The sequence below is a fragment of the Hippoglossus hippoglossus genome, chromosome 5, assembly GCF_009819705.1.
Source record: "Hippoglossus hippoglossus isolate fHipHip1 chromosome 5, fHipHip1.pri, whole genome shotgun sequence".
Lineage (NCBI taxonomy): Eukaryota > Metazoa > Chordata > Actinopteri > Pleuronectiformes > Pleuronectidae > Hippoglossus > Hippoglossus hippoglossus.
In genome coordinates, this window is record NC_047155.1 from 10,794,196 (window position 1) to 11,037,988 (window position 243,793).

Here is a 243,793-nt window from a genome sequence, read left to right on the forward strand (position 1 = left end):
ATGTGTTATAGACTTGAAGTGCATTTGTGTTTTAAAAAATTGTGGACAATGGAAAGTGGAACTCTGAAAATTATATACATTTATATAACTAAGGTTAAAAGGAAAATTATGGAAATACAGCTACAGAGTAAATAGTTATCTTATATATTTGCATTAACCAACCTTGATTTCTGCACAAGCGTATTCTTTTTATCAATATTTCATCAGAAAAAAAGCTCAATTTATGTTATTGGAAAACATGTCATGTTGACATGATGGTGAAAAGCTATGAAGCAATTAAAAATCCCATATAAAACACTATACACCCCGGAGCAGGCAGTTAGGTAAGACAATTTCCCATGTTTGTTTATCTATTAATGATGAATATCCATTTACCCAGTGCAAAATGAAATGGAGTGGTGCTTGACACTGAAGTTCATTAATCTGTAACGAGAAACAGTGGGAGAGTGGTTATGGAGAACACGGCTCCCTGCTGTTAAGCGTTTCTGGTTGGCAGACATGATGATGTTGGTTTTACATTAACTTGATAATATTCTCCCCCCACAGGCACTCTACGAAATATGTTTCCATCAGAGAAGATTGTGATTCTAAATGATGTTGACAGAGTCCTCATTGATAGTAGCTTTATTCTCTTCTTGTTTTATAGTTTAGATCGGGGGTATTTGGATGCTGGCCTGCTGGCTCACATTCAGTTTGTTTGTGGGCTGTTGCTAGTTTTTCTTTTTTTAACACCATTATCAACTATAGCCATGTCTGATCATTCCTGCAAACAACAACAGCATAGAATTAGCATGCGATTCCACCAGAAGCTATAGTGGTTAACACAAGAAAATAACTATTAGTTCATGTGAATGTGTTTGTCTAAGCAGATCGTCAACCACAGTCTCTTTATATGTGATTTCACCAGGTTGCATAAACAGTAGAGTTTTTAAGTAATTGTTAACGTCAGCAACCTTCTCATCACATTGTTAACACGCTGATTTTTGCAGGCGTGATGTTAACCATGATCAGCATCTTAGTTTAGCGTATTAGCATGCTACTATTTGCGGATTTTCACAAAACATAAATTGCAGCTTGTTTTGGCCCTCCAGAAAAAGTCGGGGTTTCTCCAAAGTCAGTAGAACTATGCCAACAAAATTTAATGATGTTAAGTAAAATATGACTATATTTATATATTTAGTTTATTTTAATATATTGTGAATGGCAAAACTCCTTTAGCTCTAAGCATTGCAATGTTAAAGTCAGGCTTGTTTCCACACTTTGGTTTGGTGTCTGCATTTCTGTTTCATCCGTCCCCAAGTGTTAAAAGTACTAAAATGCATTTCTTTTATGAAACAACTGCCACCATTTGGAAAAAGGCAAGCTATGTCGCCGGCCGGTTTTGTGGAGTATGCTCTTGAAGCAATATTTGGGTAAAATCTGACCAATATTGAATGGCAACAGATCGGTGAGGAGATTGGTTAAGGAGACAGGTTAAACCACCTTATTTATGTTGATTATTTTCAATATACCTATTGTTATATACAAATAAATAAATCTAAATGAATGTAATAATGAACTTTCCCACATTTATCTAACCTTTTTTGTAGCAAAATGACATGACTGAAATTCAAATTGCCTTAAATTGGCTGATCATGTTTATATTTAATGATACAATTACACAGTTTGTAAGTAGACTCTGAGATATTTAAGTTTTATGCTTCTATGGAGTGCATATAGTCAGGCAGGACTCCTGGAGGCAAGTTCCGGAGTGGAATGAATACACTTCCGGATTGACTCACACTCACACACACAGCGCTAAGTGGAAAATGAGGTGTAAACATATTGCAGTTGTTGTTTTTGTCTGCCACTCCCAGCTCATGTTTGATTCATTTTCAAACGTTGACTTCCACCATCCAGGCATGGGTAAAGATACTCTGGGGTATTCAGGGTTGAGTAGAAACCAGCCATTAATCTATCATTTTCAAGACATGTCCTTTGTGTATCAGAGGGGCCAGCAGGCCGCCACAACCCACACACAGTGCAAACACACACGTCTCCACCTACACCCACAAATCCCTGTGCTACTTTAGTGAGGTAACCTTCTATGAGCCCAGCAGTTAGTAGTGTGTGTTATTGTTCCAGAGAGACACAGGGGCTCCCCTGGTACCCTGGCTGAATGGCCTCCTTTGGTTTCCAGCAGGTTGCTGCTCTCCTCTCAGGCTGTATGATTAATGGTTTACCACCTTAAATCTAGGTCACCAGTGACAGCGTTATTATAACATTATGTGAAAGGATTGCCATTGTTTATTTGAGGGAAATGAGTTGTCTGTCTGGGAATATTGAGCATGTGGGTAGTAGACCAATCATGCATTGTCAGGTAATCACAATGGGTCTTTAAGTAAAATGACACTGTATTTTATAATACCCTATTTGTCCAAGGACCATTTGTCTTCTGGTGCAACATATTCAGTCAAATCATCTTTCACCATTACAAAGGGCTGAAATGCATGTGGTACATTAATGCATTATTTTCTGCACACAAATGTCATTTTAATCTTCTACACTCTGCTGTTAATGTTTAAAAGTAGCTGGATCTTTCTTATCGGGAATGATATAAGTTACTGTACATCCATACATCACTCCAAATTTAATGTGGATTCAAGATTCGTTATTGTTGTATGCACAGTAAAAACAGACGTTGGAGAAAGAAACAGAAATAAAGATTAAAATAAAGATAGATTGTCAGTTTATTTAGCCTGAAATTTGTCAAAGGTTTCAAAACAAGTCTCATGTATTTAAAATATATATGTTAATAATATAAATACTAATAATATTTCATCTACAAATATATTCAGTTAATCAGCAGGTTTTCAATCAAATTCAATAGCATTAGCAGGAGCTTGTTACAGTGTTTGTTGTTTATATCTGGTACCTACGTTTTATTTAACATGTTGCCTAAAGTAAAAAAATACATTGGTCTAAAAATTCCTTTATGCATAAAACTATGATTTGTAGTAATGATGAAATATCTATATCTGAGTTAACTGAAGTTATGGTGAAAAAAGACAATATTGCTTAGTTTGAATTTTGCTCGATTCTTGTGCAAAAAAGATTTCAAATTGAATTGTCAGCCCAGAAAAAAAGTGTTAATTATCCCCTCAAATGTTTTTTAATGATATGTACTAACGATGCACTCAAAACCAAAACTGAAGCAATCTTCAAACAACCTCTGGCACTTTTGAAGTGCAGGGTTCTGACTTATATTGGGTTAGAATAACGAATATACAGTATGTACGTAATACAAAAACCTGCAGCCTTATCATGAAAGTAAAAAAAGAACAATGGAGATTGCAGCATATAGAGAGAGCAGCATGCAGGGAGCTCTACACCCCCCCCTGTAGGCTGCATAATACCAGTGGTTTACAATCATGTGCCATTGAGTCTCAAGAGTCTGCTGGTTTCCGCTCCAGCCAACATCTGACACTATAGCAGCTGATTTCACTGATTAAAGTCTCAAAATGAGTCGCAAAGCTTTCAGTGTTGGCAATTTGTACTGTTTTTAAATCTGTTTCAGATGTTGATTTCTTTTTTTCACCTAAAGGTCGGATGTGTAGGATTTAGTGGCAGAAACATCCTCTGTCTTTCTCAGGTCAGTTCTTTCATCCTCAAAGAAAGAACAGTCTCAAACGCTCTTAAGATGGCTCCTTTATTCTCCGTTTTTTACAGCATCACCTCCCCTGCCCTCCTGCAGCGGAGGCTCATGTGGGACCTCGGGCCACGCTGAACCAACAAATTATTTTGGAAGTTAAAAGGTCAGGACATAATTTTACCCCTCTGCTCCCTGACCTGCAGGATAGCTGTCACTTCTGGTCATGTTGATTCTGAAGGAAGTCTGCCTGCAGAGATTATATCGCATTGTCCTCTCTTTAAAAATAACAACACAGACCTGAACAGTTACATCACTAGGGTATGAATGCCCCACGTTGGAACCAATGTAGTGACTCATCACCTGGACATTGAAGGGGGGGGGGGGGTCCACCCTTAAGCAAACTCTTATACGTAGTTTGTCAAAGAGACTTTTCTCCGAGGAAAATTGAAAGTATCAGCTGTTTAAAAGTCGTCTGTGGTCTCCAGCTGCAAGAAAGTCATGTGATTTGTCATCCGTCAATCAACCTCAACCTCCTCCTAACATTGACTTTGTTGCTCTTTATACTTGTCACCTGACGTCCTCTTTGATCTCGTTTTACTTACGGCTGGTAGACAACAATATACACAGATATATAGACAATAATACACAACTGTAAATTAAGAGTCAAGGACAATGCCACAACAAAATGTGATTTTGAGGTCCATCGACTAAATTGGGGAGTCAAGGTGCTACACCGCAGCCGGCCACCAGGGGGCGATTGAGATGCATTGGCTTCACTTTTGGTGAGCCATCACATTGTCCATCTTTTCATGCAGTCTATGTTAAGCATACAGACATGGGAGAAGTTTGTGCCTAAACCTGACCGAACTTTAATTACAGCACAGTCAAAATTCAACTTGATGTGCCATGGTTCTGCTGCATGTCATGGTTGTCTGTTGCTCCCACTAGCAGCGTGTCTGTTTCGGTTCTGCCGCGGAGCTACTGGTATAACTACTTTATTTCTTTGAATAAAAGTAGGGTCATGTACTCAACTAAATGCCGGGACACTACGGTATGAAGCCATGCATCTTCTGGTCTTGCGATATCAGTCAAAACCTTGTTAGATTAAATGAATGGATTCAGTCAACAGAAATGCTGGAGTGCTTTTAACTGTTTATTTGGCTGTGAATAGGCGAGACCTCTCCCGAAGAGCAGCGCGGCCTCCGCAGCTAAACCGCGGGCAGTGTAGACTCTCTAATCTGTTACTATGGGTGCCGAAATGAAAAGCAAGCTGTTCCACGGCTGTTCCACGGCACAACCAGAGCCAGTGGGGCCCGGGCATCAAGCAGTTAAACCGTATTACTGCCTTTAAATGTTTGGTACTAAATCAATATTTCTCAGTTAACAGATTATGGTCTTGTTCTCTATTCATCCAGTTTCTCAAATGTTCACATTTATATGTTTAATACATTCTGTTCAATTTTAATATGTCACAGGGCCTCAAATAACTGATACACATTTCATCTACTCAGTTTACCTACACATCCACTTTTGTTTTAAATAACATGTCATTCACGCTGAGATGGTCAATCTCTCACATGGAGCAAGATACTAGGGAACTAGATACAGTCCATCTGACAGTTCTAATTCAGCTATTTCTATGCAAACGGTCTTGATTATTCCTTATTAACTTGTCACCACAAGGTTAAAATCGCATTCGGATGATTTCCAATCCATCCTCCCCCTCATTGCCATGATAAAGAGCCAACATGAAATATGTGGCTGAATATCACAGGGGCGCCATTAATGGTGACAGCACCATTGTTGAGGTGAAATAAAGCCATTAAATGTAAAGGTAATGTGTTTGCTCCTTTTTGCGGAGGCGAGATCTGGACTCACGATAAATCAAACTGTCAATCTGTAGAGCAAAGGTGAATTTGACTGCACGGTAAGGATCACTGACTCTGAGGGTCTAACAGGAAGAGAGATATCTTGTGTTTGTGTGAGAGTTCAGGGTGTGTACGGTGGAGGGGGGGTGACATATTTGTTCAGTGTGTGTGTGTGTGTGTGTGTGTGTGTGTGTGTGTGTGTGTGTGTGTGTGTGTGTGTGTGTGTGTTTGTGTGTGTGTGTTGTAAGCTTAAGCACAATATTGTCTAAAATATCAGTTTTCAGATTTGCTATGTCCACATACTTTTGACCATATCACTTGACATTATCTTATTATATAATATGATATAGAAGTTAACTAAACAAGTGTGATGGCCACAGCCACACATGGTAATGTTTATTCACTCACCTCACTAGTTTGCTACCCACATAATTTTGTTTTGATACATTTTTTCATCTACTGAGTTCACACTACATGACCTTCAAGGTTTTGGGATCGCTGTGAAGTTCACACGACACGACGATCGGGAGTCATGCAAAGGTTCATGATACACGACGATGGGGGGGCTACACACTACACATCTCTCACCAGGAGAAACCCCCGTCTTCACGAAAACATGCGAGAAGAGAGACAGTGACTTTGGTGATCATCCTGCTCAAAGAATCAAACTGGAGGAGGTGAAACGCTTTTTCAGTGGACGTCACAGTTTGACAAAGAATAGAAATTAGCTCGGCCCGGATTTTTCCGTCAAACCTGAGAGAAAAATAACAGAGCCCAACCCGAACTCGGCAGGCACTCAACCTGAGCCTGTCTGCAACTGGCAAAACTTGTCTGCAACTGGAAACTTGGACTGGAAATCCTGCAGTGTGAACTAGGCTTTAATTTGCCATTGTCAGATAATTTGTTACTTATAGACATTTTAATACCTTTGATATTGTGTATGACTTATAATATGCCTTATACACAGATGGTTGGCGTGAGAGGTCTGAAGGGCTGTGCATGAATTCTTTGGAATGGATGTTTTATGTTGCTACCCTGTCTCTGGTGTTGTGATTAGCTGAACCCTGAGAATCTACACTCTCATGAGGATAATTGGCATCTTGACATGACTTAGACTGCAATCTGTTTCCTCCCATTTGGAATGATACTGAAATGCTTCTATTGCACTTCAAGCTTTTTGGTTTGACCTGATTACGAATCACCTCCTGCCCAATGTCACCTGATAGAAAGATGGATGGATGGATGGATCCAGAAGCAAGTGGGTAACAGCCACTAAGGTTGGGTTCCAGATAAGCTTGTTGTGCCAGAGGAAAAATAACTGCAATTCCAATTCTGCTGTTCATTTTTGCATTACGTGAACAACTCAGATGCACTTGGTAAAGAAAGTACATTGTCATTATATATAACATTTAGTTTCGTGTCAAAAGAGAAAAGCAAATAAGTACAGAGGAAGATGGCGTGACAGAATGTAGCAGAGGAAAAAGAGGGACTATCGTCCATAGTAAGTGCACCAACAATAATCGCTTCCTCTTTGCACACAGCATAAACATTCCTGTCTCCTCTCTTTGGCAAGTCTTCAAACATCAATAACATTTGTTACAATTATCTGTCATTTTTACTGCATTTGTCACATTGCTCTGCCGAAACACTTTTTTATTATGAAAATAGAAAGAAAAATGGACACGGAAAATATATTTCCCCCCTTTTTTCTCTCCACCCCCCTTTCAAACACTACTGTAATGAATTGGCATGAATGACAAGAAAGGCAGTGTAGTGAGAAGCCTTTTTCTTGTCTCCATTAGCAGGTCCTGTGTTTCCAGCGAGCATCAAAGAGAGAGGAGCAGAAGAACGCAGGAGGGGGGGAGGCAGGCTGTAAGCTTCAAGCTGCACACAGAGATAAAGACCAGACATATCTGTGCGTGTGTGTGCAGTGTGTGTGTGTGTGTGTGTGTGTGAAAGAGAGAGAGAGAGAGAGAGAGAGAGAGAGAGAGAGAGAGAGAGAGAGAGAGAGAGAGAGATTAGGCTGACTTTGACTGGCTCTGCTCCATTGTGACAGCAGCTCCTAAGAAGCTGCACACTGCCACATGATGGACAGGGCTTGGAATTGCATAGATAACATCTGCCTCTCTCTCTCTCCCTCTTTCTCTGTGTGTGTGTGTGTGCGTGTGTGTGCGTGTGTGTGTGCGTGTTTGTGTAAAGCTCGAGCTTTACAAATTTGTTTGACTGGAAAAACATGCAGAATGGGCACTGAAGGTCACTGCCTCTTGAAACTGTGCAATTATATACATTTGATGCTTTGTGAATGTGTGTGTGTGTGTGTGTGTGTGTGTGTGTGTGTGTGTGTGTGTGTGTGTGTAGCATGCATGTCATGAGACAGAATGTGTGTTTTTGCAAAGATATAATACCATCAAACTGTGTGTGCTATGACAGAACGAATGAAAGACGAGAAACAGGCGACAAAGAGGAAAGACTAAAAGTGACAAATGGAAAAAAAAGAGGAAGAAGAGAGACAGTTTGAGGAAGAGTGAAATGGCCAATTGAAAGGAAAGAGCTAAAATGAGGCTAGTGACCAAACTGAAAACAACCTCTTCTTCTTCCTCCTCTTCTTCTCTTGGCACAAATGCATTAGACGTTACTGTACAACCCTGTTTAAGAGTTTTCCACGGCGCTTTATTTGGAACGACATAAGCTTGTTTCCCCGGTTAGAGTTTTTAATGTTTGACTAAAAACCCTCTGCTAAGCCCCGCCATGCCTGACCCTCCTCATTACCTTCATCACTAAATGAAATCAGCAGTGACACTGAAATAATTCTGCAGTCACCAGAAGGAGCTCCGTGCTGAGGCTTCTCTGCCTTTTCCTCTTATTTTTCTTAATGAGTATGAGGTTCAAGATGTGATTTGACGGATCATTATCAAAACCACTGCCATTGGGCACCAAGGTTTTCAAGGTACATCGATGATCCATCATCTCTATTTTTGAAGTGTAGTTGTTGTTATGTAGTTTTATCTAATCGGATGTATTGTCCATCTGTGCAGATTTAATAGGAGAAGATGTTGGAATAATTTCTGCTTGGAATGAGAAAATGTTTTGCCTTGATTTAACACGAGAAAAACAAAAACTGCGGGACAGATCTCAAATCTCCATCTCAAATCGTCCCTAAATAAACTAAGATTTGAGACCTTTTTGTTTTAGTCCTCAACCTCAAGCCTAATTTTGGGCAAACACCAAAAAAAAACAATTAATAGTGTATTGTTAACTTAGCAATACGAAAAAGGAAGCAACATATGCCTGGAAGATAATGTTGAAGCTGGGTGATTTCTTTTTCTCCAAATCACTGCTATCTACAAATACGATGCTGGTGGAAACTCATAAACTCCACTATCTCCCAGTGTCATTTCATTGTATCAGTGTCATCGTGCCTCCTCTCCAGGGGCTCATCATATATGGCTTTATCAGTGGCGCTGCAGCGAACTGCTGAGCACAGAACGGCAGACCCTTTGCTTGGAAACACATTTCAGCCTGGCAGCGATCGCGTGACAGCGGATGAGAGTCGGCAGCAAGCGAGTGGCATTAGCATCAGCAAATCAAGGAGTCGCTCGGCTTTGATGTGAACATGCACAACAGCGACGGAAAAATAATACGACTGTTTGTGAGGAGATGGTTGCGTTGGATTTATAGCAAGAAATATGCATCCATCCATTTTCTATACTGCTTAACCTGTGAGGGTTGCAGGGGGAGCTGGAGCCAATCACAATACTGTTATATGCTGTTATATATTCAGCAAATGCAGTTTAATGCTCACTTTACAATGTCTATGAAAGAAAACCTTACCAAGTTAATTAATTTCAGACATTTCAGGAATGTAAGTTGATTGGTCTTATATAACCTGGAGGTCAAAGTCAGAAACAGTGATAAGGGCCGTTACAACTGTCAGGGCCAAAAGAACACCAAGATACAAATGTTTGAAAAGTCTCTTAGGACATTGAAAGCATTTTTAAAGCTCTCCTTCTCTTTAACTCAATTCTTTCATTTTATTTACTGAAATAGGTAATTGTTGAAACAAAGATGCTTGTCTTATTAAATAATATGAATTATATGTACTGTACATATACGCATGCAGCAACACTGGGATCTGAAAACTCATCTGGAATTCAAGAAATGTAATGTAAAATTGCCTTCAAGGAAACAATGAGGCTGTATGTGTGTCTGTGTGTGTCTGTGTGTGTGTGTGTGTGTGTGTGTGTGTGTGTGTGTGTGTGTCTGTGTGTCTGTGTGTGTCTGTGTGTGTGTGTGTAAGGCCCAGAAACTGTTAATGGGGCCTGCAGGGTCTTGCTGTGTGCATCCATTGGCATGTGTTGGAGGTGCATGTGTGTACCAATACATATGCATGTTTGTCACAGTGTTTGCATGTGTGTGTGTGTCTGTATGTGTGTGGGGGCAGGGCTTTTGTCTGTGTGCAGTGCATTATTCTTCATTAGAAACAGATGAGTGACTCTGTCTATTCCAGGACTGCCCCTGGGTTCAAGTCAATCCACCACCCAGGCACCTACACTCACTCACACACACACACACACACACACACACACACACACACACACACACACACACACACACACACACACACACACACACACACACACACACACACACACACACACACACACACACACACACACACACACACACACACACACATTCATGTTATTCATGCAGTGTCTGACAGTTAGATGCTCAGTAGATATTTGCATTTTGAAGTTGAATGTCTGTTTCATCTCTGTATATAATTCCAGACGTACATGAACATTTCAGTGAACTGTTGGATTATTCTGTAAGTTAACAAATGAGTAACAAATGAGTATTAAATGAGTATTAAATGTTCAACTTTGTCTGGATAGAAACATCTTGTGATAAAAATGGCCAGAAATACAGTGCAAATGAGTTGCATGTAAAAAGTCTTATGAGTAATTAAAGTTTGTCCTGGAATTTACTTCAGATTTACATGTTACATTCCCATTGCATGTGGTCTTTTAATTAGGCTTAGTGAAAAATAATCTAAAAGAAATTAGTCATTCACAGAAAAAACAATAATATACTTTCGCATTTATATATTAACTGAAATAAAACTCAAAAATTACATTCATTTTAAAGTCAAGTTTGCGATGATATTAAAAACCAAGACCCCAGTCAGCCAGTTTTCATTCAGACCAGGTTTTACTGAGGTGTCGCTGGAGGAATATAAATCTGGTTTCAGGATGGAGAGACATGCATGATGAGCCTCTTTGCTTTCTATCTGACGGATTTGCCTGAATATTGCTCGCTTATAATGTCGTTGGCTATTTGCCGGGATGGAATTATCCAATATGCAAACACCTCACTATTTCTGCTTAGTCGGGGAGGATAAAGCTTTTGGTTTGTTTGCGCTTTTTTACTCTCTATTAAAAACTAATTTTCAAAATCATCAGTATTCACCATGATACCTTACACCAGGAGACGAGGCTGTATGTGTCTATAAGTATTTTTTCAGAAATCAGTCTGTGGCGTCTTATATTAAGGAAAAACTGTTAAAGGTAAAGCAGCAGGCCCAGTTATATAGAATATCCAGTATCCAGCTATATGTGCATTAAGTCTAGACGAGCATTTACGATAGGATTCCTCCAAATAAAGACAAGAGGTGAATTTGACTCCTGTAGCCTCCACATCATTGTTAAATTAGCACGGCTGCAGAGAGAAAGACAGACAAAGAGAGAGTGTACGGAGAGCGAGAGCAGATTACATAAGTCCTTCACCTCACATGCCTGACTATGTGACTGCAAAATGCCCATGAGACGGAGGGATGGAGGGAGGCAGCGAGGGGCGAGGGGAGGGTGGGGGGACCGGAGGAAATTGGAGGAAATTAAGTGGGAGAGGGGAGAGGAGAGGGATTTGAGAGGGAGGGGGACTGGGAGAGAGAAGGGGGAGAGAGAAGGGGGGGGCTGATGAGAGGTTTATAAAAAGGGAAAGTGAAGATGATGTAGAGGGCGTATGAAGTGGGCCTCTGTCATTCTCCTTAACGCCAGTCACCTCGCCTCAGCGACGGCAAAAAGACTGCCGCCGGAGAGCAGTGTGATACGCAGTCTGACAAAAGCTCTTATCTAGATGCAGCGCAGCTTGAAAAAATGCTGACGTGCCAACAAGACGTTGAAATCAAGTCCATTGGAAGGCAGACTGAAGACCCCATTCAAATTGTCGGGCTGACGCAGCTGTGTCAGAGATTGTGTTTGCTGCTGCTCATTTCAATTAAAAAGAACACAAGTTAAGTGATGTGATGAAATGAAGCTTCTGTGTTGGAATAAAAAAGCTTCCCAGTGCCCAGATGTGTCGTGAAATATAACGTGACCAAGTGCTGAATTTATATTAAAGCAGAGATTCATGCAGCACAGCTTCGCAGCCACTGTTACAAATCCAAATCACTGGTGCTGGGGAGGATTAAGAGTCTTGCTCAAGGACACCTCAGAAGGACATACTGCTCTGGCTTAAAGGCAAGCTCACTACTGATTGTAATACTCCAGTGGTGGAATGTGACTGAGTACATTTACTTAAATGTTGTATTTAGAAACTAAATGTGAAGCTATGTCCCTTTTATCCCTTTATAAGTATATGTATATTCAGAGAGAACATATCAGAAGGACATTTTTTACTCCACTACAATTATGTGACAGCTATGAATTGATAGTAAGGAGGCTTGGTGGTGCAGTGGTTAGCACTGTTTCCTGGGTCGAGTCCCAGTTTGATTCTGTGTTTTGTCAGTTTGAAGTCTGGTTAATCGGAGACTCAAACTTTTCGGTTGGTGTGAATGTCAGTGCGGACGATGGTTTGTTTCTGCGTGTTGGTCCTGAGTTGGCCCTGAGTTGGCCCTGTGTTGGCCCTGAGTTGGCCCTGAGTTGGCCCTGTGTTGGCCCTGTTATATACTGGCGACATGCCCAGGGTGTACCCCCCCGTTGTGTCCAATAACAGCTGGGATTGGCGGTATAGATAATGAATGGATGGATGAATAGCAGGCTACAACAGAAGCGCACTAATAACAAATTACACTTTTTATTGAAAAAACAAATGAAGAACTCATGAAATATGATATTTTTAAATCGGTATGATATTACATTAGGCTTGAAACAACAAATCAGTCGGTCAGTCAACAGAAAACTAAACGGAAACAATTTTTCCAATGTCATTTTTCATTGGGAATATCCGAACTATCTATTATCTGATTTTATCTCATGTCAGCTTCACATATGTGCAGATTTAATGCTGGAGGTTAAAGTAAAATGGACAGTTTGGGGGTTTGCACTATTGTTTTGAAAAGGACGGACATTTCTCACGTTTGAGTCAAATAATTAATCAAAACAATAGTCAAATCAATCTATTATGAAAATAATGAGAAGTCGCAGCCAAAGCAGCCAAATAGTGTTTTTAATTACTTTGACCAAAAGCATTTTTTGTTAACTTTTAAATTAATGATGAGTGTTAATAATATCATAAATAATATGACAATCTCCTATATAATAACAGTCATAGGGTTCATATGGAGTACTTTCACTTTTGTTGTTAATGGAGTAGTTTTACGGCACAGTGGATTCTTCACTGAAGGGACAGAATTGGACAGATCAGCTGCAGTTTAAGAAGAAAGGACGTGTCCATCTTGGCAAGTCAAAGTAGAAGAAGAAAGAGGAAGGAAGAGAAGGCGGAGGACACGATGGAAACAGGCACTGAGAGGAGGACGGAAGAAATGAAGGTCAGCCACACTTCCCTCTGTAGATATTCGTAAAATGAAAAGGACATCCCGCCGTCTGAACGCGATGACGGGCATCCTTCAGTCTCCTTCGCTGTTGCTCATAAGGTTCATCGCTCTGTTTGTTTACAGAGGCGGAACAAAAGGTTGCAAAGTCAAGTCCGAGTGCTAACAGCAGAGTAAATCCCACATGAAGGGAGATTAGCTTCAGATTTTCTCCTCTTATTATTTCTCAGAGACACTGATCTACTGGTGAGTAGTCAGTGGATGGTGGAGATTATCAGACTGGCCTCCAGTTTACAGAGGCTTTACAGAAGGTTACGCAGATTCCAAATGCTAAAAGGAGATTTCATCCTTTTTTAAACGCTTGTAAATGTCCCTCATACAAGATGATTGCTACATCATAGCTGCAGCTCTTTTTTAGGATATTTCAGCATTTACAGACCTGACCAGCAGATGTCGCTCTTTACCTGCAAATCATTCACATGGCTTTTGAAGTGTTGCTATGGCAAAGAGCCACAAAAGAAATAAGAAATCTAACACTGTCTAATAGGAAATGACTAATATTAGGACTGATATTGATTTATTGATATTCAATAAAAATCCAGTAATTTTGGACTTAGAAGGCCTATTCCTGAGACGTATGCAATTTAAAATAAAATAATGTATGTAAATTACAATATTAAATAATAAACTGATGGTCATGACCAGTGATTGTTTCCCATTATAAACATCTGGCTTACTTGCCTCATATAATGTACTGGCCGCTTCCGTTTCCCTACAATCTGTAATTACAGGCCATTACGTGCTCCCGTACAGATTGACCCTCATTACATTAGGAAGACCACTGCACGCACTCTTTCACACACACAACTGAGAATGCTCACATTACCACTTCCACTGTGCATGCATGGACACAGGAAGCAGGTACACACACCTTAAAAGATGAATCTGATTGCACACACACACACACACACACAGCAGAAATAGACAACCCCTGTCACTACTGCACACTCATAATTCAGCGGCGACTGATCCTGGCAGGAAGATCTGCCAATGGAGAGGTTTGTGGTTCGATCCCCGGCTCCTCCAGTCTGCATGCCGAAGTGTCCTTGAGGAATCCTTTAATGGATGTGTGTGACTAGGATGTGTATACAGAATAAGCACTGTGACAAATGTGGTGCATTTATCAGACTTCAGTATAAATCAACTTCAATCAATAAAAGTTGATCCGTGGTCATTCATTTACCTGCTGACGTCCTCTCAGGGATGACATCTCCATAGTTTCTGTGTTACTATGTCCTTCTTCTCATGGAAACTAAGCGTTCATGCTGTTGGTAAGCAATGGCTTGCTTCCTGTTTTTTTTGTTTTTTTATGAATACAGTAAACCTGTCTGTTTTTTTGTTCACAAAGCCGCTTCACTCAGCTACTTTCATGGTATTTGATGAAAGCTGGGATTTTCCCGAAGGGGTCCAGGAGTTCAATATAAGGACACCTGCTACTGGTCTTTTCTTCATTTTAGGTTAGCATTCCATTTCCTCCACATCTCTCACACACACACACACACACGCACACGCACACGCACACACACACACACACACACACAGCATTAATCGGACACGAATTCCTGCTCCCTTTCTTCAGACCTTCCTTCCCCTTTTCATCTCCCCCTTCTTTTCTTCCTGTCCCCTCCTGCCCTTCCTTCCTTCCGCTCTTTTACTTTTCATCACCTCTGCACCCTCAGTTTCTCCTGTAGGCAAGAGCTGGGGATGCACATAATCCATTTGGGCCTGTTAATCTGAAAATGATAGGGTTGGTGCATCTCCTGCTTGAACAAGAATAGAAATAAGGTAAAATAGTGTCTTTCAAATTTCATTTCCTTTTCACATAATCACCAGTCTTCTAAATTGGTGGGAATATTACTTGTGAGTTTGCATCCAGATAATTATTTTTTAAAGCTGATCAGTTGAAGCCAAGATCAACAATATATGGTTCTAAATACATATTTGCCAAGAAATCTCTGCAAATAATGAGGACAATCTAAAACTTACATGTATTAAGAATTTAGGACTATAGACACAACCTGAAGCCTAAATAGATTAAAAAATGATTTTCTATCATATGGTTGTAATGATGTCATCATGATGTCACTAAAATGAGTCAGATGTGAAGTTGGGAAGATTGCAATACCTTTTGTGACACGATATTGTGAGATACGATCTACAGATGATTTGGACAAACCGATTAGTCATCATCATTTTGCTGAAATGACATCATGAGGGTGAGAGTTATTATTACAATATAAAAAAGTTCAAATTAATTGGGGGGTATACATATTATTTTAGAGAATTACAACAACAATGCCTTTGACTTAATGATGTTAAAAGTTTATAAGGTAACCTTGTTTAGCAATGAATTGTTAATGTGACTAATTTCACCCGTTTCAGAAAAACAATGACCTGGGTATAGACCTAGAACTCTGAGTGCAGCCATATTGGCATGAAATTCATTGTTCACAGTCAGACTCCCATGAGAGAAAAATCAATTGACTCTGTGACATTTGTTAAATCAAACTTTTTATTTTCTCAAGTCTTTATTTCTCGACTTGCAATAAATTGTAACAAGGCTCACACATCTGGCTGAAGTGAATGTTACCCTTCAGGTTTATACATGTGTGTCTACTGGCACCCCCTAATAATAATAAAAGTTTTCCAAAGCAAGATTTTTGCCTGTTTCCTTTGGCACAAAGTCAAACATGTTTCCAGAGGGTGTTGCAACAATTTGCTCCTTGTCACCAATCCTGTTTGTGACATTCATTTACAGGATGGAGGTGGTAAGAAGAGATTGCATCCCTTCTCTTTGCAGACAATGTCGTTCTGTTGGCTTCAGCAGACTGAGGTGGTTTGCGGTCAGCACCTCAAAGTTGGGGGTGGGTTCCTGCCCCAAGTGAAGAAGGTGAAGTATCTCAAGGTCTTGTTTTCAAGTCACCGGAAGACAGAGCAAGAAGACAGGTGGCTTTCTGTTTCTGCTTTGTATTAACCAGTGAGCCCGGAAGGCAAATTTTAGTATTTTTCAATTTCCGGTCCTCGACCTGTGGCCTTAAGCACTGGGTAGTGACAGAAAAAATCCGTTTGGGGATACAAGTGGCTGACATGTGCTTTCTGCGGCCTTTCAGCCTCAGAGATAACGGGAAAGGTTCGGACATCCGGAAGACCCAGGCATGATTTGGCCAATCAAGTCATGGGGGCGGCTGGTACATTGGAAAATGAACTTCTAGAATTGTTTTGATATCATTTACAATTTGCTGTACAGTGCTGTTAGTTGTTTGGTTTATTTGTTGGGAGATTAATGGGATTATTTTGTTTGTAGTTGGCTTATCCACTGATATGCTTCCAGTACATCGGCTGGTTGGTTAACGTTATTGAAATTCAGCCTTTAGCCAGGTGTCACAACAGGATAATAAAAATAGAACAGAATGACTGGATCAGTTGCAATAAAGCTATAAACACGCGTCATAAAGAGATAAGGTCGAGCAAACCCTCCCTCTGTTCAAACTTTCATTTTCTCTGTACTATAGTAACATTCATAAACTGTAAAGGTATTACTGCTGCTATCACTACGTTTTTTCTTGAAGGCTTATTGCAGATAGTATTTCATAGTAAGTTGTTTAACCTCAGAAAATGTAAATTCTTAAAGCTGAGCTAAGATGACTTGAGTCAAACTGGGAACAAGTCAAACTGGTTTTCTTTATATTCGACATAAAGCCACACACTGGCACTGGTGACCGTTGGCTGACATGTTGTGTTGGGATATCGAGCTCGGGATGTATTTGTGTTTAATTTGGTAAAATGGAATTGAGTTGAATTGAGACTCCTGAGCAGAATGAGCACTGGCATAAATCCTTCAAATTGCTTTCACTTTTCTGATACCCCTCCGGAGAAGGAACACAACTATGTTTTTTCATAGTTTTGACACGATCCCTCCATGACATTAATGGTCAGAAGAGAATATACTTAAAAGCACCACAAAATATACCAGTAGAACGTATGTACTAATGGTCTGTACATTTCAAAGCAATATCTGTAAAATACATTAAAAACATATTTTTTAAAAGTTCTATTATAAAACTGAAACCTACAATTACTTAAGTCTCTGCCTACAGATGTTTATCAAATCTGTGGGGATCCCAAACTTTTCAACCCCTGACCCAAAACTAACATAACAGTGCCAGAGACTTGTGACCCCCATTATCCCTGAGGTGGTTGAGGCAGACAAAGAAGGCTATATCCCAACAAATGGCATACATGGACATCTGGTAATGTGTTCGGTGATAATTAAATCTGACTTGACCAGATGATAAAAACATGTTATCATCATCTTAAGGGTCATGTGGGGACAAAGAAAATCAGAGCACTTAAAGTGATAGTTCTCACAAAAAATTTAAAATTCACTCATTATCTACTCACCACTATGCTGGTGGAGGGGTGGGTGATGTGTTTGAGTCCACAAAACACTTTTGGAGTTTCAGGGATAAACAGTGTTGCAGCCAAATCCAATACAATTGAAGAAACTGTTGACCACGTCTTCAAAAGTAAAAAAAACAACAGAAAAAATTATAAAATGTCTCCATACTGCTCCTGTGGTGTCATCCAAGTGTCCGTAACCTCCGCATTCGCACGTGGATCACGAGCGAACATTAAGGCTAACAACATGGTGTAAATGTTCTTGCTTCGAGTCGAATTTGAAAGTAGGGGCTTACGTTATGTACGTTACATTGTTTGTTTTTTTTTTGTTTTCTTTTAATGTTTGAAGACGTGGTCCCCGGTTACTTCAATTGTATTAGACATTGGCTATTATTATTATTTGCATATTTATATTTTACATTCATAAAAACTTAAATTACTATTTTTTTATATGATTTGGGGATATCATCTGGAGACCACCCCTCTCAGTGTCTCACCACCCCCCGGGGGTCCCGAGCCCTACTTTGAGAACCTCTGCTGAAGGTTTTGTTAATCGACCTCTCATTTGTTCCTTCAGCATAACTTTGTTTCGCCGCAGTAATCTCCACATGTCATCGCTATGCAGGAACTCGCTGGAGCCCACTCGCTCGCTGACGGTGTGAATCCCACACACAGTGAAATCATGACGCGCGACCCCGTCAGGTGAAAACTCCATCCAGAGACAGTCACTCATTTTTATGGCTGCACTTGTTCACGTGGACTCTGTAGTCCGAGTTCAGTCCAGAGAAAAGAGAGGGAGAGCTGAAGGAGAAGGAGGAAGAGATTCTTCTTTCTTTCTCCTTAAAACCTTTGTCAATCATTCTTTTTGTTGTTGATTTTCACCCCGAACACAAGAAGCTGGAATAACAACGCACACTTGGACGTGGAAATTCATGTTGAGAGGTATGTGTGGAAACGATTACTGAGATGGTTGAAGTGATTAACTTATACACGCGGTCAAAAGTCGATTCATTGTCTATTTTTTTTCGATCGTTTTCATACCAAAAGTGAAAAGTTTCCGTGCGCGGATCAACAGGTCGTTCTCTGCGCACTGACTTCGCTTCAAAGCCATTTCTCATGTTGATAGATTCATCAAAGGCAGCGCGATTAATCCGCGTCCGTGCTCCTTTTCTAATGAAACCAGACAGACAATGCTCATTTAGGATAATCACATTGAAGAATTAGAGTCTGATAGATATCATGTCCTGTCCTGGTGCAGTAAGATTGTGCAGCTCAAATGCAGAAAACACGCAGCAGGTCTATTTTTACCTCTCTCTTATCCATCCCCTCTGTACTGTGTCATTCTTTGTGAATTCAGTGAGTAATAAGGTTTCTAAATATTTGTGTTGCAGAGGCAGTTATTGTACACACAGGGATGCTAGACACACAGTCACACATTATAAATGATAGACTACTGTTTGAGTAAAAGCCTCTTATGCGAGGCTCAACACATGACAAACAGGATGTACTGTATGTGTGTGTGTTTTAGTTGAATCTTCATATCTTGTTTGTACATTTGATTTTGAGTTCAATTCAGTGCATTCATTATTATTTGTAATATGCTGCTGCCATTGTCCCATTGTTTAAATGACTGTTGAGCGATATGGCAAAAAATCGTATCAAGATTTATCGATGATATCATGATAAATGTCACATCATCATTTCTTTTGAGTTTAAAGAGTCCTGAGAGAATGTTGTGGTTTCAAACTTGATGTGCAGAGAATGACACCAAGTACATATTAAAATCCTCCTCACCACGCTTACACAATGCATAAGCCCTATATTGTGATATATTTTAATTTTGTCATAGACTATTGCTATTGATGACAGTTATACCGCAATTATTATTGTTATTGTTTTATCGCCCGGACTTACTTGTTCCCAAAAGCTGGAATTCTTGTCCATAAACCCCCTGGATGCAGCCCTCATACAGTATCCACAGTGTCGTAGTTCATTACCAGTGTTTGGTCATTTCCGTCCCTCTCGGGCTTATGTATTTATCTGTTTGATCGAATTGGTTGAGGCGAGCAGATGTAAACATGAAAGAAAATAAATCTTCCTGCATTGATTCATTTTAATATCAAAACCACGATGACAGTTAACTGATGAGTCACTTTCTGAGGGAGCGCTTGTAAAAAAACATCTCAGCACCCATTACTGCTCTGAGTAATTTGTGTTCTTTTTCCCCACTGAGCATGAAACACTTGTGGTTTTACTGATACAGCTTAGAGATAGACAGACAGACAGACAGACAGACAGACAGACAGACAGACAGACAGACAGACAGACAGACAGACAAATAGAAAGACACAGACAGACAGACAGACAGACAGACAGACAGACAGATACATAGATACATAGATACATAGATAGATAGATTTATAGCCTCCTTTGTTCCAGTCACAGAGTTTGGTCCTCTGCTGTGTATTGATGGGATGTGTCACCCTCGATTCATATGAGTGTAAAAAAGCCAGCTGGACAGTGAAAGAGAAACAGCATGAGCGATTTTAGTCCACGGAGAATGTATATCCGAACATAAAAGAACAAAGATCAAATGTGTCAAGCAGCATTTAAGTGTTTCTTTATCTTGCATCTTGCCCTTTTAGTTTATTTCTCTCTCATATCCTGAAAATCCATCCGAATGTGAGAAGAGAGAGATACTCTGCTTTACAATGTTCCATTTTTTGCTGAAAAAATGGGGTTAAAATCTTAACCTGTATTAAAACAAAAAAAAGAAAAGAAATATGACAAATTGTGATTCTAACCTCTAATGTTCTTTATGTTTTCCAGGTATTATCTGTTTGGATATATGTATTTATATGACAAATGGACTACACATCAACACAAGGCTGATGACGCCTTTTCCCAGTTTTGACAGGATTACTTTATTCTTCCACTGGTTGTTATGCAGCAATTTTTGACTCCAAACACCTTCATCACCTGATTTAAACACACTGCTTCATACAGTCTGCAGTTAAAGTCATGTTGGAGGACAGTTTTACACGATGAGTTGACCGTCTAACCTACCATGATGGAATCTGGTCTGTCATCATCCACAAATCCTGTACTTCTCCTCAACACCAGCAGCTACGTCAATAACAGCAATAACTGGAGTGGCCTCGTTGACAGTGACTCACTGAGGATCAATCGCACTCTGAGCAGCCACGGCCGCTTACACAACGTCCTGCTGGGGGTCTTTCTGGGACTCATCTCTCTCCTTACCATATTCATGAACCTGCTAGTGCTCTACGCCGTGAAGCGAGAGAAGAGCCTGCACACAGTCGGGAACCTGTACATCGTCAGCTTGTCGGTGGCGGATCTGATTGTGGGGACCACAGTCATGCCTCTGAACTTGGTGTATTTACTGGAGGATGAATGGAGGCTGGGTCGGGCTGTCTGCCAGTTTTGGCTCATTATGGACTACGTGGCGAGCACAGCCTCAATTTTCAGCTTGTTCATCTTGTGTTTGGACCGGTACCGCTCAGTCAGACAGCCGCTTAAGTACCTTAAGTATCGAACGCGAGGAAAAGCCAGTGTGATGATTTCTGGGGCCTGGCTGCTGTCGATTATGTGGATAATTCCAATTTTAGGATGGAGGTCATTCACACACGTAGACCTGAAACCTGAGGAGGAGAATAAGTGTGACACAGATTTCCGCTTCGTCACATGGTTTAAGGTCATTACTGCGGTCTTCAACTTCTATGTGCCCTCGATTTTGATGCTGTGGTTTTACACAAACATCTACTTGGCCGTGAGACAGCATCTGAGGGACAGGGAGAGAATCATCCATCCAACTGACTCGTTTGAGAATGAGAATGGACAAAATGTCAAAACACCTGAGAAAGATTCCCCAAAATCACCAGGGAGGGAGTGTAAAGCTCCGCTCAAACTCTCTAAAAAGCAACGCCTGCTGGACCACAACACTCTCGACCAGGCGTATTCACTCGAAGAGGCTGATAAAACCAAAATTGCTCCTTCTGCGTCTCACAGGAAAATTGTTGTCAAGTGCCAGCAGACATCGCTGCTTGCCATGACAACAGAGCGACTCAGAATTGCACGAAAGGCCAAACGGTGCTCCCTGGCCCCTGAGGCGAAGCAGCCAGATGCTGATATTCCCCTGAGGAACAACTCGGTGCCCAAGGACGTCATTTTCTTCGAGGGAAATTATGAGCACAAACTTCAAGCATCGTTAAACGAATGTCACGTCACAGTGCCAAACTCAGTTAGCGGCATCTGCGATATCAGTCAGGTGTCCAATGTGCAGAGATACACGTCGGCGCTCTATACCACCTACGACCCCAGTCAGGCTCTGCCGTGGACGGATGAAGGGGTTGAAGACGCCGAATTGGACCCGGCCAACGCGCTGACTCTGAGACAGACATGGCAAAAGTTTATAGAACAATCACGTCAGCGCATCCAGAGTCTGAGGATCCACAAAGAGCACAAAGCAGCCAAGCAGTTGGGCTTCATAATCGCTGCGTTCTTGTTGTGCTGGATTCCGTACTTCATAGCTTTCATGGTCATGGCGTTCTGCAGAGAGTGTGTGCACCATGACCTGCACATGTTCACGATATGGCTGGGTTACATCAACTCCACTCTCAACCCTTTCATATACCCACTCTGCAATGGGAACTTTAAAAGGGTCTTCAAAAGTATTCTGAACATTCGTTTGTGACAGGAAAACAAGCAGAACAAATATCATAGACGCTGCTGATGGACAAAACCATTGAATGTCTGTTGTTTCTGATTATTTTTAACTTTGTTGCTCACAGCACTTCTCAGACTCGGGGGAACAGTTTGGATGATGTCTGAACTTGATGTTATTTATTTTGTCTGTGTTATGCTACAGTGATAGTAACAATTGTGTGGGACTAGAGGTCTTTACACTGAGAGGAATTTGATCTCTGAACCAGGGAAACAGGGGCGCACATTTCTGTTTTCTTGGCTCTGATGCAGAACGATGGAAACTATGTCCAAAAATTGTTTTTAAAGATAATCTTTTTCCTTATTTATTCATCTTTTTTTGCACTATAAATCTAGAGAAACAGGGACGTGATTCAACCGGATGCTGGTAGATTTGTATTGTTTTACAAGCACTGTCGTGAATCACAATTTTTTTCTTTTTCATTTGTCACGTTTTCTCATTATTAAAACAGGATATGAGACATCAGGGCATCCAGGGAAAACACAAATCTTGGCATTTGTCTACTGAGCTGAAAAGGGATCTATTCTTTTGTCCTTTTGTTTCACGCTTCTATTTAAAGGTCTGCAAAAATTAATTAAAAAAAAGCTTACAGTTATTTCATTTAGTTTTTCAGAGATTAAAGCCATTATCTTCAAAATTATTCGCCATGAAGTGTTCTGGTCTGGTTTCATGTAGAAGATGCGAGTGAATCATTAAATACATCATGTAAAGAAATTTAACAATCAACAAAATACATATGTTATTAATTCATATCGACATACACAGTGTGGATAGGCTGCTATACAATTGTTAAATAGTGGCTGTGTGTCTGAATCAAAACACCACTGTCTGCACCGCGCCTGCTTAAATCCTGTTGTCAAACTGCATGATTGTTTTTGCTCTAACAAAACTGCCCTTTAGCTACTGATTGCCAAGCTTACTCATTTCTCATTCATCTGTTTTATGATGTGATGTGGCACCTTTTCTGCCATTAGCCTACGAGCATCAAATGTCATTTCACCCCGCTGCAGGAAAGAGCCCATAAATTTGAGACTGCTGTAATGCATCGGTATTGATTAAATATTTGGAAACAAACACACAAAGAGCTTCCAGTGTGCTCGAGCGTCACAGAACAACACACAGTATGGCTCCCATTAGGAAAAGGCTTTGCCTGCAATCTCACTGTGGAAAAACATTTTACCGTTCACGTAATATCAATGTGTTCAGATTTTCAAAAGCAGTTTGTTATGTCGAGTGATTTGCATTTTACATGTCAGGGGCCAATTGGTGTATTTAAAATTCTTGCATGTAAATTATACTGTTGGAAATCAGGTTGTAATAATTAAAAGTGCTGTCTATTACTCCAACACAAATGTGGCTCAAGAAACCCATAATGTCTCCTGTGCACAATGAACACAGACTGGTTGTGAGTCACTACTTAGCCAAATCAAACAAATCAGAGGGTGGGGTGGAACTGAGCTGGAAGAGGTGATGATGTGTAGATGTGTGTGTGTGATAGCACTGAGTACATCTCTGTCAACAGAATGGAGCCAGTGTCAGGCTGGTATTCAGGAAAAACACGGGTCTTTGAGATATCACAAATCAAAGCCTTTAAGTTTGGCTCGTAGATACAAATAACTGCAGATTTATACGGAAATTCTGTCCCATTGTGACAGTGCATTCATCACGTTTAATACACGCCACGGAAAGTTTTTATGTGCATGTACATCACATGGGCGTCTCTGAGAGCTTTTTTTCTCTAATGCGAATAAATTCCTGCTGCTGTCTGGCTTTCTTCATTCCCTCAAAGTTTTCTTTTTTACTGCAGGTATCAGCAAGAAAAGATGACTTAATGGCATTTAACGAGGTTTTAATGATGCTACTTGTTATTACAAACAGACAGATAGGGATATGTAAGGGATAAAGTCAGTTATCCCAGGGATTACCAAACCTTTTAGCCCCAGATCCCTAAAATAACAGCACCAAGTATCACCAGAGGTGGTTGAAGCACATGAAGAATATTGATTTGAGCTAGTTTGAAAAAAACTCACCTACGTGCACATATCACAATTTCTCCTGTGGTACTAAAAATGTACCTGCAGCAACTCATTTGTCATAATCCCATCAGAGGTCAGGTCACATGAGGAAAATCAGAAGGCTAAAGATATATATTTTATATCGATATACATCTTTTTCAACAATTATGACCAAGATAGGCTATTTCTAATTGTTTCTAAAAAATGTTTTTGATTTGTGGAAATCATCTTGTGACCCCTCCCTCAGGGTTCCCAACTCTTAGTTTGGGTATTTAATTATATATTATTACATTATATTATTTATATTATTATAATTGAATTGAATTGTCCAAGTTGACCCTGATAAACCTAATAGATAATTCACTGTATGTCGGAGAGGAACCTTAGTTGTGCAACTGACCAAACAATCATTGTATTTCAAACTATATTTATTGTTATTGTAGGAAAACCTGCCAACCAGCGATAACATCATCCCCTTTAGTGCCAGCACTCAGTTCTGTCAGTGAATGATTCAGGGAGGAACCTCTGCACCTCTCACCTCTTCATCTTCCCGTCTTTAACGTGTTCCTTATTATTTTGTGGGTGATTTATGTTACATGATTTATAGATGGGAGTCAAAGTTTGCCTAAAATGTGCTCATCAATCAAGCAGTTTTGCAGGATGCCACATTGAGGCTCTCTGAGGTGGTTTAAGTTACATCATTGTGTTGAAGCTATTTGCTTTGAGTGCTTGTGAAGGGTAAACCGAGGCTTTTTCAGATTTTAAATTGATCCATAACCCTCCAAAATTTCCCTTTCAAACATTTCTGAGGTGGTTGTCAAATGATAATGGTACTTCTTCAAAGAAGAAATACTTCATGTGATATGTAAATAAGAGAGGGCAGCATGAGGGGAATTTAACTGACAGGGCATGGCAAACATTTGCTATGGCTGCCAGTGACTACTGCATAGACACAGCATCTACAGAAATGTCTTACCTATAAAAGTGATTCTATTGTATCTTTTGCAAGTTTGCAACTTGATTTGATCATGCACCACAAAGGGGAGTCAACTGAAATTAAAACAGGACAATGGTTAAGTGTTAAACAGACTAACATCAACTGTGTAGTGCATATATTTAAGGAATTCATGGGTCAAATGAAACATTTTCTGCAGAAATTAATGTCTGTTTGCTTTATTTATATTATTTATGTAGTTGAGTTAAAATATTAATAAAATCTTATACCATATCAAGCTAATTTTGTCATATTTCCATAATACCTTGTCATGAAATTGAAATTTAAGTACGGTAGGAAAACGAATGGTGGGGAAGTTGACGTGTGCTATGAAAATCTAACTTAGCAACACAAGCCAACTGGTTTGACCAGTAGTTCACAGTAAACACATGAGTCTCACTGTTGGATGTGTTTCCTTATTTCACTCAACCAGTAAATACGACTCGAATGTCACTGAACCTCAAATGACCTCAAGCTGCAGGAGGAGCAACTGATATTTTAACTCATAATTTCACTGCAATAGTCAGTTTCAATTCTAAATTCAATGAATCTAACTGTATCCAAAGACCTAATGTATTTTTTGATAATTATAATAGTTAAATCAGGCTTATCTTACACATTTGCAATCTGACACTTAAAAAGCTGTTCAAAATTCTCAGACATTTAGGGTTCATTGTGGGTATTTAAAAAAATATTTGAGTATCTATAAAACCTGACTCAGTGTTTCAGCATTATATTTGTATTTGAGTACTTTTTGACAATAGAGAGAACAAACAAATGAACAATTTAGTAGTTTTATTATAATGTGGGGAAGGCTTTGAAAAAAAAAGATGCGACTCAAAGATGCAGAAAATATAATGTGGCTGTTGTATTTTGAAATAATAAGAAAATATGATATTTTAGAAACTACATGACATCGATATTTCTAAAATCTTTGCTTTGGGTGTGGTCCTTTATTTGTGTGTCCTCATTCTTATTAGGTTTTTCATAGTCACAGAAAATTTAAGAAAATAAATTGCATAGAAGAGCCAACTTGAAAAGTACGGTCTTCATTGCTTGCATTTCTGGACCAACACTTATCACATTTCTAACAATTACATAGAACATATAGTACATATAGTATTTATTACCTCCACCGAGGAGATTGTATTTTCGTCTGCGTTTCTTTGGTAGTTGCCAGTATTACACAAAAACTACTGGATGGATTACCAGGAAACTTGATTACCAGGAAGGATGCAGTAGCCTTTGGGTCAGAGAAGAACCTATTGAATTTTGGTGTAGATCTGGTTCATGGGGCAGATGTTTTCCACAACTAGTGTGTGTATGTTATATGTACCATGTAAAATACACTGTAAATAAGCCATTTTTACACTTCACTACTTCTGTTTTGGAGAGGCCTGTGCCAACCTGTGGATTCAAATATAGACAATACACTTTCCTTTCTTATTACCCATTTCTATGATCTTGCTTTTAATTCATTTGATCTTCTTTTTAACACCACTGTCTTTATTTTATTTTATACCTTTTGCTAGTTTCATGCTTTTTATCCCAAGTCTTTGTTTGACTGCTAACGTGTTTTTATTGATCCATCTTATTTCATGTCTTTGATTTTATTGTAAAGCACTTTGAGCTACATCCTATGTATGAAAGTTGCTGTATAAATAAAATGTATTATTATTACTATGAAGTTGACACTGAATTTAAGAGCATTTTTAAGTTAAAAGAAGTTTCTACTGCTCAGTTTGTGAGTGGCAGCTGGACATAGTTCGCTTGTTCCTCATTAGTGAACTTTACAGACAGAACTTTGCTGACTCATTATCGTTAAGCGGTGTCCGGATCGCGTCAGTTTTTTAATTTTCCCGCAAACTCCGGATTGGAAATGAGCTCGTAGTCCCTCTCGGATGAACCCGGAAGTGTGACACATGTGTTTGGTCTGAGGTGTGTGATGACGTCACCTGCAGCTTCACATCCTGGTTCACGTCTGTTCGCTCCGACATGAGAAGGAGCGGCGCCTACAGGTTCCTGTCGGTATTCTCCTGCTTCGTCGTCTGCGCCTTCCTGTTTTTATTTTGGTTCTTCATATTTTACACCATGATGCGCGTACCGTAAAGTAAAGAGACACATTTCTGCCGCTGTTTGCTAACCGGGGTTAGCCCGACGAGCTAATTACCCACAGTGCACCGCTTTATTGACAACGTCCCCCGGCTTGTCACATGATCAGCCTCAGCAGGAAGTGAGGATTTGTGGTAAGTAACCTCGGCTTCTTGAGATATTGACAAAGAAAACGCGTCTCTGGTTTGTTTGATATCTGGGTTGTGATGCAGTTAATCCTTAAATTGCGATGTGTAGATACTGCTCGCGTTAAAAAGCGTCAGAGGAGAAGAGGAAGCTGCTTCCTTCATGTGTCTGTGTTCACTCAATGATCAGTGACTTCACATGTGTGAAAGTCCTCACACAGAAAATATGGAGTTACAACTTCACTGTGATGCTCCAAAGTGTTTTCCTGTTGAAAATCATCTGAATAAAACAAGAGTGGTTGGACCTTCACACAAATATGTGTCAAGATGTTTACAACAGGAGGGCGACTACTTGATATACAAAACACCTACTCACATACTCTACCGGTACTGACACTGACTCAATTCATTTGTCATTGCTGCTCCCTTCATCTCTATCAGACATTTTCTTATGTACAAATACTTTAAACACAGACATTTCTCCATTATGTTACAAACTGTTTCTTCAAATCAATGTTGCAAATACTGTTACGTTGGTGTGTTCAGTTACACGCAGCATCTATTGCACCACCTGAGAGAGGATCCCTCGCGTGTTTCTCTCTGAGGTTTCGTTATTCTCCTGTTAATGTTTTTTTAGGTTAGTTTTTCTTTCCTCTTGTTGAGGGTTAAGAACGGCGGATGTCACACCTTGTTAAGCTCTATGAGACAAATTGTGATTTGTGAATATATTTTAATATGATTGCAAATGAAAAAACATTTTTTTGAAAATTTTCACAATTTAATGATGCACAACTTATCAAATAATCATTAATACAAATTATTTTTGCAGACCCAGAAATGTATCAGGATTGTCTATGTAGTCTGGACATTGTATTTGATCACAGATTCACATATTACACAAAGACCTCACAATCTGTAGAACATATGAGACTCTATATTAATGAATTGAATGATTTTGTACCTTGTTACTGTTTGATTGTTTATCAAATATCATCACTAGAGGTCCTGAGCTCAGAAGCTAATAGATTATGTTAGTTGTGTGTTTGTGAAGTTGCAATTTATGACATTGAATCAATCAATCAAATTTTATTTGTATAGCCCATATTCACAAATCACAATTTGTCTCATAGGGCTTTAACAAGGTGTGACATCCACTGCCCTTATCCCTCAACACGAGTAAGGACAAACTACTAAAAAAACCTTTGAACAGGGTAAAAAGAAGGTAGAAACCTCAGAGAGAGCCACATGTGAGTGATCCCTCTCCCAGGACGGACAGAAGTGCAATAGATGCAACGTGTAATAGAGAACATCAGAAAGATAAGGGTATTTGCAGCATTGATTAGAATAAACACTTTGTAGCATAATGGAAGGTAAATTAATTGATGGATTATTGTCAGTAATGGTTGAGTATCTGAGTAGACATATTGTATATCAAGCTATTCCACGGTCAGCTGCCAACTCGATCGTGGTCCACCACCACTATCAGATGCCAACACGATACAGGATCCACCATAACATGAATGTAACCTTCATACTGTTTGTGTGTCATGACAGATTACAGAGCCATCAAGAAGCCTACAGTTGTTTCATAGCACAGTTAGATACCTGGTAGTGAAGTTGTGATGGCGTCTGACACCAGTGGAGCCGCGTCTGACACCAGTGGAGCCGCGTCCTCTGCAGCGGACTTCAAGCTGCAGTTTGCTCCCCTCAGCAGCGCCATGGAGGCAGGTTTCTGGCACCAGCTCACTCAGAAGAAACTCAATGACTACAGGCTGGACGAGAGCCCCAAATGTATCAAAGGATACTACTACAATGGTGAGCAGTGCGGTCAGAGGGCATCATTATAACAGTGGCTCTCCAGTTGATGTTTTATGAATATATTTATTATGTAGTGCCAGAAAGAATTATCTCATTTAAAATGTATGTTTTTAATATACTTACATAAAGTTATACATTTATCCATATTTCTGTTCCACAGGTGACCCCGTTGGTTTGCCCACACGCCTGACTTTGGAGTTCAGTGCATTTGATGCGTAAGTGTGATGCAATATGGGCTTTCCCCAAATAAACATTATCCGAACCATAATCGATTATACAAATATCAATAAAAAGATTGACTTAATGAAAGTAATTCGGGATGTTCCACCATTCTCAAAAATGATAGAGAAGACTTTTAGTTAAACTAGATCTTGGTTATGAATGATTTTTCTCATCCTGTTACAGGTTTGATGTGCATCATTAGTTTTGGAAATACAGATGTAGACGGGGCCTTTATTTCAATGATAATCGTTATGAAAAAATATATATTTATCTAAGTCAACATCAAACTCAAGTCTTATTATAATAGACAGGACACACTTACTTTACTGAAAGAATTATCAGAGCTTTTCAAGGGAATGCATGTGTGGAGATTCATATGCAATTGATAATGGTATTTTCCTCTTTAGGCATTTGAACGTTGTGGAAAGCTAAGTGAAGCTTTCATCGTAAAGACAATATGGGATGGGTTTATTTATTATTCTTTTAAAGTTAATCAGCCATTGAACTAAATTTGTATCAGCTCTCACATCAGGTCATTTGTTCTCCTCCAACAATGCAACTGTGCTCGTGTCAACTAGATGTAGCATATGCAGGGTGTTCATTCAGTTGAATAAAAGTGTGTTTTGATTTTTGCGGTCAGGGATGGTCCCACCCCAGCCCATTGCTGTCCAGCTATTGGAACTCTGTATAACACCAACACACTTGATGCCTTTAAGACGAGTGATAAGAAGGCTCTGCTGGAGAAAGAGGCCAAAGAGGTAAAAGATGTGCAATGGATTATTTCAAAGACACAAAACTAATCTATTAAACCAAGCATAAAAACAGACACAGAGTTGTGTAATAGAAAATGAGATGATTGAAATTAAGTCTTCATCTCTTGCTGTCTTGTAGATTTGGGATGCCATACAGTCTGGGGCTGCATTGAAGGACCCATCCATCCTCTCCAGATTCATCCTGTTGACCTTTGCAGTGCGTGTGAACAGTATATTATAAAAGTGTTTGCTCCATATATACAATGACATCTGACAGCTTTCTGTTTTTCTGTCATTTTTCTTGCTATTATTTCAATTCCAGTTTGTTAACACATTTTTTTCAGGACCTGAAGAAGTACCACTTTTATTACTGGTTCTGCTTCCCTGCACTCTGCTTCCCAGAGGCGATAAAGGTCATCCAGGAACCTTCTGTCCTCGAGCAAGTTTTCTCAGCAAAACAGGTAGAACACTTTTAATTACTTAAATTCTGCATTGATTCTTCCTCTTTTCTAAATTAGGAAATTGACGTGGTTTTGGTGTTGGTACGAATTCTAAATATTGACTTTAAAACCTTAGTCTGCTCTATGATCAGAGTAAATATTGTTGGCATTCCCATTTCCTTTTTAATTTCTTTTTTTCCTAAGACCTCTTTCCTATAAATAAAAGCAGCTTCTTGGAGAATTGTGTAATACTCGTATTGTGTCTAAGTGTGTACAGGTTCTATAACGGAATAAAGAAGGGAATAAAAAAAAGCCTCATTAGAAGAAAACTTTCCTTCAATTTACATGAGTGAACTAATTTTCCACTGTGTTCCAACTTAAAACCATGGCACAGATTTTAAGCTCATTATTTCTTTATAAATGATTCATTCTTAGGTAGTGGAAATTATGTTTTTAGACATGGTTTTGTCTGAGGTTCCTCTTTACTTGTATTTGTTTGACTTACAGTACTTACTGATAGAAACTCTACAAAATCCTCTATTGATTAAATGTTTCTCAGCCAAATGACGGAGTTTATATAATTTAAACTTGCTTAACATAATTAAATGAGTCATATTATGTAAACTCTAATTTACAGCAAGAGTTATCTGTCTGAAATTTAGTAATATCCTTTCATTCCTTGTTAATTGTATATACAATCAAATATGTTACAATTGTGGATATAATGCCTCTGTAAACCTCAGCAGTGCCACAAGGTATAATAAGATGTATATTTTATGATGACCGTTTGAAAGCTCTATCAATGGTGGAAAGTGTGGATGTGCAAAGCTACATATTCGTGTGGCCTCATTATTTCTGTCTCAGATCGCAGCCTTGCAGGAGGCCTATGATGACCTGGCGATCAAAAGAGGAACCAGTGCTGTTCCTTATTTCCTAATGAAGTACACAGATGACACTGTTCAGCTGGCTCCCCTCGGGGACTGGGATACATTCTTCACTGATACTAAGAAGGTAGACAAGATTTTTATTTTATTTATAGAGCCCCACATTCTTTTAATGTATTTTTCATCTTTCAGATATCTTCCGGATATAGTTATGATACAGATACAATACATGTAAAAGTCAATACAATGTAAAAGTAACGTAAACATGCAAAAGTCAATACAACTGTGTACATATACACATTGTACATATAAGATCAAAACAGTATGATTTTAAAAATATCGAGTAAAAGTTTCCAACTATTTACTGATTCTGTATCAGTCAAATATTTGAAAGATATTTATTAGATACATATTGAATCTTCACTGTTCAGTCGCTCATTTCACCTATTGAATAAAAGTCTGTTGTATAATATACACGCACGCACGCACGCACGCACACACACACACACACACACACACACACTTTAATGTCAACACACCTTGTTTGGTTTTTTAGGTAACTGTGGGTGTCTATGATCCGTGTACTCTGTCTCAACACCCGGGCTGGCCTCTGAGAAATCTACTGATCCTCTTAGCTTACCAATGGTAAACCTGAAATCTCTGTTTTTTGTGTTTCTGTGCGTGTGCGTGCATACGTGTGCACTGTGGAAAAATGAGAACATTTTCTGGAGAACTTGTTGGTCCTCATTGTGCATTTAAATACACGTTGTCCTGAATTTCCCTATGCATGTCCTTAAGCCCACACAGTGTAATTTATTTAGGCAAAAAGTGAAAGACAGGAAATCCCTTCCTAACCGATTTCCTGACTCTGAGTTGAAGCGGTTACAAACTTCAGTGAGACTGCGGACACAGAAATCAGCCCCCAGAGTGGATTGTGAAGAGTTTGAAAAGGATCATCACATAAAAATGTAATATTAAGAGGTTCTTTTCACACACAGACGGAAAAAGCTAAGTCTGGCTGCTGCTTAGTAACAGTGACTGCGTAAGAGTTTAGCAACAAAGAGATAAATTCCACTTTTACCTTGATGGATCACCAACTGTTAAGATTGTGCTACTTGTTTACAGAACTGTACATTTTCCTGATAAACAAGGTCCATTCTGCACAATATCTTACAAACTGGTTCTTAAAACAAAAGTCAGACTCTCCACAGTTTATTTTGGGATCTAGTCTGTCTTGTCTGCAGCCGTTGCGATGTGATGACTTCATTGACTGTTTTCTCAGCTGAAAGATTTTCAAAACTTAAACCCCTAATTTTCCAGGAAGGCAAGATCCAGATAGTTGCAGCACGTCTGTACTGTGCGCACGTTTCTCTGTATGTTTCTGCACCCTTTCCAAATGGTTATTGTTATGTTAGTGAAATAGACAGCAGCTGTTGTCTATGGACACACGTGCACTCCACACACGTGCATATTTGAATATTGACTGTTTACAATACACTGGGTGGCCCTCGTACTAACACTGCATATTTTGTGATTCAAGCAGCAGGAACATGCTTATTTCTGCCATTAAATGGTTGACGGAGGATTATAGTAGCAGAACAATAGGAGAGATTTTTCATATAATTCGAGCATTAAAAGTCCAGTGTGTCTTGACATTAAAGTCTGAAGTATAACTGAAATACATTATGATGTCGCTGAGTGATGACTCAGTCATGTTGTTGCAAGAATGTTGGTAGTACATGGAAGCTCTTATTTGTCTAGTGGAGAGATTTATTTAGCTGAAATATTCACAGAAGAAACATTTCAGAACACCAGTTTGTACAAGTCCTCAGATTTATTGCCAAATATCAAATCTAAGAATCCTTGTTCATCTAGCATATTCAAATATTTACACAGAGATACAGATCAAGAGAGCTTCGCTGAAGTTGTCACTCGGGCATTTTAATCCCACGTCAGCCGGTGCCCGTGTGTTTATCATATCATGTATAGCATCTTCCTCCTTGTGAGTTAACGTGCCATGAAAACTTACAGTTAAATTCTCAACAGCTGGAATCTGATGCTAGATGGAAGCAATAAAGAGAAAAACTGTGCTCTGAGATTGCAAATGGGAAACAATTTCAAAACACAGATGGAATATTGTGGCAATATAAATGAAACGATACTGTTGTCCAATGATGCAAGATCTTGGTTATAGCCTAAAATAGTTTTGTGTTCATATTAAATTCAGCAGGCCTCCTGCAGTACTTAGAAAAACAATTGATTCTTTATTTAAAACAAGGCTGTATCGTCCATGTCATATCATCTCAGCAAGAGCTTTATCAAAGCAGAATCAAAACGTGTTATTTCATATATTTGCAGTTTGATTTAAAACCACTTTCACTTTATATTAGTTGCAGGTATTTTCAAAGCTGGCTGCTCATTATAAATGTTTTTTCTAAATTCCACTTTTATTTTAATCAAGTTCATTACTAAACTCAGTATGGTTTAAAGTGCTTTACAGACAAGCACATAAAGACACATACCAAGGACAAGGGGAAAAACAATACAAGCTCAAATAAATGTGTCTGGAGTTTGTTCTTAAAAACAGAGAGGTAGTTAGTTCAGGTGCGAATCTGAAACCAGCAGGAAGGTTGTTCTGTACTGTTGTAGCATAAACAATAAATGATCTGTGGCCAGTTTTCAAATGAACTCTGTGACATCACATGGACACTGCATCATCACTGTCAGTTAAGTTAAACAACCAGTTTGAAAACACTGTGTACACCGCTCATTTTTTGTCACACTTCCCCAGAGATCTCTTTTTTTTCCTGGCGCTCGTGTTGCTATTTTAAAAAGATTTTTGCTGGATAATTATTCATACCGGGAATTCCCATCGAAGCCAGTTCAGCAATAGTGTTCTGTGATACCAGGGGCTTATCCGCCGTCATGCGTTGCAGTCAGAGGCAGTTTTTATCCAATACAAACCTCAGTCAATCTTGTGCTTGACTACACTTTCTATCAGTGATAAACATGAGCTGTTGATACTGGCTCAGATGGGTGAAGATAGAATTTCATTGTAGCCGCGATGTCTCGCTTGTTTGAGTCTAGTTTGACTGCGAGTCATTTAGCACCATATTAGGGAAAATGTATTGTATGTGGACGTGTGTTTGTGAGTGCTCATTTATCTGTTGTACCACAGAGGGAGAGAGAATATTGTTCTTGTTAACTTACAGTATTTCTTAATATTTAAGTGAGATTTTCACAATGTCACACAATATTCAGTTGTAGATTATATTTTTGTCGCTTCTAATCTAATCCCTGCATTCTTTGTGTGTTATTTTCACTGTTTGATATTCACATGCACTTTATTTGTGTGTGTGTGTGTGTGTGTGTCAGGGGGTCTAAGATGGACACAGTGGAGGTGCTGTGTTTCAGGGACAGAACTCTGCAGGGAAGCCGCTCCATTCAGCACAGCTTAATCTTCCAGGTCAAACTACCTGAACTTCCCAACAACTCAGGTAATCTTGTTTCCTTCCCGTGTGTGGTTGTCTTTGTGCATGTGACACTTAAGCTGTTTTCCGACATGAAATCAGGAAAATGTCCGGACATTTACCGTAGTTTTCTCTTCACATATGAAGAACACAGAAGGATATTGTCCAGGTCAGACATGTTCACTACCACAGGAAAATGTCTGGCAGGACATGATGTATAAATTCTGCTGCAGAAAGTGCATGTTTTTGCCACCGGCTTGGCCCTCATCACCAAAAGCTCTTGAATCTCATCGTCTTTCCAAGTTGACATATTTGTTGGCATCAACTATGTGCATGTCGCCTCTTTTTCATCCTGAGATATTTGTATTCTTTTTGTGTTTTTTTTTTCAGTTCTGTGTCTGTCGCATGTTAAACACGTCTTCACGACAATCGCTGTGAATTTTTCCTGACGTTTGCCAGCTACATTCTCACATGGGCTCACTTTGACGTTCTTTTTCTCGACATCTATTTAAACTCTTCCATTTGAATGTGTGTGCACTTGTGTGAATGTGTATTGTGATGATGATATGAATCCTCTGCCTTAGTTCACTCTCCTCTGAGGCGGCCTCCTATTCAAGCCGCGCTGGTCTCTCACAGCTTCTCCATTATTTCTGCGTCTGTTTAAAAAGGGATGGAAGTCATTTAAATGGTAATGGCAGGTTGGGAAAATGAGTAGCCCTGTGATCTGTGAAGGCTTTGTTGAGTTCAGATGAGGTGTCTTCATTTACCTCAGTGTACCCTTCCAGCACATCGAGCCTTTTAAATAAAACCTCAGTCGACGTGATCCTGCAACAAAAATGGATTCTGATTGGTTTAGCATGAATTCATTGGGATTGTTTTGAAAGAGATAAATTTATCCACCTTATCTAAACTTTCCAGTTACATCAAACTAGGTCAGCTATTTCTTGCTACTTAAGTTTACAGAGGCCTGCAACCACAAGGAGGTTATTATAGTGGTATATGTCACAGGTCAAGTTATAAATAAAGGGTCAATTCACCCAATTACATGTGTTATTGATTATCAATGGTTCTCATTTGACTATTTCTTCAAGGCAGAGTAGTTTCACAGTGTTAACAGTGGGTTACCTAAAGTAACAGGGATATTGATTCTGGAATAGGTTTCAAATGTGATTTTTGTGTGAGCACCACAAATTGGATACACTGTCATTGTACTGGAGTGAAGGCAGAAATCAGAGTGACAGACGTGTCTAGACTTGAACTGAATGAGAAAAAAGAGTTTTGTGTAAAGGGTGCGGTGATGCTACCTCTCTCATTGTTCTGTCACCCTGAATGACATCTTTTGCTTACGCTTTCCTGTTAATGTGTTTTTTACCAGCGTGTCCTAAGAGCGTAGGTTGGGAGAAGAACCCTAAGGGTGCCATGGGACCCAGGATGGTGAACCTAAGTGAATGCATGGACCCTAAAAGGTAAAACTCAGGGTGGGACTGGACTTGCCTCTGACTGTTATACAGGATCTGACATCCTGTTATACTATTTAACTACTGAATGGATGTCGAGGGTAATGAAGGTCTTCATATTTATTGATTGACTGTCTCCAGACTTGCAGAGTCCTCAGTGGATCTGAACCTGAAGCTCATGAGATGGAGGCTGGTTCCTTCCCTGGACCTGGAGAAGGTGGTCAGCACAAAGTGTCTTCTCCTGGGAGCTGGGACTCTGGGCTGCAATGTAGCCAGGACTCTGATGGTAAGGTTGGAAAACCAAAGAGATGGACGGACAGAGGGTGGAAAGCAAAGGAGTGTTTGACTGCTTGTGTTGCTCTGTCACAGGATGCACAAATTGTCTATCGTCATGTTTTCTGTGCAAAACCCCCCCACAGTGTCTCAAACCAGTGAGCCAGCTCATCACCGCTTAAATAGACACTTAACACTGAGTGACAATAATTTTCCCCAGACTCTTTAAAACTGAACCAGTGAAGTGTCCGGATTTAAGTAGGTGCTCAACTTGTTGGAATAAAATCAAACAGTTACAGATGCAGCTAAATCATCTTCTGTCACGGCCATCTGGTGGTGAGCTAAAGGTGTAAATAAAAACAGATCATGGCTGAAGGTCAAGATTAAAGCATTAATAAATCTGTAAACATAAGCTTTAGAGCAGACTACAAAAAGCACAGACAGACAGAAAATTACAGGAATTGGCTTCCACGGAGAGCAAAATAGATTAAGAACATCTTGGGAAACCATTCAATCTATCATTTTATAAAAAAATGTAAGTGTTAAGACAGTTAATGGTTGCTTCCAAAGTGCTGCAGCCTGTGACGGCTGATTATCAGTGAACTTCTGCCAACTGTTTCAAGATTCTGACAGATTTTTGTGAGTCAGTAACGTCACAGCTCTTCATTCTTTTCTCTGTAACTTGCTCTGGGGATGGAGAAGCTTCACTGTCTCAAGACTGAAGGAACAGATACCCTCCACCCAAACTGACTTGCAATAAAAAAATCTTATCTCCTCCTTGGCCACCCACAGGCCCTGCATGATTTTCAGTGTACCATGACACTCGCTGTATACTGTAAATAGTTAACGTCTTTCTTTCGTGACTTACATCATATTTTCAAAATACTATACTACTACTACTACAAATTTACTAATGATATAATGGTATTTGTTCTCTCATTCAGTGTGTTCACTGTTAAAGTCTGAACCTGTGCATCAGAACCAGAGCCAAATGGCTGGTGACCTGCAGGTTTTCAATACATCACAAACTGATAGCTATGAAGTCAGTGAATCTCGTTTGTCTTTCACAAAAACTAATCTAGACTTTCACCTTTGCAGCATCTTAAAACCTTGAGAAAAATCTATTATGTTTTTGGTCTTAGAATATAATGTTTTATTATAGTGACGTAAAAAGAACATATAAAGTAAATGTGCTTTTGAAAGAAGTATTACATAATGACTACATTGGAGAGCTGTTCACACATTTCTGCCTGAATTTCTATAATTTCTTTTGTATGCACATCTATGCTTTTTTTATAACCTGTAATTTCCTGGTGTGAGTGCAATTTAGACATTTTGTTCTGTAATTCATAGTTCAGTTAGACGTTGTAATAAGCACCTAGACAGACACATTGATGCATCCCTTATTCCAAACTGAAAGAAATTGCAGAAATTGGCTTCATTTTGAAAATACAAACAAGCCTTTCATTCTCACTGAAATCTGCTCGCAAATTCTGCATTAGCGAAGGTTCAGTACAACAAATAGAGTTATTTCAAAACAACCTTTTTAGAAAATATGAATGTGTTTTTTCCTTTGTTCTCCAGGGATGGGGAGTGAGACACATCACGTTTGTAGACAACGCCAAGATCTCGTACTCTAATCCAGTTCGCCAGCCGCTCTACGAGTTTGAAGACTGTCTCGGAGGAGGGAAGTCCAAAGCCATGGCCGCTGTCGACCGACTCACCAAAATCTTTCCAGGGGTGGTGAGTTCTTCAAGTCAAATCAAATGCTAAAAATGTGGGAAATAATATTTTTATCTCAACCTGTACGTCTTAGTTTCATGTGACATTTTACAGACAAAAGTGGTTCAGCTGCAAATGAAATCATAACATTTGTTTATGCTAGACTTATAATCATATTCCTTTTTGGGTAATTGTGCCTGAGATGCAATGGACAAACCATACAGAAAAATGACTGTGAAACTTGAATGTTAATACTCATGGTTTCGTTTCTTTGTCAATTAATGACAGGGGTTTCTCTATTTAGCTGTATTACTGAATCAGAATGCAGGCAAACACTCACAACAATCAATCAATCAATCAAATTTGATTTGTATAGTCCATTTTCACAAATCACAATTCGTCTCATAGGGGTTAACAAGGTGCGACACCCTCTGTCCTTAACAAGAGTCATCAGGGCTCTGTTTGGGTGTGAAAGAGGTCACCCATCTCTTAATGATAGTGTCATGTGAGGTCAGGATTACCAATGGTAAAAAAGTTAATGTTCAATAGATTTGCATAATCCTGCCAACTAATAGACCGACACAACCTCCTTGCTGGAGGTAATGAGGAAGAGGTTGTAGTGGATTAATGGGTCAAGCACTGCACCTTCATCTTGGACACGACTCCCATGTGAGAGTTGTCATGGATTTTTAGACCTGGTGATTTATTGTCTTCATTGTTTGTCACCTTAAACGTGATGCAATGTTCTGAATATGATTCCTTTTTAATACAGATTTTTTTTTTGTATGTCAGGATCCATTTTAATGCACGTGGGCAGTCCCCTGTCAGGAAAGTGTAGAGCACAGTCTGTGTAATGAAATGTTCACATCCTCTGGGCTTCGACTCAGCTTGAGTTTGACTAAGAGCCGTCTCTCCTCTCCTCCCCAATTTGCCCGTCTCCTCATCTGTTACATCTCACAGTCTGAGTCACTCACAGTCTGACTGCAGAGGTGAGATGTAGTTTTTCCTTCAATGTGGTAAGATTGAAGCCATTTTAAAGTTTCCTACCCCGTTTTCACAACTTGGTAATGAGTTGGTCCTGAAATGATTTACAATGCGTCAGGATTATAGTGTCAGAGACAAGAAGACCTCTCTCCACTCTCTGGTTGAATGGGGAATAAAAGGCAGGAGTGAGGCATTACACTTGATGGATGTGCCTGTGCTGACATGATGTGTCTGGACACTTTGTTTGTGTCTATACCACCTGCAACCATACCTCCCTTTCTATTTTTATCTGTGTGTGTCGGCTTCCCTTTACCTCATGCTTCTTTTTCTACAAACACAGGGGGCATCAGGTGCCAGTGTGAAGCAAAGACAGACTTAAACACTGAGCTGAAAGCACAGATTTGCATGAATTGAATTGTGATCCTTAGAACCAGATGAACTGTCGAAAAGGTCAGCAGCACATTTCGTATTTTGTCTGTGGACAAATAGTGTCGAGTGACATTTACAGGAAAGTTTGTTGTGTAGGCAGCAACTCGCCAACCTTCTGCTCATCTTTCGGGGAAGGATTCTTCCACAATCAGAATTGTTATGTTATTGTCATTCTCAAGATGACGGTTGAGGATGTTTACTGTGGAATGTGATCATCTCTTTGGCCTGAATTCATCCTGTGAAAGCTTAGCAACACTTACGTCACAGTGCGATGCAAATTCAACTCCCACTCTTGAAATGTGGAGAGCGAAGGCAAAATATCCACTGATGCAGCAAAAGTGGCGTTTCTTCTTATTAAGATCTCAGACCTCAACGCTGCCATTTTCCATCTGTCTCTTGACTGAGAAATGACTCTTGACATTTGGGAGCTCTGCACCCACTGCAGCCACAGTGATAGTCACAGTAATACCGATATGGACAATAAGAGACATTAAGTTATTGAATCCACAATAGATGTAATTTACACTTTTCATTTTACCTTACCGTGTCTTAAAAAAAACATTCTTCTTTCAGTGTGGAATTAGAAGTGTTGATTTAAGATTTCCTTACTCTGCTATAAATCAATTTTACAGGAGAGCCACATCTACACTGTGGTGATGATGTGATTACCCCCCGCTCCTCCCCAGTGCACCAAAATGTTTTTAGCTTCTGGCCTCTAATACAACGCACCACCTAGGTGAAAGGAAAATAAAAGCTTTTTGACTCCGGTGCCACCTACAGGTGATGATGCGTCTGTATCAAAAAGAGAAACATTTCCTCTAAAATGTATAATTTGGATGAGGAGAATTGTTACTACTAATTTAAAGTCTCCCAGTCAAGTTTAAATTATATTCTCATTGAATGTTAAAATTGAGTAATGACGGTTTCATGTTTCATGCAAAGATACTGTTGAATTTGAAAAAGAAAATAACATAATCCACAGAAAAGAAAAGTGAAAATGAAATGGACTTTGAATTTGATTATTCAGCCTCAAAAAGCTATTTACCCATACTTAACAGATCAACTTACAAGCTTTGTCTTTTGTTCCTTCCTTTCTCTCTCGGTCCTATTTCCCCTCCTCTCAGAATTCAGAGGGCTACAATATGAGCATCCCCATGCCCGGTCACCCAGTGAATTTCTCTCCGGCCACTCAGGAACAGGCCCAGAGGGATGTCGAGCAGCTGGAGAAACTCATCTCCGAACACGATGTGGTTTTCTTACTGATGGATACGAGGGAGAGCCGCTGGCTGCCGACAGTGATCGCTGGCAGCAAGAGGAAGGTAGGAGGGGACGTGTTACAGTGTGTACAGTTAACACAACAGTGGGATCACTGGTGGGATTGGGGTTATATGTGGGAGTAATTAAAGCTGCACTTGTCATATTCTCTACATAAACAATGAATCACAGGATGAGATGTGAAAGTGGCTGCGTCTTGTGACAAACGCACATACAGTTGTGTGAATAAACTACTCAGTGTTACTGTATGTTACAGGGTCACCACTCTTGTGTGTATATATATATATATATATATATATATAATTACAACCTAATATGTAGACAATGACTCTTGACCAACTCTTGACAAAACCATCAGCAATATCAGTATTGACCAGTACTCTTGTTCCTGGCCACCAGACAAATATACTGTAATTTCAGTTGTTTATGGTCTCTGCCAACTTCTGGGAGAAATATGTGCTTCTTTATCTGCTAAATGCTCCATTTATATCAGCAGCTAGTCCCTAACTGAACATGTCTGCTGTTTTGGTTTTGAGCAAGGAAACAGAACACTGAACAGTTGCCTGATGGGAGCACTGACAGAGTTATGCCCTTGTTTAATCTTTAAAGATGATGCTGTAATCACACATATACCCAGAAATATGTTTAACCCTAACCCTCTATTCTACGGTAGTACCAGGGTAAATAAAATTAAAACTAGATTGAAACTTTCGACACAGTGTCATTATTCTTGTTTTACTTTAAACTGGAACTTCAAATTTTGAGCCCATCTTCCAGGAAATTGAAATTTTCTGTGTATCTCTTGGAATTGTGTTAGTGGCCAGGCAATGTTGCAGTTACCGAACATTGTGTCAGGAACTTGTAATACCTCCAGTAGTGTCACTGATGCAGCTCTTGGATCACTACATGCCGCTAAGTGTTTTCAGGGCTGCTGATTAGGTTTCCTTCATGGCCTGCTCCGATGAACATTTGTGCCGTGGGGCTGTTTCAGACACAAATTGGCTCTACGATTTATTTCCTTTGCTTATGTTTTCAACATTCTAAAGAGCCTATTAAGGTTTTTTGTCACCGCTTCCTCAAAATGATTCAACACAGTGCTCCCTTATTGTTTGTGGAGAAGAAGCCATTTAGGTAATTTGATTTGGTTGAAATGTGCTGTGTGTGCTTTGGACAAATGGAAAACATCTTTATTTAGGCCAAAGCTATTTGAGATCTTGTATTGCCACTGTTTGTACATATCTTTAATAACCGATTTACCATTATTGTTATTATGTTATTCCAGCTGGTGATGAATGCTGCTTTAGGCTTCGACACATTTGTGGTGATGCGCCATGGGCTGAAGAAACCCCCCGTCAGTCAGAATGTTTCTGCAGGCGCCGACTCTTCCCCTTCCTGTTCTTCTGCCTCCTCTTCATCCTCAACTCCAGCCGGCTCTGCGCCCTCCGTCCCAGCATCCTCTCTGTTCTCCAACATCCCGGGACACAAGCTGGGCTGCTACTTCTGCAACGATGTCGTGGCACCGGGAGATGTGAGAAAAACACACAGATGTCAAGCTAACACTGAGCTCATTCACCTACTTAAAAACATGTGAAAACATAGGAATGAACACCAGGAGAATTCTTTTAGATATCTTCTTCATCCTAAATTCAACTTAACTTTATATAAATTGATCAAATACCTACTTGCTGCCTTATAGGCTGTTTTTGTTTATTGTTTTAGTTTTCAGAAACTGATTTGACTCACCCACTTGCACAGCACCACACAGACAGAGTCAGCATCTAGTTGAACATAGTCGAGCAATGAGCATCCATCAGGCTAAAGAGACAAACATGTTCAGACCAAAAAACCAAGCCAAAGTGTAGGTTGGTTTTGTATACGGTAATCATATGTCTATGTCTTAATCAAAACTGCTGCCATAAGGTAATAATACATTGTTGATGGTTAAGTGGTGATGCCTGCCAAAACATTACACTTGTGAGAATCACATTTTCTTGCCATCCACATTCTTCCTTTGTTTGTTATTTGTACCCCGACACTCTTTTCGTTCTCTTTTTGTTCTTTTTCTTCCTCTTGACATTCTGATATGAGTAATTTATGAAAGCTGCTCAACAGCTATTGAAGTCCGTCGCTGGAAACTATTCAGCTCTGACTTGTGCTGTAAATGTCATGTGGCTCCAGCCCGCTGTCACACATTAGAGAAATATTAACATTTGAATTGGAGGCACAGCTTCTCTGTAAATTCAAAATGTTCTAAATTCTAAAATGGACATTTATTTTTATAATGTCAATGATACAAGTGTTTTTTGTTTTGCTCTTTTTTCACTGAGTGTTGTTTGTTGATTAAAGCAAAATGACATCATTTGTCTTTGATCAGCAGTTGCATTTATTTTAGTTTTACCAGCCGTTTATGTTGTTGTCATTGTTTTTATTTTGTTTGTTTTTCTCTTACAAACAGTCGACCAGGGATCGGACTCTGGATCAGCAGTGCACAGTCAGTAGACCAGGTCTGGCCATGATTGCTGGAGCCCTGGCTGTTGAGATGATGGTGTCCATTCTGCAGCATAGTGAAGGGTAAGGCAGCTTAGACCTATAACTAGGAATAATAGTTGTAGCGGTTCTGGTCCGGCCATACATGCATTGTACGGCGAAGGGAAGGTAAGAAAGGAAAATGAAGCCTGTTGTTTCAAATAAGAGAAAGATATTCTCAAATCTAAGAAACAACAGTTTACATACCCAAATGCACATATTCAGTTTTATGGTAACATTGAAACATGAACAGTCAGTTATGGTGAACCTCAGTCTGGTTTATACTGTTGCTGCATGGAGCTACTCTCCTACACTGATGTTTACCTGTGCAGCAAATCCACTTTGCCACTTGTGTATCTTGCCTTTGATTCTCCTGTTGCAGCCTGAGGTGTACTTTCCTCAGGAACCCCTGGTTCCTCAGTCCCGGTGTAAAACTTGAGAAAATTGTGTCTATGCGGTTGTGGCTTCTAAACTTTCAGTAAGCTTCATGCTGCAGACAGCAGAGGTCTTACTGCACCGCAGGCTGTATTTGTCCCAATATGGTTTTCACCCAGTTACATACATTTTACTTGCTACTTACTGTAAGATCTTTGTCGTCATTTCTAGTCTTTCTCTTACAATTCACCTTCAAAAGCTGTAAATACGGCAACACACTCCACTCCGATGTTCACTCGGCAACCTGTATTAGCTCAATGTTTCTGACTTTTAAAAGCCTTTTTTTGCCAATGAAGTGTGTTCGTGTGTATGTCTTTGTGGAAATGTAATTGTGTTTGCCTGTTATGGTGAAAGTCGTGTTAAAGCGTCTGCTTGCTCAGGCTGATTTTTCCTCAGTGTTTTGATATTATAAGCCCTCTCAGAGCTCTTCTGCCTATCCTGGATAAAAAGCTTAAAAAGCAAAAGAGAACAGGAGAGTTTCTATGTACTGTACTTTCTGTGCCTCTGTCATTGTGCAGCTCCTTCCTTTGCAACCGGATCTCCTAGTTTTTCACTTTCAAAGCTGTCGTCCATTACTTTATCCGTTTTTAAGGACCTTACTGTGGCTTTCTTTTATACCTTTACTTTCTAACCAATCACAGGCTTTAGAAAATTGTCACACAGGGAATTTATTCTGTGGCAGCTTGATAGACATTTCTTACTTTGCAAACCCATTCCTAGCTCAGTGTGAGACGTGGCATTACAGTTATTAATAAACATAAAGAGTCAAATCTTTTAATTTGGCAAGATTGAGGGAGCTAGACCACTTACGTCTCTGCATTTTTTTTTGGTACAGTGCTTTTGTTGTTAAAGAACATTTGCTGCGCTTTGTTCTGTCTTTTGTCCAAATAAAAAGTTCTGGTTACATTCACGTACAAAAAGGAATTTAAATGAAAACAGAAAAATTGTCTGTCTTTCTCCTTCAGCGGCTACGCAGTGGCCAGTAGCAGTGACGACCGAATGAATGAACCTCCCACATCTCTGGGTCTAGTGCCACATCAGGTCAGACACACACGAACAATGAAACTCACTTGAACGCATCCATATGTTTTATACTAAGAATACTGTGTAACTGCTGTTTGACTATTGACCTCCATTATATGCCTGTGCTGTTACCCCACATCTATCCATGGTTATAAGTCTAAAATGCTAAAACAGTTGCTTTCATTAGCCCCTTTTACACAGCCTTTTCAGAGGTGGTAGTGTGTAACAGGAAGAGCCAGCAAAGCCTCGCTGTTATAAGTCACTCCTTTGATGCCATGATTTCTAAAATCTCACACCATTTGAGCTCAGTATAAATAAGCAAAGGCGACATAACAAGAGATCTTCTTGACGACAGTACAGCAGCAGGATCTCTGGATAAAAAAGGCTTTTTTCTTTGCATAAACTTCCCACTGGTGGTTGCTATAGAAATAGAAGCAGTTTTCTCAAGGGAGAACAAAGAGCTCTATACTTGTGCGTGTTTGTGTCTATATGAGGTCCAGATATTACTCATGACGTAGTGGCTTAAATCTGTGCATAGTCACAATATGGGGACTTGGCTCCCTCAATAGCAAATGCCCATAATGTAAATAATTAAATTTCAAGGTTTAGACTGTCAATATTACAATTGTTTGTACATTATTAGATTAAGCACATTGTGTTTGTCTCTTACCGGGTAACTTTTTTTTTTTCTTCTATTTTTACTCTCCAAAATAAACACGGCCAAGGATAAAGCCCTGTGGCTTCCTACAACCATTTTGAAGTAGATTTGAAGTATTCTGTTGTGGAGAAGATGATTAATTCAACCTGAAAGGTCTAAATTAAACCAGAATTAGCTGTTTGCTGTGGTTTATTCAGCTCTATAGTGAGGACAATCCATGGCTCAATATATAATCATAAACATAATCAGTGAAATGGTTGCAGTACTACTCACAGGAGAGTGTACTTGTGTGCATTTTTTTGTGTGTCCTTGTGTAACTATTGTGTTTATGTCCATTTTTCAAGACAACCTTTTACTCATTTAATTTATAAACTCTGTGTCAGAGGCTTTCCCACTGATTCATTAGTTGTTATTAATTTAACAGTCTAATGCAATATGTGTACATATTTAGTATGAGGTCAGAGATGTGCCTCTTATGTTCCCATGATTGCCAAGGACCCAAAACACAGACAAAAAAAATGCATAACTGAAATAATGATCACATTCTCTGCACTTGGATGGTCAGCGAATAAAGGAAGACCACATCCAACCAAACTGTGCCCTCATGCTTACTGATCGCTGTCATGTACTTATCTCACCACCTTAATTTGCATCATCAGTATTCATCACCCTGGGAATCTGCATTCCTTGCCATTTGCTCAGCACCTCTGCTCCTCATCGTATTTCAGCCAAAATATTTCGGAGAACAATGACATGCAAATAGATGCAGTGTGCGAAGGAAAGGGGATGAGAGAATGATGACTAGAGAGAAATGCAGAGTAAATAATATGCATGAGAGGGTGAATATGTGTTGAGTGTTTTTGTATATTCTGCCAACAACCGCCTCATATCACATCTCACTGCAGCTCAGTGGCTGGAAGCTGCAGCCTGTGTTTTCTGTGGTGCCACAGTGACAACTTGTGGTGACTTATAGAAACTGCATCATGTTTTATTTTGTCATTGAACTGTACATATAAGTTGAGTTAAACTTTTGTTTTGGCACGTGAAAAACATTGGCCCACTGTGGGCCAATCCCGGCCGACAGTGGGTGAGAGGCGGGGTAAACCCTTAATAGGTCGTCATCGTATCCCAGGGCGAACATATACAGAGACAAACAACCATTCACACTCACATGCAGAGTCTCCAATTATCCTTACCCCAGCCTGTATGTTTTTGGACTGTGGGAGGAAGCTGGAGTACCCAGAGAAAACCCACACATACACGGGGAGAACATGCAAACTCAGGCTGAACCAGGACCAAAAACCAGGAGCCAAACCAGGAACCTCTTACTGTGAGGCGACAGTGCTACCCAATACATCCTGGTGCCTCCCCATAATTTACATGATCTTATCTACAACATCCAGTGATGTAAATAAAAGCAGCACAGTCTTTTATTTCCTTGTATTAATGATAAAGTGTAAAAAAGGAGAACTACGTCTGATTTGTCTGAGAAATTACAGTGAGACAAGCACAGAAGCTGGAGACGCAATATGTTTTGTTTTTTTCACATACCTGGAGCCCTTTACTACTCAAGAGACTCTCCATGAAGAAGGTGCAGTTTTATGTGGGGCCACTCGTCCATTCAGGTTCATCGCACTTGCCCACGCTCTCCCACTTGTCTGAGTTACTTGCCCCTTCATTTTTTCATTTATTAACTGGACACGTTTGCTGTTGCAGTTTTCTTATCATATGCATTTTATATCCGTACGATCTCTTCAATTCCTCCGTCCACCTTTTTCATTCCACTGTTTGTCCTAGAATATTTTTAATTGAACTGGTCGTCACACAGATGGGAAAATGTTTAAGATGAGAACAAAAAAATGAAAAAAAGGAGCATAATGAAACAAGCTGTTGTGCAGGTGTTGTAAATTAATATGTTTTGCAAGATGATGCATTATCAGTTACACAGTTTGAGATTTAACGTAATGCAACAGAATAATTAAATAATTCACACCTGGGTGAAAGAAATGTTGCGTAGTTTGCACCAAAAAGCTTTTAATTACCCTTCCTGTTGTGCTTTGTGTGGTGATTGGTTATAAATGATTGATACATTTGTCAGTTTCACCACCAGATAATTATAGTCAGGAAATAACTTCATCTTCTGGTCGACGTGCGTCACCAGAAAACATAATGGGTGAAGCTTTTATTAACCGGAGGATGTGGGGATTTGAGAGGAGGGAAATAAAATGGAATATACTGGTGATGATGAGTGGTGTTTTATCACGTGTTGCAAAAGAGGTTTGTGTGGAATGGGCTCTTTGGTCCAAAATTGAAGTAATTAGCCATAATTACTGAAGCCTTAAATAGGAGGGAAGGCTTTCAGTAGTGAGAGATGTGATGATAATGTATCACAGAAAAAAGTTTGCAAGTCGCTCTCTGGCACTAGAGGGTGCACTCTGCATGATTTTGAAATGTGAAATACAGAGAAACTCAAAACTGCTCCCTGATTTTTAAATATGTGACTGGATGTTTAGTACCATTCCCCTAAATTATATTTACATTTAGTTTTGTTTCTGTGCCAAAAATACTTTCCCTCACAAATTAGAACTCTTTCTTCTGATTGTTGGCAAGACTTTTTTGTCTTCACGTGATATTAAATGTTCTATGTTTTTTATTTAACATGATTGTGGTTTTGACATGTGTAATTGTTGAGTGTTTCTGCTCCTCTGTCTCATGTCAGTTTTGACGTGTTGATTTCTCCTCCACAGATCCGAGGTTTTCTTGCAAGGTTCGACAACGTCCTGCCTGCCAGCCTGGCCTTCGACAAATGCACCGCCTGTTCACCTACTGTAAGTGGCACGAATAGTAACACAATCATTTACATTGCGTGTTTTCAAATCCATTTTATCAACAAGACAGTGTTTGGAAGGTAAACTTCTATATTAGCATAGTTCTTTTTTACTTTATTAGATTAGATTCTGTTACTGTGAAACACAAAAACACAAATTGTAGCCTTAGCAGAAATGGGGAGATTCCCGTTTCCACATTGTGAGGTTAGTGGAGCTGTGTTGAAATGTTGTTCCTTGAGGAATACTACACACACACACACACACACACACACACACACACACACACACACACAGAAGTTGGAAAAACCATATGGTAACAATCAAGCAGCAGTTGCTCATTGATGTCAGTGACTGTCGTATGAGTGAAATTAGCCCCCACTGCTTCAGTGTGTGTGTGTGTGTGTGTGTGTGTGTGTGTGTGTGTGTGTGTGTGTGTGTGTGTGTGTGTGTGTGTGTGTGTGTGTGTGTGTGTGTGTGTGTGTGTGTGTGAACATGTACATAAAGATAGGTTTTTGAAGGGTCTATGTTTCCATAATTAGCCAAGTGGGGTGAGAGAAATTTTACCTCATTGTCATTGATGTCCACAGCACAAATGGCCAATCAGGACCCCAGGTGGCCCTGCGGTTAGCGGTGTCCAGCATTGTGAATGGTTGGTCTACATACGTATATGAGCAGGGTGGAGGAAGATAAATCCACAACTTAGAAAGGGAGAAAGTTGAAAAAAGGCCGATACTGTGGGGGTGTAAAGAGTGGAAGTTCAGGGCTGAAGAAAGGGTGTTGTGATGAGTGGAGGGCTGGTTCACTCTCTCTTTCTGCCCTGCTCTCAATGCAGTCTTTGTGTCTATAAAGAGGTCATAAAGCCCCAGATCTATCACTTTCATGTGAACACAGAGCAAGAAACCAAGAGGCAGATGGGGGGAGGGAGCTGGCCGACTTGTCCTCTTAAAGTTTGAAGTTTTCTCCACCTACGCTGCTTGTGAAGAAAAAAAGTTTGACGTTCCAGCCCATCTTGAGGTGTCATGTTTCTGCCCGTGTGACTGATGAGATTATTCGCTCGGCACAGAGGGTTCATATGGTTTGATAGGGACAGGGTGAAGCCTGTGTAGTCAAGAACAATGAACAACATGATTCAGGAAAGACGATCCTTAGCTGAGGCAGGGATAAAGGTTATATGGTGAAATCGGTGAATGTGTTTTGATTCAGTTAATTCCGCCCACACATCTTTTTCCCCTTCACTCTGTTTTGCATTTGCTTATCTGTCCGTGTCTTTCTTCTTTTCTATGAGCCGTCTCCTATTTCACTTCTCCCTCTTTCCCTCCATCCCTCAGCTCTGTCTTACCGTCTCTCCCTTCCTGTTCTCCCTCCTACATATCTCTTCTCCTCCCTTTGTATGTCCCTCTGTCCATCTATCAGTCCATCCACTGTAATGTGTGAGTGCCTGTCTTTGTCTTGTGTGTATGTGTGTGCGTGTGCGTGTCTGTCTGTGTGTACTCCTGCTGCAGTCAGCTGTGTGCTGCCAGGTCACTATGGAAACAAAACAATTCAGCCCCTGTCTGGGCTGGAACAGTTCCTGTAGAGTTGGGGCTTTTCACTCCGCTTGTGTGTGTGTGTGTGTGTGCGTGTGCGTGCATGCGTGTGTGTGTGCGTGCATGCGTGTGTGTGTGCGCGCGCGTGTGTGTGTGTATGTGTGTTTCCTAACTCTTTCTGGGGCTACACGCCAGAGAGTAAATCACAGCTGACGTGGCTTCGTATAAAACCATGCCAGACACCTCTTACTACAACTACTTGTAACACTACAAATATGCTACCACTATTTATAGCAAGAATAGGATTATATATGTTGTGTGAAGACACTGAACTGGTCACTAATGCTGCTTACAGTGTTGTTCTATTAAACCATTTGAACAAAGTAGAAGATTAAAATCAGATTCTGGAGTACAGGTAACTTTTTGATGTATTTTGTGGACGTACACATCATTTATCACCTTTCTAGGGAACTTATAATAATATGTGATTGTTACAGGATTTGTATCATTACACTGAGCCACAGGAGATTAAGTTGAAATTATATTTGGTCTAGTGATCAGAAAAGATTAAGAACAAAATGCTTGTAGTTTATCAAATGGGAGCTTCTGCTACTTTTCTCTCTGTTCTAAAATTTCTTTGAGTTACAGATTGTTATTCAGGTCAAGCCTTTTTAAAGAGCTCACCTCAGGCTGTGGGAATAATCGTTATCAGTAATGCCTTTGACTTTGAAACCAGCAGTTAATTTCACATTTTAGAATAAAACCGTTTCTTTTTCTTTTCCTGTAAATGACACATTCTTATGAGTTTTCCTTCCTGTGCAGTGAGCTGTTCCTCTGAAATTCCAAAAGACTGTTGAGGTTAATCAATGAATCAGACTTGGTGTGTTGTTAAATGCAAGTGTCTAACCTGGTGCGACGACCACACATATTAATAGAGGAAGTCAAAGCCACTGAGTCACCAGGAACTGTTTACTCACCCTATGCAGTATACAATAAACTTCACATCATGGCAAAACCACAAACTTTTACCTTTTAAGCATTTTATTCATAGTTGTGTACGAGTCAAGAAACATTCACTTCTGTTAAACATTACCTGTGTTTTGAAATCCATCCTTGAGACCACCAGCAGTAACACTACATCTATTACTATTGTTTGTATATTTATAGCTGAAGTTAAAGCCCCTGTTAGCCACCAGGACCACCCCGTGTATGTTTAATATGTTGAAGCTATGCTACACTCAACCACAGCCTGTGGTGAGGGACACTGTCAGTTAATATCTTCAGTATGGATCCACAAACGACTTCAAAAAGAAAACATTGCCACTGTGAAATCAAGTGAGAGGGGAGACATTTATGTGGCTTCTTTAGGAAGGAAGCTACAGATGTGTAAAATCCAGATGTTGCAACTCTGTATCAAGGCTGTTGCAGTAAACTGGTATCAACGATAATCATGGTATTTAAAAATGGCCTTCAGAGAGCACATACCTCCCCCAAGGCCCAGCAGTCCCCTTATGGAACCACATTTAAATCCACTAGATCCAGATTTTTATTTGGATCTTCACAAAATCGCACAGACTCACAAAAATCAATCCTACCTGGGTCCGCCCCCTGATCCTGATCCGCACCATGATTTATTTGGGTCACGCTTCAACCCTCCACAAAATTTCATGGAAATTGTTTTTGTAATTTTTTTCTTAGTCCTGCTTACATACAAAAACAGATGAAAACACAAACTCCTTGGCAGAGGAAAGTATTGATATCATACTAATGATAATATTGTTAGATTCTCCACACTTCAGCTGGGCTCAAAATGATTATAAAAATTTCGTGGCATCGTTAACCAGCATGACAGTGACACGGCGGTGACTCCCCATCTGTCTCTCCATTCTCCTATTTATATTCCTTTAGTCTTTTTCGGGTCCACCAATCAAAAGAATCAAAATAGTTTTCCATAAAAGTATTTTAAGTTGTGAATATTGAACACTGTACCTATTTCAACATGAGACGTATTTGTTCTTTGGGTATGTTTTTAAAATAAATATATTTTGCAGCCTATAAATCTCATCCCAGGTGGGTTTTGTGAAAACAGCGAGTGCACCTATAGCGAAAAGCTGATGACAAACCTCTGCCTGTCGTAGCACGCACAGTTTTTGGCTTCGTCAGTCGTTCTCTCTTGAAGCAGGTGTTTGCCCTTTTGCAACGATCGTAAATAACGTATTATCTGGAGTGTAACTAATCTGCCAGAAAAGAGACAAAACACGCATTAAACACCGTTCAAGATGATTTGCTTGATAGCTTTATTATTTTAATTGAATTTTCTTTACAGACAACATAATCATTTGCTTGTTGTTTTTTAATTCTGATAAAGTGTGTTTGATTGCTGTCTGTCACCAGAATGTGATCACTGCTGAAAACCATTAGCACGTGCTAAACACTGCGAAGTTCATCAGCTAACATCAGAGAAAAGTTTGAATGAACCAGCTGTTAGATGCTTCTCTCCTCTGGTGTAAGCGTTCCCGACCATTTGAAGAAAATTCAGTGTAAACTCTAAAAGGAAGTGAAAGTATCATCAAACACATGTTTTTTTTAACTTTTGTTGTCGGTAAACTTTTTCTGTCATTGGTCACAACCACATCTGCTCTGAATTGCCCACAGTTTTCAATGTTCCTCATGGTCTTGTATGTCTTCTATTGAAATGGACATGGGTGAATGGTTTAAGTGTGTTTTGTGTGTCTGTGTGCATTGCTTGGACTGACTTTATTAATGTTATCACAAGATCATCACAGTTATCAGGTTTCTGTGCCATGAGCAGCTATATTCCAACAGAGTGGGTTCTGGCTGTTGGCGTCTCATGTAACAGATCCCGTAGAATCAAAGAAATAAAAGTGAGGGAAGGAAAGAAAAGAAAGGTTGAAAAGATGAACAAGGGACACGTCAGTGTGTATTGTGTGCGGTGTGTCTGGCTCCGAGACTAGACGCCAGGTCAGTCTGCGAACACACACGCGCGAGCAGTAGTGCACACAGTGTGTGTGTTGATGTCTCAGGCAGAGGTAACCCTACACCTGCAGAGGAGTTTCTGTGGGCGTCCATGATGGGCTCGGCCAAGCTTAGGAAGGTAGTCAAGAGGGCAGAGGATGTGTGTGCGTCTTAGTGTGTTGTGCAAAGAAGATGTGTGAATTTTGAAATGGTAGCAGATCAAAGTAAACCTGCATCATGATCACAGGGGTGTTGAGGTGCGTTGCTGCCGAGGCCCAGAGCGACGAAAGTGCATTTTTATTTGAGTCTGTTAGATTATTGTTATTATTATTATAATTATTATTATCTGCTTTTGAGATAAAGTTCAACTTCTGAGATGAAACATTTTATTCTTTTGACCTGGTTTTGAGTTTCTACTTTCTACAGCTGAACAAATGTAAAGGCATTTGAAAGGGGCATCATCTCTCTTGCCACCATTTTTGCATTTCCTTTACCAAATTATTTGAAAATTTCTTTAGGGAAATTATATCTATATTTCAGGCATCATGCTTTTACTATTCAAACTTACTGTCGTGGGAATTTATAGTTTGGTGATACAGCAACACGTACAAAGGACCCACAAAAGTAATGAACTATTGTAAAAAGTATAAGTGTAAAACCAGGCTCCACAGTATGATAGTAAAAGTATAGATGGTAATATAGATATTAATCTAATATAGTAATAAAGAGGGTAGCCTATATTTAGGAGTCAGAATGGGTTTTGTTGTTATCCTTTGCAAAATACATTAAATTTCATGTTAAATAACCTATTGTTGTTCTTTGTTCATGTTTCCTTTTTCGTCTAGGTCCTGGATCACTATGAGAGGGAAGGTTTTAACTTCCTGTCCAAGGTTTTTAATTCTTCCCACTCTTTCCTGGAAGACCTGACAGGGCTGACATTGTTGCACCAGGAGACGCAGGCAGCCGAGGTAAATTCCTCCCTCATGTACACCTGCGCTAACAAGTATCAACATGCACATGAAACCTGCTGCACAGTGTCAGCACATACATGGATGAAAACACAATGTCACAGTCAGCGCGCACACAAAACATCACTGTTTAGTGGAGAGTCAGTGTATGTTTGTATTTTGTGTAGTGTGTGTGTATTTATCTCAACCCAGTTTTATAAGATAAAATCACTTATATTATTTGGTCTTTTTTTCATTTTCTGGGTAAAGAGAAACTCTGTAATCAGGCAACAATGACGTCTGATCGGGAGTCTGTGCTTGAGGTAATGCAGGACCTCAGAGTAGTTTGCCCACTTCCTGGAGAGTCAAGAGAAAGGGTTTGACATGTTTAAATTCAGGTCGCCAGATTGTCTGCACCTGCAACCAAAAGACCTACAGCTGGAGTTCAAGTAAGCCATGGAGAAGTATATATTATATTTGTCATAGTAGCTGTACCGTAGGATGTGGTAAGGTATTATACAGTTGTAGATGTATATCGTAAAAGTATAAACAAATACCACGTATAAGGTGCCCCCTGCTAATATTTGAATATTAAAAACTATTTTAATGACAAATAATCACCTGAACAATTTACACAGCTCGTTCTCTGTCTGTTGTCAATCTCATCTTCTTCTGCCCTGAGCTAGCACCCACAACAATAGTGTTCTTGCTCTCCTTCTCTCTCTCTCTCTCTTCATCAGCTACAGCTTTCCCTCCCTGCCCCTAGTCTCGAAATGTGAAGCATCAAAACTAAAAGCACCTTCTCCATGTTTAGTTTCGCCAAGGTCCTGCCTTGTCACCAATTTTGTGGTTTTCAAGGAGAAAATCTTTAAGCGCTGCTTATCAGTAGGGATTGTCTGTGGTTTTATGATCTAAGGATTTCATCTCTGCTTTTTGCTGACGATGTAGTTCTATAAGCTCCATAGGTCTGTGACCTCTTGGGCACACTGGGGAAGCTGTTTACAACGAAGTGTGAGGCCATTGTACTCTAAGAAATTGGGTAGATTACTCTCATATTCAAGTTGTTTTCAAGTATCTTGGGGTCTTGTTCACAAGTGAGGGTAGGATGGAGCACATACTGGATTTCCAAATGAAAATAGCTGAGTGGAAAAGCTGTAAATATAAAAAAACCACTAGAAATACTGAAAACAGGTTTGCTTGGCTGAGGTGGAAAGGTAGGTCAAGTAAAAGACAACAAAACAAAGTGCAACGAAAACAGACTTAACAGGTAACTTTCAACATAAGAGGCACGTGACCTAAAGGGAATTTGAGCCACCAGTTGTTAATCTTGAGGAACCGACTCCTAAAAATGTCTAGTAGCTGTAGATGGAAACATGCATTAATTCATATCTTCATTTCTCAAAGTGTGGTTTAAAGTTGTGCTACTCTAGGGTGGAAACCCTTGTGGCAGCTGGCATTACTCAACATTTTCAGTTTGGCCATTTGGAAGGAATATTAACACGTTTGATTTTGGACGTGATTGGACACCACATCTTCCAAACTAGTTCTGACAGTGCACAAACCAGCCCTGTGACTGCTGGAACCGTGACTTGTAGCGGAAGGGGGCAAAAATGGCCAGATATACCTTACCATGGTCCTGCAGGAGCTGAGTAAGATTTATGACCTTGTGAAATCCATAAAAAAATTCCTTATATGGTTTAAAGTCAACTTTGTTCGCCTCTGGAAACTATGGTTTCTCTCAAAGTATTTCATTACCAGGAGTTTTCTAATTATATGTTTAACGGGAGATACACTGTTTTAAATCAAAGGGAGGGACATTTTCTGCTGTAACCCTCTGATTATTGTGTTGCCATAGCACCTCACAATTGTTTTCTGTGGAACAAGTGGCACAAATTTCCAATAAACATCCAATATAGTGGTGGAATATGGGTGGTTTTCCTCAAGACTCCCCTCTGACATGAGGCAGAGGGAGTGGAGGGAGAAACAGAAAATGTGTGTGTGTGTGTGTGTGTGTGTGTGTGTGTGTGTGTGTGTGTGTGTGTGTGTGTGGTGGGGTGGTGGGGGTTGGGTCTGGTCCTGTCGAGCTGTGGGAAAATCCCACGTACTTTCTCCCCAAATGCTACTCATAACACACAGATGGAGGAGGGGAAAAGTGAAAGGCATGGAACCAAGAGGCATATGAGGAGGGGAAAGGATTGCAGATAAGAGAAACAGACAAGAAGAAAGAAGGGGGGATAAGAAAAAGCCAGTGAAGATAAAAAAATAATTCAGCTTTTTTATGTTTTCCCTCCATCTTCTCTTCTTCTATCTTTCTCCCTCAATAAGGCCTGCTTCATTTCCTCTTAGTCCCATTGCGTCCTGCTATCAGTCCCATCTCGTTCCAAATCATTCAATCCTTCGCTCACAATCGTTCCTTCCCCTGATAGATACAGTAGATATGTTTAGTCCACAAGCAATTCGTAGAGGCGTTGCCAAGGAGTACCCTGAAGTCCAACGTGTATATGATGATAGCACAGTTCCATGGGGCGTCCCAATATACTCACTCTATGTTCAGACATACAGCTCTCTAGCCTCACAAACTACGGTCTGCCAGTCAGGTATAACTCATGATCACATCCTGCACATCCTCCTGTTTATCCTAAGCAGTCTGGGCTTAGTAGGGTTGAAGAATACCATTCTGTTGGGTCTGTCGAGCATGTTCATTATTGGGCCATCCATAATCAAACTGCAGGTTGATAGTGTGCTATAGGACCAAACCTCTCTATGACCTTTGTATCACCACAATGCTTTCCCTGGCACAGGAACTGTCTTGACATGTAGACTCAAAGGTGCTGGGGTACTCCACATAGCTGGCCTGAACAAATCTTTAGCATGCAGGGACTGATGCCATCCAATTACTCAGGCAGCCTTGCCCTGATGAAGTCTCTTCTGCTCTCTCTTCACCTGAAGGCGAAATCCAGCCTAGGGATTGCAGGATGTAGGAGGCTCTGCAGTGGGTATTCTTGGGGGGGGATGTGAATGAGCAGAGTATGTCGCGGGTGTTAATGGGGGGGTGTCCACCCCCACTCCCTCCGATGAAATGTGTTAAAGAGTCTGACGTTGGTCCCTTTCTCCTCAATCAGAAGATGGAGAGATTGTTTTGATTGCTCAGCCCACTAGCGCCAGAAGTCTTAGCGCCTGTTTCCTGTACACAGATTAGCTATTCTGAAAACTACTGCTCTTGGAGGACGTCCCTTCAAATTTTTTTTTCTCTCCCTATTCCAGGAAGGGACAGAAGTTATTCCCTTCGCTTGTGAAAGCATATTATTACTTATTTCATGGGATCCCACTAGAAACAGGCTTGTGGCTTTTTGTGGGTCTTGACCCATATTTTAAGAAGAACCGTCCTGAAATAATGATAATTCTCAATGTAAAAATTAGAGGTTTAAGGAGCCCTTGTTGGATACCTTTTTATGTGTAATTATTGGACTTGTACACAGCTATGAGTCATCATTGGATGATGGATATCCCTTTCAGGGGATCTTTTAACGACTCATTGCTTTGAGAAAGTTTCTTCTTCTTCTTATGCCTTAGCATTCCCTGAGGAAAATAGGCCGTCAACGAACACCCTCCATCCTCTCCGGTCTTGTACCCTAACCCTAACTCTTTGAGGAGGTTAGAGTTTACTTAAATTGTATAACGAGACGTTAGACTTTCTGTCTGTGATTAGAAACGCTGCAGCATTGGTACTGAATTACAAAATGTTCAGGATTACGTTTTGTATTCAGCAGTTTCTGGTGTCCTTTTTGGGTTTCTGTCTTTATTTTTATCATAAGTTGTTATTTTTACAAAGTTCCTTTCTTTTGCATGGTGCTGAATTTGTCACAGGCCATGTGTGTCCGTGTATGTTTTTGCTCGTGCAAGTTTGTGTAACCATTCTAAACTATAATCTACGTCACCAGATAGCAGTACTATGTACTTAAAGCCTATTTTGGGCAAGTTTGTAACCTGAGAACTACTTTTTATGCGGTCACCACAGGGTTTTTGGGGGAGTTCAAGTTCGGTAAAAGTTTAGACTCTGTGTGTGCATGTGTGTTTGTGTGCAAGCGTCTGGGTGTGCGTGTGTGCACACGCAAGAATCATGGTGAATGGCTTCTTTGTGTGTTTTTTGAACTTTGTTGAACATTTGTTTTAGTTTAGTACACAGTATCTGCAGCCTCATGAGGCTATTTTTTGGCAGTTCTTGAATATTTATGGAATTATCTGTTCTTGAATTTTTCCTCTACAATTTGGTATAGCCAGTTTCCCTTGTGCACTTGTTACTGCTCAACTATTTGTGTGAAGAAAGTTTAGGTTCTCATTATACTTAATATGAAGCATTTGTCAGTTTGTGTAACAGTGCCTGAGATCTCCTTACCAACTGGACCAATCTTTCTAACTTTCTGACAAACACAAATGCAAACTTCATGCATTAACCAGCCAGTGTGGCTAAGGTATGAAAGTGGGAAGGGTTTGAACATCTATCTCTCTTGGCCTATCTGTCTGTGTCTTCTACATGTATGACACCTCTTTTTCACCCAGAGATATTTGTTTTTCTACCATCCTAGGCTGGGAGGTGAATAAGTTTAACCCATGACGTCTAAAGAAGGTGTTAAAAATTGTAAATTAAGTCACGTTTCAATTCATAATCATTCTGCTTAACATTTTAACATTTTGAACCAGGTAACTGTGTCGTACAGTGTAGATGCATGTTAGCATGTCAGAACAGGGCATTGGCCTTCCTGTTACCTCATCTGTAGAGGGCTGGGTTGGACAAATCAACGTACGCACGCACACACACACAGAGCCTGAAAGGAAATGAGTGTCTGTACAGGATGCTGTACCTCTCCTCTGACGCCCACCCACTGTCTTTGGCTTGGCAGATTACGTTAAGACTATATAAAAATTGTATGTATTCATTCACGATGGCATGCATGCAGGGATCAGGCTAATCCATTTTATGTAAGAAGACACAGAACAAACTATTTGGACTCTCTACCCACATCTAATGTGATCCCTATTGCTTTAGCAGTCTAGTCATGTGTAGTATGGAATTATACATTGTAAAATGATACATTATATCCTGTAACATATCATTTTCTAATTACCTTAAGGTAAGATTTATTTGTGGTTCTGTAGTTTCTCACATTAAATGATTAACTTAATCATTGTTAGACCCAAATTCTTTTAGTGAGAAAGATTAAGTTGTTAAAATCCTACTTCAGCTTATAGAGAAATGCTTTATTTCTGTCATTTAATTAAACGTACGTAACTCGGATTAAATAACCTAATTCATTAGATAAGCGAAACTGAAAAAAGACATGTGAACACTGTATTTTCCAGGGCTACTGTACTTGCTTCTACGCAAAGGAAACCCATGATAATTGGTCATGCTCTATCTTCCATACATCGTCATTTACAGTAAGCGCGTGTTTTTGTGTTTTCCCATTAATCTCTCTGACTGTTCTGCCCCAGAGGATGTGTGACCCTCTCAGTACAAAGGGTCTTTCTGCAGAGTTCATGCTTCACTCCCTTCCCACCTACTCAAACTGGCACAGCCAGTAAGTCACAAGACGGAGACGAGTGCGTTGAACTCGGAGAAGAAAGTGTCACTTGTCACACTCTCCTTTTTTGGTTGGATCTTGTGACATGAATTTTGATCGGCCTCATTTGAATACAGTGACAGCTCCTCCACTTTGAACGAGGGTTTTCATAACAATTTGACAGGAAGGGTTTATGTGGGGGAAACGGTCCCATAGGATTTAGTAGAGGGCCGGTTAACACAGTGTATATTGTGGATTTATGTTGTGCAAAAACACTTGAGAGGGTGTAACCTGTGCTTTTGTAACATCATCCCCTCCGTGTTGTATTTTGAAGTAAAAACATTGTGAAATTACCTCCATCCCGACATGATAATATGGAACCTTCCTGGATGTTGAAACTTGAGGGTCTCCTCGGGGTCTGAGGCCCCTGACTGGGGAGCCATTTCTCTTTTAAGCTGACACTTCAGATTTCCATGGTGACTTATTGTGAGTCAGTGTCCTGCTCACGTGCATTTGGGAGAATTGAACACACTTTAGCTCATTCAGATGGAGATTCCACACTTTATTTCGAACCAAGATAACCTGACACTTTTCTCTTTTGACGTGATTACAGTACATCAGTAAAAATATAGACACCTGTGTTTCTACAGATGTGCCCCTCGGCTTCTCTGTTGTAAGTCTATCATCAGATGCCACTAATAATCACCCTGACTCATGCTACTGCCCCAGAGGAACCGAGGTTTCCCAACCATCCCCGCTCTGCTCTGCGCTTCTCTATGTAAAACAGCGCGCTGACGATAAAGTTGATTTAGTTATGTTGGCCCATGACCCAACAGCTTGGAAAACATACAAGTGGGAGCATGTGCGCACACAGTCACACAAGCTCTCTCCCCTCACAAGACACGCACACACATTGACTCCTGGAGCGTCAGAGGGCCCCAAGTATGTCAGAGCTTTATCCAAACACAGCTACGGTTGCTACATGCTACGATTATTACCAGATGGACTCAGGGAAAACATATTAAACCTGCTTTTTCATTAGCACACCGCACACCCGCCGGAGGGAGGGAGGGAGGGAGGGAGGGAGGGAGAGAGGGAGAGAGGGAGAGAGAGAGAGAGAGAGAGAGAGAGAGAGAGAGAGAGAGAGAGAGAGAGAGAGAGAGAGATTTCCAAACGTGTGCTTAATTTCAGATTTTAAATTGAGCATGACTGACTGTTTGTCCCTCATGGTTCAGGTTGTACATTTCCATTCATTTCACCATGAAATGACAAATTATTTTTCTTGTTGCTATGTTGTCAAAACACGTGTTTTACGTCTGTTCATGTCAAAGTCCCAGCCTTGTTTTTAATGGAGTTTCTGTTCAATGTGATCAAGACAACCCTCCGAATAAAACCGACAGTCTCAAGTGGAGCTTCAAGCTGATTAACTGATCTGTCAAATGATAACAGCTGAAAACCTTCTGAGATTTGAGCTGTTAAAACAAATCAAGTTACATGAAGATGTCACCTCAGCATCTGGGCAATTCAGATGGACTTGACTATTTCCTCACCATTTACAGACAAAATTATAATGGCACTCAGTGGGCGTATACCTCTGCCAAGGCCACATTTAAATTCACTAGATCCCGATTTTGATTTGGATCTGCATCACACTCAGTCTCCTAATGAGGTCTGCTTTTTCTTATCATGATCCAGGAATTATCCTCTGAGCGATCAATGGAAATGTCGAAGAACACCCTATCTCACGATGTTAAACAAGTGAAAACTTTCCTGGATTTGCACTAGAATTTAAAGTTCTCTCCTGACCTGACATATCACATCCTTCTGCCAAGTTTCATGGTAATCCGTCCAGTAGTTTTGGAATAATCCTGCTAACTAACAAACAAATAAACACAGACGAAAACGTAACCTCTTTGGCGGAGGTAAATATACAGGTACATGGGATTAAAACACGCCCCTCCCCTACACCATCTTTTCTTTCTGTGTAAATGAGGTTCATGGAAAAGCTGAGTGATCTTCAAGGATAAAGTTCTGACTCATTTCAGCTTAAATTCTTGATTCTCTGTCTCGCTTACGTCTCAGATCATGATCCCTCTAACATCTCGTTCCAAGCAGGAACACAAACCGCAGAAGAAATTAACAGCTCCACACCAGTTCTTAGAAGCATTTAATTGATTTATGGTGAGTGTTAGGGTGCAACGTTGTGAGGAGAGAGGGCGTTTTTTCCATTCAGTGCACCACAGATTAACCAGCAGCTTCTTGGTATGAAATTTGGTCTTAATTAGAGGTAAAATAGAGGCGATGTTCAGAGAATGTTACATCAGTAAGGTTAGTTGGGTTTAGTTTGTGTTTGTTGGTGAGTGCAGGGATTTCAATGAATGAACCCAAGTAAATAGTAATTCATTATTCATTTTTCAACATGTTGAATTGAATTAATCAATTACCTATTTTTGTCAAAAATTACACAGCTGTTGACAAGAAACTTCATAGGAAAGTACTAGGAAAATATTCTGACGTTACAGACTCATAAGAATATCTAATATTATCTTTTCCCTGCGCAGCCTCACGTTCTTCTTGCGTAGTTTTTATTTCCATATATTAATAACAACAGTGCACATTACAGTACATGCACATACATGCTCGTGTCATCATGTTTCATAGCCCCAAAGCATATGTATATTTATGTTCCGTATGTATGCCGGCCATGCCTGCTTGATATCTACTGCACTGCTAATTATAAATGCATGCTGGACTTGAAGGGATGCATGTCAGCTATGTACAGACACATCGCCCCTCACCTCCTATCCTTCCCTCCCTCACATACACGCTCCACACTAAACATAGTGAGTCTAAATCTCTCGTCTTTACAGGCTAAATTCAGAAGCTTTGTGCTAGTCAGTGGCTTGACTTCTAACCTCACTTTCTAACCCTCCGCTGAGTGTTTGAAGGTGATTTTCTCTTGTGCATGTTCAGTTTAACAGATTCATGTGCATAATTCTGTTCCTGCAAACTGTTGTGACGGTATCTGGAGTCTTTAGATTTGAACTTAATTCTCCTGGTGTCTTAAATTATTCAACATTTCCTTTAAATCTTAGCAGAAAATGTATGTATATATTTTGTTGTTGTTAGTTGGGCACTCTAAGGGCGGTCTGTAGCGTGTGATTCTGCAGCCACTACACTAAGTTAGCCATATACTAATTATACATTTTTCCACGTTTTATGAGCTTTTTTACTTTTCTTATTCTGCTGCCAACTGTTACGAGGGCATTTCTTCATCAGTTGTGCGTGTATGTGAGATCACTTCAGTCCAGCTTCTGTTCCGAGTCATATTTTTCAGTGTGTAAACAATTCTTTCCCTGGTGGACTGACGTCAGAGGGAGCAATGGCACAGGCATGCAAACAAAAACAAAATAAATACTATAAAAAAGGACGAAAGTGGAAAACAAGCTGAAGACGGAGAGAAAAAGTGCCAGTTTAATTCTTTCTGTCATTTTTTAGCTTTATTATTTCATGCAGGCAAATGTAAAATATAAATCAAAACATGTTAAAGGGTTGTAATTAGCCTGGACCTCAGCCTAACTGAAGAATAGAGAACAGAGCAGATATTCTTTCTTTAACGTATGGATCCAAAAAAGCTTCCTTCTCTGCATCCAGACGCCATGTTGAATACCAGACATTCTGTGTCAGGGCAGCTACTCACTCAGGACTGAGGTCAGGTGGCACAGCTACAGTATGTCATCATCACCCCCCCAACCCCCACCCCACCCCCACTATTTCTGTTTCTGTAGCTGAGGTAATGTGAGTCTCGGAGCTGGCATCGCTGCTCAGTGTTTCCCTTATTACAGGCTGCTATCTTCAGCAAAATACCACTTAAATATCAATACCCAAGATGCATCCAGTGCATATTTTAAAAAAGTACAAATATCTACATATCTAGTCAGTGATGCATCTTGTTGTTTTGTTGAATTTGTCTCCACACTAAATTAAAAATATTCCGACTTTCATATGTGCGTTTCCATCAGCAATTGGTTGATTCTTGGCGAATTACACAAAAACTACTGGACGGATTACCACATAAATTGGTGGTAGATTGAACAATGGGTCAGCGAAGAACCCATTTACTGTTGGGGCAGATTCCAGACTGGATTGCATTTTTCAACATTTTCCTTGATTTCTCAGAGAATATTTTATGAATCTTAATGAAAGAAAATCCGACAATTTGCCGAGATCCAGATAAAAATCAGGATCTAGTGAATTTAAAAGTGGTTTCATAAAGACTGTTGGGCCTGGGTGGAGGTACACACTCCACTGAGTGACATCTAGAATCTATATGTGTTTTGTATCATTTATATTTAGAGCTTTTTCTTTAGACTTGTTAATACGATACCTACATAACTAAGATAAGACAGATTTGGGGAGCAGGGAGAAGAATAGCAGGTGAGGGAATCCAAAAGTCTTTGGCGAGCACATTACTCCACTCTACTGGGATGCTGCTTTGGTGGGCTGTATGTTATTAATACACTGGTACACATGCAGGGCTGGAGCCGGTGAAGAGGTGTTCTGTATGTGTGGGGGCAAAGGGGACGCATGGCCTCCAGGACAGCTGTCGCACATCTTTGAGTCTAAAAGGACCCCCATACAGAATTACCAATCATCAATCATAGGGGAGTTATTTTCATAAGTCATAAACTGGACCTGCAAAGCCGACTTTTCCTTCACTATGTGGGAAAACTTACATCGACCCAGCTCCCATACATGGCTTCTCCTCCCCCGGCGCCACTCAGTCCAGAGTGATGCCTTCTTCTGGCCTGGCAGCTGGCTGCATGCACAGACAGACAGAAAGACAGACGGACAGATGACTGGGTTTGAGACGGACTGAGTAGTAGTCTGTCGTCCCTGTTTAGCGCCTACTCCTCTTCCTCTTCGGTAGCTTTTAAGGACTATTTCTGTACCCGTGTCTGCATCGACCTATTCAAATAGACTTTCACTTCCGAAAGCTCCCCACCAGCCGCCCCCTACACGCACTGACATAGCACAGAGATATTGTTTCTACGCTTGTCATCTCAAGTTTGTAGTTCAATACGAAAATGCATTTTAATATATATATATACATCACGATTTCAAAGACAAAAAACACATTTTTATGATAACATTAAATATGCTTTATCTCCATGTTTGCTTTTTGCTATTTTTTCCGATTAAAATTTTCGTATTCCCTCATTTTACTAAAAGAGGCCTTTTGAATGGCTCATGGACATTCCACACTTTCTATATTTCTTATAGTTTGACATATGTTTGTGGTTTTCACAAATCCTCAGAGCTTGTGGACATAACTTTATGAATGTTTTCTGCTCCCACTTTCCTGTTTGTGTTGGTGTTTACCGGCTTCCCTTTTATGTACACAAGCTAAAGTATGGTTTAAAAACCCTGTGTGTACGTAGTAGCATTTCCAGCTGCTACACACTCACTTGAGAAGCATTTTCACGAGGCTTATCTGAAGTGTTTATTCTTCTGTTCCCGGTTTGGCAAACCTTTGATACAGAAAAACTCTGCAGCTGCATCAAAGGCAGAGATAAGAGCTGGCCCTCTGTGTGTGTGTGTATGCGTGTGTGTGTGCGTCTGAATCTGAATCTTGTATAGCCTGATTCTGGCCTGCTTGGCTGGTCACAGGTAATCTGCCCTGGAGCTCTGGCCTGGCCTGAAAAAAGATACACAAATACACACAGACACACACACAATGTACATGTGTGGTCACAGTGCCAGTTCTTATCTTTTCCCCCTGATGCTGTTCTGCCCAGCACACGGGGGGCAGCGATAGCATCAAGCCTCTGGTTGAGACAACTTTTCTCACACACAGAAAATAATACATTTGGGAATTTATACATGTTTGCTAATGTGTGTAAATACTGTGTGTGTGTATGTATCCCGGTTTCTCTGCCTTACAGGAACACGTTTGCTCATGTACAAAAATGTCTTTTCCTGGCATCATATCCTCTGACCCAATTTTCCTGTGAAAACAAAAGCGATTTAATGACGCACATTAATTCAGCTAAAAAAAATAAAAACTGTCCGGTCTTCCCATTCTGAATATTTGAGTATTGTGTGAAACTGAACCATTAGAAAAACGTAACAAGACCTGTTTTATTTTGTCACTGTTCATTAACATACTGTACGTGTGTAGCTGGGCCTCATGGTTCGTGGCTGTCCTTACTCCTTTCCTCTCAAATGTTGGGAACAGTCCTGGTGGATGATGTCCACAATACATTTTCCAAAAGGAGCTGTCACAGTTACCATGTCTCTGGTGCTACAATGTAAAGTTTGGATCATTCCGTGGAGACGTTGTCAGTGATTGGTTCTTTGTAATGAAAGACTTTGACTGTCTGATGTTGTTAGCATCACATCAAAAGATTCCCTCCATTGTGGTTTACCAGGAACTTTGCCTTCTTCTTTCCTGTTAACTGTGTGTGTGTGTGTGTGTGTGTGTGTGGGGGGGGGGGGGGTTGCTTCATATAGACTGGTCAGTTTGCTCGAAGTCTCTTAGAGTTCTTTTATAACAACAGAGAGGAATAGTCTTTTGATTTCATTATTTTTTATTCTCTTAAAGTGTGTCTTTTGCATTTGTGGTAGAATGTGTATGTGTGTGCACGGATGCCTGAATGCATTTGTGCAAGTGCTCATGGGGCCCAACTTGTGCTACTTGTGTTTGATTGCTCCTCTGACCACACGTCACTTGGCTTTGAATCACAGATCTAATTAAACTAAGGGCAGGTCTGTACTGGCACACGTACACACACACGTACACACACACGTACACACACACACACACACACACACACACACACACACACACACACACACACACAACTCTGTTATTGCCATTTGGTTAGTTCCACTCTAAAAACAGTTCATTAGAGTTTATATGGTTGCACACATGCACGCACACACACTGATGTCTCACCAGAGGCAGCAGCATATAACCTACATTTGAGTCGTTAATGTCCAAAGAGTTTGATTCTTTGATGTGTATGTATTTATATATATGTATAAATGTAATTACCAGACCAAAAATTCACTTAACAGGACTAACAGACCTCCCATGAAAACTCCTATATCCATCCTGTATATATCCTATATATTGCAAATAAAAAACAGTCCATATGAAACCAAAATCAAATATGATTTTTATAAAAGCGTCATCTAACAAATACTTTTCTATATTGTATATTGCGACATTGAGAGTGTGTCTGTTCATCACTGAAACTTGGTTGATTAAGCAACACTTAATAGAAGCCTCTAACAAATTGTGTTTTCTCCCATTCCTGTAGAAATGTTCGGAAAACAGCTGCAACACTCACAGGAGTATTTTCTTTTTTTTGAGAATAGCAACTTTGAGGTGTCAGCTGGCACTGTTGTTAGTAATGATCAACTCATGGACAAATCATAGCACCAACATATTGTTAGTTAAAGTAAACAGTGATATCAGAAACGATAATGTCATTAAACATCATCAGGCATCAGCCACTATCAGTCACCTCCATCTCTGTATATAAAGATGGACGACATGACTCAAAAAGTGAAGCCAAATCATTTTTGAATGCCCCCTGGTGGCTGGCTACAGTATAGGTCATAAACTCTAAATACATACAAATAATTTGTTTCCCCCCCAAAGATGGTTGCTGTTATGTTTGTCAGTTTGTTTGGTTTTAATTCGTTTTGATGCTATCAAAACGGATGAATTGTCGTGATCGACAGCTGAGACTGACTCATGTATGTAACACAGATAATAAGGGGGCGGCTGCTTTTTAATCCTGTAGTTTTAAGTAAACATTTTGAAGATGTGTGTCAAAATAAGCTTAAAGTCTACATTCACAACGCTTTCGTTTTAAGCTTGTTTCTGATGATCTACGATTAACTTAAGAACTACACTGTGGTCGACTTGTCGTGTTATAGAGCAGTGGAAAATATCACGTCAATATATGTTCAAAGCTTGTTGAAAACTTGGTGTGATAAAGACTCTTATTGGCGTTTTACTTGCAAAGGTTTTGATTACACTTACAATGCTCCAGGCGTAGTTCTCAACTTAAATAATTCAAAACTACATACGTGTGTTTCCGTCTGTTGTTAGTTTTGTGACATTTTACTTTATTTTGTTGTTTTACACAGATGACAAACTTGTGCGCATTGCGAAACACTCGTATGACTCAGAAATTGTGTTGATAACCCTCTCTGGTGTACAGGAAATGTGTCAGAGGGAAAAGGGGGCCCAGGAGGAGGAGAGGAAGAGGGAGACAGGGACTGACAGATTAAGTGAGAGAAAGAACAGGCTGATGGTACAAGAGAGAAACCACACTTTTAAATAGACGAGCAAAAAGAACGGAGCAAAGTTTGGTTGTCTGACAAAAACAGTTTTAAGAGCCGCACTTAAGAGATAGATTAATACTAAGTAAATCAACTCAGAGAAAAAAGGGATAAGGGCTGTCCCTTGAAAGGATTAAAGAAAATTAAAGCAAAAAGGACAAATATTAAAGAAAAAAGTTAGGGACTTGGGGGCGGGGTTGTCCTGAAAACGAGGGTGAGAAGTCAGTCGCTGTCTAAGGAGAAAGAACAGGACCCAGCTGTTGCTCCACAGGCCACCACACCCAGCCGAGAGAGACTCCATTTGTTGTTGTAGCTGGCCTTTATGACTCTGAGAGGAACGAGGGAGAAAGAGCTGGTGGAGTCTGATCGTCTTTAAGTAATGGGAAATAAAAACAGGGAAGAGGAGCAAGAGTCCGCCCGTTATTAGGAAAAGGGAAAAGGTGGGAAAAGAAAGGAGGATGCTGTATCACTTCCTACAGTTTGCCATCTCAGTGTTATGAAGTTTGGCTCCGAGGTCTGTTATCTGAGCGAGTGTTGTGAGTGCCAGCGTTTTGTTTGATTACCCCAAGACGCAGGAGTTTATGAAAACACAGCCAGGGGACGTGACCTCAGCTGGGACCTGCACACTAACGCTGTTCCCACCAGAGCTCCCACCAAACCACCTCTATTAAACCAACGTCAAACCACTTTCACTCCATCTTATCCTTCACTCTCCCTCTGACGTCACTTTCTTGAACCTTTTGCCCCGTCCGGCTTCAACACTCCTCTCCTCCGAAATCCCCACTTCCCCCTTTTCAATAGTTAAATGTGTATCTCAGAACATGTTGAACGACGGTGGTAGCACTTTATTTACAGCACAATAAATAGTAGGTTATGTGGTAGGTTCTCGGAAACTAACAAACGAAACATGCATATCACTTCCTTGATGTTTATTTGTTAGGAAAAGTGTTTCATCTAAATTGTACAACGAGTTGTTTTCTTTACCCTAGAATGAGCCCTTTATATTTAGATACTTAATATTTACATCGGTAGCGGGTCCTCTATAGAGGCCGCCATGTTTTTTACAGTAGCCCGTACTGAACAATTAAACCCCTTTTGAGTTTTTATGACGACTGAAGGCTACCACAGGTTCTCTTTCATTTTTGGAAAGGGAGGGTGATGAGGGGTATTCAGCTGCAACATGCAACTCCACCACTAGATGTCACTAAATTATACATACTGAACCTTTAAGAAAGCTGCATTGGCTGAGGCTGTAAGTGTGAACGTGAGAAAAAAAAAAATCAACATGTGTGAATTTGGAAAGAAGTGAGTTTCCCAGCTGCCTGCCAACAGCTTGAATCTGTGTTAGCCACTACAAACACAGCCATCTTACTGAACTGATAGGGGTGAAGTTGCATTGTGGGTACTGTAGGCGTCAGGTTTTTACCAAGGATGAGGAATCTGGACTTTAAAAAAGTTTATATGTGCACTAATTTTGAATTCTTTCAAATCTAATATGTATTGTCCATGTAGCCAGAGCCTGATATGACTCATTCATCTGTATCATAGAGCTCCATTGTTTTACTAAAACTATTAAAAACACATGAGTGAGCCACACTGACTGGCTGACATGTTCTCATACTCTGAATGTGACCCATTTTTAAAGATTTACATCCTCAACCGGAACCGATGAGCTTAGGCCTCAGAGCCGCAGACAGGGAAGGGAAGTGGGGGAGTATTAAGGGGCTCAACAATGTAATAATGCTCCTGATTTTTCATTGAAGTTTCATATAGAATACACTTTTCAGAGTCTTGGCTCCGCACTATATTAGTATTTGTCCTGTTTCTTAATGCTATGCCTTTGTTTGTCTATAGCCTTTAAACATCACAGTAAATACACAGTATGTGGTGGGGAGTTATATAAACAGGTGTGTATTATGTGAAACTTACCACAGAGTTACAGTATGTAGCATCATAATGTAAAACCAGACTCTTTATATGGTCATTGTCAATTCATTGTAATTGGTGTGAGATGTGGGTGTGTGTCAGTTTTTTATTGAACCCAGAGGACAGAACATGTGCTGCTGATAGGGCAGGTTAGGTTAGTGACTGCCCCTCCTCTTCCTGTCTCCAATCGTGTCCTCTTCCTCTTCTTCCTGTCTCAAATCTCAATGAATAGAACGAGTCTCCCCCCCCCCCCCCCCACACACACACACACACACACACACACACACACACACACACACACACACACACACTCACACACTGCCTGCTCACTGTGCTCCCCCTGAGAGCTGCAGCCCTGGAACAATGAGAACACCAGAGAGAACACAGAGGATCGCTGCAGGAAATGGAAGAACACAAAGTGCTTGTTTAAAACACCGTGGGGGGGGGGGGGGGCACTACTTAAATCTGTGTGATCTTTTTTCCAGACATACATTATTCTGAGGTAGACATTTGATGTGGGGGGAAAAGTTTTCCTCAACATAAGGAGTAGCCATATGGTGCTACAGTGCCTAAAGTTTGGGCTTTGAGGAAGTTAGACAGCGAGACAGTGGAGACCTGCTCCTCAGGCAACAGGACACACTATACGGTTGTTCAGTTTGTGCTTCTAAAGCTGTTTTGAACTCCAGAGAACGTCCGTACAACTGGGTCCAGACTTTCTCCAGACTTTAACATATAAAGAACTTAGCAGGAGTTGTAACAACAACACAGAAAGCTCCAGAGAGTTCAGGTGAGGGGTGGTGCAGCTGACATCATGCCCACTTACTCCCGATGAATCTTCTGGAGAATCTCCTGCGCACATGGGCTCATTTGGACATTATCCAGAGTTTTTACCACGGGGCTGACAGGAGAAACTCCAGGAAAACTCTTACTCTGACATGTGGGTTCTTACATACAGCCCCTCTGGAGAATGCCAGGAGATTATCTGCAGTTGAAAGCAATATAATTGTCAAAATGAATGATTTTATATGTTGGAGAAAGCAGTCTAGACTCGATCGAGGTTTAAAAGCTAAGTTTAAAGTCAGTTCCCCTCCGTATCGACACGGGACACGTACAGTTTGAATCTGGATCACACAGCTACAGCATCTTCAATCAATTGTTGCATCTGGAACTGCTTTTTCAAATGAGCGTTTTTACTGCCAAGCAATATTAGCCAAAGCTCTGTTTATTGTGTAGAGTCGTATATTCTGCTGGAAGACATTACTTTATTAAACAGAAGGCATGAGGAGCTTTAAAGTCCTTCACTTGTATGTTTTCCCTGGACGACTCCGGACCGCCTGAAGTGGTAATGAGTGCATCCTGCGTCATGGTGGAGTTCAAAAGAACACAGCGGACCTCCTCACATGGGCCCCGACACACGTGTCACCTAAAAGGAGTTGTAGTGGCCGTGTTTGTTACAGATTGGCACACATTTTTTCAGTGTGTGCTGCAGATCAGAAGATGTTGTGGTCTATTTCATTCTCACTATATAACTTACAAGTATTTTTAAACACATTTGTTTTGGATCTGAAAACACCAGTTGTCAGTAAAATTGCTGAGTTACAGGATTTCCTTCCTAAATAAAAGGAGGAAAAGTGTAATTTGCGATAGACCGTGGCCCCGGGGAGTCTGCTGCTATCTGCCTCTGTGAGCATTTAAACGGGCGTCACACTAGGTTTGGTCTTTTCTCTGAACTGCCAGTGAGAAGTGTGTGTGTTTGGATTGTAAAATGTAACGTAGCCATTATTGCAACGTTAAGTCCAACACATAGCAAAGGTTTGCAATCTTGTAAAGGCCAATGTTTCCTGTATATTTATTTGATATTTAATTTTTCCTATTGATTCTGATTTGTTTGGGAATGAAGGCATGTGTTTATGTAAAAGAAATCAGCAGTCATACGGTTTTACAGCATTCAGAAGAGCGCATATCTCCACCAAGCCCAACAGTCACTGAACGGTTTGATTAAAAATGAAGGGATTCGTTATTATCTCCATGGTTACCAGTCACACACAATCCCATGAATGGCAGAATATCTTTCAGAAGAAGAACATATTTTTGTGTATTGAGTTATATTTAGGTTATATTAAAGAGCCTGGTTTTTCATTTTGGGAGCATTATTTCTTCATTTCATGTTCAGGGTTTGTAATGTTTTCGCTCAAAGCCTCTCCTCCAAGTTGGCCCTGCTCGATTTGCTCAGTAAATATGACCTTAACAATTCTATTTAAAGAAGGTAGTAGCACAAATTATAAATATAAAATACAAGCACTGGATTCACTGAACCTGGTCCGATATTAAGCCCCCGTAAGGGACACTGAAAGAAGTAAAGCTAATGCGGCTGTATTGAGGCAGTGATGATTTCATTGGTCAAAGTCATACCGGGCTTTTTATTAGTTGAGGAATTTTAATGGGATCATTTCACAAAAATCCAAGAGCGAGAGCAGACATCAGAGAGCAGAAGATTCAGGAGCAGCCTGAGGACTCCAACTCAAACACAGGACATTTGTCCAGCAACAGATCGCCTGAGTGCCGACTAACAATATAGAGAAGGAGCAGAGCAAATCTGGGCTTGAGCAGGGGCTATTTGAGAAAACTCTCAACATGAAATGAAGAAATAATGCTCTCAAAATGAGAGTCCACAGTTTTGAGTAAAGACAGGAATAAAAAGTCAATTTTAAGGATTTGCAGAATATGTGCCAAGATGATTCCAAAACTATTCTAGCTGCTTATTTGTCCGTCTTGATGTCTCTTCCCCTTCGCTGTGACGCACTCGTAGATTCAGGTCTTATTTCCCTGGCTTTCTAACGGCTTTGACCTCTCACCTCTTCACCCTCCGTTAAACCGTCTCTGCCGGTGAAATCGCCAAACTGCAGATTCCCGCCACTTTGTGCAGGAATGTCTGAGGGGAATTCAGGAATGCGGTTGGGAATTCCTCGTGCTGCAGCAGCTGGGGTTGCGTTCGGCTTCATGAGGTCATTTTCTTTGTTGACATAGTTTCTGATGCATCGTGGTCAGCGTCTGTCTGTGTGCATTTGTTGTGATCGTTTAAGTGTGTTACTGGAAGAGGAGACTATATAGGGATTGCCCCCCCCTCAATGCCATTTAATCTTTTTTACTGGAACATGACACATCGTCTACCCAGACCAAGATTAAGTGTGAATAATTATCTAACCAGATTCATTTCCAGCAGTGTTTTATTATCAGTTGTGAAAGAATAGATCTGAAGCGACAGCTGAAAGACTTACTGTTATGAAACCCACAAAACAAGACTGACCTTGCTCTTGTTTTAGGACCCAGACTGTTATAAATATCAGTAGTAGTCATCACTACGTTATTACCTGCAGCGACAGTGTTGCTGGTTCGGTTCTCACCTCGCGTGTCTGTGTAAGAGACATCAAGGAAATATGTGGTCGTGAACATGTCTACCGTAGCGGGAAGTACCGCAGAGGTGCTTCTGGGAACTGTGGCAGGTGTTTGCACCATTTTGTCACCGCTGTGTTTCACAACTGTGTAAGATGTGGTCACAGAAGGTTACAGGTGTGTCGCTGAGATTGAAACGAAAAAAGCCCAGTTCAACAGGTCTTTCTGTTCTACTGCTTGGTCATAATTCATCATAACCATACAAAACCCATAGGAGAAAATGTCAGTGTTGCCTTTAAGAACAGTGCATGAACATTTTTGGGAAAACCTAATGCAGAAAAACCTTGTGGTAGATGACAAGTCAATGGATCATTAAAGGTATTAAGACAACAGAGTGTTCAGTTTAGAGGGTAACGTGAAAGATGCGCAAAAAATATAACTGAACTCCTCAGAGCTCAGGTTCAGTGGTTAAAACTCAAGCTCCCACTGTTTTATCTACATAAGTTTCACAGACTATTACAGAGTTTGAGAGCTTTTCTTTTTCTTCTTCTTCTTCTTCTTCTTCTTCCCAGATTAAAGGCTCAGGTTCCAGTTAAACCAGATAACGTTTGTTCCCTCGGGTCATTGTAGACCTTATCACACCTTTGGACTTCAAAGTGCTGCCGTTTCACAGCTGAATACTCCTCCATACCGGAAACCGAATCCTCCGAAAGGCTACACCCAAACCACATTATTTATTTACATCCCACTGGCCTGAAGCCACAGCTCATTTGGTTGTGTGTGTGCGTGTGTGTGCTTGTGTAGTGTGAAATTTCTGTGTATTGTCGGTGTGCATGTGTTGTGTGAGTGGACGTGTCATTCAGGGTTGCAGAAGTGTTTTTAACATCATGAGGTCAGCAGAAACACACACACACACACTGTTGTTGTTGTTGTTCAGGTAATTTCCAGTGCTGTGTGTTTTCTAGGTTTTACGAGTGGTTAGTCTGTGGAGAATGAAAAGGAGAAGCAACTGAAAAAGAACAGAAAGAAGCTGCGGAGGGAAAACGGATAGAGGAGGAAATATTTAAAAAAAAGAGTACATCCTTTATTTCAATATTGAGCAGAAATCATTTAAAATCCTCTTTTGACTTGTCAACAAGTTTCACTTCTCTTTGATTGTAGTCGTATCTGTGTGGGTCTTCCTCCCGCTTCTTGATGTACACTCTGGCCTGAGGGGGTCTTAGGAGAGGGATGAAAGAGGAAACATCCACCCTTCATTAACATTAATCATCTAATGAAAGCCCCCTGGCTAACAGATGTTACATCGTTTGTTGGAGGAATTGAGACATTTTCATGGCTGCCGGCTCTGTGTGAAGTTGAAGCTGATTGTCCCACGCTGACATTTCTACAGACTCACAGATCTATCAGGGTTATTCTATAGATCTGAAAGCAAGAATCGACACATGTTGGACTTCACTGAAAAGATGGAACATGTAACTATTCTTTATTAAAACATATAAAAAACAACCAGACCTATGTTATATTTAGTTGACATATGTTCTTACATTATCAAAATTTTTTCAAACAAGACAAATTCCCAGATTTTATTCTAAGTGCAGGAATTTGCTTTTTTGTCGCCTTTTAATTGCGTCATATCCTCTTTATCGGCTTTCAACACACTGCTAGCCAGTTAGCTGTTTTTCCCTCTACTGTTTGTATTGGTCACTTTAAATGGATCATGATTGTTCATGGCTATTTGCTGCTTTACATGAATAAAACTTAATACATGACCTCATCCGTGAACATGATTTGCGTTTGAGTCATGTCAGGTGACTTTCATCGGCCATGATCCCACGCTGCTTTACAGAATCAAAATAGGTCTTTTGTTATTGTTTTGATTGAGAGGCCCCTAGTGGTCGAAGTTACATGTTGTACATTGAAGACAGTCACTGTTTCTGCAGCTTCTTAAATTCTAACATCAACTAAAATCATAAGAATGAAACATATGTTCCCTCCCTCACTTTTCTCCCTCCATGCCCGGCACACAGTCACTGTTGTATCCAGCAGCCATAAACCACGTCACTCTGTGTGGTCCACTAATTACATATCGGATGGAGCCAGTCTCCATGATGAAAGCTTGACTCTGCGCTTTGTGCTTTGGTGTCAGTTGTAATATGTAAAGCAGATGTGTGTTTAATAGCTGAGCCCATCAGTGGTTGTGTAGCGCTGCCGAGCTCAACGGCCTTAAAGGTTGGATTTTCACTGGGGCCACACGCACTTAATACGTATTCCTGTAAGAAGACTCAGGGTTTAATATCAGCAACAACCCTGAGCTGTGTGTGTGAATCACTGAACTCAGAACTGATCCGAAGAAACTGTGGAGACACACAGCAAATATATATAACTACTTATATAACTACTAGTAGTAAAAATTCTGACTATTTTCTCAATTACGGGTTCTATATATTTGTTTGTAATGTGTATTTTGGATTTAAAGTTATTTCTCATAAGGTTTATTGTTAAACTTAATATAATATATGACTTAAATATATATATATATATATATATATATATCAGTGCGTTGACCCTGCAGAGCAGTAAATGCTACAGCCCCTCATGCTGAGGTGTTCTGTGGGGGGGGGGGGGGACAGTATCAGCAGCAGCAGAGGGTTGGCTGTGACTTCAGCAGCTAAAAGCTCCTCTATCTGATCACATCCCAGCCTTGTTTCAACAACTAGCCTGGATTATACTCGTCATATCAGCTGCTGCCCAACTGATTACAAACACAAGCACATTCACACAATGATTACATGCAGCTTATTCTGTTGGACTTTATGAAACATCCAGGAAGGCCGAGTCTTTTCTCTCCGACCTGCAGTGGCTGAAGGTCCTGGAGCGATAAGGATGCTTCAAAGTTAAAGATGTGTCGCTGATTGTGCTTCTGCCAATCCCTTTGAGGTGCTGTCATGGTGTGTGTGTGTGTGTGTGTGTGTGTAGTGTGGGGGGGTTACCCACTTGAAAGGGATATACTCCAGGGTAGTGCCGCAACTACAAATTTGTTTTGTTGTTTTGTCTCTTTGTAGTTCTGGTATCTTTGAAATAGGGAAAAATTGCCTCCAAAATTTGTTGGAGCCCAAAGTGATTTTGCAATGTAGAAGTTAGTTTATAAAATTGTAAGGGTTCTGACATGATAAGAAAAATATTTGCATAATTTGAGATTCCAACATAACTCTGCCTGTCTGTTTTACCCACATAGAGGAGAAGATAATGATGAGGCTTCAAAAGAGAAAGAGAGATATCAAAGGTCAAATCTAAAAGGCTCAAATCAGCAGTTGGGTTCATGAATAAAACCAGAAGGGTGTCCGGAGAGCGTATAGCTCCTAAGTATCTCGCCATTTTAAAGAAAGTGGGGAAAATAAATTGTGATGGGTTCTCCCTTGAATCCTGTCTCATCCATCCACCTCATTGCAACAACAAACGTAGATGGAAACTTTAACGGCAAATGCGCACATAGAACTAGCCAACATCCTAATAGGAGGTAGACGTACGTGTTTTCCTCTCAGCGATCGAGAGAAGATTTGGTTCTTTTAACAATGATCCTAATCATACGAGCAAGGCCACTAAAGAACTTTTCAAGGGGACGAGGTGGATTATCCTCGAGCGGCTGAGTCATTCTCCTGATCTCAGTCCAACTGAGCAGCGTTTCACCAGCATCCAGCTGAAGAGAGAGACCCCCCAGCGAGCGAGAGCTGAAGGGGGCTGGGGTGTAGCTCTGGGAGAGAATCACCAGGGAAGATACAAAGTGTGTGCTGACGTGTGTTGGTCCAAGATTTGAGGGGGAAGGATTTTTTGTTTGACTTCATGTTTTTCTGTCCGATTTCTTTTGAACCCCTAAAATGTGCCCATTATGTTTTTAAAGGCCTACGCCCACTTCTTTTCATACTGAATTCAGCAATAGACTGTAAATAGAGATGCACGACATGACACCTTTTCCAAGTATAGGTCATAAACTCCACCTTCTCCATGTTAGCAGATGGGACATGGAGCACATAAACAAGTCAAAGTACACATCAAATTAATATTTCCAGTAAGTTTGGTTTGAATTAGTTATTTGATGCTATAAAAACGTCGAGCAACGTCTTGATTGACAGCTGAAAGACGTACTCATGATTGGTCGAGCATGTTTATTGGTGGGACCTCGCAGCTACAATACCTGTTTAGGGACCTGTACGCAGGATTTTGTTTTAGCTTAATTTTTGTACGAAGGGAGGAAGTTACTCAAATTGGTTGGAACTTAAATATGGTATATATAAGTGTTTTATTTCAAAGCTCCAACCTTGAAGAACAAACATGTCTAGCTGTAAATATTCACACCAGGTGCAGGTTTGTTGTTGTCTTGGAGTAGAAGCAGTTGGTGGTTTCAGTTAATCTCCCTGATTGGAGCGAGCGGAGCAGCGACTTATTTTGATCTCAGCTTTGCAGAAATCTGCTTACGCGTTGCAGCAACACAAGTTCAACGCTTGAGAAACATCCCAAGTATTCAGCCCTGCTCGAAAGAGTGTAGTAAACGTCGCTGGCTCCACTTTGCTGAAGCTATTCACGTTACATAAGGTCTCCCACAACCCCCCCCCCCCCCCCCCCCACCCCCCTTCCCTTCTCTGCCTCCTCTCTCTCTTTTTCGTTTTGCACAAAAGATTTGTCAAAACACACACACACGCCATCAGTGCGGCGTGGCAGTCGTCCAAAGAGGGGCTCCAGTGTCGCTTCATTTCAAAGAGCTCTTTGCTTCGCTCTCCTTTTGATGCTCGCTCCCCAGCAGCAGTGGAGCAGAAATGCCGAGCTTTGATATGAATTTGTCGCTGATTCTCCACACTGCCCCTGAAATAAGTCCACCGGACGACTACAGGGATGGAACGCCACAATAACACTTTAAGTCTGTTATCTGTCGACTCAGGTTCTTGTGCTGCCGAACAGGTTAGACGGCTTTTTGCCTCTAAAGCCAGAGCACAGGCACAAATGACTTTTGGCTTAAAAAAAAACGTGCAGCTAAAATAAAACTGCACCAAAAACATCCCTGTTGAAACAAATTCAGGAGGTGAAGACGAGAGAGAGACTCTGATGTTCACAGTTTTGCGTGCGTGCGTGCGTGCGTGCATCTATGGCTGCAGGTAGTGTTGTACAGTGTAAATGGAATTTCTTTTGGTCGTAGTCGTTTCACTGGAATTCCAGTTTCTTTTGAGTGGTGAAGCAGCCCGTGTGAATAACCCAGCATGTATGTGTCAAAACTCCCAGTGAGTGTGAGAAACATTCCAGTGTTAGAGGTATGTGAATTACGTCTTACAGAGCGAGAATGTGAAGAATCTGCTGCCAGGAGAAGGCCACTGTTGTTTACTGACGCAGTACTGCAAAGGAGGTCTGTGTGTGTGTGTGTGTGTGTGTGTGTGTGTGTGTGTGTGACTCACTTCCTGGTAAGACAGTACTTAGCTGTGATTGTAAATAATTATTTTAAAAGCTCTTATACATTCGGTGCTGAGCCAAGAAATGAGCTGCGGGCTTCCTGTATTTTCTTAGGGTTCATTTCGTTGGAACAAATTATTCACTTATTAGAAACACACCTATCTGTCAATCAATGCCTCCTAATATTTTAATTAAAGCAAACCTGGTTTTCAGCCGACGTGTACATGGTCTGTGCAGCCTCATGTATCAAACTGACCTAAATCAGCCCTTGTTTAATCTGTATTGATTCTATTACAACAAACTGGGTTTCTTTGTACAATCCTGGTTATTTAGTGTGTTTATCTTCCCTTAACTTATGTCCAAACAGCGGATGACAGATGTTGATGTTGATGAAACCGTATGGCTGTACATCATGTATCCACACATGAGAACGCTACACAAATATTAAGCGTGACTCGACCACATTGTTCCTCGTTGACAGAAATGTGCAAGCTGGCAAACACGGCTGTGACCAGTGTCTGATAGTGAAACAATTCAAAGCGTTTTTCTTTTAAACTTTCAGATGTGTTACGTGGAAAGAAAAGTGACTCATGTTTGTCAGAAACACTTTGGTGGGAGAGAAACTCTGAATCTAGTCTTAAAGTTCACAAGAAAACCTCCACAGAGCGAATTCAAGGTCCATTTACTTCTCTGGAGCTTTTGACCACGACTCACTGAGCGAACCCCACTGAAGCCTGTTCAGACACCAGGAGCTTGAGATAAGAATATTAAGATCACATCAAGTGTTTATTTCAATGTCTTTTTCTGTGTCTCGTCAGATCTGGGACATGAGCGACGACGAGAGCATCTGAAGGACGAGAGGAACAAACCAAAGGCCCGGACTCTGCCCTCCATGTTCCTGTCTGTTCCTCCTCAATAGATCTCGACATTCACAAAGGAGAAGTGGAGTGAAAGACTCTTTGTGGACGACACTGAACCCGACCGTGAAATTGACATCATCAAAACCAAGAATGTTACAACATTGATGCTGAAAAGCTTTAAAATTCCAGTTCGTCTTTATTTGGATTCAAAACCAGAGAACGTAGTTAGAAATTCAGAGGCGGGTCAAAGCTCATTTAAAAATGATCAAAGGCAAAAGAATGATGTGTTTTTTTTTTACTCCTGTTACTTAATCACTTACTTAAAGGAAACGTATGATGCTTTTTTTCTGTGTTTTTTTTGTTTCTTCTTCGTTTAGTTTGTTGTCGGATGGCAACCGACGTCAAGGTGCATTAGGGCCATTAAAAAGCCACCTCGTAGTCCGGCCCATTCTTCCAGGGCGTCATGTCATGTGACCTCTCGATGCCCCGCGTGACGCACATTAGTGGTTAGTGTTACATGTCCCATAATGAGCCAGGTTAAGCAAGAAGCCAACATTTCTTACATGCCGAGGGAAATGGTTGACCGATCCCAACAGAGTGGGCCAATCAGAGCCCAGATAAAGCCCTTAAAGAGACAGACGCTAAAACCGAGTGTTTCCGACAGAGGCTGAGAGGAGGAGCTGCAGCAGCCATGACAGTTTATTAGAACATGAGCGGAACACGTCTCCTTTAATGATCAGTCCCCTTCACTCGCAGTCCGGAATCAGCTCGACACTCCACATCTGCACTAATAGACTTTATTTTTTTCTGAGACGGCTTCGGTGAACAGTCGCAGGTTGAGTCTCTCCACCGGCACGTGTACTGGATTTGCTGAGGAGCCTTTTTTTTCTTTGGCAGGACTTTGACAAACTACATCTGCTCGCTCACTCAGCTTGAGCTTCAGATGAATTATGAAAACACAAAACATGGTTGACAACTCAGCACATCCATCCATCTCCCCGTCTGTTCACTGGTCTGTGATACAAACAGTGGTTAATACTAAAACCAGCTTTGTTCGGCATCACTCTTGAGAGAACATGCACAGATGTTACTGTAACACAACAGTGGCGCCCGGTACGGAAAATATTTACTGTCGCTTCCGAAAACCCCCGGAGAAACCGAAGCTCTTCGTTACGTATGTGTTTGACGCATGCACTCGTTTTTTTTACTCTGTGTCTGATCTGCTAACGTGTGTAATAATTTCAGTGTTAAGAAACGTACGCCTACAACAGCTACTCAAGAACAAGGATTAGTGGAATGTGAAGCAGAGGCTGGAAATAAGCAGAATTATAAAATATAATTCCACAATTTAATACTTTTACCTCCAGATTTATTGTCACACGTGCAATTAAACTAAGGATTCAGACTTGTTTCCATAATTCTGTTTTCTCAGTTCTCATCTTTAAATATTTCACCAAAATCAGGTATAAAATGTATCTGTTATTAAAATGTTAACACCATATGGCTGCTGAATTGTTTTATTTTCATACTACACCTAAATTGTAATATTGTTTGAATGTCGTAATATTGCAAGTCGTAATGCTGTTAGAAGAAAGGCAAAATTTTACGAGAATTAAGTTGTTATATTGAGAGGGTAAAGTCGTAATATTGTTAAAATAAAGATGTAATTGGACGAGAATAAAGTCGTAATCCTATAATTATAAAGTCGATATATTATCACAATAAAGTCGCAAAGTTAATAGTCATATTAGACTTTAGAGAGAAGATCAGCCTGTCGCCTGTTAAAATGAGGATTGTGGATCATCTTGATAAGTAATGTTTTAGTGTAACTTTCACAAATAGTGAACTGGCTCATCAGCATCATGTTATCAGAAGTATCAGGACTATGACATGTTAGTGTAAGAAAATCTGTTCTGAAGAAGACTTGGAGGAAATGTTTGATGCTGGTCGACTGATATCGTTTTTATATCTGCACGATATTTTAGTTTCTCAAGAAATGGACATTTATCCAGATTTTGGATCACGAGCGTGAAACTCTGGGGACGGTGGGTTCTGCTCGCTGGTTATTTAAAAATAAGTTTTTATTTATTCTTGAAACATTGGGCCTTCTTTCTTGTTGGATAACATTATTTAATGAAATCTCAGAACTTTGTTCTTCAATGAGGCCTTTATCCTCTGTTGAACAAGTGAACCTTTTCACCTATTTGATTTTCCAACATAATCATCCCATTACTCGACCACAGACACAGCAGCACAGTTACATGAGACGGAGGCCACACACTCGCACGGTGGTTTAAAAGCACTTTATTGTTCATCAAGGCTACTTTACGTACAAAAAAGGTGGCCTGCCAAAACCTTTTCAGTAGGAGACACAGAGCCACAAATTGACTGTTGTTTTCTTAATACAATGTCTTTTCTTTTTTTTTTACAGTTCAGAGTATTACTACCACTAAGTACATGCTACTTCCACTTCAAAAAAAAAAAAGGACCTGGAAAATGTGGTACAGTCAGAGTAAAGAGCAACTCCTCTTTGATTTATCTGCACAATTTATTTTCATGGTGTTTACAGATGCTGAATGGCCTCCAGATGGGAACCGTGACATCCTCAAAGCTCATCTGCTGCTCGGCTCCTCTCGGCCTCGCCGACGAGCAGCGGAGCAGAAGAACTTCAGCACAAAATCAGCTGAAATAGGTTTTGAGATTTTCATCGGCCAAGCTTCAGTGTCAGAATTCAACAAGACTTATCCTTGTTGCTTGGTTCCCATCTGTAAACCAAAATCAGTCATCAGAGGATTTTCTGAAGGAGCCACAATGTGCCGACATGCAGTAGTGGAAATGGAACTTGCCTGCTAGCCCGTGATTATTGTTGATTTTTTACACTTAAATGTTAATGGTTTGGAAAAGGCTAACGAGACGTACTGGGCTGGCAGCAACATCGATCTGTTCCACCGAAGCAAAACATGCGAACTGATCAAGAGCCTGCTGAGAAGAACAAACTCTTTTCTTTTTGCTCACGAGTGACGTCGCAGAAGTCACGCGAACAAACACAATGTAAATGAAGGCAGAACATCGGGGGCCAATGGAAGTAGCGATTGTCACTGACACCAGTGGCTCGTTGTGGTTTCATACATTTTCCGTGCTCCTGCACTCTATTAACAAAAAAGATCAACTTTTTTCACAAAAAAAAGAAAAAAAAGAAAATGCAATGATTACAATGTAAGGACAGGGGGAAAAAAACAATTAAATAGCTACATATCATTAACAAATTAATTGTTCCTCAAAAAATACCTACGATTTTTTTCTCTGTACATTCGTTACGCACAGCGTAATGATGGTCTTATAGTTACCTATTATAAAAAAGTAATTTTTTATTAAGTGATTTTCCTACAGTCTGTAGGGAGAGTGTGCCGAAGCGAAGAGAGCGCCTCCTACCTACAGGGTGGTAGTGAAACAATAATGAGAACAAATAATAATAATAATAACAGAAAAACAAACTCTTCTGGACACCAAGCCTCGTTCCCTCATGGTTTCTAACAAAATGTGAAGTACATCCCATCTGAGTCAGGGTCGACTGAATCTGAGAGGAGGAGGGGGGGACGCTGGGAAAGACCCAGTGGCAGTGAACGTCTCGCGGCTCAGACTGTTCTTACAGAAGCTCAGCTCCTGAAGCTCTGACGCCCCCCCACCCCCAAACCCAACATGACAAACTCACCACCCACTCTGAACCTGTCACAGAAAACACGCTGAGATCGTAGACGACCTGTTTGTGATGAAACCGACTCTCTGGCTGTTGGGTTAGGATTTAAAAACATGTACCATCAGTTCTGGCTCTGTCTGTTCTGTTCTGATATGAGAGGATGGAATGTGAGGATATTCGAGATCACTGACGTTCTGTGTACAGAACTTTAACGGATGTACTCGTCGTATTTGATTAAAGCCGAATCTGTAAACGTCCTGTTAGAGACATGCAATGACACTAAACGTTTTCCCAACTCAGTTCTATACGTTCTTCGCTCTGAACGCCCTGGAAAGTTTTATGGCATCGTGTGTTCCTCCGTCATACGTTATGTCAGAATAACAAGGTCTCCACAACACCAAGCGAGACGTCCGCTGGGAACTCTGGGACAAGTGGATGGTTATCAGCTCGGTCTGTTGATGTGGAGATACTGAGTGTAAATGGGGCCTGTACAAAGTTCCCTATAGGAGGAATGTATGCGGCTGTGGCGCAGGCTCTTTTTACAGAGGAGAATTCATTTCTTCAGGCTGCAGCTGGAACTGCAGCGACAATACAATGTTGTTCAGAACAGAAAGCAGTGAAATATAAAGCAAAAATAAAAAAAGTCTGGACACCAAGTCAGGACACGAGTCATCTGTTGAGGTTTGAGAGAGTTTTGACGGCGCATCATGAATCCACACAGAGTTGTTTTGTTCGTTTTACATCTCAACGTTGTTTCCAATGTTATTTTTTCTCTTGAGCGGTAAAATTGAAACGAGTGTAAGACATTTTTCAATGTGTCAGAAAAATGTCTGAGAGCCGTCATCACTAACTCTGACCATCAACAACACCTTGTTTTCCAAAAGCTCTCTAGCCTGCTAGCTTGTCCTCTACTTAGTACGTCTTGGAGCGCACGTAGAGGCTGGTGCGAAGGGGGCGGTTTTAAGACGTCACCCAAATAGTCTCGCAACAATCGCGTTGTTTTACTGTATCTCAGGCTTTGTGGAAAACAAGGCCCTGAAGACCGATTTGTGCCAAGCTGGTGTCACGCTGAAGGCTGTAGCATCCTGTACCACCAATGGATCAACATCTTAAGAAAACCGTTAACGGGCAGCGTCTCCCGAAGCCGACTCAGCGCCCGGACGACCACGTCCGTCGTGCTGAGCTGGTTTTGAGAAACTCAGGTCTCAATGGTTACACAGAGCCTGTCCGGAGGCTTGTCCCACTACAGATGTTTGTTACCATACTGATATTAATGGAAAACAAAAGTACAAAACTGTAATAATAACAATAACAATAATAATATGGAGTACAACTGACCCAGCAGTGAGTGTATAGTGTCTATGTCCGTTACTAACAACAAAAGAAGTAACAACTACCGTCCAAATGAAAAGGCTAATAGTAGTTAAGATTGAAATGCTTAAAAACACTAATAGATACCAGCTATTAAAAAAAACAAAAGAAAAAATACATGCATCTGTAAAAGCATTAGTTTACCCTTCGAACCTTATAGAAATCTACCAAACCACAGTGTGTAGGGGGGGAGGGAGGGAGGGAGGGGCAGCAGGGTGTCAGCCAAATATAATTACAACACCCGTGTTCAAAGAGACACAAAAACAAAGGGCGTGTTTGAAGAGATCTGAATAATCTTCTCTCCCCCGGTCAAGAAGCCAGACAGTTCTTTTTTTTTTTATCTTCTTTTCTTTCAACCACAAAGTGACATGCAGTGTCATCTATCCCCCCGTCGCTGTCAGCAGTTCAGTTCAGCCCGTGAAGCACATCAAAGCTCATTGTCTCTGCGAACAGCGCTCTGCGACCCGCTGCACTTTGCACCACGTCCATCAACACCACCGCTCACTGATTTGATAAAAAAACCTGACTGTGCTCATAAAACAAATCACCGCACAACAATTTGGCACATTATTTGACCAGGTAAAGACCAGTGGGTGAAGAATCTGATTGAGACCCTACATCCTCATACTTTACACTCCAGTTGGCTTGATGTGAATTTGAAGGGATATTTTTTGCACATATTTCTCTGCATTTTCCTCATTTCTCATGGCAGAGATGTGGAATAATATGGGTGAGTAAGGCTTCTGTAAGTTTCCATGGTGACAGCAGTTTACTTTAATTGAAGAGCGGCCTGTTCCTCACACAGTTTAACTAATTGTTTACACCCCAAATTTAATAAGGCTCGCTCCCTGCACCCACATGTGTGACTTAATGTGGACTCTGACGCTGCTGGTGGGGAACGATAAGTTAACATGTTACATGTGATAAACAAACAGGAAGTGAAATGGCTTGGGATGGGATTCTGCTTTTCACCCACCTTCTTTTAGTTTATGGCTAAATTAAACCAGATCAGATTATTTTTGATGATCGGGGAACACGGTATCCAAATCGATTATTACTCCCCAACCGTGCTGATATGTGTTTTTCCATTCTTCAGAAATGCATTGAATAAATAATGCAGCATGGTAATAATATTGGATGAAATTATGTCCAGGTCCCAGAAATGTTGAATTCAGTCAGTTTGAGTTCGGTTTTCAGTCCCAGTGTTTACAGTGCCAGATTGTGATGTTGACATGTCAGCCCCCACCTTCTATGGCAGTAGTGCAAATCAGACCGAGTCGATCGATTAAGTTTACACGTACAGTAACACAAACAGAGGAGAGAGAAGGTGAGAGACTTAGAAAAAGACCAGAGAGGAGCCAAGTCGATGGCTTTTTGTTGTTTTTGATCTGGGCATTGATAAACGTCAACGTCTAAAGGTTTCTTTGGTAGCACAGTCAGGTGGTTTGTGATTATTTTCTCCAAAGTGGTTCTTTCTCATCTCTTCTATCAAACATCCGGCATCTCATAACGCAGAAGCAGTACACAACAACTACTGTTAAAAATAAAAACAAAACAACAACAACAAAGAAGAAAAGAAAATGAATAATTAAAACACCGCCTCTCCTCCCTCTCTTTATGTACATATAACTACAGACGCTTGCCCGATGATGCTCCTGTCAGTCCAAGAGTTGAGCCCTCATCACTCATGACTGATTATTGTCTGACATTAGCAAACCAGAGGACAGTTGTTAGATATTGCTGATTTGATCCTCTACGAGTGCATAGAGGGAGAGAGCAGGCTCGACCCGCAGGCGGGCGCTGCCTCTGGGACGCTGGTGACAGACCGACAGAGTGACAGGGACATGGATGTTGGAGTCGGGATGATTGGGAGTGGGCTGTGGGGGGCTGGGGAAGCAGGGGGGGCAAATCCCTCTAAAAATCTCTCGGGCCCTTCAGGAGACCACAGATGGGGAGTGGTTGTGGTTGATCATGTGACTGTCGGGGGAGGAGTTTGGGCTGCTGCCGGACGACGAGGGACTCCCCTTGTTTTTGATCTGCAACCAGGTCTCGCCCAGCGCCTTGGCGAAGTGGTCGTCCACAGAGCCAGTGATGGACACGGAGTTGGTGGCCGGCTCGGGCTCTTTGTAGTTTTTCCCAAGGCTGCGGCGGAAATGCTCTTCAATCACTGGGTCGCAGGCTGTGTTGGCTAGAAGAGCGAGGGAGGAGGGGGGGTGGAGGGGGAGAGAAGGAAACAGAGATGTTTTAGTCCCCATGGTGATATAAAACTCACTTGTATAACAGGCAGTGGGTTATTTATTACCCAACATCAGCTGAAACACTAGTAATGTGTTTTTTATTTCAATGGAAAAAACGAACTCCAACATCTACTTCACTTTTTCTTCGCAGTTTAAATTTCACTGTTAACCTCAATGAGATCATAGGGATTTCACTGCGATCATAAAAAAAACCAGCCACAGTGAAGTTATCAACCCACAAAAAACATGACTGACACAGAGCAGAAGCCTCAAAGGACTTAAACTACACAGATAACAGGCAAGACTGTTAACAAAGCGTTCTGCGGCTGCACTACAACAACTGATGGGTCATAAAGAGCATCACTAGTTATAGAAGTCAGACTGAATGTAGAGAGTGAGCTGATGTGCTTTCATGTGCCCCCAGGGAGAAGTTTTAAACCATCCCAAAAAATCCACCCAATAAAGGTTTACTGGTAATAGTCAATAGTGATTCATTATTGTGTTCAACTGTTCCTTTAACCCAAATCAAAAATTGCTAAAATAACAGAAGAAACACAACAAGCATGTCACGTGTGAGTGTTTGTACAAATGCATGTGCATGAGTGCACTCACTGTTGGCTCTCCTGTAGTTGTTAGTGAGGCTTGAGCAGCCATTGTGAGAGACTGGACAGTGAGACAGGTTGCAGTTGCGGTTGTTGGCTGGAGCGCATGTGATCACTGAAGGACGATTCTGAAACATAAGAGACCAAATTCAACGTTTAAGTTACATCATTGCCGACTTCTCTCTTATAAATGTTGGCCAACAATGAAACAAGACTTGTTAGGAGAAGGTGCAAGAAGAGTAAATAGAGCTTGGGAAATATTATAGTAAAGGAAACAGAGCAGGAGAAGAGTTGAGGTTTAAGGGAATGATTCAGTTGCCAACAGGGTTTTAAATCAATTGCAAACCTCCTCCTGTCGACCATTCAATTAACTCTGATGAAAGCACAGTCACATCATAAGGAGGTCATACCAGAGCTGAGGTTTACATGAAAATTTTCAAATGATGTAGTCAGGATGTAAAAAGATGGGCATGTTACCTGCTGGCGTTCCATGGCGCTGACGGCCTGCGGCACTGTGGTCATGGCTGCTGTGCTGCTTCGTGCAGGCTCCATCATGCTGTTTTTGGTTAACGCCAGTGGCTGGTCCATGCCGGCTAAGCTGGCCAGGTGCAGATGGTGGTGGTGTGCGTGGCTGTACAGATGGTTGCTGTGGACTGCAAGACCACCGGGCACCACCACTCGCTCGCTGGGGCTCCGGCTGCGGTCCTTAGAGACCGGGGAGCTGCGATAGTCTCCATTAGGTTTCCTAGGAAATAGAGATTGAGATAAAGAACCACATTAATTATCACAAGGCAGATTAATTTAATGTCTAATGTCCGTCAGGGGTTAGGGTATGACGGGAGTAAATTTACTCTAGATTCTGTATTCCGCTTCCAATTATTAAAAAAATATTGTTCTTTGCTTAATAAAAGGAACATTTGAAAAAAAATTCTGAAGTTTAAAGTAATTTTCGTATTTTTCTAACAAGATACTGGATCCAAAACTACACTGGCTATCAAATGTTCAAACCTGAGAGAGGGATGAGAGAAAAAGGAGAAGAGACTGGTGGAAATTTACAAAATGAAAAGGTGGTAAAAGGCTGTTAAGAGAGAATGAGATGAGGGCGACAACAGAGAAGATGAACAAAAGGACAATTGTAAATGGACCAGCAGATGCTATTGATACTGATCTAAAACATACACTCTCTTGATTGCTGGAGGATAGATTGATAAGACTATTTTGTACGAGCACATGCTCACACATAAACTCTCTTTTCTTGGAAGGAACACTAAAATTATCTAACATGGATGAACTACAAACTTGCCCCTGCACAGAGGGGCAAAGGGGCACAAAGTTCAAAATCACAAAAATCTACTTTATCTCCCAAGGGAGCCTGAGGACAGCTGCACTCACTGCTGTCCAGATGAGAACCTGGAAAATCCTGCAGCGTAAAAAGTAAAAAGCCAAGATGAGGGCTGAGTGCAGCTGCGTCTCACTTTCAACATATCTTGCCAACGCTGTTGTTGACATATTTACGTTCTATTTTGTACCGTTTTCTTTCGTTTGACGTCTATTCCACAACACACTTTGACAGAAGGTGAACTGGCCACAAACATTCCCATTCCATTTGAGAGAGTCACTTCCAACCACCTCCCAAAAAAACTCCTGCTCTTCATTGAAAACGCAGAGATAAAGACGAGGGATTAAAATAGTGACAGTTTAATACAACTCAGATTTTGGCTTCTTTTTTCTCCGGCTCCCAGCTCTGATGATAATGACTGTAATACGTAGTGAAGTGGTTGGGCCTGATATTGTGCACACTTGCTTGCAGTTTAACAGGTAGCAATTATTTTCCTCTGTGCGTCAAATGTGGTCTGTGTGCATGTGTGTGTGTGTGTTGGACTGTGTATTACACCCTTCCTGCAGCTCCACTCCCCTCCTACAATTTGAGGCCCAGTTACAGGGAGCGAGATTTACTGTACTAGGCTCTTGCTATCTCTTCCTCTCTCTCAGGCTTCAAACACCCACATGCTTCCCCACATCTCTTCACAAATCAACACACATACACCGCCTTTCCTCCCTTCTACACTGTAACACACACTATACATAGACAATGAAGCCTCAGTTGGGTAAAGGCAATTAAAATCTACTTTAAATAAGTTGCGCTGAAACAATTGAGGGCAGAAAACGACATGAAATCTTGTCTTTATTCTTCAACCAGATACTGTGTGGAGGCATTTCCCACCCATGTGAAAAGGTCTGAGCGAGAACACACAGCGGACTCAAAAGGGAAAAGAAGGAAAAAAAAGCTGCAGCCGCTCTTTAAGGTTTGTTTGGATGCAAAACAACAAGTTCAGGCTAACAATCGTAGATCCATGTGACCAGGCAACCTGACTGCTGGGTCAAGCATCTGGAGCCCACAGCACCGTCCTCCACAAATAAATAGTCTCCGCAGAATACAGAGAGGGGGAGAGGAAAGGCTGAGGAGAGGTGGGGGTGGCTGCATGTGAATGGTCCGGACCTCTACGATAAGAAAGAGTGAGGTCGGTAGTTTCCTTCGTTTGTGCCGAGAGCTTACATTAGCAGGGAGACCCCCCTCCCTGTTTTCTCTCTTTGTCTTTCTTTCTTCTTTTTCTCTCACAATCTGCTGCAAACTTCCTGAGGGTTATGGAGGGAGAGACTTGGCAGCTCTTACACAAACCCAGGCCGATGGCTCAACATCCAGCTTTTAGTTTTTTTCAAGTTCCCTTTTTCTACAATAGTCAAAAATAATTTCTTTGTTGCATTAATCGCATTAAAATCAGGTCATAATAATTACCAAACTGTGCACAAGTTCAATATATTGTTGCTAAAGGACACATCGACTTTTAATCAAATTCTACAAACTCTTATATTCAGCTAAATGGCTGAACAGAAAACAAAGGTTGATCTCTCATCCCTGTCCCAGCAGCTGGGTCTTCAGTATGGTTGTGGAAGTTGTTCCAAACTTTAATCATTGCCAACGAGTGGGCATGCCCACATCCTCACACAAGAGGGGCCGTCACCGGAGCCAGTGAACGGGATCAACAAATCCAACCAATGAATGGCATGGCTGTTGAATCCATCACCGCCCCCGCCTTCCCCTCGCCTGATTGCCCACCAAACCCCGGACCACAATTCATGCCAGGGATCATGCATTCAAAACCCACTGTGCCTTTGTCTCTCTTACTCACCTCTCAATTATCGTTAGGGCTGCAGCTGGGGAGAGAGGGAGAGGAGGGAAAGGGCGGACAGGGAGGGCTACGCATGAGAGATGGGCATGGGGCTGGTAACAAGGGCGAGAGCAGAGACAGAGGGCTGCCAGTTCTGGGGCTAGATGAGAGGTTGAGAGCTAAAAGTGGGAAACCGAGGGAGACAGCCTTTGAAACGTAAAGAACTCGGAGACTTGGCTCCTATAAGGGAAGACAACATGTGGCAAAAAGTTGAAAAAGAGAAAGAGATCAGTGAAGCAGCTGAATATTACTTTTTTCACTGAGTTACTTGTCACTTTAGGATCAAGCATCAATATGGGGCAGCATCCTTATGCAGCTGCTGAAGGTTTTTCGTCAATAGCCAAATCTGTTATTGCCTGCTGAAGTGACCGTTTTAGCAGAGATTACCATAAGTGGCTTAATAATTTTACTACAAAATAAAACTTTAGCCTTTATCAAGGAGAAAGCTAACACATTACAGGGTCTGACCAATGATCTGATGGTCCAGGGCTAGTCAAAGTTAATGCAGGGCAAGTTGATTGACCAGTGAAATGTCAATTAAATGTCTCAAACAACGGAGTAGATGTGAAATCCAAAGATAAATTCAAGTTCAAACCACCGTATGCACATAAGTAACTGTTATTGGGGATGTCATCACATATCACAGTCTAATGTTGGCACCATTATGAGATACTTTCCTGAAGTACTTGTGTCCAGCTACCTACGTAGCCCACTTCATGGAGCTAACTCCTTAAGTTGTTTAAAGTTCAGTGTCTGGTACTAAAATCTGAAAATACTGACATGATCATACACTCTTCCTCTCTCCCTGTAGCCTTTGTTGATGTGTGGCACTCAGTTGTTTTTATATTATTCACTGTAATATTTGTTTTCAGTGAGAAAACAATAAATAGCTTATCACAGGTGTCAGTGCCCAGGACCGACTTTTCTGTTTTGGCTGCTCACTGGTCAGTAACTGTATTAAGTTAACATGAGTTTCAGTCGTTTCCTTCATATATCTCCCAATTAGAGACAACAATAAATTATGATGTTTGATAATGTTAAGAATATTCAAACACCACTAATGGCTACAGTCTACACAAGGGATGTGACTTCAATGGGCTGTGACTGGAATCAGATGATGTTGGTGTTTGCTACTTCCTAAAGACACAAAGAGCCTAGAGGGGTGTGTTTGATTTGTTGTTCTCATCCTTGCCAGATTCGAGCACTGTTTCACTATTCAAGATTGCTTTACACGTTGCATCCGTAAGACAGGCTGGACGTCAACAAAAGAAAGAAAATTTCAATAATTTTTTCTGTAACTCATTTTAGAATATTAAAAACATTTGACTATGGTCACAAGGTGGAGCGCCTCTACTTTGAATGTGATTTGAAAAAAAAGGGAGAGCACTGATTCTTTTTTCAGTTAAAAATGGAAATGTTTGACCGAGCCCTGCGGCGGGCACTCACTGAAAGATCCCTTAATTTAAAACCCGACCAGTCAAACCCTCATAAATGGTATAGTCATATATCCTGGACAAAACTACTTGGATCTGTCATTATATACTGCCTTTTAAGTAACCATTCACATGACAGCCTGTCTTCAAGTTAACCTCAAGTTAAAGATCATAACCATGATCATGTGTTTGAATTTCTCAAGATTAAAAAAAAAAACACAGTTATGTGTCTGTATTCTTGTAAAAAAGTAAGAACCAGTAATTTGTCCTTTGTATGTGCAAACCTGTCTAATTGCCACAATGAAAATCTAAATAAAACAAGTGGAACAATGACTTTAAAAATATGGGTTGGTTTTTAAAAGTGTGCTAGGGTTAGAGACTGCCAATTTGGTGAGCTAACCATATTTTACTTTGAGGCAAAGATACAGCAGCTGTAAAAGCTCTGAGCTTTTTCTCACAATTGTGCTCCAAAGTCTTCAGAGAAAACCTCACTACAAATCTTTGGTTGGGCAGAGGTTTCCATCCTACTCCTTTACGAAATAAATAAAGAAAGAGCAAGGAAGGGAGGGAGAGAGAGATACACACAGGAAACATCTGGGAAAAATCAGGGTGTAGACAGAAGATGACAAAAAAGAAAAAAAGAAGACATGATGAAGGCTCAACCACAGGTTACAACCAGACCCAAGCTCTGCGAGGTCTGCAGAAACCCACAAAATGGCTATTATACATACATATATATATATATATACATACACACACAGCTTCACAGGACTTACCCGGACTATGTTTTCTAAAGTATACAAACATCTCTGCACAGTTTACTCTGATCAGCCCAGGCATTAATATTTGCATCCTCAGTGCAGTCTTAGGATAGGTTTGCCAAAACTCGCGAAATACACTTCAACAGGTATAATTTAGATACTGTATATTGTTGTTGTCAAATTATCTTCTTTGGCATACAACATTTAATATAAATTATTGCAAAGTATCAATGAAGACGCTATGTTAAATCTTACATGATGCCTAAAGCATGTTAGAAAGACCAAGCAACTGTTTTAAATCTTTCACATTTTCACTCATGCAGATGCTGATAGAAATCAAACGCACATTTGCCAGTTGTATGACTGCAGAGACAGAGAGCTGAAGAAAATCCTTTGTTATTAAAGCTGGGACAGATCGGATATGGGAATAACCACAACAAGAAGGCAAAGAAAACATGTGAACACGCACGCACATGCGCGCACACAAACACGCACATTGGAAAAAAAACATGCTCTCCCTCCTTTTCTCGCATGCTCACACAATATATAAATAGTCAATAGGGTAACAATGACTTCAGCAGCTTTGACCCTGCTCACGCGCACACGAGAGAGAGAAAGACGGGGAGAAAAAGAGAGGAAGAGAAAAAGAGATTTTCTCCCCATTTGGCCTCTGGAGAAACTTCCATGAGAACAACTTGCTGATGAAGTTCCCAGTAAAAAGCAGCTGCAGCTTCTAAATGCTACAGTACTTACTGCAGTAAACTGACCAACTTGGATTTTGCTTTTAGGTCTTCTATGCACAGCATGAATAAATGTGAGATTACACTCTGCTAAAAGAATGAAGCTTCATTTCAAACCTCTGATTCACTGTACATGTGGCTGGTTTTAAACCAAGTCAAATAATCAGTGAAAAAACTTTGCATTATTTTAGAGAATGTGAGCAAGAAGAGGGATGTCTTCCAAGCAATTACTACGAGGAGTTGAACAAAAAAGTATTGCAATTCTTTTTTGATGATTACAGAATTGCCAAACTAAATCTAGAAGCAACATTTGACTTATTATTTACACTAAGAAAGTTTAATATACACAAGAATGTAAAGGTTAGCCGTTAGCCTGTTAGCATCCGCAAGTGAGGTGGAGAGCTGTTAGTTCAAACTGCGACTTGCTACACCCAGTGCATAACTTCTCCCATTTAACTGTAACAGTTCAACTTTCGAACTGATACCAGCTGACTGCCAGCTGTTGTTGTCCTCTCGTCTCAAATTCACAGCAACTACATGAACACTTTGTGTGAGAGAGAATTTGGGTGCTTCAGAATAAAAGCACCAGTAGTTCTGCTTTGATTCATTTCATTATAACTGTAGTATAACTATTTAAATGTATTATAACAGTACTGTATGTACCTTTATAACTGCTTTTTAACTATTGTGACATTGTAATTAATTCAACTTTATTACAACAGAACTAACAGATAGCAGACTTATATAATGACCTGATGACCTCTTGGTCAGTAGTGATCCTTAAGTCCCATGCAAAGGGTTTAAGGCAGTGCTGCTGTTGAAATGAAACTGATGGATATTTATTTATCTAATTCAACATCTAGTCATTGCAATTATAGCATATTGCAATAGTGATATTAAATACTTGTATACTATTGTACCAGCTCTAATGACAACAAATCCACAAAATATGGTTGCAATCAAAGAGAATAAATACCTAAATTCTGACATATTGCCCAGCTTTATTCCCTAATTAAAAGCCAATGCGAGTTCCTGATCTGTGACTGGCTCTTATTTTTAAAGAGGGATGAAAGAGCTGAGCAAGAGGACTTTTATACTCGCGGGTCTACAACTGCCGAGTGGCTGGCAGGCAGGCAGGGAGGCAGGCAGGCGAGCAGGCAGCAGCAAGCTTCCAGCCCGCAGGCTCCAGTGGACAGGATAAGGCTTCTTTGTTCAAGACTCCTCCTACTCCTCAGAGAAATGAGAACTTAGACCCTGCTGCCTGACAAGGAGCCCACTCACCACACACACACACACACACACACACACACACACACACACACACACACACACACACACACACACACACACACACACACACACACACACACACACACACACACACACACACACACACACACACACACACACAAATGGATGATCCACAGCTGAGCAAGCCCACACACATGTATAGACAGCACACACAACGACACATGTACATACTTGCACAAACACATGCAGAGTCAGCGCAGACGACATATCTACATATCAGCAAAGCTTCACAGCAAAAACTTTTCATACTGTCCCAAATAAAAAGTACTAATTTGGTTCATGGTTTTCCTTCTCTCACTTCAGTTGCACTTTAACGCAATCTGATCAGACAACAGAGATAACTTGAGTTTCCATCTTCCCGGCCACGCCCAATATCTAAGGTGTCAGGTGTCTGCCTGTGTCAACACTGAGTGAAAATTTGACTGAACTCACAGACAAAAGACGACCTACGACACACAACTCAATAACAACACACATTATTTAGCATTAGACCAGGTCAGCTTGAATGAAAACTGCCATTCAAGCAAAACATATGAGAAGGTATGTTTTTGCAAAAGAGGAGACTGAACACAAAAGCTTCAAAAAAGCAGGAAAAGTCAACATTGTGCAGAGAAATCCCTGCAGACAAAACACGAACTACATGGACAGAAGCAGCTAGCAAAATCCAACAGCTAGTGTGGTATCAGATAACAATCTCTGGATATCTGAACTGTATGTATGTGAGTGAGTGAGTGAGTGAGTGAGTGAGTGCGTGTGTGCGTGTGCGTGTGCGTGTGTGTGTGTGTGTGTGTGTGTGTGTGGTGGGGGGTTACAGGGCCTCTTTCTCTGGTTTGCTTTCTAGCTTCTTCCCAAGAACTTAGTCCATCATTTTCAAATTACACCTAATCACTGCTCCTATGATTGACAAACGAGTTCAATGAAGCAGAGAGCTCATGCATGTTAAATAAGGATGAGTCGAATGCAAAGTGCCCTCCAGTGTTTTCTTTTAGACGCTATTTTTAGCTTTGATTTCTTCTGTAACGACAACCGATCATTCTCCACTTTGGTGTAATCACTGTTCTTTGGATGGCCACAGCAGTTAAAAGAAAGAAAGAACTTTTCAGAGGCTGACTCTGAATGCAGGTTTTTACAAGTAACTAAGCAGTTACCTTTGCCAGGGAAATAATCTCCCAGGAGAAAACCTCAAACTAAATGACTCAAAATAAGACGCAGTTAGGATGGCCCTGAGGCAAATAGGTTTCCAGCATGAAATTAAATATCCCGAAGAAGCTATGTAAACTAGAAAGCCCTGAATCTGGATTTAAGTCAAATAAAACTGGCTCTCCTTGGTTGGAGATTTACCTACAGTCAAACAGTCAAATGACTTCAAGGTCATAGTCAAAATGAAGATTAAATAAAAGGATTGGCTTATCGCAGGTTATTCCCAGCACATAATCATGCAACAATGAGCAAGTGTAAAAGAAACCACTGCAGGCATGTTTTCTTTTAATGTTGCATAAGTTTTATTTTTACAGAACCCAAAACTTGCAACACCAACTGAAAGCTGATATTACAATAAGTCTGATTGTAACTTAGCACCCCAACTTAATTAATGAAATCCAACTTGCGATACACGAGTAGGAGGATCAGTGTATGCAAAAGTCAACCGCACTGTGCATGAAAAAAATCTCTCTCCGAGATTCAACAACGACTGAGACACGGACAAACACACCGAGTGAGAAGATGGATTTACTGCAGTGTACAATGTTAATTCTCCCACCACTGACACATACATAATAGAAAACGAGATGACTCTGCACAAATGTCACAACGCACAAGCTAATCCTTTGTTATGTGCGAGCCCAGAGAGTCACAAGACGAAGGACCAAAAGACCCTTCCCCTTGTTCTTCTTGAACAACTTGATATAACAGTAGTAGATTCCTTTACTGTCACACGGCCAAGAGCACAAACAATATTCATCAGCCGCCAAAGCATGGCTGGTTTTGTGAGTTTGTGTATGTGTGGGTCATCAAGATCATGGCAAATTAAGGTCCTGGAGGAGAAAAAGTAGATTCAACTCAAAAAAACTCATATTAAACATTCATTAAGACATGAAAGTAAACAAAAGTTTCCACATGTGCAAACATGCACAAATGTGAGCAACATGCACATCCTCCCATTACTTTATGTGGTAGTTTTCCCTGACTCTTGTTGAGGGTAAAGGACAAAGGATGTCGCACCTTGTTAAGCCTTATGAGACAAATTGTGATTTGTGACAATGGGCTCTACAAATAACATTTGATTGACTGATGATGATTTATGTGTTTGCAGATGCTCAGCTATATTAATACACTGCCAGTAACTGTACTCTACTCTTCATCCAAGGCTTCTAGTGAATCCAGTGTACAATTTATAGTGTTCTATTCTGTCACCTCACCGGCCTGTGAGTGACAAATAGATGATTGAATCAAGTGACATTAAAAAAGCATGCATGAAAGACTGCACAGCTCTAACCTCATTGACTGGCTCTGCAATAAATAGAAGTGGCTGGAGTCCCATGACTGACTCAGTCAAACTGAGAGAACGAGGGGCAGAGAGAAAGAGATCTGTGACACCAGTGCCCGGGCCCGAGCAGTCCTTCACTACCAATCAGCGCTACAGAATCTCTGGAATCTCTGGAAGCGGGAATGTGGGAACGCTGGAGATGTGAGTCATTTTTCTGTTGTGCAGTCCCTGTTTCCAAGCTTCCAGAGAGCTGCGGCTATAAGCAGAACACTGTGGAGCCAGCTAAACCTGGCGTAGCACCCTGGGGTCCAAACTGGGACTTCTGAGAAGGCCTGCTTGTGCAAAGCTTTTACCAAGCGAGGACAAACACAAGGCCAACAGAAATATAAAAAAAAAACACTTCTTTTAAAAACAGCGAGTTTTCTGTGTATATGAAGCCTCTAGGAGCATGGTGGCTTCTTCACAGGATACAGTTTGTTTTTGTTTTAAAGGAGAGAGACAGAAAAGAGAAGACGTGGGGAATAGCAGATCCCTTTCCTTGCACCTCAGGAAATTAGTATCTGGAAAATAACAATTTCAAGGTCTCTCTGATGGATTTTAATAGAATGTGTGCAAGTGTCTGGTCAGCCTCAGTGAATGTACTCACAGCTGTGCAGCAAACAGTCGGCTCATCTTTGCCACATGCTCGTTGTCGTCCATGTCGCTGTCCCCCTGTTCCCCATTCAGCTTCCTCTTGGTAGGGCTAATGGGAGGAGGACCTGTCCTGTGGCTGGAGATGGAGGAGGATGAGGACGACGATGACGAAGAGGAGGAGGAGGACGAGGACAGGGACAAGGACTGGAGCCTGGGGTCCCCCCTCAAAGCTGCTTCACCTGAGGTTGAAGAAGAGCAAGGGAAGAAGAGATATCATTAATATTTATAAAGACTATAAAGCAAGAGTTAACCACAATTTTGGACATTTCAAACATGAATGAAACTGAAGCGATGGATGTGAAGTTGCCGTCAACTCATGTGCATTCGATTTAAACAGGCAGCATAGCCATAAATGTCAATTATAGTAGTTAGTCAAAATGATGGTATTTTCAAGTAGAAGGCGACTGTTTTATTGCCTCTTTAAACAGTGAGACCGCAAAAACTAGTTCATGACAGTGTTTTACTGTACCGGCTGTGCTTCAGCTCAAACTTTGGATTTTGTTGACATACAGTTTGCTGAGAGCGGCACAAACCTCTGCCATAAGCAGAAGTATCTGGTTGTGAATGTTTTGGAAGAAATAGTTGTGGATGGGTTCTGCATGTGTGTTTGTGTTGTGAACTATTTCTCTCTGCTTCCCTCCAGCCCCTGTTACAGAAGACCTACAGAGTGGTCGGGGAGTGGGAGTAAAAAAGCTGAAGAGAATCAGGAAAACTACCACTGGCTCTGTCTCAGCACGGGGACTTTCCACTGCTTCGGCCTCATGTATCTGTCTGACGTTTCCCAAACAAAACATTAAGCTTGGATTCAAACTCCTATTACAACTCACAGCTTTCTCTATAACAACTCCCATCCGAAGGAAAATAAGTTACTAATGCTAGACACCAACCCCAGCTGCAATGCAACATAAACTGGTTGTTCCTGTTTCTTTTCAAATAATTTAAAAAATAAACCCATACTAAGCTGCATTGCTGATTATATTTTGGAGAAATATATATTTATCCTGTATTAATGTTGCAGAATGCACATTGGTACTGACAGGCAGCACTGCAGAGACTTTAGCATTCAATCAGTGTTGATTGAAATCTTTGTGCTGCTTATTCTGCAATGCTTCCAAAGGACATAACTTACAATGTATACAGGAAACCATAATACACCAAAGCAAAAAGTAGCAATGGATCTGCTATACGTTATTTTTGTGTATTCTGCAGATTTTGACAAACTGGGTTGATTTTGAATATTTAAAAAGTGAAATATCAAACTTGAAAATGTTCTACATAAAACCTGGACTTTGAATACTATTGGAAAGATAACATGGTGCAGTATGTTTACTGCAGACGTTTTCTAAGTTGCTTAAATCAACAGAGGAAGTAACCAGTAAACTAGTGGACAGTGGAGGAGCAAATAACAACTTTCCGATGCATGAGGTCATAGAAGCTGGGTACAAACCGGTTTTAACTGATCTGAAAACAGTAACATCCAGTCATTTATAGGGCAGTGCCACACACACACACACACACACACACACACACACACACACACACACACACAAACACACACACACTGAAAAGGCTTTGTAATGTAGTAAAAAATGTTCTCTATTCAACCAGTGTTCCCCATGTATGTTTAGTTTTAGCTCTGCTTCAATAACACAGAAGCCTTCCTTCCTTTTCCCTCCCTGTCTCTCCGGCATGTTCCTGCTTGCTCCACAGTGTGCCATAGCAACAAGGGTGACATCATTGTTTTTGGCAGGACAGAGGGGTGGCAATAAAAAGATGGGAGAGTGTGACAGTGCACTGTCCAATCAGGAACCAGGACACATAACAGCTTATCAGAGGTGCAGGAGTAAAGCGCTCAAGTGTGTTCCCCTGCCAACAAATAAGACATGAGGCCGAATGCAGTCAAACACTACTGACCTAAATGCACAATTGAAATAATGCTAAGCTACTACTAGTTAGATACAACTAGCCTCTCTAAAGCTTACCCAGCCCTGCAATACATCATATGAACAGTCAATATTGTAATGTTCAGTTCACATGCTGATTTTTAGCGAGGTGATAATGAGACTTTTAACCATCTATATCTATATCTATATCTATATGTGTGTGTGTGTGTGTGTGTGTGTGTGTGCATTAGTGTTACTGAATTGGCAAAATGTAACAGGATATGATAAGGCACAGCGAAAGACACAATAGGGCTTTGCAATAAAACAATACAAAATTTGTTATCGAAATATATATTTAATCAATGGCAATAAAACTAAAGTCCAACGCCATTATTTGTGAGTTTAAAACCACAGTCTACAGTCAGAACACACTGTGACATTTATTGTGAATAATAATTGATATCTACTGATATGAGAATTTTTATCTTGATAAAATGTTGGGTCATATCCTCCAGCCCTAAGACAGTTAAGTGCAGAACAGGCAGCACTGAATGACAATGACTAGATAGGACCAAAACAATTTGTGCAATTTTGTACAATTTACACCTCAAATCAAGAGAGACATGGGAAAAAAGTAGAATTTACTGCACTTTATATCTTGAATAATGGTTCAAAGCACAGTGGTTTACAGGCATATGGTGACTGTTTTACATATTCATTCAGTACATGAGTAGCACTGCAATATTCAAATTCTCCCCCCCCCCCCCCCCCCCCTTGTTGAACCAGCAGACAATCAGAAGAAGTGCTGCACCAGAGAAGTAAAACTCTCCCCTCTGCTTCCTCAGTTCATCAGGTTCACATGATCAAAGCCTATTTGTCTTGACATGACTTCAAACAGCTCAGAGTCAGGATGAGATTAGATTACAAATGGAGGTGAACCTATCTATCTCTCCAACCCCCCCCCCCCCCCCACGTTTTTTTTCTTTCATTCCCCCTTTCTGATACTTAAAAAAAGATGAGAGAATGATCTCTGCTCTCTGAAGCAGCAAAATTATTATTTTTGGTTCCTCTGCAACATGAACTTGGCCCTCTGGGCTGTCTTTTTTTTCTGAAGTCTATAGAGGTTTAGTCTTTTAATACTCTTCCATGGAGGTTCATGTCCGTGTTGTGTGATGTGATATCTCCGGATGTTAGATCGTTTTGATCTCTGACAGAGAGGAAAGGAGAAGAGCCAAACAAACAGACAAAGGAGAGAGGCTGACAACAGTGCAGGGTTCTGAGGAGGTTTTCCATCTTGTGTATTTTGTGCTGCTCAGCAGCAAAAGGGGACAGTCAGCATTCCCCTGCTACCCCGTCACTGTCAGGCCTACTACTGATAGTAGCTTTACAGAGAGAGAAGGGGAGAGTGGGAAAAAGAGATATAGATGAACATATTGACAAACAGAGAACGAGAGATAACCACGGGGAAGTAAAAAAAGAATCTGAGAGCAAATCAACTGCAACAAACTATTTCCAAAAATAAAATCACATCTTAATATTGTTGGGAAACCAAATGAGTGGAAATTAAATGACAGCTATTGTGATGCAATTTGATGTTGATGAACAAATCAATGAACTTTAGTTATTAGTGGACTTAGTTTAATCCCTAGAACAGCCACTGCTACTGGAGGAGGTAGTTATCTACCTTTGCACTCCAGCCCTTCATTGCTGCCTAAATACAGGAACAGGGTTGTGTACTTTTATCTGTTATCATAAATTCCCAGAACAATTTTGAATATGTAAACTTACACCATAGATCACATTGTGATGCATCCAGACACCAAACAGTGCAACACAAGGAGGTAATGCTGCTTTTTCTACACCCTGACTTAAGAAGACTTAACGAATACAGACAGAAAATAATAGACTAAAGATAGATTCGATTGAATAGATTCTGTAGATGAACATCACAGTTCTCTCAATCCACCAAACTTTGAAAAATAAAACTGTCCAATTTATCTAATTTTTCTCATGATGTTTTACAGCATGGACAAGATGCTAGATCCTCAAACGAAACATTAAACCTTCCATTACTGGAGGTCAGGATAGTACAAACTTTTCAAACACTTAATCCAACAATTACTTGGTACTATGGTTTTTCAGATGGTGATGTGTGTGTTTGCTTTTGTCACGATTTACAGTATAAAAGCCAAATATTAACACAACAAAAACTTGTTGTGATATGGGTGTGTTTGTAAACATGTATGAGATAACTGGCTGCATGCCACAGCTGCAGTTGCTAGTAAATGATGACAATAGTGTGAGAGCTATAGAGTAGAAATAAAGCTCTCAAGATGGTGTATCAGTATATATTTGTCAGGGAATGTATTAGTGCTCATGCACACAATAAAAAGTCAGCACACCCATAATAACACAAAGCTCCCCCAGCCCCTTCTTGCTTCAACGTGTTTGAACATGAGGGGCTTTTCTTTCATGCTTTTTACTGATTGGCCCTTCTCCCTGTTATTATAATCTTTGTTTTCTTATCATGAGGCACATGGAGTCACATTTTAGCTCAGTCAGCTAAAAACAACACACACAAAACCCAGAAAAACAAATAGATGGGCTTATCCTGCAGAGATGAGCTTCCAGAGATAGATAAATAGTGTATTGTGTCTAAAGTCATCATGTCAGAAGAGAGACACACAGAGCAGGGATGAAATGGTTATAGATTCATGGTTAAGTCCCAAGTGGTTAGTATTACCAGTTCAAATTGTCTAGATCAACCAAAGCAGGCAAAGGCGGAGCAGGCAACATGGCGGCAGGCAGTGACAGCCACTTTTAAAGCCTTCCAAGTCTTAAGTGTGGTTTTATTTTGGTTTTATAAGAGTGCTGAAGGGAACTTGATCGAATATGGTCACCACGCTGGCAGAACATGCAAAGTGAAAATCACTGCTGAAGGAGCCAAGAGGCAGGTTTACTTTTACCTCAATGGATGCATGTATTGCTTGTCTAACAGCTCATCAATAATGTCAACTGAAGTTCTTTGTGTTACCTGTTCTAGTGAAAACAAAATGTGCTGCTGTTTGCATTGTGTGTCTTCAGACTGTATTCACTAATAAAACATGATAACAGGTTACGTTTAGTCGCCCAAGCAACATAATTTGATAGTTTAAATTCCAGAAGTCCTTGATTTAGTAGTAAAAGTGTTACAGCAGGTGAAAGACTAAAGACTCCTGTAAAACACTCCTCTGTATTTATGTCAGTTTGGCTCTTTGCAATCACGGTCACAGTCTGCTTACTCATTTGTGTATATTTATTATTTGTGTATGGAGTCATCGCATATAATCAAATTCCACAATCACACTGTGACTGCATGTGTGTGGTTGCGAGAGAAAAAATAATGACAGTTAATGACAATGATGTTGTGATTTTAGTGTGTGTATAAGTACTTTAAACAATTCTTTGATAATACAGAAAACCATAATCACTCTGGTCACTATAACTGCGATATGAAATTTGCCATATGTTTTATCTCTAACCCAGAGTGCATGAGAGTAAAAACTACCACCCCCTCCTCCTTCACTCTTGTTATTTTCTTCACTGAGATGGACGGGATGAAACCTGAGAAAGGTGAAGCTTTGCAGAGACACAGACCCCACCACCCCACCCCCCTCTGATTGGCTTCTATCCCAGGCCAGTGGTGGCAGGCGCTCTTATCTATCACTGCACAGAAGAGTGAGCTTTAGGCAAACCCGAGCTATAAAGTTCCCAAGAATGCCATGTGTCCCCAAGCTGCTGAGCGGAACTCAGAGAGTAACCTGCCCGAGAGCAAGAATCCTACCTGCCGTTTGCCAAACAGGAATAACAGCAAGACAACACTTATTTTTCCCCTCCAGAAACAATTTAAAAACAGACACAAAACACCATTGACAGAGGCTTTTATCACATGCTCAATCACAGGAGAGCCCAGTGTGTTTCTGCAGGAACACAGGAACTCATCTCTGTCTTTATCATTTTGCAGATACATCTCTTTTGCATGTTCCTGCTCCTAACAAATGGTACACGGCCATCAGCCTAAACTGCCGCTCTACCTCTGACACGTCCTTGCAAACATGGCAAAATGTGCATCTGCCACAGAGGTGCTATTATACGTTTATTATAGAGAGGGACAAAAAAAAGAAGACAATCAAGAAAATCCTTTGGCTTTGTCTTGCTGCAGCTTTTAAATTTGGTACAAGTCTAGATTCATCCTTACTCACTACCATCAACAACTTATCACTATTTACAATCCAACCATTTCCTGAAAGGTCCTCTGCAGGATTCTTCATCTAAAAAGACATGTGAGAAGAGCAGGAGTCACAATGTACTCCAGAGTCAGACACTTTGCAAAGATGTGGAAACTCCTGCTCTGTGTACATGACATAATAAGAAACTCTACACTGCTGCTGCTGCTGGACATAACTCCAGTCAGCAGAGAAAGGAGAACCCCCTGGATTTATCAAAAGCACACAGACAGATTTCAGGATCACAACACAACTCAGACATTTAACCACAGAGATCACAGGAGCCGACGTGAATACGAGAGAATCAGAGAGACACAGTGAGTCACACACAGGAGGAGAGCCGTGAAATCCACATATGAACAGATCACAGGCTGTTATTTCCGCCTGTGATCTCAATCATTAGCCGAGTCTTCCTTTGGGAAACAGTCGATAACACAGGCAACGATACGAGAGGCGAAGAAACACACGCACAGTCCTCGAGCTAGCGATAGAGTTAAAAGTGAGAATTTAAGCTAACGTTGCTACCTGTTTAAACTCCGCTCAGTGGTTAGCGTTGAGTTCAAACTGTAGAAAAGTTATGGCAAGTTTAAAAACGAGCTGAAACTTAACTAACTAACAAACAAACATGTCGTTTTTAAAACACACAGCTTCTGTCTGGCGGGTTTGCGAGAAGTTTAGCAAAGTAACGCTGAGTGAAAAGTACGTCGCTAACGTGAAAACTCCGCAGCTGCCTCCAACTTCTCTCCAGCGTAAATAGCGTCCACACAGCAGCGCTGCGTCACGTTGCTTTACCTTCGTAGCAGAGGATCCCGATGTTGTTGTTCATCTTGTCCAGGTACTGGTAGTTCAACAGGTCCATTTTCGTGAGTAGCATTTATCGACTTTTTAAACAAGAAAAATAAAATAAAAGACCAGCTTTTTATCTTCTTCTTCTTCTTCTTCTTCTCCGCTCGGTCAGAAAGCTAAAGGCCCAGCCTCCAACTTCAGTTTCCTATAAAACCCACTTTAATAATATGTTTTTTTTAAAACAGCGGAGAGGATCGGAGTCTGGTGAGTTGTTCTGACGGAGTTTAGGAGAGTTTTCAGTGAAGGGTCGCGGTGGTGGAGAGCAGAGTGGAGGGTAGAGCGTCAGTTGTCCTCACAGCCAGCTGTAAGTCGACTGCACTGACACGCAGGCTGAGCTCGGTATGACCGCACCACTGGTTCCTCTGTCTGTGCTGCCGCTGGGGGGGAGAGGGAGGGAGGGAGGGAGAGGGAGGGAGGGAGGGAGGGGGCGAGTGAGAGAGAGAGAGAAGGGGAGTGAGAAGGGGAGAGAGAGAGAGAAGGGGAGAGGGAGGGAGGGAGGGAGGGGGCGAGTGAGAGAGAGAGAAGGGGAGTGAGAAGGGGAGAGAGAGAGAGAGAGAGGGGGGGGAGAGGGAGGGAGGGAGGGGGCGAGTGAGAGAGAGAGAGAAGGGGAGTGAGAAGGGGAGAGAGAGAGAGAGAAGGGGAGAGGGAGGGAGGGAGGGAGGGAGAGGGCGAGTGAGAGAGAGAGAAGGGGAGTGAGAAGGGGAGAGAGAGAGAGAAGGGGAGAGGGAGGGAGGGGGCGAGTGAGAGAGAGAGAGAAGGGGAGTGAGAAGGGGAGAGAGAGAGAGAAGAGGGAGGGAGGGAGGGGGCGAGTGAGAGAGAGAGAGAAGGGGAGTGAGAAGGGGAGAGAGAGAGAGAAGAGGGAGGGAGGGAGGGAGAGGCCGAGTGAGAGAGAAGGGGAGTGAGAAGGGGAGAGAGAGAGAGAGAGAAGGGGAGAGGGAGGGAGGGAGGGAGAGGGCGAGTGAGAGAGAAGGGGAGTGAGAAGGGGAGAGAGAGAGAGAAGGGGAGAGGGAGGGAGGGAGAGGGCGAGTGAGAGAGAGAGAGGGGAGAGAGAGAGAGAGGGAGGGGGAGTCAGAGAGAAGGGGAGAGAGAGGGGGGCAGAGAGAGAGAGAGAGACACAGGGGAGAGAGAGTCAGAGAGGGAGAGACACAGAGAGAGAGAGAGAGAGAGAGAGGGGGGGAGGGACAGAGAGAGGGGGAGAGATACAGGGTAGAGAGAGAGTCAGAGAGGGAGAGAGAGACAGGGGAGAGAGGGAGAGAGAGGGCGAGTGAGAGAGAGAGAGAGAGAGAGGGAGGGGGGAGTCAGAGAGAAGGGGAGAGAGAGTCAGAGAGGGAGAGAGAGAGGGGGGGGACACAGAGAGAGAGGGGGGCAGAGGGACAGAGAGAGGGGGAGAGACACAGGGTAGAGAGAGAGTCAGAGAGGGAGAGAGAGACAGGGGAGAGAGGGAGGGAGAGAGAGGGCCGGGCGCACTGGGCATGCTCCCGAAATCCCTGGAGCGCCTCAAATATCGCGGATGTTTTAAGCACAAGCTCAGCCTCTCCACACACATCCAGAGAGGAAGAGGAACGAGGGAATAGGAGGCTTTTCCTTTTCTTTCTTTTTCTAAATAGAAATATGCACATTTTACAACAACGAATGGAAGTTCAAGAGTGGCCCAAACTGTGCAGCCACAACAGAAGTGCTAGTACGAGTTTATTACAGGGAGTGACACGGTAAACATTGCATTCATGAAAATGCTTTGCCATTGTCTTGCTGCAGCGTTTGGTTATCATATAAGTTTACATCAGATGCAGATAAGATAAGATAATCCTTTATAAGCTACGGAGGCCGAGAGAGCTCAACGCACTGCAAAGTGAGAAAACACATGCGAACACAAAACACATGTTGAAAATTAAGAAAACATCAGTTTGACGACACATGCGCTGCAAACAGTCACAACACATGCAAATACACAAAGTTATTGAAGTCTGCTTCTTTTAACTTTTATTTACATAGTTATTTATTCAATGTCTTATTGTTGTTGTCTTCTTGGCTGTTCTCTTTTTATGTGTCTCTCTTTATTTTAGCTCTACAGCACTTTGGTCGACGTCTGTTGTTTTTTCAAACTTGCTTTACAAATAACTTGACTTGTTGGGAGGCACCTCACGTCTCTGTAGGAACAGAGAAGTTATAGCTGAGGATATTAGAAGTGCCATGAAATCAGTTAAGGTCACTATAACCTTATCACAAGGTGGTCGTGTTATTATAGTGATAGTGCAAGAGGCTGTGAAGTTTGATAAGTTAGTACGTGAGAGCACAATGTAGGGAGATGATAAACATAATAAGACAGAGAAAAGGAGTAGGGACAACTTTAAAGTCAAGGTCCTCCTCCCTCATCTTATCTTATCTTATTTTAAATGGTTTATTCATCATATTATTTAAATTCAGCCCTAACACCTTATAATATAAACAAACTTTTCTTGTATTCCTTCATAAGGTACTAAATTCTTAAGAGAATGAGGAAGTTGTATAAAATGTCAATTTTAATGGCTATAAAGAAAGTTACTCGAGGCCTATTGAGGTGTCTCACTTTTAGAGTGGTTCTCTTCTGCCCCCTGGTGGCCGAGAAGGGCTACACACAGGATTTGTACTCATTAAAAAAGGGACTGCTGTGGAAAAAGCAGGAGGTAAATGGGATGAAAAGAAGTTAAGTTAAGTATAGCCGTTGAATAGAATGTGAATATGACCGTCATCCCATTACAGGGTTTGTGTGGAAAGGGAAGAGAGAAACCTCCTCTGGGTTTTTGGCAGAGGACATAATGAGCAGGGTGTGGTGACACTAACTGAGTGTGAGCTTACACACGAACACACATTTGCCATGCGAGTGTTTTTGTGTGACACATAACCCGCAAACACTAAGCCCCGGAAACGAGCGACACCATGAAAGGTTCAGACAAAAACGCTAAATGCTATGACCCAGTTTTTGAAACCCAAATTGATTATATTTTCAAAGCCAAAGAGAGGAAGAAAACAACAACAGCGGAGTAAAGAAAGCCTCATTAGTCGCCCCCTTCCAACTCTCAGCCTCAGGAAGAAAGCTACAGGGAGATAAAGCTTTTAAGGAGGTAGATTTACTTCTTTATCCATAGGTCAAAACCAATATAGATGACATTTATCAGCAGACTGGCCGGGCCTTTAGTGAGTCACGGCTGCTTCACTGACTTCTGTCTCTCCAAACAGGCCAAAACCAAAGCATCCACATGAAAAACAACTTATACACACACTTCATCCTGCTCCACAAACACACATCATTCTAGCCACCTTCCCCACTTCTTCCTTGTACACACACACACACACACACACACACACACACACACACACACACACACACACACACACACACACACACACACACACACACACACACACACACACACACACACACACACACACACACACACGCACACACGCACACAAAGGCCTCTACCCTCCTCCCTCCCGACGGCTTAGAACTAAGGAACATGCTTCTTGTCTCATTGGACGCCCATTGTTTCCAGTTTCACACACAACCAGGCTGAGCTGAAACAGAGAGTCCATTCAGTGCCGCTGCAGCTACTATACAGCTGGAGCTTCATGTTACGACACAGGTTTAAACATACATGTGCGTCTGAGGAGGAAGAGGCCTGAAAGTGAGCTTCGCTGACTCAGATTAGAATGTAACACACTATCAACAACAGGTGGTTTCAGGAAGTAAACAGTTTTCAGTGTCACTTCTTCTCAGGAAAAACCGCAAACCACAAACAAGACAGCTCAACCAGTTCTCCAGGCAAGATCCATCCATGTTTACACACCAGGTCAGGTTTGTAGAGACAAGAAGTCCTCTCAGTCATTTCACTGGAGGATGAAATGCAGACTAGTGCCCCCTTATGGCTTTCAGAGACACATTTGATGGGTTTTCTCAGACTTGAATTTTAAAAAACTGCTGCTCACTACAATTACCATATCATTACCCAGGTGGAAACAACTTTACACAATAGTTTCCTGTCTTATTTAGACCAAACAAAGCAATAAAGTAAGTTACATACAAATGTATTTCCAGCCATTGCTAGGACTATGAAGAAGTTTGATTTTAACTTTTCATTTAACTGGGTCCCAACTGAGGTTAAAGCTTGACTAAAATTGTTCCGTCTGTAACCCTAAAACCAAAAGGCCAAGAGGCAAATCCAATACATGTTAAATTATTTAGCAAGGTGATATTCTCCAGTTTTTAATAGCAGGTTGAAGCTGGATGATTTAACACCATACAAACAAGTATGAAGGATAAGGCTAAAATGATTTACTAGGTTAAAAAAATGAACTCTGTATAAACATGTTAATAAAGTCATGATGAATAAAGTCATTTCAAAAGATGGTGTCTGCTTTCACGTTAACGCACACATTTGTCCTGCAGTTATCACAGAATCCTGACTTAGAACTTAGAAGCTCTCTGACACAGTGTCTTTGTTCTGGCCCTCCAGTGAGATTGAATAACTATACTAAGGAGATTAATGGTTACACAACAAATTGGTGAAATTCCACCTCTTCCTTCCATATGGACAAGTTCTTACACATAACTTAGCCTCCTGTGCTGAAAGCCTTTCTGTTTTCTGCAGCATGACTCAGGATTAGAAGTGTCAAGGTGAAGAGCTCGCCGTGAGGGCTGATGACCAATACTGATATCAGCCATAGGAAAGAGCAGGCTGTGGCATCACCCCTTTTAGGAAAATGTGAGTGTCTACATGATGTAACACGAACTTTCATGTTAACGCCTGCACACATTTTGATTAAATGAGCTGGTTTATACAATCTCCATGTATTTCATTTATTTGGAGTGGACTGACAGAAGATATGAGAAGCAGGGTTTTTGCTAAATTGGAGGAGGTAGGTATCCTCTAGGAAGCATACAATTTAAAAAGTATCACAAGTGCAAGTGCTGCAGTTTGTTATTATTTTACTCCCTTGTTGTTGTTTTTTTTTACAGTTTTCAGGATGAAAAAGGAGAGCTGTACACAGAGAGTACACAAAAATATGTGATTTCCACGGCAGAATTTATATACATGTCCTGCCTCCTACATGCTCTACCCTGAATGTTCCAAGACATTTTCCTGTAAATGCCTGACCTGGACAGTTTACCATTGCTGCCTCTCTATGTGAAATGCAAACTCCAGATAATGTACAGATCCAATTTTCTGGAGTACATCTGAAATCAGCTTTACAGTCTCCAATTAACCTTAAGTGCATCTCTTTGGACCGCGGAAGCAGGCCTGAGGGACCTGACAAAACAATAATTATTTTTTGCGCACTAACTGACATGAGTAAATGATCCACAAGTGCACCCACCCATACATCCATCGTTCATGCACTGGAACCCTCTATTATCGCTGCTCTCCCACTCATCGGCCCTCTAACGTCCCTGCAGGCCTGTTTATTTGTCTGATCTGTCAGGACGAGGCACTGCCAACCTACTTCATCTCCTGTGGTGTCGTGTTTCTCTATCGGAACAGGTCTGGGCTTCTCTAGGGAGTGGGTGTGTCTGGATAACAACACGGCACAGGGCAGGTGGTGATTCATCCTAATGCTTTATTAACACACTCCGCTGTTGTGACACAAACACTGGCAGAACAAGAGACCAAAGGATGATGGTGGAGTGTAAAAAGCATTAAAACCTTTCCTGCTCTTTAACTCGGTGCGAGTCGTTCTGTTTATTTACTTATCGTAGGGAAGGATCTTTATGCCCTAAAGGAAGAAAAACTTTGGCCTTAAACTTGAGTAATATCATGATCTTGACAACAACGATGACAGAACAACTCTCACCCGGCGGAGAGCAAAGGTCAAGTCCTTGATTACTTTATGCCACCCTCTGTTGAAATACTTTCGCGGCATTACCAGCTTTGTTTACATAGTGACACAATGGAATTGGGAACGTTCGTCCCGTCTGAAATGTGTTGTCTCAGCTCTTGGTATCAGGGTTAACTGTGACTTCGGCACAAACCTGGAGGCTGTAAAAAGCTTTGATTACACGTGATGTCAGGTTTCTGGGAGTGTTTGGATGACAGCATCCTCAGCACTCGCTCACAGTGAGAGGGAAATATCAGGTTGCTGCGCTAAAACAATGATAACAACAGGTGATTGTGTGAAAACGAAGCTATGCTGTCATTTCCCACCTATGTGATCTCGCACATCTTACCTGCTGTGGCTATGCTCTGTTTAAACCATAACTCATTTTGTGCCTAAACTGACATACATTTAATTCTACCTAATTCATAGGTGAATCTGTATTACAATATTTCTCCAGAGCAATATTTCTTAAGGTAACATAAAGACAGACAAAAGATAAATTTGATAAATTGATACATGAACTCTGGAAAATGTCTGGAAAATTGGGTCATTTTCCAGAGTTTATCATTTGATAGATTGTTTGGGTCAGACACATTATCAACATGCAACTGTCATGAACATTCGGGTGAGGGGTGACACCTGCATGGAGCAGGAGGCAGGACATGATGTACTATTGTATTATTCTGCTGCGGAAAGCACAGTGTTTTTGTTTACAGCACATTAACACTATGTGTATGGCTCCTCTTTTCCATCCTAAACTATTTATAATCTTCCAGTTTTGTGCCTGCCTCGTGTTAAAAACATCACCATCGGTACAAACATGTGTACACACACGGTATCTGACGTGGATATCAAGGTCGGCCTATGACGTTTCCAATATATCACAAACAGATCTTATTCCTGGTAATGAAAACTGATCGCCGCCTTCAATTGCGAACGGGGCCCATGACAACATTCTTGCCGAGCTAACAATTAGCTGGTAGCAAACTGACTCCAGGGAGCTTATCATTTATTGGCCAGGACTGATCCTACAGAGGACAGCAGGCCCTGTGCCACTACCACTCGAGTTCTGCATCTGTGCCTGGATCACAGCCTCACTGTGCTCAGATGTCATCAACACAACCTTATCGCTGGATGCCGAGGATACAAATACTACACATACCTTTCTTAGAGGAGGTATTACGATGTACCACCCCTCCTTTCTTCCTCAATCTTAAATCAACTGACTCAACACTCAAAAGGAAAACATTGTAAATCTCAGCCATAATAATTTCTTTGCACAATAAAGACTAACATTTTGTTTAAGAGAGCCAGTGCAATCCTTTTTCCATTGAATTCTGAGTAACTATGGTGAGTGCTATCAAAAAGAGAGGAATGTAAAGTATGTGTGGTCAGTGCAGCTCTGAGAAAGTTACCCCAGTGAAGCAGCAGAGCTGGTATGGGACCAGCGAGCGTGGCATTTACTGAGAGGGAAATGTTGAAGAAAAGCTGCTTTGACCAGGGCGACTGACTAATGACTATTTAACGCAGACTCTTGTTTAGATAACTTTGATGAACAAATTACTTTGGGAATCTCCTGCTATGCAACAGCGGAAAAAGGTTTTCATCTGAGTGTGTGACCTGTAATATAATAGTATTATTTGATCTTTGCCCGTCTGACCAATCTTGTTACTGGCAGAAGTAGATGGGGAAGTGTATCTGAAAAGCATGAGGCTGTGCACGGCTGCCTTAGACCAACAGTGATGGTGCCCACATGGAATTTAATTTGTCATATCAAATTTGGGGGAAAATAAATCACTTACAGCAACACAATGTTGTTTTATTTTGACCATCACATAACAGTTTTTAAATCACTTTGATGGGGCACAAATTTAATAATACAGAGAATGGCATCTCTGTCATTGCCACACAGCGCTACCAGAAAGCCTTCTATGGCACCATGTAACTCTGGTGTACCGGGCAGGAACACATAAGAAAAATGTATTTCAGCTAAGGTTCAAATAAAACTATGCATAATCCTAGAAATCTTTATCTGTGGCTCACATATCTCGAGAACTGTTCATCTTTTTTCTTCTTCACACTTGGCATGTGAATGGTTAAGGGCCCAAGAAAGTGCAGTATTGAGTTTGGTGTGATTTAGACACGCGATCTGTTCAATATTAATACATTTTGAATAAATTACTGCAGGTCACTTTTACAGTTTCAGAAAGAAAGCAGCGACCAGCGTCACCACAGGCCAAACAAACAGCCTGTTAAACAGGTATATTACACCTCTGACCTGTAGGGGGACCACGAGTGTAACCAGGAGCAATTCACACATTGTGTTACTTTAATGTTTGTGCCTTAACATAAATTAAATAACAAAAAGCTGGTGAGAGGAAATCACCAGATATTTAAAGTAAAAAAAAAAATGTTGTGAACCATGCACAATAATTACTGGTAAAAGTGAAAAACAGAAAATCTGTGTGCAGAGAAAAACAAGGGTAAATTGTATTTACCCCCGTGACCCAGGGCAGTGACCTTTCCACATCTGAACTCGTGACCAGTGGCGACCTCTTGCCCCTTGAGTCGTAATGGCCGCTCGCTGAACCACAGCACTAACAAAGCAGTGACGATGACGCAAGTGCCTGAGTGTGTGTGTGTGTGTTTGTGTGTGCGTGTGTGTGTGCAAGTAAAACAGCTGAGGGATATGTATGTAGAGTGACAGAATGAAGAAGTGGAGGAGGGTGAGACAACAACAGACCGACTGATGGCGGAGCAGGAAGTGAAAGAAGGAGACTGTCACATGTCCAAAGGAGGTTTTCCTACCCCTTGGGTCAGCATTTCATGAATTTCTCTATATGCAGTTTAAGGGGTAACGACCAGTGAGCTGAACAAGGGACCCGGGCATGTTACAACCCTTTCAGCCCACTTCCAATTTGTGTCAATAAAAACTAAATCAATAAATAAACAAACAAATATTAATTTCTCTCCTGAGACTACATTTTCAGACCAGGGGCAAAATATTTTTTTTTGTTAAATTCCAAATGATCAACAGCTCAGGTTTGTAACGTAGTAGCCCTTTAATATGTCCTACAGGAAACTTACAGCAACCAATCATATTTATCCTTATCTTATCAGTTAATATTGTAAAAAAGAAACTCGATCAATGGATTCCGCAAAACCCCCCAACAGAAATCAAGACACACATTTTTAACACATCAACAAAGCAGCATACTGTAATATTTTGACAAATCAGTCCCCATCCTCATGAGCAGTATGATACAGTATTCCTGTATGTGGAAAGCTTGCTTTGTGTTTCCTTTCAGTCAAATCCAGGTAGTACTCTGTGTAATAAGAAAACCAATATTTTCATATTACGCAAACACAAATGCAACTAGAATGGCACTCAGTAGAGTCATCTCACCAAATTCTTTCCCAGGCCCAGGCCCAACCCTTCCACCAAGTTTAGTTGAAATGTGCCACAGCTTGGAAAGTTTTGCCTGTGAGGAGATCACCCTGATTTTAGTAATATTGTAAAAGGAGATCATCAATTGCCAACTCTACGTCAACACACACTATCTCTGTTGTGACTCGCTGGGTTACATGGAAAAGCAAGATCCACATCACGTGTTAAAGTACACGTTTTCTTAACCTTCAAATCTGTCAGAAGCCTGGAGAGGCTGGAGGACAAATCCAATCCTTGCTGAAGACGTTCCAGACACACACACCCAAAAACCAAACCCACCCCACCCGCAGGCATCAATTTATGGTCAAATTACCTCCCACCTAGAATCCTGGTTGCCTCCAGTAAGACTTAGTGAAAGTGCCGTGATGCATCATCTCCGATTTCACTTTCAGCGTTGATCTGAGTAAACACCATCGAGCAGCGACAAGCTCTGACGAGTCTCGACTGCCCACTTACTGAGAGGAGTACCACGCCACAGTTTAAAGGTATAATATGAAAAACTGTACCACATCAAAACGTCTACAAACCACAGGACCTGTGTTAGGTCTGTTTGTGTACTTGTTTCCAGCCATTTTTAAATCTAGAGACAACAATACTTTAATCAAGGTTACAGTCCATTTGATAAGATTACCTGTCAATGGCATCATATTCCCTCAATCAGGACGTTTCACCTCACTTTTTATATCATCAAATAACTAAATAAAACCAAACTTGATTGAAAAATTAGGACTTGAACTATCCACTACCATGAAAGAGGAGCAAGCTATGACCTATACAGCAGTCAGCCACCAGATGGCTACTAAGACGCTCTGGCTTCACTTTTGGGGAGCTGCCATGTCGTTTGTCTTTATGATACATATATATATGATCCTGACAGTGACAAAAATATAAAGGGAGAGTTTATCAGACTTAATAAATATATGATAATGATGATAGGTACATTTTAATTTAACAAACATTTTTTAATACCCAATAGTGTTGCTGCTTTAATTTTTTTATTCTATTAGAACTACTCAGAAACAACACGAGGAGAATGTGATGATAAATGGAAATATTTCTTTTTGAAAAATGATCCACACACTGATCAATATTTCTAATGATTATAAATCAACAGTTCAGTCAGATTGACTTCATCAGACATTAACTATTCTCCGTCCTCTTGGCTTTGGCAGCACAAACAGTCTGACGTCACTTCTTGTTGACACTGACGCCGAGTCAGCTCTATGGGGATATTAACGACTGTTATCTTCCTGTTATCTTCAATCACCTGTCTGTCTGCGCCGCAGTCAGTGCATGATTTATAGTGTAGAAGAGTCTGTTCTAGCAGACTGCTTCCTCCTGACTGAAACCATGACACAGAGCTATAGGAAAAGGCTGTGGAAACTCTAACAATCAGCGGGGGATTCTGTGTGTGTCTGCGATTGTGTGCGTTCTCTCTAAACAAACAAGCTGTATCACAGAGTACAGAACTAGAGTAGAGGGCACTGTGAAGATCTCAGTCAACCACCTTCTCCTGGCACTGCTGCTTCTTTTGTTGTGGTTCCTGTCAGAAACAAAAGGGCCCTCAACCACCGGCCCTCCTCGGAATGACTGTCCGATCCATCATCCATGCAAACGACAATATTTGGATTTGTCCCTGCAGCTGAGTCTGTGCCTGCAAGCCACATTGTTTAAGGTTGATTTCAAATACAGGTTTGCTTCCAGGAAGGGTGGAGCAATCTGCGAGATCTTCCAAGCAGCCAGCAAAATTGCAATGCCGGGGTGATGGAGTGTTAAGATTTTCTACACAATGACTATTATATCGAGATTTCGTCACTACTTTAAATTTGCATTACTCTATATCCAAGGTCTGGACAGTTTGTAAAAGACCTGTCGATCACAAACAGCTTGTCCTCTAACAGGAAGGTGAGCGTTCACTAACAGTGTGTGTTTGTCTCTGTGTGGGAGAGAAAGTGTTTACTTCTTCTGCGATCACGTCATATATTGGATCTAAATGGAAAAACCTTGACGTGTTCAACCTCTCTGATCTGTGATTCCCATCGTTCACTTCAACCACTTTGCCTGAAAGTCTTTAAAGTCGCTACAATCAATATCTTTAGAGTTACAATGGACAAAATGATGATATGGAAGAAAGAAGTCACTCACAAACACGGTGACATCGAACATATATTCAAACGGGGTATAAACAACATCATTTGGTCTTGGAACAGAAATGACGTACATGTTTATTTGCATACAGAGCGGGGGAGTGAGATCCGATCCCAAGTGGTCATCAAATCTCTCAGGACAGATGTTATTACTGAACAGGGCCATAGTGATGAACCTATGTTTGTTTCCACTGCTCCTAACTGGCCAAAACAACAGTTATTGCTGAATTAACATTAACATTGAACATATATACAAATGTCCCTGTAGTGGGTACTATACAGAGGCTAATGGGGATCTACATAAACTTAAATCGTATACCTCTTACAAGTATTATATGTGCAAACTCCATGATTTGTTTCTGTTGCAGGCTTTTAAACAGTAAAAAAAATAAAATAATAGGTTTTAAAAAGTGCTCAGTCAGGAATGAAAGCAAATGTTTTCCTTATTCAAAAAGTCTTAATTGATCTGGGCCAAGACCAACTATTCTATTTCAGGACGGTAGTACATTTCTTTTCATTTTAGGGCCAAGCAGCGTGACCTTTGACCAATACACTACTCATGTGCTGTAATTCAATTCCCCTCAAGGTAGCATTTGTGTGCTTTCCTGAGAAATTCATCTCCCACAGAGATGAGCTATCTGCAGGGCTGTAGTTGGTAAAAAAAAAGGGAACAATGCTTTTCATTTTGATTCGTAAATGTCGTGAACTGCAGAACTGGCCCTGACAAGCCTCGCTCTGTCCCTGTGAGTTTAAGCGGCTGTTGTGGAGGCAGGCCTGAGCCTCTCCCTGTTCTGGGGCAAGTGCTCCGGTGTCAAGTGCTGCATACACATTAGAAAGGTTTGTCACAAATGCAAACAAGCAGGCAGCGGTTACTGGCTGGGCTGCCTGTTGGTCTGGTTGCTGACAGGACTAACAGTAGTGTGGCAGACTAGCTGGTTGGTTGACTAGCGAAGTAGGCTGACTGGCTCACTGGTTCCACCTTTTTTTTACTGCGCTATTGTGGAAACGGGTCGAGTGAATTGTCTTTGGACAAAGAGGCCATGCACGACCCACAACAAAAAGTGACATCAGTGCAGGGGCAAAAACAAAAACACTGCAGGGGAGCGAGGGAGCAGAGGAGGAGGAGTGGAAGGCTCCCATGCCATTTTGCTCTGAAGTGCAAGGAAGTTGATATTCAGCTCATTTAGGTCGAAGCATTATGGGAACAAGCTGGAGACACGGGATAGGTTACAGCTGAAACTCTAAATACTCCCTGTCTCTCAGTACAACAAAGAACACAAATGATTATTATGTTCCTGTAGATAGATTCCAAGTGAATAATGCATTATGCAGCTTTAAGGAACTTAAAGAAAGTGTGTATTTTCTCAACGTGAAATGGGTTTAACAGCAAGCTTGCACTTTTACTAAATTACACATATATGCTTTTCTTAATGGATTTCGGTGCATTATTTTCTTCCTTTTAAGAATTCAAACTATGGCTCAATCTGACGATTTAGTAGCTTTAAAACAAATGTAAAAAAACGAAAATAGCACACTAGACTACATACCTCCGCACAGGCCCAAAAGGCCCCCTAATGAAACCACATTTAAATTCTCTAGATCCAGATTTTAATTTTGAATCTGCACCAATCAGTCCCCTAGACATGACAGTTTTTTGTATTAAGTCCATGAATTATTCTCTGAGAAATCAAGGAAAATGTTGAGAAACAACCTCTCACAATGAAAAAACCCTGGATCCACCCCCCTTATCCAGATCAAAATTGTATGTGTTCCTCCTTGTGTCATGGCCGACCCCGCCACAAACTGTCATGGAAATCGGTTGGATAGTTTCTGTGTAATTATACTAACTGCCTAATAAACGCAGACGAAAACATAACCTCCTTAACGGAAGTACTTAATAAATCCACCTGCCTCATTCCTTGCCTTTTCACTCTAAAATATAGATTAAGTGGTGCAAAACTACAATCATTAAATACCTGACACATGATCTGCAAAGCTTATGCAGAGAAAGGTGAAAACACAAATAAACTACAGCACATTAATTATCAGTGGTATCCGCTGAATGTTAAGTGTCCTTGGAGGTTTCACCAGCTCTGGGGCCTGCTGGTTGCAGGGACCTGCTGAGAGGGATTGGCTGTTTCTCCTTAATCTGGGGAGGAATTTATTTTTACAGCAACGCCAGAAGTCTTTAGGAAAGGAGGAAAGAAAAGGCAGAAGAAGATGGAGCAGGAAAAGAAAGAGTGAGGCAGGGGAGACTGAGGAGGAACTGAAAAACACATGAAGATGGACAGAGATCAACGAGACAGAAAGTAAAAGTTAGAGAGAAAGAGTCAGAGAGGGAAACATCCCACCCTGTCTCCAGTGAAAGCCGGTTAACACTGCAGGCCAACAGCTGGTTAATAAACCAGTGTCGGCGGCAGTTGAGTGCAGTTGGTCTTATTTGCCTGAGTATCTACAACTGCAAAGCTCGCACCGCACAAAGACGCCTATTGTCTCGTGTCAGAAAACACGGCCGGAGCTTACAACTGAACATAATGTTGCACTTCATCGATATGTAACGCGACGCTAATCATACAAATCATTTGTCCACAATGCAGCCTTTGACGGCACAGAAAGAAAAACCGAAGCCAAGAGGAGCCACAGAGTTGTGAGAAAAACTTACTCTCTTCTTCGGTCGCATGAACAAATGATGCTGCTCTCGACAGAACATCCAGTGGTGTCTCCATGCTGGGACGCCTGCGGGACAAAGGGGAGGGCACTGAGTTCAATATGTTGTAGGCTTTCATCTGCATGTAGCAGTTTGTACAGAAACTGAATTATAATTTGGTGGATGTCACATTATTAACAACCTCCAAACTGTTCCAGGAAGTCCCAGGTTTTGAGGTATAAGTCATGAAATTTCTGAGATTTTAAGTTTTTTATAATGGTGCCAGTATGATAACTGACTTCCAATACAAACATGGGCATTTTGGTGAAGTTAAAAGAATAGAAATCCAGAATAGGTAAAGTAGAGAGTGAAATAGATTGAAATAATCATGTTTATGTACATATTAGAGTGAGTCTAGTCCGCTGTTTTATTTATTTAATCTTTTTATGCCGCCACACAACTTTGAGACGATAACTGGAAAGCTACAGTACATCCAACCTACATCATTTGTTCAGGAAAGAACAAGAAATTGTTGGGAAACAACAATTAGATCCATAAAATAAAGAATGAGCAAAACAAATGATCAGACTTTATATACATATTGTGCACCATTGCTATAAAGTAGCTGAAAATGGCTTCAGAGCTACAAATAACAATCATTTTCTTTATCCACAATATCCAGCGATCTGCTGATTATTTTCTCAAATCTTGGATAAATGATTTGGTCTTTGCATAGTGTCAGAGTGGGATGAAAACTGTAAGACGCAATATCCCAGAGGCTGTCAATGGCTTGTTTTGTCCTATAAACATTCCAAAAGTCAAACTTATTCACTACTGTATCAACAAGAACAAACATTAAGTCTCATTTGAGTAAATTCTTAAAACAATTCAGAATAGTTAACATTACTTAATCCTCTATAAACTGACCAATCGATTAACCATTGCAGCTTTAAATCCCGTAAGCAGCCACAACATTGAAATGTACATCATAATGAGGATATGATAAGACTGTACAGGTGCCAGTCTGCATTATGACATTCTTTACTTTTAGTGTCTGTTTGCTTAGGACACTGTATTTACGTAAAGTTTTGAATTCAGGACGTTGAGTAGTATTCTGTGGCTTCTTGCGTCACTACTCTGCTCATCGTGACCTTCGTGTGATCTTTGGACTTTTTCCCCCAAACTTTGTTTTCGCATATTTAGGATTGTTGTGCCTCAGTGTTGAGCCTTCAGACTCAGCTCTGCTATGAAAGCTATTTCTGATTAAAAGAAAAACTCTTCAGTTTTTGTTTCTGCATTCCTCAAATGCCAACCTCCTCATTTCTCCAGGGAAATATAGAAAATACTACTCCTGCAGCGTAAGAATAAACAGTAAAACTGAACTCACATGCACAAAGCGCCTGCGTGAAGTGCGTAAAGAAACTTCTGTGGAGACTCAAAGTGAAAGTGGTCATATTTAGCAGCAAGTGCATGCGTCCATTTTTCTTTATTCCCAGCAGCGGCGGCGGCGGCAGCCTTGTGACAGTGTTTACACCAGCCCAACTCCCTGCTTCCTTATCACTGACACTGAGCTGGAATTGATTTAGTGGCCAGGTTTCATTTCCTCCTGCTCGCACGTTTAAATGTGCAGAGACAACAACATGTCCCAGATCCGAGCAGGAGGAAAGCATGCGGCTTCAAGTATAGGAGGTAGGAGGAGGAGGGTGATCCTTCACGTGAGAAAGTTTGGGAAGCCGTGAATGAAATTTCAACAAGCACCCTTCGTAGATTAACACGGAGACGATCTATGTTAATGTCTGCTCTCCATTTATCTAAGGTTGGACATTTATTTGGGGGAACAACTGGCCCTGAGATGAAGAGCGCACCCTCCTCATCCTGGAAACAACGTTTAAGTTCTTCATGTGTGAGCAGCACTCACCTCCTTCGAGAGCCACTTTGGTATCTTCCACACCGGAGATAAAACAACAAATAAAAATAGAGATAAATTCCTCATGCGACAGAAAAAAGAAAATCCGCGGCAAAAAGCAGTCCGCTGCGACGGAAGACAATAGTTACAGAGCTGTCGGGACTAAGTTGGTTGTAAACGAGGAGGAGGAGGAGGAGGGAGGAAGGAGGGAGGGAGGGAGGGAGGGTGGGAGGAGGAGGAGGGGAGGGGAGGGGAGGAGGGGAGGGAAGGAGGGAGGGAGGGAAGGAGGGAGGAATGCCTGGAATGATGGAATTCAGTTCCTAGCAGGTGGTGAAAGTGCAACGCGCCGATTGGCTGGAGGAGCGCCGCGGTGACATCAGCATACATTATGATAAGCAGGCCTTGACGTCACTTCCCGTGAAGGTGAGGCCGCCGTCACCGTGTTTACGACCCGGAGGTGATGACGTAAGAATAGTGATCATAGGCTCCCTCAATATAACGTGGTATTTGGTTTCGTTAAAAAAATAAAACAAAAGGAAGATTTTTTTTATCAACAAATGCAAATGTAGCAATAAAATAACCTGTTTACTTTTTTCTGAAACAAATTCCAAATCATCCAACAAATAGGCTGTTAAACTTTGAGTGTGTTTAAATTCTACAGGATATTTATATGATTTATATGTTTACATTTACATGTACATCCCTGGCTTGTATGTTTGTATGTTACTGTTTGTTATTGTATACAACCCCATTTATACTTGTTTCTAGTTCTGTTTCTTTTTCAAAATAAAGAAATGTTCAATTTATTGACTCATGTTAAATAACATCTATATATATATATATATATACACTACCGTTCAAACGTTTGGGGTCACCCAGACAATTTCGTGTTTTCCATGAAAACTCACACTTTTATTTATCAAATGAGTTGCAAAATGAATAGAAAATATAGTCAAGACATTGACAAGGTTAGAAATAATGATTTTTATTTGAAATATTAATTTTGTTCTTCAAACTTTGCTTTCGTCAAAGAATGCTCCATTTGCAGCAATTACAGCATTGCAGACCTTTGGCATTCTAGCTGTTAATTTGTTGAGGTAATCTGTAGAAATGTCACCCCACGCTTCCTGAAGCACCTCCCACAAGTTGGATTGGCTTGATGGGCACTTCTTGCGTACCATACGGTCAAGCTGCTCCCACAACAGCTCAATGGGGTTGAGATCTGGTGACTGCGCTGGCCACTCCATTACAGACAGCATACCAGCTGCCTGCTTCTTCCCTAAATAGTTCTTGCATAATTTGGAGGTGTGCTTTGGGTCATTGTCCTGTTGTAGGAGGAAATTGGCTCCAATCAAGCGCTGTCCACAGGGTATGGCATGGCGTTGCAAAATGGAGTGATAGCCTTCCTTATTTAAAATCCCTTTTACCTTGTACAAATCTCCCACTTTACCAGCACCAAAGCAGCCCCAGACCATCACATTACCTCCACCATGCTTGACAGATGGCGTCAGGCACTCTTCCAGCATCTTTTCACCTGTTCTGTGTCTCACAAATGTTCTTCTGTGTGATCCAAACACCTCAAACTTTGATACGTCTGTCCATAACACTTTTTTCCAATCTTCCTCTGTCCAATGTCTGTGTTCTTTTGCCCATATCAATCTTTTCTTTTTATTGGCCAGTCTCAGATATGGCTTTTTCTTTGCCACTCTGCCTAGAAGGCCAGCATCCCAGAGTCGCCTCTTCACTGTAGACGTTGACACTGGCGTTTTGCGGGTACCATTTAAAGAAGCTGCCAGTTGAGGACCTGTGAGGCATCTATTTCTCAAACTAGAGACTCTAATATACTTGTCTTCTTGCTGAGTTGTGCACCGGGGCCTCCCACTTCTCTTTCTACTCTGGTTAGAGCCCGTTTGTGCTGTTCTCTGAAGGGAGTAGTACACACCGTTGTAGGAAATTTTCAGTTTCTTCGCAATTTCTCGCATGGAATAGCCTTCATTTCTAAGAACAAGAATAGACTGGCGAGTTTCACATGAAAGTTCTCTTTTTCTGGCCATTTTGAGAGTATAATCGAACCCACAAATGTGATGCTCCAGATACTCAACTAGCTCAAAGGAAGGCCAGTTTTATAGCTTCTCTCACCAGCAAAACAGTTTTCAGCTGTGGTTTTCAAGGGTTTTCTAATCATCCATTAGTCTTCTAAGGCGATTAGCAAACACAATGTACCATTAGAACACTGGAGTGATAGTTGCTGGAAATGGGCCTCTATACACCTATGTAGATATTTCATTAAAAACCAGACGTTTCCACCTAGAATAGTCATTTACCACATTAACAATGTATAGAGTGTATTTCTGATTAATTTAATGTTATCTTCATTGAAAAAAACAGTGCTTTTCTTTGAAAAATAAGGAAATTTCGAAGTGACCCCAAACTTTTGAACGGTAGTGTATATATTTAAATTGTATGTTATAAAAAGTATAAAAGCTTACATATAGCAAACAAATGTCCTACTACAAGATAAAGGATTAAGGATTAAGGATTTAAATTTTATTTTATTATATTATCCTTTAAATCCTGTGTTTTCTGGGATGACGTCATTTGTTCATTTATCAGTTTGGGTATAAAAATAATCATGCCACTTAAGACCATTGTTGCTGTTTCACTGAAAACTTTATTAAACCTGATTTCTTGTATCTGAATTAGACAACTGTGTTTATCAAGAACCAATTGATGCATTAGCTGGGGACATATTATTGTGACGTGTCTATTAACTATAAGGAAAATTATTTAATGGTAGAGGATATAACAGACTTCTCTCAAACAACTTCTCAACAGTGTGTGATCCCATTGTCAGTTTATAAATCCTGGTTGAGATAGTGGTACAGCGTCCAAAAACAAAGTATTAAGAGATGACAAGATTTGTGGATCTTTGGCAAGGAGAAACAGGTGTGTGTGTGTGTGTGTGTGTGTGTGCGTGTGTGTAACATGTAACACCAGTTCACAGCTTAAAGACAATCAATAATTACCCTCCTTTTTAATACAGTAATGACATTTAAGCACAAATATAAAGTTCTGCATAATCTCAGTCATCTGGAAAACACCATTGACATAAGAAATGTTCAGATGTGACACATGTTCGACCCTGATGAGCCGGTTATGTCTTCATTATATTTGTGCTACGTGTTGCTGGGTCATCTGTTCAGCTGTTCCAGGCCGGTCACTGTGCACGTGTCATCATCCAGAAAGGTCAAGATTGTATTACTGTGAAATGTCAGCCATAATTCAGTCTGACTCGTGAAATGCCACCTTTTATTCAACAACTTTTTATGAATCCCATTATAAAAGGGCAGCAGCACAGGTATTTCGAAAATATTCAGACAACCTTATACAGTCATTGATCCCATTCACACGGACTACGGAGTGTCACAAGCAGAGGTGAGGGGACGACTGCTCCAGCTACAGTTCATCAGGGTAAAATCAAAAGGATGGACGTGCATTGTCAGACTGTCAGAGGTAAAGACAGACAGGTTCCTGGTGAATAGACAGGTTCAGGACATGTGGGACACAGACGGTTTCCTCCTCCAGCCCTTCCACATCTTCAGCAGTTTCTTCGAGCTGTACGACACCGTCTTCCACATACCTGAGACACAGAGCACCAGACGTTAACAACCACACTAGAAGAACAATATTTACACATTACTATTAATGCCTGTTGGAGGACTCAACAATGTCTTTATCGATAAATCAGTTGGGCTCTAAAAAAAATGAAGGCATATTTTGTTGACATTTGGACTGCGGCAGGCTAGCTGTTCCCCCGTTGCCATTTATGTCTTTATGCTAAGCTAAGTATCAGGTGGCTGTTTCTCTAAATTTAGCTTACAGACATGAGAATGAGTAACAATCTTTATAAGTAACTATAACAAATTCCCCACAATGACTATACACTATGATACTATTTCTAACTATTTACTTTAAGGGATCTGAAACACAAAATCCGTCAATCCAACATCACAACCTGACAATGTATGATCCAGGTTTTTGCCAAAGTATTAACTGAAGGAGAAAATAGTTCTTACCAGCTGTAGAAATGCCTTTGATACTCTGTGTTATACTGGAGGTTTTCACAATAGATGAGATACCTGAGGAAGAACAACAACATGTGCAATTAAAAACCCATTTAATATCTCATCACTCTGCAATATGATTTTATTCTATTAACAATCTAGAAATCTAGAAACGAGGAAATGTCTTCCTGCAGAACAATATTTATTTACGCCATCCATCTATCTCCATCTGGACATTTTTCTGCTTCCTCCCATTAAAATGTGACTTATGAAATTTGTCCATCCACAAGTTTCTGATGAATTATTTTTCAAATAAACAAGCAGTAACTATTAATCTTAGAACTTATGAGCCGTTGGGTGGCTACATTTTGTTTTATTTACTACTTGTTTACTTATCCACCACTCCATCACTTTTGGCCATGTTTTAACAGTCTGCTGGCTGTGGTAGTGCATTTGTATTATGGATTCATAACATTATTCATTCCTAACATGACCCTGATGAAGAGGCAAAGTCGGAGTCTGAGACAAACTTTTCAAATGAAATTTTCTCAGTGTCCATTGCACTTATTATATTTCCAATGACAAGCACTTAAACAAGAGCATCCAGAGCACAAGTGAAGCTGCATCAGTGATTAAAAACTGTTTAACCTTCCAGGTGGAACATTGAACTATGCTAATGAATTCCCTGAGACCTGATTTACCATCCATAACATAGCTTGTTATACTATGGCTCCTACATCTGCTTTATTTAATCATGTGCTTTATCTTTATCTCACCATACAACAATGACCTTGGTCTGTGCATCCACCATGCACTGTATTAGTGTTTCAGAGCCACCTTTAATTAAACGTTTGATTACTTTTCCATCCATCTCTTTCTCAATCTACCTCTCCCTCCTACCCATCTTTTCCTCTATTCTCCATCCCTCTGTACCTTGCTGTACGACAGCTCCACAGTCTGGGTCCTGAGCCACCTGCAGCAGGATCTCCTCCACGTCGCGGTTCTTACCCGGAGGGTCGACCAGCTTTGTGATCCTTTGCTGGAGGGTGCGTGGTAACGCCATCAGCTGGACAAACTGGCCCTCTGGGCTTTTGTCTACCTGCAGGTACACAAGATGACATAAGTTCACCCATTTTGGGTTCATTCCACACACGTTCAAAATTGATTTTCGACAGAACTACAGAGTTATATATCTAACAAACATATCAAATATAAGATAAATACTGGTATTCATTCAAATAACAAACACATAGAAAACAGAATTGATCGGAATATCTTTAAGCATTTTATTTTATTTTTTCAGTAAAATGTTTGTCTGACTGCAATTAATGCTACTGAAGGGAGGAGTCTGTGACCCATAGAAGAGCAGTTTTTGTTATGATTGACTCACTGTTTTGTTTGTCTTTATCAGTGTAAATAATTCTATAACCATTGTATCTATGGTGTTCACGACATTACCTGATATAAAAAGCAATCAGACGCATTGAAAACCCAGATGAATGAAATTAAGTTGTAATTTTTCACACTTTTTGTATTGTCTGAGATCTGAACATGGTTTTACCATGCCTTACCTCAAGTTTTCCTTGCTGTGATTTGTAGACCACCTGAGGACAGTCCCGCAGGATGTTGCTGTATAGAATCCTGAAGTGCTGAATGTTGTCTCTGACAATATTGGCCACCTTGGACTTGTCTTCTCCAATCACCATCCTGAAATCACCTTCAGAGGCAAACACAAGATGTTTAGACTTAGGTAAGAATATTAAATTTTTGGTTTACAATTTTTCATCCAGTCTGTGACATAGTTGACTCCTAAACTAGCCAACTTCAGTTTTGTGGGATAGCTACTCCCCATGTCAACATTTGTTTATATGCTGAGATCATAGGTCATGAAGAACCTGCTTCTATTTCACTTCATTGAACCTGAACAAATTAAACAGGTTAGTTTTGTGTCTTGGGGCATTAGAACTATCGGTCTAATAACGTCATGCATTTCATTTGCCCTCCAAACAATTCAGAACCATGCTGAGAGATGGAGAGTTAGAAAAGCAAACCACATGCTTTATAACTGAATTACAATGGTAAGAAGTGCACGTGTGATGAATGTGTACGTCTTTCACTTTCTTTCCATTTAAGTTTTATGAGTTAGTTACCGGCATAAGAGAGGCCAGCTATCTGCAGGAAAAGGTCCTCTTCCGTGAAGCTCTCTGGCAACATGAGGAACGAGGCCGTCACAGCGCTCTTCAGGTTGGATACTAAAGCAGCACGGAGCTTTCCATTCTCACTCTGCACCAACATTTTCACCTGCAATGAAACACAAATGCATATAAGTATGGATGCACACTGCTAATTTGTACCCATTCATTTAATCAAAGTCTGACGGGAGTTAATTGAACCCTGTATGTAGTTATTTTTGTAAACTCAAACACATTACACTTCTTCTACATACTGTATCTAAAACACTTTTTTGCAAAAGCTGTGAATACTTTAGACTAAAATAATGCTAAATGGTCTGACCCCAAGAAAGAATTGCACAATAAAATAAGCAGATCCAGACAGCTTGGTTTTTCCTGATTCAGTCACATTTTAATAATCATGGTACTGACTGGTTTGTGAAGGCGTCCAGCAACGTACATGGTCTTCCAGTGCATCAGGTCATCTATCAGAGCCTCCGTACTAATCACACCATATTTGATAATCTGAAAAGAAAGGTAACAGATGAATGTAGTCCATTCATGTACAGTTAAGTCCAGACAAAATTAATAAAATGAGATATGATAAGATACAGATATTGAGTTTTTGGAGGATGCAATCTGGATTTGCACCTAGAAACACAATCTGCGTCCAATTTAATTTGTATTCAATTTTGAATTTTAAGACAAGGTTGGTCTGATCTCTAGTTCCATCAGTTCAATACAATATGATTTAAAAAACTGTGCTTTGCTCTACCAAACACTAAAGTCATACTAAATCAAAACAGAGTAGTAGTCTATGTGTGCCTGATAGGCTAAGGTACATCATCCCTGAGAATAAAGGAATAAAGATACTAAGACATGGAATTTACCCTCCCATCCACAGGCACCAGTGTGTTGTAGTATACTGCCGCCCCATGATCATTTTGTATGGAGCTGATCATCCTGGGCCCCAATAGCTTGAGGATGGAGTAGTGTTTGCGGTTCTGCAGCAGATTCATGGTGTGCCACGTCACTGGGTCGTCCACCGTCAACACGAAGTCCAGCATGTTTTTCTGTACACATAAAAATGGAAAATACTTAATATTAATATTGTGTTGTTTTGTGTTGTTGATTTCAAACATTCACATTGACGTAGTGATATTGACTCCAATATCCACAATAACAGAGTGTATTGATTTGAAACACATAGCCAAGCCCTTCATGTATAAAAGTTTGCAATTCTCACAGCTAGTATCATTGGACACTGCAAGACTGAAGACAGGAAATACAGCCTGATGTGTGGCTCTTTTTGTGCAAACTGGACCTTTAGTCTGACTATTTATTCAAGCAAGTTCAATCCAGAAAGGCTTCACTAAAGTCCCTCCTTAGTGGCACATTTCTTATATTTTTATCTTCATTAGAAAATACAATGTTTGATCGCCTACCTTGTAAAAAAGAAAAACAGCAGTGGGGCTTTAATTTAATTATAAACAGTTAATTAATACTCCATAAATGGCTGATTGTAGAAACATTGATTGATTATTTGTGCACATTTATATTAGCCTATAATGTACTGATAGCTTTCTACAAAGTGAGAAACCCATTGTGATTTTGGAGTAGTTTATTGGAAAGTGAGAAACTTTACTAACAGTTATAACTTCAGACCTGAGGACGTAGAGGGGTCTCCCTTCATTTCAAGTTAGCTCAGCAGTGCAATAATCAAATTGAAATAAAAGCAAGGAAGAAAGAACTTACTTTAAAAAAGTTTAATATACAATACTTAAACTATAAATATATACAAAGGTGCATTGTGACCTAACAACTTAAACTACATGGAGTGTGTGTGAATAGGTTATAGCACATGTGTATGTAGTTACTGCACCATGTGTTTGTGCTACAGGAGGGTTTCCCCACTACCTGGCATCCCTAACGTTGTTATCAATGAACTCTAATAGATCTGCAATCCACCAGTGAACGCATCATGAGCCATTATTCAATCTTATTAAGTGAGAGGCAGGACGTGTGTCTCTTACCTCCATTTGACCTTGGCTGGTCCCTTGCTGTTTGAAAACACCAGACCCGTAAGCGAAGGCTAGGCTGATGTCCTGAGGGAACTGGGACAGGATCCTCCTGTAGATCACCCCGGTGCTGTGCAGAGCTGTGAGAGACATTTTCAACGAGCTGGCTCTTTTTAAATCAGCAGCAACACCGGCCGGGTTCAGCGAGGAAATTACCCGTTTAACGAAAATTCAGAAGTATGAAGTAACATGTGCATTTTTAGACGGAGGTGCTCGATGTGGCCAAACACGACAAAACCCCACTAACAAACAATAAACATGTCGGTTTAGTCGTTAAACTACGAGCAGGTTGTTTTGAATCAGCTGTGCGGATTTGACAGTCGCCTGAAATGTGCGTCACAGACTCCCGCCGCGCGCAGGAGGCTCATGGGAAATGGAGGCAGAGATGAGAGGTAAGTCTTCAGTCGCTTCAACAGCTTTAATCATCACTAACACGCGACTTATTCTGCACGTTTGTTCCCTTTGTGATTTAATTTAGTCGTGAACTATAAACTGGGCAGAACGTGGCTGTGTTTTATATTGTTTGTACAGTTATATTAGGTCTGAATGTTGCCAGCAGAGGGCGGTTCTCTACCAAGTTAAGCTAAACATGCTAATTCCCGAGGACAGCTGTGTGCACCCAGGTCAGAGGCTACATGCTAATGTAGCAGCTACTGTCTGCTCTAATGTTAATAAAATACATATCACACTGGGGTCATCATGTTTTAAATCATCACACATCTGGGCTGTACTGAAAAAAATCCACTTTATTATTATTATTATTGTTATTATTATTATTATTATTATTATTTAAATATTGATGACAGCATACTGTTTAGATTAATATGGAGCTTTAACACTATGTAAGAACAGTTTCAACTACAACCAGTCAAAGTTATCAACTCCTTCCCATAACTTTACTAGCTTATATCTCCCTTAGGATCTTAATTAATTAATTAATTAGGAGACACATAAAAGTTCAGTTTCATGAGTTTCTCATATGACCAAATCAGCATTTGCCCAATTTCATTGATATCTGTGTCGGTGCGGCTCAAAGTGTGATGATTTGTCGAGGAATGACCCACAGTCACAGTTTAAAGCTAATACAAAGCATAATGCAGTCTGATACTGTACAAGGCAAATCCTCGACCCTGTAGGTTACAATATCCAGTGTTCTGAAGAGATGTTGAATCAACTGTGTATCATTTTGGAGGATGTGGTGCTGTTGTATTGTATTGTGTTATATTTCCAGTTTTCAGAGGTTACACTTAAATCTGTTTTGAGCTGTGGACTAAATAATATGACTGTGATTTTCCTATCACATTTTTTGCCAAATTTATTTTAAAAAATACCTCAGCAGCACCCAGCGATCTCCATTTTGTATGGCTTGAAACATCCAGCACCGCGTCCCTCGCCCCCTCAGTCCATTTTTTTGCATTTTTATCAGTCGGTGGATTTGGGCTCAGAGCTGGGGGTGAAGTTACACTTTAATGTTAATCATGAGTGTTCAATTATACACTGATACGTTTAGCCTGCATTTACTGTCTGTTGCCTTCTTTTTCATATCGTGTAACACTGGCTGCATGTGAAGTGCAAACCTGACTCAATAACAGTCAGGACTAATGATTCAATTAGATTTGCCTTTTCTAAAGTTTCATTTTCCGTGATGTTAAAATGTTTATTTCACATCTTGTAAAAGAGAACTTTGAAAATGTAATAATGCTCAGAGGATGATGTCAATTGCTCTTGTCAGGTACCACACTTTAATATTTAGACTTGAGCTACCGCAGGTATTAAATGAAACCACTGAAAGTTACTTTATCGCTGTTTGGCTGTTAAAAAGTTCACAATGATTTAAACAAAAGACAGCAAGCATTACCATGAAAGTAAAATTAGGTGGGAGATTCGTGCCTAATTCTTCTGCAGCAGTAAAAGCCCAAAAAGCTTGTGAGGCCATCATCTGTCTTCAGCGTAGCATTAGTCAGGAGTCTTATAAGCCCGGTGATGCTCACATCTATTTAAACAAATGAATATTGAATGTAGATTCTTGACAGTTAGCAATATGTCTGAAGCTCATTATGAGATTGTGAGGAGTGGGACAAATATTATCTTCTTAGTAATTGCCGTGACTTGTCTCTTCAGCCATATGAATATTGATGAGGTCCCTGAATCTTGACTAGCAGGCTCACGCACTGTGTTAAAGGGCCTTGTTAATTCAGAGACAGAGGAGCACCAGTAGAACTATAAATGTATTTATTCATCCTATAGTACATATAGCAAATCTTATATTCATACATGTGATCAAGGCTCTAGAGGTGTAGATGATTCCTTATGTTATATGTTATTCTTATGGCCTCTGGCTATTTCTCCCTCCCTATAGTTTGTTACTTCATTGACTGCTTTTCCTCATGAATAATATCATCCTCATAGGATTGATTCAGTTTTGTATTTCTATGGTCAAATAATCCTTAGTTAATTATAATTAAGGAGCAGTTGCATATATTAATGGATTAAGCATCTCAATCAATAAAGCCGTAAATATTATTTTTTTGAAAAGATGAAATAAATGGTCTTACATATTAACAAACATTAACAGCGTAGCAGACAAATGAACTGTATTAGCATTTATGTAGAGTCATGTTTCTCGTTACACCGAATCCCAAAACCTAATTTCTGCTTTGGATTAGTTTCCACCAGGTCCCAACTATTTCTTCATAGTGTCTATATTAACTAGCTGTCTGTCAGCTGTCTGGTATTGGGTAGGTAACATCTCGTGGCTTAATCAAGTGGAAACAAGGTTAATGAACTAAAACAGTGGATCATAAGCCCAATTAATGACCTGAGAGAGTCAGCTGCCATTTCTTTGAGATACACATTTCACATGACACATTGTCTTCCATTGTGAATTAAGACATTTTACCTAGTTCAGCTTTAAACCTACAATAACTGATTCTTGGCATCTTGTGAATGACTTGATTTTTTTATTTGAAAGGGCCAATCTGTTTGCAAATAGTTGCTTATTTACACATTCTAGATGAGCAATACAATCATCGTATCCGATAGATGTCAGCCCATGATTCACTTGCTTTAACTCTGTTTCTTTTCCTCTTTCAACTCCTGAGAAACGTTGGTTGAGAGTAAAGCAGCGAGAGGAAAGTTGCTATAAAGTTCCGCAGAGCTGAGACATAATATTCTGTAGGTATGGGTCCCTTGTTGCATTGTTATAATAAAAATATATTTATAGCTGCATTAAGGAGACTGAGTGTTGCTTATATTTTTCAGCTGTAAACCTATTGTGCACAGAGGGGAGTGGAGTCAACACAGGTAGTAAAGTAAAGAAGGAGGCGGAAGGCAAGTAGACAGGAAGAAAGAAATTTGTTCAATTATTTTTTCCAAACACAGTGAGAAATGTGTGTCTCCATCACACCTCCATCTTTCCTCATCGTGTTTGTGTGGGCCTGTGTGAAAACGGCTGCAGTGATAGGAGTGAAAGCAAAGGCTGCCTTTGTAACTTTTTGTTTGGAACAAGAACAAGAAGAACTAACTAAACGGAATCAGTATATGTGATGATTGGACATTGATTATCTAATTTCACGTGATTTGTGTGATGTTTCTATCTTGTGCTTTAGTCGGAAAGCGCCACATGATTTTTCCACTTACAGTTTCTCTCCTAGAGTATTAGTGGCTGCCTCAGCAACGATGCATTTGGATGTCAGGACCTTTTAATTGGTTCAATTTAGCAAATAATTGTACTGCAGTTGATCAGTTGCAATTAAAACCTAAACATCTTACAGTCCCCTAGTTTAATTTCAGAGGGGTGCACGAGGAGGAACAGCCTACAGATTACACTGAATGGTGCAAATCCTGAAGTGCAAACACTGATAAACACACACAATAACCGTGAGGAATCGTTTCAGCTTTTGCACGCCTGTTGCCATGGTGATTTCCATTGCTGCCCATGCCTAGTGAGGAACCATCAAACGAAAATGCACCATTAACTGCACAAACGCTTCTGTCGATGCACAGCTGCTGCAGAGCCGCACAAGAGGAGAGGAACCGAGGCTGCTACTTTCATGTTACTCCAAAGAAAAAGGTTGTAGTGTCACGGAGCAGGGAGCGAGGCAATACTACAGTATTCATAAGAAGAGAGTGAGGAGCAGGTGAAAGCCAAAGTGAACTGCACAGTTGAGGTAACTTGAGAGTTTGAGTGCAGTGCTACTGTCTTCCATGTATTCTACAACAGTGTAGGCCTGTGTGCTAATGTAAACATCACATGAGGGCTCTTAATAGAAATTGCCATAAAATCAATACATGCTGCTTGATCCACCAACACACACACACACACACACACACACACACACACACACACACACACACACACACACACACACACACACACACACACACACACTTTCATCAGACCCAGTGGTCAATGAAGTGTCCGCCTCTTTCAGCTGGCAAGTGTTTGTTGTCTCATGTAACAACACCTTATCCTCAGTCTATACAAAATACATAGAATCCATGTATCATATCAACAGCTATGTAAATGAAGCTGTACATTAATTTTAAATGAAAGTACAACACATGTCAGGCCAACAACAGTACATCTTTATTCATGCATTTAATCATATTTCAAGTCGAGGTGAGGAATTTGCAATTGTGATCAACTTTTGTCTAGATGTGATATTTACTCTAAACATAATGTATCAGCTCTACTCAGTTAAGGATAATTGTTTAAATTGTTTAAATTAGATTCTCTTAATCAGGGTTTCCTCATTGTCTTAAAAAGTAAAAAATAAGAGTCTTACATCTATTATCTGAATTTTAGGCTTTAAAGAAATTACATGTTAAAGTTGCATAGGCTTTAAATAGCAGGCTGCATAGTTTGCAATGTCTCCATATGTTGTAGTTTCTGCTACACATATTGTGACATGCCAGGATTACCTGTGTTTAAAAAACCTGCATATACCAGCAAATATTTGTGTAAAAAAGTTATATGTTTGCCTTATACTCTACTTTGCAATAACTTCACTCATCACCAAACTGAGTCTTGACTAGCTTAGCACTGCCAGCTTGGTCTGGGCCAGGTGAGACACCCATGTGGTCACTAAAACCTGTTGTAGCAGCAGTGATTTGGCTGCTGGAAATGTTAATTTTTCGTGAACTTCTTGTTAGTGTGTTCATCATGTTTGTGGTGTTCTATTGTTGTGCTTGGCAAGTCCCCTTCTGTTCTACTTGTTGCCATGGTAGTTTTGAATGTGGAATTTCATCTTGTGCCTAAAATAAACTAATAACCAGGCCTATCATAAATATGAGCATCAGTCTCAGCAGCACTGCAACACTCTGCAGGGTAAGTTTCGTGTGCGTGTGTATAGGGGTGGTGTTCAGAAGCCTGGTTAAATGGTGTTTTGGGGGGGATTAGCAGCACATATCTGAGTTGTGTGGGTGTTTTAATCTATTAGCTCCATCCATCCACACAGCACTGTTTAAATTAATTCAGAGAGCTATCATTTATAATCGCTATGCTTTGTCTACACTATTCCCTGAAGAAGCTCCAGAGGCATGAATAGACTTTTAAAGTGTTTTCTTTACCTGTTTTTTTATGTTTCAACTGAGTCATGGCATCGAGACTCATTTCCAATGCGAGATGCATAGGGAGGGGATTTCTGTGAATGTCGAGCATTGTAAGACCTCGTGTTAAGAGAGAACCAGACAAGAGCTCAGGCCCAAAGTAACCCTCATGCTTCCTGTGCACTAACCCCCTGTGTTTTCAATTAACCCCTGAGTGCACGTGACATGACTCCCTGCAAGGAAAACCTCCATGTATTCTGTTTTTATCAGCCAGTAATTAAAAAAGTGCATTTATCAATCTGATAAAACTGGAATTTAGCTAAATTCATTTGTTTAATTTGAATAATTCATTAAAATGTGGGAATTTGCTGTTATATGCATGCCTTGCTGAGGTTGTAGCACATATTTTACCATTTCATGAGCACAAATTATAGATATTCACACAGTAAAATGTTCTTTTTTTAAAGATTCTCTGTTTTCGAATCAATGAAACCACAGGACACAGAGGATTACACACACCTGAGATATCTGCAGCAAAACCCCCAAAACCACAAATACACCAGACACACTCACCCGCTGTCAAATCATGAAACATAAACATCCTACCCCCCCCACTAAAAATTGTTGACACATTAATCCTATGAATGAATGAATGAATAAAGTGTTCCATGTAGTTAATCATTCGTTGTTGCAAACATTTATGATAAATTCCCCCACACTTTCACTCATTTGAGAAATATTGAATGTGTGTGTTTGTGTGCGTTTGTGTGCTTGCTTGTGTGTGTGTGTGTGTACTGGCCTTTAATAGTAATGCCAATCAAGACAGAGGGTTAGATGTGTTTGTATTTCAGCAGTGTCAGCATATGTGAGGATGCATTAGCAAATGCGTATTGTGTGCATGTGTTGACAGATGAGTGATGACCCTGGCATCATGGATGTTTGTATTCTTACTGTGTTTCCACCAACGCAGCAGTAGAATGTATGAAAATGAAGGTAAAAAAATATACACCTGAGCGTCTTCTAATGCACAAAACACCTGTGTCTCATCTTAACCCAGACACAGTGTGTTTCCTCAACACTGCCCCCTGCATAATTTCATGCATACCCATACTGTTATATAATGACTGTTTTATGTGTTGTGTATCTGTGTCATGAAACATGTAGGCCAGGATGAGCTTAGGATGTCGCTACAGTTCACACTGCAGCTCTCTGTGTGTGACTCACTGTGGCTCTCTTCTGGTTGACTAAACACAGCCCCCCCTTCCTCACTTGGCTTGACTCATCGTGACTGGCTACAAATATGCACCCTGCATTAAGTTATGCAAGGAAAGACAAAACTCTTTTGAGGACTGAGAACGGTGGAATTTATGAATTATTTTACAACACAATTTATGCCCGTGCTTGAGTCCTGAGACCTGTTTACGAGCACGGACACGCAGTAGGTCATTGGACATGTCATTTTTCTTTATGACAAGAAAAGTGGGTTGTCGACTCATCTTGTTCTGGCATCAGCACATTTTCTGTCACGCTACACATCATATATATTTAGAGGCATTAGTCTTTATAAAGACCGTGCACAGTTCTGTAGCAGCTTTATGTAAAAGAAACAAAAATAAGGGGTGAATAAAAGGTGAATGCCGGCGGCTGTGGTGCAGTAATGTAGAGTTATCATTTCCGATGTCTCATGTAAGAAAAAAAAAAAACTCAAATTATGAGTCAGACTAAAGTAGCTGAGATTCAAAAGAGATGTGAGCACACGAGTAGTTTGGATTACAATTGGAAAGCAACCTTTCGATTGTGTAAAGGTCAAGGAATGTATTCCCATTAATTGAGATGGTAGATCAGTGCCAACCAAATCAAAATGAAAGCGGAAATCTCAATGCTTGACAATGAAGGAGCTTTCAAATCCAATAAGTGGTGTTGCCGGTGAATATCTCTAAATAACAGCTTAACATCCTTTCAGGAATAACCCATTGAAGACAATGGAGAAGTAGACTGTGGTGTAGGTCTTCTTCTGCTGCAGTCTTCTAATGCCAAGCTGTTCCCTTTAGTGTGGCGCAGACGTGTGTGGAATTTTCCTCCCGCTTGAATAATCTTCTTTCTCTCTCTTTGTCCTGTCATCTTCTGGCTGTTTCTTTTTTTTCTTTCTTTTTTGAAGTGAAGCTTAGAGCAGCAAACAGAGCAGACGCTGCCTGCTGCCGCTGACGGCGTTTAGGAATGGCGTTCACCACATACCCTGAAATACTGAGTTGTATAATGGAGAAGGGGCATGGGGAGGAGACGATTGTTTAGGAATTAGAAGGGAAAGAGACACAGAAAACAAAGAAGCAAACAAGCAGCATCTATTGTTTGACTCAATATAGATTTATTTTATCATGCGGTTTTGTGATTTGTTTTATTCTTGGAAATTGAGAAGTGTAGATTTGCTGACAATGTACCTTTAATAGAAGAAATCTCTGCTACCCTTTAATCCCTACTACTTCCAATATGAATGCTACCAACACTAATAATCATTACAGATCCTCTTACACGGATTATAAAATGATGCAAAATGCAACTAATGTCACACTTGTCACGACTGTGTCTCCTCAAGCTTTGTTTCCCTCTGGGCAGCACCACCATTACCTTTAAGCCCAATAAAATAGGCTGAAAAACAGGACCCATTATTTAAGGGTAACACGTTTCACTGGAGTGGGATCATTTGACTAATTACATCGGCAGTTAGAACCTTGAGGGATGGATGTGTCGAGGTCCGTCTGTTTCTGTTTTCCTCCCTGCCTTCCGTCATGCCAAGTGCTTTTATTGGCAAAATACTGGCACAAGTCTATTCTCATGGGCTTTTTTTTCATTTGAGAATTAATCTTTTAGATGCTCTTACATGGAGGTAAAAAGAGATGGAGGAAATATTGGGTCGAGAAATGGGGTTTAAAAGAATGGATGGATGGATGGATGGAAGACATAGTATGGAGGTGGGGCTTGCAGCACAGGATGGATGGCGTCTCCATCTGTGAACTCCACCTTCGGCACGATCTCAGGAAACCCCCTTCCACTGGTTGCACACGGCACGCAACGCTACAAGGCTGCAGCACGACACACACACGCACAGCCTATGATGTAGGAGGATGATGACAGGAGAGAGGAGGAGGAGGAGGCGAGGGGGAGGGGAAGGGGGAGACAGCCAGTGAGCGTGCCGAGCGAGAGAGTGAGGAGAGAAAGGGCATAGGGAGCGTGAGCGAGTGAAAGAGTGAGATAAGCAGAGAGAGCTGCATCTCCTGAGCGCATTCAGCTTGCAGCAGTTCAAGAGGCAGGCGGGCAGAGTAGAGGGGGAAGAGCACCAGTATCTCATAGGAGGGGACAACACCACACCTCTCTCTCTCCCTCAGACTCACACACACTCTCTATCACGTCACACACTCATTTGTGAGGAGGCGTAAGGCTCAGGAGGAGGAACACCACAGCACACGCTGTTTTTCTGCCTTAGCTTTGGAGAGCTGTCTCTAGAAGACTGGACAAGAGCTGTATCCATTGCTTCATCCATCTTCTCCTTCCTCGCTTCACATCCCTGCAACACAGAAGCAACTCTCCGTCACCTGCCCCTCAACCATCTGGACTGATTTGCTCTCCGTCATCCACCAAACCTCTGATCAGTGGGTTTCTCTAACTGTCTCTGCTCTCCTCTATTCAGCCAAGAAATCCAGAGACCCACTCAGAGAGCAACTAACCGACCGACTGAAGGACCAACCTTCCAACTGCAATCATGAACTTCCTCCGTCGCCGGCTCTCTGACAGCAGCTTCATGTCCAACCTGCCCAACGGCTACATGACAGACCTCCAGAGGCCTGACCCAGCTGCTCCTCCTCCCCCAACCACCTCCTCTCCTACCCAGCTGGGCCCAGCACCTGCCCCAGCGGCATTCCCTGCCCTGTCCCCGACCAAAACTCCAGCACCGTCCCAGGCGCCCGCCAGCTCCCCTGCACCTCAGGAGCGGCGTCTATCCCAGGTGGCTCCGCCGCCTCAACAGGCCCAGTCCACCTCCTCCAGTGGTTCCTCTGGCTTCTTCAGCTCCTTCAGCTCCATCACCAACGCGGTCAAACAGACGGCTGCATCTGCCGCCGGGTTCGTGGAGCAGTCGGCGCCTTCTCCCTCCCTCTCCAAGAAGTTCAAGATCCTGTTGGTCATTGACGAGCCCCAGCATGAGTGGTAAGATACTAGCAGCTTTGATGATTGGTTGAGAGTTGTCCAATTGACTTATAGGTGGTTGATGTGCATTGTAGCATGCGCTGAGCGTTGTCGCCGAATGAGTTTACAATATTCAGTGAAACAGGCACACTCTTTCAAAAATTTTGGGCTGTAAAAATATTATCATTTAAAAAAGCTATGCTGACTGACACTAATTTAAAATAAGATAATTTATTCGTGAAGTCCTTGATGAGATTCTCATGTTCAAAAGCAGTAGCCAAACGAACATATTGGATTTTTATCTTGCGTCAATCGTAAAATGAATCTTTTACATCCTTATATCTCAGTCTGTTTTTATTTGTGCTTTATGTCTTTATATTTAGATATATATTGTTTCCTCTCACTGAATCTGATCCCAAAATAGCAACTGCTCCGTTAATCTGAACAGACAGGATATCATCACTCTGGGGTTTTGGATTCACACATCCCACCACCCAGCTCTGTCACCTGTCTCTATTTTTGTGTGTTTATTTGAGGCTTTAGGACATCATGTGTGCGTTTGAGTGTGTTTATGTAAATGTGAGCAATGAATAAGTGTTTTCAGCCCTTGACAGCACAAGTTGGTGAGCAGGATATTATCCCTTTGCTATCACCTTGTACATCATCCCGGTTCGTACAACAGCATGTAGCTCTGAATAAAACATCCCTCTCTACACATGAAACGTGAGCCCCTGGCACTTAAATGATGTTGCTATTTCACTCACTGCTTTCTGCCCCCTGCAAATCACATTTTCCGGCTGTAAAGGTTCTCTGTGTGGACGCTGATGTGTGGCTGATGATGGATTTTACAGCCCCTCATTGCTGTCATTATCTAGGTGTAGTTTTATCTTGTCAGCCTTGTGTCGGTGCCCGCGTGATAAAGTGACAAGATAAATTTGACCTTTTCCATTTAATGACGTTATGGAGTGTTGTCATATGGCAATTGTCGTTTAGAATCCCACATAACTGAGTGTTGTTACAGTTCTAAACAAAAAACGTGTGGAAAGGGTTGAAAGCAAATTTGTAGATGAAGTCCATGTAATGTGGCCAAAATCTCCAGGACAAACCAACAAGTAGAGTTGATTTCTTGTGTCTTGTCAGAGTTTCCTTGCTGTTTGTCAGACTCTTAACAGGATAATGTAAAAACTATAGAACCTTTTTTATCAAAACTTTTCTGTTTTGATTTTGGAAGTGGATTCTATACTCTGCATGCAGAAGTGTCCCTTTAGTTCCAAAAATAGAGTCGGAAATCCTTTTTAATTCTCCTTGAGTCGACTTTTGGCTTAGAAATGTATGTTATCATGCTTTAGTGCCAAAAAATGAATACAATTACACCTTTCTCATGGACTTTGCCATTGTAGGTGTCTGATGCTGAGATTTAAGTGTCTGAACGATTTAAAATGCAAATGCAACTAAATGCTCTGTCACTTGGGACAAATTCCAGTTTCTCTGAGGGGCTTGTCTACAGTATGTCGGTGCCATAATACAATCTATAGCTGTAGTACTGGCATCTGTTTTGAAATAAACTGGTGCCATGTACCATTAGTGTCTGAGTTAGTGTTTCTGAAAACGGACTTAATGGTTTCAACTGTCTAGTGCAGTGGATTTTATTTTCGGCGTAATCAGCACAGGATTATCTCACTGAGGGAGAATTATGCATCTGAGTGTACGTGCACCAGCTTCAAGGCTCCACTACAATGTATGGACTGAATGTGACTGCAGTTATGGTAATCCTGCTGTAAGTGTGTTGGTGGCTTATGATTGGATGGCTGCCGCCCATGATGTGGTGGTGTCTAAATGGGAGCTACTGCAGGGTGCGTTCAGTAAGAGGCATTTGAATGCAGCACTTAAATTATCTCAGCAATTACCATACAGAACTGCATGTGTGTAGATATAATTTGCTTTTACAGGCTTATCATTTGAATTGTAAACTGCCAAATACGAATGGAAATACACAGAGAGAGGCTTGTTTTTACTGCTTTTCCCCTGCGTGAACACATGAGCGACATAACCAGTAAAAACACATCACAGCTGCCTTTCGGGAACATAATGTAGCTTTTAAAATCAATGTAGCTTTTTGTTGCTCCCTCGCCTCAGACATTTGTAACAAACACAAACAACATGATGAAACTGTGGTTTCACAAGGAGGGGATATGATTACACTACGTTTGTGAGTCATGCATTCCAACTGATACTGAGAGAGTTTGCAATGACTGCTAATATATTTTACATGTCACATCCTTGCAGAAAAAAATCCTGTAGTACAAATGAAACCTAGTTGCAGGACAAGGGCAGCTTATTTGTCTTATGTTAATGTTTGGGTAATATAATTGAATATTTAAGAAATGTAATGCAATGAATTTGACTCCTTATTTTCAGATGTCAACAATTATTCATCCACAGAGCTCGACATAAATATTAATGTTTATTCTTTAGGCAGGAGATGCTTGCAGACAGAGCGCCCCTTTTAAGCATCATGGGCCAGAGAGGCATTCTGCTAAATGTTATTGATTTTCCACTCATATAACTCAGAAAACAGAAATTCACACAGGAAATTCCCGCTAGGCTATATTCTAATCAATCAGATATGAGGTAAACCTAAGACACAAGTTTCTTTTTCTGTATTAAGTTTTTTTAAATTATTGTCAGCCTGGAGCCAGATTTTTACTTGATGATCCTCATTATTCTCCTTGAGACAAATTTGTATTACAATTAAATCACAAAGGTCCTTTGATAAAAAGGTGTCTATTTGATTTTTGGGATGTTAGACCCCATCAGTTGAAGGGAAACATGCAGTTATTTGCAGTTATTTGCATCTACTTAAACTACACTATATTATGACGTTGTTTTTATTTTAGACTTTACTTTTATAGCACCTTACAAAACAAATGTTACAAAGTGCTTCCCCAGGCAATAAACACGATATATGAAGCAAAAGTAATGATAAAATAAACCACTAAAACAATATAATAGTTAAATATTAAAGTGGTAGAAAAAAGTGATAAATACAAATATGCAAAGCCTGTCCATAGATACATAACCCACGGAACAGCCACAATATTAAAACCAGATACCTGTTATAATGTTGTGAGTGATCAGTGTACAGACACACAAAATTATGAGGATACAGTTTTAAAAGCTTTAAAAATTGGCACAGATTCTGATAATAATCTTATAGTCTATAGGAAGTGCATTCCAGAGTTTGGTTTAATCCCCTCCAGTCACATAAATTGACCTGGAAACAATAAGAAATTACTGATTAGACGATCTAAGACCCGGGTCAGGGTCTTATACATTAAGACATTACGACATTAAGAGATCTATATATTGTGGGGTCAGCAAAAGTCATGCTAAAGAATAATGCAATTTAAAAATCAATGCTATGTGGAAAACCCATTCTGTTGGGTCAAGAGAGAGAAGAGCCTTTAGAGAGAGAGAGTAAGGTTAGAGACAGACCTTAATTTAAAGACTATATATTAAATATTAAAAGGAATTTGTGAATAGACATAATGAATGATAAATGATTACAGGGTTCAAGTCAGGGGACTCTACACCCAGTGCAATTTTTTTCAGGTCTGAGGCAGTGGAGCCAGCCAGGCGTCCAAACATTTGAATCTAACAAGCAGAGCTGGCTGAGTGCAGCAGGTATCATCCTATAGGCACAGGTAAAACAGATTATTTTTGGTGGAACAGAAAAGGTAACAGAGCTTTGAAGTGCAAAAGACTATGAAGTAGGTTAAACAGTTTCTACCACTGTGGATGTGAGACGATGTGGCAGAGTCTCTGTGAACGAGTCCTTTTATAACGAGGCGGGTCGTGGAGCTGTTCAGGTGGCTCAGGTGTGTAGATGATTTGGCTGGAGAACTCACAGACAAGTACCAAAGATTGTTTATAAAGATGGATGACATGAAAAGCTCCCCAAAAGTGAAGCCAAAGTGCCTCGATCGCCACCTGTTGGCTGACTGAAGTATAGGTCATAAATTCTGCCTCCTCCATGATAGCAGATGGGACAAAGACCAAACTGAAAAATCTAAATACAAGTCAAATGTTTGCCAAAGATGGTTTCTTTTATTTTAGGTAGTTATTTTCACACTGATGAATGTTCAAGTGTTAATTCTTTCGGTAAGTTTGGTTTTGTTTATCAATTTAATATTATAAAAACAGGATGAAATGTCATGATTGACAGCTGAGACTGACTCACAATTGGTTGTGAGTCCTCCCCCCCCGATCACCACAGACTCTGGCTCATATGGCGTTCAGATGTGAGATATTTTGGCTTCATTTCTGGGTCGTGGGAGGAAGTTGAGATTATATATTTATATACATTTCTATTATTAGGGACAAGGACCAATGGAAGACATGCAAAACAACAGCAGGAAACAGAGGTTAAAGCCATATTCCTAAAACTAAAACCTAATTGCATGATCTAGAAACTCTTAACAATTAAAAACAACAACACTAATGGTAAATGGTAAATGGTTTTGTATTTATATAACACTAAGAAAGCCTATTTTTTTACACCTAGACCAGTGAATTATGATGAATAGATTGATGGCAGGACTAAAAGGGAAAGGCATCCGATTAGTGTCGGTCATGTCCACCTGTCAATTATAATTAACTGAGATAAAACATCCTACAAATATTCGTCACAGGGTTTTTTCTTGAGATTGCCAGAGTAGATGATAGTAAAGTCAAGCAATAACACTTTGACTTTCTCTTTCTCCGTCTGTGTTCTTTTATTCACCTTCATTTGACTTTTCCTGGAATTAAACTTCCACTATTCTCCTAATTTAAAGATTCCTCTCAAAAGTTATCTTAACTTTGTATCTTGAAATAGATTAAATTAGCATAAAAGGAGCATTTGGCATGAATAGCAAATTGAGGGACATGCTGATAGAAATGGGCCATAGCTCTGAATACCGTTGGCATTTCTCCTTTTCAGTGCTGGCTGGCAGTTGCATAATCGACTGCAGGTATCATGAGTCTCTCTCCATCTGACGGCTGCACTCTCTAAGCTCTCAAATATCAACTGCGCTTCCGTGATGGCTTACTCTGGCTGTGCCACAAAGAGAGACCACAATGGGAGTCCAGCAATAAAGCCAAGATGAAAGAGTGAATGTATTTTGAGGCAATACAGAGTGTCTGCGTAGCCTCATGTAGTCTTTATGTAACAGAGCCCAGCCCGTTGAGACGGGTGAGGGACGAGACAGTGTCCTCCGGGGCCTTTCAAGGTGAGGAGAGGCTAAGAGGGAGAGGAGAGTGGGAACATCTGGGAATCTCCCTTTTATTACTTCCTGTTGATGTTGGTGTGATGCTCTTTCCTGTTCTTCTCACCTCTTCTCCGTCCCTCCCTCTATACGTGTCTTTTTTTATCACGACAGTCGCTCTCTGGCTCCAGGGAAAACTGCTCTGGGTTCATGATGCGATGAAGTAATGAGAGGAGACATGGTGATTCAGCAGTTTCAGCCCAAAGGCCACATCTGCTCTCTTTCCTTTGCTCTCTATATCTGTCTGCATCTCTCTCCCTGTTTTGCCTCCCTTTCTTTATCTATTCAGTACCAGGATGTGTATTTACCACCTATATAGCCCATCAGAGATTATTTCATTGTAGTTCTGTTGACTTTTCAGTATGACTCATAGTGGAGGGTCTCATTGGTTCGACTGCAGGTGGACGCACAGCTCTGTGATGAGGAGGGCTTGATGTTGAATGTCAGCTTGTTGCCCTGCGGCTATTGAGCTTTAACTGGTTGGTATTTAAACTATTCCAGCTTAGCCAATGAGAAGCAACTTTTGAAATTGCTTCACAGAAGTGATGGCGGTATAAACATTCTTTTAATCCGTTGTACTTTGTGCGTCAGTGATTGCAAAATGCAGCAATTTTCCACAAGCTGACCTGAAGTTATAAAAACTAATTTAAGATTCTGCAGCCATGCTAGCAGCACAGTGACTAACACCCGCATGGTAGCATATACGTGCCTTCAGCATGACTGTGCTGATGTTAAGCAGGTATAATAGCTGTACCTCAATTCATGTCGCCCTTGTAGACAGCATTTGAAGACCGATTGGACACAGTGGCACAACTTGGCTGTCCCATTTTGAAGGTTCCTCAAAACACGTCCATCCCAACAAATGAGGCTCCAACATGTGGATCATTTTTGAACAAACCCATCCCAGAGTTCATTGCACTACTGTGGCAAACGGTTTTTCAAAGAATTGATACCGTCGGCAAATACTGGGGCTTCAACTCAACCTCACAGTTAACAGTGTACATGTTAAAAAACCAAGGGGCATTAAAAACGTTATCTTTGCATCCAACAGCAGCTCTGTTGCTTGGCAACAGCAGTACAAGTTGGTGATGCTGATCACGTAAATCCTCTGTGGACCCGACCGTGTGATTTTCAGTTCAGCCTTCGTGGTCTACACAGCCCATGAAGGCCACCTCCTTCATTGGCCGCATTGACCGCATCATTCGAATGAGACGGACCCTGAATATATATATACATTTTCTTGGAGCCATGAATGTCTGTTTCATAGCAGTCCATCCAATATGGTTGAGATACTTCAGTCTGGACGAAAGCTGTGCACTAACTGAACAATGATGACATACTTATAGCCATGCTGTTAACATGGATAAAAACTGCACTGCATTGTGGTTGGGGTTATTTGGTCTCCTATGGTTAAACAGTAAGAGACGCACTGTTTTGACTCAGTAACAGACCTGAACTGAATGTAAACAAGTGTATAAAGTGTGTGTGTGTGTGTGTGTGGTTGTGAGTGTGTGTGTGTGTGTGTGTGTGTGTGTGTGTGTGTGTGTGGGTGTGGTTGTGAGTGTGTGAGCTTGCACTGACCCATGCAAATTAAAAAAGTTGTTCTAATTGTCTCCATCGCCGGTGGAGACAGGAGTACACAGTGAGAGCAGGTGGTGAGGTGGAGCCTTGTGTATTTCCATCGACAGTTCACACACACACACACAGTGCTCACACATCTATAAGCACCTGCATTCTGTTTCTATTCTCTGCCCGCTAGAAAAAACACATACAGCATTTTCATGAATTCACCATTCTTTGTTTGTTTTCTGTGGATCAGTGGCTTGTAAATAAAGTAATTTATTGTTAAAGGTTAACACAACACATCTACGTGCAGTACATACACTACAGAACAGGTCGGATCATTTTCAAAGGTCATTTTGACTTCTGCTGAATGTACTTTTGATTCACAGTCATAAGGAATTATGAGTGGCATTGCGATTCTGAGTTGCAGGTTGTATTTCCAAACACACAGGCTGAGAGCCGACCCTTATATAGCCGGCAGCAATGTCATGTTCCCGTAGTAGTGTTCTCTGGGTTTTGACCTTCTAATGTCTTTTAGCTCTCAGTTGTTGTCATACTAGACTGGTGGCATTTTGAGCCCAAGGAAGAAGAACACTCCAAGAAGCAATGTTTAACCTTGTAACTTCCAAAATAGGAAATTATTTCTACAAGTTTAATGTAATTAAACGTACATTTTGATTTAAATCACAAACGGTCCCTCAAATCCTTAACAGTTTGGTACTTTGATTAAAAAAAGATAAAGCCCTTAAAGGAATTAGAAAATAGACACGCATCATTGAAAGTGGTTGAATTTAGATATTCTGTTGAAAAACTCTTCATAAGTCTCTGACGGTAATGTTTTAGCGGGAGTGGGAACCCTGTGGTTTTCCTTCCAAATGTACACGATGACATGAGTGGAAAATTAGAAAATTGTATGGTGGACATGCAAATACTTCACTGTAGGTAAAGTGTAACGAGCAGATTTTGCAAATATCACAATAAAGCACATGAGGTCGGTGACTTCAGCACCCACTGAAACTTCTGCCCCACTGATGAGGTTAAAAAATGGAGGGTGCCAGTTGTAAACATCAAATCTGCGTTGCATGATGGGCATACTGAAACCTTTCTAAAGTTGATACACAAAACAAATTTGAATGCCATATTTCCATGTTGCCTGTTTGGTTTGACTGGCACTCTTTTAATTCCGTCATCTTGTTCTACCCTCTTCTTCTGCTACGTATATTGTATTGGCAACTGCTCGGAAAAGCAGTGCCCCCAGCTGTTGTCTCAACAAACCAATACCTAAATAAACAGAAGGCTTGTGCGTGCTCCCAAGGGACCATGGGAATTGAATGCCGATTTGTTGTACTGACTATGTCATTACCGACTGACTAATAAACAGCTTGTATCCCTAAAGCCTGTTAAGACTAAACATCAACCTCAAATTAGCATCTTAGCTCATTTGACTGTGACAGGAAACCTCCTGTGAGTATCGATGTGTATGTACAGTAAGTAACTTTTAGTTTTTCATGACTAAGATAATTTAATTTATCTGAGAAGCCACATCCTGATTGATTAAGTTTCTAATGCCAAAACAAAACTGATCTTTTATCAACAAACAACAAGGACAAGAAAGCGTTGACCTTCTTTTGAAGGATTTAATTTGATTTGGCCTCATTAGTAAAAATGTAATAATATATTGCAATTTAAAAAAGAATCATTCTATTAAGTCGTTATATACCAATGTCATTTCTGATACAGCCTTTCTTTCTTTTAGCTAGTTATGTTAGCTAACATGTAAGCTGTGCTGCTTTTGTCCGAGGCTAACAGTTCTTCCTCACATCACTGCGAGTATTCATTGAAAAACATTAAAGACACTATAGAAACCTTAAAAAATGTTCACTGGAGAAAGGTAGGGGCATGAAGCGTAGCGAATAGGTTAGCTAACTCGGCTAGTATTTTTGTCCAATGAAATACACCCTACTTATAGTCCCTGCCCTAAAGCCTGCATCTCAGCAATGTTTTCCAACAAGTTTGGCTAACCATTGCATTTTATGTGGAAAAAATAACTGAGATTTGTTGGGAATTTGGCATAAGGTGTCTTTAACGTTCACATAATCCTATTTTATATCTTATGGGCTATATCAAATTTAAAAGACCAGTGGGTATGATCTATTGGCAAGAATTGAATATTATATGAAATTGACTATAATATTAATAATTATGTTTTTTATGTGCATTATTTTCTTCATAGGGAGTCATTATGAAGGACCTGCTTATTATAGTTGAAAATGTGTCTGTAATATACATTTTAAATCTTCAAGACATAGATGAGGCATTTTAGTCAAGGATTTTGTTTGAGGATATAACTACCCTCACAGGGAGAAATTAATTATTTGCTGCGATTCAGAATCAATATTGATGTGAAAATCCACTTATATCCAATGATAAGGGCATCAGGTGAAAAATCAATGAGCCATCAGACATGTCAGATTTCAGGGTGATTTATATTTAATCTTTGCCCATTTTGACCTTTACTCTGATTTGTAGCATGTGCATATTCTACAAACAGACCTCTCCATCCCTCTTCTATGGGTGTTTCTGTGTGTATTTGTGTTGTGCTCCTCTGCAGTATTTCAGAGATAAACCTGTTACTATGCATGAGGCATGAGGATACCTAAGAGGGTCTTAAATGAGACAAATCAGCAACACAACCTTTGGTGAAATGGTCCACTGTTGCCATGGCAACAGGTAATCTCCTTCAATAATCTTGAAGATGTATGGTCATCTCACATCTCACCCTCCTTCTCTCCCTGTTTCTCGCTGTTTGACTGTCTATCCTCTTTTCGCCTCAGTTTTTGTAGCTGTTTTATGAACATGAAATTCAAAGTTCAACAAGAACAAGTTTGACCATTATTAGAAGTAGTTTGTACGAGATACTGTCCATCCGTGTCGGAGGGGGAACGTTTTCATTCTGCCCTAAAGGTGGGGTAAAAACCCTGCCATAATAATGATGATGAATGAAGAATATGACAATACTGGTTCACAGACAGTCTCTCTTGCAAGAAGAGGAGGGATGAAAGAACTCCATGGGGTTTCTAACACTATCCAACTTTGTCGCCTTCACAAGCCTGTACAATCCCTGTGTGAAGAGGGTGGCAAAGTCGGCTTGTTAGTTTTGGAAAGTCATAGAACTTGTCGCATGCAGCATCGACCACTTCTGTTGTTTGAATGTTGTGGAGAGAGCTCATGAAGACTGTGTAATACAGTTAAAAAGTTATTTTTACAAGTTACGCCTATACAGGTTTTGTCTTTGTTATGAAAGCACCTAATGGATCTTCTAACTCAATCACAAGCTCATAAATTAAATAAAGTGAACAACACCAGTTTTATTACCTCATTAAGAAATGGTTTGTGCCAGTAATATGAAGCTTTAAGGCCAAATGAAAGTCCAACTGAAAGTCTAATGGAATATATCTGATAAGGAAAGCCCTTTATCTTCAGTCTGACATGACTGATGCAGGCCTGCATTTTACTTTTACTGTTGAAGCTGAGCAAAGCCAGTAACCAGGGGGCTGCTAACACAGGAGTTCTGTCTAAAGGAACTGAAGCTGTATGGACACGTTAAACTGAAGCTGACAACTGTATGTAGTTAATAACATTTTCCATAAACAAACTGGCTCATACGCAGCCACACTTACAATTTTCACATGCGGTAGTTACTTATTTCTACTTAATTGGATTTATACGAGTTGCTGTAAAACTGCCCCCAGGCTTATAGGCATGGCTGCACTGTCTGATTAATCACACATTTCTTACTCAGGGTGAATGGAAGGCATTACTGATGTCAAAGGCAAGTTTGGAAGTTATTACTCTTCATGTTAACACAAATCTGTTAAACAAATACAAAAGTATCTGGACATGTGTGGTGCCAGTGAGTGGACAGACGGTTGACCTAATTTTTTGCCTTGTTAATATGAATTAACAAATTAAGCGCAAGCCATGAGGGACTCCATCTTGGCTGCATCAGCTAACCAATGCTATTATTTCTTGATTTCTATTATTATTGACACCTATTTAAAAAAAAAAGAAAAGAAAATGTGACTTGACGACAGTCGGTTTATTTAAATTGTTTAACTTCTTCCCGTCTTCAAAATCCTGTTTATCTCAGATATAAAAGCGACACACGTGCCATCCTCTGCCATCCTAGTTGCTATGGAAACATACTAATTGGAACATTTTGCATTCAGAGGCTGACATACAACATCCCCTGTATAGATGTGGTCACTAGTGTAGCTATGGAGCCTAGTACAGTCTACAACAAATTGTCTATGAGCGTCACAGAAGACAGTGCTTGACTCAGAGGATTAGCACAGACCCACATGAAGCCATTTCAATGACATGGTGAATGTTATACCTGACCATTTACTTTACTTTAAACTCCACGCCACATTTTTTTCATGTATGTATTAGGCATATCTTATTATGAGGACTGCAAATTATGTGTTAAGCTCTCCTTGGATTGGATGGGTGGATGGATGGATGGATGGATGGATGCACATTCTCATCACATTAGACTCAATGAGGGTTTTGTATTCTTGTCCTAAACCTCTCTTGTGTTTTTCTGCAAGACGACTCACATTGTTCCAAGTCAGATTCACCAAACTGAATAAACCTGTCATAAATCATTAATCAATCAAATCAAATCAATATCGCTACACTTGCCCCGGTCTTCCTGTTCCACTCCAAGAGTGAAAAGGAATAATTTTTTGACATTGCTGAGCTTGTATAAATGATTAAAGGTTTAGCAGTGTCAGAAGTTGTATTAAAGACCTAAACAATTATTTTAATAACTGACGTGCCATTAGACCAGGGCTGTACTGTAACAGTCCTAGATATAAACAGACAATTTTAGAATTATAATTTAAAAAACTGCTTTCGGTAAATTGCCAAATCATTATGATGATGGTGAGCAACATACTCATTTTCCATTTAGTACAATCAAAGTAAATCATATTTAAACTCCAAATTAATTCAGATTGATGCATTAAGATTTCAGGTCATCTTGTGAATTCCATTAATATCTAACAAGAAATTAGAAGAAAACTAAGTTTGAGAAATTTGGTGAATACCACAAAATGTCCTCAATCATTTATGCCTTTTTAAAAACAGCTCTGTCCATAGAATGGCTTTGCCTTGATATTCCTTGTATCCTTGCAGCTAATGTCATGAAGTTATCCTCTAATTGCTCTGAAAGTAGATGTAATTTGATCAGCTCAGTAGCAGCGTGGTGCAATAAGCTGAGTGAGCTATAGGGCTTGTCCCTTGAGTCTTCCAGGGCACTGTACAGACCTTTGGAAAGAAGCAGCTTCAGAATGGTAGAAAAGGCACCTGTTTTATTAAACATGGGGCCGAGGGCGTCCCACATTAATTCTGTGGATTCCCTCTGGCAGAATTCAGATGGCGTCACGTGTGCTCGGTTTATCCATTTTGTCGTTGAGCTGTGAGGAAGAGTCGCCTCAGCCTGCCATTGTCTGTCCTCCATTAAGCAAGGGATGTGCAGCTCTGTTAGTTTTGGAGTCGGTGGGGAATCTGACAGAGGAAGTGAGGAGTAAATGTGGAAAGAGAGAAAAGGGAAAAATAAGACAGAAGAACAGAGGTAATGGCACAGAAAGCTGGTGACAGTAGAAGATTGATGAGAGGAGATGGAGGGAAAATGAGCTCAGCAGAAGGACAGACTGTCACTCACTGTGTAAGCTATTCATGGTGTATAACAAGAAGCTGTATCAAACAGGCCTCCAGGTCTTTCTACCTCGTTGTATGTAGCTTTCTCTCACTGATTCAGTTCAGTCCATATAATGAGAGGGGCCGACTCATCATGGGCTCAGGAAGGTCTGAAGCCAAGGTCTGTTGAGAAAAATGTCTTTTACAAGCAGAATGTGGTGTAAGGCAGCATTTCCAAATGAAGTTTAGCTTATAAATTATCCCAAGGCCAGAAAAAGGTCAGTCTCATCATCACAGCTGCATGCGCTCGGCCAGTCGCGAGCCAGTTTCAGCTGTCAATCCTGACTTTTTATTTTATCGGGCATCAAATAACTTATTCAAAACACAAACACCAGGGGGATAAGAACTATATTAAAAGAAAGACATCATTGAGAAAAAATGAATGTAGCATTTACTTTTTTGTGTGGCCCTTGTCCCATCCACTAACCTGGAGGAGGCAGGATTTATGACCTATATCTGCAGCCAGCCACCAGGGGGGCGATCGAAACAATGGCATCTTTTTAGGGGAGCAGTCATGTTGTTCATCTTTGTATGCAGTCTATGGTAGTGGCAGCTTTACAACATCAATTCATGCATTAAGCAACAAATAAGAACATTAAAACTAGGGATGCACCGATATGGAAATTCTTGGCCGATACCGATATTTAAAACAACAATCTAGCCGATAGCCGATACCGATACCGATATTTGTTTATCACTTGAATAATATGAAAAACAGAAAAAGTGACAAGTGTAACTTTAGATGCCATGGTGTCGGGGGTAAATGACGTATTCTCCAAGCAAGCCTTTAGCCCCCCCCCCTCTCTCTCTTTTTATCTATATGACTGCTTGTGTGGCTGTAGTGGATGGGCAGAGGGGGACATTTAATTATGTGATTGGGAAAATTGGGAAAATTAAAACTCCAGGACAACAGAAGGGGAATACAAAGTATGGGATGCATATTTGATCATTTATATCATATAAAATATGTAATTTATATCGTTTAAAATCATTTTTCAGTCTGTTTCCTGGCGCGATACGCTCGCTCGCGCGCCGAAACCATCGGTGAAGGGCGCTGGCGCGGCGCATCGCAGCCCATGTGAACCGCACAAAGGTTTAACAGGGGGGTGGATGGGAGGTGCCTGGCTTTCCTTGGCGCTGCGCGGCGCGGCGCTTCAGCACCCGGTGTAAACCCGGCGTCAGTGTACCATAATCTGGATGCCAGATTGGCAGGCTGCAGAAAACATACCAATGAACATCGGCCAATGTTATCGGTGAAAGTCAAGTTTATTACCGATACGCCGATGGCAGTAAACGGGGGGCAAATATCGGCCGCTACCGATATACGGCCGATACATCGGTGCACCACTAATTAAAACCTTAAAAAGTGATTTTAATATATTTTTTGCATATTTCTTTCTCTGTTGATTCACATATAGTGCTTACATACAGTGGCTACATGAAATTAAGGGTGGATGCTACAGCTAATAAACTCTTCTTCCTCATATTCAATTATTTATGATGATATAGGGAATTTTCTTGGAGATCAATTTATTTTAAGAAAGTGGGGAAGGTCTCAAGATTCTCTTTTTTTAATTTTAATATATTAACTTAAATGGCAATCCATCATCTCTAGGTCTGTACTGTGTAGTGCACGTCTTTCAGACCTCACCGACATTAGTGGCACTTGTACAGTGTGAACGTTGAGGCTCCAGCGGGGCTGCGGCTGCGCGACGGTATTAATCACATAAAGTGTTATGTGAAAGATGAAGTGGTTCAGATTGTGACAAAGCTCTGACCTTGGTTCTGCTGCGTGCTGATCATCGTTAGCAGCAGCAGGCTACATGCTGTGAACAGAGAGGACCACATGACAGCAGGAAAACTGCAGTCCCCCATACATTTACTGTACAATAAAGAAGCTGTCTCCCTCCCTGCATCTCCCATTCACCATTAGTTCTGCAGTGTCAGTACCTCCTCTTCTCTCCTCCTCAACCTCTGATTTGTTGCCACAAGGAAAAGCTTCATTGTAAAAAAGCTGTTCAAGTAAAAATCAGACTTTTCCTCTCAAAAATATGACTTGTATAGAAATCGCTCGATAGTACAGAAGCAGATTGTGGAACCAGCTGAATCCAGCTGTGTCTTTTAAGTCACTGAGGCCTGATTTGCTGAACAGGCTTTTAGGGGTTTTGCCAGCTGTAGCGTAGCAATAGACAATAATTCTCTGAGGTCTTAAACGGCTCAGTTGACCATATGGTGGTAGGTGCAATGGTGCATTTTGGCAGGAAATGCAGAACACACACACACACACACACACACACACACACACACACACACACACACACACACACACACACACACATTCAAACACAATGGTAATGGCAGCAAGCTACCATGCAAGATTCTGCCCTGACCATCTGGAACAATTTTGAGTTGAGTGTCTTCCTCACTTGGGGACACTTTGACATGAAGCCACTACAGTGTAGAATACTAATAAGTCACTTAAGGAGGAAATATAATATAGTCACACTCATATGGTCCGACTTAATTATTATTTTTTGAGGATATTTTGGGGCATTGTGCATGTGTGAAAAGAGAAAAGGGAAGACACGCTGCTGCAGGAGGACTCGTGTCTGTCTATGTCGGGGGACCTGCATACGGAGGCTTCTTTTATTTAAACCTAAAATTTAAAAAAGGGAAATGTTTATACATCACAAATCCGCAATCGCTTTAATGCTCCAACAAGTGTATTTATTGAGTAGAGAAAAAGATGTTGGTCGGTATGTGCCTGCACAGATCTGACAAGAAAGTGCACGTACCAATGTCAGCTAAACTGCACGCGGCTCCTTGTCAATGATTGGCTCAGTGATCACTCACTTCCTTTTCTGCCCCTTTACTATCAACACAATAATATAACAAACATATAAATAAAGGCCAGAACCTAAATGCAAGTCGAACTGACACACAGCCACATACGCCAAAACGCATAAGTTATAAAAGCTTTTAACAAAGAACTGTCATGTTCAGCTTCTCCTGTTTTGTTCTCCTTCTATGTGCCTCTATGAGCGAGCTTCACTGCAAGTATGTAAACATAAATCGTTGCAGACAGCGCACTCAGACCCCTGAAGGAGCCTTGCACGCACATGTAGCATTCTGGAGTCCAAACTCCAAGGATTTAAGCCTAATGGCACCAGAAAGTGACACATTTAAATTAATTGGTGTGTCCTTGTGAAATACAGTATGTGGTGCTGGAAGCTCTGTGGCGTGATGCCTACTGGATAACTAGTCTTCTTCCTCAAAGTGAGATGGGCTGACAACGCTAATATATCCAACTCTTCATGAAAGCACCATGCAGTTTACCCGTCACCGCTCTGTTAAATCCCAAACAACCCCTTTGAAAATGTCCTGACTCTTTAGATCTAAACTGCAAACTGGGCTTCAGCTTCACACACACACACACACACACACACACACACACACACACACACACACACACACACACACACACACACACACACACACAATCCAACCTTATGCATACAGCCTGTTTCTCTGCCTCTCTATCACACAACACACACACCACGCATGGTGCATAGCCCACCCATGACGTGCAACTCTGTAGTAGGTGTAAGTGTCAAACTGTCAATATGGAGACGCCGCAAACTGCAAAGGCCAAGTGGGAGAACCACTTCCTCTCCACTCCGTAAAAACAAACAATGCACACACTCACACACATGCACACACTTACAATACTTTGTAAACTCATGATGTAATTATCCATGATGCATGTTGAACTAGGAATCAGAATCACTCCATTCTTGTGTTTTTAGTTATTTCCATTCAATAGTTATAGTGTTTTGATTGGATGAACTACATCTCGCTCTGAAAACAATGTAAAACATTCATTGACACAAACAATTTCTTGTTTTCCCTCTAGAATCCCTTACATAAGATACGACTTATTTGATCTCTAGGGGAAATTCATGTCTCAGCAGCACAGAGACAGGCCAGGTTAAATCATACACAATATTTAATAAATAATTGAATTTAACTGACAAAATGTAAAGGAATAAAAAAAACTTAATATAAGATAATGTGCACTGTATATACATTAAAAACACCTAAAACCACAATAAGTAAATTGTGCAAATATTTCTACAATATTAATCCAGTAGTGCTACTCCTGCAGCTAAGATGTGTCAATTATATATTCATAGTATATTGCTATTGGTATGACTAACGTAATAAAGTATAGCGAGTAATGTTATATACATGTCTTTGGGTTTTTAAAGATGTTATTAAAGACAGACTATTATTAAAAAAAAGAAAATGTCTTGTTATATATATATATATACTTTGTCAGTATATACCACGTGTCTCATCGTTATTTATCCTGTATGCAAACAGAGGACTAATATATTAGTGTTTCATTAATTACATTACTGTTTATTAGACTGGGGGTGGATTTTACTTCACCTAAACTATCCTCTAAAGGAATAATTACTGCTACGCTGAGGAGATTAGGAGGGAAGTGAAGGGACAAAGATGTTTTTTCTGAACCTGAAAATTAATTGAATGGGGTGTTCTCTCTCCCTATCTCTCAGTAGATACGTGTGTGTGTGTGTGTCTGTGTGTGTGTGTGTGTGTGTGTGTGTGTGTGTGTGTGTGTGTGTGTGCGTAGGCTGTAAGTGTGGGCTTGTGTAGGTGGTTTTTGCAGTTTCTGTCTGCGTGTGCTGTTGTGCTGAAGGCTGCCTCCATCATATTTATCCACCATTCACATCCTCGCATTTCACACTCCTCAGGGGGGAACAAAAATCACGTGACACATCCAAGCCAGCACTTTTCTAAAATGGCTGCAAGAAATATGGCAGGAATACGTCAACGCTTCAACATGTGCTCCTGTGTGTGTGCATTTGTATGTGCAGAGTTTGCTGGCTTTGAGTCGTGACCGGGAAAAAATCCTCCATCCTGAGCTTGTCTCAAACACCCACTGTGCAGGTTTGCTGCCGCTGATAGGGAGCTGCAGTAAATACTGTGCCGTGCACGTACGCCTGTGGTTGTAAGATGTGACAGGGCTGAGGGGCAGAGAAGACGCTCTGATGGGGAACTCTCTTTCCGACACCACAGCAATCTTTAACATCAACCTCCAACTGGGAGATGCCAAACTCGTATTGAGGCTTGATTGGCCCCGTCGTCTGCCAGCAGCCTCTCCCTCACAGGCTGGTGTGTGAAGTGTGGGCCACACTAAAGTCCAGCCTGTTCAAACATCCACATTTCACTTCATCAAAGGCCTCATAGTCAGTCTAATCTCCCCTACTACCTCTGCCAAGGAGGTAATGATTTCCCTGTCCGTTAGTTGGATGGTTTGTTTCTACTATTACGCAAAAACTACTAAACAGATTTCCACGAAACTTGATGGAAGGATGGGACATAGGCCAAACACTGTAGAAAATGTAGGCACAGATCTGGCGGACAGAGGGGCAGATCCAGGAATGGGGTAGTTTTCTTTTCAGTGACTAATTCATGGATCTTGATGAAATATAACAGGCAGTTTTAAGGAACTGATATCTATGCGTGTGTAATTTGGGGCTGCTTGATTGAATTTAAGGAGACTGTTGGGGCTTTGGAGGAGGTATGAGTTTCCATTCTCGTTTGCTTCCTTACCCACTCTGCTTATTTCCTTATTATAATCAAACCCAACCTTATCCCTCTCAGCCCAGTGGCTATAAAGTGTCACACATTGTTATGCATTTCCCTGTGACAAAGAGCTGTGATAAAAAATGAAAGACGCAAGAGGCAGTTCAGAGAGAGAAAAATGAACATCTTCAAGCAGGAGCAGTGTATCCTTCTCAGAAACCTTGAGGATGGGATTTCTTTTTTCAGTTTTAGGATGGAAGAAGATTCATCAAATAGCCTGTGGCCATTTTATTTTGGAAATTATCAAACTCACTGGCACATGTTCTCCTCCACCTCTACTCTGCATGAAAAGCGTAATTTCATCCATACACTGAATTTCATTTTGCAGTTTAAATCAGTACAACTTGATCTAAATAATGTTCTCCCTCATTTCAAATCACATTCATGCAACAGATTGTGTTGTGTGTCTGAAGGATTATCTCACTTTTCTATTAACAATGACTTTGCTGTGACTCCATCCTCTGGCTTTGAAGGATAGACCTTGAAGTCAACTACACCCAGCCTCATAATAAAAAGGCACTCTCATGAGTTTAAACTGAGTATAATTGAATTAATGACAATAAAACATGAAACATCTCTTTCTCATTCAACATCAGAATTTGTAAAACCGACCTCTGGTTATCAGACTCAGATCATTGGAGATTAACAAAACAATTAGAGCTACAAATGGCTCAGAGGTCAGGGAAAATTGATTGTTTGATCCTCTGGGACAGTTTTCATGATTTTCTGTGTGTTAGTGTTAAATTAGCTCAGACTAATGGAAGCTCCTCTGCAACATAAGTACTTTATTAGCTATTACCCCTCAAAAGGCCAAAATTAACATACTGACTGAATGAGTGAGTGAGTGGTAGTAACTTTGGAATTTATCATTTTCACATACAGACATATTCATATTATTTCACCACAAAAACAGTGACCAGTAAAACCAGCAACTCTTTATTAAATTCAAACGATGAAAGTAATAGTTAATCATAAGCAAAGAACGAATATTCAGTCTCATTTTTGGGAGGGAAAATCCCACCATCCCACCGGTCCTACTGGAATTTGTCACAGTGGTTCTGACGGCCAGATCAGATGAATCAGAAGAAACTTACAGCGAGACAAATGAGAATGAAAAATTAGAATAAAACTTAATTTATTCTGAACAAGAGGAGTAGACTTTGGTGCTTAGACCCCAGCAGGAAGTAGAACACCATGGAAGCAGTCCTACAAATTAGACTGCCCCCTGCAGACACTGGTGGTGGTGATGAAAATGGAGCATGAAGGGCCTCTGATTGGACGTGGGTCAATCAGTGACCGTGGTGCTGAACTGACTTCTGAATGACAGGAGAGGGAGATTCTCAACTTTGACAGCAGGTGATTGGCTCAATAAGAGCATGTGGAGTTGTGATTGGAAGAAAGGAGAGAATGACCTGGTGGAGATGGTAAAGAAGACGGCCTTTTGACAGGTATGTCAATTTAGCAGTTGCTAAATCATCCTCAACAGTTTCTCCATCTCCAGTGCTTCACGTAACAACAGCTGTATGTATGTAGTGTTGAAGATTGGGGTAAGAGATTTTTTTTAAAAAGGATGGCGACAGTAGATGCTGGGAAATCAACAAAAAAAGGGCCCAGGGCATAAAACAATAAAAGCATGGCGAGACAGTGTGTGTGTGTGTGTGTGTGTGTGTGTGTGTGTGTGTGTGTGTGTGTGTGTGTGTGTGTGTGTGTGTGTGTGTGTGTGTGTGTGTGTGTGTGTGTGTGTGTGTGTGTGTGTGTGTGTGTGTGTGTGAACAGAGGGTTAAAGAGAGAGACGGGTCTGAGCTGGATGGTCACCGGAAAGATCTGCGACACGTGTCTCCATCGTCCGCCTGAGCAGCACGGCGCATGACTGCCCCAGGGCCGCTGCACTCGGCCGTGTCATTGCTCAACAGCACACTTTTAGACACACGCACAGACACACACACACACACACACACACACACACACACAGTATGAGACCCACACGAGGATGAGAGGGTGAAGAGAGAGAGGAGCAGAGAGTGAGAGGTTATAAGACAGAGGAAATGGATGGAGATTGAGGTGCGGAGAGATGTCAAGTGAAGGAGTACGATTTTGCAGGGGTGGGGGGGGGGGCAGCGTGTGAATGTCACGCCAGCGATGCAGAGACACCTTTAGATTCAGACATAGAAATGAAGCAGGAAAACCAGAGAGGGAAATATTGCCCCTGTTCTGCACATGTTTGGACCAAATGCTTCGGCTCAGCGTTACACCATTACCCGGACCCATTTGTATATCGTGCACAGATGAGGCTGAATATCCTGATAAAGCAAAGCTCAAAATACATTTAATACCATGTGACTGCAGAGTGTTTGTGGAGCCATGAGAATACAGCGGTTCTCTAATGTGAGGCTACAGGGAAGCTACAGTCTCTCAGTGTTACTGCTGCTGCTGCCTGTGGCTTGTTGGGCTACAAAGGCTCAACTTTTATTATCCCCTCTGTGTCTAAAGCCTTTTGTTCCCTGATTGTGAGCGTCACAGTCTGAAGTGGAGCACAGGGCTTTGGAGGATATATGATTAGATTGTAAGTAAAGATGGACGACCTGTTTCCAATTCTTGCCCCTTGACAGAAACGAGCGGTAGCGAGCAGGGGATGGTGCTGTGTTATCGAGTTTCCACCGAAACACATGCTTGACCAAAACACGAGCCAATTTCAGTTGTGAATCAAAATGTCTAACCCTGTTTTTATAGCATCAAATAATTAATTAAAACCACTTACTGGAAAAATGAACAATTGAACAAAAATCTGTGTAATAAGAATACTTAAAATCTTTGAGCCACATTTAACTAAATGTTATCAGGTTGTCACTGTTCATCAAGTCATTAATAAGTCAATCCTCATGTATGTGATGAGTCCTGTTTTTCATCATGTTTTTCCATCACCCTGATTTTGGTTTAAATGCACTTGCTGTTGTATTTCTTAAAATTTAGTTTAGAGTACAAGTAATTGCATACTAGACGCATGATCTTCTGATTTCTTATTGTCCTCAGAGATGCCTCAAAGTCACTAGGTCTGACAATTTGAATTTTAAATAAGAGCAGAGCACATAGCAAGTGAGCTGGTACTATCTCCGCTTTTAAATCCCACCTTAAACACTGTTTTAACAGAACGGCCCAGTGGATAAGTACTTTGACCCATTAATGATAGAACGACTTAGAAGTCAAAATATGAGCCATTCTATTCTTTTATTTTGAATGTTTACATAATAATTACATTAAGCAAGATAACGAAGTATGAACGAAGGAGAGCTTTAGAAGTTAAGATGACATTTTAACACTTTGAACTGTTGTTTTTGCTTTAGTTTTGAACTATTGACCTGAGAAAGAAAAAAAAAATTAAACCAGTGGGACTGGAGGTCCTCTGTCTGTCGTTACCTTCTCTCTCTGTCATCCTGTTGTTTGACCTCTTTGCCCAAACATGCTGCACAACTGAATATATTTGCACTCTACATGATCCCATGTGTCAATCCTAATTCCCCAAACTCTCCTTAATCGTACACGATACAAGCCCTGAATTGAAAATGCGAAAGCTCCTTGTGTGGTTAACTCCTGAGGCACGTTTTCAGAGGTTGAAGTGAGGAACACAAACAACATCTCATTGACATTCTGTATGTTCAGTGTGACATCTGTCTCTTTTTAAACTCTTTCTCTTTGCATCTGACACACACACACACACAGTCAGTCACAGCCACCCAACACTAATGCAGGGTGCCTCACAAGATGCAATTAATGAGTTGCACTGAAGCGAACAGAAGCAGAGGTCCTATGTGACAAACCACTATGGTGAACAATGAAAGAGAGACTCCACATTAAGGGCCTGTGTGTCTGTGCGCATGTGCTGTGCAGAGCTGAGCAGCTTTAATGAGTGTTTAGCTTTGGGATCTTGGCTCAAATGATGACAAACAACAGACTGCTGATCTGTTAGTCGTCTATTTCTGCTCATTGTAGTGATTCCACCTCGTCCCTGTACAATACGATCAGGACAACATGGATTGTGTCTGATGTTTCCATGTGGTAAGAGGATCTGCGAACTAAGACAACTTAATTTACTTATTTTTGTGACAGCATCAGAAAAAACGAGTGATTGGCTTCCTTGCAGAGAGTTCGATGAGGAGACAGACACCACTCTCGTGTCTGTATAGTGAATATGAAGCTAGAGCCAATTGTTAAGCTTTGTTTAGCACAAAGAGTTGAAAAGGAGGGAAACAGCCAAACTGGATCTATCCAGTAACAAAATCTGCCGACTAGCACATTAACAAGTTCTATCTCATTTGTTTGATCTGTACAAAGATGGACTACAAAAACAAGACACTGCTGTTTAAATGATGTGTAATTTTCCTTGTCTAGAAATGGTGACTTACTTGAGTTTGCTGGTTGGATGGTGACAAGATGCCTTTTCTCATTTTAGATTAATCTCAAGTTAAGTCAAGTTTATTTCGTTAAAACAAACCAGTGTTAAGTTATGCGTTGATTTAGGGAGTTTGAAGTTTTGGTTGTTAAAGTCAAAAAGGTCACACCTCAAATGTTCTGATCCACACATCCCTAACACTACCTTGATTCTTAATTTATTAGAGAGGACAGTTTGTATAAAATGCTTCTCAGCAGATGAACTATAAACAGTCGTTGTCACAATTCACTTCTGTCCACTTGAAGATTTACACATGAAAAGTTTCCTAGTGCACCGTCAGTCTGAAAAGACAACAAGCAGGAGTTATCTTGCGGCACTTTGATTTATTCGAGCGGAAACTTGCTCATTGATTAATCGTCACCGTGTGGGGTCCAGAATATTGTAAACACACAAACTGGTCCATTAATCATGACTGAAAACATTCTCCACCACTGATGCACATGAGCTTGTTTGGGGCTTCTACAGTCAAACCTGTGTGTATGGGTGTGTACATGTTTTAGCTTTAATAACTGAAGTGTTGATTTCGGTTTGGGCTTAATCTTTACATTATTTGTTTTTACTTTTAGGATTATGGTAAAAGGTAAAAGATAAAAGGTAACTTGCAGTTCAGGTTTACTCTCTGTTCAGCCCAATGCAAGCTACTTCCATCTCTCACTGTTTCAGGCTAATTAATCGATTGACTATTGGACACGGTACGACGGCTCTTTCATGTTTTTTTTTCTGTGTAGCTCTTTGACACGCCCTCTCTTTGCTTCTCATCTCTGTTGGAGAGTTCAAACGGCTCAGTGAAGGAGAACCGCATCATCTGTTAAGTTACTTAATTAGCTACGAAAGCTAAGACACGGATAGATAAAGATCCAAGATCCAACGTAACACTAGATAGAGCGTGTAGCTGCAAATTCCCTGCATCTAAAAATGTATTACCAGCTGCTGTTGTAAAAGAGATGACCTGCAATGCACTCACCTACACACACAATAGATAAATGAAGAGGCAAGATCACACAGCAGCAGAAAACCAACGGCATAGTAATATCAAAACAAGATAATAAACATGATTTAAAATTAATATTGGTATTGTGTTTTTCATGCACTCTGTACATTTCATAAAATTGACGGACTCACTGACAACAATAAGTTATATTCAGAAATTTTCCTGCAGCTGATACGTCAAATGCTTCACTCCACTTACAGTACTTGAATTAAACTAAGACCTAACATAACATTTTATGCAAACATATTGCCTGTTTTGAAAGCTTCCTTACATGACATCCATATTAAAATTCTTAACTCAGAGGTCACAGTTTTTAGCAGGCGTCACTGCTACTCCTGGAAAACAGTAGTTGAGGAAACAACGGGCTACATAAAGGTCTCCTTTACTGCCAATTCTCGGGGGACCACATTGACCGAGTTCTGTGCAATGGGGCAGTAAATTGCCATGGCCTCCATTGCCAATCTTATTTTAGTATGAGGTACAAGCTGCTCTGGAGTATATCAATATCTTTTCATGTACAGTATACTGATGGAATAGTGAATGGGATGAAGTATCTGTGCTTGTTTTAGCGTTAAAGAGACTGTATGATAGAGATTGAGAGTAAAAAGGGAAAAACCAGTCAATAGGTATTTCAACATCGAGGGCGCAGTGGGCTCCATTTCACTGCAGGTGCAAAGCTTGTAATGCAAGTGAACAAGCACCGGGACTGTTTATTTAGTTAATTTTGTCTGCTTTGTTTACTTTGTAATGTGGCTCCAAATGAGCTCGCCTGTGCCTAGTCGGGTGTAGCGTATTATTATGTAGATCAGGTGGTACAGTGCAATTTTGGTGTCCATTATGATACGAAACAAGATTGTGTTTTTCCATTTTTCACATTATTAGCAAGGCACAGACAAAAGACTCAAATGCACAACTTGAGATGCAGGGATAAACTCAAAAGCCAGATTAATCAAAGGGTCGGTGCACAGCAAGACGGTCTTGAATGCAGAGGTATCCAAGATGATAAGGTAAACACAGGTCCAAAAAACTCGAACAATAAGTTCATACACAATTACTCTCACAAGGGGTAGAATGCTGCAGGTCACTAGGGAACAGACAAAAGAAACACCGAGATGAAATACTCTGAGCGGCGGGCGGATAACGAGACATTGGTGAAACACACGAGGGCGAAGCAGGTAATCAAATGTGGGGAGAGCAGGAAGTGAGGATCTGAAACGAGACTGAGATACTGTGATACAAAATATAACAGAAGACAAATATTGAATAATAGAATAATAAAGCATGACCTAAATGCCAGGACTGCATGTGACACACATGATGCCATATTTGCATTTTAATGTATGTGTAATTTCACATTTAACCCAATAGAAAGAGTTTGTACTGATTCAAAGTAAGTTAAAACATTATTAATGAATCTAGTAGAGATCGACCGGTATTGATTATTGGGCCCGATGCTGATATTAGGGAGAGAAAATGTTCTAATTGTAATTCAGAAATTATACATCCTAAGATGTTGTTATAAAATCTTATGACAACAAAATGTATTTGAGGCTTGATATTTTACAATTTGACCATAAAATGTATAATCAATAACTATAAATAAAAAGAAAACACAAATACAACCAAACATATAGAACTTGAAAATATTTAGATGATTAAAATATTTTTTAGGTGGAATTTAATCATAAATGCCAATCTCCTCTGCATTGTTTTTCTGTGAAATATATATCTTCATATCAGTGCATATTGGCAAATGACTGAGATAAATCATTAAAACGCTCTTATTCGACCAATGTATTGGTCGGGCTCTAGAATTTAGTAAACTATGCAAAAGTCCTAGGTTATAAAAACACATTATAATTTGTTATTTAGATTATTGTGGTATAGTCACCTTGGCTTGGCTTATATCTTAGACTGCCTTTCAAAGTAAATGTAGTAACAGAGATTTCAGTATCACCTGAAACAAGCATCTATCTTAAAAAGGAAACAGCCTCTGTCCATAGAATCATAACTGAGTCAGAGTGCTGTGCGTTCCTGCTCTGGGACTCTGCACCTCCCTAGAATGAAAACGATTTTCTCTGCGGCAAAGCCAAACCAAACTCCCCACCCGGCCCATTAGGAGACAGGCTGCTGCTTCCAAAGATGGAGCTGATGTCATCAGGCATTGTTGAGGCCTGTACCAAGCATTCATCTCACTCCAGCCCCTTCGTCAGATTGCACCGTACTATATGAATGCTTGTTCCTATAATCAGCAAAACTGGAAAAGATAATCTGGTTACATGTATGTCTGTGCCACATGTATCCACTTGTTTTTTCCCCGCCTCATTTCAATAAATAAAGACCAATAGATTCCTATTGAGCCACGGGGCAGAGAAAAGAAAAAATGATTCTGCATATCATGCTGTTTGTTTGGTTTGTTTGTTTTGTTGCTTGGCAGAAGAAACCCCTTAACGTCCATCGACCATCTGCCCGTGGTACCTAGGAACATTTTCTTTTTGGCTCATACTAGGCAAAGTAAAATGCAATAGGTAGATCAGCAGTTCAGTCTTCTCTCACTGTCTTGCAGTCTGTCTGTCTTTAAATTGGCACAATCTGTTAGCATGTATTCACTGTCTCTCACTCCCACTGCCTTTAACCTATTCCTACCCCTATCCTCTTCTTTAATCAGTACAAGGAAACTTCATATAAGTTTATGTTATGTCCACCAAATTTAGATATTTCAACTTTTTTTCAAAGAAAACATTTTCCCACTAACATTTAAACTAATATATCAGTCAACGGTCAAAAGGTCATTACATTATGTTAATACACTGACTAACCAAATGCTGTGATAAACTATATCAATAAACGGGTTGTTTAAATACAAAATCTTAAGTCCTGTGTCATTTCCCAGTGTTCCTCCTCCACTATCTGAGTGTTTGCTCAACCTTGAAATAATCCTCGACTGTTTCACTGACTAGACCCTGTTTTTGTCTTTATTTGTCTCAATACGTGCAGTTGTGTGTGTGTGTGTGCATTTAAAGTAGTGTGTGCTCTCATGTGTGTCCAGACAGAGAGCAGGACACAAATAGAGACAGAAGCGAGATGAGCATCTGGATAAAGTAGTCATAAAGTCTCATTTGTGCAAAGTCACAGCAGGCTTGTCTGCAGTGATGAATCGTCTCTCCGTCTTGCTGCAGACAGACACTCTGTCTCAACCCACCATGAAACCAGGAACAGTGCTCACCTTAGTTTGATCTTGCTAAGAGATGAATCAGAGCATAGCTGTCATTATATCACTGCTCATCTTGGTGCAAAGACGACAGGCATCAATTTTGTACTTGAAAAATCGTGTGGCCAAGTTCTTGACTCTTAAATTAAATTGCTCAACCAGTGCAAATTTTGAAGAGATATAAGGTACATCCAAGGTTCTTGGTAAAATTGGATTTTTCACAGGCCCTGCTGCTCTGCTGGATCTGATTAGCTTGCTGCCAATGCTTTTACAACACAATAGAGTTATGGAAAAATCTTGAGTTTAAAACACTGTCCCTTTGACTCTGCATCCATCTGAGAACACAACCCTTTATCTTAAAAGCCCACAGTGACTGGAGGCCGTGCATCAAGACATGCATCTTACTTCAGGAGACAAGCAGATGAGAGGCAGACACCGAGTTGAATTTGAGTTCAGCCAATGAAGTTTTAAACAGTTGTTGTCAAGTATTCTCCTGAGCAGCATGTTCCGATATACATGAATGTGAGAATGTGGAATCGGGTTGGGTTTGATCATGTGTGCTGGACTATCTACGCTGCACATGCTTAGTCGGGAAAAAATCAGGCATGGGTCGGGTTGGAATACAAAAAACTGAATACCTTTCTGGTTCGGGTCGGGCTCAGCAAATTCTCTCTCGGGTTTGGTCATGTCCAGGCAAAATTGCGACCCAAGCCGTGCTCCAAGGCATGAAAATGTCATAATAAAGACAATGAATAGCACTTACATCAGAGAGTCTCTACATCACAAACGTAGAGCCTGAAGTATTTATCAGTTGAGTGATAAAAATTGGACTTATCGTTCTCTGCATATATTTTCTAGAATAAAAAATGCAAAAAAAGATGTGCATTATTCTTTAAGTATATATTTGGTTGTATTTATTTGTATTCATAGTTTTTTATAATAGAGTAAGTAATTAAGTAGTTAAACTGTGAAATATCAACCCTCGATGTCTTTGTCATAAGGTTTTGATAACATCATGCTAGGAATCATTTCCATTTTCTAATTTTTATCCTGCATTGCTGTGCGGCCTCAGAACCACTAGCGTGTCTGTATGTTGTTAAAGGTCACATTTAGATTTTGGAAATTTACAATGAACATTTTAAAGATTGTTTTTCTTTTCAGTTTAATTGATATTAATTGTCAGTTAATTAAACACAAGCAGGTCCTATATATCCTTTCATTTTCTTTGGCGATTTCATTTTAAAGCACAAATACTAAATTCCTAATCAGACTGTTTTAGCACAGTCATAGAGGCTTTTCTGACACAGCCAGTACTTTGCAGTAATGAGGTGGTTGTTGGCTCAGTTTTGATTCTCGTTTTGAAATGATCGTGCCCCGTATCAAATAGCTACTGTTTGGCTTCGTCACTCCCCTCAATTAGTGAACTGAAACCCAAACACCACTGCCTTCAGCCTGGATAAAAACGATTACAGGCTAATTGTTCATTCAGGTACTTTGACAGGAGGGAGGACGGCAGAATATTTATACCATGGCACCAAAGCCGGTGCAGAGAAAACAGGTTAAATGCATTAAAAAGGTTTATTATGTTGTAAACAGCCATGTTGATAGATTGTCATTACCCAGTCAATCACCTTAAACCAATTTCCAAGAATTATTTGGGGTCTAATAAGCAAAGATTTGTTCATCGGTGTACTTCCTAATTGCCATTCCTATTCTGTGTGGAGTACTCAGTTTGTTAATTATCATGTTTTATTCACAAATTGATTTTAATATTGATGACCGAAAGCCAGGACTGACGGTGCTGATCATTCTCACAATGCCTCCTGCAGGCCTCCCTCTTAAATCAAGGGGACAAACTTTTAATCTACCTTTTGTAATTGCAAATCAATCACACATTGAGAAAATGAATTTACCTTTTTATGCCTGAAATGTTTGAGAACCAGGGGGGAAATGATAGATTGTATTTTTCCCAAACTGTCATGTTCTGCCAGTTTGAAAACCACAGTCAGATTCAATTCTGCAGACTTGTGGCAGCCGTCAGCTGTCAAAGTTCAGGGTTGAATGGGAGTTGCTGTCAAGGAGGCAGTGGATAAAGCATTGAGATTTGTTATATCAGTAAAAGTATAAAAATACTATTTTATATTTTATCCTACATTCAGGATTTAATGTAAAAGTAAACTAAATTTGTTGAATGTATGAAGTAAAAGTACACATCAAGCAAAGTTTCTTAAATTGTTTATGTGGTATTTAAATGCAAATTTTAACAACATCATATTCTGAACTAGTGTACACCTCCTACAATGCATCATATTTTATAAACTGTATGTGCAGCTTTGAAAAACCCCTGAAAAGCAATTAGAAATTACAGCTGTGATATTAGTTGAGTGACGCAAAATGTGCAATATTTATCACTGTCAAGGAGAATATATGTTTTCACACATGTTTGATTGTTGGTTTGTTTGTTTACATGTGTTTTTTGACTCCATTATGCAAAAACTACTGAGCCGCTTTGCATTTACCTTGGTGGAGGAACGGGACATGTGTCAGGGAAGAATCCATTCTCCATAATCATTTTCCTTTACATTGCCGGATAGGGTATTTTCATCAATTTCTCAGGACCTTATATTTGCGATCTACGAGTTTGACCTGTTGATGTAGGATATTGTAATACTCTATTTTTTTCATTTATTTTGCTATAACAGCCTGACACACATTGTTTAGCTTTGACAGAGGTATCCACTCTACTGAGTCATTCTCGGCGTAATTGCAAAATCTAGTAAATTACTTTTTAATCAAATGAAAATGTCCTTCTGCTCTGAGAAATGTATTAAAGGATGAGAAGGTTAATGTCAGAGAACCTTCAGATGGCAATGAGAGGCAAACTGTGAGCTGGGGGGGGTGATGAACAAGAGAAAGACCCGGCTACAATAGTTGAGTTAAAGCTGAGTTAAAACAAAATAAGATTAATGTCACACCTGTCTGCTTTCCAAGGACAAGAAGAACAATAACAACACTCTCATTAACAGTCACACACACACACACACAGACAGTAACTCTCAGTATCTGCAGGCTGGTCTCAGTGAAACCTTAAGAAAGCAATCAACATTGCAGTTGGTTCCAACTTGTTCCCTAGATGAGCCTTTTTCAATAAAGCAGATGTGCCACTAGTGGATACTGTAGAACACACACACACACACATACACAAACCCGCGTCCACAAACATGTACACACTCCTTAGTGTGCGTTTGTGTCAACATGAGAAAATATCCTGCCCTGTAGGTCATCATTCATCACAGTAATGTAATAAACGCACACACACTGACCTCTCACCAACACAAACACACACACACACACACACACACACACACACCAACACACACACACTTCTACCTCTCTACCACCACAAACGCACACAGTTCTACCTCTCTACCACCACAAACTCACACTTACCTCTCACCAACACAAACACACCTCTCACTAACACAACCACACACACACACACACGTCTACCTCTCTGCCAACACCAACACACACACTTATCTCTGAGCATCATTTGTCAAACTTAGTGTACAAACAGAAAATAAATGTCTCATGTATTTCTGTCTTATAATATTCACATATACAGGAAGATGACACTAACATTTTTGAAGAGTAATGCATGAATTCAAAAGCCAAGTATTATAATGATATATTATATTGATCATATATCTACTTAACTTTTTTCCCCTGCTACATTTCCAGTACTACTTTCAAATAAAACTCATTGTTTATTTGAGTGGTTGATAAATCAGTTTCACTAACGCTACATGACCTTTTTAGACCGATCTTTAATTCATCAGATGCCTCCAATAGAACATTTCACCAGTTCCTCCCTGGAAAAGAGCTGCTGTGCCTCTGAATAAAAATCTATTATTAAACAACATATTAATATTTACAAGAGCAGCCTTTATGGATTATGTAAAAAACCTTCTTAATCACCAGTAATAGGCAGGTCAATTAGAAATGATGTATTAAATATAGAAGTGTTTACTTAAGGAATTACTCAGCAAAAGTAATAGTTAGATTGCACAATACATTATGTCTCATACTCAGTCCAGCTCTGTCAAAGGTTTGTTTAAGCCTCAACACCCACAACCTCTCTGTTTAACTTATGACTCACAGATCTGACATCACAGCCGCCACAATAATTATGCATCGTAAGAGATACCCTGTGTCCCTATCAGTCATGTGACAGGATTTATTGACAGAAGACAAAGTCTGTTGCATTGCATACATTTAAAATGACCAATGACACGACAATACATTTTAATTAGAAATTGGAAATGTCAGTCTTTATTCTACCTGATTTCCTCAGAGTGGATGATGGCAGGAGGAGGCGTCGGTGCAGCCAATCACAACTCTGGTTTTTCTGGCCATTTTCTTTTTCTTCTTGCGCCCATTATGTGCACAGAGTAAAAATCAAACACTCAGTTGTCAAACGGTAAATGACTCAAGTCTGAACCTCTGCTTGAGAGAAGATAAGTAATTGTATGTCTCTGAGAGTCTCTGGTTGATTCACTGCAGTCGTCCAAACTACTGTGTCACGGTGTCAGAAGAAGCTTGAAAATGCTAAATGAGATGATGACAAAAATCAACCTGGACAGTCTCGACTGTACAGATGGAACCAAATCAAGTTTGTTACGACAATCCTATTATAAGAAAGTTGGTAACAATTCAGTCTTGGAGCTAATCCGCTATCTTCTGACGATGAATTAGCCTTCCGGGGTGACCGACAATATTTTGAGGCTTCCGGTGTTGACAGTAGATGACAATGTGTTTTTGCCTGTTTTGCTCTCCGCAGCAACCAAAGCCTGCTCAAACGTGAATGGTCAAACTAGAATCGGACATCAGAAGGCGTCTGGCTCCAAAATCTTGTCCCGTGCATATTCACATGCAGAATCTGTTTATAGAGATCAGTTATAATGTGTTTATAGAGAGAGCAGTCGTCCTCGAACCACAAGATCATTGGTTTGATCCCAGTCTTCCCCATCTGCATGTCAAAGTGTCCTTGGGCAAGATACTGAACCCTCTCATAGAATAAGTGCTGCCCATAGATGCCCTGTATGAATGTGTGTGTGAATGGGTGAATGGCATTAAACTTTACTGTAAAAGCGCTTTGAGTGGTCATCAAGGTGAGAAAAGCACAATATAGACCATTTACCATTTACAAATAAAGAATGGTAGTCTACCATGAAGAAGAGAAACACAATTTTTCATGCAAATGTCTGTGTTAGTTTTTACATGACTTTATGCATCCACTCCCTACAACATTATCTTTTTTATTTCCTGCAGAATTGCTTGTGTTTATCACATTTTCCGCCTGTGGTTTCCTGTTGAATAAGTTGTTTCTTCCCATGCACATGATTAGTTTTGCTGGATATAAATAAACCAGCCTTCTTGCTGTTACATGCAGCATCCCACCCTTTCTCTTTAGTGGATCTTATTGAAGAGATTTATCATTAAGTAGCATTTGGCAGAAAAAGTCCTACTGTGCTGATGTAGTTTTTTCCCATATGTCATCAATAGTAAAACACTTGTTTCACGGTTCGGGCCGTGGTCTGAAGTGCACCATGTGTCAAAGATTCGATCCACAGACTGCAGTGAATACGCAAACATGCTTTGACATCAGAACCAAGAACGCCTGGAAAAACTGACAGAAACAGGTAGCATGCAGTCAGAAAGTTTCCATAGAAACTGAAAAATAAATTCTTAGTCTGCAGCCAGCACAGTTCACCAGCCCTGGTGCTGTTCCTTCCACAGTGTTCTCATCTCTATACCCACAGTAACAGCTTGCCAGCTGGCCAAATAATTACACTGTCTCCCACCACGCTCGAGCTGACAGGACTGTTGTTACACCTTTTGTGCCCTTTTACCCCAACTATGAGATTCTTGTTTAACACTCTCCACTCCATTCATGGACCAAGCGAGGAGAAGGCCAGGGCTTGTTAAGTCTTGCATTGCTAGAGCGACTATGCGAGTGCCAGAATAGGGGGATGGTAGTTTTTGTGCAGCTCATTGAAAAAAGAATTTTAACCAATCACCAAGCCTGTCATAGATAGTTAGTTTATTCCTGATTCCTTAATCTTGACTTGTGATTTCTACATTTTAAAACAGCTTAGCAACACAAACGCCCCTGCGCAATCATTCTTGTTAGACTGAACCCATTAAAAAGCAGTCACTTGACATGCATGGCTCATTTGTAGGCATACATTCCTTTAATGTGTGTTTGCATTGAATCGATCATGATCACCAGAGAGGGGAGAGAAGAACAGACGGGTGGGGGAAATTAGGAATGGAGAGGTAAAGTGGGAGAAATATAGCAATGCAAGGAGAAGGGGAGAGGGAGAGAAATAGCGAGAAAGTGTGGGAGCGTGTGAGAAAGAACATCACCTGTCATGAAGTGATATGCATCATACTGCAACTAGAAGCAGACACAGTCATTACACCCTGATTACGGTGGTTATTCTTGCCAACAGTAACTCATTGTATTATACAAGACTATGATCGATGTAAAACAAAGCTTGAAGAGGATATTTCTTTGGCAAACGTCAATTTGTAGTTTAGAAAATAATGTTTTTCAGGGGAACAGAGTAGGCTGTGGAGCCAAGTTTGGATAAATAATACTATGATTATATTGATGTTTTTGGGTTTGTGTGTATTTTGAAGGTCCATCATTTAAGACACTAATTCCACTTCTCTGTATTTTCTCTCTGTCATCTTTCTCTGTCTCCCTCTGTCATTACATGCATTGATCTGAAAGGGTTCATCCACAGATCAATATTAAAAATTGATTCTCATGCTCAGCTGTTGAACATCGCTCAGTGTAGAGCCACAGTTTGGTCGTGATGTTTCCTGTGCATCTAATTCATCCATGTAATCAAGGTGGGAAAACCCTCTAAGGTTTACAGAGTGGCATAGTCCATACATTTTAAAGATAAAGCTTCAAAAACATATTAGTTCAACATGACTTTCCCATAAAACTGTTGATACTTATTATACCATCAATATCACTTTCTCATACTTCCTGAGATTCCCCGTTTCTCCAGAATTATGTATTTGGGTATATTTATCCTAAAAAAAACCTCTGAGCAGCTCCAGTCTTCAGATGTTCACGCCAGATGTGCCCTGCTTGAGCTGTGAACCTCATGAATTAAAGAGCACGTACTTGTGTAAATTCACCTTTATTTCTGTCTCAGAATTTCCACTCTGCATTATTTGGATAATAGCAATACTGAGATCTGCTGAAGATCTTAATGTCACCCACACATTGCCTGAGCAAACAAAATTCTCTGCAGTTACTATAGAAACGTAGGTAGGTTCTACTTGGTCAAAGTGCACGGACAATTTGGGATGTGAAAAGAAAGATTATACCCAAGTACTGTATATACTTGCATGGTTCTATAGGAAGCAGGACTGGATTACTTTTTCATTTGTGGTTCGAAAGTGTCCTGTGAGAGTCCTCTGTCGGGATTTCGCTAACAGCTCTGTTAGGATTCATGCTCGCAGATGGTGTGTTTTGCTATGTGGCAGCTACATTATGCTTTTTAATGGACTTTAATGAGGGAGCTACATCAGCCGCCTTTCAGTAGAACACTAGCCTGTAATTGTCAATTACTGCATTGGCCTGGCATCCCTTGGCTCTGTGTATTGTTTTGCATTGTGCACTGCAGAAGCTGAATGTGGAGCCTCATTCGCTCCATAGATGCTTGATTCTGCATCGAATTCTTCTGAGAAACTGCAATTTGACTAGACACGTTTCAGTCAGAGCGATGACGCCTGTCGTGTGTTTGTTTCTTTATGTAAGAGCTTTGAGTGGTGGACGTTAGTGTGTCGTCATCATCATAGCAACATCGTAGTGTGTTCAAGCAGCTGCCATTCTCCTTAAAATAACAAACACCAATCAAAATGCACCTTGTTTTGGGACTGAGAAAGATGTATCTCCGTAATACTGAGGTCACCAATTTTGCTTGTGTGGTCATTGATAGTTTAAAGTTCCTGCATCGTGCCCTCAGAGTGTCGCTCTCACAGATGGTCTGATCCTAATGAACCAAATTAACAAGCCAGATGCTTCTGTGCTGCACTACACACGGTCCTATGAGGTTATAGGGAATGAACCTTGCATACATTTTAGTTTGTTGTGTACAAAGGGACCATGAGCACACACACACACACACATTTAATGTAATGGCATCAATATGTTGTAGAGTTATCTATAGTTTATAAAATATCTTCTATAAAGACTTCTTATTTTTAGCCATATTATCAGGCTCATGGTTATGGCTGTATTCGACTGTTATGTATGGGCTGATGATGGAGGCCGTGTAAAGCATCTGCGATACATCCACAGTGTAGAGTAAAATGAAACGTCCTGAGCATTTTGTCTGTTTGTGTTTTGTCTGGCGGTCTGCGTGCCTCTGCTCGCCTCCTTCTCTCTGTCAGTCTGTTTTTGCCTGCCTGCCGTGTGTGTGTGTGTGTGTGTGTGTGTGTGTGTGTGTGTGTGTGTGTGTGTGTGTGTGTGTGTGTGTGTGTGTGTGTGTGTGTGTGTGTGTGTGTGTGTGTGTGTGTGTGTGTGTGTGTGTGTGTGTGTGTGTGTGTGTGTGTGTGTGTGCAGCCAAGATATTAGGAAGTCAACATCAATTCAGATTGTTATTGGGAACATTCATCATTCAAGCTGCAAGATGACACTTTCAAATAATTGCAGCAGAATTGCAGGTTTAATCAGATTTTGGTGTTACAGCCCATTGACGGACACTAATTGCAGTTTTGGTTTGGCAACGCTGATTTGCTGAAACTTTTTTAAGCTAATCAAAAATCTCAATAGAAAAAACAGTCTCCTACAACAGAGAAAGGTTGGCCATTAACAGCGCACGAGCAGGCATCCATTTTCTCTCCATCATTTGTTCCTCAGGGAGTGGGATGTGTCCAGGAGAGGGCAGCACAGACAGCTGCACAAATGTCAGCCTCAATCTCTTCTCTCTCTCTCTCTCTCTCTTTTTCGCAGGTCCAAAGTGTTTCGGGGAAAGAAGATCCTTGGGGACTACGACATCAAAGTGGAGCAGGTATAACATTGATTTTATAGACCTTTGATTCTGCAGAGTCATTTATAAAAGGGTGAGCGGGATCAGGATGAAAGTGGACTGACACCATACTCACATGTTTGATGTGGGGATGTATAGAATTTCCCCGACAAGGAGAGACACTGATGCTGAGCACATTTTCAGAAAAACGACAAAAACGCTTTCATATAAGAGCCACTTGTCTTTTACTTTTTACAACAGGTCAGAAGTGACATAAAATAACTTGGAGCCTGAAGTGTAAAAAAAATAATGCTGTCACTCTGCCTCGTTATATTGAGGTTACAGTAATATGCCAGCATCAGGGCTTTGGGGATGCGATGTTGGTCAATGTGTATCTATCAGTTAGTTGGTTAGTCCAACACTTTCATCATGACTGTTTTTGGACACATGTTCATGGTTCCCAGAGGTTGAATTCCAACACCTTAGATCATCCTCTTCCTTCCCCTCAGCATCATGAGGTCGACATTTTCACATCATGAGCGGAAACTTGACATCTACTTGATTGTCTGGCTCCAAAGTTGATACAGATATTAGTTGTTCCGAGATGATGATTATAGTGACCCCCTGATTTTTCTTCTAGCATCACCTTGAGTTATGGATTCAGATATTTAAGGTCCACAGAAGATCAAAGTTAATGACTTTAATGATGCCCTAAATGTTTTTCCTCTAGTATCATGCCGTTAGCATGTGATTGTTTGGTTTCATGCAGGGTGAACACTCAACACTTAAGCCCAATTCATGCGTCTGCGTCGAAGCTACGCCATAGCCTACATGTAGATGTGTACCCTACGCAGAGCCCTACACCGTACCCTGATGTGCACCTCCCCAAAAATTGAACTACACATTGAGGCAACGCAGATCGCAAGAGCAGTAATTGGTCCGCTGGGTAGCATCGCATTTCCAGCAGACTCTGCGCCAGTTTTGAATTGAGTTGAAGGAACGAACACAGACGACTTCTTTCTTTTCTTCATTGCAGTTCTTTAAGAAAAAGTAATTGCTCTTAAACATCTATCAGCTCCAACTCCAACACGATCCGCTCAGTAACAGTTAACAGTGTTCTGAACTTTGAATGCTGGGCCCCGTGCGTAGGCTTCATGCGCACCTACGGCGTGGCTTCGACACAGAAGCATGAATCAAGCTTTAGTTACTGCATTTGAAATGACAAGTCTCTGGGATTTCACACCAAACGGTTTCACACCTAATAGATGTTGACAGTTAAATTACAACCACAAGTCTCACCACAGGAACAAAAATAGTCACTGGTGGAGACAGGAGTCGGCAGCTATGAGTCACAGAGAAATCCTCACTGTAGTCTGCAACCACACCAAAGCCCAATATGGTTTTGTACCTGAATAGCTATATGGTATTTCTATACAATTTATTTGTTTGTATCCCAGTTAATACAATAAAGAATTGTTGTATTTGTATCCAGTACCAACATCTTTCTCTTCACCTCATTTTATTGCCTCTGCAGAGGGGAATTGTTTTTGGACGAGAACGTTTTTCAGTATTTTATTTAGTTTGTTTTGCTCCCAGTGCAAGTGACTCAAATGAAAAAATGATGTGTCTGCAACAATAGATTAGAGTTGACATATTACACATCTCCTGTTCGCACAATAACCAGGAGCACTAACAATATAAGCATCTGGTTTTTCTCTTGTATATGAGTTGTTACAGTCGTTTATTTAAAGCACTAGGGGCCATTTACTGGGATTTCTGAGTATTCAATCTGTGTTTATGTCAAGACTTAATGTTTGTAACTAATAAAACTGTCCTCCATCCTTTTTCCATCCTCATAGGCCGAGTTCTCTGAGGTCAACCTCATCTCGCACTCAAATGGAACCTGTAACGTGGACATGCAGGTCGTCAGGAGCGGTACCAAAGTGGTCAGGTCAGCACCACACATGCATGGCTCACACACGTACACGCAGAGAGTGTTATTGAGGAACTCTGTTAATTTATGGTTTAAGATCATACTTTTAATCCCAATTTTAGTTGTTTACCCTACATCCTGATACTGGTCATGAGATTAATCACTAAATACAACTAAAAAATAACAAACTAACCTCACCACCATCAGTTGGACCTCATGTCCTGACACTAAACGCACCCCACATTTAAAAAAGTGTCCCTGCTTTGGGGATTAATTTCCCTAATTTGCAAGGATATTTGATCCTCATTTTGTATTTGAAGTATTTCAACAATAGCATTTGTTTTAACGAAACATTCTCCTTGAGGGATGAATTAAGTATTACCGATGTGGGGCTCAGAAATAAGCAAAATCTACAACCTCCAAATGCAGCTAATAAATCCAGTTTCAGGATGTCTCAAAGGATGTCTCAAATGTGTCCCAATATTTAACTGTTGTGGTTGTTTTGAGGACATTTCGTCTTCAGTAAGTATAAGGAAGCTGTCAACAGTATAATGTGCTGTGTTGTGTTTGACATTAATTGTTCTATTAAAAAATTATTATGACATTTTATCCTAAAATGTCCCAAAGAAAATCAAGACAAATCTCAAGTCCCCACTTTTCATCGGTCCAGTGCAGTGTTACAGTCTTACTGCCATGTTTTTGCACCAATGAATGATGATCCAAATACTTTTCTATGAGATCACAGGGAAAATCCCCAGAATACTCAGAAAAATGCTGAATAACACTTGTTTACTAAAACCTCTGATTGGTGGAAAAAGAGCCGGAGACATGTGGCCACAACCATTACCCGCAGACTGGCACAGTAGATCTGCGTACACACATGTGAATACACTGTAAAGCAGACAATCACGCAGACACACTACAAAACCACAGAGGCACCAGTGTCCCAGAAACAGACCGAATTATGCGAGACAGTAACTGTCACCAGGAAACAAAACCAGCAGGAAATGAGGACAGCAGCGTCAGTCTGACTATCAGCATCTTCTGCCTGTAATTATGCTTTATGAGGGGCCGGTCCTCACATGCTCACACACACAAACATGCACTCGACACTGTCCACTGACTTAATGTGAGGTCAGGGAAACCTTGACTCACTGGAGCTGACAGAAATATTCACGTCAGAGCAGTGATTTTGCAGTCTGTGTATTGCTGAGTTAACCTCAACCCCAAAGAGGACATCATGTTTTTCAAATGTCTCTGCAGCTTTTCTTATATTACTGAATGAACTATGGGAAATATTTACATTGTAGAATATGTGGAAATTCATGATTTTCAGTCCCTGAGCAAATGTTGCAGTGATAGCCTGATGAGTCAGAGGATTTGGTGTTAAAGGCGAGGAAGAGGCTGTAAACCATCAAGATTATTATATTTCATCTGTAATACTCTATGGAAATGGCAGAATCAGCACATAACAGGGACACAGTCGCTTTAACACATAACATTTTGAGTTGTGTTTCTGCGTATTCAACATTTGCTTATCTCATCGGTGCATGCATTACGAATTAAATCAGAAATTATCAATTTAAACACACATTAAGTAAATGGAAAAATGTAGAAATGCAAAAGTGCAAAAAGTCGTAGGTGAGTTAGGCCTCTTTAACATGAGCATACAGCAGGTCCAGGATGCAGCATTGTTGTTTTGTTAAAGGATAAGTGCAGCATTATTATCTATTTTCTTTAGTGTCAGTTAATTGTGTGAAAAGACAGAAACCAACAATGTGTCTGTCTCAGTACTTTCCATCATTCATGGCTGTTTGCCCCAAACCAATTTGTTCTTACTCATGAATGTCAAACTTTAAATATTGATTTTTTTTTTGTAAGAAGAATAATAAAAGCACTTCTTTAAGCTGTGGTTTGATACAACTTATTATTGTTCTACTGAGTATTTACTTGATTACATCAGCACTTTGTAAACACAGTTTTTAAAATGTGCTATATAAATAAAGTTTATTATTATTATATTATTATAATAAATCATTAAGATGATATGTCGCTCTGGGCAACAGAGCATATCATGCATGTCTTTTTCATATCAAGTGAACAAAAAGGATGTATTTGGCAAACAGGAATCAAAACATCAGGATCAGTCAAACGATCAACAACCAGTTGTTGGTTCCCATCTTTCGTGACATTTGTTGGAGAAAAGAAAACGTGTATTAAATAATTTGGCTTTTTCTGTAATTATTCACATTTTAAGATGAATCTTTCATGGATCATCAAAGTCTTTGTGGATTTTAGCAGCGAAATCTATTAAACGAAAAGAAATAAACATCACAGAGCTTTCTCTCTTTCTTGCTTCCTTTTTAAATCTTAATTCAGCAGCAAAACTATAAAAATGAATAAATAAAAGAGATTTCAGCCTTCACAAAGTTGAGCTCTGTTATCTAACTTCATGTCTCTTCATGAGTCGTCTCATTTCAACTTTTTTCCTCCCTCAATTGTTTAGTCTTTGACGCAGGGCAAAGTGAAAACCAGTTAGGATGAATTGCTGGCAACACTGGTTTTGGTATCCAGTTGAGAGAAGAGTCAAGACCCTGCTGATGTTTACAATTTACTGTCAATGATGAAGAGATTATTGTCACATTAATTGCTGTGTCCTCCCCACCAGAGTCTTTTTTAGCTTCTCCGAGACTCTGATTAGTATTCTCAGAGCATAACGAGCCGGTGGTGGTCACACTGTGCCAGAATTTTCTCTCACTGATCTCTACATCTCTTTTACTCTGTTTTTCTCGCTCTCTATGTCCACCCCCTTGTCTTTCTTCACATCTCCTCGCTCTCACATATTCAGAGCAAGTAACAGGTGTTATGTCCCATCACCATCAACCTTTCATTGAGCTCAAGGTTTTTGGTGTTTTACTATTGAGATTTATTCTCAGTAAAGCTGTAAAAAGTCATGAAACCTTGTAAAATTGTGACAGATTACGAAAAACCATCGAACTATTAACTGGTTATTACATTTTAGGAGTTTTCTTTTTACTTTGGCACATTCATGCCACATTTTCTCTCAGTTGTTGAATGTCTGATTTCAGTCCCCATCCAGCCACCTTCAAGTCCTCACCCAGTCCCTCACCCAGTCCCTCACCCAGTCCCTCACCCAGTCCCCACCCAGTCCCTCACTCTAAGAGTGGGCAATAACATCAATCTCCAATCGTATGTATCAGCACAGATTAAGAACCTTGTTATTATTAAAAGTGGCAAATGTACAACCAGTTGTTTACTGGCACAACACACTGTTTGTCAGTGCCCATTAGACATGATGCCCCATACAGCAGCACAACTGGATTTGTCTGTGCTATAAATCACAGTTGGAGAATAAATCTAGTTTATAATGTGGCAACAAATGGCCCAATTACAGGTGATTACAGTGACAATAACCACATGGTTAAGGTTATAGATTGTCTGCGGTCATGCTTTAAGAAACACTGTTGGTAGGAAATGGGAAACAAACAGCCATACGCTGTGTTTGTTGACCTGAGTGTCTTCCTACATACAAATATGTCATTGTAGGACACAAACGTTGTCACATTCTTAACAGAAGTACAGATACTTTTACTGAAGTAAAAGTAAATGTATTGAGTCCACCTCTTTACTCAAGTTAAAGTATAAAAGTATAGGCTCTAAATTGTACTCACCGTTCGACATTCTTCCCTTTCTTCCATGTTGTTACTCCTTGTCATGGACATATGCGCTGTGGCTCTTCTCTGCAGTCGAGTCTCCCTCTACACAGCAAGCAGTCGTCTTTTCTGTGTTATTGTCCATTTAGGTTTAAACCTCTCTTGATATTGGGAAGGCAGCGCATCACGATGCAAAATAAACGTTGTGACTAATTCCCCTCAAATGCATTGAAACCATTTCCTCTAAACTTTTGAAGGACTTTGGAAACCAGTTCTCCAAACTCGTTTACAGACTTTTACCAGCATCCCTCCTGAGAGACACTAATTTGTTTGTTTACCACAGATTTTGTGCTGAGTGAATTATCCCCACATCAGTCTCCCACCATTTATCAGCTCATTGTCTTACTTAGTGATGCATTAAAACATGAAGGCTCATCAATCATTTAACTAAGACCCACTGCTCAATTTTATTAAAGATCTCAGTTTACAATTGTTTTCAATTTAAAAAGCACAAGGTGAAATCCACCGTCCAAGATCGTCTGAGAAGAGGAAACATGACCAGAACAGCTAAAACAAGTTTTCACCTGTGAGGAGTGTTTATTCTATGTTTTAGATATTTCATAAGAAAACATCATGTGAAAAGAGAAGGTGAAATAGTTACACTCTTGCAGAGGTGCAGGTCAGACAGACACGTGCATGGAGGTTGCATGTGTTTAAATAAAATTTCCTCCAGTAACGATACTTTATATCTCATCGATTTGCCTCTGACTCAGTGATGCTGGCAAATTGATCCATTACAAAGTCCTATCATGTAGATTGTTGTGTCATTTTAATTACACATAATAAGAAAACAAATGAAACATTAGTTACCAACTTCAGGCTTCATTTAACATCAAATTCAAGCGTCAAGCATCCAAGACAAAATGTGTTCCTCTCTCATGTGGCTTCGCAAACTAAAACAGAAATCTTGTTAAGACTCCTTCACAGATAATAATCTTCTCTAAGAAGTGAGACATGACCACTACTTTGTCTTTATTACATTCTCCAAGTTAAGTAATTTAATGCGGCCAGGTAGACTTATGTAACTACTCTGCTGCAGCATCCAAAGTGGAAAATGTTTTTATTTCACCTTTCACTTATGGCTGGGTTTTTAATCTGTATCATGACCTGTGTTTAATGTCATCTCTTCACTTTCATCTGCACAAAAATGCAATTCATTGACATCTGCATACAAAACTATCTGTATTTATCAAAAATCATAGACAGACAGACTGTGAAAAGAAATGCTCAACAAAACTCTAGAAAATGTGATTTTTTTATTATTTCAGCTTCATTTAATCTCTCATATCCAGGTCGTTCAGGCCCGACTTTGTCTTGGTGCGTCAACACGCCTTCAGCATGGCGCAGAACGAGGACTTCAGGAACTTGATCATCGGCCTGCAGTATGCGGGCGTCCCCTCGGTCAACTCTCTGGACTCCATCTACAATCTCTGTGACAAGCCTTGGGCCGTAAGCATTTCCAGCAAAACTCATTAACAACTGACACAACCCACACACTGTTTTAATGACTGTGGCCTGAGGAGATGTGGGAAAGATGCTTTTAATGGAGGTGGCAGCTTCTTTCAGTTCTAATCAAGATAATTTGGAACATGATGATGTCACTTTCATATGAACCTTTTCACAATAACAACAGATTGGCAGTGATTTTTACTAAGGGTGTAGATTGGTCGTCCTCCAACCAGAAGGTCGGCAGTTCGATCCCAGTCTTCCCCATCTGCCTGCCGAAGTGTCCTTTGGCAAGAAGCTGAACTCCAAAATTCCCCTCATAGGAAAAAGTGCTGCCCATAGATGCTCTGTTTAAATGTGTGTGTAAATGGGTGAATGGCTAAACTGTACTTTAAAACGCTTCAAGACTAGAAAAGCTCTCTCTCTCTCTCTCTCTCTCTCTATATATATATATATATATATACCATTGTGTCCTTATGTTTAATTTGAAGTTGATTCCCTTCTGCTTCTCTCTTCTCTCTTGGTTCTTGTTTCCTCCAGTTTTCTCAGCTGATCAATAACCAGAAGAGGTTGGGTTCAGATAAGTTCCCTCTCATTGATCAGACCTTCTACCCCAACTACAAAGACATGGTAAGAATATCTTTTCTAGAACATTTATGAGGTGTGTTTGTTAAAGAAGTATAAATAGTACCTATGATTTCATACTACATATATATACATAAAGGCTACTGCAGAGACTACTCTTCTATAAATCTATTATTTTTTTTAAATGTTAATGTCCCCTCTCAGTTATGTAGAGTCTTATTTTCTAACATTTTGGGAACAGAAGAAAAGAAATAAAGAGTCGGTGACACTTTCATCCATTGAGACATTTTATATACAATCTTTTTTGGTACATGGAAATAAAAAAAACTCTATTTAGACAGAAACAGACACATAAATACAAACCAAAACAATTTGTTCAGTATAAAACAAACATGAAATAGTTTGATAGCTCTTTGCTAAAGCCATACAATTATAAGGCATTATCTGTATTTAATTAACACATTTCCAAATGTAACAAATTACTGCATCGTGCAGTTGGAATGAAACTAATTTATTGTTCAAAATGACCCGAATAGGATCTTTATAATTTTCTCTGCTAATGCATGAAAATAATAAGTGTTTTAATCTGTATGACTTCAGCAAAGTAATCCAGTAACCAGACAGGGGTCAATTCAGATTTGGGACATTGAGTCTTTATATTAAATAATGTCTTAAATCCAGGGATGCAAACTCATCAGGGGAAGAAAGGTTGACAGGTGGGAGACGCGGGAGACGAGGGGAGACAGGTGGGAGACGAGGGGAGTGAATAAAAAATGAATGCGTTCTTGCTCTTTACAGCTGTTGCAACTCCTGTTGGGCCAATTAAGACATGACTTAGATGTGACATTTAACCACAACTACTAAACAGAACCTGTCACGAGGTATTTCCAGTTCAGCTCGTGTCCTTCTCAGTCAGCTTGACATTTGCCCGCTTCTAAAGAGACATGATTAGGCTACTGTAACAAGCGTTCAGTTAAACTACATCATAAGTAACTTTGGTCCCTTTTAGATAAATGTCTACACTCTGAATTTGTCTCGTGTTCCAAAAACAAATCCTGAAGCAAATTGTTCAGTTAAGTATCAGCCTTGCTTATATTGTTTTAGCATACACAGAAAAATAGAACAATCAGGGGCTAATTGGAAGGAGCTCAACTTATGTTGTAATCGAATTGTAACGTTAATAACAACAAATAGTTCCGTACAGACAGAGCAGGGAGAGAACGTGTGTATGTCCACCAAGACGAGAATAAACAACTGTGTGATCTGACGTCCTGATAGCTGAGTAGAGTTTTTTGATCAATGTAGTTTCCTCATTAAAGAGGTTTTGCGAACCACCTGTCCCCGAGTTGTTTGCATCCCTGTTCATCATTAACTCATTTATGAAGAGTTATTTCTCCTCCTGTTGGTTAATATCTTACGCCAAAGTTTTCTTGAACTTGAAGCTTGAGGAGAACCCACTTCCTAAAAATCATAAATTAAAATCATGAATTGAACCCTGTCCTGTTACATCACTTCCTTTAAGGAGACGGGGTGTGGCTTCTACAGGGGGCAGTGCTGTTGTTAAAGCGCTGGATTAGATTTTTTGGCACAGGAAATAGTAATAGAGTTTAACCAAGGAAACTAAACACACACACAAGATAAAAACCTCTACACGCTATAAGACAAGATCCGGTTAGCCTTTAAAACGTTAATTTTCACTGGAATACAATATGTACAGTCTCAGAAATTTGAGAGTTCAAACTGTTGTGATTTAGATGGATGATAATTATGGTCATATATAATATATATTTCTGGACATCAGGTGTTGCCTTGTTGTAAATACAGTGCATTTTCATTTTCATGGGACAGTTATTTCGATATAAAGGTAAACATTCCACACCAGAAAAGGTGGCAGTGCTCTACCTGCAAAAATGTGTGCACAGAAGTTCTGATGACAGTGTGTAAAGGAAACTTTGCTATGCAGGGTTGTGGCAGAAGTTGACATCTTTTTTTTCCTCTACTTCCCCCATTTTTTTACTGTAATTGTCCACCTTCCCTATACCTCTTTAAGAAAAATATAGCTCGGATTACTATGTAACTCGTTCTAAGTTATGCATGCAAAACATATGAGGTCCTTGATTTTTTTCTTTTGCAAAGGTTATTTATTTTCTCTCCACAGAAATGTTAGAGAGCAGGTTCACTGGGTTGAATGATGTGCAGTGAAAGGTCTTCACATATTCTTATTCTGTGGAAAAACAGCAAGTGAAGTGGAATGTGTGAGAGCATGAAAATGACTCAGAGGTCTGCTGAAAGCCCCTGCAGATAATAAGACGTTCGCTAGCACTGCTGTAGAAACCACCTGATCTCAGCTAACAGAAGCTCGGCAGTGAGTTAAGCTCCCTCGAACATAAAAATCTGCCCATTTTTTTATTCAGTGAAATCGCCAAATTTGAGCCACATAAGCACGAAGCAGGAAAGGCGTTACGGGAGGGAAATTACAGGTCAGGGGTCACTCATCTCCAAGAAGTCTTTCTCAGGCGGGGGTCCACCCCGGTACCAGCTGCAGGTCGTGTCGGAGCGGCGGATGCAGGCGTACTGCCGAGCCTGCTCCCCGTTAAGGCTGTTATCCAGCAGCCAGTCAGTCCACAAGCACTCGTTTTCTCCCGTAGACGCACACGGCACCGTATAACAAGTGTTGATCTGAGGGGAGAAGAGTATTTGATTTATTCCGCTCTCATCTCGTTATTTGTTCGCAAATGGTTTAGGGGGGAAGTTAGGAGACTTGATCAGTGTCTCTGAGGACATTTTATACAATGAGATTTGAATTTCCACTGGAAAAAATGATCACAAGACACATGAAAACCTTTTTATGTGCAAAAATGGAAAAGAAAGTTTAAGAGACGAGAAAACCTCGGTGCTTCAAGAGCTCAGTTGCTCTGCTTCCTCTTCTCTGAGACACACGAAAGGGACAAAGATTAATATGTATGAAGAATGAGGGAACAGTCCTTACTCACTCTGCATTCACAGCCCATCTGGTATCTGTAGTTGAGATTCTTCTTCTGTGACAGTGATAAGTTGTCCCACGACTCGACCAGGTCGCATTGGCCAATAGAAATCCTCCCATCGCTCCACATGCTCCCTGATTGGTGACATCACAACATGATCACATGAGATGCGTAGTCCATCTTTGTGTACAGTCTGTAAGCCAGACCAGCTGTTTTCTTTATGCAGGACTAAGCAAACCGGCTGATAGCTGTAATTACTGTATAGAGATGAGAGTGGTACCATCTAACTCTTAGCAAGAAAGCCAATAAGCAATTGTCCTTACATGTTCAACTATTCCTTTAAAATAGCCATATGGGACAAGGTGTTCCTGTCATTGCCGCTGTGTTTTCTTACTAAAAACATCACTGATGTATTAGTTTGACATCACTGTACGCAGTCTGTGTTGACTTTCATAACTATACCTGAGAGAAGGTACCCTGCTTTATTGTTGTAGTCCAGTTTGACTCCGCACAGTGAGGAGAAGACTGGAGTGTACACATACTGGATATCCTTGGCCTTATCGAAACCTTTGAACATCTGAAATCACAGACACCCAGAGACAACAGAGGGAAGAGGTTGGTGTTTCAAGAAAAAAAGGGGATGTGGCAGCAATGTTAGCATTAATAATGACAGGACCACAACAGCTAAATATGTCAAAAACTAAATATGTCCCCAAAATATACTGATCCATAATGCCTCAGTCATCAAACAGATTCTGCTATGTAGGTTAAAATGGAGGTGGTCATGTGGAACAACTGAACTAGACTTTTTTTGTGTTTGAATGCTGCCATCCACACACATATTTCAGACTTTTAGGAGGTGGGACCTGTTAGAGTTTATTTACTACTTCTCCTCCCGACAAATGTAATGACACACATATACGCAGCAGCACAGACAGTCAAAATGATGAACATCTGCACCAGCTGCAGCTTTTACTGCTGCCCAGAGGTCTCACCTTGATCATTTTGATTTCATATTGGATCATCTTCATGTAAGGTGAGGAGCTGTTGCTAGGTGACACTATCTTCTCCCCGGAGATCTTTGCCCTTATCACTGCCAACAGGAAAAGGAACCGAGGATTAATGCCAAATACAAACAAGAGACAAGACAAGAAGGGGGATTTACATGCAAGAGACAATGGCAATAAAATGTTTGTTTATTGACAGTTTTTTCTTCTCTATAGTTTTTAATAGATGGTTGATGGATGGATGGATGGTCCCAGTCGCTCTCAGTAGTGATACAGGATGTGTCCCCCCCTCTCCTCTTGGCAAAATCAAAACCCACATAGAATAACAAGTAGCCCTCTGCTTGCACACTCCCGTTAACTGACTCCACTCACACGTGTATTTATACAGTATATCTCACACACCGCTCACACGATATGCACGCTGGTGCCAAACCATATCTGGCACAGAGGTGACTGTCCATTATTTTATCCCGTGCTGTAAATCAAATAGACGAGAAAAGCAGCAGGATAATTGGTCTGTGGTTCTCGACAGGAAAGTAACACCATCTCATTTAGAGAGAAAATATTCATAATAATCATAATATTATGAACATTACAGGTTTTACTCATCCAGACCACAACATGCAGCAGTCCACACTGTGCCAAATCAAACTTCAGTATTATAGACTTCACTGCTAGAAATCGACTTTTTTCCTTCCCACAAACCAATAAAATTTGCACGTCTGCATTACTTTTCCTGTCAACTGACAAAGTAATTCCACAGTAAAACATTTCCTTTACACTAATAACACTGTTGCAGCTCAATAACTCAAACATAATCAAGATCACAGCTATAGCTGCATGTGATACTCTGAAGAGCAGCGGCACAAAGGCAGTATATGAATGTACAATATTTATGGGTTTTTCACTGAAGAGATTTCTAGTTCAAGTTTTTAGATCATATAGGGTTACATTTTATATGCTAAAATATGTTGATTAGTATTTGACCTGGAGTGCGAGTTCAATTTGTCTTTTCCAGTAAACTGGATGTAAAGAATATTCTTATCACTTAACACTGCGATATATTTGCCATTTCTTTCCTTCCACATATCTCTGGGAGGGAGAAAACAGTCGCCTGTAGAGTCACCAGAGTGAGATGCAGAAAGACGGAGAGATTAGAGGAACAGAGAGGCAAACATTCTGCCAGTGACCTTGGTAAAATCTTGAACGAGAGGGAAAAGCTACAGGATTAACGAGAGGGAGAGAAAGTGTGACCCAGCACCCCTCCTAACCCGCTCGCTCTCTCATACAGCTAAGAAAACCACCCCCTTGTTTTTGCTCCTCGCTCATCACATAACTACATCGCGGTTTTGTCTGCTGGTCAGAGGAGGAGGAGGAGCTCGGCGTGTTCTGTGAAATCGGTTTCAGGAGGAAAAAAAACGTCTTTTGTTTGTTGTACATGCAGCAAGACGGAAAGGCAGGACTCCATACAAACGTACAGACAGAAAGTGAATGTGAACTTGTGGGAATTCGTGTAGTTCATATGAGGTGAAGTAGAAAACATCCTGAATCTTTAAAAAATCAATTGGAGGCTAAACAAAGACAATACAAAGGCCAGACTTCTTGAAATGGGAGCTTATAAAAAGTACATTTAAAGTGTAATTAGCCCATAGATGCTCTATAATACCTTGTAATGCATTTTACATTGCCAGACCTTGTAAGGGAACATTTACCTTTATACTCACCCACACACTTGTAGCTGTGACCTGAAAAATCCATGCAAAGAGCTACAATAGCCCTCAGTAGAGCACATACTTCCACCAAGGCCCAATAGTCCCTTTAAATTCAATCAAGCTGCATTATATTTCACAAACTCATAGATATCAGTTCCCTAAATGTGCCTTTTAAAAAAAAATCAAGATCCATTAATTATTCTCTTGGGAATTGTAAAAAATGTTGAAAAACACCCTATCTTCAATGTTAAAGAAAGTTCCAAATTCATTTTCATTACCCAAATTGAATAAGTTCCTCCCTGACCTATACTGCATCTCTCCTCCAAGGTTTGTGCAAATCTGTTCAGTTGTTTTTGTGTAATTTTGATCACAAACAAACAAACCAACCAACAAACAAATGCATGGTTCCATGCTGAATATTTCTCTAGTGTAATAGGCCGCCGAATTACAACCTCGAAATACATACATGCTTCTTTCTAGCCCATGTTTTCATATTCCATGTACATGATGAGCACTTTTAGTATCAATACTGATGTTTTTTCTTTTTCTGCTAATACGATGGAACTTTTTCTGATATAGAGAATTCATAGCTATCTAAACATACTTAAGCCAACAGACTGTTAGCTTAGCTCAGAATAAAAGCAAAGTTTTTGTTAGCTACAGGTACTGGTGCTGTCATTATTACCAGTAGTGCAGATAGTGGATCTATCAGTATTTTTATTTATGTCATTCGCAGTATTTTTTTAAATATCTCATTACTTCTTCCACTGCTGGTTGAAAGTGTTTTCATAGAGTAACTGCCACATTTATTATCAGTACATTGACATCAGTACACCCACTTCATCAGCTATTATATCACTCAATAAGACTATGATAATAAATATACAGGAATACTACACTGTACCAATGATCATAGTATTGCCATCTTTGCCCTGTTTGTTCAGATCATCAAGGAGAAACGTGTGTAAGTAGATTAAGTTAAATTTGCTGCCCCACTTAAGTCTGAATGATGGGTGTATGTGGTCTATTAATGACGAGTAATACCCAAAGCCATAGCAGTGCTCTTTGAAAGGATCAAATCGTGGGCAGTCTGGGCTTTGGCCATACATCAGTGCAACTTGTCGAAAGACAGAAGTTGCTGTAGCCAATTAGCCAAGAAAATTACAGTCATTTTTTATTACAGCAGATCAGGGCTTTTAATCATTTATCAATACAATATCTGCTCTTGCCAGATAAGAATTTAAAAAATCAGGGTTGGGTCATGTTCAGCACAGAATACTTTTTGGACAATTTTGACATCACTTATCGATGAGGTGTTATGCAACAATTTAACTGCAGAACTTGTTTTTTTTTTCCATGCTGATGATTGATTCTTTTGGCCCAGATTCTCTGAAATATTTACCCCCCACCTCGACATCCTCTGAACCGGACAGGCTAGTTTACCCACTCGATTCAACTGCTGCAGCTGTGTAACAAGCAGGAATCAGGACAGGCATGCCTGCAGAGGGAAAGTGTCCGTGCATCTGCCTCACGGCCACATAACCCAGGAAATATTGCAAACTTGTACCATGAGAACTGATGTAGTAAGTAACTTCCCCCCTCCCACATGAATCGGCACCCTTGTCATGCTCACAAAGCTGGACTGTCAGTGGGCTTTCACTCTGATATTGTTAGTATGCAGCCCATTAGACCAAGCCTATAGACATGGAAATGAAGTAGGGAGAACGAGGGAAAGAAAGAGAGAGAGATGGATTAGGCTGTGTTGGCATGGCTTGGCCTCTGTCCAACACACACACACACACACACACTCACACACACACACACACACTTACACACACACAATCTAAAATACACGAACATGGAGAGGGATTCAGCCAAGGTTTCTCCAGATGGGATATTAGTCAGATGTACAGCTTTATTCAAAGGGTTCAGCAACTCTGTCAACAACACTGTCAGGTCAACTAAAGGCCACCACCAGTCTATCCTTATAACACAACCAGGAGAGTTTAACTATTAACACTTATTGTAAATTAGGCATTTTCCCTTTTTGTTATTTATGGGTTCAGGAAATTGCATCCTACATAAAAGGGGATCCCTGACGTTTGTGTCGAAAACAGCACTCAAACGTATAAATCTAAAAACGGGGACAAGGCCCCAAACAGACCAGAGGAAATGGGACCTAATTACAAAAGAACATGTGGTCAATTGACCTTGTGCCAAACCCTGCTCCGACTGAGTTACTCTTGCTACACCTATCAAGCTTTCTGTCCTTGCACAGGACATATGCAATTTACAAATACGTATATGTATATTTGTGGGCAATTTGATATTCTTTGCAGCCTTTGAAAAAATTCGTTATTGATTTCACACAGAGGTAAACAGAAGCAGCTAAGAGTCAATGATTTTGTCACCTGTTGTTAGCATATTTTGTCTTAGCTGCTGGCTAAGGGAAAAGGTTTAAAACTCTTTGTCTGTTTGAATCGTTATATATATATATATATATATATATATATATATATATATATATATAAACTTGGTGGGTTGCATTTCATATTGACCAAGAAGAAATGATTTCAGTTGTGTAGCGTTAGCCAGAGCTAGAGGCAGTTCGAACTATTTCACGCTGGAAAGTCCCACAAGTAAAACGGCAAGGTGTAGCTTATGCAAGACTTCAGTTTCGAAACGTTAACTAATGTTGCCAATTACAACGCTCAAAGTCCAGGTATTGGAATTGGTATCAGGAAGGGGAAAATGGAACTGGAACATCTCTACCTGTTAACAAACAATAATATTGACCTTGTTAATTCTTTGCTGCATGGCTTTGTAAGTATGTTAGCGTTATTACTGTAGATAGTTAGCTCATTAGTTAAATGTGCTAACATTTGCAGTATTACACATGAGCAGACGATTCTTTTTGCACCCATATTTCGGGTTTTGGAAAGGATTAACTCTTAGATTACCAAGTATTGTTCTTACTACAGCCTCATTCTCACTGCTTCAACACATGGAGAAATCTGTAGCTTGTGAGCTGTGGCTCAGGTGATGAGCAGTCGTCCTCTAACCAGAAGGTCAGGTTCGATCAGTCTTCCCCATTCTGCATGCCATAGAAATACAGACCATTCTACCAGCCTGGTTGCACTGCTAAGCTATGATTGGAAAGCAATTAGAACCAATTTGGTTTTGGTGCAGTGCTTCAAACAGAAAAAATATGGCTCACCATGTAACATGCATAATTTTGTAATGGGCTTGTTTCAAAAATTGTGTTTTAGGTTTTGAATGGTGGCTACATGATGGAGAATAATGTGTGACTCTTTTATGACTTCAGACCAAAATAATTATGGTCATAAACACCGACCTTGTTTGGTCAGGATCTTCAGACTTTTCAGTTCAGGCTGAACCAAAGCAAAAGGTGTCAAATGTGCCTCGTACCACAGGCAAGACCAAACTACCAAAATTGTATCCGGCCAAAATAGGTGGTCTTGGTGTGGATTAAACTGAACCATGGTTCAGTTCGTTTGTTGAGTGAAAACACTGTTTTGGACTTTTGGACTAATTGCAGGAAGTTGAAACAGCATTAAACTCTAGAGGTAATTTAAAAAAGCACAAGCTTTACTGGTCTCTCTATAAACTGAGTTGCAAAGGCTCGCAGGTTTGCTTTCAGTCTTCGCCTCCAACAATGTAATGTTTGAACGATGAGGATGTTCATTCGGCTCATTCAAACTAGTGTCAAGTACCAGACCAGTTGGTGATGCTGGTGGAAACACCATAATGATGTTACAGTGGCAATGTGATTAATGAAAGTAACCGATTCATTCATTTTCTTCAAACAAACGGACAAAAGCGAGCCATCTACAAACCAATCAATGTCAAGAAGCCCACATGGGGACAACCATAGGTCACATGTCACACAGAATTCTTTAGTGAGCTCCCTAGATTGCAACATGAAACCAAAACTTACTAACAAAACAGAATAATCACTCTTATATCTCACTCATGGATGACACACTTCATATGCGAAACTCTGTCCTAAAAACATTGCCCCAAATAGTCCAACTCCCATTGTGTTCCCATAACCCAGTTCTAATTGGTGTTATGGAGGTTTTGAAAACAGGCCTCAGCCTCCATTTCATACTGACAATTTTTTGAGGCACATATTTTCAAAGCGCTTTGAAGCGGCTGACCCTTCTCTAAACCTGGATTCACATTCAGACCAATTAGAAAACAAGACTATTCTTCCTCTACTTTCTCTCCCTCGCTCTCCTCTGCTGGAGTGTAACCTTTGACAGAAGCACATACTCCAGCTTTCCACAGTCTGGAGCCAAGTACTCAAAGTCAGAGCAGAGTGTTGGTTTTGGCCTCTGCTGAGACAAGACAGAAGAGGATGACGGGGGGTGTCAGACAGAGAGACAGGCAGACAGCTCGACACACAGACAGATAGAAAGTAGGCCGGGGCCACACAGTGCTGTCGGCTTTCTATGGTTTGTTTTTATGTGATTGAGAGCAAGACGACTGAAATACATAACCACAGAAAACAGATAGTGGGGCTGCCCTGTTTTCACATAGAGTGATAAATAAAAGATAAAAAGAAAGAAGGGTGAATCTGTTTTTCTTCTTTTGACTCACTGGGGAAAAAAAAAACTTGTTATAACATTAATAACATAATATTAATCAATAATAATTCCACTAATTGCCCATGATCCACACTACTCACTACACAGTCATCCTATATAAAGCTTTAATAACGTTGACTCTGAAATCTTTCTGTGTACAGATTGATATTTTCTTTAAATAAAGCTGGAAAAAGCCACAATAATAAATCACCTGCCGTGAGAAGCTTCGCCTAGAAACTCTATTGATTAGTTCTGTATCAGCAGGTTTACTCTTTAGAATGGAATGTATTGTCATTAAGTTGATCAATAAGCCCAATGATCAATCCGTTAGTTCAGAGGGGGGCCCACTCCTCCCAATTTGGTTAGTGAATTTACAGTCTGAGGAACTTAAAATCACTTTCCTAGTTTTATTGAAGGCAGCAGCTTTTCGATTTTAAACTAAATGCATCGATCTCCAGGCAATAACTTACCGATCTCAGCGCTGCAGAATAGCTGCTGTGGGTGTGCTGGGTGGCAGCTACATCCCTCCACTGCTACCTCCATGCCTGCACCGAGCAAAAGGAGCACCCAGAGCCCCAGACACACAATCCGCTCTTGGGACACAGCCATGACGACTCTGGCAAACCTGAGTCCGCTCCACAAGTCGATGGACGCTCGGCAGCCTCTTCTGATCCCGTCAAGTTCCCCCGGGAAGCAAATCAGCAAGCAGTCAGCAGAGGGAGGAGGGAGGGGGGGTGCAGATGAGACAGTAGAGTTGAAGCAGTAAGAAAACTTCTGCTGAGATGAAGTGCGGCTGTGGATAGAAATATTTTCATAAGTTTAAAATACACCTCTGAATTAAAGCTGCTGGAGCAAGTAACTTGAAGGGAAGGTTGCTGCCGCTCTCTCTCTCTCTCTCTATCTCTCTCTCTCTCTCTCTCTCTGCCTCTCCTCTCCTCTCCTCTCTCTCTCTCTCTCTCTCTCTCTCTCTCTCTCTCCCTCTGCAGACAACACACAGAGAAACTTACAATAGTCGGATCCCCTCACACTCTGGTCCTGAATGCTGAGAGGGTCGCACACAGGGAGCCTCTTATGCACACTTTAGGGACAGCCTCCTCAAACACAGAAAGGAAAACTACCATCCTTTGCCTCTTCTTCTTTACGTCTTTTGATGTCCTCCCTCTCCTCCCAGAGGCTGCTGTTGGTGTCAGACTCGGTCGTGGATGTTTTGAAAATGCAATAACTAGTTTTACTGGATTTGTAAACAACAAAATCCAAGTTAATGCGAATGGGTATAAAAGTTACAGTTGGAACAAGAATTGCTGTGTTGGTGAGAAACCACATTTCCAATCTTAACTAAATGACTCTACACTATAATCAAATGTGTTTTTCCACAGATAATATACAGATAGTTTGTGTTTGAGGTAGTTACGGATCACTCTGCATTAGGTAGCAAGCCTCACTGACATTTATCAATGACTTTTGTTGAGATATTTGTTTTAATCCAGGACATTAACACACACATACTTAGAGGATGAATCCTAGTAACTGACTTTCCCTCTAGTGCCACCAGCAGGTCATATTCTCTTATTTAGTCAGACATTCGTGGTTCCCAGAGGATGATTGTGAGTGTTTTTATACATCAAATATCGATATTGATATGAACGTCATAATTGATCAAGCTGTATTCAGTAATATTACTTCAACAGGTTTATCTCATGTGTCTGTATCAGTTTCCTTGAATCGGTTTGTTTGTTCAAATTACCTTTTTCTGTGTTAATATGCTCTCTGTATAAAATGGCTTTCTTCTCAAATAATTATATATGGCAGTGTTAAGAGCTCCAGGGCATTAAGGCGTCATTATCTACATACATCTGTGAACAGTGGAGCTGGAGTTATTCACTTAAAGGGCTGCTGTAGTTTTATGGATAACATCTGTTGTCATTTAGTTTTGTTCATCTTCATTTATCATCATTTATCCCGTTTCGTTTCAGATTACAACACCAAGCTTCCCAGTGGTGGTGAAGATCGGACACGCCCACTCTGGAATGGGAAAGGTAACGTAGATTCGTTTACAAACAATCCTCCATCAATGTTCATTGTGGTTCTGGCTGTGATGTACAAATGGAAGAACAGTTATTTTACTAGATTATAATGCCACGTTGTTGGAATGTAAAAGCACATGAAAAGTTTGACTCAAAATTAGGAGAAAGTAGCCACATGGTGGAGTGGAGCGGACCCATTAGACCGCTGCATCATTTGACATATTACCATTTGGAAGTGGTTTAAAATCTCTCTGTGTGCCCAGAGGTAGTTGAATAAGCATCAGCACATCTGGGCCCACGTTGATTGTACTGTGTAATGCTCTCTCTCACATACACCACCACTTATGTCCATTCTTCATCCTCTGTCTTTCTCTAATTCTACTTTATTTCTCTGTTTTTTTCCCCTTCATGGCTGCAGCACATCTTCTTTATATTCCCCCTCACTTCACTTTTTCTCCTCTCTTTCTGCTGTTATCGACCGGGAACTGTGCTAATATTTTTTCCGCGTGAAATGAGTGTGATGTGTTTATCCTTTTTCTATCCCACCTCATTGATCCACCACACATCATTCCCCTGAAACGCTCCATCTGATATTATGTTATTGTCTTTTCTCTGCATCTAACTGGGTCCTTTTATCACCCTGTTCCCTTTTGGATCTTTTTTTTCAGACTCCATCTAATCTTTACCTGTTTTTTACCTTGGATGTAAATATCACACTTTATCTGCTTTTTGCTGCTGTTGCATAGACCTAAGAGGAATAGTTTTTTAAAAAACACGTTTATGCAGTGTACTTTTTTTAGATAAATTACAAGCAAAGTACCTCACTGAAAATCAGCAGTTATTGAGTTTGCATTGTTTAAATTGTTAATCTTTTGTGCATATTTAAAGGAATAGTCTGACATTTAAGAAAATACTGACCTCAATCTCATATCTGTACGTAACATACAGCCAGCTGATTAGCTAAGCTGTTTAAATTTAGCATTGTTTAAAAAATTGTGTTCGTTTTTTTTCTATATATCAAACCAATTGGATAGAAAGTGTTTTCTATTTAGCTTTAGATGTGCTGGTAGGATGATTCCTTTACCTTTGTAACTATTAAACCAACTGTCTTCTGGCTCTAGCTCCAAACGATTCTCACTGAGACAAGAGTAGTGTGGAACGTCTCATCCGTCTCTCAGCAAAACACAAAGCCTCCAGTTTAATAAGAAGAAAAACATCCATTAGCTTCTCTGTAGTTAGCTACAGTAAATCTCAGCCCACGTTGTAGAGAGATTGGCTACATCGGATCTAGAACTTCCTTGAATTTCCTTCCTGTGAGGCAACAGTGCCACCGCACCGCCAAAGAAATACAAATACAAAATAATGATCCCAGAAAATGTCTAAAATATACCATTTAACTTTTTATAGCTCTGGTTTTATTGTGAAGACAAAACCTAAACAGGAAGTAATTACCAGCATACTGACCACGACTTTGAATAAACAATGTTTCCACTTGTATTTTTCCTCTGTAGGTGAAAGTGGACAATGTGAGTGATTTCCAGGACATTGCAAGTGTGGTGGCCATCACTCAGACCTACTGCACCACAGAGCCATTCATAGACGCCAAGTACGACATCAGGGTCCAGAAAATCGGCACTGACTACAAAGCATACATGTAAGTGTGATACTCTTTATTTGTTAGCTGCGTTCAGGGAAAAACATTGGGTTTAATTTATTGGGTAACAGAGAAGACATTTCCATTAACAGAGCATGAACTTTAAACAACCCGAAATGTAACGTTTGCTGTTTAATAGGTCTGTTCTTTTTCTTTTCATGATTTTTGTTGTGTGTCACCCTGTATTTGTTGTTTGTTGTGTGCACTCACTGTAAAACAGACCATGTGGTAACTGGCCTATTTTCCAGGATGCTAATCAGCCTGTGCTTGTTTCCAGACCACACACGCATTTGACACAAAATAAACGCTAAAACCGTAACACTGCTGCTACAAGGCTGTCAAGTTCTGTCTGAGTTTATTTTCCCGTAGCTATAATTTCTACAAGTGATGAATGTCTGTAATAATTTAATGCCCAATTTCCTCTCCTTTTCCAGGCGAACATCCATCTCTGGTAATTGGAAGAGCAACACCGGGTCTGCCATGTTGGAACAAGTAGCCATGACTGACAAGTGAGCAACGCTTCCACATCAGTGATGCTCGGGCTGCCCTGGTGTCACACACACGTCATGTTGTTATGTCACAGTCACGGATCTATTCAGACGAAAGCAGTTCACATGAGTAAACATGTTTGGAAATTAGTTGATATTTGTGAATCCATTTTTTAATGGGTATATTTGACACAATTAGATGGTTCATGGCTAAAATCTGGATTATACTCTTTTCTCTAAGCGTGTGTAATTATTGATAATAATAGTGCATGCAGCTCACTGGCTCAACAGTAGCAAAGCAGTTATTTTCCCTTTTACATCCAGTGTCTGAACAAACAACTTTCCGCTCCCACAAAAATCAGGAAGTATCATTCTTTCTCAAAGTCAGTGTTTTCCATCACAAATCACCTTTTGCGAAAACTAAAACAAAACCATTAAAATGAGCAAAGGTCCCTAAATCGGTGACAGATAATAACAGAGTACGCTACAGATACTTTAATGCTTCCAAATTAGAGCATATAATTGTCTGGTGAATCTGACACTGCTCTTGTACAGTCACGTTATCCTTTGGGTCAATATTGATCCAACCTTATCCCATCTGCAAGTAGCCCAGTGTTTTTATTGTATTTTCTGGGAACAGATTCTACGTTTTAAAGTTCTAATCCAGTAAACATGTGCTCTTCTCTTCGGGACAGGTATAAGCTGTGGGTTGATACCTGTTCAGAGATCTTTGCAGGACTGGATATCTGTGCCATCAAAGCCATCTGTGGGAAGGATGGTAATGACTACATTACTGAGGTGAGAAAAACACAAGGCAGACAAACTCAAAAGGCATTGACCAGCCAGTGTGCCGGTACCAGACTGTAATACTCCTGCATTTTGTTTGAACTCGTTGACACTGGCCTGTGGGAGTTGTATTTCATAAGAGCCTTAATAAGGTCTCTGTGTCTTAAATTTAGCTTGTCTGGCCTAATTTGCCCGGCTGGCAATTAGAATATGTAGCTGGGAATAAACCAATTGAATAAAACCTGAATACACACGATGAGTATGATTATTCTCTATTGCTATAATTATCATGTATCTCAATATTTGTTCTATTTGTGTGTTTATGTTTCTCTCTCAACAAAGTGCTCTGTCTGGGTCCATTTCAGCCTCCATGTCTCTGTCGTCCCTATTTTTTTAACATATTGGTTTCATGTGTCACAGGCTTTAACCTTGAAGTCATGATCACAATGTTTGTAAATTACACATTAATGGAAGTTATGTGCTTTGCTGTAATAATTGATTTCCTTAAAATCAAACATTAACATTTAGTATCACTAACACATGTAGTGGACGAGGCAAGCAGGCAAGCAGAAGTGTGTATCAACATAACAGTGACACAGCATATGAAAGTATGCAACTGAATGCATGATACAATTTGATACAATAATCCTTTTATAGTCCCACAATGGGAAATTCTGTTGTGTTACAGCATCGAAGGGGATACTAAAAATAAGAAGTAAAACTAGAATTACTGCACGGCAGTTGTATGCCTCCGCCAACCAGTGCAGTTTCCGTGTACATATTTCTACATACTTTTCCCCCCAGATTCATATAAGGTCACTGTGACCTTTGACCTTTGACCACCAAAATCTGATCAGATCATCCTTGAGTCCAAGTGAATATTTGTACCAAAGTTGAAGAAATTCCCTCGAGGCATTCTTGAGACATTGCGTTCAGGGGAATGGGACGGACGGACAACCCGGACACATAATGCTTCAGACCAATGGCTGTCACCGGCTCAGAGGAATAATAATTACCGACTATACATGCAACACAAACATGAGGAAAAATAAAAATAGGAGAAATAGAAACATAAAAAAAATATTAAATTAGCAATAATACATGTATATACAATGTTAACTGAACACACAGACAAGGTTGCACTTAGGAAGATATTGAGATTGCACAGAGAAATGAACTCCTGACAGTTTATATGAAATTACACCAGAGTGAATTACTAGCGCAGAGCAAGATGTCGCTGGGCAGTGGGTTAGATGCACAGAGATTCCCTACAGCGATCTCAGTTGTAGCCGTAGGCAGCAGGAAGCCGGATCCGAACCCACACACCATGACACAGCTGCAGAATTGAAATCTGAAGAGGTAGCTCATGAATGAACAGGAAGTCTAATTGCTGGAGGTTGTAACATAGAGCTCGGTTGCGGTGACAGTAGCCAGGAGGAGTTCCTGGACAGTGGAGAGGCCGGTTCAGATGAGCAGGGCTGTGGAGGCTCAGGCTAATGGAATGAAACAGGCACGGGATGTAAAATGGAAATAAAACTCTTACAGCCACAGGGCGAGAAAACAAAACAAGGTTTGGTGAGACAGTTTGAGAGATTTAGGTTCATGTGATGTTCAAGGCTTCCTACAGAGGTAGTAGTTATTCATGTAAGTGGCAGTAAAGAGAAGTGAAGTGTGGTTTCCTGTGTAGAGTGAACAGGTAAGAAAGCTGAGGAGATCATGTGACTGGCAGAAACTGAAGTAGAAAAACAAGGTGAAAAGTGAGGCTTGACAAGGTTTGGAAAATTGCATCATAATTACAAACCCCCGGTGAGGAGGAGGAGGAGGAGGAGGAGGAGGAGATGATACAAAGCCACACTGACACGAACACTGTCACACAATATCCACTTTTCTAAACATCCCACACAAACTTACATGAAGCCTGACTGTCAGGAGGAAAAATTTTGAAATGTCATGGAAGGTAGAGTTGAAACTAAAGTGGGAGAGATGTGAAAAACATTCATTCCCATGAGTCACCGTCGCTGAGAAGTGTTGTCCTTTTTTTCATAAGGGTGTAGTTAAAGTGGGTGTGTGTGTTTAAAGGATGTTGATTGCTCCTTAAAATACAGAATAGCTCTGGTGTTGTTCAGCAGCAGCAGCCTGGCTGTTATATTGATTCCTATGTTTTGTGCAGACACAGGCTGCCAGTGTATGTTGAAGGGTACACACACATCTGTTACATTGCATTACATTTAGCTGACGCTTTCATCCAAAGCGACTTACAATAAGTGCATCAACCATGAGGGTTCAAACCCAGAACAACAAGAATCCAATTTTCCAGTGATTCACTTATTGTTACCTCAGTCAAGGAGGTTATATTTTCGCTCTCGTTGTTTGTGTTTAAGCAAGATTGCACAAAAACTACTGAATAGATTTCCACAAAACGAGATGGATGCAACATGGGTCAAGACAGAATCTTATGAATTATATTTTGTTGTGGATCCAGATTTCCTTTTTTTCCATTTTCTTTATCATTGACAATTTTTTTATATTTTCACAAATTTTCCAGGGATTCATTTATGGATCTTGATGGTGTATGCAATTTGTGTGACTTGATTGAATGTAATGTATTGTTGGGCCTTACTGTAGGTATGTGCTGTACTTACTCCCATTCTAATTTGTAATTGTATAAGATTACTTCTTTGAGGTGGGATTAAATAACAAAGCACCTAAAATACTTTGCAATCCTAACGTCAAAAATGATATAAAAATGGTAGATGACATCAGAAATTATATTAACAATATGTGGTTTTATAACTCTGACAGCATCAATAAACATAGAAGAGTAGGAGCCTAAATATATGATCTATAATCTGTTCAAATCAATCCAAACTAATTCTCAATATCTTTTCTATATGGGAAAAGGTTACAGTCCTACAAGCCCAGCAATTAGCCATTATCACATTTGTCTTGGGACCATTATGCCATTTAACTTTTTATTTGTTTTCACTTACTTTCTGGTCAATAATATCTCATTCATCTCAACATCTCAGTCAAATAACATTTCTATATTTCTGTGCTCTGTTTCTCCAGGTTGTGGGTTCATCTATGCAGTTAATCGGTGACCACCAGGCAGAGGACCGCCAGCTCATCTCAGAGGTGGTGGTCACAAAGATGAACCAGGTTCTGGCTGCCAGGTCGTCCTCTGCCTCCCGTTCACCCGCCCGCTCCCCTCAGGGCATGAAGCCGACCACCGTGCAGCCCCAGCAGGTAGAGGCTGCAGCAAATGTTATACAACACACAAGTGTATAAGACTTTAATGCCTAAGAGAAAATCTTTTTTTATGGCTCACTGCTGATTCTTTACCCAAACCCTCGGACTCATGATTTCTTTTCAATCCCACTCTCTCTCTCTTTCTTTCTTTGTTTTTCTTTCTCTCTGCGTTTCCTCCGCCCACTCACTCTCTCTCAGACTGCCGCCCTGAAGGAAGGAGTCGCAGATCCGAACAGGACCTCAGGCCCGCGCCCTCAACCTCAAGGTTGTCTGAACACTGTTGTTCATTGTAACACGAGTTCTGCCACTGTGGTGCCAAAGCATGTCTAAGAACAACTCAAGAAATCTTACTGAAATGAAATATCCAGGATTTGAAAAACGTAAAAAGAGCTCTGTGTCAAACTGAGTACTGCCATTAGTGCTGCTGACAAATATTCTTAATATAGAGAGACCTCATATCCCAGATTGCCGTCACAAGTATAATGAAAATTATGTTTGTTATTCTGGGGAATTTTACAAATAAAGGGAAATACACTCACTCACTTTCTTGTCAAGAGTTAGGTGAGAAGATTGAGACCCATCTCAAGCCTGTACGGGGAAAAATTAAGCTATAGCCAGTAGCTGTTAGCTGAGCTTAGCATAAAGACTGAAAACTGATGGGAACAGTGGCTCTGCACCTCTAAAGTTAAAAAGTTAAATCCTGTTTTCTTGATGCATATGAAACAGAAGTTAAAAAATGACACGTGTAGTTTCATGCATGGAGGCACATCTCCTTCTTAAAACCACAATATGTCATTTTTACACTTTAGCTTTTGTACAAATTAAAACAGAATTAATCAGATAGAAATAAAATGTGTGAACTTGCACTTTTCTGTCACCTGTGGACAAAGCTAGATTTCTAGCTACGAACTGCAGCCTCACCGTACAGACACGAGCGAGCTTTCGATCCTCTCATTGAACTCCGGGCAAGAAAATAAATAAGTGCATTCCTCTAAGAATAAGAGCAGTTTGTATTTCCTCTGCATCCTTATCTCTGTTCCCTGATAACGAATGGCCATTAGCATTACCTCTAACTAATGCCCTGCTATCATGTGGTCATGTGGCCTTGTCTCTCTTCAACTTGTGACCTGCACTTGGGTTAATAACATTTAAATATACAGTACAGTGCACTTAACTGCAGCCATAGCTTCTGTGTTAGTGCGGTGACGTTTGTGCTCAGGGCTGACGTGTTGAATCCGACTATGCTAAATTTACAAAGCCATTATTAGTGGAGTTGCACTGTTTGCCAGTGAGTGTGTGTTTGCACGTTTGCTCACTGGTGTTTTTTTCATTTTACATGTGTGCAAATGCCTGTACTCCATGTGATGTTGGTGCTGGTCGCTCTAGAACTGCCAGCATTTTATGTTTGACAGGAATTATTAGAGACAACCATGATCGCAGGTTAATATATTTGAATCTAAAATAAACTGCAGCAGATTAGAAAAATTGAAAAATTCACATCAGTGGCACATTATGTGTTTATTTATAGATGGATGTTCTCATTTTTCTGCCTAGAAATGTAAATTCTTAAACGTTTTCCTTGTGGTTATTGTGTAAAGGCTTGGTCAGCTCAGTTTGCTTCTGTGGTTGACGCTTGGCTTTTGAATCCTTTTTAAATCCTTTTTTTAAAATCCCTCCCTCTGTCAAGAAACAAAGCCTCCTTTGCAGAATCTGAATGTTTTGTGAGTAACTGCTTGGTGTCATCTGTGGTTTTATATTAAACTTGTAGTTCTCTGTTATATTTCCTGAGACAAAGCGAAGGGGCCTTATGTGGTTCACAAAACATATATTGCTGTACAAGAAAAGAAGCATCTTTTTCTTTCTCTGCACGATCACTCCTTATTTGCTTGGATCCAAACCATTGAGTTAACATTTGATCTTCATTTCAATTCTGTATGATTAAGTCTTTCCATTTCAATATTCCCTGTTTTATGTAAAGAGATGTTGTTTAGAACTCTGTCCTCAGATAAAACAGTTGCAGATTCATAGATTTATAAGCAACAGAGATTTATAAGCAAACCATCTCCAACCAAACTAAAATAACATATAATTCAGTGTTTGCATCCAAGCAAATGTTTTTACTGTGTCACCCTTTCCAAATTATGTTTGTACAAATGCTATTTTCTTTGATTTTTATGCGTCGTGAGTCCCAAGCAACTTTTGGGATGCTTAATGACAAACTGATCAAACGTAAGACTCATGGTCATTTAGCTGCCTGACAGTAATGACTCTGTAACAATGTCTGGGATGAATTTTCATGAAAGTCCTTGTGGTAATAAAACATCTAAATTATAACCTTTTAAAATATGCTTTAACATGTGATTTAGAAAACTGACCATAGTCCTGCATCCAGGAAAGTAAATGATCAGCCATTGAAAACTCATCCCTGCCTCGTCATTGCTCATGTAGCATGTATAATCACTTGTTTCTTTTGTGCCTCATGATGAGTTGCTGTGCTGCCTGTGTTTCTGAACTGTTTTATTCCAATTATCGCCTTTTGTTGTTTTCTGTTTCCCTCCTCTTCCCTCTGGGTGCCTCTCACTGTCGCCACACTAACTCCTAACATGCTCCACTAACACTTTGCATGTTGGGCCAGTTGCCATGCCTCCTAACTGTTGATCTGCTGCTCCCTGCTGGTGTCTGCAGCACAAACATTCAGAGGCTGCTTCGCTTCAGTCTGTTCTTGACAGATGAGTTGGGTTTTTTATGAATGTGACAGGTCTTCATGTGAATGGGCATGTTTAGACCCAAGCTCAGTATCTGTATCGTGTTCTGCTTTGGTCTCAGTGAGTGTCACAGGTGCTTGGTTTTCTAACAGGTGCTACATTTAAAATAACATTTTCTTTTCTTTTTGCATTTTTTTGCTTTCCTTGCCTCTGTGTGTTACATATGGTTATGGACGAAAATCTAACATAACTGTCATACCTCCATCATCTAGGTGCACCAGTGAAATCAAAGAGTGTGGACCCATCATCAGAGTCAGCGAAGAGAGCATCTGAACCAGCGCCAAAGCCTGAGCAGGCCCAGAAACCTGGTCCAGCTCAGAAACTAGCTCAGGCTCAGAAGCCAGGCCCGGTCCAAAAGGCCGCCTCCGTCACAAAACCTCCAGTGCAGAGGCCTCCGCCGATGACGAGAGCCCCGTCTGTCACAAGGCCAGCCCCAGGTCCTGCTTCCACCCCAGCCAAAGCTTCACCACCATCCCCAGCTAAAGCAGCAGCAGCAGCTGCGGTAGCCCCAGGCTCTCCCCCAACCAAAGCAGCCAAAGCTCCAGCTCCAGCCTCCGCTCCAGCCCCAGCCCCAGCCCCAGCTCCAGCTCCAGCCCCAGCCCCAGCCCCAGCTCCAGCTCCAGCCCCAGCCCCAGCCCCAGCTCCAGCCCCAGCCTCTCCCTCACACTCAGCCTCAGCTCCAGCTCCAGCCCCAGCCTCTCCCTCGGCCTCAGCTCCGACAACAGAGCAGCCCAAGCCCCAGCCTCAGGGCTCCCCATCCCCAGCCCCCGGCAAACCAAAAGAGCTGCCCCCCAAACCCACACCACCTGCAAAGCCCATCCCACCTGTACGCAGGAATTCAAGGCCTCAGCTCCAGCCAAAGCCACAAACCCCACCTCCTCCCAAAGCTTTACCCAAACCCCAGCCCGCTGCACCGACCCCGGAACCCACTCCGGCCTCAGATGCTGCCCAGGCCTCGGCTTCTGCCCCGGATCAGTCCCCAGCCATAGCCAGCCAGTCCCCGCCTAGTGCGCAGTCTCCAGCTAAGGCTCAGCCCCAGGCCAAGCTGGCCTCTCCTTCTGCAGACCCCGAGTTTGACCCATTCGAGGCAGCTGCGGCCCCCGATGAGTCCGAGGACCCAATGGAAGAGCAGCCAGCTTCCCAGCAGAAGACCCATCCTCTGCTGAAGTAAGAGCCACATTATCAGAGCACCGGTGATAATGCAAAGACACGCGGGCCCTATTTTGTGGTTAGGATACAAAAAGAGAAAGATCATTTGATTTTGATGACATAACACAACTATTCACAACACCTAAATTGTCACTAATGTCTTTTAAGTGTCTTAAATGTAACAGTCAAGTTGTTAACTATTTGAAAATAATTGTAATGTTTCTCAAGACCTCATACACATTTCCTTGTGTGTCTTTGCTCCTCAGTAGGTCCCTCAGTAACGATTAATACTCACACACCCCTCTCTCCCTTCCTTTACACCTTATTTCTCTCATCATCTCCTCCCCTCCTCCCTCTCTTCCCCATCCTCCCTCTCCCCAGTAAGTCACAGTCCCTGACCAATGCCTTCAACGCTTTCAGCGACTCCTCTTTCTTCCGCGGGGTCTCGAGCTCCGGAGGCGACGGCCAGGAGGAGGCAAAGGCAGAGACCATTCGCAACCTCCGAAAGTCCTTCGCCAGCCTTTTCTCTGACTAGACACAGCCAACAACAACAACAACAAAAAACATAGTCAGCCCCTCGCTGCGTCTGGCCCCCTCTTTTACCTTTGGCCAGCCATGACTCGATTGACAGTAAATGTGAACCAGTCTGAGATTAAAATCTGTGTGTTAACTGTTCTGTATTCCCTTCGCCCCCGGTCCCTCCTCTCCTCCTCCACTTTTCTCTGTGTGAGTAACAGTGAGGCCTGCTGGGTAGGATGTTCAGTGAAATGATGACTGTGCCAGTCATTGGACTGAAGGAGTTACGTCATTGAATAGATTAGATTGACTGGAACGAGAAAATGTTTATTTTTTTCCGGAGCACACCTAAAGAATACTTTCAGAAATATATATAAGGTATATTATTCTCGACTACAGATGGGATGTACATACAGTATATATATACAGTAAATAAATATAAACGTATAACTATAAAGGGAGATAAGCCAATATTTAATAAAAAAAAAAAGACCAATAAATCCAGTGACACTTTTCAGTTAGCTTCCGTCAGTGGCATAACTCTTTCACTCATTGGCTGGATTTATACACATTTTTAAAAAATAATCAGATATTTGATTGTTTACCCTTAACACACACAGTGAATTGAGTTGCGTCACTAAGTGAAATTGATCGTGTTAATCCAGCCCGTCTCTCTGGTCCTTGGACTCGTCATCGCTGCCCCCCCACCCCCCACCCCCTTTTTTTGTCTCTGAAGTTTGTTGTCGTCTGAGGGAGCTGGAGATCCGTGTGTGTGTGTTCATCAGTGTTCAGTTGTTATGCATGGCTCCTCCAAGTGGTTCGTGTGACTTTGGAGCAGAAGGCAGCTCCATCAGTGTTGAGTTTTTGCCCTCCGTTGCCTCTGGCTCTCTCTCTCTCTCTCTCTCTAGATGTTGTAGCCTTATTGTGAACAACTCACAGCTCCGTTTGTTAGTTGTGCAGATCTGAGTCAATGACGGCTTGCAAATCCATTCATTTACCTGAATTAGAGAACGACCGAAGGCGCGATCGATCGCCGCCTTGTTAGTTAGTGGGTTTGTTCCAAATGTGCCAGACTGAGTAAATCAATCCTTCAAGGTAAATGAATGCATTTTCAAACAGTCACTCGTGTCTGTTGCTGTGACTGGTGATTTCTTGTTTCACCTCTGTGTAGATCTATCAACAGTATTGTACTTTGTTGATTATTCTCATAAAAAGACATTGAGACAGTAGTGCAATAACACCTCGTCATGACTGTTGAGCACTGTCAACCTGTTATAAATATAGATATGACCATCCGTACATACAGGACCTGTGTATCTGTTAAAAACCTTATTCCTACATTGCCCTTTAAGATTCCTTTCAGTGGCGACTCTCCAGGTTGCTTTTTACTGCCGTTGGATTCCAGGGTTTAGATTAATATGCCATATTACAGTGTTGAATTTTCAGGACTGACTTTAAGGCAACCTGGAATAAACCCGCCCGAAACTTTACTGGTCTTTTTTCGGTTTTGCGTTGCTGCATTTCAAGTCCATATGTGTAGAAACTATTTAAAAAATATATCAATCTCAACACGTAACAACTGCATATCAACCTCTCTGCTTCTCCATCATTAGTACTTTGTTGCAAGTAAATTAAAACATATTGTATTTGTATTTATGAACGTGTCATCTCAGGAGTTTATTTTTTGTAATATATTAACGGATTTATTTTTTTGAAGTCCCATATTTATGGTATAGTATATTCTTTGTTTTGTATTGTGTTTTTATTTGTAATGCAATACTGCTTTGCATGATCTGGTGACTAATAATGTTTTTTTTTTTCTGTACAGATAAAAAGTTAATAAAGATGTGGTTCCATCATTTCACTGATTCACAAAGTGAGATCCTCGATGGCGACTGCAGCCTTTGATCAAGGGACAGTTTGTATTAAAGGGGCCCGGTATCAGTTTAACACAGCAACAACAATTGTATTCTGTCGAGTGTGTAACTCCACCGAGGCCCAACAGTCTCCTGAAATTAAAACTAGCCTTATAGTTCAGGCCACATTATATTTCTCAGCTACACATTGGTAGCAGTTACAGGTTTCTAGGTCTTGTTGTTACCGTTTTCCAGCCGCGGAAAAAAGCCTACACCCTTATGAAACCACATTTAAATCCATTAGATCCTGATTTTCTTTAGATTCTCAATCAGTGCACACACTCATTAAACACACTCAATTGCACACACTGATATGACAGAATTTTGTCATCAAGATCCATTAATCATTCTTTGGGAAATCAATTAAAATGTTGAAGAAACAGCCCATATATCTTGCAATGTTACAGAAGGTGAAAAAAAACTAACATCCTGGATTCACCCTGTGATCCAGATCCACACCAACATTGAATAATACGTTTTGTGGAAATGTGTCCAGTAGTTTTTGCATAGTCCTGCTAAATAAGAAATGAACAAACAAACAGATGAAAACACACCTTCCTTGCCGAAGGTGATGAAAGAATGAGGAAGAAGCTGGACATATTTATCAGTATTTAAATGTTGAGATCGAGGGTCATCAACACCTGATTGGATGGATTCTCTTAATGCGAGAGTCCTGCTGTGTCATTGTCAAAGTGACATCATCACTCGAATGTCTCACATTTAGATATAGTCTCTTTAATCGTGAATGGATGGGTTGGACTGGCTGTGCTGAACCAGCAGATGGCACTATACACATGTGGAAATACTGTGCTGCATAATTTGTCATCAGTTAAGATCTGTAAAGCATTTTAAATGAGACAAAGCTTGGACACATAAAGGTATAGGCCTTATTATAATTGTTATTGTTATTATTATTAATTTTATTATAACTAATAAAAGGCGATGACAGTGATGTCATAATGATTATTGGAACCGTGATAAACACACATGACAATCTGTAACATGACACTGATCTATACAAACACTAATCTATGATATGAAGTCAACAACATTATAGTTTATAATATATATATATACATACACACACACACACACATACATATATGTGTGGCGAGCATTTTCTCTGTCATTACTGCACACATTGTGTTCAAAGTGTGTATTGTATCTGAATGTGTGTTTGTGTTTCACATTATCTGTAATGGCAGAATACAGAATGTCTTAAGCATTTTTATTTTAGGATTAATTCAAATACCTCATGATGAAAGTGCTTTTCCTATTCATACAGTAAAACAACAAATGCATGCATGCACACACACACATACACATACGCCGCTCAGTTCTCAGTCCACTGGAACACCCGTCAGTAGAGATCTGTGGGAACATCTCTGTCACTCAGCTCATAGGGACGTGCACGTGGGCGGCCAACGCACCAAAACAAGCCTCATCGAGCCAAACCCTGTTTTTCTTGGTGCTCTTCCCAACCAACTTCATTACATCCTGATTCAGTTTGTTAATCTGCCAATATACTTGAGGATGGAGAATCATCTCGGTCTATCTCCTGGTGTCGAGCATCGTCGCTGATGCTGATTCTGAATAACTTGCTCCCCTCCTATAGTCCTCAAACATGTCATGTCAGTTATATACTGTATCTCTATTAATCACTAGATCAGTGGGTGAGAGTCTTGAAAAGGCAACCGAGTGCTTTGACAATGAGGACTTTCAGAAAGCAGAACTCCAGTCTGCTGGGACTCCGCTGTGTAAACAGTCAGACATGATTGCTTCGTTTTGTTTGTGACAGCAAAAATCTCAAGGGCATAATTTCCTATTTAGCTCAGCACAAAGAAATTGTGCGTGGGGAGGACGATCATATATCTCAGAGACAGAGTGCGTCTGTAGGTCTGTGAGTAAGCAGCTGACTTAGTTCATATAGTATCGCGTTATGATGGAGCAGATGAAATCAAGCTGCACAGTGAAAGTACCATAAATTAACTATATTTACATTTAGCTTCTTTTAAAACAGCGAGAACATATGGTAACTGCCTGAACTGTGTGCTGCATAGGGTTTCATGACTTTTGCAATTTAATGCTGTAAAAAAACTAGTCGATAAGCTACACACAAGTAAATGTGAAAATACTGAAATGTGACGATTCATGTTTTAAGAGCAAACTTTTTCTTGGCCTGGAGCAGTATCTTTACGTTACAACTCTCTCTACAAGACGTCGTCCATATTTGCAAATCTTGTGGTTATGAGGGTTAATCAATTCAGCTTGACCTAAATTCAGAGTTCAACAGTAACCAAACAAATACTCACAAATACGTGGCTTTAACATGATTTTTCCTGAGTTTAACGGCAGTAAATCTGAACTGTCTGAAAAGAGCAATCCTAGCACAAAGATCTGAAACAGGGAGACAAGACCTGTCCTGCACAAAAATACATGTTGCTCAGGATTCACTGTTTTAATAGCAGAATATTTCTTGGCCAGGAGCAGTTAAATTACTGTGTTCCAACATTTCTAACTATCACCTTCAGAGTTTAGAGGAAATCAAACAAATAACACAAATATCAGGCTGTAACATGAGGGAATCCTGAGTTTAAATGAAGTAAATCAAAACGAAGAGCGAGTTCAGCATCGAGACTTGAAACATAAGGACTCACCTGTGATTGGTCCTCATGTATACTGCGGTCATGTGGTCCATCGTTTGTGAAAACCCGGTCACAGCAGCCGCACTTTCAAAAAAGATTGCACATCTATTTGTGGTCTTACGGTACAGGTCCTTGGATGGACGATTGATTTGATAATGGAATGAAATATTATATATGGTTTTTATAAAAATTAAAGGGAAAGTTGGCTACTTTTTCATTGTGGCACTCATAAAAATAAAAACATTTGTTATAGTGCCATAGTGAAAAAAAAGAAGCCAAATTTGTCTTAAATTTTCTTAAGATTTCTATAGTAAAATCTTCTGAAACTTGACACACAGAGGTGAGGTGAAATATCTGTGTCACCTGAAATATATATATATATATATTTAATAGGAGCAAGTTCTGAGTGTCATAATGAAAAAGACTTGAAACAAAGGGCCACACATTAAAATCCATAATGTCGAGACTTTAACTTTTTTATCTAATTTGATTAACTTGTACAAATACTGAAATGTAAACGTGACAACTCACTGTTTTAAGGGCGGACCATTTCTTGGCCGGGGGGAGCAGTGGAGTTACAGCTCTCCCACTGGAAAATATTGTTTGTGCAAATTATTGCGCTAATAAATGTAGCATCAGATTAAATTTAAAAATAAAATTCAGAAATGATCAGCAGATGATTCTAACACGAGACAGAGAAAAAACCCTGATGAAGTCAACCAGAGGTGTGGAGGGTAATTTGATTCCTCCGCGTGTGTCCTCAGAATCCCAGAGAGAGAGAGAGAGAGAGAGAGAGTAACACACACATACACACACACACACACATACACAAACACACACACACACACACACACACACAAACACACACACACACAGTGAACAGCAGCATGACGACCACAAACCTCCGCAGCGAACACACCGGAGGACCCCTCTGACACCGCATGTGAGTCCGCTGCAAGAGGCGAGGAGCCGCGGAGCGAAGACTTCTCACAGCCGAGGAACAACAACAAGAAGAAGAAACGGAGGAAGGAGAAGAAAGAGTTTGAAAACACAGCGAGTTGTGTGTGTGTGTGTGTCTCCTCAGGTCAGTCACCCTCCTCCTCTGAGTGTGTGTTTACCACCTTTAAAACCCTTCTTCTCCTCAGTCCAGACCGAGTCTGCTTTTCACAGGTTTTTTTTACCAAAGAAACATTTCTCATTTCTGACATAAAGTAATCCCGCTTTCTGACAGAGAAATTACAACTCGTCAGAAATTAAACCTGTCATGTTGTCTAAATGTTGGCGGGCACACTTACCGGATGTGCCATCTTCTTAAGGTGGACACCTCTTTTTTTTTTTTTTTTTGACAGGCTGCCAGTGGCGTACAGAAGGGGTGGGTGGTGGTGATGATGGGGGGGGGGGGGGGGGGGGGGGGTGCGGCCACAGGACTGTCAAAGTGGCACCCAGTCAAATGTCGGTCGGTATTTCTGTCTGCGGGCCACGCGAGCACGAGCGTGACTCTGACATGCAAACGCCAGGTGCAGATTTTTACCATCAGAGCGGTCACGGTATTTTCCCAGGTGAGTGTGAGACGCCGCGGGGGGGCTTTGATGATGAGCAGTCACGGGGTTTCGACTTGCTGTGAATAAACACACTTTCAGGGTTTTTAATTTTTTTGGTGTCATGTGAGGGGTTTTGACGACATTGCACAAGACTCAGGCAGCACTGTGTTTTTGAATTCTCTGGGAAAATGTTACTCGTGACTCAGCAATAATGCGAACACACATGCACACACACACTAACAGGCGCCCGGGACAACACTGATCCGTGGCTGAGGTTTGCTGATGTGTGACTCCTCTGATTGCTGTTGTGAACGGTTTAATGGCCTAATCTTGTTTTATCGTGATCAATGAGGTTGTTGTCCGAGACTCAGACCGTCACTGCCAACAGTTCAGTGGAGTTCATATAATCTGTCGTCGACTTCCATTCATCTCTTTGTATAATCTGAATGTAAATAACCACAGTGAGCAGTCGGGGACATGTACAGAGGATATTGTGGCACATCGAAGCAAAACGTTTTTACATTTAAGTAATTTAGGTCTTTTTTTGCTCGTGGTGGTAACTGTGTTTGATTCAGATTTTTTAAGACTTGATGAATCATGGAGTTTAGTTTTTTGGCTGTTTGGTTCACAGCAATTAGTTTCCAATAAGTTCACTATTTTATTTAAAAATATATACTTTATATATGAGTTTAAATCTTGGCTTGAGAAATACTCTATATCCTTCACCACTACGTCTGTTTTTATTTTATTCAAACTTGATGTTATTGTGGGGATGCAGCTGAAAGCTCAGGCAGTACAACATTATCACAGAATAATAAACATATATGCAAAGGTCACTGCGATAGATTATCTCTTTCAAGCCAATGGAAAGTCTCAGCAAATTTATTTCACTGGGAACTAGTTTCCAGGTAATGTAAAGTACATTCTGGGTGGTAAATAAGCTAAAATGTCCTGAACCATGTTTGGTTTTTCAGTCATGTCTCTTTCGGTCTTAACCAGCATCATTTACAGAAGTAAGGATGCTCTTTTATTTTGAAAACAACCCAGATCTGTGAACACATGACAGAAAAAGGGAGGAAATCATTATCAATTATTTGTTCACATATTATTTAGAGCTACGAGTTTCACAGATTATACCATAATGACTTTTATTCATACATTATCAGCTGATTCTTTTATTTGTTAATTCTTTATCAGAATTTGTCATAGGTGTTAAGGTCGTTTAAGGTTAAATGGTCATCACCAATAACACAGCTATTTTAAAGAAGCAGGTTTTATGACAAATTTGTGGTTGAGAAATAATCTGTTATGGAGAAGTTGTGAAAAGTCAAAGAAATGTGTCATAATTTCATTTCTCTTTCACATTTAAGTTGAATATGTGAAAGTTGCTAAAATAAGGTATAATTGTTTGGTGTGTATTTCCAAGTGTGCATTTTGACAGTTGAGTTTTGGATCATTCATGTAACAAAAGTAGAAATGGTATAAAATCTCAGAAAAATCTGTCACAGCAAAATATATCCTCTGTAAAGTCATCTCGTCACCTCTGCCTGAGCTTCTTAGTGTGACTGCCTGACTGAGAGTATTGATACAGCACCAGTGAATAATTATTGCTTATCAAGTTATATAATTTCAAAAGGTGTGTGCGTGTGTGTGTTTGTGTGCGTGTGTGTGTGTGTAAATGCCTGAGACAGGGTCGGACTTTGCTCTGTTGTTATAAATGATAAATGAAAGGAGTGTCGCAAGATTGCGTGCTATGTTTATGTTGTCCCTCACACGGCCTGAAAGTCATGTTTAACTCTTTGTAGACGGCATACTTCCACACAAAGCTGAGTTTGAGCCGGGGATAAAGACCTGTGAAGCTCAGGGGTTTTTAAAGAAGCTTCTACGACACGATTTTTTCTTTATTTTTGAACATTTGTGTGGATTAAAAAAAAATAAAAAATCAAAGGAGCAGTTGTTGTTCTTCTTAGCAGTTGTTTGTAGGGGCTTTAAGAAGTTATGTATAACAAGAGCTGAACATCATTTTAATGTCAATGCCAGTGCTCCAGTTCAGCCCACAGATAGTTAACCCCCTTCACGCTGCCGACATCCTGTTTTCTTTACTATATAGTTCAGCTTTTTCGTATCGTTATGTTGAGCGTTTTCAGAAAGCCCACCTATGATTCGGTTCTATCAGACATTGTAGTTTAGTCATAAGGTTATCTATTTGTTTTTCTGTAAATTAGGTGTAATTATTAACTTCAAGGCCGATCATTTCACAATTTACTATCTTCTCACAGCGGCATTTTCTTTTAACAGCAAACAAACATGGCTCGCACGCAGGTTGTTTGCTGAAGAAAAAAATCAGCTCCACCGGATAATCTTTTATGTCTCCATCGCACGCCGTTAGATCACAATATCCTCAACCTTCCTTTTTTACTGTGTCTTCCTCGATCCATGTAGGGATTTTAGAATCAGGACTTTTTCACACTGATTATTTTTTGCAGTATTCTAGACCTAGACATTAAATCCAGCCATTGAATAGTCGAGAAGTCAATAAACTGGAGAGGGAGTTCAACAAATTAAAATTTCAACTTTTTCTTAACAGCAGTAACATTTTAAAGTAGTTTAATTAAAAACATTTTTCTTTCTATATTACATTGTTTTATTGTTGGTTATTGCTGCCAAAAGGCTCCACATAGTATCATACAGGATGTGTTGCTGTTCTCTGAACACTGACACGATGTCAAACCAAGGAAACACTTCAATCACAGCCACATTTGCCATCTGATAAGTGACTCACGTTCAGTGTTACATCAAAGCAAATGTTCAGTTCTCACCTCTTTACATTCTGTATTAAACGCTGTTTTACTGGATGAGGGAAAAAATGTTTATGCAATGTCTTGACTGATTGCTCTTAGGCCATGTTCACGATTATTTCATGACATTTAAAAACACATCTATTTCTCTACCATTCATAGTAATAGTAATCGGCATTTTTCATGCCGAAAAACCTGAATTTTCCCAAAACAATGGCACTTATACGTAGCACCTGGGTGCTATGTTTAATCAATATGAAGAACCCAGTTTTTTCAGTTTTCCTCTTTTGTCAATAAAGAAATAAGTTAGGTTGCAAAACGTTCTCAAAGCTTTTATCATGATTGCTGGCACAATAGTGGGAGATTTGGCCTATAGAGGATGTTGGTAGGAATGGGGTCCGGTGGACATTTAGTAGGGCCCCTACAAGTCTGGTCTTTTGATACCTCACTTGCAGTAAGTCATTGACTGGGGGAGACAGAGAGGGACATTTAGAATTCTACATGTTAGGCTTTTTGTTGCGTTGAGTAAGGAAGGTGGTGTACCATTGATCAGAGAATCCAGTGAACGGTCTAATTAAAGTCTGGTTTATACGTTCCCCAGCCTCAGTGAGAGGGCGTCCTTGACCAAATAAGACCTATTGTCTCAGAGTGGTTCAGAGAATAGGCTACTGATGGCCTCTGGATTTTCAATATGCCATATCAGGCAAGTCTGTATCTGATTGAGGAGGATTGAGTAATGTTTTGAAGGTGTAAAAAGATTTCCAAGTATCTCTTTTACTGCTGTTGGCTCTGTTTTACTGCTGTTTTTAAACCTGTTTGGGGAGAGTCTGATAACCCTTCAGCAGGGTAACCGGATCAGTATGCAGCTTCTGCATGATATCAATCAACAATCGGTGAGTCAGGTGAGGGCAACCAGGTTTTGTGAAAAGAAACTCTGTGCCCTCTTTGACCTTTAGTGAGTGCGACAAAAGGAGGAAGAGCAGAGGCAGCCACTGTGCAAAAATGGATAGGAGACAGGCTGTGAAGATGTTACTCACCAGGTGAACTCCTGCAATCTGGAAACTCTAAGAATATTTAAGCTGAGAAAGAAACTGAAGCGTTCAGACAATCACACAGGTTTAAAAAAAAAAAAAAAGCCTCAGGTCAGACAAACTTGGAAGAGAAAACAAAGGTGAACAGTGGAAATATTACCCAATCATTTCAGGTGCGATGGCGTTTGGGTTTAATGCCAAATACAGTGGTGTACATAATCTATTTTTAACTGTTGGATGATTTACAAACTCAGACTTTGTTGTAACAATGTCACCATGTTTTCAGATGGTAGCGATTACTTCAGAGTACAATAGCACATCAGAAAGAAATCGTCACCACTTATATAAAAATAGAGCCCGAGGTGGAATAAACCAGAATTATCCTTTAATAGAAGTCTTAAGATTTGGTTTTAAACTCAGGGCCCCCAACATATTGCAGGACCCCGATCAGGAAATGAGGCAGGACTCATTGTAAGACCCAGTTCATTTCAGCTACTGTTCTGATTCACTGGTGCATCCTCCCAAACAAATTCAAAAATACTCTAATAAAAAGTATTTTTTCCTTCAATGCACTTTCACATAGATATTATTCAACAGACAGTAGGGAAATCCAGTAACCTTTGTCCTAATTTCCCTTTTAGAAAGATGTGGGAGCAAACGTCATCTCTTTAGGTCAAAGCCAGAGTCTCTAGCAGGAAGGGAAGAGTGACTCAGACATGTGCACAAGGTTCTCCATTGGTTAAACCACTGAGACACTGCTTGACACATCACTTGGGACAGTTTAAGTCTTGATGGGGATGTTGTATGATGAGTGTAATCTTCCCCCTCAAGTTGAAATTAGTTATTAATGGTAAATACCAAATGACCATAGCAATGAAACAGGAACAAAGACTGATAATAGCCTTCACTATTTATGGAAACTGTTTTTGTCGATGGTGCATTTATCTTTGTCATAAATTATTTGATTAATAAGTCGACTGTGTGCTAGGCTGTGCCACCTTAGCTATTTGTCAACTGGTCCATTCTTGCATGGCCGTTTAAAATGATATCAAACAGAGGTAGTACTTGATCATCATTTTTAACACTGGGTGCTTTAATCGAGACAAATGTAGATGTTTGCGGTTGGAGACTTTTAATATTTGCAACTGTCAGCAACAACATATTTCTTTAACTCTAGCTAGCTAGTTATAGATGCTAATGTTACCTCTGGGAGTTGGTTAAAATGTCTGTCTGACTTTTTATTGTTTCAGAAACTGAGAACTATGCTTTCTTATGTATCAGTACTGGAGTTACTGGTGTTAACTTCCTTAAATCTAATGAAGAGCAGAACTCTGATAGCATTCAAGATCGGCTTATGCACAGCAGGGATGTTGTCGTCGGGAATGGGGCAACAAACTAATTCAGGTATGCTAACCCATTACCTTGAAAGTACTATGGCAGTACTACTACTGTTCAGTTCAGGGGGTCAACAGCAGTCAATTGTTGAGCCAACTCTGACACATATATTTCCTTGAACCTTCCTTTTCAAAACAATTCAATATCCGTTTTCTGCATACACCTTTCCCGGCAAGTTCCAGTACATTCTATGAAAGACTGGTACGTCATGTGTTGTTTTGTTATTGTCCAGCCAAACTGAAGCTGGGGGCGGCTCACTGTCATCTTTTCCTCTCTACTTTGAGGAACAGGGCATGAACCTTCCCACATTGTATGCTACCTCTCCCTCTTCCTACTGTGGAGTCCTCCTCTCCCTCCCAGTCTCCACCCTTTCTAAACCTCGTGTGTGAATGTGTATGATAATGTGTGCAAGCGTGTGAGACAAAGATAGATAGGTTTTGGCTTTGTTCTCTTGTCACAAATGGAAGGAGTGCCCCCGCACTGTGCTTTGTTTATGCTGTGCACACGTGTCCTCATGCATGTGTGTGTGTGTGTGTGTGTGTGTGTGTGTGTGTGTGTGTGTGTGTGTGTGTGTGTGTGTGTGTGTGTGTGTGTGTGTGTGTGTGTGTGTGTCTGTGTGTTGTAGGCCTTGACAGCATGCACAACTCCTTACCCTTATCCAGCAAGGAAGCTTTTGAGGCTCAAGGGACTTGTCAACCATCAACCCATGACTATTTAAAGGAATTAGGAGAAAGTTCATGTCCTTAGATTATTGTGAAAACCACAGATTCCCAGAGAGCAACATATAGACACACACATATAGATAAATATGCTACAATAATAAGTGCTCTCTCTTTCCGTGTGTGTTTATATACTGACCTTCTTCAGTGTGTGTATGGCCTTGCCCATATCTCAGTTTCAATAGTAAGTCTATCTGTTCCAATGTGTTTAAATGCCCTTCTGTGTGGAAATATATGCAGCATCACTTGTTTGTGACCTTAAATGTGCGTCTTTGTTTGCAGAAAAGAGTTTGATATCTTTATTTACTAACCCCCAGAGTGCTGTTCAGCGGAATTCAGTCCCCCTGTCCCCCTGTGATACAAAGCCCACCTCATGCTCCAGTCACAACATGATCCTGACTGCAATGTTGAACACATCCTGAACATCAGTGTGTGCATGTACAGGTGTGTGTGTGTGTGTGTGTGTGTGTGTGTGTGTGTGTGTGTGTGTGTGTGTGTGTGTGTGTGTGTGTGTGTGTGTGTGTGTGTGTGTGTGTGTGTGTGTGTGTGTGTGTGTGTGTGTGACTCTGGTAAGCTCATTATTCAATCACGTTGACTAACAATGGATAATTACATTTTTACACAATGACCAAAAGACGGATTGACAGATTGATTAGTTAGATAAAACCTTTTTGTTTTAAAGTAGTTGCAGTTATGTTGTTAGTACAATATGTGGTGTTTCCTACATTATTACAATGAGCTGGGATCAGCTTGAAGCAGACACACACATTGTGATTGATGAGCTGATTATAAATATGTCTGGACTGATGATTGGTGCTCTCAATCGTTTGAAAGATTTGATCAAGTTCAGGCTTATTAATGCTCAACACGTATGCAGAACCGGACGGAGCTTTCTGTCTGTTCTCTGTGTTCGTTTTTTTCCATATTTGTGCATGTTTTCTGAAAGCTTACGGATATGGACGAAAACAGAAGAAATGGAGCAGAACCACAGGAAATCTAGGGGGGGGGGGGTAGTGTAGCTAATAGTTCAAGTGAGACGAGGAAGAAAATTCAACAATCGTGGAACTTTTTGAGAAGAGACTAAAAGTCGGTAAGAAACTACGGGCGTCTGTATGATGTTGCTTCGTCCAGGCGCAGGGACAAACAGACACTTTTGCCTCTTTCTTAAGATTTACATTATCAAAACCTCCTCCAGCGTCAACATGTTTGTTGTAACTCTTGTCTCTAGGCTGCCCACAAGTGGATGTATTCTTTAAAAACCAGGCCATCGCAAAGGACACATGTGGTCAATGATGGTTTTTAATGAATGCCGGAATGAGTAGGCCTGTTTAACCCCTTCAAATCTGGCCTTTTCCCAGGTCACTGCTCAAAGATTGCATGCTGAGAATGAGTAGAGTATATCTCTGCAACTACAGGGTCTATATGAATAATATTGGTATCTATATAAAGTGATATTTCTTCAGAGGTGTAAGGATTTGTGTTTGAGACAAAGTGAACACTCTTGGTTGAATAATATTAATTCAAACAATGTGAACTTGTGTGACATGACCTCACTCAACTAGTTCATAAAGTGTGCTTTCCTTCTCTTTAACCAATTGCTCAGGCAGACAGGCGTGTTGTTGAAATGTTCAGCTGACAGAGCTGACCGGCACAGTGTGGCCTGCCAAAGAAAACAGTCTCTCAATTGGCACTGTTGGAAGCAGGTGTAGCCAAGTATCTTTGTGCAATATGGGCCGTTTTACCACGTCCACCTGTGTGTTCTGACCACGAGACAGTTATCTGACCGTGCCTCATCATCAGACTGATTCTGACCTCATATAGGAACCCTGCGTCTTTCTTGGTGGCTCTGGTTCCCTTTTCCTCTTTAGAGGGCTGTAATGCCTTTTTTCTGTCCCTCAGCATTCCACTCCACTGTCACCACACCACTTCCTTCTCTGCTCTGAGCAGGAACCTAAAGTTCTTGAATCTGGGAACTAAAGCCGAAGGAAAGAGCGGTCAAATCATGCTAATGCAACAGCCCTACTGATGGTATGACTGCTGATCTTTCCAACCGAGGTCAATCATCAGTACCCAAAATGTTGTCTCTGTTACAAGTGAATAATTGATGTCTTAGACTGTATCTGTGAATCACTGAGTCGGTCGGACTCTTCTGTGTTATTTCCCTTATGTCAGGGTCACCTTTGTCGCATCAGTTTTGCAGGTAAAAGTTTGTGCAAAGTTTGTGCAAGGAGAAACATCTCTGTTCTGGGAATGTGTGTGATCCTTACTGCTGATATTTATTGAGTACAATTTGAGATTGTCTGCTGGCTTACAGCCTAAACTGCTTTCTAAATTATTACCACTGCCAAAGAGGTTGTGTTTTTATTGGTGTCTGTCTGTCTGTCTGTCTGGTCATCTGTTTGTTCTGTCTGACTTGATTACTCAAAAACTACAGAACAGATTTCCAGGAAATTTTGTGGAGGAGTGGGGCAAGAGACATAGACAAAATGTCCAAAACGTATTGTGAATGCGGGAAAATCTGACAAACATCTCTCGTATTGAGGTTGGAAATCGAAATCTACAAGAGACTGCTGTTTTTTTTACAATCAGGCTTGTGTTGTGTTGGTATTGCATAAGGTGGCAGGAGTGAGTGCGTCACTGCTGTCACACACTGAATGACTGAGCGGGGGGAGAGAAGTGCAACCAGAGAGGCATGATGAGGTCGCCTGTCACAGTGTAGCAACAGGAAATCATCTGCATCTGATGTCTACCACCTCACACACACGCACACACACACGCACACAACCACGCAACCATAAGCCGACTCTATAGCACACACATACAAGAAACTTTGTTTATACAAAGGAGCACACATACACAAGTATTCCCTGTATAGTTATTCAGAGGTATACACACATTAAAATAATGAGGAATGAAAGACCCACACATGCATGCACACAGGCACACACACACAGAGCACATGATAGTTAGCTGTCTGAACTTCTGCTGAGTCCAGACTCTGGTCGAGAGAAAATGTGTGTAGTTCTCTTTCTATCGGTCATCACTTCCTGAGGAAAAGCATGACACCACACACACACACACACACACACACACACACACACACACACACACACACACACACACACACACACACACACACACACACACACACACACACACACACACACACACACACACACACACACACACACACACACACACACACACACATATACTCACAGTCTCTTCTCCCGTCATTATCACTTAGTTGCTGGTCACTGACACTTAACTACTCTGGGGAGAAACGGGGTGAGTGGACTGTCCTGCACCCTTTTTGTGTGTGTGTGTGTGTGTGTGTGTGTGTGTGTTTGATTGTTTTGTGTATGTGTGTGTGTGTGTAGCTGCCATTTAGTTCATTGCTCTGAATCAGTGCATGAGCTATAAGTAGCTACAGTGGAAGAGGTCAGTCTAATGTCACTGTACATCTGATAAAAACGCTTTAAGCTGTCAGATCACTGCGATGAATACATTTGTACATTTAATCTTGATGTCTGGTGAGTTGATTTTCTCTTTTAGTCGATTCGAGCAGACACCAGTGCTTATTACTGAGATACTGCAGGTCAGTCAGTTTTATTTGAGATGCAGTTTGTCCTCTGTCAGACAGTTAATCACTTCGTAAGCTGGGTTTTGTTTGCGAGATTACAGTAATATTGTGATATTTATTTAAACCAGCCCAAAAATCTGCTGTTCAGAAATTGTCTTTTTTTTCCCCTTTAAAGAGCAAAAACTTTATCAGTAAAGGGGTCATGTGATGTTGCTCCATTTTCTTCAGACGGTCTTGTCTTTTACTTTGTCTTCTTGTGTGTGTCTGTCTGTAAATGCACACACCATATCCTCTTTTTAAGTAGACACAAGTTGTTAAGACATATTATGTAACAATTCTTTTAACATGTCTAAAATAATTACACTGATGTTATATTTTTCGTTTTCTTATGTACTCACAATATTCTAAATGTTTTGAAAAATTTTCAAAACCAAAGAGATCCCCAAGTTCATTCAAGGTGACGGGACGTTTAATTTTGGCCATTAGCATCATGTCCGCTATCCGTAGCTTCGTGGGTCTCTGTTGTAGCGTCGGGGCCAAACGACGATAGCCAGTGAGCTGCTTTTTCCTTCCACTGTTTGTGTAGGTCCCTGGTAGTTATCACGATTATTCATTCCCGTTTGTGTGTAAGTCACGTCAGGTCGATTTTTCTGCAGTGGAAGATAGGAACTCCAATGATCCCACACTACTTTACGATGTCATAAAACTAGGTATTTTCCTATTGTTTTGATTTAGAGACGCCTAGTGGCCAAAGTTACATATTGTATGTTTAATTTGAAATTAATTAGTAATTAAATTGTAGGATTAAATAATATCCTGATTCAAACCTTAAAAGCATATATGTAAAACCCATAGATGGCTGTGGTGGGCACAATTTCCTCAGTTTCTCCACCTCGATCTGACCTACAGTTGACCCAATGTTTGACCCACTTTCCTCACTTTTGAAGGTGAATAACAAAAAATAGACAAAAAATGTTGTCTGGCTTCTGTTTTAGTCAGAGCTGTACCCAGCCGACATAGACAGTGGTTTGAATCCTCCCACTGGGCCAATCTTTGAAGTTTTATGAGTAAAGTCGGCAACACTCAAGCAAGTGGGTTTTCAGACGCGAACCGACTCTCGTGTGTTTTGTTGAGAGGGCAGTTCAGACCTCTAACTGACACTGCAGGTGCCCTAGGTTTTCCATTCCTGTTTGATCTTGTAGGGGGAGGCCCGTGCAGCTACACTGTGGCTTCACGCAACCAAAGATTAAACAAAGTGCTAGTTTCCTGAAGAGTGAAGCAGGATGTCAGCTTTACAAAGCCTCCTCTTTCTCAGCTGAGCTCTTGTTTAATATTATATTTAGTCAATTCAGCTGCTGACAAATAAACCAGATCCTTACCACAGCAGCATGTGATTTTATTTTCCAGTATCCCACAGTTTCCCCTCGCAGGACTTACCAGGGTAAAACGTTTGCTTTAACTGCGCTTCATCTTTTCAAAGAAGATTGTGGGGGACGACAAGGCAGACGTGCAGGCGGGTACATCTTTGTGTTAGTCACTGACACTGAAACACATGCTGTTTTACATGAAGAGGTCAGGAAGTCACAGAGCTCTGCGCACACAATACACTCATTCATATACACAGGACAACTGTGATAATATAAATGGCTTCAGTGCAAAAAATGCTTAACTAAAGAGGGTAAATACTGACAAGAGCAAGAATACTTTTCAAGTATTAGATCATCACTAAATATAGTTTTTCTTTTCCAATTAATTTCCATCAAAATAAGCTCAAAGATCAAAATACTGTGTATTTCCAGCAGTGCTTGTGATGGAGTGAAAGTCTGTTGTGCGATTGGTGGTGCCGTTCTCACCCTCCGACAGCGAGGACAGTTTTTATTGAAACAGAAAAGATAAGAGCGTTAATGCCTTTGAATGCAGCAGGACAGGTTCTGTCCTTTGTCTCTCACATTGCTAAATATACCAGACCAGCTACTATGTTGACTCCTGTCATGTCCTGAGCTACTCCTCGCTCTGTGCGTTTTCGGCTCCTGACTGTAGAACGACTCCTGCTGTGTGGGAGTGAAGGAGAAGACGTGATGACAGCACTAGATATGTTTTCTGACTGCAGGGCTTGGTCATTCTGAGCTTTGTTTGCATTCCTTTTTTTGTTGAACTTCTGTTGAGCTGTGTTTTCCTTCTTAAGTACTTTTTTTGTATGCAACCTGATTCAATAAATTCAATTTAATTCCACATTCAAAGGTTCAAGAAAAGAAGCTCAGCCTCTCTCTGTGCTGTAATCTGATCCGCAGCCTTTGCTTCAGTCCATTTTGGACCGAGTCGTTGCCGTTGTGAGGAAATATGAACGTTAAAAAACATTTCATTCATTTTGCAACTTTGTCCCTGAAGGGAAATATTTCACATCTCTTTGTTTGACCTCTTGCTTCCACCTCTTTTTCCAGAGCTGCTGCTTTGTCAGGCTGTGAGAACAGCATCAATACCACTCTTTAAGTTAACATTGTAGGAAAATTATTTCATTTAATAATCAAAGTTTTGTGTCACCTTGCACTTTACCTCTTGCCTCACCTGCACTATAAAGGGTAATGCTTTATGTGTTACGTCACATTAGTGCTGTTCACTTATATGTTACTACCCGGTTGATTCAATGCAGGCAATGTGAGTATAGTTGTTTTGTCTACAACAAGTTTAAAACTATATTTACTTGTATAGACTGGATTAGTGCTCCTGGAGTGATTGTGTAGAGTTCACAATTCACAGTTCACATACAGTTCAGTATCGGTAGCACTTCAGTGGCTGTTGTAAAGGAGGCATTTTGTACCATGATTGAAGATATGTGCATATTGAGTAATACCTGAGAAAAGGTGTGTGGAAAAATCAACGTGGTTTCTACTATTAATGTTGAGCTAATCTCACAAGACCCCTCTACTTGAGTTCTTGTCTTTGTATAATCCCAAGATATCAGTATATTATACTTGAAGGTGATGTCATTGATGAGGATAAAAAAATGTTATTTGCCTTGTCTGAATTTTTCTATATTTTTTAGACTGATAAACACAACTATGCAGCTAAATCAGTTGAGTTAATGTCACTTGCCATTTTTAAGTTGGAACATCTTGACAAAAGTACGTTTTGACAACTAAGTTTTAAATGGTATAACAAGTGGATAAAGGAAAAATGTAAGACCAGATTTCGAAACTTTCTGAGTCAATCGTTTTTTTCCTAGACTTTTTTTTAAGTAAGAACGACTTGTCAAATTTTACAGTGTGTCTGGAGTATTGGTAATTGGGTGATTCAGTTTTTTTTACATTATCTTGCCAGACCTGCCTGAAAGTTTGCCGTTGGCCCTTTGTTATTATGTCATGACTGAGGCAATAGCTGATAGAAAGTCCTCCTACATGCTGTAGTCTTACCTGGAAGACCAGTTCTGACATGTGGAAATCTGAGGAGAACTCTCACGCACACACAAACACACACACACACGTATGCACCCTCTCATATACACAATTATGCAAGCACAATCCACTGTGCATAAAACCTGAGTAATCATCTGTCACGTTTTATCATATCTGACAGTTTCTGTGCCCACACATTCACACACACAAACATGTTGATTCAGTGCTACACGGACAATCTCAGGAGAGAAATTACAGTACAAACTTGTTTCACAGTCGGTTATAACATCATTAATGCTGCTTGGTTTCACTGGCTGCTGCAGCTACCTTGTTTTTTTATTGTGTTGGGCTCAGAGCATGAATTTCCTGAGATCAGGGTTTTTTCTTAAAGCCTCTTGAGTGCCGTTTGATTTCTTGAAGTGGTCTGAGGACCTGCTCCATGTCACCACTCTCACTCTATCTCCCTCTCTCTTCATCTCTAGAGCCTCTCTCTCTCTCTCCCACTAGATTTCTGTCTCTACATGACTTGATGCCAACCAGGACACAGTCGACTCCAACGCTGTGTCTGTTTTAGGATTTCGGATTGGCTGGCAGCCAGCCAACAAATGAAAAAAGTAGCCAGGTTTCTCTGGTTATTAATAGTCAGCATTTTCCCCCTTAGCAGCTTCCAAGGCAGTGGAAGTAACACACACACACACACACACTTTCTCTCTCCTGTTCTGAAACAATGTCACACTGGATCTGAATTTTAAGTGGATCCGCAAACAAGTAAAAAGGAAACAATAAGCAGTTGAGAACGGAGGATGTTTGTTCCACAGGGATGTTTTGCAGAGTAATGTGGAGCCATTTTTATACCTGGTACAACGGTGCCATCTGAGTTATTTTAGTTTTGTCCTGTTAATTCATCTCATTCTTTGTTACATTTTTTTTTCCAATTTAAGAACTCGAGGCTGATTAGAGGAGGTTTATTTTGAGGTCCACTGTTGGTTACAAAAGGTTGTTTGGCAGGCCATGTAGCACAGTGAACCTTTTACTCTATTAATTATTTATAAACTCTTGCTACTTTTTCCTTTTCCTTTTCATAGTTTCTCCAGTTTAAATCAGGGTCAGGACGACTTCCTCCCTCGTAAAAAGAAAAACGTGTGGGAAAACTCAGTCGTTTCCAGCAGTGATATATAGAATGACTTGTGTATCAGCAATTTCCTTCCTACAAGAAGTATTCACCACTCAAATGTTCCATGAAAAGTTTTTTTAATGGTAATAGTTTAATGGATACTATCAAATCCCAAACCGGATGTAGTGAATTAGAACAGATCATTCAACCATCACTGGATGATATGTTACTATAATATGATTAACATGTGCATTGTAATTCATTTTGCTGATATAAATGCTAGATGTCTATGATAATTAAAAACTGAGACTTAACATTTTTGACCCGTACTATTTCTGTCTTCACTCAGAATGAATTGTAATATTGAGTATTACATGAATTATTTTTTGCGAATTATTGACAAAAATAAACAAAATAATACATTAATTTCAATATTTCTTACCCTTATTTGAAAGAATAATATATTTTTTTATGGCCCCATGTTTTTTAACAATATTCTGTGTTTACACTTTAAAACAGCTCCGGTTACTTATTATGTTTAAAGAGCCAAAACATCCTAAGAACAACAAATGAACAATATACACTTTTGCTGTGTCCCCAAACAAACCCTTATACAAACGTGCCCTTGATTGTAAAGCCTTGCATGTGGTTTGCTCTCATGTGGACTGAAGTAACCTCTGATGACTGGACTTTGACCTTCTCAGCTGACTTCTCTCCTCCAATGTCCGACCATCTGAGTTATTGGTTATTGGATATTGGATGGACCGGAGAGCTTTCACTAATCTTTATGAATGTTAATTTTCCACGTGCTATTCATGTTTCTCTTTCTAAAGTGGCAGAGTTTATTATAAGACCACGTTGGTGATATATTGGTGAATATTGTTGTATCTCATGAAAAGACAAACAAACAAAGAGTGGATCTTTCTAACAAGTATTGTCTGATTTAAGTTCACAAAAATCAGTGCCCTGACATGTCCCTACATTACAGTGCAGTTTATTTTTAATCAATCTTGTATACGTACATAGTCCTGTTACCATTAATAGTCGCAAATCCACAGCTAAAAATAGTCCCCAACACATGCACTACTTACAACTGTGTGAGTAATGTTTACTAAAAACCACAGTGTCCAGGTATTTTAGGAAATGTTTTCAGTGTAGACTGTAGATGTGTGGCCTGTTTTTCAAGATTCCCATCGTCTGAAAGTACTGGGAGAGCTGATAAAGCCATTTAGGTTTTAAGTGTGATTTATTCTCAGAAAAGTACATAATTGGCAACTGTCTACACTTGACCAAATCAAAGGCTTTGCAGTAAATATTAAATTCATTTGAAAAAGCCCTGGAATGCACAGTGTCACAGCAGTTTTCGGTGTCCACCTGGTACCAAACACATTTCGCTCTCAGAACATACAGGACGTTCCAGTCCGAACGTCAGATTCCTACATCCTTGGCCTCAGACAGACGGAGGCTCAAACAGTCTTGCTTTCTGTGTCCTTTGGTTGGGTAATCGCACAGCGAGCCACCCAAACAGCAACAGAGGGAGATGGTGTTTTGAGCTGAAAAGACGTTCTTTAGTTCGCCTTGTACTCCCTGTGACACAATCTGCCTCCCTGTTTACCAGATAACAGACAAACTGCCAGAATGAGCCAGAGGACCGGGGGAACTCATCACAGGGATTGAACGGGAGTGTGTGTGTGTGTGTGCGCAGTGTTTATGTTTTAGATATTTAATGTAATCATTAATAAAACTATGTTCACTGCAGCGTGTGGGCTCGTCTATGTCCATTTTCTTTGTCATCTCTTTCATTTCCTTGTTTCTCTTCTCTTATTTAGCTCATCCTCCCTTTCCCTCTCTGTCTGCTCAACTTTTTCCTCTTCCTCCCCTCCTCCCCTCGCCCTCCTTCTTCTCTGCTTGTTTTCTTTTTTAACAAGGCCACACAGAGTCAACATAGGATATTGCATCAGCTAACTATTCACTGCCTCATCTCTCTCCTCCGCAGTCGACATGGTGGACACCCAGCAGCTCCTGGCTTGGCCTGTGGGTTTCAGTCTGAGCGCCGTGGACCTCTCGGAGCTGGACGACAGCTCCCACTCTCTCGACATGAAGCACTTGTCCACGTTGGACTACACCTCCATCTCCTCCGCCTCCGTCCCGTCCTCTCTGTCTCCCCAGCTCATGTCCTCCATCTCTTCCGTCGGCGTGGCCTATGACCCCAGTCCGCCGCAGAGCGAAGAACACCTGACGAACATGGATTACACCAACATGCACAGCTACAGGACAGAGCAGAACGTGCACAGTAAGTCCGCTCTGTGGTGTTAATTTAGTTCCTTTGTATTTTGGCAGAAAATAAGTTGAATCATACGCAACTTATTTTATCAGTTCAAGTCCTTGCAGAAGAAAGTGTCATGTGAATATTCAGGTTTAGGAGGAGAGTTTGTCAATATATTAATTTGTACATGTGCTAAAATCATCAGTTAGAGATTACAGGACACACATTTAAAGAAACAAGGAGTGTTAAACTTAATCTGAGCATTAAATCTAAAACTGGATTTAAGAGGTGAGGGTAATGTTAAAACATTTTTTATCTGTCTTCCTTCTGCGTTTCCTCCCTGCCTGATTATGTTTCTGGTCTCAGATTCAATCAAGATGGAGCCAGAGTCACCACCTCAGTACTCAGACAGTCCCGTGTTTTCCAAGCTCCAGGACGACACGTCGACGGCATCGCTAAATATCGAGTGCCGCGTTTGCGGTGACAAAGCCTCAGGGTTTCACTATGGCGTCCATGCCTGTGAGGGCTGCAAGGTACGACTGAAAGAAAGCATGAGTGAAGATGAAACTTAAATGCAGTGTGTAGATTACCGGATTATAATACACCACCTTAGAGTCGTGTCAGGAAATAGTACCGGGTGGGTGTATAGCTATTTCTACAACAAAGTCTTGTTTCTTTGCCAGCCTTCGCTTCTCTGTCACCACGGGTTACTCTCAGGTGAAATGGGTTGGTGGAATAAAAAACTTGATAAAGCATGAAAAGAATTTTTTTTCTATGTCTGTCACCTCAACCACAGGCCCCATACATTTTCCACCCTGTGAGGACTACAGACATACAACCAGCCCTTTAGACATTCTCTGTCTGTCTGTTTGTCTGTCTGTTGTGTGGAACATAAATAATTAATGTTGTGTCGGGGGTGGGGGTTTCACACATTTCCATTTTCTTTGAAAAATTCAGACATTGTAGGAAGAGCCACAAATTGTGGCATCGTCACATGAGACGGACTTTTAGAAACGGCAACAATTTTTCCTCTCGCACCTTTAGGATGCTCAGCTTTTCTTTGAGACAACAATGTAATATGTGTTGTAAAGGCGTTACATTGTGATAGTGTTGCACTAGACTGCAGATAATTGGAAGGTATTTTTAATATTTTGTAAAACTTACTGAAACATTGGAGCCAAAACGTATGAAGTAACAAATAAACCAACTGTAGTGGCACTCAGTAGAGCCCACAGCTTCGCCAAGGGCCCTATCTCACAATGCAATAAAAAGTTATTTAAAAAATTGCTGGACCAGCCCCTTTGTCCATGGCCCCTACTAAACCATATTTAAATCTACTAGATCCGGATTCTTATTTGGATGTGCACCACATTGTACACACTCAGTTCCCTAAATGTTCCTGATTGTTTTCTTCAAGATCCATGAATGATTCCCTGGGAAATCTGAAAATCTCACAATGTCAAAGAAAGTGAAAAAATCCTGGAACCATCTCTTTGTCAGGATCTGTGCCAAAATCATTCCACTAACTTTTATGGCAATCTGTTTAAGTAGTGTTTGTGTAATCCTGCTGAAAAAAAAATACCAACCAACAAACACACAAACGGACACAGATAAATATATATCCTCCTTGCTAGAGGTAGAAATGACCTACAATTTAATGCACAGCCTTGACCATCACCATAGAGTGGAATCTCTGTGGCACTGTCAGAGCTGTTGTGTTGGATCCATTACATAGTACAAAGGTTTGTGTTTTTCTGTCCACTACTCCAGTACCTCCAGAGGCTGAATGAAGGTGAGGTACAGTAGTCATTGTTCTGCTCGGGTCTCAGGGGACACTCACCAGAAGAGGGGGTCTGCCAAACAGGCAAACACTTAATTGTTTCTAAACAGAAAACATTCTTTATTGAGGCGGGGTCTTGACCCCCTTTCACTTCCTCCTTCCTAAAATAACCCGCAATTAAAAAAAGAACATCTGCGGATTGTAGGAATACAGATGCTAAACCCACCAGCCTCCAGCCACCTGTGGATTTTTATATAAAGCTTAAATAAAGTCCTCCTGGTTTCCTTTTTCTATTCCATTCAATTGTTTCTATTAGCTCTCTGAGTCAGCCTAGTCAAACAGCCATTAACAAACATGTGACTGTGTGTATAGTGTGTTCAGGAGTTTGACCATGGCTGTGGAGTTAATAGCTGAGATAAGTGTGAGTCTTATGGCTGCTTTGGTCCTAAGGTTAAAAACATCAAAGCAGAAATCCACCCTAAAAGACAACCCACCTGTGGTCAGTGTGGCTGACTTCATCGCAGATTAGAGAGAATCAGGAATCTAATCTGCATCAGTCAACAGAAACTTTGTGCTGCTTCACAAAAATAACTGATAATGAATACTGAATCACAACATTTTAAAACAATTTCACTTTGTTTCTTTTTTTTTGTAGTGTCCCATCTTTTTTTTTTCATGGTGGCAGCTATTATCTAGTTACCTTCGCCAAGGAGGTTGTTTTTTCACCGCTGCCCGTTTAATGTTTGGTTTGTTTGTAAGCAAGATTACACAAAAACTACTGAACTGATTTCCATGGGTGAGGGAAGAACCTATTACATTTAGGTGTGGATCTGTTCCAGGGTGTGGATCCAGGATTTGTTTTTCACTTTCTTTAACATTGTGAGATATTCAACATTTACACCATTTTGCTGCAGCTTGATTGAATTTTAGACTGTTGGGCTTTGGCAAAGGAAAGTGCTCTACTGTGTGCTCTCTGGTTGCTGGAGTGTTTTCTGTGTTAATGAGAAACAAAAATTCAACTTTTTAAGATTTTCTTTCTTTATTCAAAATCTAGTCATTCTTTTCATGTCTTATTTTCCTGTCAACAAAAACCACAACCGTACTTAAGAAAATATTAACGTCAAAATAACTAAAATGCATATTTCATGTAATTTTATGACACAAATATCTCCCTGGCTCCTCTAGGAGCAGAGGTACTCGAGTAGAGCAAATGTAAAAAAGACAAATGACTGCAGTGATAATACGTTTACATAAGTAATGGTGTTGTTTTCTTTCTCGTAGGGTTTCTTCAGACGCACTATCAGGTTAAAGTTGGTGTACGATCACTGTGATCTCCACTGTCGCATTCACAAGAAGTCCCGCAACAAATGCCAATACTGTCGCTTCCAGAAGTGCCTTAATGTCGGCATGTCACACAACGGTAAGATGGTGATACTGTCACTCTATAATCAAGTATTACTACACTACAATCAAACATTACAATCAGTGTACTATCACTGCGTGTATCTACTGCATTGTTAAGGTTTCACTGTTCACACCGCGGACATATAGGTGTTTTCACTGTTTGGGGGACTGAAGCCTCCTACCCATCCACTCTTACACTCACTATAAATAAACAGATGTAATTTCTTTGAAATTGTGGCCCAGGAAACGCCTCCAGGTAGAGCAGCTCCTCTGCCTCTGATTCCCTCTGAGAACAGCAGATACATCTTCACCACACTGCTGCCACAGATCTCTGAGGTACGGTGGTGAAGAGTAGACCTGCTGCTTCTTCTGCGGTCTCCAGCCTCTATCGCTAAGCCTTTCAGTTCCCATCACACATGCAAAAAGAAAATTAAACCTGCAACACCAACAGCACGACTTACAGACACAATCGTTACACCGCAAAACAACAAATGGCTTTAACTGTTTTGATGCGCTGGCATTTTCACTGTGTACCTGCATGACAAATCGAATGTGTGGATTTCCATAAGGCTCATTATTACTTTGTACATCAGTGAGTGTTGTTCGTATATATGTGAACAGCTGAAAACACAAATGGACGTTGGTTGTGTTTCCTTCCTGCACCTTAACAACATGAAAACATAACCTGGTGTAGGTGACACAAAGGGAGTGTACATGACAGAAAAAGTCAGAATTTTGTTGCTGATGGTTCTGAAGAGACATTATTGAAACAACATTGAAATTTATTGGAAGTTAAATAAACGTTAAAATTAACATACCAGACTTATCTGAAAGGTCATTTTTCATCTGTGGTCCCTGGGCAAATATTTCATGGTAAAAAATACAGTAAGATTAAAATGAAAAAGGTCATTTTATAAGCATGGAGTTACTACGGTATAAAATAAAGGACGTTATTACGATACATCGCCGGCTTATCAACAAGCGGTCTCTCTGATATGAAGCAAGTGGAGCTACCTTCTGAAATACGAGATAGAAGCGATCAGACAGTACGTCAAAAGCTCCACATCATACATAAGTAGATAAATCATATACAATAAGATTCCTTCTCCAAAGGAACACCTTCGCCCTCGCCCTTTTTCTGTAGACAAGCTGTTGTTTTGTCAACACATCACCTGGCACATCTGTAGGTTTTCCAAATCAAGCCCTGACTCCTCCCCCTAGCATGTTTCCAATGACTGCGTGGGAATTCACAGGTCGTTCCTGACTAACATCTTTCTGACTCTCTTGTTGGTTTTGTTTCATCAGTCAGGTTGTGACAAATTATAGCCTTCCACTCTTGAGCTTTAAAAATTCCAGTGTCCAATTAAATAGGCTGCGACTGCTCAGTTTCTGCGTGATGAATGAAACTTGTTAACTGTTTGTACAGACGGCTAACAAATTAAAGGAAAGCCCAAAAGGGAGGGAGTATTCAGGTATTGGGACACCATGATGACGTCAGTGAGCCGTGGTATAGATTCTACAAGTCTCCTGACTCTGCTGGAGGGAAAGGACCCAACTCTTTTAAAAGATAATCGCTCATTTGCTGTTTTGATGATGGTCTAAAATCTCCCATTGAAGCTCCATTGGGTTGAGATGTAGTGACTGGGAAGGCCATAGAATATAAAACATTTTCATGCACTTCAACCATTCAATGACTCCTTGTGTCCTGACTCTCCTTTAATTTGTCACGTTTCTGTAGATGTAGAGAAGATACATGAAATATTTGCAGAGATCAGTGTGTGTGTGTGTGTGTGTGTGTGTGTGTGTGTGTGTGTGTGTGTGTGTGTGTGTGTGTGTGTGTGTGTGTGTGTGTGTGTGTGTGTGCGCCTGAACGCTGTGATCATAAAAGACTTTATCTGATAAAACGTATTCGCGTGCAAAGACAAGAAGCTGACAGGACAGGAAACAGGGTTATAAGCTATACAACTCTTTATCAAACGCTTTATTGTCATTACCATCTACCACTATGTGTTCACTTACTGCAGCTGAGCACCAACCCCACACTCTTCTCTCTGCTGCTGTACGTAACCCTACAGTTACATAAACAATCAGAAGTTTCTGAATGAGAGGTCATTCCCACTTTCTCTGCCAAATCAGCTGGCCGGACATTTGACGGCCTTGTCCAGCGGCAAATTCCTCTCACCCGCAGTGACTGCAGCACAAGAGGGAACAGTTCAAAACACCAGTGTGGGAACATGGGGCCTTTACGCTTGTACCCATATTAACGTCTACCTATGTTGTTTGTTCTATGGAGAGCAACTGACATTTTAGAAACTTATGAAACATCATAATTTGGCTTAATTTTTTTACGACATGATGTAGTGAATAAAAGCCACACACACTCTTTTTAGTGTCTTTAAATGTAGAAGTTCATAAAATGGGAGGACTGTAAATATAATGCTCTATACAGTTATCATAAAAGTTGTCCATCAAGTCCTCCCACACACAAGTAAATATGTGTCTCGTTCACACGTTCACACACTGGAGACACAGCATCAGGAGCAGTTAAGGTTTGCTGAAGGACACTTCACTGATCGTCTAAGAAATGAATCAGGAGTCGCGCCTTTCCTTAAATTTCACGTCAAACAACAACTGATCCACTAGAAATTTGATCAATTCCTTAAATCTGACAGATTCTAGGTGTTGGCCCAAATTGAACAATTCGGTGTAAGTGAGGTTTAAAGACTCTTTCCTCACTGAGGAGCTGTTTTTCAGCGTAAGCCAGCATTAAATAATGAACAATTTATACTCTTTATACATTTTTTCAAACATGGTTGAGTTTAACTTGAATATGAGCACTGCTGACTTGAGGCTGAACAGCACCGTTTTAGCTTCTCCTAGGAAAGGTTTATTTTTTCTCCTCTCTTGTCATTTATCTTCATGTTTCTCTCCTCGTCTGTTTCTCTCCTCTGATATTCCTCGAGGTTTCGTTTTGAAAAATCTGCTCTGAATGGGTTTTTACTTTTCCAATGATTGACATCTGAGGAGTGCATAGACCTCAACTGATTTCTCTAACCTGCTGTGTCATTACTGCTGGCCCGTTTCCCAGGTGGTGATATAGGCCAGTTTAGCCTGTATTCATTTGCTTAAGGTGTGTGTTCATCACACAGTCAGCATTACACAACCTCACACACGAACACACGCGCCCACAGGCTTGAATGGAGAGATTAATGACTTCCACTCACAGAAAAAAAAAAGGAGGTTTAACCTTTTCACAACAGCATCAATTTCATTTTTCATTTTTAGATAAATGTTCAAAAAGAACATTTTCACAGAATTCTGATCTGAAGATTACTCTTTATTTATAACGTTTAAAAAGACATTGTAATAATAATAAGGAAAAGTATCTATCACAACAGAGGTCTCATAACTGCCTGTTTTTATAATCAACATTAATGAAAAAGGTCAAATCACTTCACAGCAGTTAAAATTGCGTTTCAATCATTAAGTAACCCATCTTTAATTTCTCTTACATGTTAAAAAAGTATATGTGATTTCATAATGGTTATTAGAAATATAGTATAAAGTGAATTTTAAAATAGATCCTTTAAAATGTGGATAATCATGTACAGACCAGGCTCCTTGGTAGTTATTGATACACAGTGTAATAGTATCAGTGGGAGCAGGTGGAAAGAGGAGGAGAATAGAGATTTTGTTTTAAAAGGTATGAGACAGTTTCTCTGGTGTTGAGGTTTTGCAGTGATCCGTGATAACAACGTCATTAAGGTAAACCACATTTTGTAATCGCTTCATCAGACACACCTCGTAAAATCACAGCATGTTGATGTTGAGTCATTTATGAGAGAAAGGAGCTCTGCTGTGTTACCAGGAGTGTACAGTCTTTTAAAATGACGAAATCTTTCCTAACACATGTCTGGGGAATCTTTCCATTTCAAGATCTCCTGTCTCTGAATTTCAAAATTCACTTTAATGTGCTGACATCTGGGCAGTTGAAAGTTGCTAAACACTGTTATTATGAAAAGATAAGTTAAGAGAAAGAGTCCCAAGAGTCTTTTTGAGCAACAGCTAAAATAAATACTTTGTCCATCTGAAATAAATTGCTCCACACTTTAAAGTCATTACTTTTTAGAGCCCAACTGATTTTTGGGTGACTCTAATACCAATATTAATGCCGATATATCATCCAATATATATATATAGCCTATACAAAGAGAAGATTTTGGCAAGGATTTCGAATTCATTATTCATAAGTCTTTATCTAACCCTTAAAAACAAAGAAATGCAATTGAGGGCTTGGTATTTTACAGTTTAATAATAAACTTTATTATAAGTAAAATAAACGTTTTCATATTGGCCCACATCGGCAAACAAACACCGATATGGATAAGTCTGTGAAAGGCTCATATCGGCCGATCAGCCAACCAACCTGGACTCCATTCAAGTATAATTAGTTTGCTGTGAGTAGTAGGTAATTTCTTTGAATATTAGATAATGGACCTGATTCATTGATCCCTGTCCAAATAATAAAAGATCTGATAAAGAAATTTAACAACCATAGCTATAATTGCAAGCAGCCAGAAAGCTCTGCAATAGAACTAGAATAGTAAAAATCAGCAATAATTTCACTAAAATAATACAATAATTAGTTTAACAATACAATTATACAATAAAGACTGTTTTCTAATTGTGTCGTGTGAGTTTTATTGAGAATATCAAGGCTAATGTTAAGGCCAATACTGCATGGTGTAGTGGTACATTTTGACAGTGGCCTGATGTGTTCCTGCAGGATATGGTTTTGAATGCAACATTGTACTCTGGTGTCAGAGCTCCCTGCTGTTTCGATGGCTTCTGAAGATGAGGATTAAAAGATCAGAAACTGATACCTCTGATACTGTGTGTCACTGCTCCTAGGGCCAGTTTAATTCATGATAAAAAGGTGGCTCAGTAAATCTGGGCTGTTCAGAAATGAGAAGGGTATGAACTGTAACCTGTAGGATCTGTTTCTTGAATCTACCGTGTGATTAAATTTGCTTTTAACTGTCTGTCTGCTGCTTTATCTTCCCGGCCTGGCAGCCTCTGTCTTTGTTTATCTGTTTGTGTTCTGTAATGTGTTTTTGTTGTTTCTGTTTCCCAGCTATTCGTTTTGGCCGGATGCCTCAGGCAGAGAAGGAGAAGCTTCTGGCGGAGTTCTCGTCTGACATGGAGCACATGCACCCGGAGGCAGCAGATCTGAGGGCCTTGGCCCGCCATCTGTATGAGGCCTATCTGAAATACTTCCCCCTCACCAAGGCCAAGGCTAGAGCCATCCTCTCTGGGAAGACCGGAGACAACGCGGTAAGCAGCACTGCCTTCTACTTTACTTTTATTTTTACTATTTACTATACATTAACCATGTAGTTGATAATTACATTTACATACAACATTTATCGGTATTCACAGGACATTGTATTTCACATTTAAGCTGATCCTTTCAGGTGTAGTTTCAGATTTTAGTGGCCATGAGCTCAGTTCCCCTGTTACCTGGTTTGCTTTACCATGAGGTGAAGGTGTGAACTTAACTTACCTCACATACCATGGTGGCTGCATTCCTCTCATAAGTTAGATTCCAGGGAGACATCAACATTTACCTGAGCTGAACTTCTGGATCAGTTTCACCGATATGTTTAACCTGACTTTTAGCAGTTATCATATAAAGGGCATAAAAAGCCTTAATCCTGGTTCACACATTTCAGTTCAGTTCACATGATTTTTAGAAGGCGGCTGATCTGAGCCAAATGAACGTTCGGTCATCAGTGGCCAATCGCTATGTTTGAACTCTTCAATGAATCGATTAGAGAAGCTCACCGATACATAGAAGACTCTGACTAGTAGCTGAAATAATGAAAATGTGACATATCATTTATTTCTGTGTTTTTTTTACTTCATGTTATGAGATGTTGAATCTCAGTATTTAAAGAATGTGACACTAGTTATTGCCTCTTCATTTGGAGACCAACTTTAGCAGCAGTATCATAAGTTTTTATTTTCCTTTTCTTTTGCTTCTCTTTCTAAAAAGGCTCAGATTCAAGGCTGCTCTGAATCTCTTTGGTCTGCTTGTTATGACTGTTCATCAGACTGATAGCAGCCGAACGACACTTAATCCTGTGTTTGCATAAGGGATTCCTCTGTTATATAGTCAACCGCAGTATATTTATATGTTTTTTTAACATGCGGGGCCTTGATGTGAGATGACTCCACCTGCACTCCACACACACGCATCAGAGGCGAAGGAAGAACGAGGGTTTAAGTGTCACCCTTATTAATTGCAGTTGTTTGCTAAAGGGGTTTGTAAGAAATGGAACGACGACTGTGATGTTTTTGTGCAGGCGACATTTTAAAAAGCAAAGCTGAAAGCGGATTACTTTATTATCTCAGTTTATTCTTTAATAAGAGCAAATTCACTCAGGTGGATATTGCAACTTTGGCCAAGTTAGGCTCTAGCATAAAAAACGCAAGTGCACTGAATAAAGCAAGTGTGTAATGCTTGTGAAATGAACTTTTCATTTAAAGTTTGCGTGTACTTCCTGTGAGGCTGGTTTTCTCTGAGACCTCCAGTTCACTCCCACAGTCCTAAGACATGCAGATTGGTGTTAGGTTAATTGGAGACTGTAAATCGAATGTGTGAAGTGTCTCTGTCTGTTGGCCCTGTGATGGGCTGGTGACCTGTCCAAGGTGAACCCTGCCTCTCGCCCCCAACGTGAGCTGGGATTGGCTCTAGAGCCCCCGTGACTCTTAAAGGATAAAGCAATAAAGATAACGGACAAATCTGCTTTTCTATGGAACCTTATGGGGCATGACCCAAGGAAGAACCCATTTGATTTTGGAGTGCATGAGGATAGGCGAACAGATCCGGGAAGGACGTCTCATTATTCATGTTACCACTCTGAAAAGGGAAGATTTAAGTGTATGAATGGTACTATTCATCCTTCAGGCCACTGCATGTCTTTTACCAGACAGCAAAACTTAACTCAGTTAAGCTTCATTTACCTGTAAATTGTGTTTTTGTCTGCCTCTGACTGCACAGGAGATGTATTTACTTTGCCCCATGTGAGATGTGAAGTGTTTGCTTTTGCAGATGATGAATGAGCCATGACCCACGTGCATAGACAGTGTATGTGATTACACCTGTAGCTCACCCGAGGACATGGGAGCTGACGTTGCTTCTTTTCTTTCTTACTTACTTTCCACCTTTCTTTTTCCTCTGCTCACTCCCAACATGTTCTGTCTTACTCCCACAAATTAACCCTTCCTTCTTCCATTTTCTTTCCTCTCTGCCTCCAGCCTTTTGTCATCCATGACATGAAGTCTCTAATGGAAGGAGAGCAGTTCATTAATTGCAGGCAGATGCCCATCCAGGAGCAGCAGGCCTCTGTCCTCACAGCCGCACACGGAGGTTTGTAGCATTTCGTTTTTTATCAGTTTTCGATTTATCAAGCAATATAACCAGATAATCACATAGAATTACCATTTTGATTACATCATCATTCACTGTATAAATATCAGAACAAATTATGATGATGGGGGGTGATTTGAGGATCTGAAAAGAAAGCGTAAAAGTCATGTTAATATGCATCAGAAGCATTAATCTAAAAACACTGTATTGCATAGTACAATGCTCTAGTTTGCTAATAAGATAGTTTGATGTAGTCAATAGGTAAATCATATACATTTTTAGTCATATTTGTATCAAAAGATAAAGATATATACATTCTTTTTTATATAAATTCAAAATAAAACCAATACAAATATATGGTTTTAGCCTTCAGTGTCAGTTTACAGCGCCACTGAACCGGCTCCAATCAATATCTTTAGTGTAGTTCAACCACTTCCAGGGAAAGTGTGAGATGCAAATCTCTGACACTGTTACTTTGGGGTCAGTGGTTAAAAAATTCAGAAGACATTTCTCAAGTTGATCTAGTTTCTTTCCAAACTCTGCAGCTAAACAACCACATCAGAGACAAAACTTTCTTTATGCAAATTTCAGGCCTCACAGAAGTTCACATGGGGTCAGATTATAGCGTCTGGGGAATGACGAGCATCAGCGGACAGGAGCCACAGAACGCTTTGGAGCTACGTTTCTTCCAAAGCTGTCAGTCACGCTCTGCTGAAGCAGTGAGGGAAGTGACAGAGTTTGCCAAGAGTATCCCAGGATTCACTGATCTGGATCTAAACGATCAGGTGAGATACAAAGGTTTCTCTTCACTGAGCAAAGGGACCAATGAAACCAGCTGAAGATCATCCACTGAGGATCTTATACATATCACCTTAACCCTTTCCCCTTTCCCCAGGTGACTCTGCTGAAGTATGGTGTGATAGAGGTCTTGATTATCATGATGTCACCTCTGATGAACAAAGACGGGACCCTGATCTCCTACGGACAGATCTTCATGACGCGGGAGTTCCTCAAGAGTCTCAGGAAACCTTTCTGTCAAATGATGGAACCAAAGTTCGAGTTCTCCGTTAAATTCAACACGCTCGAGCTGGACGACAGTGACATGGCGCTGTTTCTGGTTGTCATTATCCTCAGCGGGGGTGGGTAACTCTTTTTGCTCTGTTTATCGTTGTGTTATTTCAATAAGATTTGTCATTGATGTCACAGATGAAATTACCTTAGAAGCAGCATTTAAGGTTTCTCTGTCAGTTCTAGTACAGATATAACAAACTAGATAAAAGTTAGTGAACATGTAAGTGACGTTAAGTCTTTACGTTAAGTTACTTCATGCACCTCCTGACCTTGTGGCGCCCGTGTCAGGTGTAACCATAGACCGTATATAAAGATGGACGACATGACTATTACCCATAAGTGAAGCCAAACTGTCTCGACCTCCTGCTGGTGGATGGCTGCAGTGCAGATCATAAACCCCACCTCCTCCATGTTAGCAAATGGGACATGGGACCATTAAAAAGTTAAAATACTGGTGTATGTTCATCTTTAAAGTTTTCTAACGACTTTGGTTTCAGTTAGTTATTTTATGTTATAAAAATGGAATAAAATGTCATGGTTTACAGCTGACACTGACTGAAGTTGAGCGTGTGTATCAGCAGGACCACGATATTGTGGCTCCGTCCCCTGATCACTACTGTTCAGACTTTGGCTCCAAGTGTGCAAGATGGCGGCGTTTGTATCCAGAATGTTTATGCTTCATTTATGCGTTGTAGGAGGGAGTGGAGACACGTCGTCCATAAAGTCGGTTTAATGGTTTAAATATTGGCACGGCATCAAGGCTTGTTCTCAAACTCAACAAGAAAATAGAAAGCAATATTTCTTTGATTTTTGCTTTGCTAAAGTGCAGAGAGATCTACATGTAACCTGTAGTTTCTTTAATGTAGTTACAACAAAAATATTTCCTGGCAGAAACGTAAAATCTGAATAAGTATTTTCACGCTGAATGTAAAGTGCTATAAGGTGAAGGCTGCTAATGATCTAAGTTATCAACCCCCGGTATCATACACGCTATCTCGGGTCAGCCTTGACCCATTTATCCGTTTCCTGGGAGGCCTGGGATTTTTGTATGCAAGAACTGAAGTTTCACCAATTTAAACAGCAACTGGATCAAGTAGTGAGAACAAATTACAGCAACCAAATTATTGGCTGACATTAAACACAGACACTTAACTTGTTTGGTCATGTGCTATCATTGACGATTTATATTAAGAAGAAAGTATTTGGAGTTGTAGGCAGGAAATCTTTTGCTGTAAATTCGTCAAATGACTTAAAAAATGGTGTAAAATCCTATCTTTTCATGTTTATGTTACAGAAAACCAAACTGCCCCATTTCTTCCACCTCTTACTACGATGTTGCTGAAATTGTTTGCTCTAACTTGGCTGGTTTGCATGTGGCTACTTGATAAAATTCTGGCCTTTAACCCGTTCAGTGTTAAATTATGACATTTAAGTCAATTATTAACTTAAATGACAGATTTATAGCTTGAAATAAAGATAACAGGGTTTTGTAAATCGCAATATTCATAGAAATGTTGACCTAATAGCTGATAAATGATTAGTTATGTGCCCCTGTCATAATTCTGCCCATGTAGACCACCTTCCTCTGTTGTGTGACCTTTCTACTTGATCCGTACATGTGTTTTTAATTAATTTCTTCACTGTGTCTCAATGTCTCTGTCACACATCCAGACCGTCCAGGCCTTCTGAATGTGAAACCCATCGAGCAGCTTCAGGAGACCGTGCTTCATTCCCTCGAGTTGCAGCTGAAGCTGAACCACCCGGACTCTCTGCAGCTGTTCGCCAAGCTGCTCCAGAAGATGACCGACCTGCGGCAGATCGTCACGGACCACGTGCACCTCATCCAGCTGCTGAAGAAGACCGAGGTGGACATGTGCTTACACCCGCTGCTGCAGGAGATCATGAAGGACTTGTATTAGAGTTTAACTGAAGAAAAGGACAAAAAAAGTGGGAAGAAAAACAAAAGAGAAATTTGTATTTTAAAAATCACAAGCTGAGATGAAGCACTGTGTGCTCTTTGTGTGTTTAACACGACGGAGGCAGCCAGTCAGATGGGCTGACGGAGGGAAATTGAGAAAGGGATGTGGGAAGAACAGGGGATGAGAAATCAAGGAAAGAAAGACAGAATGTGAATGTCAGATCTTGTCTAGACAGCAACATGTGAATAACTTGCGGCACACAGTCATTTAGCTGCTGCTGAGCCTGGATATTTCATTATGAGTAGACTGCCAACTTAAATACAAAACTACCACCTATTGCACCAATCAGGATGAGCGTCGGTTGGTAACTGAGCGAGTGGGGACTTTCTTATTGGCAGGCTCAGGCACAGGATCATGAATGTTCGACACAGCCTGTTGCGAGGGCCTTAAGGAGAAATGTATCACTGTGAATATTGTAAACCTTGCGTCACACAGTACAGTATCTGTCATTCATGTGCAGCTTACATGTTGCATTTTAACCATCATAGGCAGCAGCAGTGTATACGTGCTTCAGTACCTCTGATGCAGGAATGCATCACACACACACACACACACACAAACAATGCACAGACATTTTCTATTTTAGCATCAGGGTGAAGGTGCTATCTCTTTTTGATCAGCTCTATCCAAAGACATATCAGATTATTGCCTGTATTATATTTTAATCTGGGTCACCTGCAGAAACTGTGAGAAAGTGTTTAGGACAACAAAGGGCACGTTGCCACTATGAGGTCCACTCTTGAAATATGCATACGCCACATTGTGCCTTTAAAGGAGACATATTGTGCTTTTTCAGTTTTTCTATCCCTGAGTCAGTTAAGTCCACGGTAAAGCCAGTTCCTCTCGTGGCCTTCTCAGCTGCCGTAGTCGCAACGTTTGCATGCAAACCTTTTCAAGTAGTAACCCAAATTAAAATTATGAATCTGAATATGAGCAGAATATGTCTCCTATGTTGTGAAATGAAAGCCATATAGAAATTATCATATATATTATACATATATAATGTATAATGTATATTCACTTGTATTATTTTCATACAGTTGTGTGTCAAGCACTATTGGCTTTAAGCCTTAGTTCTATTTCAAATTCTACAACTTGTTGAGTTATAATTTTTACAATGAAATGATGTTGTATCTACACAAAGTGCCTTCTATGTTAATACAACTGAAAAAGAAATTTGTTGTAAATAAAATATTTTCTAACTTTTTATTTGAAATCTCTCTCTTGTTTGAAGTGATATGAATGTACTTGCACATGAACCGTACACCAACATTTCTGAGTAATGTCCTCCTTGAAAACGTTCTAGTCACCCAAACTGCAGGAAAATAGTTTTATGGTCATTACATCAGCTGTCGTCCGTGTTTCTTACCAAACACACACACACACACACACACATGCACTCATACACCATGTTGAAACGATTGCAACATTTGCACTCTGCTGAACTGGAAGAGCAAAGTCTGTGGATACAGATTTGATCAGCTAGCAGTGAGGGGGTCTATTTTTTTTATTCCTTTTTTTCGAGGGAGCATAACCTTTTGTCCTTTCTTTTTTTAGATAGATAAATTTAGAGAGACACCA

General features: G+C 40.5%; 7 protein-coding genes across 11 annotated transcripts; 4 read left to right on the forward strand and 3 right to left on the reverse strand.

Moving 5' to 3' along the window:
• Positions 1 to 18,458: 18,458 nt before the first annotated feature.
• Positions 18,459 to 24,476, forward strand: hrh1 (histamine receptor H1). The gene is made up of 2 exons (XM_034586510.1): positions 18,459 to 18,670; positions 20,558 to 24,476. The coding sequence occupies exon 2, from the start codon at positions 20,796 to 20,798 to the stop codon at positions 22,440 to 22,442; it is 1,647 nt and encodes a 548-aa protein (XP_034442401.1). The 5' UTR covers positions 18,459 to 18,670; positions 20,558 to 20,795; the 3' UTR covers positions 22,443 to 24,476.
• A 2,920-nt stretch (positions 24,477 to 27,396) lies between these two features.
• On the forward strand, positions 27,397 to 79,899 carry atg7 (ATG7 autophagy related 7 homolog (S. cerevisiae)). Its single transcript, XM_034585743.1, has 19 exons — positions 27,397 to 27,727; positions 29,273 to 29,533; positions 29,697 to 29,751; positions 30,399 to 30,516; positions 30,650 to 30,727; positions 30,855 to 30,971; positions 31,815 to 31,961; positions 32,391 to 32,479; positions 35,210 to 35,331; positions 36,680 to 36,770; positions 36,903 to 37,047; positions 38,619 to 38,777; positions 41,294 to 41,488; positions 42,727 to 42,972; positions 43,900 to 44,015; positions 45,371 to 45,446; positions 48,834 to 48,914; positions 54,262 to 54,384; positions 79,856 to 79,899. Exons 2-19 carry the CDS (start codon positions 29,341 to 29,343, stop codon positions 79,886 to 79,888), a joined length of 2,184 nt encoding a protein of 727 aa, XP_034441634.1. The 5' UTR covers positions 27,397 to 27,727; positions 29,273 to 29,340; the 3' UTR covers positions 79,889 to 79,899.
• A 5,405-nt stretch (positions 79,900 to 85,304) lies between these two features.
• Positions 85,305 to 121,630, reverse strand: vgll4b (vestigial-like family member 4b). Of its 2 annotated transcripts, XM_034585379.1 has the most exons (6): positions 121,465 to 121,630; positions 119,562 to 119,635; positions 98,411 to 98,636; positions 88,282 to 88,549; positions 87,815 to 87,932; positions 85,305 to 87,153 (listed from the first exon to the last, which is right to left on the reverse strand). In XM_034585379.1, the coding sequence occupies exons 2-6, from the start codon at positions 119,623 to 119,625 to the stop codon at positions 86,900 to 86,902; spliced, it is 930 nt and encodes a 309-aa protein (XP_034441270.1). In that variant the 5' UTR covers positions 119,626 to 119,635; positions 121,465 to 121,630; the 3' UTR covers positions 85,305 to 86,899. The 2 variants fall into 2 exon arrangements, with proteins under 2 accessions (XP_034441270.1, XP_034441268.1); XM_034585377.1 differs by lacking the exons at positions 119,562 to 119,635; positions 121,465 to 121,630 and adding an exon at positions 105,398 to 105,816.
• Positions 121,631 to 124,103: 2,473 nt separating this feature from the next.
• On the reverse strand, positions 124,104 to 130,172 carry tamm41 (TAM41 mitochondrial translocator assembly and maintenance homolog). The gene is made up of 8 exons (XM_034586292.1): positions 129,721 to 130,172; positions 128,578 to 128,760; positions 128,120 to 128,212; positions 127,667 to 127,817; positions 127,088 to 127,233; positions 126,450 to 126,615; positions 125,529 to 125,591; positions 124,104 to 125,092 (listed from the first exon to the last, which is right to left on the reverse strand). Exons 1-8 carry the CDS (start codon positions 129,856 to 129,858, stop codon positions 125,001 to 125,003), a joined length of 1,032 nt encoding a protein of 343 aa, XP_034442183.1. The 5' UTR covers positions 129,859 to 130,172; the 3' UTR covers positions 124,104 to 125,000.
• Positions 130,173 to 138,488: 8,316 nt separating this feature from the next.
• On the forward strand, positions 138,489 to 208,005 carry syn2b (synapsin IIb). Of its 3 annotated transcripts, none has more exons than XM_034584287.1 (14): positions 138,489 to 139,515; positions 175,489 to 175,546; positions 177,364 to 177,455; positions 182,464 to 182,620; positions 183,158 to 183,247; positions 195,489 to 195,551; positions 197,051 to 197,193; positions 197,628 to 197,702; positions 198,377 to 198,479; positions 201,537 to 201,713; positions 201,915 to 201,981; positions 204,694 to 204,918; positions 204,994 to 205,648; positions 206,012 to 208,005. In XM_034584287.1, exons 1-14 carry the CDS (start codon positions 139,073 to 139,075, stop codon positions 206,163 to 206,165), a joined length of 2,502 nt encoding a protein of 833 aa, XP_034440178.1. In that variant the 5' UTR covers positions 138,489 to 139,072; the 3' UTR covers positions 206,166 to 208,005. The 3 variants fall into 3 exon arrangements, with proteins under 3 accessions (XP_034440178.1, XP_034440177.1, XP_034440176.1); XM_034584286.1 differs by having other exon boundaries at positions 204,694 to 204,913; positions 204,986 to 205,648; XM_034584285.1 differs by having other exon boundaries at positions 204,694 to 205,648.
• LOC117760901 (metalloproteinase inhibitor 4-like) lies at positions 184,623 to 194,649 on the reverse strand. Of its 2 annotated transcripts, XM_034584290.1 has the most exons (6): positions 194,523 to 194,649; positions 193,986 to 194,308; positions 187,182 to 187,279; positions 186,649 to 186,763; positions 186,196 to 186,320; positions 184,623 to 185,881 (listed from the first exon to the last, which is right to left on the reverse strand). In XM_034584290.1, the coding sequence occupies exons 2-6, from the start codon at positions 194,122 to 194,124 to the stop codon at positions 185,684 to 185,686; spliced, it is 675 nt and encodes a 224-aa protein (XP_034440181.1). In that variant the 5' UTR covers positions 194,125 to 194,308; positions 194,523 to 194,649; the 3' UTR covers positions 184,623 to 185,683. The 2 variants fall into 2 exon arrangements, with proteins under 2 accessions (XP_034440181.1, XP_034440180.1); XM_034584289.1 differs by lacking the exon at positions 194,523 to 194,649 and having other exon boundaries at positions 193,986 to 194,498.
• Positions 208,006 to 212,109: 4,104 nt separating the features above from the next.
• Positions 212,110 to 242,316, forward strand: pparg (peroxisome proliferator-activated receptor gamma). Its single transcript, XM_034584288.1, has 9 exons — positions 212,110 to 212,266; positions 228,277 to 228,573; positions 228,913 to 229,079; positions 231,608 to 231,746; positions 236,865 to 237,064; positions 239,051 to 239,162; positions 239,754 to 239,947; positions 240,058 to 240,301; positions 241,905 to 242,316. Exons 1-9 carry the CDS (start codon positions 212,158 to 212,160, stop codon positions 242,150 to 242,152), a joined length of 1,710 nt encoding a protein of 569 aa, XP_034440179.1. The 5' UTR covers positions 212,110 to 212,157; the 3' UTR covers positions 242,153 to 242,316.
• Positions 242,317 to 243,793: the final 1,477 nt, after the last annotated feature.

Excerpts from the sequence above, each read along its gene's own strand:
- syn2b (XM_034584285.1), top strand. The coding sequence starts at position 139,073 with ATGAACTTCCTCCGTCGCCGGCTCTCTGACAGCAGCTTCATGTCCAAC. Across the intron at positions 195,552-197,050 it reads CCCACTCTGGAATGGGAAAG|GTGAAAGTGGACAATGTGAG; the intron begins GTAACGTAGATT and ends TTTCCTCTGTAG. Across the intron at positions 197,703-198,376 it reads CAAGTAGCCATGACTGACAA|GTATAAGCTGTGGGTTGATA; the intron begins GTGAGCAACGCT and ends TCTTCGGGACAG.
- vgll4b (XM_034585377.1), bottom strand. The coding sequence starts at position 105,479 with ATGCTACTCACGAAAATGGACCTGTTGAACTACCAGTACCTGGACAAG. Across the intron at positions 98,637-105,397 it reads CGGGATCCTCTGCTACGAAG|GTGAAGCAGCTTTGAGGGGG; the intron begins GTAAAGCAACGT and ends CTTCAACCTCAG. Across the intron at positions 87,933-88,281 it reads GCGCCATGGAACGCCAGCAG|AATCGTCCTTCAGTGATCAC; the intron begins GTAACATGCCCA and ends CTTATGTTTCAG.
- hrh1 (XM_034586510.1), top strand. The coding sequence starts at position 20,796 with ATGATGGAATCTGGTCTGTCATCATCCACAAATCCTGTACTTCTCCTC.
- LOC117760901 (XM_034584290.1), bottom strand. The coding sequence starts at position 194,124 with ATGGCTGTGTCCCAAGAGCGGATTGTGTGTCTGGGGCTCTGGGTGCTC. Across the intron at positions 187,280-193,985 it reads ATTCTGCAGCGCTGAGATCG|TGATAAGGGCAAAGATCTCC; the intron begins GTAAGTTATTGC and ends TCCTGTTGGCAG. Across the intron at positions 186,764-187,181 it reads ATGAAATCAAAATGATCAAG|ATGTTCAAAGGTTTCGATAA; the intron begins GTGAGACCTCTG and ends CTGTGATTTCAG.
- tamm41 (XM_034586292.1), bottom strand. The coding sequence starts at position 129,858 with ATGTCTCTCACAGCTCTGCACAGCACCGGGGTGATCTACAGGAGGATC. Across the intron at positions 127,234-127,666 it reads AGCTGGCCTCTCTTATGCCG|GTGATTTCAGGATGGTGATT; the intron begins GTAACTAACTCA and ends TTGCCTCTGAAG. Across the intron at positions 125,592-126,449 it reads TGGAGCTGTCGTACAGCAAG|GTATCTCATCTATTGTGAAA; the intron begins GTACAGAGGGAT and ends GTTCTTCCTCAG.
- pparg (XM_034584288.1), top strand. The coding sequence starts at position 212,158 with ATGTCGGTCGGTATTTCTGTCTGCGGGCCACGCGAGCACGAGCGTGAC. Across the intron at positions 229,080-231,607 it reads ATGCCTGTGAGGGCTGCAAG|GGTTTCTTCAGACGCACTAT; the intron begins GTACGACTGAAA and ends TCTTTCTCGTAG. Across the intron at positions 239,948-240,057 it reads ATCTGGATCTAAACGATCAG|GTGACTCTGCTGAAGTATGG; the intron begins GTGAGATACAAA and ends CCCTTTCCCCAG.
- atg7 (XM_034585743.1), top strand. The coding sequence starts at position 29,341 with ATGGCGTCTGACACCAGTGGAGCCGCGTCTGACACCAGTGGAGCCGCG. Across the intron at positions 30,728-30,854 it reads TCATCCTGTTGACCTTTGCA|GACCTGAAGAAGTACCACTT; the intron begins GTGCGTGTGAAC and ends CATTTTTTTCAG. Across the intron at positions 44,016-45,370 it reads ATTCTGCAGCATAGTGAAGG|CGGCTACGCAGTGGCCAGTA; the intron begins GTAAGGCAGCTT and ends TTTCTCCTTCAG.